Consider the following 255,523-nt stretch of genomic DNA (forward strand, 5'->3'; position numbering starts at 1 on the left):
TCTATAACACTGATAGAGAGATATGTGCGGCTGTTTGCTCCCCCCCCCCAGGTATTAATACATACGCTGGGTTCATTAATAAATAAAAAATATTTTTATTAAATACAAAAAGTAGGATTTAAGTGATTCCAAGTAATGACAGACAGAACAAAGTGAATCGACAAACAAAATAAAGTAAAACACGCAAGTCTATGCCTAATACAGTAGGAAACTAAATGCAGGTAAATCTCACCCTCAGAGGAGTTCCAATAAGCTTCTTTTACAGACTAGCCTTCTTCTAGTCTGGGTCCAGCAATCGCTCACACCCCTTTAGTTGCTGTCCTTTGTTCCAGTTTCTTTCAGGCATCTCTTTGGGGGTGGAAAGGCTCTCTCTTGAGCCAGCTGAAGACAAAATGGAGGGTCTTCCAGGGGCTTAAATAGACTTTCTCTTGTAGGTGGAAACCCCTTCTCCTCTCCTATGTAGCCTGCAGCTACAAGATGGCGTTTGGGAGTCACATGGGCAAGTCACATGTCCATGCATGACTCAGTTCTCTATAGGGCCACGCCACACTCCCAGGAAAGCCAGATGTGGACTGGTGTCTCTCAAAGTTCATTGTCTGCTTAAGTGTTTCTTGATTGGGCACTTACTGAGAATAGTCTCTTCTCAAGAAGCTGACCAAATGCTTCGCTGAGGCTACTTAAAATCAAACAAGTACACAGGCAATATTCATAACTTCGAATACAAAAATGATACATGCATACAAATAGGATGAATATAGCCAGTAGATCATAACCTTTGCAGAGGTATGTTACATGGCATATCTAGCATAAACCATATTCCAGTTATGTCACATTCATAAGCATATTTCTATAAAGCATTATGGGGTGAAACGTCACAGTGAGGAAGAGGGGAGAGAGAGCATAGGCGGCAGCCTTGCTGCTGAGCATGGCAGGGAGAGATGGAGGTGGAAATGAGAGCAGAAATCCAGGCCGGGCTGGGATTATCCATTGCCTCCAAGGGAAATACAAGGACAGTGAATCAGCTGTGCTACGGGATAATATGGCCATGTCTACGCTGGGATTGTGGTCACCAGGGGCGTTGCCCCAGTTGTGCAGACCTCCAATGCAGACACAAACATGTTGCAATTTGCACGGGGGCAGTTTCTCTTGGTTTCAAACAGGGAGGAAGCTGCACCCGCACAAATCCCGCTGCACTAGCATAAACTGTGTCTACGAACTGTGCAGCCGCACCCGTGCCGGCAATCGCAGCCGACATCTTACGCCTCAAGAAGGGGGAGGCGACGTGGTCCGAACAGCATTAGCGGCAGTGCTGAATAGGGCTGGCTTGAAGTTTCCTGTCTGCACTGTTTGACCAGCTGTACTTCTTCCTAATGTGTCTTCAGGTGGTTGTCATACACTGCACTGGTGCTGGCTCAGGCGAAGCAGGAATGCATACAGCTGCTATTTCTGAAGCACTTCATTCAAAACCGGAAACATTCACTTATGAGCTGTCAGTCATTCGAATACTCAGCAGCAGTGTCGCATGCTTTAGCCACAGATCTCTAAGTGCTTTACAACGGTGGAATGTGCCCCATTATACAGAATGGGAAACTGAGGCACGGAAGGGCTAATGCATGCAGGGCCGGCGCAACCCATTAGGTGACTTAGGCGGTCGCCTAGGGCACTGACATTTGGGGGGCGGCGACCGCGGCAGCTGGATGTTCTGCTGCCGTGGTCAGCGGTATTTTGGAGGCGGGACCTTCCGCCACCTCTGTCGGGGACGCCATTTTGGGGGCGGGACCTTCCGCCGCCTAGGGCGCCAAAAAGGCTGCCGGCGCTCCTGAACGCATGGGTGCACTTGCAAAATAGCCTTGTAAAAAGAAGTAGCAAGTTGATTTGTCTGTCTCTGAAGATTTCAGTTGTGCTCAGTTTATAGGCTAGCTCCTCAGTTGGCTACGTGATTTAATTATTAACCAATCGAGAGGCGTTTCCTACGTTATTAACCAATGATGTTATCAGCTTGCACTAACTTATTAACTTCTTTGCCGTGAGAATAATCTAAAACTAAATATTTCCACGTCACGCTGTTTAAATAGGAATAGTACCATAGTCAATGAAATGCTGCACTCACTGTACTGTGGCTTTTTTGGGTCATGGCGATTGTTAATTTGGTTCCTGAGCCACAGAGGTCTGAGTATCACTGAATGGAAAGGGAGACACCGGGAGCAGAACTGGCGAGTAATACTGTGTCCTGCTTCATCAGCTACTTTTTTAGAGAACAGCCACATTTTAAGTGATTTGCCTGATATAAACAGAGGGAGTTGATGGCAGGGGTGGGGCTTGAAACCACATCTCCTACCTTTCAGTTCACAACGCTGGCCTTACTCCTGATTTGGTTTGGCGTTTTAGCTTTTGACAATCACTTACTCTATGCTTTCTCTTCCTCCTCCCCTTAATTTATATTTCCGTTGTGTAATGTGAATGTCTCCCTGTGCTATAAGTCACTGCTCGTGCCGGCTCTGGTATTTCATAAAGGAAATAATTAAAATCCCATTGATCTCTGCAGTAGGCTGATTTTTCTGTAAGTTGTCTGCCCTTAGAACTAATACAGAGACACAATGACAATACTTAGAGATAATCTTATCTCACCTGCCTTAGCAATGATATGACAGAGCTGGGAAGGTTTCCATGTGTTTGAGTTTAATACTTGCCTCACTACCAGCTGCCTAGCAGGCAAATAAGGAAATCCTGGAACTGATAGGAACATACTTGCCAATACATCCTTTTCTAACTGGTCTATGGCTGGGTGCCCCACCCAACCCATTCGGAGAGAATCCATGCAATATGTAGATTTAAAACTCAGCCCCTTTCCTGAAGATGGGGTTTTATTAACAGACAAATTAATAAATCAGCTCAAGCCTCCTCCCAGGGCTTGGCTGCTCCTAAGGTTCCTCTCTCAGGACTGCTCAGCCCATACCCTAGGTCAGCATTTCTCAAATCATATCATATCATAGAATCATAGAATCATAGATCAGAAGGGACCAATATGATCATCTAGTCTGACCTCCTGCAAGATGCAGGCCACATTAGCCGATCTCCCCACTCCATTAGCAAGCGACCCCTGCCCCATGCTTCGGAGGAAGGCAAAAAACCTCCAGGGCCACAGCCAATCTACCCTGGAGGAAAATTCCTTCCCGACCCCAAATATGGCGGTCAGCTGAACCCCGAGCATGCGGGCAAGACTCTCCAGCCATACCCTCTAGAAAAAGGTTAAGAATAACATATCATTGACCCATTGTACTATTTACCAGTGTGGCACTTAATTAACCTATTGACTAAGCCCGGTATCCTATCATACCATCTCCTCCATAAACTTATCTAGCTTAGTCTTAAAGTCATGGAGGTCCTTCGCCCCCACTGTTTCCCTCGGTAGGCTGTTCCAGTATTGCACTCCCCTGATAGTTAGAAACCTTCGTCTAATTTCTAGCCTAAATTTCCTAACTGACAATTTATATCCGTTTGTCCTCGTGTCCACATTAGCACTGAGCTGAAATAATTCCTCTCCTTCCCTGGTATTTATCCCTCTGATATATTTAAAGAGTGTAATCATATCTCCTCTTATCCTTCTTTTGGTTAAGGAAAACAAACCGAGCTCCTCAAGTCTCCTTTCATATGACAGGCCTTCCATTCCTCGGACCATTCTAGTGGCCCTTCTTTGTACCTGTTCCAGTTTGAATTCATCCTTCTTAAACATGGGAGACCAAAACTGCACACAGTACTCCAAATGAGGTCTCACCAACGCCTTATATAACGGGACTAGCACCTCCTTATCCCTACTAGAAATACCTCGCCTAATGCATCCCAATACCGCATTTGCTTTCTTAACGGCCACATCACATTGCCTGCTCATGGTCATCCTACGATCAACCAGGACTCCTAGGTCCTTCTCCTCCTCCGTTACTTGCAACTGGTGCGTCCCTAGCTTATAACTAAAATTCTTGTTAGTCATCCCTAAATGCATAACCTTACACTTCTCACTATTGAATTTCATCCTGTTACTAATACTCCAGCTTACAAGGTCATCCAAATCTCCCTGGAGGATATCCCGATCCTTTTCCGAATTGGCAATACCTCCCAACTTGGTGCGGCCACCAGGGGCTTTTCTTGCAGCCACAGCCTCCTGGGCAGTGATTGGGGAGGGGGAAGCAGTGGCCCCTCCCCGGAGGCCCCCATCAGGAATTGGGCCCTACCCCCTTCTGGAGGCACAAACACTGGAGGAGCAGGCAGCCACTGAGTTCCTGGAGGCGGTGGGGTCAGACTTCAGCCCTAGGGTGGCGGGCAGCAGGCTCAGGCCATGGGGCTTTCGGCTACGGACACGCTCCCACTCCCAGGTGTGGGGTTCCGGCCCCCGGGCTCCCCCCCATCACCCCTGGCCCCCCACTGCCTCCCTGCCCACCTCCCCATCCAGGGCTTAATTTGTCCCTCATCTTCAGGGCCAGCTCTGGCTTTTTTTACTGCCCCAAGCAAAAAAACCCAAACAAACGAAAAAAGCAAACCTGCGGGGCGGCCGGAGAGGCAGAGCAAAATACCCGTGCAGGGTGGCTGGAGTGCAGGTGCAGGGGACTCCTGGTGCTGCAGACGTGCCCCGGGCAGTGGGGGGGTGGGAGAGGGAGCGGGGGGGAGAGAGAAGGGGTGCAGCCAGGGCTTCTGCTGCGCCGCCTGTGGGAGGGCTCCGCACTGCTCTGGTTGGCAGGGAGGGAAGGATGCAGGCTGCCCTGCTGGGCTTGCTGCAGCCCTGGCCCCAGCTGGGGCAGACGGAGCGCGCAGCCCACTCCCAGCAGGGCGCTCCCCTCCTGCGCGCCACTGCCCCTTACAGGGCGACCGGAGCGGCGAACCAAAAAGAAAAAAGAAAAAAAAGGATTTGAGGGGATGCCGCCCCTTAGAATCTGCCACCCCAAGCACGAGCTTGCTCGGCTGGTGCCTGGAGCCGGCCCTGCTCATCTTGCCAGGGCTGAGTAAATCTGCTGTGAAAAGTGATATTTGTATGTTTGTTAATATCACTTTTCACAGCAGACTTAGCAGCTAGCTACTAACATACAAGTATCACTTTTCACAGCGGCAGGCTTACTAGCTAGCACGTCTTAAAAAAACACTAAAAAAGCAAAAGAAACGACAACAAAAAAGACAAGAACGTGCTTTGCTTATTTGTGTTTCTATTCTGTTTAGGTCCAGTAAAGAATAAATTGTACATTATTTTTATTATTGGGTCTGCAAAAAGACCCTATATAAATAAATTACAATGACTTGGACGTGTGTATGTCCATATTTATTTGTTTTTCCTAAAGTTAATTAAGTATTTTAGGAAAAATTGTCAGAGCGGCCACCAGCAAGAGGTGGGGGCTGCACTTTGAGGCCACTAACAAATTTGTCGTGACCTGTCCTAGATCCTCTTGCTAGAGAACCACCAGAGGTGGCTCCAGGCACCAGCACGCCAAGCGTGTGCCTGGGGCGGCAAGCCATGGGGGGCGCTCTGCCGCTCGCCGCGAGGGTGGCAGGCAGGCTGCCCTCGGCGGCATGCCTGCGGAGGGTCCGCTGGTCCCGCGGCTTTGGCGGACCTCCCGCAGGCGTGCCGCCGAATCCGCGGGACCGGGGACCTCCCGCAGGCAAGCCGCCGAAGGCAGCCTGCCTGCCGTGCTTGGGGCGGCAAAATACCTAGAGCCGCCCCTGAGAACCACCATGTGGAGTAAGGAACCACCTTCCTCGGTTGCTTACTGGAACATTTAACATGTTCTCTATGGGATCAACACGTACTAAATGGCTGCGATGCCTCTGGCAAACAGTGGTGTGCTGGTGCATGAGCTTATCTTTCCAAACATTCGAGTCTGATTTTTAAGTGACAGGTTTTTTTTGTTTTTGTTTTTTTGGGGGGGGTCTTAGCCAGGGGCGGCTCTACAAAGTAGGCTGCCCCAAGCAGCGGCGCGCCGCGCGCCGCCCCCCCCCCCCCCGCGGGGGCCCTCCCCTTCCTCCGGCATCCTGGGAGGGGGGCGCGCGGCGGCTCGCTCCGCCGCCGCCGCGCGGCATGCCGCAGGGTCCGGGCTCCGCGCTCGGCGGCGGGCCCTGGCATGGCGGAGGCGAGCCAAGCCAAATGCCGCCCCTCCCAGGATGCCTGCCCCGCCCGCTGGCCTGCTTGGTAGGGTCTTAGCTCATTTTAAATCCATTTCTTACCTGTCCATTTGATCTATTTTTAATCCTCATAACCTTACTAGAGAATCCTTCCTTCCCCTCAGTCTGAACACTCCTGTATGTTGGAGAAGGGGACTATGTGAGGTTGAAGAATTTAACCCCAAATCTCAAACCCATAATTCATGACTGATCCCCACCCTTTAAATTCCAATAAAATAACATTTATGGGGGAGATTTTCCAAAGCATCTATGGGATTTAGGGGCATAAATGTCACTGACAGACAATGGGACTTATGCGCCTAAATCCCTTAGGTGCATGGGAAACTCTCCTTTTACAACAACTAATCCCCATAAACAAAGGGGATGATTCTCACTTACTTGTGCTTGGCTTAGGGGGTGAGGACTTTAAATGCTCTTTGCACTTTCTGCACTCGGGGGCTGTTCCGGACCCTGCCAAGCCCCTGGTGTAGGTCAGAGCAGTCTTAGGGCTGCTCTAACATAAACTTTGTTCCCATGGGTCCGTAGATGTCATTGGAGGAAGAAAACAGCCATGCCATTACCCTGATACACCCTTGTGATGGAAGCAGAGCCGGGTAGAATCCTTACACCAGCTGTATTTTTGGGTGGAAGGCGGGGGGGACCATGGGGGTGGATTTTCACCCCTTCAGGTCTTCCTTACAATGCTGTCAAAGGTGTCCTTGGCCTAACTGAGAGCCTTGTCTAAGACACAAGCTGAACTGTCAGACCAATAGTAATGGTCGGCCTTGTTCCCTCGCCCACTCTTGTCCTGAGTCACGCAGAGTTCTCACTGCATGATTCCTCCTGGGGGAGCAGGGTTTGCGGTCATGACGAAGGACAGGATCTCTCAGCCTCTGATGTGATCGCTGCCGGCTGGAGTAGCCTCACCCACACACCACCCAAAACGTGCTCTGGAACCATGCAAGATTGTGGCTCCAGTGATGCGGTTTGGGCCGTTCCCTTCTACATCAGCAATGCGATGGCTTCGGACAGGGCAGGGAAAAGCCAGTGATGCTGGAGCATGCCCAGCAGCAGGTTTATTCCATGATAAGCTGCAAGCCCCCGGGCGTGTGGAATTCCATGGTGGGGCTCCGTTCAAAAGAGATGCAATCGCTCACCCCTGTGCTCATATGAACCACGAGATGGCCCCTAATGCGACCACGTTTACCCGGAATCTGCTACCCAGGAGACCCTTTCTCAAGAGCCAATGGCAGAATCCACCACATGGGCTCACTGGCTTGTTAGTTCTAAGCCGGCTGGTTTACCCTGCTGCTCCCAGAGTTGCTTATGTGCGTAACCTGTTTTCTCTTCCCATAGTGGTATTTCCTGTCCTGCAGCGGCTGAGTCATGCTGCCAGGATCAGAGCATCTTTTCTCCTCGGCTTCATGCAGAATTAGATCTGGAAGTTTCAAAACAGCAGGGTCATTAGGGTAACATTGCTCAATTGTTCGCTCTCTTCGGGATTCAGCTCTGTTCCCTCCCTTGCGCTGCTTCACTTAGCAGCAGAAGAAAAAAACCCAAACTTTTGTAGTGATAATCAGGATGGTCCATTTCAAACAGCTGACAAGAAGTAATTGAGTTACAGTAGGGGGAATTCCTAATGGACCATCCTGATTATCACTACAAAAGTTTTTTTTTCTCTTGCTGATAATATCCCACCTTAATCGATTAGTCTCATTAGAGTTGATATGGCACCCCCCATTTTTTCATGTTCTCTGTGTATATACATATATCTTCCTACTGTATTCTCCACTGCATGCATCTGATGAAGTGGGTTTTAGCCCACGGAAGCTTATGCTCAAATAAACTTGTTAGTCTTTAAGGTGCTACAAGTGCTCCTTGTTCTTTTTGCTAAATAGTTTTAGTTCACTTAGTAATCTCTTCAGAATAACAAGGAAATGGCTCCCTCTGAGGGTGCATCTTCTCTAGCTCATATGGTGCTTTCTTACCATTGGCTAACACATGGTAACTAACGTGTGTTAAAATCCTAGTGAGGACAAGACAGTTTGTCATTTTTCACGTGTGTCAGCAGGTCGAGGTAAAGACTGTTGAGGAGTCTGGGCTTTAAGTTGACTTGTAAACACACACATGTGAAAACTACAAACTTCCTTGTCTTCACTAGGATTTTAACTCGTGTCAGTTACCATGTTAGCTAACATGAGGTAAGAACGCACCTTTATTCCTAGTGAAGACAAGGCCTGAGGGTGGTGCCCATAGCCCAGCTCTAAGCTAAATCTTTCTGCTTTGTTGCTTTTCCCAAACACAATAGGTTTAACATTATCTTGCACGTTAGCCCGTCTCCTCTGATCTCTGTGGCCTTGGTGGTTGTTTGGCTCCCTGCTATCACTGATTTTGGTTTTAAGACATTGTGAAAATGTGGTGGGGCTGGTTGTGGTGAGGACGGTGGGTTTGTTTTTTAATCCCGCAAAACAAAAACAATTTCAAGATTTTCCACGTTCCCCCTTCCCCCATTTTTAACCAGCTCTATCTGCTGCCTGATGGAATCACTTATGCTTGTGCAAAGCGAGTGTGCGAGAGTGGAGGGTTCTAAGTTGGTAGCATTTTACCCACGCTTTGCACGGCACTAGTGTGAGTAATGATAAAAGACAACGCCACACGAGGCACTGGAAGCTCAGGCCCTGGGTTGAATTCTGGGGCTGGGTCAATTTCATAACATCATAGAATGGTGGGACTGGAAGTGACCTCGAGAGGTCATCTAGTTCGGTCCCCTGCACACAAGGCAGGATTAAGTATTATCTAGACCATCCCTGACAGGTGTTTGTCCAACTTGCTCTTAAAAATCTCCAATGATGGAGATTCCACAACCTCCCTAGGCAATTTAGTCCAGTGCTTAACCACCCTGACAAGAAGTTTTTCCTAATGTCCAACCTAAACTGCCCTTGCTGCAATTTAAGCCCATTGCTTCTTGTCCTACCCTCAGAGGTTAAGGAGAACAATTTTTCTCCCTCCTCCTTGTAACAACCTTTTATGTACCTGAAAACTGTTATCACGTCCCCTCTCAGTCTTCTCTTCTCCAAACTAAATAAACCCAATTTTTTCAATCTTCCCTCCTAGCTCATGTTTTCCAGACCTTTAATCATTTTTGTTGCTCTTCTCTGGACTTTCTCCAGTTTGTGCACATCTTTCCTGAACTGTGGTGCCCAGAACTGGACACAACACTCCAGCTGAGGCCTAATCAGCGCAGAGTGGAGGAGAAGAATGACTTCTTGTGTCTTGCTCACAACACTCCCGCTAATACATCCCAGAAAGTTTGCTTTTGTTTGCGGCAGTGTTATCAGGGACGGCTCCAGGCAAGAGCAGAGCAAGCAGCTGCTTGGGGCTGCCAATACAAAGGGGCGGTGCTCCGTCCCGCTATTGGGGCTGCACATCCGGCGGGAATTCGGTGGTGGTTCCCTCAGTCCCTCTCTTCCTCTTTGAGCTGCCGAAGTGCCACAGAAGAATGGAGCGTGATTGACCTGCCGCCAAAGTGCTGCCGATCGTTTTTTTTTCTGCTTGGGGTGGCACAAAACCTGGAGCCGGCCCTGAGTGTTACACTGTTGACTCATATTTAGCTTGTGACCCCCTACATCCCTTTCTGCAGTGCTCCTTCCTAGGCAGTCATTTCCCACTGTGTGTGTGTGCAACTGATGGTTCTTCCCTAAGTGCAGTACTTTGCATTTGTCCTTAGTGAATCTCATCCTATTTACTTCAGATCATTTCTCCAGTTTGTCCAGATCATTTTGAATTTTAATCCTGTCCTCCAAAGCACTTGCATCCCCTCCCAGCTTGGTATCATCCGCAAACTTTACAAGTGTTACAAGCAGGGCCGGCTCCAGGCACCAGCTTAGCAAGCAGGTGCTTGGGGCGGCCACTCCAGAGAGGGGCGGCTCGTCCAGCTATTCGGCGGCAATTCGGCGGAGGGTCCCTCGCTCCTGCATGGAGCGAAGGACCTCCCGCTGAATTGCTGCAGGTCACGATTGTGGCTTTTTTTTTTTTTTTTTGGCTGCTTGGGGCGGCAAAACCCCTGGAGCCGGCCCTGGTTACAAGGTTATCTAAATCCTTGAGGAAGATATTGCTTCCTTCAAGGGTGGATATGTAGGTTCCCACCTGATGTGTGGGGCCTTGGGCTGCGCCCTTAAAAGCCATGGTTCTGTCTTAGCTAAGGTTCCCAGGGTGTGTTTTGTTAAAGGAGAGGTTTTCCACTGTCTGCTTGGCCACAATTTCCCAAGGCTGCCCAGAGGATTCAGGGGGCCTGGGGCAAAGCGGGGGAGCTGCGGCGCTTGTACTCACCCGGCGGCGGTCCGGGTCTTTGGCAGCACTGAAGGGCCCCCTGCCGCCGTAATACCGCTGAAGACCTGGACCGCCGGGCCAGGGCTCGCAGTGCCCCTGTAGGGCCCAGGGCAAATTGCCCCACTTGCCCCCCTCCCCCCGGGCAGCCCTGCAATTTCCCCCTGGGCAGTGCTGTTCAATGTGCCTCACAAGCTGACTGCTGCCCTTCACGCAAAAGGAGGCTGCTGCCTGCGTTTCAGTGGCACGGTGGTTAATAGGGACTGAAACCGTTCGGTTCCTTCCGCATGCTATAAAAATGGAAAATGTTATTTTATTATAAAAATGCCCATTTCCTTTCATTAATTAATTCTCATGTAGACTGTCACTTCCAGGGCGCCAGGCTCTCAAGAGCTCAATAAAGATGATAAATGGATCTGCCCACCCCTTCGGCCAAACTTTCCCCCTTCTTCCAGGCCTAAGCCCCAGTCACCTCTCTCCAAATCTGTTATCCCCTGTAGCAAAACTCCAGGGCTAGAATAGTGGGGAGGCGGGTGAGGTGGGGGGAGGGTTTGCTGGTCAGGACTGAGTGGCAACGGCAGAGCTGTAGGGGGCCCAGGACTCGAGTAACAGAAGACACCAGGACAGAGAAAAACTAGGACAGGATTGAGGAGCATTGGCAGAGCTGCATGTGGGGAGCGTGGGGCTGGGGTAGCAGGGGCTGCGGGTCGGGAGTGAGGAGCATTGGCAGAGCTGCGTGTGGGGAGCGTGGGGCTGGGGTAGCAGGGGCTGCGGGTTAGGATTGAGTAGGGTTGCCAACCCTACAGGATTGGCCGGGAGTCTCCAGGAATTAAAGATGAACCTCTAATTAAAGATTACATCATGTGATTAAGTCTCCAGGAATATGGCCAACCAAAACTGGCAACCCTAGGATGGAGGGGCAGCGGCAGCACTGGGTGGGAGACCTGGCTGTTGGGAGCTGCACAATCTTCTTGTCACCAGGACAGCCTGACATGGGGGGACAGGCCCTGAAGTGGGGGGGCGCGTGTGTGCATGGGGGTGTCTAACAGGCAGCCAGCTGGCTGCCATCCGCCCAGGCCAGTGTCCACCCGCCGCGGCTCTGTTCTGAGCCCGTCGGCCCTCAGCGGCTCGCCGCGCCTCCCAATTTAACACAAAGAGGGTCTAAACATCAGTCGCCCTGGGGTGCAGCGGGAGAGTTTGACCCACGGGTGCAGGCCCCCCACATTAGGCCCTGAGCTGGGCACGGCTAGCTAGGGTGACCAGCTAGAAAGTGTGAAAAATCGGGACGCGGGTGGGGTGGGGGAAAATCCCAAATATTGGGACTGTCCCTATAAAACCAGGACAACTGGTCACCCTCCGGCTAGCTGGGGGCTGGGTCAGCTGGGGAGCCCATGGAGCAGAGACACTGCACGGGCAGGGGGCCTGATCCTGCCGGTGTAAATCCGGAGTGACACCGGAGTCGCTCCGGCGCAAAGCGGGAACGAGCCGCTTCCCAGCTGGGGGCCTCTGACGCGGGCCGCCACCGCCTGCTGCTGCTCCTGAATATTCATCGCGCCGGCCGGGGCCGGGAGCCAAGCGGCCCCGCAGACGGGGGCGGGCCGCGGCGCGCTGCCATTGGCTGCCGGGGCGGCTCCTGGCTCGGGGAGCAGCCCGGGGTTCGGCCGGGAGCGGAGGCAGAGGTGGCGGGGGGGGGGGACCCGCAGCTCGGCCGGGTTCCGTGCACGGGCTCAAGCGGGGCTGGGAAAGCTGCGAGTGGATGAGACCCCTCCCCGCCCCCCCGGCCTTTGGGAGCTGGCAGGGGGAGGAGAGACAGAGGAGACACACGAGTGTGTGTGCGTGTGCAAGGAGCGCTCTGCCTTGTCAAGCGGAGCACGGGCTGCTGCTGCTGCGAGCCTGCTGCTGGCTAACATCACAACAAAGGCTGGCGTGTAACCGGGGTAAGTGGCCGCTCCGATTCCCTCCTGCTGCTTTCCTGGGTTAGATGTGGCAATGCCCATTGCATGTATGGCAACAAGCCCCCCCCCGCCCCCCAAGAAAACAGACAGCTCGACCGGCTGCTCCTCCAGCTAAGGAATGGCCCCCAGAGCCCAGCCCCTGGCTTGAAAATCCTGCTCAGCCGCAGGATTTGGGGGGGCGAGGCTGTGACCGCCCTTCTGCCCACGCTGGGAATCCAGACGCAAAGCCGGGGGAGATGTAACCTTTCCCCAGGTCAGCGCAAACGGCTGGCCCTGGCAGGGCTGCAGTGGATAGCTAGCCCCAGCCCTGCTGGGTGGAATCAGGCCTGTCCCAGGGCAGGGGAGGGGGGACGAAGGGGGATGGCTGCATGGATGGTTGCATCTTTTTCGGGTAAGGTCGCCTCTTTCCTGCTATTGTGGGCAAAACTCCCGGCCAAGCGGTGGTGGTAATGAGGGCCTGGCAGATCCTCCCCCGGGGGTGGTTAATTAAAATGTTGCAAACACTGAGGTTGGGCGAGGAAAGGGGAAGGCTCAGAAAAATAGCGATAATTTTTTATCACAATCTCTGAAAGTTTCCGTGTCCTTTGAATACTGATAGACAGTGCCAGGTCAGCTGCGTTTGCCCAGGCAGGATCTGCTCTACAGCCAGAACGTGTGGAAGCTTTTCCGTGCTAATCCATCCGCGGGCCTCAACCTTATCCCAGGGAGCTCACCTGTAGGGCTCAGAGGGGAGTTCAGTTTCCATGGCCCAGTGTGGCCTTGGCCTTGGCCTTTCTGCGGAGCCTGCCAAGGAGAGGCCACATACCACTAAGGGCTGGTCTATGCACAGGTTTTGTACTGGGTTAACTATGTCAGTGAGGGGAGTGATTGTTTTTAAATGCAATAGTTAAATCGGTACCGTCCCTAGCACAGGGTAGAGGTGCCTTATCGTGGTTGAATTTATGCTCCTAAATGTACAGGAATTAAGGTCTAAAAATGTTATTAAAGTTAATGTTTAAAATGAAATAGACACAAGATAAGAGGGAAGGTGCTGTACATCTGGGGTCAGGCTCGAGTTATGAGGGATTACAGGGATCGGTTACAAGGTTCACGAGATACAGACATATCACGTAACCGGTATTGACCCGGATTGGGGTATGGGAGTTTTTAAAGTGTCAGTGGATAAGTGGGCTCGGGAATGCCACCCATGGAATGTATTAAGATCAGTGTAGAGGTGCCTTATCGTGGTCGAATTTAGGATCAGTGTAGCACACTGGCTCTCAGACTTTGTACTGGTGACTCCTTTCACACAGCAAGCCTCTCAGTGCGACCCTCCCTTATACATTAAAACACTGTTAAATATATTTAACACCATTATAAATGCTGGAGGCAAAGCGGGGTCAGGGTGGAGGCTGACAGCTCGCGACCTCCCAGGTAATAACCTCGCGACCCCCTGAGGGGAGTGGCAGTGACCCCCAGGAGTAGTGAATAAGTCCATGGGTGGGGTGTGTCCCTCGGTTCGTCAGGGAAGGAAGTGGGTTATTTCCCTGGTCGGTGGTCTCGGTTACTCGAGCTGGACACAGTGTAAGGAAAGGAGACGGTCTGGCCCTGTGAAGTCAGGGGGGCGAGGTTCTGCTTTGCTTCAGCCTGGGGTGGCAGAATCTGGCCCTCGAGGACGAAGGAGAGGACTGCCGGAAGAACACACTGCTTGTGAACTGTGCCTTTCTCAAGGCCTCCTCACTTCGCCCTTTCCCGTCTCAGCGCTGCTGGTGCAAGAGCCTTCTTCCCTGTATCTCCTGCTGCCTGGAGCAGACTCCCTGTCTATCTCCCTGCCTTGCCAACTCCCCATTTCTTGTCACTCTCTTCTGGTCACATTTTTGCTCCCTTGCTCTGTAGCACGCTTGTCACATGTACAGTGTATCATAAAAGCATAAGACTGGGTCACACCAAAGGTCCATCTATCCCAGTGTCTTGTCTTCCGACAGTGGCCAATGCCAGGTGCCCCAGAAGGAATGATCAGAACTGGTAATCGTCAAGGGATCCATCCCCTGTCGCCCATTCCCAGCTTCTGACAAACAGAGGCTAGGGACGCCATTCCTGCCCATCCTGGCTAATAGCCATTGGTGGACCTATCCTCCACAAACTCTTACCAATCTCCTGTTAATGTTCCACCATTAGTTTAAGTGGACCTTTGTTCAATACCTTAATGTTCCTTTTCCTGACAACTTTATCTCAACATTCCTCATTCCTGCTTAAAAGGAACATAGAACATTTATTTAATTCATTTTACTTTTACAATATAATTCACTCTACTTTCACAACATCCAGTTATGTGTTAATAGCACCATGCCCCGAGATCTGCCTATGCTTCTCCATAACTGCTCACCTTTTGGTTAGAGTTTAGCATGATTTAATACAGCAGGAAGATGAGATTAAAAACACTCAAAGTTGTTGCTGGAACCAGCTGCAAACGTGGTTTAAGATACTGGTGCTTTTTCATAGATTATAAAGTCAGAATGGATCACTGGGATCACTGATCTGACCTCCTCCATAACAGGCCATAGATCTTCCCTGAAATAATCCCTGTTTGAACTAGAGCAGAGCTCTTCGAAAAACATCCAGTCTTGATTTAAAAGTTTCCAGTGATGGAGATTCCACCCCAAGCCTTGGTAAATTGTTCCAATGGCTGGTTGCCCTTGCTGTTAAAAAATTACACCTTATTTCTAGTCTGAATTTGTCTAGCTTCAACGTCCAGCCACGGGATCTGGTTGGTATTGAAACACCTCTGAGATCTCGCTCTGTATTGGATCCTTTTAATGTTACTTACAAAGTTAACCAAATTAATGCCACTGGAGGAAGGAGGGTGGGGGAAAGATGAAACTGGCTTCTAAAAATCTTGCAGTGCTAAAGGAGCCTTATCAAAGTGCATGGGTTAAACTCTGGACCTAGCTGCTGTGGCTGTAACTTACATCTGTTCACCAAAGGTGAAATTCAGCCCTGCGCAGACAGCCAGCGTGATGCCCAGCCATAAATAAAACCCTGTTTTGAGGGCTTAAACGGGAACAGCTGATTCATAGGCCTTGTGCCAACCCACTCTGCCAGGGCTGATTTCCCACTCCAAAGTCACCCAGCGCTGGATCCACAGCCCATTGAACGCGCAAAGAGTTTTGGAAAAAATGCTGCACTATTATTTTTAAAAATTACTCACCAGGCCTGCACTTGTGACGAGCAATGTGACAATAATAGATCAGTGGACTGAAGTGAGCACGTGCAAGCTAAAACAGTGCAAAACCTGGTGTCTTTCAGGGTACGGGCCAAGGTAAATATTTTCTCATGGGCATCTGAAAATAGGGTGAGCAGGGAATTGTAAGTGCAGGGAATTATTGGAGAGGGATTTGTGGTCGGTTATCGTAAATTAATGAATTTAGGCACACAGGTCAGAGCCTCAAAGGTACTTAGTTTCCTAACTTCCATTGATTTCAAATAGTTTCAATGGAAGTTAGGGGCCTACATACCTTTGAGAGTCTGGGCCCTAGCGCATATGGCTAGAGATGCCCTTTGTAGAATTTTTATGAATCAAAATAAATAAGCACCCTACAATAACAACCCGGTAGAGTGTCTATGTAAGAGAGGAAAACCCGTGTGGAGGGGATGAAACAGGTTTTACATTTCAAGCTTCCAAAGAATTATTGCAATGAAACCCCAGAAAACTGTTTTGAAATGGCCAGGAGTACTTTTGATGGTAGCACTTTAAGAGGGGGAGGGATAACTCAGTGGTTTGAGCATTGGCCTGCTAAACCCAGGGTTGTGAGTTCAATCATTCAGGGGGTCACTTAGGGATCTGGGGCAAAAATTGGCCCTGCTAGTGAAGGCAGGGGGCTGGACTCATGACCTTTCAAGGTCCCTTCCAGTTCTAGGAGATTGGTCTGCCTCCTATTTTTATTTATTTTATATTAAACAATCGCATGATATCAGAGCGTGAGGACAGTACAGGAATGGAGAGGAGTCAAGCCCTTATTTCTAATGAGGACCCTGCTTTTTAAATAGTCAGATTGCCAGGTACCAAGTGGGGGACAGACTGGCCAACATTAGCCTGTGTCTCTCCTGCTGAGGAAGTGCCTTACAAAGAAAAAAGCTGAACACAAGGGGAACAGCAAAGACAAGGAGGTGGGGACTCTGGAGCAGAGCCATCTGCTCAGGGGGAATCCCTGAGGACTGGATAATCAATCCAAGGCAAGTAGCCGGGCAGAGACAACTGTGATCAGCTCATCGGCTGAATGGCTGAATGAGTGTATCTCAGGACCTGATGATGGCAGAAGCCATCGGGGTTTAGGGCCCGATCCACAGCCGAGGGCGAGTCTTTTCATTAGTTTCTGGGAGCTTTGGATCACCTCGGGGCTGGGGGAAAAGGGGATGGGCACGTGCCCCGAGGGCAGGAGTTAAGAAGATGCATGTGAGTCCTGTGGCGTGTCTGACTCTGCATCCCACTGTGGTACCTGCACAAATGCTGAGTGAAAGAGCTTTGAACGGTGGAACTATGCTGGGTGCAGCACCCGCTGGTCCGTGACATGCACCCCAGGAGCTTCCAAAAGGGATTCTGGGAGAATCGTCAGCTCCTGCGTGCTCCAGCAACGACTCCCTCCCCTCCTATCCCCACTCCACTGTGCCTCCATCTTGCAGGGCAGATTTCCGCCCTGTCAATTTGAGCCTGTAAATGCAGGATCTGCAAGTCCTGTTTAGGTGCGAGCCCGGCTGATCTCTGATGGGTTTTGCCCCACCAAGGCAGGTTCACCCAGAAGAGCTTTTAATGCAGAAAGCCGGGGAAAGTAGCTTTCCTGGCGGTGGTATAGCTGCATCGACGCTCTCCAGCTGAGAGCGGGGTCCCAATGTTTACGTACAGTGCCTAGCACGTAGTGAGAGATGGTCCCTGCCTCGAATAACCTCCAGTCTACACAGACAAAAAGGGTGGGAAGGAGGAATATGATTAGTCTCCAGGCACAGAGGGATTAAGTGATTTACCCATGCCACAAAACCCTCCCATAGTCTTGTCCGATTGGCACAGCTCGGGGGAAGCCCAGGACTAGAACGACAGGGGGTGCTGTCGGTCAGGACTGAGGGTGCCTAGGCCCAGTTTTTATATTGCTGACCCCTGCAACACTGTGTCTGGCTCCCGCAATAGGTTTCAAAATCAAGACCGAAGGCTTCCTGTTTTCAGCGGGAGTTCAGGGTGGGGTTTGCATGCACGCTCAGCGTTGGCCTTGCGCTCTTTCCCGCTGGAATCAACAGTTGACAATGGTGGGCTCGGAGTTCGGCCAAGCCTGTGTTTGTATTCACGGGGGGCGGAATTCCCCTCTGTACAAGGCCTTCGTGCCATTCAGGTTCTGCCTCAGACTGTGGGGCTGTACCATGTAAGACAGGTTTCCAAGCTAGGGTTCGCAACGCCTAGTGATCGGTGAAGGCTTTGGCAGGGATGTGGATTGTGCCGTGTGTTTTTACCCCCAATGCATGTGACACACTCCTCCCCCCCAACTCAGGAAGAAGCCCTGGGGTTCAGAAAGTCTGAGATCCTCTGATAGGCAGCATGATCTAGATGGCATAATCGAGTTGTGCTTTGAGTGTCACTTAGAACACGATAGGAGCCTTTTCTTTCCTTTGTGAGCAAGAAGATGTTTAGGGCCTGGGAGAAATGTGCATTTCCAGTCTGAGGTTCAACTGCGAAAGGCTCACCACGGCTCCATGTCTGTTCTGTTTATCTGCGATCGATGGGCTGGGCTTCGATGCCAGGGGCTGGATTTTAAACCCTGGCCGCCGAGGCTGTGCATACAGCTGTTTGTAGTTGTACCAGTGCGTGCACACCCATGTGGCTCGCACGGTATTTGTGTGTGCACACATGAGGATGGTGCACTGACCTGAGTCACAGGCACAAAAGGGGCGTGCATCCAAGTTTGGCACGTGAACTCCAGCGTGTGTGTGTGTGTGTGTGTGTGTGAGATTGTATGAAATTTCTTCTTGCTAGGCTCTGTGCACCACTATGAACTCCCCAAGAACTTGGGACTATCACAAACCTCACCGCTTTCCGTTCCCCGTGCAAGGCAGACTTCTCCGACCTTTCCTTCTCTATTATAAACACACAGCAAGGGCTGTATGTAACAGATAACAGTCAGCCCGCCCCTACCGAAACCGGACACGCCACTCCACACCTTTCTGCCCCTGGGGAGAGGAGAAAACAAACAAGTGACAGATGGATAGTCCTGTTGCTCAGTGCAGCGTTGGAAGGCACTCAGATATTATGGGGATGAGTGTGGTGTAACAACAGATATAGAATAGAACAGAACTTGCTTCGAGCAGGGGCAGATTTCACCAGGGGATACGCAGACATGGAAGCTTGAGGGAAATGTGACCTCATGAGCAGTGAAACCAATGTGTAAATATTGGTGTCCATTAGCTGTCTCTACCTTTCTGTGGCCTTCTGTTTAGCTTCCTATCAAACTTTAAAGGTCACATGGTTTTTTACTTGGCTGGCAATTGAAACCCGAGAGTTTTTCTGCCCCCTTTTCACTGTGTTTTCCGAGCTGATGGTGGTTACCGGGGACTGCACTGTGGAATGGCTGGCTCGGTCAGGCTGGCCAATGTTTGCTTAACGTCACAACTATTTTCTTGGCTTCGGCTGCTGTGCAGCTTCAATCATGCGGGTAATGGATGGTGAAAAACAACAGGCTGTGCTGGGGATTTGAACCGCTGCTGCTTCTGGAAAAGGCCTGAGACAACAAACTAGTTTTGTGGCAAATGCAGGATGAATTTTCTCTGGGGTGGTTAGGAGCAGCTGTAGCCCCATCCCCCCTACAAAGGCTCAGTGGCCCATAAGCAGGCTGTGCAGATGTTACGGAGAGGGGGCTGCTTCTGATTCTCTTTCTTTCCTCCCCCCGCAGTTGCTTTCACTTGCTCTACGGCGTCTTTAAACCAAGAGTGGGTGGGTGTCTTTCTCAGAGGTCTGCTCTAGCTCAGCCAGAAGTTATGGGCTTCATGCAGGGATTAGTGGGTGAGGTTCTTTGGCCGGGGTTGTGCAGGAGCTCAGACTAGATGATGACAATGGTGCCTCCTGGCTTTAGAAAGCTATGACGCTCTGCTGCTTTACCATCTAAGGAATCCTCCCACCTCTGCCAGCCCACTTTTTCTGCCGTCATCCTGATCTGAGTGTGTACTGCCTCCTCGTGGCCGGCAGGAGGCGCTCTAACCGCGCTATTGTCACGGCGCCGTGTGGCAGGCAGCCAGGCAGGGGAGCAGCTTCAGAAACTTGCCAGCAGTAATAACTCAGCTTGATCCTGGGCGTTGTTAGTGAGCTCCACGGTGGGGACAGATCCTGGTCTCCCTCCTGGGTGAATTCACTCAGGGCTCCATTCTGCCCCATGCTGAGCAGTGCCTTACTATGCACCTCACTCCATTGGGACAGATTCTGCCTCCTTTCCCTGCTTGGCAAACAGCGCCAGTCATTTCCAGGGGCTGAGCAAGGGACACGGTGTGAGAAAAGGAGACGGTCTGGCCCTGTGAAGTCAGGGGGGCGAGGTTCTGCTTTGCTTCAGCCTGGGGTGGCAGAATCTGGCCCTCGAGGAAGAAGGAGAGGACTGCTAGAAGAACACACTCCTTATGAACTGTGCCTTTCTCGAGGCCTCCTCACTTCGCCCTTTCCCGTCTCAGCGCTGCTGGTGCAAGAGCCTTCTTCCCTGCATCTCCTGCTGCCTGGAGCAGACTCCCTGTCTATCTCCCTGCCTTGCCAACTCCCCATTTCTTTTCACTCTCTTCTGGTCACATTTTTGCTCCCTTGCTCTGTAGCACGCTTGTCACACGTACAGCATATCATAAGAGCATAAGAATGGCCAGACTGGGTCAGACCAAAGGTCCATCTATCCCAGTGTCTTGTCTTCCGACAGTGGCCAATGCCAGGTGCCCCAGAGGGAATGAACAGAACAGGTAATCATCAAGGGATCCATCCCCTGTCGCCCATTCCCAGGTTCTGGCAAACAGAGGCTAGGGACACCATCCCTGCCCATCCTGGCTAATAGACGTTGGTGGACCTAGCCTCCATGAACTTATCTAGTTCTTTTTTTGAACCCTGTTATAGACTTGGCCTTCACAACATCCTCTGGCAAGGAGTTCCACAGGTTGACTGAATGTTGTGTCCCCCTCTAGTGGCTGATTGAAATAGTGAATAACCGCCTACTACTGCTCCTAGCTTATGGAGTTAACTCCTTTAGCTCAAGTGCTCTGGTGCCGAAGATCCTAAGGGTTGAACTCTGCTGATGTCCTTGTGTTGAGGTAGCATCTAGGAGCTCTAATCATGAACCAGGACCCCATGGTGCTAGGTCCTATACAAACACAGAACGAAGAGATGGTTCCCTACCCAGGGAGCTGACAATCTATGTATCAAGGGATGACAGATGGATGCAGGCAGACGGGGGAGCCCAAGGAAACAGTGAGACAGTACGGTTAGCAGGACAGGCGGTGCTCGCAGCAGACCCGCAGCCGAATGAACCATTGCCAAGTGTTTTGTAAACATCGCGGCAAAGGAGAATTTTAAGGCAGGAGCTGCAGGACAGAGGTAGCTTTGCCGATGCTTACGGGAAATGCTTCCCAAGGGTGAGGGGCAGCCTGGGAGAAAGCACAACATTTAACAAGTTGTCGATGGAGGCTGGCATGGGCTGGTCGGAGGAGAGAATCAACCTCTTGATAACAAAAGATATGATAGGTAGAGAAGCAGTGGGGCTAGACAAGCAGTGATTGGCCTAATGACTGGATGCTATAATTAATCCATCCACCACACAATGCCACCCAATAAAACTCTACCTGGCCCTCTCTTTCATCAGTGGTAGAACCTCCGAGTTACGAATGGCGGTTGTTTGAAACTCTGAAATGTTCGTAACTCTGAACAAAAAGTTATGGCGAGTCTTTCAAAAGTTTACTAGGCAGAAGAAAAATGCAGCTTTTAACCATCTTAATTCGAATGAAAGCAGCACAGAAACAGTTTCCTTACCTTGCCAAATCTTTTTTTGAAACGTTCCCTTTATTTTTTTCGTAGTTTACGTTTAACACAGCACTATTTGCTGTTTTTTGTCTCTGCTGCTGCCTGATTGTGCACTTCCAGTTCCCCATGAGGTGTGTGGTTGACTGGCCAGTTTGTAACTCTGGTGTTCGTAACTCTGAGGTTCTACTGCACTGAGTCCTGTATTTGGGCTACTTGGGGTTTCAAATTACCCGGTAACTTGAGAATCTCACCTAAATCTCCTTTGCTGCAGACTAAGCCCATTACGTCTCGCGTATCTCTAGCACACCTGTAATAATGATGAATTTTCAAAGAACAATCGGTGGTTTTGGCTAAACAACTAACCATTCAGGTTCAGCTAAGCATCTCTAATCAGTCTATTTCGACTAGACATATGACTTCCTCTTTGGTTTCAAAAAATCAGGCTGAAAATCTCAAGAGAACAGACTCCTTTGTGAGATTTCAAGAGCCTTCCCGCTTCTGACCTTCAGGCCCAGATCGCTCAGGAATAGCAGTTTTCCCCCTGGTGCTTCACCGCCTCTGGTTTTAAATCCTGGTTGATGCAAGGAGGTGCAGAAGCACATGAAAATGGGGTGTGTGTATGTGTGTGTGTGTGACCTAACTCCACCTTAGTGAACCTCAAAGTATGTAAGTTTCAAGTGAAAGATCAGGACAGGTCCCATTTTACTGATGGAACTAGTGTGTTCATAGTTGTTGGCTGTCTTGGGATTGGCATCTCTATTTGCCGACTTGGTCTTTGGAACAAGGCAAAAAAACAGACTGTGCCGGTCTAGATTATGATGATTGTTAATTGCGTTGCCACAAGCATGGCCCACGACCCCCTCGTGCTAAGCCCTGTACAAATCCACCCAAAAAGACAGTTCCGGCCTCAGAGAACTTCCAAACGAAACATAAGACAAGCCGTGGATGTAGACAGACAGGGAAGCAATCCACTCCAGGTTTTACATTGCGCCTGCTGCACGCTGGGACAGGAGGTACTGGGTGTTCAGCGAGTGCAGTGCTAATAGCCATGCAGCGCATACATCATCGGCACAGCTCCTGGGCCCCAATCCAGCAAAGTGCTTAAGCGTGTCCTTACTTCAAGTGTGAGTCTGACCACTTGACATCAGTGTGATGGGACTGGTCACATGCCAGATCAGGGCCATAGTTTCTAGACCTCATTATCAGTGCCTTGTTCTAAGAAGTTCCCCAAAAACCAAAGACAGGAAACTTGTGTCCTGCTACATTGCCACATCTTGTCCAGTTGAGTGCAGTGGGTTCTGCCGTTCTGGCTGAAATGTGCCTTTTAGATACTAACCGTGTTGTTTGGACTGGGGTCTTTCTCAGTGCAGGGGAGTTTTGCATTTTAATGGCACTGCAGTGAAGCCAAGCACGGTCCGTATTCTGAATGAATGACTGGAACACCGTGGCTCACTGGCCTGTGATTGCTGCGGCAGAGATCCCAAGTGCAGTATCCTCGCACTTGCTGAGGCCGTGTCTGAAAGCTTGCACGTTTGAAAATACAGGCCGGGAATAACAGAATGAGAGTCGGGCTGGAAAACGGCAAGCTAGTCCTTCTGGGGAGCAGGAATCCCAACCGCAGATCTGGAAGGAAATCCTTGGAAAACAGTCAGGGTTGGAAATGACCTAGGAGTGACAGTAGAGGGCGCGTTAGGGGAGAACTTGCAATGCACGTTTGGGCGTGTACATACAGAGGTATACTGGGCCCTGGAAATGATTGTCTGTATCAGGAAACACTTAGGAATAAGGGACCTAATTCTCATTTACATAACGGCCCATTTACGCTTGTAATTTAGGCCCTTTCCATTGCCAGAGTGGTGTAAAGGGGTCTTGGTATAAATGAGAATCCGACCCGGAATCTACAGGATTGCGTCTCTTTCTGGGCACCTCAGTGCTAGAAAGGTATTGCTCAGATAGAGGGAATTTGGAGACGAGGCTAAGAGGGCCAGGGGTTTTGTTTTTTTAAATGTAATTTATGAGGAAAGAGTAAATGGCCTGCAAATGTGCAGCTTGGCTAAACAAGGGCTAGTGGGGAGGTTATCATCAGTGTCCATGGAGAGCTGAAAGGTGCAACAGCAGAGCAAATGTTTAGGTGGCTGAAGGGTATAACCAGGGCTTATGGGAGGAAACTGAGCAAAGATACATTGTGATGAACACGCAGAAAACGCCCCGTTGGCCCCAATCCCGTCAGCACGCACGGAGTCACAACTGCTTTCCTCTAGAAGTCGTAGATATACAAAGCAGTGAACGAGGCCTCCCTACACGGAACGACTTCCCCTGGAAAAGTGAAGAACGTGCATAAGCGTTTGCAGGATTGGGTCTGGGGAGCAGCGTCTCAAGGGGAAAGGCAGAAGCAGGTCATTTGGGACACTTTAAACAGGACTGGGTCAAATGCTGAAATAATCTGCATTGGCTGAGGGGAGGGATTGATGAAGAGTTTAGAAAGAAATAGCCTGGGGTGCCTTTTCCCTGTGAAAGTACCAGCCCTGTTTCTGCCTCTATTGGCTGTTTCATTTACAACCTGCCTCATCAGTATCTCCCCTCCCTCCCCGGGTTCGGCTAACAGAGAGCTTTGGGAGGTTTCTTTTAGACACAAGTGGTTCTGAGCTGACACCCAAGCTTTGGATCCAAATTTGCAGCTCAAACTTCTCTCCATGTTGGATGGAGTCTGGAACACCAAGTTCAAAATGCCCTGAGCTTTGGATTCCGCTGTAGAATTCAGCCTCCATCCACTCCTTGCTTCTGCACGTCTTCAGAGCTGACGTTTCAGTTCAGGGTCTTATTCCTAAATGTCCTGGATGACCTTTGCTTGGGCTTTCCTTATGCACAGACGAAGGCCTGGCGGTTCTACCTAGTCTCATTTCTCCTGCTCAAAGCAGCTCTTTGCAGAATGGGTGGCAGTGCTTAAATGAATCTCCGGGCCACCTCCCATGCATGTGTGAGTTCACCCTCTGTAGCACTGTGACCCTGGGTGCTGCTTCTGTGCTGCACTCCAGAAAATGTCCTCAGTCCAGGTGGCACTGTTATTTCCAGGTTCAGTTGAAATGACACCTGTACTTCCTCCAGGGTGTGACTGCTTTGCTCACTTCAATTTGCACGGTATGATGCATTTGCAGCAACTAGAGCCTGGTCTACACTACGCGTTTAAACCGGTTTTAGGAGCATAAAACCGATTTAACGCCACAACCGTCCACACTAGGAGGCACCTTATATCGATTTTAATGGCTCTTTAAACCGGTTTCTGTACTCCTCCCTAACGAGAGGAGTAACGCTAGTATCGATATTACCATATCGGATTAGGGTTAGTGTGGCCGCTGATCGACGGTATTGGCCTCTGGGCGGTATCCCACAGTACACCAGTGACCGCTCTGGACAGCATTCTGAACTCGGATGCAGTGGCCAGGTAGACAGGAAAAGCCCCGCGAACTTTTGAATATTTCCTGTTTACCCAGCGTGGAGCTCTGATCAGCACGGGTGGTGATGCAGTTAATCAGTGATCGCTGTAAGGGCAGGCAAATCTGTTCTATCAGCGCTCCGTTACAGAAGACAACATTCAAAATCATTTTTTAAATATCTCCAGACAGATGCCATAGCAGGGACTCAGCGCACTGCTGCGTGACAAGCGTAACGGAAAGCCAAAGAATCAAATGGACGCTCATGGACTGGAGGACTCAAGCTATCCCACAGTTCCTGCAGTCTCTGAAAAGCATTTGCATTCTTGGCTGAGCTCCAAATGCTTCTAGGGTCAAAAACAGTGTCCGCGGTGGGTCAGGGCATAGCTCGGCAATTTACGCACCCCCCCCCACCCCCAGAAGTGAAAGGGAAAACAATCCTCTCTTGACTCTTTTACATGTCACCCTATCTTTAATGAATGCTGCAGATAGACGCGATGGTGCAGCACTCAACACCAACATCCTTGCTCCCCCCACGCTATGGCTGACTGATGGTACAATACAACAGGTATCTGTCCTCGTCATCAGCCTATTGGCACATGGGGCAGTGCAAAAGGACTGGTAACCATGATGACCAGCATCTGTTAGGTCAATCAAGGGCGCCTGGTCCTAATTTTTCATGGTAGATGGTGCAATATGGCTGATAACCATCATCGTCATAGAAACAGGGGGCTGAGCTCCATCAGCCCCCACCCTTCATGTGTAAAGAAAAGATTCAAGTGCCCCTGAACTAGCAGAGGGATGCTGGGCTCCTCTCCTACACACTCCTTACTGTCCTGTCTGGACTATCATAGCAGCTGGAGGCTGCCTTCCACTCATATCTCACTAACAAGTCACTGTGTCTTATTCCTGCATTCTTTATTACTTCATCACACAAGTGGGGGGACAATGCTACGGTAGCCCAGGAAGGCTGAGGGAAGAACGGAATCAACAGGTGGGGTTGTTGCAGGAGCACCCCCTGTGAATAGAATACAGCTCATAATTTCTGCAGGATCTGACACAGAGCAGCTGTGCTCTTTGGTTCTATGATACAGTGGTTCTCTAGTACACTTGCCCATATTCTAGGCAGGACTGATTCTATTTTTAGATACCAAAAAGGAGGGATTGACTCAGGGAGTCATTCCCAATTTTGGCTTTTGCGCCCCTGGCTAAGAGCAGCCAGGGGCACTTATGACAGCAGCAAATGGAACAGTGCAAAAGGACTGGTAGCCACAATCATCTTATTACCAATTTATGGTATGGTAGATGGTACAATATGGCTGATAACCATCTCTGCTATCATGCAAAAGCAAAAGCATGCTGCTGTGTAGCGCTGCTGAATCGCCTCTGTGAGCGGCATCTAGTACACATACGGTGACAGTCACAAAAGGCTAAACAGGCTCCATGATTGCCATGCTATGGCATCTTCCAGGGCAATCCAGGTTAAAAAGGCATGAAATGTTTGTCTGCGGTTGCTTTCCCAGGGGATGGCGTGACTGACCACATTTACCCAGAACCACCCGCGACAATGATTTTTGCCGCATCAGGCACTGGGATCTCAACCCGGAAATTCAAAGGGGCGGGGGAGGCGGGGGAGGCTGCGGGAACTATGGGATAGCTACGGAGTAGCTACCCACAGTGCAATGCTCCAGAAATCGACGCTAGCCTCGGACCGTGGATGCACACCACCGATTTAATGTGTTTAGTGTGGCCGCGCACACTCGATTTTATAAAATCTGTTTTACAAAACCGGTTTATGCAAATTCGGAATAGTCCCGTAGTGTAGACGTACCCTAAGTATTTTCCCACTTGGCTTGTGTAATGGTAATTATATGTTTATCCTGTAATTTCATCAGGAGCCTCTGCATGCCAGGATGGCTGTCATTCAGGTCCTGTTTCTGTATGTCTAGCTCATGTTTATTACGTGACAGCTCTCCCAGCATCCTTATAAATTTCTCTGTGCAATTTCTCCCATCCATAGGCTAGAGCTAAGGGTTCCCTCCCGCCATCAGAGCCTTTTTTGCTCATTCTCAGTCTTTGATCTCCCAGAGGAAGTAGGAAGCAGGAAACAAAGCATCTTTTCTCCTGAAACGAAACTTTTCAGAGGCCAGAATTTTAACTAAAATCTTCAAAACCCACCCAAGCCTCCCCCTAGATCAGTAGGGTTCACACTTGTGTGTCTGGATGCTGGCCCTTGAATCAGGAAGCTCCAGCTGAGTTGAGCACAGCATGGGTTTATTGTTGTTGGTTTCTCTGGAAGGGAAAAGGTCCTTATCTCTTTCACCAGGGATGTTTACTCCAGCCCATGGATGCTGGAAAGCGGGGATGGCTCAGCAGTCCATATGGGCGTTGCTATCTAACCCCTGGCATTAGCCACATCCCCTTCCTAAGATCAGCACTTGTGTGTTGATATGGGGAGATGCTGGCTCTGGACAGGGAACTGAAAATATACAGAGCTCAGTAGCTGAAATCAGTTTTCTTAAACAGCACGTGCGCTAGGAGGCTGCACCTCATAGACTTTGAAGGCCGGAAGGGACCATCGTGATCATCTAGTCTGACCTTCTGCACATCCCAGGCCACAGTACTTCACCCACCCACTCCTGTAATAGACCCCTGACCTCTGCCTGAGTTACTGGAGTCCTCAAATCCTGGGTTAAAGACTTCAAGTTTCAGAGAACTCACCATTTAAACTAGTTTAAACCTGGAAGTGACCTGTGCCCCATGCTGCAGAGGAAGCGAACCTCCCCTCCCCCCTTCCCCCTCCAAGGTCTCTGCCAAGCTGACCTGGGGGGAAATTCCTTCCTGACCCCAAATGTGGTGTAAAGCAGTGTTGCCCCACTGAAGTCAATGGAGCTGTGCTGAGTGGCATCAGCGGAGGATCCGGTCTTTTGTGTTTCTAATGGAGCAAAGGCCGACGCGATTCAGTTTTGTTCCTTGTGGGTGTAGCACAATCGGAGCTGATGGGGCTAGGAATGCGTAACTGTGGTGTTAACTTTTTTAGGTTTTTGGCCATGTCCTGGATAAATGACAGTTTATTTCCTGGTGAAATTTAACGGCTGATTCTTCTGAATCAGAAATCTGCCTGCTTACCTGCCTCCCATTGCTATGGAATCTGAGCATCTCGCAGACATCTTGTATTTGTCCCTACATCCCATTGTGGGGTGGGGAAGTGCTAGTATCCCAATGTCTAATATGGGAAGCTGAGGCACACGGAAAGGCAGAGCCAGGTTTCCAAAAAGAGATCAGCATCCAACAGCTGCCATTTTCATTCTACATCCAGTGCAATGAGCTCTTTTGACAATCTGGCCTGTAAGTGACTTGCCCATGGTCACACAGGAAGGCTGTAGCAGAGCCAGCAATTGAACCTGGAGCTCTTGAGAGCCAGACTAGTGCCTTAACCCCAAGACCATCTTTCCTCTCTAAATGCCCCTGGATCCAAATGCTCTCAAGTCTTTGAGGGGATTCAGAGAATCTACATCCAGATTTTACACCTACCTGTGTGATAGGCCTGAACTGAAAATCATGGATCCAAGCATCCCTCCTGAATTTGTGGTAGGGGGAATAATCAAAATCCAGACTGGAATTTTGTGGTTCATTCCCATCTCTCTAGAATTGGGAGAAGTCCCCTCTTTGCTCCCCCTATGTTAGAACAATGACAGCATACAGGAGGTTGAATCTAGGGCTTGAAAGCTGAATTGCAAAAGATTTTTAAAAAATTAGGTTGTGCACCTGTATTTTGCATCTGTATAATAGAGAACAAAACAGGGGTTTCATTTCAGCCTTCAAAATCTCAGTGATTTCTAGCCTGGTCTCCTTTCGTTTTGCTGGAGGACTAGGGCCTTGGCTACACTTGCAAATTTGCAGCGCTGCAGCAGGGTGTGAAAACACACCCTCTCCAGCACTGCAAATTGCGGTGCTGCAAAGCGCCAGTGTGGTCAAAGCCCCAGCGCTGGGAGCGCGGCTCCCAGCGCTGTACGTTATTCCCCACAGGGAGGTGGAGTACGGACAGTGCTGGGAGAGCTCTCTTCAAAGATTTGTACTTTGAACTCTGCCACCTCACTTGACTGGGTGAGCCGTTGAATGATTAACAAAGACTCTTTTATCCCAAATGTGAATCAGTTGTTGTAGTTTAATAGGCGGTGGTAAAAATAACAATCAAAGAGTTTTAAGCTGCTTGATTAATCTCTTCCGCCCTCAATGTCCATAACGTGCTGTTGTCATTTCGCCTTGTCTAGACTAGGGACATTGGGACAACCCTCTTACGTAAACAAACGACGCCACTGTCACTTACGCTGGCAACTTAGTGCAGACCTTGTCTTTACACTAGTGCAATGCATTTACACTGGGGACTTGTGCTAACGGAGCTGCTCAAATGCAGCCTCCTCGCACGTACGCACACATGCTGCCCCAGAACCCAGCATAGCCCAACTTAAGGTCTTCACGAAACATCCAGGCCAGTCTTAGGGGTGAGCAATGAGGGTAGTTGCCCTGGGCAGCGACTTCCGGGAGCATCAGATCAACATCGGGGGGCGCTACATTGGTTTTGTTTTGGTTTTTTGCTTGGCCTTTTACGGGGCATCGGGACTGTTTTCTGCCCTGCGTGACAAAACACCCGGGACTGGTCCTGCTAATCATAGACTTTTCCCGGGCAGGTAATACATGAATTTCTCTTGTAAAACAATGAGAAGAAAGAAAAAACCGTAACACAATCAAATAAAGTTTTTTCCAGGTGTTCTTTATTCACTACAGAGAAACAGAAAAGTGCACAAACCCATTTTATTGTTTTTTCCCTCTTGAAAGTCTCCTTTAAATACTCTAGGGTGTCTCTCTTTAAAGACCATTCAAGTGCATGAGAAGGTGCTTTGAAAGACACAAGTGGCGCTGGTTGTAATTGGGAGGGATTAGACAGCAAGCACCAACAGGAAAGCCAGCCGGAGGGCAGATTTTAATGGGGGTTTTGTGGTAATAAATAAGATTTAAAATAAAACAAACAGTCGGACCGTGGGAACCTGGAGCTCTGCCTTCTTAAAACAGCGTTCTTGATTAATATTGCATAACTTTGGAGACAGTGTGGGACGCGGCGTAGTCCAGTCACCGGAGTGTGGCCTCCAGAGGCGGGAAACGTGTGAGTTCTAATCGCAGTCCTAATGCTGACCTGTTGTGTGTGGAAGGTAGGGTGACCAGATAGCAACTGTGAAAGAACGGGACGGGGTGGGGGGTAATAGGAGCCTATATAAGAAAAAGTCTCCAAAAACGGGACTGTCTCTTTAAAAATGGGACATCTGGTCACCCTAGTTGAAGGGGATGTCAAAACGTTCCAAAGTTTCCAATCTCATGCTCTAGGACTTCACCTGCAGGGGTCAGGAAGGCAATCCCCTCCCCCCACCTGTGTGTTCGGTTTTCGTTGTTGCTGTTGTCGCCTTCCTCTGAGGCATCAGAGATGGTCGTGGATGGGGTGGGCTGGTGCTCTGAAGTGGCATGGAGAATTCTCCCTCGGATGCTTGGCTGGCTGGTTCTGGCTCATATGCTCAGGGTCTAACTATTACCATATGTGGGGTCAGGCAGGACCTGGGGGTTTTCTTCCCTTCTTCTGCGGTGTGAGGCATAGGTTGCTTGCCAGGGTTATCTGGGTATATCTCACCTACTCTGTTCCCTGCCACTGCGGGGGCTTCAGACACTGGTGTTCTCTGTCTGTGGCACACAACACTTTAGTCTCCGAAGGGCTGAAATATGTGGGTCAAATTCTGATTGTGAGGCTTGGTGGGGGGTGGCCAGGTGGTGTTGGTGGCCTCTGAGGTGCAGGAGCTCTGACTAGATAGAGAATCTCATGGTTCCTCCTGGGTTTAAAGTCGATGACTCCATTTTGGGCATCTGAATTCTTGGGTGCCTGATGGAAGGTGCCGTTGGGTTTGGTTTTCAGAGATGCTGAGCAGCTGCAAATCCCCTGGGCTTCAGTGGGCGTAGCAGATACTCCGTATTCCTAAAAACGCAGCTCAGGATGGTCAACTAGACACCATGAGGATAAGCATGGCAGTAAAATCATGACAGCCATGCTGGCTGGCTTGTGTTATCGTGCCACAGGGCTCTGTAACTTGATTAAAATGGCCCAAGGAGCCCGACCCACCTCATCCTTATGCCTCTTCTTCCTCATCAGAAGATAATGAAATCCCATCCGTTTTCCACCTCCTCTCCAAGCAGATCCTGCTTCCTGGCCACTGAGTTCCCCAGGAGAAATATTGAACAGTGTTGCCTTTGGAGATCAGCAGTGCTGTCTGGGAGAGGTTGCTGGGTGATATCATAGAATGGTAGGACTGGAAGGGACCTCAAGAGGTCATCTAGTTCAGTCCCCTGTGCTCAAGGCAGGACTAAGTATTATCTAGACCATCCCCGACAGGTGTTTGTCCAACCTGCTCTTAAGAATCTCCAATGATGGAAATTCCACAACCTCCCTAGGCAATTTATTCCAGTGCTTAAGCACTCTGACAAGAAGTTTTTCCTAATGTCCAACCTAAACTGCCCTTGCTACAATTTAAGCCCATTGCTTCTTGTCCTATCCTCAGAGGTTAAGAAGAAGAATTTTTCTCCCTCCTCCTTGTAACAACCTTTTATGTACCTGAAAACTGTTCTCACGTCCCCTCTCAGTCTTCTCTTCTCTGATCTTCTATCTGCTTGTGGTGCAAGGAAACCATTTGTAGTTTGGGGAGGGATAGCTCAGTGGTTTGAGCATTGGCCTACTAAACCCAGGGTTGTGAGTTCAAAAAATCAGTACTTGTCCTATCCCCAGAGGTTAACAAGAACAATTTTTCTCCCTCCTCCTTGTAACAACCTTTTATGTACTTGAAACTGTTATCACGTCCCCTCTCAGGCTTCTCTTCTCTGATCTTCTATCTGCTTGTGGTGCAAGGAAACCATTTGTAGTTTGACTACTACTGTGTCACCCTGCAAAGTGTCATCTCCTGGTACCCTGCAGGCTGAATGCCTGGTGTGGAATCCATTGCTTGGGAAGGCCCAGCCCTCATGGGGATGTAGAGGGGACCAAGGCTCTGGAGCAAGTAGAGTTAACATCGGAGCCTCGCTAGAGAGACCCAGGCGGATGAAATTGGCCTGCATGATTAGCAGCGAGCAAGGAAAGTAACAGAGGATGGCAACAGAGCGCACTGGCTGCAGTTCTAACACCTGGAAGCTGTCAATCGAGCATCAGGCTAAAAATAAACGAATAAAGAAGATTTGCCAGCTTGCTCCTGGACAAGTCACTGGGGCTGGCAAGGTGCAGCAGATGTGTCAACTTTCCTCGTTTTTAATTTTTTCCCCTTTACTGGCTAGGGAGAACATGTCTTTTTAAAATGGCATTCGCTAGGCTGCACTAAAAAGTCCCCCATATTACAGCTCTGGATTGATTACGCTCAGCTGTACTGTGTTACTACGTGGTGGCCCTGCACAGTCTGAATAGTCAAGGAAGACAAGGATTATTGTGCCCATTTTATGGACAGGGCTTGGTCGCCCAAGCAGTCTGTGGAAGAGACCCAGTTTGGTGCCTTAGCTACAATCCCATCCTGCCTCACCACTTCTAACACTGTAGCCCACGGGTCTCAAACTCAGTTTACCTTAGAGCCAGTGCCAGTCCTCAAATCCTCCCAGCGGGCCAATAATGTCACTGAAGACGGCGTTCAGAAAAGAAAACCTTTACATTGTATTTTTTATTTCAAATTTCTTAGGAATAATAAAACTGTCCTACAACTTTATCCAGTTCTTGGCCCGCCAGAGAGTTTTTAGCGTTGGCCAGCCACCTGGCAATGCTTCAGTTCTGTCAGTTTGGTGATGTTTGGCCTCAGTGACCGAGCAGTTGAAACCTTCAGGATTGCAGCAAGGTGTGCATCAGAGAGAGTTGTGTTCGCTATTTCTGACTTGTTTTCATTGTGGAAGAAAGTGATGCTGCCTCCATGGCTGACTCTGCCCGGCAACTAGTGATAGTATCTCTGTCCCTCTCCCCCAGCCAATGGGAGCTGTGTGTGTGTGTGTGGGGGGGGCGCCTGTAGTTGAGATTGCCGGCGGCGTGTCTGCCTGCGTCTCTCCTCCACGGGCTGCAGTGGGGAGGTTCTCGGTCTGCAGATGGCCCACGGGCCGGGACTTTGAGACCCCTGCTGTAGCCTCTTCAGTCTGGGATAATCGCCCTGCATTGTCAGATGCCTCACAAACCCAAGGCTATTGGCAGGCCTGGGGAGTAGCCTGGTTGTAAGCTTATTCGAGACGCTCTCTCTGGTTAGGTGAGCTTTCCGACAAGGCGTCTTTCCCCTTTGACTCAGGTCCCATTTGTAACCTTTTCCGGCCACCGTGAGGGCTAGAAACTGTTTTAAAAGGAAAGTTGAGATGCTCACTTGATCACATGCCTCCAGGGGCTGGGACTTTAAGAGAAAGACCCCAAATGGTGTCAGGTTTCAGAGGGGCAGCCGTGTTAGTCTGTATGAGCAAAAACAACAAGGAGTCCAATGTCCAATGTAATCAAGGTAAACCCTGGTGCCAACTCTGTCCGCATATCTATTCAAGGAGCATCATCATAGGACCTAACCACATCAGCCACACCATTGGGCTCGTTCACCTGCACATCTACCAATGTGATCTATGCCATCATGTGCCAGCAGTGCCCCTCTGCCATGTTCATTGGCCAAACCGGACAGTCTTTATGCAATAAATAAATAAATAAAAACACACAGATCAGACATCAAGAATTATAACATTCAAAAACCAGTAGGAGAACACTTCAATCTCCCGGGACACTCAATAAGAGACTTAAAAGTGGCAATTCTTCTACAAAAAAAACTTCAAAAATAGACTCCAATGAGAAACTGCAGAACTGGAATTAATTTGCAAACTGGAAACCATCAAATTAGGCCTGAATAAAGACTGGGAGTGGATGGGTCACTACAAAAACTAATTTCCCCCTGCTGATACTCACACCTTCTGGTCAACTGTTTGAAATGGGCCACCTTGATTGCATTGGCCTCATTAGCACTACAAAAGTGATTTCCATGCATCTGATGAAGTGGGTTTTAGCCCACGAAAGCTTATGCCCAAATAAATGTGTTAGTCTCTAAGGTGCCACAAGGACTCCTCGTTGTTTTTCCGAAATGGTGTGCGACCAGAGCCCACTGGGTGTAAAACTATTATTATTTATTTGTCCTGCTGTAACACCTAAGTGCCCTAGTCATGGACCCAGGGCCGGCTCCAGGCACCAGCTTAGCAAGCAGGTGCTTGGGGCGGCCACTCCGGAGAGGGGTGGCAGGTCCAGCTATTCGATGGCAATTTGGCGGAGGGTCCCTCACTCCCGGTCAGAGCGAAGGACCTCCCGCTGAATTGCCACAGACCGCGATCGCGGCCTTTTTTTTTTTTTTTTTTGGTCTGCTTGGGGCGGCAAAACCCCTGGAGCCGGCCCTGCATGGACCAGCCCCCGTGGCGCTAGGTGCTATACAAACACAGAACAGTAAGACAGTCCCTGCCCCAGAGAGCTTGCAGTCTAAGTAAAAGACAAGAGAAAACAGGTCTCTACAGACAGACAGGGAACTACAAGAAAACAATGGGACAAAATCACAAGGGTAGCGTTTTACAGCTCCTTTGCACTGGTATGAGTGACTGCCCAAACTTAGACTGGAACCTCTTTGAGGCAGGGACTTTTTGTTCTGTATTTGTACAGTGCCTGGGCAAGGCAATCAATGGGGGAATCAGGCCTGTTTTTCATCTCACTATCCTGTTTCTCAGCATCTATTCTCCCTTATACGTTGTTGCGACATTTTCTAATAAAAGAATTCCACGAGGACTGTGTGTTGCCTCTAATATGAGACTGTTATTTGCCACCCTGTGTACCCCGTTATACAAAGGCGAGGGGACAGATCCCTTCCCCACGTCCCGCAGGAAAGCCACTTGGCATAAGGCGTGGTTTGCAGAGGCATAAGTGCAGAACAGCTCTGCACAGCTGCTACTGTTCTCGCTGTTTCGAGTCTGCATTAATGCACTTGCTGTACAGCAACCAGATATCTCCCCCTCGTAGCGATTAGGGAGCTCCACCCGTCATTTCAGAGAGGGAGAACTAGCTCACTAATTCCCCTCCGTAATGCGCTCGCTTGCAGGAACCAGATGGTAAAAGAACTGGCTGTAGGAGAAATCAGCCTCTTATGGAGCATATGTTGGGCGCCAAAGCAGTAACCGCCTTCCCCATCTCCGATAGCCTGCTGAAATCCGACGGGCTGATCCCGTCTTTTATTCTAGGCCTTGAGAATGTATTTATTTGTGTATTTGTTGCTCCAGTTACTTTGCTCTGCAATGAACAGAGCTGTTTGTTTTCGTTGGAAGGGGGAAGAGTCAAAATGCAGGGAATTAGAAAACCAGCGAGGAAATTTGCTGAGATAAACTTTGTCTCCCAAATGTTTCTTCCTGTGGCCTTTTCTGGGACCCTTTCGCCCCTCTCCTGCTGCCAGCCACGCAGATCATTTAGGTTGTGATCCGCCAGCAGAGGGATCATTGTACTAAGTCCTACTCAACCCTCCTTTGAGCTCGGAGCTGGGCACAGCAATGGGTTCCCCCCGGGAATGTGGACATGCTGCTCTGTCATTAGCTGGGGGGAAGATGATCCTTGGTGGGCTTGGGGTGCATTTTGATGGTTCGTTGCTGTAGTTGGCATTGGAAGAGGTGGAGGCCTCCTGGTGCTTGTGTCTTTCCATGTCATGTTAGGCGATCTTCTTCAGTCTCATTTGGAAAGACTTGCACATTGAACGTAGGAAATCAGGTACCTGAATCTGGGAGGATAGAGCAGTGTATGGCAATGGGCTTACTAGGGGTATCTTTACCATTGCCCCCTACTGGTTCAAATCAGATCTGCTCAACTGAGTGTCATAGCCTCTATACTGCTGCCAGCGAGGATTCTCCTTTAGCTCAGATGGGAGGAGCCTAGACTTTTGGAGCAGTTTGATCCAGGAAGGTCTGCACATTCATAGATTTACCATAGTCCAGTGAGCCTGCATTGACAAGCATAAAATTCAGCCATCCATTGGAAGCGAGGACCCTCTTCATTGATTCATTTAAAGGGGTGAGCCTCTACGAAAATCATGCAGGGGAACGGTGTGTTTATCATCCAGATGGCAAATGATCATGTAAAGCAGATACAAATATCCAAAAGAGGAGTGAAAACACACTCCTTGGCTGGGAAGTTACTTCAACTCTAGGGTTAGAGAGCGGAGTTTAGAGAGAGCAAATATCCCTGGCTTCTCCTTCCCAATAAATCACTGTTAATAGGTTTGTGCAGAAAACAGGCCCTTTGCAAACGCGCTACTGAGAAAGCATCTGTTTGCAGGATTAGTTTTCAAGAGCCTCACAAACTGGGTCGAAGTTATTGAGTTTCAGTCTTGCAGGAAAGAAACAAATGGATTTTTTTGCCCAGGTAATGGAGAATCCGGACTTATTTTTAATCTAGGGTATGTCAGATATGTTTATTTTAGTGCCTTTTGGTTATTTACAGTAATAATAAAACATGCATTTATTTATATAGCCCCAGGGTACTTTACAGGCTGGTGCAATAAAAAAATATCCATCATTGGGTCCTGTTACCAACACCCTGTTGCCTGCATCAGACGTGCAGAGGGGTGGCAAAAGTTGCTGAGAATGACAAGAAAAAGTGAAGCCAGCTATTTAGACCCCAAGAAAGCTTGCACGGAAATCTGGGGCAGCCGCTCTTTTATTCCAAGTGATTTGAGACGCTTCAGCAATCCCCCCTGTTCTGTCACGAGTTACTTCCACACACAAGCTACCCTCTGTCTTGGACATCAAAGCCAGTTTTTCATGGGCTCAGCTAGCTAACCTCTGGAGCACACTTCCTGTAGCGGCCTTGTGATTGATTGGTGCATTGAAAGGTCCCTTTCTTGAAGGCTGAGGGGACTGAATCTACAGCTGTCAGCTCCTCCGCACCCCTGGGTTCACTCCTTGTGTTATTTGTCTCCAGACGTTCCACTGGGTTTGCTAGACATGGTCTTCCACAGTCCGTCTTTTCACTGGCTGGTGTGTGTCTGGCTCTGTTTCTGGTCGGCATTCCCGCTCTCCTCCCCTGGCCAGTGACACAGTCGGACAGGCAGGCGTGGGGGTCCCCTGAGTTTTCCCTGGTTGGTTTAAACAGTGGAAGAGTCTGGACCTGCTCCAAAGCCTGTTGAAGTCAGTCAGAGTCTTCCCAGTGCCATCAAAGGCCTTTGGATCGGGCCCTGTCTAAGCTGAGCTGATTGTTTAGTTCTGGCGGCTCATGTGCCGCTCACCTCATGCCACAGAAAATGCAAGTTTGGTCTGGGAACGAGCAAACCAACCGAACTAGCGACCGCCGCGTTGCTGATTGGGCTCGTCCAGGCCAGTGTTTCTCAACCTTCTTGATACCAGGGACCAGCTTGCTGCCTTCCTAAACTGTGTGAGGGAGATCTCCGGGGCCGGCGCCGGTCCACAGACCGGTTGTTGAGAAACACTGGTCTAGTTGATCTGTCAGTGCGCGGCATGCCGGTGTGTCAGCCTACCCTGCAGTGACCTGCCGTGTGCTGACTGGCTGCGTGCGCTCTGCTTCCCCGTACTAAAGGTTCCCTGGAGTGCTGTGATCTGCCTGCTTTGATTAACACCCCAGCTTGCTGCATGCTGACCCTTCCTCTGGACAAGCCCAGCAGCATTGGAACCCGGCCCTGGCTGCCCAAGGTTTGCACCGCTTTAGTTATGCTGCATTAATTAAGGGCAAGTCTACACTTAAAAAACTGCATTGGTGCAGCTGCACTGGCGCACCACTGGAGCGCTTTAATGAAGGCACTTGAAGCTGACGGGAGACCTCCCCGAGAGACGGTAGCTAGATCAGCGGGAGAAGCTCTCCTGCCAACATAGCTGCTACACTGGGGTGTTAGGTCAGTATAACTATGTTGCTCAGAGGTGTGGATTTTTCACACCCCTGAGCCAGGTAGTTTTACCAGTGTAGGTCTGTAATGTAGACAAAACCTAAACTGGTCCCGTTAAGTTAGTGCAAATTCCTTTGTTGAAGCGCTTATTTCGGTTTAAGAGTGGCTTATTTCGAGCGTCTCCAGGAGCAACTTGCACCAGTTTAACTTCAACCATTTAAAAAAACAATTCAGTTAGGGCAGGTCTACACTATGGCAGGGATCCACGCTCTGAGATTGATCCATTGGCGGTCAATTTAGCGGGTCTAGTAAAGACCCGCCAAATCGACTGTAGATCACTCTCCAGTTGACCCCTGTACTCTACCCCCGACGAGAAGAGTAAGATAAGTCGATGGGAGAAAATCTCCCATTGACCCCCCGCGGTGTAGACCCCATGATAACTCAACCTAAGGATATGTTGACTCCGGCTACGTTATTCATGTAGCTGGAGTTGCGTAGCGTAGGTTGATTTACCGCGGTAGTGTAGACATGGCCTTAAACTGGTGCACAAAGCTGTGTGGGTGCTCTTATTTCAGCTTCAGGGCTTGTCTACACTTGAAAATTAATGTGGATTAAGGTAGGGTGTGAATTTAAAGCACAATAGCTGTTCCTGATTAACTCCATTGGCCTTGGCTACACTTGAGAGTTACAGCGCTGGTGGTGGCTTTATAGCGCTGTAACTCACTCCCAGTCCACACTGGCAAGGCACGTACAGCGCTGTATCTCTGTGGCTACAGCGCTGCTTGTACTCCACCTCCCCGAGAGGGATAAAGAGTATAGCACTGCTGCTGCAGCGCTGGGGTGCCAGTGTAAACAGGGATTAATCTTACTACGCTGTGACTGACCTCCGGAAGCTTCCCATAATCCTTTTAAGTGAAGGTTCCTCTCTTTGTTTTGTTGTGAACTCCGGGCTCCGGGAGCTGCTTATCAAAAAAACAAACACAGCTACTTTTGCTCCCTTTGGAACGCCCACAGCTAGTGTTTGCTTGAGGAGAGGGGAAGGGAGGGGACTTGAGGAGAGAAGCAAGAGTCCTGCACTTAGGACGGAAGAATCCCATGCACTGCTACAGACTAGGGACCGAATGGCTGGGCAGCAGTTCTGCAGAAAAGGACCTAGGGGTTACGGTGGACGAAAAGCTGAATATGAGTCAACAGTGTGCCCTTTTTGCCAAGAAGGCTAATGGCATTTTGGGTTGTATAAGTAGGGGCATTTCCAGCAGATCGAGGGATGTGATCATTCTCCTCTATTCAGCACTGGTGAGGCCTCATCTGGAGTACTGTGTCCAGTTTTGGGCCCCACACTACAAGAAGGATGTGGATAAATTGGAGGGAGTCCAGCGGAGGGCAACAAAAATGATTAGGGGGCTGGAGCACATGACTTATGAGGAGAGGCTGAGGGAACTGGGATTGTTTAGTCTGCAGAAGAGAAGAATGAGGGGGGATTTGATAGCTGCTTTCAACTACCTGAAAGGGGGTTCCAGAGAGGATGGATCTAGACTGTTCTCAGTGGTAGAAGATGACAGAACAAGGAGTAATGGTCTCAAGTTGCAGAGGGGGAGGTTTAGGTTGGACATTAGGAAAACCTTTTTCACCAGTAGGGTGGTGAAGAACTGGAATGGGTTACCTAGGGAGGTGGTGGAATCTCCTTCCTTAGAGGTTTTTAAGGTCAGGCTTGACAAAGCCCTGGCTGGGATGATTTAGTTGGGTTTGGTCCTGCTTTGAGCAGGGGGTTGGACTAGATACCTCCTGAGGTCCCTTCCAACCCTGATATTCTATGATTCTATGATTCTAAGCAGCGCGGCGGGCGGGAAGGAGTGGGGGGGGGGTCCGTTTCGGCGAGGCTGCTTATCTGGTCTGTGAGGGAAAAAAAACAGCTGCTGTTTGCTTTCAGTGAGTGAGAGGGTGGGGGAGGGGGTCGGAACTTGCAAGGCAGGGAGCTGACACAGTGTCGGCTCCAAAAATCCACTTTCTCTCTCTCTCATGCACTCTGTCACACTCCACCCCACCACACCCCTTTTGAAAAGCACGTTGCTGCCACTTGAACGCTGGGATAGCTGCCCATAATGCACCACTCCCAGTGCCGCTGCAGATGCTGCAAATGTGGCCACGACAGTGCGCTGGTAGCTGTCAGTGTGGCCAGACTGCAGCGCGTTCCCTACTCAGCTGTACGAAGACAGGTTTAACTCCCAGCGCTGTACAGCTGCAAGTGCAACCATACCCAATGTGTGGGCACTTGTATTCCACTAACAAGAGCATTGTTCCTGCCAGTTTCACCCATTCTGAAGTTAAAGTGAAACTGAACAGGCACAAGGAACTGTTGTTGTGGAGTAAGTGTCAACTCACTGGGCTAATCTGGAACGATTAGTCAGGAGCACCTCTATATGTAGATACGCCCTAAGAATTGTTTATTTTGGTTTTGCTCAAGTCAATTTCTGATTGACCTGAACTAATCTGAAGTAAACTTGAGTCACACTGAAATAAGAGTGTCCACACAGCCTTGTGTGCTGGTTTCACTAAACTGGTTTCAAATCATACCCTATGTTGCACCCATGCAACTCAGCATGGTCATGAACTCTGTGATCGAAATGCTGGCCCTAAACCTGGGCACCGCAGGTGTGGAGTGCTCCTGATGCTGGCAGTGAGCGGAGAATCCTGATTTGGGAGCAATATTTGTGTCTACTTTCCACATGCCCCTGTATGTGGGATGATGACACAAGATCCCAAGAAGGGGAGAATCAAGCCCTTGGGTTCCGTAGGGAAGTTGTGGGTCTAGTGGATTGAATTGGAGAATCCACAGACCTGGATTCTAATCCTAAATCACACCTGCTGTGTGACTATGGGCAAGTTTGGGCCTCTCTTTTCCCCTCCAAGTTTTTGTCTATTTTGACTGTAACCCGTCTGTCATTGTGTTTTGTACAGCACCTTGCGCACAGTGGGGCCCTGATCCTGATTAAGGTCTTTATGTGCTACTGTTATAAATCTTTCTTTATTCTTAATCGTCTGAATACCCCATCTCTGCATCTCCGCCGCCTTCCGCCTGCTTTCTGAGAGCTGCTGGACTTTTCCCAATCTCTTGCTGCCTCCTCCAGATGCGATGAAGGAGCCAGGCTGCTCTTGGTGCTTGGTCCATTGTTTGGTAACGTTAATTTCTTCACCAGCTGTTGTCTGGTGCAACCCTAGGAATTCCGTCCAGGTTTCGCCTTTCCTCCCCTTGGAAAACATATTTCTTTCTCACTGCCATCAGCCTCCCTACCTCCTCCTGGCAAACCCGGCAACTTCAGCTTTCTGCAGCGACAATTCCTTTTGCAATTGAACTGCTCTCGCTGACTCACTGGTGAGTCCTTCATCCGCCTCCAGCCACTCCTTGCTCCTTCAGAGTCTGCAAACTTCTTTCTTTCCACTCTGGGTGAAATTGCCTCCTGTGCAGTCCTGTTCTCAAAGGTGCTTAAACTTCCACCACCCAGGTGAAGCCCGTGGGAGCCGCAGATGCTCAGCGGGTGCATCAGGCTCAGGGTGTTTCAAACTCAACAGCCAAAAGTTGAGGCATCCAAAATCAGTGACCATTTTTCACCTCACCGCCCCGCTCTAAGGTAGGGAAATATTATTATCCCCAATGTGCTGATGGGGAAAGCCAGGCAGAGAGGTGGCGTGACTAGGCTAAGACTTCACCCACTCTGTGCTCGTTCCTCTAGTCAGCCCTGTAAATGCGTGTAATGGCCAGTAGCATAAACCTTCCCGATGCCCCCGATCTCTTTGCCTTTTGGACCCCTCGCTGTACGTTAAGATGTTTGAATTGATGTATCTGAGGTGATCAGCGACATTGGCTTCATCTTCCCGTGCCTGAATTTTGCAATCCCAAAAATGCGAATGACAATAATTGTTCGTTTGTGTTCTTAGTAGCACATTGTGCTGGCAACTATAGATGCACAAGTGAAGAGACAGTCCTTGCCCTGGAGAGTCATAATCCTTACCCACCTCTCAGGGGAGAGGGTGTGAGACTTAACTAATGTCTATAAAATGCAAGGAGATGCCACAGACGTGCTAAGTATTATTAATAGTAACGGTGCTGATGATGTACCAAGGATGTCCGGGAAATGGATTTGTCCAGCCACATGAAGCAAACCAGACTTGTCTAACCAGGTCAAGGAAATCGGCTTGAATGGTGTGTTACTATATACCACACGTGTCTGGTATTCCTGTCCTAGAATCATAGATCTATGAATAGGACACAGACCTCCTGATTCCCAGCCCAGTACCCTATCCACCCGACCAAATGCTCTCAAACTGGGCGGCAGATCCCTTTTGGGCGGGGTCGGACAGAATAACAGAATATATTCTGTTGCATCCGACGAAGTGGGGATTCACCCACGAAAGCTCATGCTCCAAAACGTCTGCTAGTCTATAAGGTGCCACAGGATTCTTTGCTGCTTTTACAGATCCAGACTAACACAGCTCCCCCTCTGATACTTGAGAATATATTCTAGTGGGGCGTGAGAAGCTTTAAGGAAAAAAAGGACTTAGTGTGCACATTTTACTCACAGCAGTGAATAACCAGCCAAACAGATTCCTCCGTATCTGGTCCTCAGAGGGCGCTGTGCATTTGGACGGATTTCTGTGACGCTTGCAGAGCATTCTGCAAAGTCGTTGCCGTCTGTACGTTAAGCCGCTCGCTACGACGCCGGGTGCACGTTTCTTTGTGAGCCCGGACCACAATCGCAGTTTTGCTTTTGCTCTTATTACAATGGCTTGTTTGATTAAAAAAACAAACCAACCCAACAACTGAAGTGAAAAACAAAGAAGCTGAAACTGATGCGAGTGAAGCAGCGCTGCTGCATAGATCGGTAAATGTACTTGGGTGGTGGTGGTGGTGGTGGGGGGGGGGGGGGATGTAAACTACCCCAGATACAAAGAAGGGGGCACGATCAGATACGTTTGAGAACCACTGCACTGGGCTGTACAGGCACTGATTGCTGCTGTGAAGTCCTGTCCTGGGCAGTTGGGTGGACAACGCTATCCAAGAGGAAATGAGCCAGTTGACTTGACACTTGCCTGGCTAACCCCGGACAGGGCTGCACTCCTTCCGTGTCTGTTATTCCAATAGCTGTGCGTAGACCGCCCGGTTGTAAAGGACACACCTGATGCAGCTGGCTGGTGCCCTTTCGACTCTGCCGGCCTCCGGATGCCAGCGGGTTAGACAGGTGTTCCCTCTTCCGGTGGAAGTGAGACTTGCGAATAGAGAATTCCTCCCCCAGCTTAGTTCAGAAGCGGATCAAAGCTGCTTGCATTGGCCTCTCTCCCTAGTCTGTTTGCCTGTTGCACAAAGCCTGGGGGAGTCTCACTCTTGATCTGGGATGGGCCCCATCTATATAAGTTTCCGTCTACACTGCAATTGCAAACCCTTGGCTGGCTCATGCCAGCAGACTCAGGCTCGGGGGGCTCCGGCTAAGGGACTGTTTAATTGCAGTGTAGTCGTTCGGGCTCGAGCTGGACCCTGCAAGGTGGGAGGCTGCAGAGCACATTGCAATTAAACAACCCCCCCAGCCCATGCCCCACAAACCCATCAGCTGGCAGGGGCCAGCGGCAGGTTTTTAATTGCAATGTAGACGTACCTTAAGAGGCCAAACCACCCCCCTGCATCCAGGCTCCCTCCAAATTTGGGGGAAGTTTGGATCCCACCCAAACTTAGTGGCTCTGCTTTCAAACCTATGGCTTGTTCGGTGCCAGGCTCGGCCCCTTGCCTGCCCTTTGGAACCGAGGTCCTGGGGATTGGCCAAAGTAAACCCACTGTGCAAACAGGCACGGCTGCTATTTGAACCAGTCGCTCTCAGCCCTGCTGCAGACCGCAGTTCGCTGCACCTGTGCAAACGGCGGCTGATAGCACTTTCCCCCTGTATGCCTTGGGGAATGAAACCCCCAGGGCAAAAGACACCCGAGACAGAAAGACGTCTCCGCGTTATGCTTGAGTTTGGGGGGGTCGTCTTGAGATGTCTGATAACAAAGGGATGTGTGCAGGTTAGGAGGCACGTTTCCCGGGGCAGCCGGGAACTGCTGAATGACAAGTCAAAGCACCAAACAAACAAACAAAAACGGCCGGTGAGTTATAGCATTTCTCCCTGACGGGGAAGGGAAATGTTCCCTGGTCGGGCGTTGGGCCAGTGCCTGCCTTTGCATTTAATCAGCTCCGCGGGAGGGCACAGGCTGCTTCTCCATCTGGGCTCTCTTTCCCCACTGGATACCAGCGAAGTTGTAGCCAGCAGGTTTTGCTACATCCTGGAGCGGTGCTGCTAGTGTCCTAACGCTTCCTGCTGCTTTGGGCTCCTGCTCGGCTTGCACCCAGGAAATGCTGCCTCGTCTGTAGCCGCAAAGCACCTGCGAGGCAGCGTTGTCTGGTGGGTAAAGGAGGGAATGGGGGGGGCCCTGGGTTCTGTTCCAGGTTCTGCCGCCGCCGCGTCAGGGCAGCCTGTGGGTCCTACCTTATACCTGGCCCTACCATTTACTAGTTGTGTGACCGGGAGCAAGTCACTCCTAGCTTGGGTTGTTCAGTACCTCTGAAAATTCGGTTGCTCATCTCCAGGGGCCTGTTTCCCCTTCTATCAAAGGGTGTAACCCCTACCCACAGGGCGTGCTGAGCCAGAATTAATTAGGAGCAGAGCTGTAAGGGCAGGGAATTCTAATGCTTTATTCCCCACTCCCAGGAATAGACAGACATGGGGGTTTCTCTTCCGACTAGATCTCCTCTCTTTGTGTCCCCAGGAAAGCAGCCGGGAAGGTGCCAGGCGAGACGTCAGGATTCCTAGAGAGATGGCTTCCTCCAACCCGCCCCCAAGCCCTGCAGTAGGTAATGTAAACCCAGCCCTTTTCCTTCCAGAACTTGTATTAATCATTAGAAAATGAAACAGATCTAGCCCAGTCCCCTCGCGCTGTGAGCTCGTGGGGGCAGGGCTGGCTTTGTGCTGTGTGTGAGTGCAGCGCCTGGCACAAGGGGGGCCCCGATTCCTGATCGGCACCTGTAGGGGCCTCTGCAGTCTCAGTCAGAAATAACAGCATGCGGAGCGGCTCGTGATGAGCAGCCTCGGTTTCCCTTCGGCATCAAGGCTTTTGTAATGCAGAGCAGCCCCCCGGGATGCGGGGCTTTCAGGGCCCTCCGAGAGCTACCAGGCAACCCATCGCCTGGCGCTGGAATGTCATTCGCTCCTAACAGAACTCGGAGGCCCAGGCAGGTCACAGCCCCATGCAATTGTAACCCCGGACCGACCCACATCCGAGGTCCGTGATCCTGTCCCTCCCACTGCACTCTTGAGAGCAACGCCGTATGGGGCATTCTTTCCAAAGGGCGGGCCAAGGCGATGTAGGGACGTGGTGCCCGGTTAATGTGTGTGGCAGGGGAGGGGAGGTAGGAAAGTCACAGGGTCTGAACCTGTAAACCACGGCCGGATTGGAACCTGCAGCCTGCTCACGCTCATTTTACACCCGCATTGCGCAGGGTAAATGGCGAGACACGGTGCCAGGCAGGCACTTGACGCTCGGGGAGACCTTGCTAGATATTAGAAGAGCCAGGAAGCCCTGTGAGATTGAATCTACAGGAGGCACTGCAGAGTCTCTGCGCCCTCCCCACAATTCCCCCCTCCATGTGCCCAGAAGGACAGACAAGTTCTCCCACGATTCACGGGGAAAGAATCATCGAGCAGCTCAGCCCGCTGCAGTGCTAAGAGCCAGGGGCCGTGACCCCACGAGTCCTAGTGCCTCCCGTGAGTGAGTGCAGTGCCAGTGTAGCTTTGCAGTGTTGTCGCTCAAACCCGGCCTGGGCCGGCCCGGGTGTCCATCCCCCGGGTTAACACTGCAGCGAAGACGTCTCCGCAGAGATCACCCTGCAAACTCCGGGCCTCTGAGCATTAGGGGGCCCCGTTTTCAGAAGAGCTCAGCTCTCACGTAGGAACCAGAATTAGTAGTTGATTTGCTCAGCACGCAGGGTTTGTTTTATAGATGGGAAACCGAGGCACAGAGAGGCTAAATGACTTGGTACGGTCGTATGGGGGGCTTGTGGGAGAGCGGAGACTTGAACCCAGGTCTTTCAAGTCTCAGGCTAGTGGCCTAACCACTGGATCATCTTCTAGTGGTTGGAGCTCACCCCGAATCCCAGTTTTCAAGCCTGCTCCTTATGGCCAGCTTGGGATCTGGCGCCACTCAGACCCAGTTCCCGTCTGCTGTGGTACAGTCCGGTCTATGCTGTACACACCCTCCCTACAAACCCGAGCTGGCTGGCCGGGAGGAACCAAGCCTGCAGTCAGTCCATGCAGCAGCCCGTCCTTCCCCCCGCAGAGCTCTGAGACGCAAGGAGATTGCAAAGGGGGACGTTGGAGAAGGAGGAAGCAATGGGATAAAGACGATTTCTATTCCAGCGGCGCTTAAAGGCCACAGCTGAGATCAGGGCCCCGTTTCGCTGGGCCCTGCCCGCACCCAGAGTGAGAGACAGGCCCTGCCTTGAACAGCTTATCGTGTACATGGACAAGGCAGAAAAGAATGCGAGTAAGGAAGGATTCTGCTGCTGTTATTATCTGTATGAGCATCGTGCCTAGGAGCCACAGTCTCAGACCAGGCCCCTGTTGCGCTACAAACGCAGAACAAAAAGACCGTCCCTGTCCCAAACAGCTGACAAGCAAAGTATCAGACAAGAGACAGCAGGTGGATACAGACAGATAAGCTCAAGGACAAAGTGAGATTTTAGCTCCGTTTGACACGTGGGAACCGAGGCCCAGTGTGAGTAAGTGACTTGCCCAAGGTCACATGGAGAGTCTGTGGCGGAGCTGTCAATTAAGCCCTGAGTCCCAAGCTGCAGCCTTAATCATTCAACCATCTTTCCTTGCACGGAAAACTGCACCACCTGATGAAGCCTTGAGCTGAGGGGAACTCACTGGCAGTTTGGGAACGAGCTGGGCCAGCTCTCCAGCTGCCCTGCTCTGAGCTGAAGCGCTGCCTCAGAATTTACCTGGTTTCTCAGAGGCACACTGTATAACGCTCTAGGCAGAGGGTGAATGGCTGAGTGGAGCTCAGTAGGGCTGTGTTCAAGTCCTGCTCTGCCACAGACTCCACGTGTGACCCCGGGCAAGTCACTTAACCCTGCTGGGCCTCAGTTCCCACCTGTACAATGGGGATCCTAATTCTTCCTTTCTCTCGGCCTCGTCTATTTACAGTGGAAGCTCTGTGGGGGCAGAGACTGTTTCTCCTGTGTGTGTGTACAGCAATGTGGGGCCCAGACCTCAGCTGAGGCCTCTAGTTGTTCCTATAATGCTAACAATGAACATTAATAATTTGTCTCGGCCACACAGAGCACAAGACCGGTAAACAGGCAGTATAAACGGAGAGGAGTGAAGGAGATTTAAAAACATCTCAGTGCCGATCACTACGGGGTTCTTTGGAGCACAGGACAGGAAGCCTGGAGAGCCTCCAAATAGAATTTTTGGTTCTAAACCCGTGCCCGTCACTCCCCCTCCTGTTTTTTCATTGGTTGTCCCCTAGAATCAGTTGATCCCTGTGTTTCTTCTGGTCCTGCCCCCTCCCCACGCATACGCCCTGGCCTGGTCTTTGCCAGTTCAGCAGTAATGCTGGCTTCCAGCTGGTGAGTGCGAGAGGTAGAGGACGGAAGCCGTGGGAGAGGGGCAGAGGAAAGATGAACGGAGAGAGAGGCGCGCAGAGAGGATGCGGTGACAGGAGGCCGAGGGAGCAGCTGGCCGGCTAATACCTCAGCAGGGGAAGTGCTGGAAAGCAGTTCCGAGACAGGCCCTCCCGAAAAAAAAAAACCTCTTAGCAGCAGAACGTGCCTCCCAGTCCCAGGGAACAAGCCGCTTCCGCCGCTCTTTCCTGGATTAGCATGGCCTCATTGTGGGACACGGGTTGTTCCCCTGCTCAGCCAGCCAAGGAGAAGCCTGGGCTATCTCTGAGCGGGCTTGCGGGTGGCTGTGTTTACTCCATAAAATTAATCCCTAACTGTCTTGGCTCCGGGCCACTCTGCGCTAAATTGGGAGCAGATTGAGATTAGATACCGCCGGTTGCTCGGGCATTTGGAGAAATGTTCTAAAATGCCCTCGGGGCTCCCGGCCACAGACAGGGGGTGCAAGGGAAATACGAGGCGGGGAGGCGCTGTTGCTGGGTTTTTAAAAACGGACTTTCCCCCCCTTGCCCCTCCTGCTCTGAGGACCCGAACTGATCCTGTGATGGGCGGTGCCGGGCTGGCTTCCCTGCTGAGAGTGGACGTGTCCCTTCAGCTGAATTTTCCTCCAATCCCATGTCACTCAGTTAATGCAGCTCAATCCTCACCCATTGCACCCCCTGCTATTCCAGTCCTGGGGCCCCCCCTGCAGCTCTGCCAGTGCACCTCAATCCTGCCCCCTCTGTACCCCCTGCTACTCTGATTCTAGCCACTCTGGTGTGCAGTGCACACTGCTGTTCCAGTCCTGGTCCCCTACCAGTGTACCTCAGCCCTGACAAGCGTGAGTGTTCACACACACACACTTACCCCTGCCAAGGCACATCTGTTGTAACCTTCAGCACTCCCGGCAGTTCCAGGCCTGGGTCACCAACCGCCTGACCAATGCAATTCCCTGCTGACCCCATGGCTGCCCCAGAGCTGGGACCTAACTGACAGCTCTGCCAATGCACTTCAGTCTTGTCCTGCAGACCCCTCCATCCTGGACCGTGCTCACCCAGCTGCCCTTGTTAGGCTGCACAATGAATTTAAGATTTGTCAAATGCCCGCTAGGAACTGGGTTAACTGGACCAATGCACTCATTTTACCTGTGACTTCCCCTGGATTTAAGCTCATCTCTAGTAAGAATAATAATAATTCATTCTCTTATCTAGTGCTTTCCATCAGCAGATATCAAAGCCCTTTATCCAGCAGGTCAGGATCATTATCCCCATTTTACATATAGAGAAACTGAGGCACAGAGCGGGGAAGTGATTTGCCCAGCAGACCCATGGCAGGAATAGAACCCAGGCCTCCTGAGTTCCAGTTCAGTGCCCTAACCGCTAGGGCAGAATGCCAGGGCATATGAGTCTAGCATTGTTCACCCCATGCCTCTACCAGGTTGAGCTGTGCTGGAGAAGCGGCGTCGCTGTGGTTTTGTTTCCATTGCACTAGGACACTCCAGGGGAAAGCATTTAGGGGCAGGGCATGGCACCCGTTGCACTCAGTTCAGGTGAGCCCACCTGAGCGGGACTTGTCCTCGCTGCTAGTGACTGGTGGCTGTACCGCTGCGGGGGTGTTGGGGGCAGTCGCTGATTGAGACCAGGATGATGCTTTGGGTGCTATAATGGAGGGAGGAAAGGGGGATCCCAGTTCTGCTGGAGATACCCAAAGAAGCTTTCCCTGGTCCACGGGAGGATCAAAATAACCGGTTGCTTGAGACCTTGACGAGTCAGAGAGATGATGCTCCTGGCTGGGTCATCTGCAGGGGTTGAATGCCTGAATGCATGAGCCTCTCTTGTTTGAGTTAGAGGGTGAGGTCCAGGGGAGATAGCGTGGTGTGGTGGACACGGCACTAGAGTGGGACTTGGAAGATCTGGGTTTTATTCCCAGCTCTCCTGCTGGGAGACCTTGGGCAAGTCACTTCCCCCTTTGTGCCTCGGTTTCCCTATCTATAAAATGGGGATAAAGATACTGACCTCCTTGGAAAGCACTTTGCGATCTCCTGATGGATAGGGCTCCGTGATGTTATTAGCATGGAGACAGTAGCAGATTTATGAACTTGTAATACCTGGTACGGCCAGTGGAGGGGGACAGAGCCACACCGTTAGCTTGGGTATGAAAGCAGTAGGAAATGGACTACAGAGACCACGCTGCACTGGGGTTCCCAGGGGAAAAGGGTCCTACCTTTCACCTGTGATCTGGCTGCTTAGTTATCATGTTTTCCTCCCTCCCCCCCCCCAATCCAGAGTCCATGGATCCACCTAATTGTTACATCTTCTGGCAGGAGACGGGCTAGTGCCGGGGGCCCTGGAGACCTCGCCCGGGGGGGAGGAGGAGCTAGGGGAAGCGTTTGATTTCGACGACAGTGAAGAGGAGGAAGAGGATTCCACAGTAGGGGTCAGCAGCGCTAGCTCCGAACCCAGCGTCGGAGTGGCCCTGCAGGCCCCGCCCAGGAGGCGTAGATCAGGAATCGCCGCTGAGCCCCATTCGTCCGCCCAGCAGGAAAAGGATGGAGCGCCCCCTGCAGGGCAGGCACAGCTGACCGACTCTGGATCGAGCACCAGCGCTGGTAAGTAGGGCTTTCAGCTCGTGCTAACGCAGGATGCTTCACTCCCAGCATCTCTCAGGGGTCTTGGCAGGACTCGGGGTTGCAATGGGACATGCTCAGCCTACTGGCACCATTACAGAGCTGCAGAAGGAATGGGTAAGAACCAGGTCCTGGGTCTCCGTTGCCCGGTCCCGCTGGCAGTCACGTACCCCAGTGCAAAGTGAGTTTCACAAGCTACACTCCTGATCCGACAGGGATTGACACCCGGGCCGCGATCCCTTTGCAGTGCAGAGAATCAGGGCTGCCCTGTTTTGTACTTCTACTGCTTGCAGTTTTAGGCTCCTACCCAGCTCTGCCGATGCCCCTCGATCGAAACCAGCCACTCCCCTCCCCCACTATTCCAGTCCTGGTCTCTCCCCACGTCCTTGCCAGTGTCCCTCAATCTTGACCCGAAGCCTCGCCCACCCGCCTCCTGCTTTTCAAGTCATGGAACTCTACCATTGCCCTCAAATTCTGTTTAGAGTATGAGGGGAAACATTTTTTTTTTCAGTCTCATTCCTGAGACATCCTACTGTAGGGCAAACACGCTGGCCAGAGACCAAGCCCTTGCTGAGAGCTGGCTCAGGGACGGTCAATTTCAGTGGAACAGAACGCTCATTCACACAAACTTGGGGTGAGATTTTAAAAGTCTCCCTGAAACATGTTTCAAACACTAGATTGAGCACGTCAAAGAATGCTTGAAAACGAAGCCAGCGTGAGTGAGATCTTCTTGGTGCTGCTAATAGTGGCCCAGCATGGCGGGTACGTTCTGCTTGTAAACCAGACACACTGATATAAACCCTCATGCTTCAGGGCATAAGCAAACCCCTACTTAATGGAGGTCAGGAAGGAACTTCTTCTAAAACCAGGTTGTCCCTTAATTGTCCACTACTGGGTTTCCTGCACCTTCCTCTGAAGTAGCTGATGATAGCTACTCTCAGAGACAGGCAACTGAGCAGGATGGACCCGTGCAGTAATCCAGCAGGACAATTCCTGTCGTCTTGTCAGCTCTGATTCTTGTTGTGCTTGGGTTAACGTGCTCTAAGATACCAACTTGGTTTCCTTCTGCTTTTTTTTTTGACAGATCCACTTGACACAAAGCTACAGACAGAGTAAGTGAGTCTAGATTTTATTTAAAAAATCACCCCAAACCCTTGGGAGCTTGTTGGATTATATCCAACGGGGGAATCCAAGGGGTGTGAGGTAGGGGATGAGAATGCAAATAGTTAATAGAACCCAAGATGGTTTGCTGGCAATGGAGAGACAAAAGCCTGTCTCGTTACCATAGGCGTGCGCAGCACATTTCATTAGGGGGTGCACTCAGGGAGCCCTGCCCTGGCCCCGCCCCCATCCTGCCCCCATCCACTCCCTCCTACTTCCTGCCCCCTGACTGCCCCCCTCAGAACCCCCAACCCTCCCACTCCTTGTCCTCTGACTACCCCCTCCTGGGACCCCTGCCCCTAAGTGCCCCCCAGGACCCCACCCCCTATCTAAGCCTCCCTGCTCCTTGTCCCCTGACTGCCCCCCTAGGACCCTACCCCCTACCTGTCCCCTGACAGCCCCGACTCTTAGCCACACCCCCAACCCCAGCCAGAGCCCCAGGACTCCCATGCCTATCCAACCGCTTGCTTGCTCAAAGGTGGGGGCCTGATCCCACAAACCTGTTCTCGCGTGCGTCACGTTAAGCGTGTGAGTAATCGCGTTGAAGTCAATGTGGCAACAGCCCCTGTTATTCCAGTCCGGGGACCTAACCGCTGCGGCCAGTGGGACGACTCACGTGCTTAAAGTTAAGCCCGTGTATAAGGGGTTGCAGGGCAGGGCCTCAGGCAGGAATTGTGCCTCTAGCTTTGCGCTGAAAGCTGGGGGTCAGGAGTCCTGGGGTCTATTCCTGGCTTTGCCACTGCCTCACCCACTGTGACTGGAACATCGCTGCCCCTCTCCGTGCCTCAGTTTCCCTGTCGTGCTGTCATCTCTCCCTCCCCAGCAGCTCTTCTCCCTGCTTCAGGATCTCACTGTGATGCGCAAAAGGATCCCAGGGCACGGGGCTATCAAGTGATTCTCTTGCTCCCCAGTGACTGGGTTTGCTTGTGTCTGTGGTTTGGTGAACACAATGGGAGCTTTCAGGGCAGCCTGAGCGTTCAGGGCGTAGGAGGCCTGGGAGGTTTGGGGGGATGCCAGGTGTGGCCAAAGCAGAGCCCGTGGATTTCTGCAGCGCAACTCGGCTGCCGTCGCCTTTCGCACACAGGTGCGGCTCAAAGGACAGGTCCCAGCCTGGCAGGCACGCCCGTGAGGGAGGGCGGTTTTACTACTCAAAATGGTTGGGGCCAGTAAGAGGGCATCGCCCCCTGCTGGCCAAAAGCTCGTTAAGACATCCCAACTTCCTGGACTTGGAAAATGTCTGCGGTTTTCTCCCTTCCTTTCCCCACTCCCTGCCTGTACTGTCTCGTGATGAATGGATCCAGCCCTCTCGCGTTCCCTGTAAGTCTTTGCGCCAGCTGCTGGGCGGTGGCTACCAGCGCATGGTGCAATTCTGGTGCGTGTGCGTGCAAAAGTGCTTTAAAGTTCACCCCTGTGCACAGAGTGACCAGACAGCAAGTGTGAAAAATCGGGATGGGGGTAGGGGGTAATAGGAGCCTATATAAGAAAAAGCCCCCAAAAATCGGAACTGTCCCTATGAAATTGGGACATCTGGTCACCCTACCTGTGCGCTGCCCTGATCCTGCGGCTCCGGGCTGGGCTTGAGCAACCAGTGGGCTGCTCCGACTTACGCCAGCTGAAAGGGGTTGAAACCACAGTGAAGCGGTGTCCAGGGTGTATGGCAGAGAGGGCAGGGGCCTGGGGCCTGCTTGGAATGGAAGAGCGAGTGGGTTCTGCCCCCAGGGAATGTCTGTAAGGAGTGGGGATCGGTCCTGCTATGTGACTCGGAGGGCTACCCAGGCAGATTGCCAGAAGCTGGAGTGATTCAGAACTGTACCGTGGTATTTACGGCCTTGCGTCTCCAGTGCTCACAGAACGGGCTGCTGGTGGGAGCCCCCCCGAGACGTGCCGTTCGCCGGCTCTGCCTCCGCCTTGCATTCCCAGGGAGAGCCCTGTGATCGTCTGCCCCGAACGCGGGGACGTGCCAGCTCCTTCGACCCTGCCCAGCGCTTTGGCCTGGGTTCTGGAACCTCAGTGGAGAGGCCACCTGACCCCCCCCTCCGCCAGAGTAGCAAGTGAAATTAACAGGAGGGTGGCTGAGGGCATGTCTGCCTTGGGGAACATCCTTCACCCGACCCGTTACCCCTCCACCCCCATCTCCCCACAGGAGAGGCCTCCCAACACTGCCGTAGTCCTTGAGCCAGCTCTCCTCGCAGTCTGGTCTATGGGGGTGATGGGGTGATGGGGGAGTGGGCACAACTCCCCTGGTCCCCTTTGTGCCTTCCTCACTTTGGGACGGGCACCCCGGTTTCTCAGGTTGAGGGGTTGTTCTTGGCCCTTGGGACCTCCTGCCTTAGCAGGACTGTTCATAGCCCCTAACGAGTGCGGAGAGCTGGCCTGTCCTACGCTCCTGGCTTTCCCTGTCCTCCCTCCCACCTCAGCATCAGTCGGGCGATTGAAAGCCGTTAACCCGGCAGGGCGCTCCAGAGCAGGCAGGCAGCACCCCGAGCTTTCGAGCTCGTGCACTAGCTGGAGGAGCCGGGCTTACTGTCCCAGAGGGGCCGGGGCAGTTTGCTTGGCTGGCACTTAGCCGTCAGATCACATGTCAGATGGTTGCTCGACTCCAGGCCTTGCGTCAGGGCCAAAGAATCCGCAGCAGTTGCTCAGCGAGCAGCTGTAAAGTGTGTTATTGACCTCACGGTGGAGGCTGGTGGAGTAATGGGCATGGGGAAAGGGGGGGCTCTGATTGCCCAGGGATTCACCGCTAGTCAGCTTCTTATCCTGCGCCCATCCTGGTGGTAGCAGAACAGGATTATTGCTATACATGTTGTTAGTATTATTACTTCATGAGCCAGGAGAGATGTAGGTCAGGGCCCTGTTGTGCTGGGTGCTGCACAGATGCATAGCAAGAGATAGTCACTGGCTCAAACAGACAAAGACAGGGAGGAAGAATTATTACAAATGGGGAATGGAGGCACAGAGAGATCGAGGGCTCGTCTGCACGAACAATTCATTTGTGGCACGATGGGATGTGCATCTACCTCCTGCTAATCCTCTTTGAACGGGGACAGGATCAAAGCACACTGCTGAAGAGTTAGTGCATGTCGGCAGGGTCCACTGGGACAGTTAGTCCATGGTAGGCTGGGGGAGGGTGGATTCACACCCCATCCTGCTGTGAATTAATTGTTCATGGAGACAAGCCCTAAGTGACTGGCCCAAGGCCACCCAGGGGGTCTGTGGCAGAGCTGGGAATTGACTTTCCTGAGTCCCAGCACAGCCCCTTCACCACAAGATCACCTGAACTGGCTCAGAAGCAGCTGTTTTATCCCCCTCTTCTCCTGTCGGTCTGGGCATTTAATCCTCACTCGGCAATAGTTCATCCCAATCCCCCAAATCCAACATCCTCCTCCCTCCTGTATTTATTTTGTGGGTGATTCCAAATCTGGATTGGGATCAGAATCAGGATTATTTATTATGTGCAGCCTCTGGGAGCCCCAGCCAGGGAGCAGTACCCCAGGTGCTGTACAAACACACAGCAAAAAGAGTTCCCAGGCAGCCTGCCCCTACCTCTGTATTGGGACAAAACACACATTGCCCCACCTGCAACCCCGGCCCACCTCCAGATCTGAGCAACCCCGAGCTTTGGGACTGCAGCGTTCCCAGTGTGGATCAGGTTCTGAATTTTGCATCTGTGGATCCCTCACTCAACAAGACCCGTAGATAGCTCGGTGACTTGACTCTCCAGGGTGGTGAGGGGAACCCACAAGTGGGTGGTGCAGGGGGGCACTTTGCACGGACACTACAGGGCGTCTTTCAGCTGAGGATCTCAAAGCACTTTTCAGACAGCGGGTCAGTATCAGTATCCCCCTTCTGCAGGAATCAAGCCTTAATCTGAACAAACACCATATGTTATCGGGAAGATACAAACGATCAGCTGTTTGGGGCAGGACCTGTCTCTTTGTTCTCTGTTTGTGCAGCACCTAGCACGGTGGGGTCCCGGGTGGTGACTCGGGCTCCTAGGTGTTATGGTAATACAAGAATTAATAATACTCCAGAGCACTGACATTTCCTCACCAAGAAGGTCTCCAGCACGGTTTTGACTTATCCCCCTAACCCAGCACCTGCGGGGTTAACATGGTACTCAGCCGGCCTTCTCCTCAGCTGCTAATAGCTGGCTTGTTTCACATGCCCACAGCTCCACCCCTTCCTCTCCCAAGGTGATAATTGGAGCTGGGAGGCACCCAAAGGAGCTGAATCTGTGTAAACTCTGTGGAGGGGTGGGCTTGTGCCACCGCTTGGAACAAAGGCTGCCTTTGTGGGGTTTGCATGGATCACTCCAGTAGCTTTGCCTACAGGTGCTTCCATAGGACGTTCCTGGCCAGGTAAGGGAGGCAGGTGGGTTGCTCTGGGTGTGTAGATGTTGCTTGAACCAAGTTCACGAGGCAGGTCACGGTTTGTCCTCTGAGAGCAGTGCAGGGTGGGGAGAGACCCAGGCCTGTGCTTGGTGCTATGACTCAGCTAGAACCTTATGGTAAATATTTCAGGGCTTTCTCCCCCCAGGCTTACAAGGTGCTTCCAATTTCTAATCCTCCCACCCTAGCACTTGCATCTCCCTCCCACGAGAGCTCCCCAGGCCTTTAGCTTCATCTCAAGTGACCCCTTGGCAAACATTTTAAAGGCTATGAAACATTCTCATTGCAGGCTCTCCAGGCCTCCTGTCCTGTGCTCCAAAGATCCCTGTAGCGATGGGCACTGAGATGTTTTTAAATCTTCCCTTCTCCTTTTACACTGCCCGGTCACCATTCTTGCACTCTGTATGGCTGGGACAAATTATTAATATTCATTGTTAGCAGCTAGAGGCCTCAGCAGAGGTCAGGGCCCCATGGTGCTATACACGCATTGCGTGAGATGATCTCTGCCCCAGAGAGCTTCCACTGTAAATAGACAAGGCTGAGGGAAAGGAAGGATGAGGCTGTCTACTGTATAGGTGGGAACTGAGGCCTGGCAAAGTTAAGTGACTTGGTCAGGGTCACACATAGAGTCTGTGGCAGAGCAGGAATTGAACACAGCTCTGCTGAGCCTCAGCCCAGTGTCTGATCCACTTGGCCATCTACTCTGTGTGTACAAACAGCCTAGTCAGTTTCCTTCTCTGGTCTGCATGTGTGTCTGTTGGTGCTGATAAGGCCCCATCAAATCGTCCTTGGTACTTTCACCCACACTAGGATTCCCACGATCCGAATAACTGCTCCATTCTCTGAGATACATATTAGTTGTTAACAAACATTAAAGCAATTCTCTCTCCCTCCCCCCCCCCCCATTTCATCTCCCATGTCTCTTAGCTCACCTGCCCGCAGGAAATAGTGTTTTGCAATGTTTGCATTGCAAACACAAGAATGTTTGCTGGTTAAACTTTTCTATTGAAACTGATAAATTCCTACAGGCTTTATGTTTAGATTTAGCAAGCTTCAAGCTGAATTGGGGCTAGAAATGGCCTTTAAGCTTGATTTAGAAATGCCCTGTGTGCGGGCTGGGCCCCACCTTTTCTTACAAGTGTTCCCCTCCCCTTTCTCTTTGGCCTGCACTCCTGGGGTGGGTGTGGCTGCCTGCTGCAAAATGAGTCTTGTGACCTTTATCTTCAATCCCCTCCTGCTCGGGGTGTCAAGGCTGTTTGAATCCCATTAGTGCTGTTGCTGCTGCATCAACCCAGCCCACTGGTCTGTTGTAATCCGGGTGTTTAGAGCCCTGCACCTCTGCGCAGGCTGCCCCAAGCCTACAGAGAAACTGACAGGAGAGACTCTACCGGGGATTCTAGTGATTTGGGGGTACAACTTTTTCCCTGCATGGGAGTGGTATGTTAGGCAGGTCTCCGCTGGGTGCTGCTGTTACATCCACCCCAGGAGTAGATTGTGCAACCCTGTATGAGGGTGTCTGGCTCTTTCTCTCTCCATCCTACCTCTCCTTCCTGGTGCTTACTCCTCTGGTGGCTGGGTCATGCTGTTATCTGATCTCTGGGCTGGCGTCATATTGAATCCCAGCTGCAAAATCTGCCATTTCAGGGAGGCATCCGCTGCTGGGAGAGTCTGCTGCAGATTTGAGCCTCCCCCATCGCAGGCTGTGCCCTCCCCCACCCAACTGAGGCTGGGTTCACCCATCCCTGCCGGAGCAGCAGGACCCGGGTTGGTAATGCAGGGTACGTCTACACTGCAATTGAACACCCAGGCCTGGCCTGGGTCAGCTGACTCAGGCTTGCTAGGCTCAGGCTGCAGGGTTGTAAAATTGTGGTGTAGAGGCTCAGGCTGGATTCTGGGCTCTGGGACCCTCCTCCAAGTGTCTCCACCACAATTTTACAGCCCCAGGAGCCTGCGTCAGCTGGTGGAGGCCAGCCATGGGTGTTTAATTGCAGTGTAGACGTACTCCAAGGCACAGGTAGTGCCTCTTGCATGTGACAACAAAGGTTTCAAGGCTGAACTGGGTTCAAAGGGGCACCAGAACCATCTGCAATTCTCATCCTCCATTCGGGCAGCGTGAAGACCCGCTCCGTCTTGGCCTATGTCATTCATATGCACAGTAGAATTGGGGAGAGATTTTTCCCTTGTTCCTTCTGTATTTTCTTGTGTAGGGTCTTCGTTTGCTGGCTGACTGTGGTCGAGAGCATGGGGCTATGAGTCAGGGAAGCCGATGTCCTATTCCTGGCCCACTGTGTGTCACTTCCCTGCTCCGTGCCTGACTTTCCCCATCTGTACAATGGGGGTCACTCTGACCTACTTCTTAAAAAGTGCTTTGGGATCCTCTGGCAAAAGGTTTTATCTGAGTGCAAACTGTTAATATTTTAATTTTAAACTCCATACGGAGATGGGAACAGTTAACTTCTCGGTATTCTAGAGGAGATTACAGGCTTATTTAGAAAGGTGGATACACATAATACTTTACTTTCGTTCTTTCTTGTTTAGAATAAATCCATTTAGACTGGAACACTCTGCTCTTTGCATGTGGAATATATATAACTGAGGCTCCCCTCTGCCTGTTTCATAAGCAAATGACTTGGGAAATGCTTTTGGTAGAGCTGGTTGGAAAATAAGATTATTTTTTCCCCCACACTGGAAAATTTGAGTTTTGGGCAAAAAACTAACTGAACTATTTTGGCTGAAATTCAAAACACTTTGGGAAATCCTGCCACGGTGCCTTATCAGAGTTGTAGTTTAGGTGCATCATGCTTCATTATCCTCCAGAGGCCTGCCTCTTTGTTTGGACTACATGCCCCATGATGCACCAGCTTCACTTTATGGTGACAGGATGCAGTGCCCCATGGCTGCGGTGCATGATGGGAGATGAAGTCCAGCTGGGAAGGCCGGCCATAGAGAATGAAGGCAGGAGGCATCTGAACTATAACTTCCATGAGACGTTTCAGGCTTGAAATATTTCATTTTTTTGGCCAAAAGTGTCTCGTTTTGGGCATTTGATTTTTCAATGAAAAATTAAAAATTTCTGTAGAAAGCAGATACTTTTCACAAAATATTCAGTTTACTCAAAAAACCAATTTTTTTCACCCATTAAAAGACTGTTTTGGTGAAGCTTTAGTCCTTTAAGACGCTGTTCTGTCGTGCATTGTGTTTGCCTAGAATTCAGAGCATATGTAATGACCCCCCTCCCACCTGTAGGTTTCTAACCTAGGAACTTCAGCACTCTAACACGGACCTCTGCTGGTGCAGCTGAAGGAATAGTTGATTAGTGTTAGCAGTTGTAGGCTATTATCCTGGAGTATACCAGCTACTAGAGGGAAGGGTACCACCAACACTGTGCTGAGGGGTGTGTGGAGCAGAAACCGCTTCCCTGGACGTGGCCTCCACCATTGCTAAGAGCCAGGTCTATATTTGCATTGTCATCGGCGTGTAAGTAACATGACACACAAGGCTGAAGTCAATTAAACACAGATCGCTCTAGGGCTTTGTTTGTGGTGTTTTAATAGCATCAGTTGTTCCGTCCTTCCTTCCTGCGCTGCTGGCAGCCGCCGTTCCAGCTTCCCCACCTCATTGGCAGGGTTGCCACCAGGGGTGGCTCTATGTATTTTGCCACCCCAAGCACAGCAGGCAGGTGGCTTTCGGCAGCATGCCTGCGGGAGGTCCACTGGTCCCGTGCCTTCGGTGTACCCGCCGCTGAATTACCGCCGAAGCCGTGGGACCGGCGGAGCTCCCGCGGGCATGCCGCCGAACAGCCTGACTGCCGCCCTCACGGCGACTGTCAGACCACCCCTCCATGGCTTGCCGCCCCAGGTACGCGCTTGGCATGCTGGTGCCTGGAGCTGCCCCTGGTTACCACCTCTGAGGTACAAAAAATTGGGATGATCCCATAAAACTGGCCAGCTGGCCGTGCGCGCTGAGTGTCCTGACAGATTTTCCAGGGCAGCTACCTCGAACAAGGGATCATCCTGGGAAAAGCTGGACAGGGGGCAGCTTTACCATGGCAGCGAGAAGCAGGAAGTGCTGAGAAAATGGACAGGGGACTCGTTGCTGGCAGCTGGGAAGAGGTAGCTCAGAACCGGAGGGAGCTCTCAGTATTGGAGGGGGAGCGGAAGGGCTGGGAGATGGCTTGAGGCAATAATCACTGAGCACTTCATGCCTGTCTATTTTCTTCCTTTGGTCCCAATTTACCACATCTCTGCACTTCACTTTGTCCTTTACCCCGGAGCAAAAGGCCCGTGGCTCAGAAACGGCAGCGTTTCACACCTGCTTTGCTCGGGTGGGAAAGGTGCAGGACAGTGGTGAAACAGGCCCTGTGTGTTTGCACGGCAGGGCAGTTCAGGCACAAGGAGTCAGGACGCCTGTCATCGTCTTCCCGCTAATGCTGCCTTTGGTTCCTGGCGTGATGTTGGGCCAGTCACTTAAGCCTGAATTTTCCAAAGTGCTGAGCTCTCAGCTCTGGTTGAAGGGGAGCACCCCTGAGAGGCAGGCCTGTAACCGTGCTGCCGCAGCTTCCCATCTGTACAATGGGGATAAGAATCCCGATGCCGCTCCGAGCCTGTGCTAAATTTCTGCAAAGCAGCTGAGCTCCTCTGATGGACGTGAGGTGAAACGTTTCCTAGTGGCATTGCGAAGGCATTTCTCCTCCTGCCATCTGGGCACCCCAGAAAATCTTGGGAGGAGATAGCTGGGATCCAGAGAAACATTCCCTAATTTGATGACTGTGCAACCTGCCTGGAGACACTGAAATCCCTGGCTGTCTGGTTTCGAGGCTGGCGCACCCTCGCACGTACGTTCTGGATGCAAGTCGCTAACATGCACTGATGTTCCGGTGTTACAGCAACCTCCGTGCGTGGGGATCCCTGCACGGCCTGGTCTCAGCGAATGACCTGAGTCACGTGTACACGGGTGTGTATCCATGCAAGGCAGGTGTTGGGCTGTTAGATGAAACCTGAAAGGTGGGCGCGTGGGTGGCGTTAGTTGGGCACGACGGCGCACACACCCCGGTTTGGTGTGGCTGGCGAGATGCAGGCAGGAGCAAGGGAAGCCTTGACTCTGGCTACTAGAATGATGCAGGGCTGGGACGTTCTGTCACTGGTTGCAAGAGCTGGGGAAGTCCCCAGCAGCCAGAGCATGGGGCCTGTGGCAGGGTGACGTGCCTGCCCATCTGGTCGTGCCGCTGGGAAGGTGGTCAGGGAAGCCCAGTGAACCTTTCTCTGCGGAACCTGAACTGGTTGCTGGTGTTAGAAGCCAGCTTGGTTCCAGTGTTTGCCTCCCCACGGGCCATCTGGGCAACACCCCTTCCCCTCCACCTCTAGGTCTCTCCGGGCTCACTCCCTCGCAGTTCTCCCTGCTATTAAACACCTGCATTTGGAGTGTTTTCACACCCTGGTGCCTGTGGGGATGGGGGGTGGGCCAGGGGGTTTTGGTGGTGGAGGCTAGAGGAGATGTGAGCAGTCTGAAGGAAGCTTATGCAGGCGCTTATAGGTGCAGCTCATGGGCTGTTTTCCTGGACTGTTTACCCCAGCATGTTAGTTCTGTCCCTGGTAGCGCTGGGTCTGAATTGCAAGAGTTCGCTTCAGATCTGAGCGCTGTCAGCGTGCCGGGGTGCTCAGAGCTGGGATTCTGTTTGAGGGATGCAAGGACAGTTATGACCTGCTGTGGATGTAGCTCTGCAGACCACAAGTTCCTTTATGAATAGCAAAAATATTTAAAAGGGGATTTCGAATGGAGAGTTAGAGACGTTAGCAGGCTGGTTCCACTTATGGTGGGCAGATAACCGGTTAACCCTGAGCCCCTAATGGCATTCAGGGGGAAATGGCTTCAATACGCTACATCATGATACTGGATTTGCTTTTTATTGTTGAGTCTTTTTCATTTGACCAAATGTCTCCTTTCTAAAAGCAAAACCGATATTATATAAGCTCAAAGGAGCAGCAGGTAGCTGCATTTAAAAGTTAAGTAGGTTAGCTGCTTCAGTTCGTGGTGGTTGGAGTGGGACGGCCAGGGCATTTCAGTACCTTGTGCTTCCCTAAAGTTTCCCCTGCAGATTCAGCTAGAGAAGTTATTCTTCACCCCTTGTTCTAAATTGTTGCATAGCGCGGCTGTGTGCTACAGCCCAGAGGTGGCTGCATTTCGGTAGTGAGTGAAGGGACCTCAGCAGGTAGGAACTGATAAGTCCGATCGAAGGGTGGAAGCCTGCTGTAATCCTGTAGGATTAAAGGTTTCGGAGGGGTAGCCGTGTTAGTCTGTATCAGCAAAAAGGAGGAGGAGTATTTGTGGCACCTTAGAGGCGAACAAGCTTATTTGAGCATAAGCTTTCGTGGGCCCACAAAAGTACTCCTCGTTCTTGTTGTAGGATTAAAGATATAGACTGTTAAACGTGCTTAAAAAATGATTGTTATGGTAGCATCTAGCTGCTCCTCTGAGCTCACTGCCCGGTTGTGCTGGGTGTGGCACAGATGCATAATGAGAGAGAGTTGCTGGACTGAAGAGCTTGCAGTTCAAATATCCAACACAGACACAACCTGGAGAGGGGAAACAGAGGCATGCAGGTGAAGGGACTCTCCCAAGGCCACGCGGCAGGTCAGTGGCAGAGCTGGGAGTAGAAGCTGTCTCCAGAGTCCCTGTCTATTCTAAAATCAATATTAACGCTATGTAGCCACCTGAGGCTGTTTCCTCCCATGTCAGGCTCCTGGTGTCTGTCGCTGTTTCTCACACAGCTCTTGATGGACATACAGGGCCTCTGATCCGGTTAATAGGTTCTTCTCTCTCGTCCTGCCAATACGGGCTTTCCTCAGCCCATCTAGAAGGCAGCCGTGAGCGGAAGAAGGTTAAGAGGCGGGGCGGCGGTGCTAGGTGTCAGCTTGACCTTGTTGCTCCTGGATCCAGCAGCAGTTGCAGGCAGCAGGGAGTGATGCAATGAGGGTGGAGGAGATGCTGCCTGCTGAAGGGAAGAGACGGCGATATTGCTCAGCTGGCTGCCTCGGGATCTCGCTCGCTCAGCACAGCGAGCGTGTGTCCCCGGCCCAGTGCACGCTGCAGTGCAGAGGAGGGTGGGCGTGGGGCCGAAGGGAAGGCTCTCTGGATCATGCCAGGGGAGGATTGAACCGGGAGCCGCGGTGATGGGTCTCCTGCCGGGTCCGGAGAGAGGGGTCTGATTTCTGGACTGGCGTGCGTGGTAGGCGGTGTCTATCCCTGCTTTTCCCAAGGAGAGCAGGACACTTCGCTTTGCTCTGAAGGTACGTGAGGAGGCAGGTGCCGCTTCCTGGGTTGCCTGCAGGGAGAACGGATGGAGGCAGCAGAGGTTGTTGGGAAGGTGCATACCCTGCCCGTCCCGTGCTGACCGTACAGGTAGCTGTAATGCCGCTGCTGGGTAGGGATGTGCTCCTTTGGTGTTCAGGGGACAGACATCCAACAGGGGACTCTTGGCCCCCTTGCGGGCCTGGCACCAAAACTGGGGAAAACGGAGCCCTCCCTGACAGGCCTGTTTTGCCAGCAGATTGGAAAGTGAGGACAAGTGAGACAAGGCCTGACTGGAGGGCTGAATGCAAGGCCCGTCCCACTCAGCAGGGAGACACCCTCCCAGATTTGGCTCAGGCCGTCGGTGGTGATGAAGTGCAAACTTTCTGTGTTATTTTTATGGGGTGGGGTGGAGAGCTGATGTGTGCCTCAGTTTCCCCTATATTTTGCATGGCTACCCGGTGGGTGGAGGGAAGGTCTAGGTTTGCTCTCTGGGCAGCTAGGAGACATAGGGAGGGTGTGTGTGTTGGGGGGGGGGGGGGGGAGGCTTCTCACCTGGAAACTAAGGTTAGACAGAGCCAGAGCCTGCACCTGGGGCTGGGCTTGTTACAGCTCAATCTGGCCTGCCCAGGACAGACTGAGCTTTAACCGTAGTTTCCCTGCGCTCCCCTTAGGGCTTTCGGCTTGTGCATGCCCGGGGGGCTCGTGAATGGATACCTGGTTTGGGAAAGGCTGCCTGGCACTGTAAATACTCAGAGCATTGCTCCCTGAAAGGCTCCTCCCGCAGGCGTCCGGCTGGGCTGGATTCGCTGCAGGGAGCCCTGTTGAGACAGTGGGATTATTGGTGCCACCGGACAATGTCGAGGCTGCCCCGTGCGGATCTATGTGGGTCCTGCCCCGCCCCAACTACAGGCCGGGGCATAGACCTGGCCTTGTGACTTCGACGCTCCCCCTGACCTTTCATTTACTTAATAAAGCCAGGCCCGAGCCGCCAGTCTGAGCTCTGAGCCTGAGCTCCGAGTCCTGTCTGCCCACCGCCCTCCTGGTTTAAAGCTGAGATGTTCGTGTGTTGGGCCAGCTTGTGTGGGGCTGGTCCATGCTGGCCCATCATCCGGGTGTGGATGCCTCCTGCTTGCGACGCTTCCCCTGAGCGCTGCGGCGAGCCACGTTCTGTGATGCGAAGGCACGTTAGGGGATGGATGTCGACTCTGCGTATTTCCCTAGTTCCACGATGGGGATTTGAACCTGGATCGCATAGGGCTGGGGAGAGGCCGGGTGCGTTCACTCGGTGCAGTATTTAGAGGCCCCAGATGCTGCTTTAATAGCCGTGCAGATAACACCGTGGGGAGAGGGCACAAGGAGCAAATGTGTTTGTGTCTGGAGACTTTATAACCCACCCCCTGCTCCCCAGGTCTGAGTTCATGGCCGGGTCTGCCCAGTTAGGTCTGCTGGGAGAGGCAGAAACCTTCAAGGATGCCCCCCAGGGAGGGGGATGCGGGGTCACCAGGACACTCCATCAGCTGCTGTCTGGGAAACAGCCCCTGTGGCTTTGATCTCGCTGGCTGCTCTGACATCCTGTTCCACCCCACCAGGCACACTCCAGCCCGCCCTCCCCTTTTCCCAAAGCTCGGACACAGACCTGCCTCCCCTCTAATACTGATGGAAGCCCCCCCACTTCTTGCACTGAGTTTGAAAAATTCGTAACCCCTTCCATGCTGGATGATGGGCCCGGTTTGTCTGGCAAATGAGTGGACGTCCCTGGGACAGCCTGCTGTCGCCTGCTCCAGGTGGCAGATGGGCTTAGGGGGTAGGATGATGTGCTGGCGCCAGTTCGGCTGCTTACGTGCCCCTCCAAGAGGATGGAACATTAGACTGAAAGTCTCGCAAGGGGGAGGTTCTTTTCTGTCTCTCTCGGCCCTTCTGCTGCCATCTGGCACCTGGGATCCCAGTGCCGCAGCCTGCACACTAAAAATAATGGAGGAGGGGCACAGCTAATGGAGCTCTTCCAACCTCAAGGGTTAGATTGAAGCTTTGGCTGAAGGTTCATGGCAATTCTTTATCCAAACCTGTTTGTCCAGCCCTGCTGGGTATCGGGAGAGTGCTGTTTGTAACGCTTGTGGGGCTCGGGCTGTACAGACGTAGTGGGAGCTGGTCCCTGCCACTAAGAACTTGCAGTCTAGTGGCAGAGAAAGTATTATCCCCACTTTACAGGTGGGAAACTGAGGCACGGAAAGAAAGTGATTTGCCCTCAGTCACGCGGGCAGTCCGTGTCAGCGCTGAGCAGTGAATCTTGCTTGTGTCTGGAGAGAGATCTTCAGAAGAGAGGAACTTGGATCGCAAGCTCTCTGGGGCGGGGACTGCTTCAGTTACCTGTGTGTGCAGCGCCAAGCGCGCTGGTGTTAAGGCGTTTAGGTGCTAGCACAGTACTGGTAAGAATCAGGGCTGAAGGTAGGTTCCAGCCCCAAGGAGTGAACAAGCTTGAAGGGGCGGGGGAGAGGAAGAGGACTGACTCATGATGGGGGGGGGGAGAGTAACCCAGGGGAGGAGGTGGTGAGCACAATGCAGAGAATGGGGAAGGGATGCCCTGTGGGGGAGGAGAGTAGAGGAAACAGCCAAGGTGGGGAAAGACACCGGGAAGAGAGAGAGGCATGTGGAGTGAAACAGTGGCGAGTGGGCACGCGAGAGGGACATGTTGGCGGGGTGGGGGTGGCATGCTGGGACCTGCAGCGTAACTGGACGGCGCCGGTGCTGGGAGTCAGCTCTGGTATCTGTAAGTGCATCCACTTACAACCAGCCCTGCTTAGGGGTTTGCACCTTCAGAGCTAAAAGCGGTGAGCGCCCATCGCTGCCGCTTACGGGGCAACTCTCGTGGCTGGAAGCAGTAGGAGACTCGCTAACCTTTTACACAGACCGGCCACTGGAGGGGGTCAAAGGCCCATCGTGTCGTAGTGTGGATTGCCCGTGCACGTCACCCTCTCTTGGTGCAGTTTAGCTATGGAGGATCCCAGTTGGCAGCCGAGCGATTCGGGTGTGGCCATTGCGTTTGCTCACAGCTGGCCCTTGCTGGTCAGGTGGGTGGATCTGCACTTGCCCAGCGACAGCTCATAGCTTCCCCCAAACATCCCCGTGCGCTGGCTGCCTATTCCGCCTGCCTGACCACTCGGTGTCCTCCCGCCCTAGGTTCCTGACGGTGGTCAGCAATGGGGACGTGGTGGGCAGCTCCCACACCGGGACTCGGACCTGCAGCTGGAGGAGGAAGAGCACGCGGCGAGGTAAGGGCTTTGAGCTGGGCGGGATGGATGGAAACAACTCTGGATTCCTTCAAAGAGTCTCGTGTGGTGTTTGGTCAGCTTCGGCGTGCCCTGGGAAGGCTGGGATTCCCGTCTCCCCACCACAGATGGAAAAACACGGCTTCCCCATCCCAAATCCCGGCTCTGTTGAAACACTGGGGATGTCTGGGACCAGACTTCAGTGTAGCAGTTACCGTACCATACGCAGGGTGTTGAGAACTTGATGGGTTGAAGTCAGAGAAGTGTCTGATCCAAAGAACCGATCCAAATTTGGGGTGGTTGGGGATCTGCACTTGGGCCTAGATCTGGATTTCACAGCTGGCTGCAATTTCTCATCTGGGCCATGCCCCCAGAGCTAAAGGCCCCCTGACTTTGCACTGAGATGTAGACTTTGTAGCCCTGGCCTGTCGCTCCTTAGAAAAGAGCCAGGATCGAGTCCTAAAACTCGGCTACAGGTTTTTGAGCTCTCCTTGCAGAGGCTTCAGAGAGAGGGGGCAGGATCTAGCATTTGCCATTGAGGCATGAAAGGCATCGAGAGCAGCCCATTGAAGGTTGGCGCTGAAATATCAGGTGTTCCAGACGAGACCCACTATTCCTTGTGTTCCGGTTGCACTCAAGAGGACCCTTGTGGTCGGCCCTGTGCAGATACCCAGTGAGAGACAGTCCCGGCCCAGAGTTGACCATCTAAATAGGCAAAGTGGGAAGAACAGTCCCAGAGGTGAAGTGACTTGGCTGCTGGGTCAGTGGTTGAGGCAGGCCCAGGGCCCAGGTGTGGTGACTCCCAATCTAGTGCCCTACCCACTGACCCACGCTGCCGCTTGGCAGCCAGGAGTCAAAGCCGGATGTCGCTGAAGCTCGTGGCGAGTTCTCTGCTGGATTCAGGTTCCTCTCCACAGCTTGCCCTGTGTTGCCTCTCGTTCCAGGTGGACGGTTTGAGTTCCCGGCCCTGGAGGAAGATGTGATCTATGATGACGTCCCATGTGAAAATCTGGACTCTGATCCGTACGGTATGGAACCACCCAGAATTTTGTTTTGCTCTGCGCAGAGGTGCCTTTCATGCCCTTCACTCCTTGCCTGTCTGTCAGCTCTGTCCTTCCTCTCATAGCCCCTCCCATCCAAGGATCTTGGAGCTCGTACGTGAGTGTTGGGGGATGGGTAGGTGCGAGGAGCTCCATTTTACCAATGGGGAAACTGAGGCCATGTGACTTGCTCCAAGGTGGCATGGTGATTCTGTGGCAGAGCTGGGAATAGAACCCAGGAGCCCTGACTCCCAGTCCCCGGCTCTAACAGGGCCATTTCCCTGCCTCCTTCAGGAGTACCCTGGCCTTTTAGAAGCCACTGTTGGTCTGTGGATTACTTGGTGCGTCTGAGTCCTTTCAGCCTGCTTGGAGCTAAATCAGAATCTCTCTGGAAGCAAAGGGCCAGGTCGTCAGTTGGGGTAATTAGTGTAACTTTACTAATGCCAATGAAGCAATGCTGAGTATCTGCCTTGCCGTCTCCTGTCCACCCCTCCAGAGCTGCCGACTGACTGTAGAGGAGGGAGCCCTTTGTGGCTGGCAGTGGGGGTGGGGTGCGTGTTCTGTGCCACTTTAAAGAGATTCCTGGGTAGAGGGAGGGATAAAGCAATTGGGCTTTTCATGCCTTTAAAACACAGCAGCTCTGGGTCTGTACCCACAGCCAGCCTGAGCCATAAAGAGCTGGCGGGGCCCAGGAAGGGAAAGGGGGACTCTGCATTTCATTGCACTGAATTAACAAACTCCCGCTGCTGCCTGGGATATGGGAGTGTGCAGTGGCTTCGAGACCAGAGGACACAAGGAAGAGGCTATTTGGAGATGCTGGTGTGAGTAGGTGAGGGCCTCTTAGGCCCTATCTATCTTACAGCTTATGTCAGCAGAACTTCTGTTGCTCAGGGATGAGAATAAACCACACCCCTGAGCGAAGTTACACCCACGTATGTGCGGGTGTGGACAGTGCTGTCGGTGGGAGAGCTTCTGTTGCCAACACAGCTACTGCCGCTCGCGGGGGCTGGAGTAGTTAAGCCGATGGCAGAGCGCTCTCCCGTCGGCTTAGAGCGGCTACATTAGAGAGTTTACAGTGATGCAGCTGCAAACTCTCCAGAGTAGCCAGGCCCTTCGGCTGATGGCACCTCCCTCTGTTTGCGGTGTTGTTGTAGGCGTGTTGGTGCCAGGTTATTACGGAGACAAGGCAGGTGAGGTCATCTCTTTTAGCTTCTGTTGGTGAGCAAGACCAGCTTTCTAGTTTACCCAGAGCTCGTCTTCAGGTCCGGGAAAGGCACTCCGAGCATCACAGGAAATACAAGGTGGGACGAACGTTTAGCATACGTAGTTAGCACATAAATCTAGGGACTTTTCAAGGTGAAGTGGCCGGTTAATATGCCTCCAATCATGGGAGGGAACAGATTGTTATAATAAGCTATAAATCCAGGTTCTCTGTTTGGTCCCTGATTTTTAGTGTCTAGCAAAGTTTATGAATTTAAACTCCAAGGCTTGTCTTTGGAAGGTGCTGTGCAGGTTTCCGTTGAGGACAAGGACTGAGAGGTCAGATACAGAGTGATCATTCTGTGAACAGTGTTTGTCCCTGGGTGATTTTTGTCTTATTTTCCTGTGCGAGTTTCTTCGAGAGCGTAGTGATGGTCTGGGTTTCACCCACATAGTTGTTGGTTGGAGCATTTAGTGCACTGGATGAGGTACACCACACGCTGTGATAGGCATGTGTGGGACCTGTGGATCTTGAAAAGTGTGCTGTGAGGGGTGTTGATCATCATAGCAGTGGAGATATGTCTGGAGGGTCTGGTGCTGCTTTGAGTTGGTGGGCCTGGGTCTGTGGGGAGCTTGCTTCTGAAGATAAGCTTGGAGAGGTTGGGGGGTGGTTTGAAGGCCAGAAGCGGGGGTTCAGGAAGATGGCTTTCAAGATATGGTCCCTGGAGGGGTATTTCCATATTGAAGCAAGTTCTCCCAAGGGAGGACTGTTCCATGATGTGGTTTACTTCTCTGGTGGTGTGTCCTTATTTGGTGAAGGTGATTTTTAAGTGTGTGAAGGTGTATATCCTGGACTTTCTCCTGGGAGCATATTCTGTGGTCTCTTGGAGCATATTTGGTGGCCTGGCTGTAGATATTGATTTCGTGGTGTGTCTAGGATGGTTACTGGATCTGTGGAGGTAGGTGTGGTGATCCGCGGGTTCCTTTGTATATAATTGTCTGTAGGGTTCCATTGTTGAAGCTGCTTATGGTGTCAAACATGTTGATGGTGGTGTGGGAGTGCTCTAGAGAGAGTGTAATGGTTGGATGGTGGTTGTTGAAGCTGTGGTGGAAATCTGTGGGAGTTTAGATCATCTGTCCAGAGGATGAAAATATTGATGATATGATCTTAGGTATATCACATCTCGGGCTCATGGGACTGACTTGGGGCCTAGAATATCCATCTGGAGCTGCTGGCAGCCTCTAGCTTGGATGCGTTGCAAGGGGGAGTCAGTCCCCCGCTGTCACTTTCAGTGCTGGGTAAGCTCTGGTTGAGGTCTGAAGCATGGCCTAGTGGCTAGAGCAGTGGGCCGGGACTTGGGAGATTTGGGGCAATTCCTGGCTCTGCCACAGTCTGTGTGCGACCATAGGCAAGTCACTTCCGGCTGAATGCTCCAAAGGAGTTAGACCTTGACCCCGAGCCTCACCAGGCATAATTTTAGATGCCTGGAAAAATCACGGTGATTCCCAAAGCCCGAGTTAGGTGCCTACACTTCTGTACGACGCAGGGGGAGAGCTGGGCACCTTTGACTGCAATTCATGCGCAGCAGGGAGAGGCCTAAGCTAGTCAGTGGGAGATGCCGACTGGAAGGGTGGGCGATCTAGGCTCCCAAGTCCGGGCTGCAGGGAGGTGCCTGGCAATTCTGAAGCCAGGAACTCTCTTCAGAGTTAGGCACCTTATGCCATTTTGGGGGTGGGGGTGTGCCACCCACCTTACAGCTTTAAGCCCAGTGATTAGTGCAGAGAGGATTGGAACAGGGCTCTCCCAGCTCTGACCACTGAGCTATGGGATATTCAGATGGGGGCTCCCCCCATCTCGCCTGTTGAAGCAGGCCCACCGTGGAGAGATAATGACGGAGTGGTTGGAGCAGGAGGACAGGACCCCGTTGTCTGCCATCTGGTTACCCGAACCACTGGATGACAGAGACATTCTCCCTCTCGCAATGACCCTAAGAAGCTCCTCTTCCTCCTGCCAGGTTTTGAATGGGCCCAATCTGGTCGGCGGGCTGAGAGGGTGCTTACTAGACTGAGCCTTGGATGCCTATCTTCCCTGGGGTGGGAATCGGCAGGCGCCCGCACACCCACAAGGAGGCCGCAGAGAGAGACACGGGCTGAGGGAACTTCTACCCTGACAGTTTAGGGGCTGAGTGAGTTTAGGTGCCTGAAATAGGGACTTGGGCGCCAAAGTTCGTTCGAGCATCCTGCCCCTTACCCTGCCTCAGTGTCCCGTCTGTGAAAAGGGGAAGGGGGCAATAATTCCTTTACCCCGCCCCCTTTTTGTCTCTATTATCTATTTGGACTGTAAGCTCGGGGGGCCGAGGACAGCCTGTACCTTACAGGTAAGTCTGTGTGGCAAGCAGCAGCCCCCAATAGGGAATCTCCAAGCCCGAGTCCCCAGGCTCAGGCTTGCGCTAATGGTGCTAGAAATGGCTGTGCAGGTAGTTCAGGCTGTGAACCCCACTCCCTTTCCCTAGGCTTCGGAGCCCAGGCCTCAGCCCCAGACTGAATGTCTACACGCTATTTTTAACACCAGAGCCCTGAGAGTCTGAGTCCATTGCCCGGGGCTCTGAGACGTGCCGCTGCCTGTCATGTAGGCGCAGTCTAGCTGGTACAGTACTACACGTGATGATGATGATGAACACTCCTTCATCTCCAGCCACACTTCCTTTGCCCCTTGATGGAAAGCTCAGGAGGTGGAAATGCAGGTTAATTGCGTGATTGGCCCATGACGGCTGCAGTGATGGGGTGTGGTTTTTCTTCTATTTTGCTCCTCCGTGGCCAGTTGTACTGGTTACCCAAAACCAAATCCTCTTCTAGGGAGTTGTTTATCTTTTTGTTTAATAATAGCCTGATGACTGGAATCCTGTGTTAGCTGTCAGTTTAAAATCCCTGTCCGCCTGCATTCCTTCCAGTACATCTCCTCCTCCTCCTCCTGCCAGCCTGGGTATGGAACGCGGGTCCCTCCCTAGCTTTAGGAGTGGATGTTCCCACGGTGGAAAAAATCCAGCTGTCCAAAGCTGAGCTTTACCACTGGACAGAAGAGCAGGAGCCCATCCAAATTTTAGCCTACGGATAGTGCTGGGCATTGCACGCATCTAGTCTGATGTTAGCCTTGGTCTCCATCTCCGGCCCAGAGGAGCAAGGCCAATGGGTTGCCAATTCGGTCATCTGCTTCTGCAAGTATACATGTAAACGTGTCCATCTAGAAACACACGATGTCGGCCATACTTACAGAGTAGGGGACTCTATCCTGGGATGCAGTGACTCTGGAAGAGATTGTGGTGGTGTGTGGTGGATAATCAGCTGAACATGAGCTCCCAGTGCGATGCTGTGGGCAAAAGGGCAAATACAATCCTGTGATGCGTGAAGAGGAATCTCGAGTAGGAGCAGAGAGGCTATTTTATCTCTGTATTTGGCACTGGTGCGACCGCTGCTGGAATCCTGCGTCCAGTTCTCATGTCCACAATTCAAGATGGATGTTGATAAATTGGAGAGGGGCCGGAGAAGAGCCATGAGAATGATTAAAGGATTAGAAAACCTGCCCGATAGTGAGAGACTCAAGGAGCCAGTCTGTTTAGTTCAACGAAGAGCAGGTTAAGGGGTGACTTGATCACAGTCTGTAAGCACCTACAGGGGGAACCAAATATTTAATAACAGGCTCTTCTGTCTAGCAGAGAAAGGTCCAACATGATCCAACGTCTGGAAGCTGAAGCTAGACACATTCAGACTGGGAATAAGGTGTAAATTTTTAATGGTGAGAGTAATTAACCATTGGAACAACGTGCCAGGGTCATAGTGGGTCTATCGCTAACAATTTTTAACTCCAGATTGGATGTTTTTCTACAAGATCTGTCCTAGGAATGGTGTTGGGGGAGGTCTCTGGCCTGTGTTATACAGACGGTCAGACTAGATGATGACAATGGTCTCGTCCGGCCTTGGAGTCTAGGAACGATGGAGGGATGAGGGCAGGGGACTGAACTCAATGACCTCTCGAGGTCCCTTACAGTCCTAGAATCTATGAATGAATCTATGACTGTGGGGATCTTTCTCGCTGTTCCAACAGGTGGGAAGGGCCCACCAGAGACCAGGAAATCCAAACAAGGGCTGAAATCCTGGCCCCACTGGAGTCAATGGGACGTGTTGCTGTTGAGTTCATTGGAGTCAGGAGGTCAGCCAAGCTCAGGGAGCTGAGAATGGTGTGGCTGGCCTCTCAGGCCTGGCCCTTCAGCCTGGTGATAAAATAAAAATGGCAAGAGCTCAATGAAAGCTGCACGTCTTTGTTGGGCCTCCACTGAGAAGAGCAGGACTGTGTTTAAATATGGCCGCCGTGTGCTGGTGGGAGCTTGGAGGAGGAACGGGCCCTGTGGTGCCATGGTAACTTGGGGCGAAGGTTCCAAAAGTTCCTGGTAGTTGAGGCTTGGTGGAATCTGCTAGGATGGAAGACCAAGGGGCCTGGCCATCTTCTGCCGTAGCAGGCTCAGAGATGGTGCAGGTGTACCGCTGACCTTCACCACAGACCTGCGTCTACGGTAAAGGAATAAGCAGATCTGGGTCCTCGAAAGCTGGCACATTTCTTCACTTGGCTACTCTGGCTCTTGTGCAACTAGAGGTGAGACTCCTGTGGTTCCACAATGCACAAGACACTGAACAGAGGCAGCATGGGCCACAAGAAAGCCGGGTGTTGGGGATATGGGCGAGTTGCTTGCCAAGGAGAGAATACACCTGGGAATGGATCTTTTAACTCTGAATAGGGCTCACCCTGCTAGTGCCTGACTCTGGGGTGGCTGACGCGGCAGCTGGCTAGGGCAGGGCCCGCCCTTTGGTTCTGTGTTTGTACAGCACTGAGCGGGATGAGGTTGTGATGGGGCTTCGGGGTAGCTACTGCAATGCACATAAGAAATAAATAGTACTGGCACCTCTGCGTTCTACAGTCCGTTTCAAGGGGCTGTGTGGCGCACGCCCTGCAGTGTCGCACGGGCTGGGTTTTTATTTGAGACGTGACAGAAATGTGCAAGATCCCGCCCCAAATCCTCTTCCGTGTTACCAAATCTCTTCTCTGGGCTGAAGAGCAGAAAATGGATCTGCTGAAATAGGAAATGGATTGTGGCTTGGGAAATGGAAATGGAGAAACACATGGTCCAGGCTAGAGGAGGAGGAGGAAAGTAGTAAATAGACGAGGTTTAAACACATATAGGAAGGGGGGAAGAAGGACACTGTGGTTAGGGGAGCTGTTTTGGCCAGCAGTGTTCCCCAGGGCTTGGGACTCTCCCAGCTGTGACGCTGATTCCTCTGTGACCTTGGGTAAATCACTTAATCTCTCAGGCCCTCCACTCCCTATCTATAAAATGGGGTTAATGTGCCTTCCTTGCCCTGCTCTAGTTAGATCCTCATCTCTTTGGGGAAGGGACCGTTTGTAGAGAACGGTGGGGTCCCCACCCCGATTTGGTCCTTCGGGCACTATAGTCACAGAAATGAGCAATGAGCCTCTCTCCCACCTTCCCTGATCTCTTGAGAAATGCCACCTCTCACTGTGCCTGGCTCGGGGGGATCTCCCTGCTTTGGGTCTGCAGAGTCTAGCTTAGGATGCATCAGCATTAGCTACCTGTCTGTCCAATTCCAGGAAGAGAATGAAGCCTTTCAACTGTGGCACAGGAGCGCCCTCTGCTGGGCAGCACCGCTCCACCTACCCACCCACCCACTGATACTGATCTGTGCTGTGTCTCCTAATTCCACAGTTATTGCCGGCTCGGTGGGGAATCGGCTGTCGATCGGTGCAGCCTCCGAGGCTGCTCCTCATGGGTGATCATGTTCCCCTGGAACTCTCAGGACTTCTCACCTTGCTTTCCATGAGTCCAAGCCCCTCTGCTCCACCCTCTTTTCTCAAGTTCCTTGTGGTGACTTGTGGCTGGTCTGTCTATGCAACTGAAAAGGGTGTCATCAGGAGGAGGGAGAAAACTTGTTCACCTTAGCCTCTAATGATAGAACAAGAAGCAATGGACTTAAACTGCAGCAAGGGAGATTTTGGACACACATTAAAAAAAGTTCCTAACTGTCAGTTGTTAAACACTGGAATAATTGCCTAGGAGGGGTGTGTGGAATCTCCATCTCTCTGATTTAAGAGTAGAGTAGAGATAAAATGTCTATCAGGGATGGTCAGACATATTTGGTCCTGCCATGAGGGGGGGGGGGACTCTTCGATCCTCTCGAGGTCCCCTTCCCAGTCCTAAGTCTAGATATACCCCAAATAAAGAAACAACAAAGTAAAAAAAAAAAAGCAACCACCATTGGCTTAACCATGTAAAAGAAGATGAAAGACTGAAAGACTTCATTTTAAAAGTGGAAGTGTGTGTCAAGGCAAAAAAAAAACAAAAAGAACACAACCAACTTAAGTGCAAGTAAAAGGTGAAAAGAGAAGAGAAAAGGCAGCTTGCCAAAACAAAAAAAAAAAAAAAAAAAAATTAAATAATTTTTTATTTTAAGTAAAGCAAAAGCCTGCTAAACAAACCAGTGGGATGATGGGAAAAAAAATACAAAAAAAAAAAAAGCGCTTAAGACGATAAAGTCATTATGGAATTTAAATTCTTTTCTTTGCTTCAGTCTTCACGGCTGAGGATGTCTGAGCTGGCTTTGAGGTGGCTACAAATTTGAGCTGATCACTGAACTGTCACAGATGAGATTGAGAGGGAGAGAATTAATTTTGGAATTAATTGATAAAACTCAACACAACAAGTCACCTGGACCAGAGAAGAGAGATCTGAGAACACAAAAGAGTTGGTGTGAATTAGCTAAGGTTGTTTGTAACCTGTCTACTAAAATCCTTTAAATTGATTTGGTTGGAAGTTAGGCAAAATAGCCAATATTTGAAAAGGGATCTGAAGGGATCCTGGCAATTACAGACCACATTAAGACTCGGTACAGACCGCAACAAAATTAAAAAATACAAAAGAAAAAATTGTCAGAAGAAAAACAAAAAACATTAAATTATTGAGCAGTAGTCAACAAAAAAATTAAAGAATAGAAATAAGTGTGTCTTCTGTTAGAGTTCTTTTCTTTGAAGAAGTCAACAAACATGTGGAGGGGATCCGTTGGTGGACATAGGATTTTTGGATTTCAAGCCTTTCAGCAAAGGCTCTAAGCGGCTCAGTAAATTAAGTTGTCATGGGATTAAGAAGGGGTTTCAGAACTGGTTAAAAGACAGAGAACAAAGGTAGGAATTATGTATAATTTTCTCAATGAAGAGGGTAACTAGGTGTGTTCCCCTAGGTCAGTCCTAGGTCCAATCACCAATTCAATTTTTTCAAAAATGATCTGGAGAAAGGGAGTAAAAAGTGTTGAAGCAAAGTTTGCAGCAGATGATATTAAACTGCTCAGAGAGAGAAGCAGATTGTGAGATTGTGAAGAAAAAGAAAAAGAAAAAACAAAACTAAGGGCAACAAAAACAAAAATTACATTTATCATTATTTTTTTAAATTTAAACAACATGAAAAAAAAAAAAAAAAACTATACAAATACAATGGGGTGGGGATAGCTTTTACAACAATGAGTCAAAAAAAAAGATCTCATTGTGATTGTGTTCTGATCTGCTCCACCTGTGTGCAGAGGTGTGCAAAAAAAAAAAAAAAAGGATGTTAGGGAATAATTAAAATTAAAGAGGGAGAAGAAGAATATATATTATTATATTATATTATAAATAATCATCCATACCACATCTCTCGAACACTGTGTGTATGTGGTCTCTCAAAATCAAAAAAATATTCTAAAAAAAGAAAAAAGAAAGAAAAAAGAAAAATGATTAGGAATGATTTTGGGTAGGGAGAGAGGAAGAAAGGAAGGGGGAAAACTTTTCCTAGGAAAAGGAGAAAGATGGGAGAGAGGGGAGGGATATGATGAGGTATATAAAATCATGAGTGATGTTGAGAAAGATAGTAAAAGTTAGTTATTTATTCCCAATACTACGAGAACTAGGGTCAATGAAATTAATAGGCAGGCAAAGCAGGTTCAAAAAAAAAAAAAGTTCTCTTCTCTTTCTTCACGCACAGTCAAGGAACTGAACTCCTTAGGAGAGGAGAGGCTGGAGGCTACTATAAAATTGTGGAAAAAAACTGGATGGATATTGGGATGGTGGTCTAAAGATAAATGGCTATGGAGATGGTAGAAGGGTGGTCTGTCCCTCTGGTTCTCTGGAGAGTGGAGGGATGAGGATGGAGAGAGATCATGATCATGATCATCATTGCCTCCTGTGGTGGGGCACCTGGCTGCACCTGGCCACTGTCACTGTCGGTGAGGAGATTGGGGGACTGGACTGACCCGATGCGGCTGTTCTTATGGCTGTCTTATGAATCTCCGTTCTCAGAGTGAGCGCTTGCTGCTAGCCCCTGCTGGCCAAGAGCTTAGTCTTGTCCTTTGGGCATGGTGCATAGCTGCTCTGAGGGTGAATGTTAGGAGACCTGGCCTGACCCACTAGCTGCCTTTCCTGAATACAGCATCTGGAAACAGAGGTCGGAGAGGGGGGAAAAGATCACTGAGTCGCCTTATCCTTCTCCAAACTGCTCCAGACCCCTTGCTGCTTGCAAGATGGTTCCTTTTTTCATCCACTGTCCTGCCTGGTTTGAAGAGATCTAAGTGAGGGGGGGTTCTACCAATTTCCTTAGGTGGCGCTCCTCCTCATTTTCACCCTCGTATGGCTTACTGACACGTGTAGCCATAGATTCAGAAGATTTGCCTAGTTCTGGAGCAATGCCTTCCGAGGCAAGTGAATGCAGCGAGATATCTGGGCCTGGGTCAACCCTGGAAATGGGTGGTGTGGGAGGCCGAGAGGCACGTTGTGGATAATGCTGAATTAATTGGGCACGTCGTGGGTTGAAGCAAATGCCTCCTCCCGAGAGTCAATGCTGTAGGCCCTTTGCCAATGATCTGTTCTTTCTCCTGCCCCGACAGGAGCAGACAGAAACCTGATTTACGAGGATGGGGCCCATCGGGAAGCTGAGGACCTAGGCTGGAGCTCCAGCGAGTTTGAGAGCTACAGCGAGGATTCTGGCGAAGAGGCCAAGCCTGAAGTGGAACCTGCCAAACTCAAGGCGTCCTTCCAGCCAAAGGTAATCGGCACACGATGTGCCCTGAGAACTGATACAACCGGTCCTGCCTCGATGGCTGGCGTGGGGTGGTGGCGCACCAGTTTGAAATAAAACCTCTGACCCACTTCTCTCGTCGATGATCCAGGGCTGTACTGGTTGGGGACGCTGGATGGTAAATGCTAAATGGTTTGTCAGGCTAACGCCCAGCTGTAAATGTTTATAGCCCATCCATGGTTAAGGGACTGCTATATCAATAGCTTGAGGGTAAGAAGCAGACTGGGAAGGGTGTAGCTGTTTCAATATTGACTCACCTGCGATATGGGGTGCACTCGGATGGCCTGGATATGAAACCTTTTAGCTTGAATAATCCCCACTGCCTGGGAGAGTGGAAAGGGACCTAGGTGGACCTCCAGAGACTGTTGCCTGGCACTGGACTGGGACTCAGGAGACGTGGGTTCTATTCTTAACTCTGCTAGTCCCTGTCCTCTCGTGCCTCAGTTTCCCCATCTGTAAAATGGGGCTAATGACAATGACTTCCTTTGCTTTGAGATCTAGGGAGGAAAAGCCCCATATAATAACCAGGTGTTCGAGGAGATGGTGGGTGGATTATTTATTTTTTTAAATTTATTTAACATTTTGCCCAGAGAAATTGAACTGGGATAATAAATTAGCTGCTGGTCTCAGATATTGCCTGGTGCTGGGGAGGCCATTTGTGGCCTCGTTTGAACCAGGATTCCACTCGTGGCTTAGAGGTGTCCCGAAGCTCTGCAGTTTCCTAGGAGCTGAGGCTTTGTTCCAGGCTATCAGGGTACGTTGAAATGTCCCCACCGCCATGCACGCTAGATCTTGTCCTCTTTGGGGTGGAACCCCTGCAGCTAGCTAATGGTTCATGATGCAAACCGTGTACAGCTGGCTGCAGGGCTGTTCTGGTGCAGTCAAATGCTCATCAGCAGGGGGGCAGCGAGAATCCCAGCTGGGACACTTTGGGGGCCACCCAGGCCAGTAAGGGGTTCATTCACCCCCTGCTGTGTAGCTTTGAGGATTTTTATGCTGGGCAGCTTTGGTTCAGAGCCCTGATGCCAGTAGCCGGCCCACAAGCACAAGGTCTCCCTCTGGCATCCACCAGCCTTTGAAGAGTGACACCAGCAGCCCTTCCCGTCCCGAGTCTTCCCAAATCTGTCCTCCCCGAGTTCGTAACCACCAGACGCTGACTTTCCCCTCTGGTGCGTCACCCTCAAAGGTGTGAAATCAGCCCCCCCGACATCAGCTGACTTTGGCCCCCGCATCCACCCGGTTTGTGCACCAGAGACCTGCGTGGGGTGCAAAGAAACAAAAGGTTTGTTAGAATCATAGAATCTCAGGGTTGGAAGAGACCTCAGGAGGTATCTAGGCAACCCCCTGCTCAAAGCAGGACCAATCCCCAACTAAATCATCCCAACCAGGGCTTTGTCAAGCCTGACCTTAAAAACCTCTAAGGAAGGAGATTCCACCACCTCCCTAGGGAACCCATTCCAGTGCTTCACCACCCCTACTAGTGAAATAGTGTTTTTCCTAATATCCAACCTCGACCTCCCCCACTGCAACTTGAGACCATTGCTCCTTGTTCTGCCATCTGCCACCACTGAGAACAGCCAAGCTCCATCCTCTTTAGAACCCCCCACCCCAGGTCATTGAAGGCTGCTATCAGATCCCCCCTCACTCTTCTCTTCTGCAGACTAAACAACCCAGTTCCCTCATAGGTCATGTGCCCCAGCCCCCTGATCTTTTCATTGCCTCCGCTGGGGTCTCTGCAATTTGTCCATATCCCTTTTGTAGTGACGCCATTGGCTAGAAAAGCCACCAGTTCAGAGATGACATAGTTACCGAGAAACCTGTCTACGTTAGGTAAAACCCCTTTTCTAGTACAAGCTGCCTATTGCCTTTGAACGGTTTCCCAGTGTACCCCCGAGCCGTGGCGAAGATCCAGTGTTTCACGGACAGCACCCGCCAAGTGACAGGTCCAGTTTCCTGTCGCGCCCTGGCGTGGGCGGCGCCCCTCCCAGCGGTGAGGCGTACCTGAAATTGTAATGCAGGTTATGAGCACAGTGTTTATAGAGACAGAGCCGTGTTCTGTCGTCTTCTCTCATGCGGACCAAGTTCAGAACATTATAAGCTTCCATAAAAGACCTTCCTCGATGCACATTGCATACTGTATTATTGTACTATAAATCAGTTAGTTCAACGGCTCATTTGGGGCGGGGGGTTAAAGCTCTCTTCTGCTGGGGGGGTGTGGGGACCCCTGGCCCCATTATCTTCTTTGGTGGGTCGTCTCCCCGTCATTCAGAAACTGGCTGACTCCTCCTCTCGGTCGGTCCGTGAAATCCAATCCTGGCTGGGCACCTCCTCGAAAGCGAAAGCAGCGCTATGGCTGGTGCTTGATTGGTAACGGAAGAGGTGCTGGAGCGCCAGCAATTGGGTGCCGGGGTTCAAGTTTTTGGTTGTTTCATCACTGAATGGCCGGGCCCGGAGGCGCCAGGGCTCAGCCCTGGCAAACCCCAGCACCAGCTAAGCCCTGCCTATAGGTGTGTTGTCCGTGTTTCCTCTGATGTCCTGTTCTGAGTCCGAACCGGGACTGTGGCGCAAGCAGAGAAGAGCCCCTGCCCCCCAGAGAATCCCTCCCGGGTTTTACACTGAGCCCAGTGTGCGCTGGAGCAGGACTTTGGGGTGCAGCCAGTGCCGGGCAGACGCGCACAACAAAGCGGTTACGTCTGTTCCTATTGCCTGTCGGTGCTTTGAGCTCCCGGTCAGCTGGGAGATGAGACGCTCCAGCACTCGGACTGTTCCTGTGACTGGGCACTGCCACTGGGGGTGGGACGCCCACCTGGGAGGGAAGAGGGGTTGACCAGGATGGTGGGCACCCAGCAATGCCTCCTGGTGACTGAAATCCCGCTTGGCGCCCTGCGTGCTGCATGAGCCTGTGCTGCCCTCTCCTTCCGCCTCCCCGGCTCCTGTGTGCGCTTGCCTCTGTCCCGCTTTGCTGTGCGGTCTGCGGGGAACAGGCACATTGGGTGGGGCGACTTGCTGGGCAGGGCTGCGGAGCAGCTTGTCTTAATGCAGCAGTGGGACAGTCCCTTGTCCCCTCTCCTCCCTCCCCCGCCCGTAGCGAGTTCTCCTTGGGCTCAGAGTCGGGGGATGGACTCCTGCATCGGGGGCCTCGACATGGGATTGGGACTGTGGAGAGCTCGGTAAATTACTGAACGTAGCGGTTGTTGCCTGGCTGGATCTCTTGTGGGTCCTGGGCCCCCCCTTTATCTGGAATGCCCTTCTTCCTGGTGCCTGGGGAGGAGCATCCCTCCTTTGCAGCCCCTCTCCGCCATCTCAGAGGAGCTCCAGTAGGTACTGGTGCACCATTGCAGACATGGCCTTGGGGTGGGGAGAGCCTTGGCCACCGTTCAGCACAAGACCTCCTGTTCTCCTGAGAGAGGGGCTTGAAGCAATTAAATTCCCCCTCCCTCCCCTCCAGGGAGCAGGACAAGAGTTATCCACAGCCCAGAGCGATCCACCCCCTGGTGGGGATCATGGCAGGTGCGCTCCTCCTTCGGATGGAGGGGACAGGAGCGCCACCTGCATTCAGACTGGCTAGTCCAGCCGGATCACTGCTCCTCTTGTTTCTCTTCCTGTGTTTGGCTGCTTACCTGAATCTCTCTTCTCTGCCTCTCTTCCCGCCGCCTGTTGCTTCTCCTCCTACCTGATTGCTTGGGGCGCAGCTTTCTCCAGACCTGAATAGGCTAAAGGAGAGATACGCCAGGACAAAGAGGGACATTCTGGCTTTAAGAGTTGGGGGGAGAGACATGCAGGAGCTGAAGCAGAAATACGATTGTAAGGTACTGTCCCTCCTTCAGACTTTTTTTACCCCCTTATCGATCTCTCCTGGGTTGCATGCTCTCTCTGCACCGCAGTCTCCCATCTGCTCTTTCTCTGCTTCGCATGATTGCTTCCTTTTTATACCAGGCCTGCCGAACTCAAGTCTGCAACCATGTTCTTAAAGGGGCAGAGGTATCTGGACCAGGGGCGAGAACTGGGGGTCGGTTCTGTTCCCGGTGACTCCCTGGGTACGTGCAAACCCCAGCTCGAGGAGACGTACCCGCGCTAGCTCCGCTCCAGCTAGAGGACTGAACGGAGAAGTGTAGCCGTGGCAATGCAAGTGGCAGGAGGGGCTGGTTGCCCGGAGTACGATCCGGTCTGAGACTCTAGGCATGTACTCAGGGCAGCTCGCGCCTCACCCTGGGGCAGCTACACTCCTGTCTCTGGCACCAGAGCTAGCCTAGATATGTCCCCTCGAGCTCCAAGTGTAGCTACACCCATAGCCTGTGGCCAAGCCGTGTCACCGTTGTGCCTTGGTTTCTGGGAAATCAAGAAACCTTTCTGGGAAAACAGGTAGAATCCTTCCCTGCCTCCCAGGGGTTCCATACAGCATGGTTGTGGCTCTGAAAAGTGACTCTAAAAATGGCATTTCCATGTTTTGTTTTCTTTCAAATGAGCTTGGCTTCCAAGTAATATGATGCGGGAGGAGGGTTTTATCTGCCAGCTCCCTTTTGGATCTGAGCACCTCTTTCCTTACGCATCGTGACCCGTAAAAGGTTCTGCGGATCAAATTTTGCCCTTGGTGACCCCTGTGCAGCCCCAGGTGTCACTGATGGGAAGTTAATTAACAAGGTGGCTTGCACCAGATGGCCTGGGATCCCGCACCCCCCTCTGCCAGCTGCGTTGGCTCCTGCACAACTATGGGGAGTAAAAAGCAGCAGAACTTTATTTAAGGGCTTGTCTTCACTGCAGAGTTAATGGGAGCCCTAACCTTGCCCCAGGACCTCCTTAACTCCAGTGCGCTGGTGCTGTTAGCTACTGATACGATCCCGCTGCGCAGATCAGTGTTTCACAGTGCGGCTCCTTGCTCAGGGGAGGAGGTAGATAGCTGGAGTTAACGCTGCCGCCGAGTGGCTAAAGTGGGCGGATGAGACTGATAGGTGCCGGGAGATCTGCTGAGTAAGGAGGTGCCAGTTTTGCACAGTCACTTTTCAGAGAACGGCACATGAGTGAGCTGGCCTTTGTAAGACGCTCGCAGACACTGGAGATAGGGTGACCAGATGTCCTGATTTTATAGGGACAGTCCCGATTTTGGGGTCTTTTTCTTATATAGGCTCCTATTACCCCCCCGCAGCCCCTGTCCCGATTTTTTTACACTCGCTGTCTGGTCACTCTCTCTGGAGAGCGGCTCCCATTTAAAAAGGCACCAGCCGTTCCCACGCAGTGATCTGAGAGCAGTAGTTCCTGTACCTTTAAGAAGTAAACCATGTATCTTGGATACCTCTGGCAAATGCTGGTGATTTTTGTATGGAAGCCGTTGTCTATAAGTGCAAAATATTGGTCACACTTCGTATTAAAGCTTCCTTTATAAGCAGTTAATTGATTGCTGTAGAGCCCAGTAGGTCGATAGGTTGCTAATAACCATCTATAACACCTTTTTTTAAAGCCCTTTTTTTATATAAAATATAAACACAAAAGGAAACCAAACATATGTAAATACAGGCCCAACATGGAAGTGGCATGTAAATAACAAAATTCAGCCTTCATTTTTTTTTTTTTAAACCTGGAAAAAATGGAAACAAAATCAAATGAGCCCGAGGAGGTCATGCAGGGTATCAGGTCAGTGACTAAATAGATAAACGTGAACATAAGCTATGTTAACTAATATATACTAAACTGCAAAAATATGTAACGGTTTCATGAATGACCAGGCATCCTCATTCCTCCTCTCCCAAACATTTCTATTAGACAGTGATTTTTTTTTTCCTATTCATGCGCTAGCAGAGAGCTCACTAAGCCAGTCTGTGTCCGAGGGAGGAATTGCAGATTTCCATTTTCTCAAAATGTTTGGCCACACAAATAGTTACTGCAATCCACTTCTTAATACCAGCGCCTCCAGCAGCCCTGAAATACACACGTTTTGAGAGGGACATTTAGCGTTTTTGAGAGCGCTCTGAATATGGTGTTTCTGAACACCTGTATTTTTTGGCTGGTATAGAGGATGTGTGAAAGGTTGGCATGCGGCTGTTTGCTCTAATGCCTGCTAGTGACATGCTTATAACCATGCCTAGCACACGCTGCTGATGTCTCGAACATGCTTAGAGCAGTCCAGTAACCCTTCATAAACCATTTGTAGGTGGAACCTCTGTACAAAAATGACTGTGTTATCTGATCCATTGCCCAAGACTGAAAATGGAAATCGTATTTGACTGGCCCCTCATTTGATTGTCCCGTCTTTGCTCTGGGGTTCATCTCTCAGTACTGCTGCTTATGACGCTTCCTAAAACATGAGAGCAATAAGAATCTGATCTCTTGCATTTAACCTGCACCTTTGTCCGCCTCGCCTGCCCTCTGCCCATTAATCCATCTCAGCCGGGGATTCCTCCGAAATTCTAAACCTTCAGTGGCCTGAAACAGCTGCCTGTTAAAAACCTGCCGTAAGTCGTCCTCCAAAAGGTGGAATTTGAACGCCGTCCTCCATCAAAATTATTCAGGGCTGCAGCACAAAATGGGCACTAGTTAAATTCTCCAACGTAGCGACTGGTTGAAGGCCCCATATTGTAATAGTAGCGTGCCACAGATCTGGGCCAGGAGGCGTGGGTTCAAATCCCACTGCTGGTACCATGCTGTAATACTGCAACACCAGAGATTGGTGGTAAGAGACCGAACTTCATCTCCTTGTTGCAATCACCGGACCTGGGTTGGGGTTACAAAGGTTCACCCGAAAGAGGTCAGGGGTAGACCTGTGTGGAGGCTGGCAAATCCATTTCACGAAGGATTTAGGGACTTTCACATTTGTCTTCATTCCAGTTACAAATAAAACCTGGAAATTTCTAAACACTCCATGAAAGAAAACTCCAATTTTTTTTGGTCAATTAATTTTGTTTTGATTAACTTTTTTAAATTTTATATTATAATACAACATTTTTTTAAAAAGTCAGTTTTTTCAAAATGAAAAATCAAACTATTTTTTCTAAAAATATCCAAAAGGAACCTTGTTTTTAATTGTTGGAACTTTTTGGAGGGTTTTATCCAAAATGAATCTTTGGTGGAATTGACACATTTCGGGAAAAGTTTTAACTTTGAGGAAACTGCGTTCTCTGATGGAAAATGGGTCTGTCAAGATTTTTCTGACCAGCTCTAGTCCGTACCCACCAGTGGTGATGGCTACAAGTATCTTCTGAACCATCGGGGCCAGATACAGGTGTCCTGCTCTCAGCAGAGTGTGTGCGGCTGCCCTCCGGGTGCTGCACTGATCTCTAACCCCTGCAGTTTGCAAACGGACACTTTGCACGTGCAGGTGTTGGATTTTCAGGTACAACTGCAAAGCTCCCGCGTGTACAAATAGCCATGGTTCACAAATACCAGGGAAGAGGGTGTGGGGGGAGATTGCCAGATGTGGTAAAATTGTTAATGGTGCTTCTAGCTTGAAACTAAGCTGGTCTTGAGCAGATGAGCACAGTCTTTCCCCTTCCCATTTGGCCACCCTGAGAATCCCTTCCTGCTTTAAATGTTCACGGAATATCTAATGCTCAAACCCTGTTCCGAATCTGATGGGTCACTACAGGGAAGATTCTCTGTCCCACGTGGATGGCGATGTGCCCCTTGCTGGTGGGGTTCCCAGCAGGCTGCCTTTCCTTCAGGCAGGGAATGGGGAGTAGGCATAGCAGGGGTGTGCTATGCTCCAGCTATCCTCAGCGGGAACGTGGTGCCCTGGAGACGGTGGCCAGGTCCCCTGTGAGGACGTGCACTGGGCTGCTGCGTTGCTTCACCATGAACCTGCTCTTCCCACCTTCCCTCTGTGTGGGACGCCAGCCCTTTTAATGTGTCGGATGGATCCAAGTGAGGGTCGCGTGCCAAAGGGCGGGGGAGCTCCCGAAGGGATTGGCGTTAAAGGGAAGCCATCACGTCAGTAGGATCGCTCGCGTGCAGCTGGCTGGCGATGCGTTCCTAGAGCCCCATGGCTGGAGCTGGGCCGAGGCTGGTCCCAGAGCGGAGGCGGTAAAGACCCTGGAGCGCTGCTGCTGTCTAGTCCAATGGGAAATGCCAGAAGAGGAGGTGGGCAGGCTGGCGTGTCGGACTGGCAGATTGGGACTGTGATCCCGTCTGCATCCGGCCAGGCGGGCAGGGACTAGAAGATGCCACCATCCGCTGATGGTTTGGTGGCGCATGTGGAGATGGTTCTTGGGGCTCAGTCCAGTTGCCTGGCTGGTAGGCTCAGCAGAGAGGCCGAGGACAGACAGGGCCCCGGAGACTGAGCTCTCTCTACCCCGGAGGTGATGCCGCCACAGAGCACATTGGCAGGATGTGTGGGGGAGCCTTGCATTGCTGCTGCCCTGTCCTGGGTGTAAATAGGACTTCAGGCCCTGGGGCTATCCAGCAGCATCCGCAAAGGGTTTGATCAGCCTAACCTCACTCCCACTGAAGCCAGCCGGAGTTCTGCCCTCCGCTTTGACAGGAGCAGAGTCGGCCAATGCCGCGCGTCTGACAATCCCCACCCCGTTACTAAATTCACAAGTTTAAACCAAAAAAGTGGCATTTCCTCTTTTTCGGAGATGGAAAAGAGCAGAACTTGCTGCAAGAAACTGCTCCTCAGGCTCCTATGATGGTATCGCCAACGGGAATCTCTCTAGGTAAATAGATCGCACTTTATACTAAGGTTTCATCTCTAAAGGGTTAATAGATGCTTCGGTAAATGCCTGTCAGTTGCTCCAGATTGCTAGAGAGACCTTGGGTTGAGAGATTGCTTATAAACCATCCAGAACGCTTTCTAGTGCTGTGCTGCAAGCCAGCTGTAGCACGTACTACTCATGCCTGGAACACGCTAATAACATCTCTGAATAATTTAACCCTTTACAAAGGGATCCTTAATATAAAGTGTGGCTGATTTGTAAAGCTGCTATTGAAAGAAATTATTCATTCTTTCAAAGCCATTTCTTTAGGGCCGAGAGGGTCCGTGCCCCTCCACCCCCCCGCCCCCCCCCCCATGAAGTGTGTGTCTGTGTGTGTGGTTGACATGGGGAGAAAGAGCTGCTCTTGTGTCTTGGAAGTAGAACCATTCCTCGCAAAGAGGCAGGGAGCGTGGGCTCTGGGATGGAGCAGCCGGGGCTGGAGGATTGACAGAGATGGTCACTTCTTTGTGTCTCTTCTCCTCAGATGACTCAGCTGATGAAAGCCGCCAGAAGCGGCACAAAGGACGGCTTGGAGAAGACGAAGATCGCGGTCATGCGCAAAGTGACCTTCTTGCACCGGAAAGAAGCCCCAGGTAACTGGCGCTGAGGCGGTCGGTGTCAGGTGCAAAATAACTGATTTTACAGAGAGAAAAATCACAAACTGAAAATACAAGGATTTCTGGTGTTTACTACGAATGATGAGGTGATCGCAATTTGATTTCCCCCCCCTCCCAACTTATGCTTTTTGCCTCCTTTTTGCACTCTCTCACTCTTGGGCTCTAGCGTGGAATTGCTCAGAGCACCTAAGTGACTTAGGCTCTTAAGTGTCTAACTTTTGAAGATGGGATTTAGGTTCTTGTGAAAACTTTGCCCCTTGCCTAGTGCAAGGCAGTTGTATGAGGGATTCCAACAGCGGGGGGGAGTTTACATGTCAAACCTTTATGTACCTTTTAAAAACTCATCCCAGAATCCATTTCCTATTTAGTTTTTCTAAAACCTATCAAAGCCTTCATGACTCTCAAGCTGGAAATGCAAGCAAAAGGCTGTACATTTAAAAGCACCCTTCATTCAGGGCCGGGTTTTCCAAAGAACCCTGCTCCCACTTAGGTGCTGAAAAGTCATGGGCAGGTTTTGAAACGAACTCCGGTTGAGGGCTATGCTCTTCTGAAAATCTGTGTCTTGATGGGAACTAGTCGTCATCTGGTGCCAGTTCGGAGTGGGGAGCATTTGAAAAATCTGTCCCCTAGGTCTTTTGAAAAGCTGTCCCCTAATGGCCTGAATGTCGAAAGTGTTTGTCTTCGGTAGGAGCGGTGGGCGCTCAGCACGTTTTGAGAAAACAAAGCCAGATGCTTCTGGCCTAAAACCTGTTTTGGTTAGTCATATTTTTTTTTTATAAAAATCACGTTCCTGTTTTATTTCCTGCATTGCTTCTGCTGCTGTTACTGAACCAGAACAATGTGCTGGGGCAGAACCTTTTGCTGGAGTAACTAGCGTAACTTCCTTGGCTGGGTTGGCATTGCTGCCTGCAAAGGATCTGGCCCCTTGTGACTAAATCTGGATCTTCCCGCGGTTGCCACCCGGGTCTGTTGTAATCCTGAGTGTTGCTGCTTCATTTCCATGGAAACAACTGTGCCAAACCAAATCCCTTTCGTTAGCCTTTTGGCAGCACGTGAAAGAGGAGAGAGGAAACCAGCTAGAGCCGGGGTAGGCAACCTATGGCACACGTGCCAAAGCCAGCACATGAGCCAGTTTTCAGTGGCACTCACACTGCCTGGGTCCTGGCCACCGGTCTGGGGGGCTCTGCATAGACTCAGACTTTAAGGTCAGAAGGGACCATTATGATCATCTAGTCTGACCTCCTGCACAACGCAGGCCACAGACTCTCACCCACTCACTCCTGTATCAAACCTGTCTCTGAGCCACTGAAGTCCTCAAATCATGGTTTAAAGACTTCAAGCTGCAGAGAATCCTCCAGCAAGTGACCCGTGCCCCATGGTGCAGAGGAAGGCGAAAACCACCCAGGGCCTCTGCCAATCTGCCCTGGAGGAAAATTCCTTCCCGACCCCAAATATGGCGATCAGCTAAACCCTGAGCATGTGGGCAAGACTCACCAGCCAGCACCCAGGAAAGAATTCTCTGCAGTAACTCAGATCCCACCACATCTAACGTCCCATCACAAGCCATTGGGCATATTTACTGCTAATAGTCAAAAGATCAATTAATTGCCAAAATTAGGCTATCCCATCATACCATCCTGTTTTAAAAACCTTATTTACTTTACATACAACAATAGTTTAGTTATATAGTATAGATTTATAGAAAGAGACCTAACACCATTAAAATGTGTGACTGGCACGCGAAACCTTAAGTTAAAGTGAGTAAATGAAGACTCGGCCCAGCACTTCTGCAAGGTTGCTAACTCCTGAGCTAGAGTTTCGGTGGTGGAACCTCCTTCTCTCCAGTAATGGGAGGGAAATGCTGAACTGGGGGGTGCTGACATTGTGGGGTGCCCCTTGGGGGCACGGGTACAGTAACTAGCACCGCCTTGTTAAGTCAGGGATATTTAGTAGGGCTGGTCAGAAAGTTTCCATCAAGGTGTTTTCCCATTGGAAAATAGGGTTTTTGACTAAACAGATTTTCATGGAAATTGTCTAGTTTTTGGCCGTTTGACGTAAACGTTCAGTTTCTGTTGACATGTTCCACGGGTTCGTGGTGGGAGAAGCCCCATTTTCTAATCCGCTCTCATCCTTGGTTCCAATCCATAGCAGAAAAGGAGTCTGAGCAGCCCGTAGGGTGACCCGATGGGTCGTGACCGCAGTGAATAGCTGCTTCCTGTCCAAGGGAAGAGACGTCCTAGGTGACGCATCTAGTTAGGGATAAACCTGGCTGTCGTCTGCCATCCTATGCCCTCCCCCCACCATAGGCGCCAACTTCTCCTGGCGCTGGTGGGTGCCTGCCCCGCCCCATTCCATCCCCGCCTCCTCCCCTGGGCGCGCCGTGTTCCCGCTCCTCCTCCCGGAGCTTGTTACGAGTGCTGGGAGGAGACGGGGGCATGGGGCGTGCTCGGGGTGGAGGTGGGGGGAGGGGAGCTTGCTCTGCACCCATCACTTTCTCCTCCAGCCCGGGCGCACCCACGGGGTCCGTGCCTAGGCCACCCCACACACCCACCCCCCCGTGCAGGTCTCCACAGGCTGATCCTGCCTCTGCAGCAAGGGGCTTGGGCTCTGGTTCGGAGACCAGCCGCCGCTCCCCGAGAGCAGCGTCCGAGCAGAGATGGGCTCCCTCCGGCTCGGTCTCCCCGCCCATCCCTCGCCGTGGTTGCCACTCTGGGGCTGGAGCCGAGCGACAGCGAGCTGAGCGGCCCTTCCAAAATTAGGGAAGGAAAAAGGTCACTCGGGAGTTGTGAGCCAAGCAGCTGCTGTGTTCCTGCAGCCCTCTGATCCCCCTCGTTACTAGGCACCTCCCCTCCCCGTCTCCACCCGCACCAGCCCAGAGTGTCCCCGGCAGTCGCCCTTCCTCCCGCGGCTATTTATAGCCGTAAAGCTAGAACGGGGGTGGGGGGAGAGGAAGTTGACAGGCAGTGCTTGCGGGAGAATGCAGCGGGCAGAATGTGGAGGAAACGGGGCTCCATTGAAAACGATTATATTGTCTCCTCCTCCTCCTCCTCTTCCTCTTCGGTCTCTGCCTCAGGTAAGGGGAGGTGTGTCCCTCTGGGCTTCCCCTTCTCAGGTAGGTTCGGTTCCTGCTGCCTCTGCTCCCCAGTCTTGCTCACTCCTTCCTGCTTCTCTCTGCACGGGGTCCGTTTTCCTCCCCTTGCCCCCTTTGCTTGGGTTTGATTTCTGAAGAAGCCATGAGGAACAATGGAAAAAAAACCCAGTGGTCCGTTGCTGGGATCATTCTGTTCAGCAGGGACCTGAGATGGGAGGTTGGTTGGAGCTTTGCAGAATTAAATGGGTTTAAACCCCCGAGTGAGTTTGATTTCCCTGCTACAGGCATTTGCTTGGCAGAATGGGTGCTTGGCTGGCCATGACATTCAGGGGCAGACGGGGCACTCGGCTCGCTGGTCCTGTGCCCTCCGGCGCGGATAGAGCCAGGGCTTGGCTATAACAAACCCAACGGGAATTCGTTCCAGGCGGAGACCTCAGTGGTTCTCCAGTCCCTACCTCTCAAATTCCTTGGGCTGGTTAATGCAGCCCAGTGGTATCTGGTGTCAGCGTTCAGGGTTTCCCGTAAGTCCCGGCTTGGACTATGCAGTTGTGCAACATGCTGCTGCCTAGAGAGGAACCCTCTGCTCCTTGAACCAACCGTGGCAATGAGCGGAGCCCCAGCCACCCGGGCAGACAGTTTATTCTTCAGTCCCAGGGCCATGCTTGAGCTACCAATTCTGCTGACCGGTGGGTCATAGAATCATAGAATCTCAGGGTTGGAAGGGTCCTCAGGAGGTCTCTAGTCCAACCCCCTGCTCACAGCAGGACCAATCCCCAGACAGATTTTTGCCCCAGATCCCTAAATGGCCCCCCTCAAGGATTGAACTCAGGGTTGGAGCAGTGGGGGGTGCCTCTCCGCCCAGGGTAATGCCTAAGACATAGGACGAGACCGGCATATTCAAGTTTCTAGGTTCGTTCTTGATGCCAATAGAGAGAAAAGGCCAGTGCATTAACCACCGGGTTACCAGCCCCAGCCCCCTCCATGGCAAGGGAGTGTGTTGGGGGGCGTGGGGTGAGTGCAGGCTGGACAAATACTCTGGATATTCTTAGTGCCAGCACTGTCTGCAGCCTGGGAGAGGCCATGGTGCCCACTGCAAAGTGCTTGTGATCTGAATGGTAAGCGCCTGGAGCCCTCCAGAATGCAGGGGCAGGATGCTCAGTGGACACGTGTGCTCCTCCCCTGGTGTAGGAAGCTTTAAGAGACACACTGGCCCATGCAAGGTACTAGCCATTGGCCCTTCTGCTGGGCGCGCCACTCAGGTGTTCATTGCTTGTGCGTTTTGTCTTCCAGGTGACTCTGAGGAGGAAGACATGGGGTTCTTGGAGGTCATGGTCTCGGACATGAAACACCCGCCTCCAGAGCTTGGCCCCATGCCGGATGGATTAAGCCCTCAACAGGTCTGTGGTAGGGTGAAGGTGCTGAGTACATGGGACTTGACCTCCCCTGGTTGACCACCCCCGGTAGGATGGTGGTGGTGTAGAGAGCTGTCTCCTCGATCCAGAGCTGGTGGAAGCCTCTTTGCAAAGTTGCTTTTATTTCAAAGGATCCGAATGGGGCCTGTTTTGTGCCGTTTTTCTTTTTTGAATCTTTGATGGAAGCCTTTATCAAAAAAGTCATTTAAATGGTTAAATATCGAGGGGGTGTGGAGTAATTATTGGCCAAAGAGCATCTTTTGCATGAAAACAAAAGATTTCGACTGTCCAGTTTTTATGGGAAAAATTAGATTGCCTAAAAAAGGTCACTTTCGAACAAAATGTTTGGAAAATTTCAGCGAGCTCTATTAGATGTCATGTTTGGAACCCAGAGATTGATCCCTACCAGGTTTCAGCAAAAGCTAAGGCTCATTGACATTAACAAATACCTGTCTATGTTCTATAGGATTTAAACAATCCCCAGAGGCTTGCCATGTGCGAGCTTCCCCTGCTGGTCATAAATCTGTGGTCACAAGTGGGGTTGAACCATCCAGTGGCTTAACTTGTGAAGCATCCCGTTGCTTGAGGCTTGTCTGAAATTACCTGATCTTCTGGCAAGAACCCCAGCCAGCATAGCTCCTTCCGTTGCTTCCCGTTAAAATAAAATAAATGGAGATATACCTATCTCATAGAACTGGAAGGGACCCTGAAAGGTCATTGAGACCAGCCCCTGCCTTCACTAGCAGAACCAAATACAGATTTTGCCCTAGATCCCTAAGTGGCCCCTCAAGGATTGAACTCTCAACCCTGGGCCAATGCTCAAATCACTGTTAACCATGCTCCCCCTGTTATCTGCTGTAGCTGTCTCCAAGGGTTGGCAGGATCTTCTGGGGAGGAGAGGAGGGCTGTTTACCTCCGCTTGGTCCTCTCCAGCACAGCAGAACCCAGTGGTGCCTGGTTACCTGTCTCCATGGTTTGTGGCACACTGGAGATGGTGGGAAGTCCGTCTTGGTGCATGTGAGGTTCTCATGGCCTGCAGGGGGCGCTCTGGAGGGTGCCTGGGGGTTGGAAGCACCAGAACATGGCTACGTTTTAGAGCATTAAGTGCAGTAAGCCCAAGGGGAGGGATGCTGGGCTTGGGAGCTGGAGGAACAAGTTTTCATCTAGTGGGAGGCCCAAGAGGATCAGCGGCTGTAGACACACAAATATGGGTGGAGCCTTTACCAGACTTCCTCAAACTTTCCAATATGCTGGTGTTCAGCTGGCCTCATTTCCCCCCCTGTGTGTTTTTTGTAGCTGTATGTTGAGTAACTAAATTGCCTCACCACCGTCCAATCTGATCAAAAAAGATAAGGCAGCAAAATAGCTCCACATAGCTCTGCTGGGTCCTAGCACCAGGCAGCATTGTGAGTGAGCAAAATAGCTCTGCTTCTGTGAGTGGAGCTACAGCCGGACACCTTGTCACTTTTTTTTTCCTTCCCCCGGTCCTTTCCCTCTTTCTCTTTCCTCCCACCGATGTCTGTGAGGATGTACATGTTCTGTGCTGTGGTGCTAGGGGTGTGTGTGTGTGTGTGTGTGTGTGTGTGTGCTGATGGAGGGGCTCTGCACCCGTTTCTGACCGTAACCCTGGTGTGGGTGTTGCAGGTGGTGCGGCGTCACATCCTGGGCTCCATCGTGCAGAGTGAGACGAGCTACGTGGATTCGTTAAAGCGGATTCTCCAGGTGACGCCAATCTTAAGCCCACCTGAGTCACCCACCCTAGCACAGACAGACTACAGACATCTGTGAATGGGAGGGCTGGGGAGGATGGGATAGATGGGAACATCCCCTCCCCCCCATCCCATTTAGAAACCTTAATAGGGAAAGTCGTGGGGGATGGAGGGGGAGGGAACCTCAGTGAGACTGATCTCTAGGCAGAGGTGAAAGTGAGCCGGTACGGCATATGGGCAAGAGCCGGTATGCCGTGCCAGACGCGACTGGCTTCCCCAGGCTGGCGATTTTAAAGGGCCCGGGGCTCCCTGCAACAACCGGAGCCCAGGGGCCTTTAAATCGCCTCCCGAGCCTGGCTCCTGGAGCCCTGGGGTAGCAGCGGCAGGGCTCTGGCAGTGATTTAAAGGGCCCGGAACGCCACTGCGGTGGCCAGAGTCCTGGGCCCTTTAAATTGCCCCTGAGTCCCGGGGCTTCCAGCCACTTCTGCAGCTGGTAGCTCCGGGAGTGCCACGCCCCTGCTCAGGACTCTGGCATACCGGTAAATCCTTTAACTTACTTTCACCCCTGTCTTTAGGTAAGATGATGGAGTAGCCATGACAGCTTCTGGACTTGGCTACCTGCCAGGGGGGAGGGGATCCTTGACTCTGCAGTGCTGTGGGACTTGCTGTAGTGTTAGGCTGTAGAATTGAAGCTTTTGTTAAAAAGAGAATTGTTTCCACCACTTCCGGTTGCAAAGAAAGCCCTGAGTGTAACAGAGGCCAGGACGTCTGCCTGAGTCTTCAGACAGCCTTAAACAGTAGTGCTGAGGAGTGTGAACTGCCCCCAGGCAGCTAGGTGGGTTGTTAACTCTGAAGCCTAACAATAACAATTTAAATGGGTACATTAAACCGTTTCACTGCTGATCATTTAGTAGAAGCATCCAGCAAATACGCTAATCATGCAGTCCTAAACTAGGCTCCAGATTCTCCCTTCCCGCCTCTCTGAGCTCCATGGCTCACGTAACTTCAACGCACAATCTCTGCAGCTCACTGAAAATTCAGGGGCACCATGAAATGAATCACACATCCATTTAGACAATGCAGGGAATGTGCCATGGATCGTTTGATTCACACCCCCAGCCCCCCGCACCCAGGGAACTCTGTGGTGCTTTCCGTTTAAAAAAAAAAAAAAAAAAACTGATCTGAAGTTGCCACAAAGCGGGGACCCTGGGCAGCCGTGGCGCATGGAGGGCTTTGGCCAAGAGGCACAAACTCATTAACGTTTGCAAAGCACAGCGAGGGCTGTGAACGGCGGGGGCCATGGGAACATGAAGGAGGAGCAGCAGTGGGGAACAATGTGGGAAAACTGCTGGAGTGAGCCAGGGGAGGGAGAGTGTTTTAAAAATCATCAAACCGGTTCACTATGGTAGGGACGATGGGCTCCAGCTGGGAGCAGGGTCCCCGGGTGTGAGGTGCCGGACGTACCTGGGGTAAGAGATGGCCCCTGCTCCGGAGAGCTTAGGGGCTAATTGATGGTTTGTCTAAGAGCATGAGAGAGGGAGCAGGAAAATCCCTGTTCCACAGCTGGGAGCTGAGACGTGACCATTAAGGCTGGGACGTTCACAGGGGGACACCCAACTCATTTTGGCTCCTTTGATGGGCCCGATCTGGGGCAGCGAGGGCAGGAGGAGGGTGGGAAAGCCCGTTTAACCCCTCTCCCCTGGCTTACAGGATTACAGACACCCCCTGATGGAGATGGAACCCAAGGCCCTCAGCGCCAGGAAGTGCCAGGTGGTTTTCTTCCGCCTCAAGGAGATCCTGCACTGCCACTCCATGTTCCAGATCGCCTTGTTCTCCCGCGTGGCCGAGTGGGACGCCACGGAGAAAATCGGGGACCTCTTTGTGGCCTCAGTAAGAGACGCCCTTCTGGAGCGAGGTTAAGAGGTGGTGGGGTTACCTCCCCCCACACATCCTCTTCCCACCCCCAGCATGCCAAAGCCGCCTCCAGGCAATGACGTAGGATATAAAATGCACAAGCGTCCTCTCTCAGTACCCTTCTGTCTGGACCTTCCCAGCATCCCTTATTCCATCCCAGGCCCCCACTGTTCTCTACGGAGCTTCCACACCCACTGCTGCCAGCTCTAGTTCACTGGGAACCTGGGTTATTGCAATAGGCACCGTGTAGATGAGACCATGGCAGCGCGAAGACCGTGGGAAGGTTTTAAGAGCAGCCGCTGTAAGCTGACCAATGAGGGGAAGCCTGGGAGAGCAGCATTTGATTTTTGCTGGTTCGCTTGATCAAATGTATAGAACTGCCTTGTGTGCCCCAGTTACTGCAGGATAGCGAGTTAGGAGGCTGCAGCCCCACTGCCAATACAGGGGTCCTTCTGTCTACCGCAGCACGGGGCGCTCGCCTTGTTTACGGGGGGCTGGAATGTGGGCGAAGGCGTCAGGGTCCCGTGGCTCTGACTCCTTGGAGTAGCTGCCGGAGATGAGTTAAGCTCAGTTTAGCTTGTCGTACGAATTCCGGCATCTCCGACGGGGTAATCCCGGGGATTACCTCGCTCAGAGCTCTGCAGACTTCAGTGTTGATGCTGCGTACAAGCCCAAATCTTGGCGGAGAACTTGAACCTGCAGTCTTCTGGCCTAGACGCGAGTGTTCTCAGCTGACCACAATTAATTTGTCCATTGCAAGGGAGTGGGAACGCCCCTGTACCACCATCCCATCTGCGGGGTGTGGCAGTCCCAGCGCCCCTCTTATTCTGTGTTTGATGGTGGTAACCTCCTTGCAGATTGAAATGAAAGCTCTGGGTTTCAGGATGGACTTTCTGAATGCAAATGCCTCGGGAGGGGGATGGGAAGGGGGAGGAGACAGGTTTGCAAGCTGTGAGCCTCTGGCAGTCTGCTGCGAGCTGGTGAAGTCATGTGCTGCTGGCTTCTCCTCAGCTCTAGGTGCTAGGTAAAGAAACGCTGGATCTGACTCTCTCCTCTCTCCTGTCTGTCTTGTTATTTGTTCATGCGCCAAGTTTTCCAAGTCGATGGTGCTGGATGTGTACAGCGATTACGTGAATAACTTCACCAACGCCATGTCTGTGATCAAGAAGGCCTGTCTCACCAAGCCTGTGTTCTTGGAGTTCCTCAAGGTCAGTGGAAGAGTCAGGAAAGGATGCACCTGTCACTGCCTGGCAGTTGGCTTGCATGGGGCTCTGCTTGCGACAGGGGTATCATAAAGGTTGATGTTTCCAGGAACAAGCAGAGGATGCAGATGGAGAGAAGATGCATTTCAAACTACTCGGTGAATCACTTAGCAAAGGTCACCGGTACCCAGGACTTTCTACCTGTCCAGTGGCTTCCCGGAGCAGTAAAGGATTTTCCCGCTCTGCGTCACATCTGCACTGTCTGATGCCTCTATACAAAGGGTTGGGTTTCCAGACCCATGTGGTGGTCTTCGCCTGCACAGTATCCGTTCTGCTGGTCCTGGTGGCTGCTCTTCTCTGAGGCTGTGGTTGCACTGAATGATGCTGGCTTGTAGCCTCTATCCGCTGGCCCCGTCCCTTACCCTTGCAGAATACCCACGTCCTCCTTTCTCGCTGGACTTGGATTCCCACCCCAGAACGAAGCTGGGGGCACCATCAGAGTGCCACCCGCCTGATCTCTGAGTTCAGGACGGATGCCAACATGGTGCAGAGTCACTGACCGTCCTTTCAAATCCTACCATATTGGTACCCTCCCCATCTCTTAACGCTGGCATCCTTCCCTTGCCAGGCATGTGCCACGAAGACCATTCTCTGCTAATGCTGCATTTGAGTGAAGTTAGGCAGAGAGTAGCTAGCCAGAGCAACAGCCTTGCTGCCAATGAAAACCGCTGCAGGAACCTAGGGTCCTGAGTGAAGCCGGGCTCAGAGCGGTGGCGGGAGAGGACGGGTTAGTTAGTTATTCCAGCTCTGTGGTATCTCTCGCTGATCTAACCTCAGACAAGAGGGTGCGGTGGGTGAGGGAGGGAGGAATGAAAATGGAATGAGCGAGGGCCAGAGTGGCGAAGAATCCCACCCAGATGCATGGCTTGGGGAGGTGCGTGGTGGTGGGGAGAGAACAAACGGGGAGGGGTTTCTGCTCTGAGCGATCCTGGTTGAAGGGCAGGTGGTAGAGGGTTGTTCTTGTCTCGACAGAAGCGGCAGATGACAAGCCCTGACCGGGTCACGCTCTACGGGCTGATGGTGAAGCCCATCCAAAGATTCCCTCAGTTCATTCTGCTGCTGCAGGTACCTTAAACTGGAGTCTGCGCTCTTACTGGGGGGTTGGGGGGCAAGGGACGATGGGATGGAGCCACCGGGCAGGGAAGTGGCCGGATCTCAGGGCTGGCAGGATGGGGACAGTCTGCCTGGTGTCTGAGTCAGCTGGGGTAATTCCACAGGAGTCAGCGAAGTGATGTGGGTTTACATCCGCTGAGTCCCCACCCCCTGCTCGCTCCTCTCTGCCCCCGAGGCCCCATCGCTCACCCTTACGTCCGTTAAAAAGTGATGGGGCCTGACCCCCCCTCCTTTTCCGGCGCCTCTGCCCAGGGTTTAGCCTAGGCTGGCCACTCCCATTGTCTGGATGTGTATGGAAGAGCTCTGGGACGGGTTCCCCCAGGGTGCCACCGAGCCCGCCTGACCCACCAGCCTGGGCTCCTTTCACACTATGAGGCGGTGATAAGCTGCCAAGCTCTCCAAGTTTGCCCTTTCACCAGCACACACACAGGTAGGGACACACCCAGCTGCAGCTTCACACACATGCTGAGATCAGCTCTGCATGGGAAGGCTCAGCTAAGGCACCCCCCAGTTGCTAAGGCACCCCTCCCCTCCCCCCTGGAGTGTAAACCCCAATTTATACTGTCTTGCGCTGCACAGGGAACTGTACAGCGGAAGCTCATGAATTTCGCCCCCTCCCTCAACATGGAGGAAGATATGTAACCGCTTTCTGCCCCAGGTATGATTTCCACCCTGGTTTTAGACCAAACAAAACCAAGTTTATTAACTACAAACCCGCAAACTGAGCTTAACACACTAGACAGGTAGGATATGAATTAGCAAATTCTCACCCTGAGCGATAAACAGGCTGGCAGATTCTTAAGGCACAAGCTGCCTTGGCTTTCCCGGGTTTTCGTACACAGGCTAAAAATCCCTCTGGCCTGGGACTATCACTTCCCCCAGTTCAGTCCTTGTTCCTCAGGTGTTTCAGGTGTGTTGCTGGAAAGCTCTTTTGCTGTGACCTGGGTCAAACAGTTCCCATTGTGTAGAGCTCTCTCTGTTGTACACAGTTCTGGGGTAATCCTGGTGCTCGTGTGCATTTCCTCCATAAGCCATTAACATTGTTTGGCCTTTTTACAGGCGGTCAAAAAAGCAAACAGGATGTTAGGAATCATAAAGGGGATAGAGAATAAGAAAGAGAATAGATTATTGCCCTTATATAAATCCGTGGGACGCCCACATCTCGAATACTGCGTACAGATGTGGTCTCCTCATCTCAAAAAAGATATACTGGCACTAGAAAAGGTTCAGAGAAGGGCAACTAAAATGATTAGGGGTTTGGAACGGGTCCCATATGAGGAGAGATTAAAGAGGCTAGGACTCTTCAGCTTGGAAAAGAGGAGACTAAGGGGGGATATGATAGAGGTATATAAAACCATGAGTGGTGTGGAGAAAGTGACTAAGGAAAAGTTATTTACTTAATCCCATAATACAAGAACTAGGGGTCACCAAATGAAATTAATAGGCAGCAGGTTTAAAACAAATAGAAGGAAGTTCTTCTTCACGCAGCGCACAGTCAACTTGTGGAACTCCTTGCCTGAGGAGGTTGTGAAGGCTAGGACTATAACAGTGTTTAAAAGAGAACTGGATAAATTCATGGAGGTTAAGTCCATAAATGGCTATTAGCCAGGATGGGTAAGAATGGTGTCCCTAGCCTCTGTTTGTCAGAGGGTGGAGATGGATGGAAGGAGAGAGATCACTTGATCATTGCCTGTTAGGTTCACTCCCTCTGGGACACCTGGCATTGGCCACTGTCAGTAGACAGGATACTGGGCTAGATGGACCTTTGGTCTGACCCACTACGGCCGTTCTTATGTACCTGAAAGGCTGCTTGTGAGTGTTTTTTCAACCTCCCACGTAGCCAAACTTTATAACTTCACATACGCCGGTAGCACATACAATCCAACGAGAGATTACTGTCTACCAGATCAAGACTCTTAGAATGATCCTTCACAATGCGCACTTTGTACAAACGTATCCTAATTACACGACAGTGGTGAAAATTGGGATGCCAGGGTGTCACAAGCTCCCACTCAGCAGAGGTTCTGTCATCGGCGCCCCTGAGCTCAGCACGGTGGGAGAACGAAACAAAATCAACGCCTCGTCCTCCCACTTCTTTGTGCCTGGGAAGCATGAAGCCGCCAGGCGAGGGACCTGGGCAGGGCAGCTGAGCATCCTGGAGCTGCACATTGTGCCTTGGGGGAAGAGTCCGCGGTGCGTTGATCACCCTGGCGGCCGCAGAAAGTGTCCCTACGTGTACGCATGTGCATGTTTGTCTTGGGCGGCTGCTGCTCCCCAAGTCTCTGTGCAGGCCAGGCCTGTCTAAAATCCCGTTGTTTTTCAGGAGTGCTGCTTGGGGGCGACAGCTACTCAGCACCTCTGAAAATCTGAGTGCCGTGCCGTCAGGGGCTCCCTCCGGCCCCCAGCTTGGGCTGCCAGGTGCATGCGTGGGGATGATCTCCCTCCCTGGTGACTTGATTTTTCCCCCTCCCTCTTTCACCCCAGGATATGCTGAAGAACACCCCGAAAGGCCACCCGGATAGGCTGTCGCTCCAGCTCGCCCTCACCGAGCTGGAGACGCTGGCGGAGAAACTCAATGAGCAGAAGCGAGTGGCCGACCAGATGGCCGAGATCCAGCAGCTGACCAGGAGCGTCAGTGACCGCAGCAGCCTTAACAAGGTGGGGGCTTGAGCTCCTGAGCGATGGGCAGGGCTCAGCGTCTCTGGTCGGGAAATTCCCCTTCCCGGCTCTGCCCACTAGATGACAGTGTGTGTATGTGAATAGCTTAGAAATCCCCACCCCAGCTGTAGCCTATTGCAGAGGATGGCTGGAAAGGGTGGTTCTCGCCTCTCCCCAAAGGTTTGTTCAGAATCCATTTCTGGCTTGGCACAAAACTCTCCCTAGTTTAGGAATCTACCCGCTTGGGCTCTAGCCAGGTGTGTGCAGCTACTTGCTAACAGCATCTTCGCTGGGGCCGGGCAGGGAGGCACTGGTGCGGGGAGGTCAAAACTAGATCATCACAATGGTCCCTGCGAATCTGCTTTGCCCATTCGGATGGGATAATGGAGCAGGAAAGCCTGGACTGAATATCTGAGGCCCCCGGAGCGGATTCTGCCTACGACCGTGGAGTGGGGAAGACAATCTACTAGGCTGGGTTGTGGCTGATATGTCCCGTGGTCAGAAGAATTCCCAGTTTCTTTATCTGGTGATCCGTGATGCTGTCCTCCGGCTTACAATGCTAGGACCAAAACGTCTTCCTTCCTGGATCCTCCTCCTCCCTTCACCCAACATCCCTTCCCCTGAAGTCGCTCGCTGTTTGTGTTTCACCCCCATACACCTGCCCTCTGCGATGGAACCGTTAGTGCCACACTAAGTCTCCATGCTGCAGGTGCGAGCCCAGGAGCTTCAGAAGCATCCTGGAGAGGGGCAGGATGCATCAGTGAGCGCTCTGCAGACTCCACCACTCCTTTGTCCTCTGTTCTAATGGCCCCGCTTGCTGGCTTTCACGCTACCCTTGGCAAGTTGGATGTGCCTTTGTCCTTTATCTGCTCAGCCCTGCTTCTCAGGGCTGGCAGGGTAGCCAGGATGGTGGTGCGGCCAGCCTGTGGCATCTACCCCTGAGTGTTTGCTCTTGAACAGATCTCTGGAGCCTGGATGGTGTTGTCTGAGCAGGACTCGTACTCAAATCCCTCGGATTTGGCCGCGTTCTCCTGCTCCGGAGCTGAACTCTGCAGTTCGGGTCCATCTCAGATTTTCTTGGCTGGCTGGCATCTGCCTGGCTGTCTGCAAGGGGGCTTCTGCCAGGAAGCCTGGGCACAGGAACCAGGCAGGCTGCCTGGGCACGCTCCCTGCCAAAGGAAGGGATGGAGGCTGTGTCTTATTCCAAGTGAAAGCTCTGATTTGAGAGCACCTCGAACGCATCAAGACCTGGGGATGGGCTGTCCCTGGCTTCTGCTAAACTCTCCCTTTTCGGGCGGCTGTTACCGGCTCACCCAGACGGTCCAGTCCAATTGCGGCTCCTTAGCCGGGTGTGTGAGCCCTTGGGCTGCTCCGGTACCCGGCTTTGCCATTTCAGGTGCTGCTGGGCATTGAATGGGAGGCAGGGGCAGTGCACTGGTGCCCGGCACAGAGGTTCATCTGAGCCACCTAAGTGCAGTGACAGCCCAGCCCGGCTGGGCGGCCGTTCAGAGCGCAAAGCGGGGGAGAATTTGAGCTTCGTATGGGTGGGAAGAGTGTGGAAAGGGAGCCCCCTGTCTCCCCCAGCTAAGCACCCCCTCCTCCTCAATAGATCGGACTCTGTGTTGGGGGCGGGGACAGGTGGAAGACCTCATAGAGGAGGCAGGTTGCCAGCACGTAGCTCACGTGCTGGGCCATGGGGCGTTCCCTGCGGTGCCCCCATCTCCTTGGCCGACCTGTGAGTTTCCCTCGCCTGGCAGGCTCCTGTCAGGTGGGGCTTACAGTAGATGGGTCAAAGCACCAGGGCAGTCCCTGAAAACAGGGATGTTACCCTGCTAACTACCTGGCTGGTAACGGGGCTCTTCTGCCTACTCTAGCAGGGCACAGGCCGGTCCGTGCTGAGGTGACTGCCGATGGCGGACGCAGCCCGCATGGATTGCTGGTGTCCTGTCTCTCAGATGGGTGTGTGCGTGTACACGACTCTTGGCCAGGCTAACTGGCATCCAGACGCTGCGTTATTTCTCAGAGAGTCTCTGGTTTACACAAAGTCAAAGAGCATTGGGTGGAAATCCCCCCCCCTCCTCCCGCCCTCGGCAGTTCCTCCTTGAGAGGCGAGAGACTGAAAGTCAGTCAGCGAGATTTCGAAATAGCCAGGGCAAGGCATTTGCAGAACAGCCTGTGCCCGGGCAGTGCTGGGGCTGAGCGGGGCACAATCTGCTCTGCAGAGGAAATGAAAGCAAAGGGACTCATCCCGCAAAGCGGGGGACTTTCAGGGTCTGAGACTCGCTGCTGCAGGTTTTAAAACGTAGCGTAGCCGCACCCGCAGTCATGGGCGCTGTCCACCTTTCCTCCCTGCAGCTGGGCGCAGAGACTTCGGGGCCGAGGAGCAAAGTTCTGAAGTGGCCCCTGAGCCTGGTTCTGCTGGGTTGTTGCTCGGTGTGCTATTGCTGTTGTGCTGTGGAGTCCTGTTGGATACATCTCTGTACAGGAGCAAATAGTTACCGTAACGAATCCGTTAGGGCTGCTGTCTCTACTTTGTGCACCGGGCCCGCTCAGAACTGCACGGCAGAACCCCGATCCTCCTGCTCTGAAAGCCCAGGCCCCTTGAGCTAAAGGAGAAACCCCAATAGCTGTTAGCAATATAGGGCCTATGACACAGAGCGTAGCAGTTCTGATCCCTCAGCAGGGGGCAGTGGTGCGTAGGCACGTGATTAGCTAGGTTGTTCCCCTCTCTTCTGCTTTCCTAATAAAGGACCTTTCCTCTGCAGCTGCTGAATTCGGGGCAGCACCAGCTGCTGCTTTGCGAGACCCTGACGGAGACGGTTTACGGGGACCGTGGCCAGCTGATCAAATCGAAGGAGCGCAAGGTGTTCCTGCTGAATGACATGCTGGTGTGTGCCAACATCAACTTCAAGTACGTTGGCAGCGTTCATTTCCTCCGGGAGCCCGTCGTAAATGTTGTCCCCGCAGCCCTGGAGGAATCCCCAGGGATACAGTATCGAGGCTCCACGCAAGGAAATCCAACAAAAAAAAAAAATGCAGGCTGACCTTTATAAAATGCCGCCTCTGTTTTGCCTCCAGGAAAACTGCTGGCAGCTCTGCTGGGATTTGACATTTTTCTTTGCAGTCGTTCTGGCAAGTTTGGGTCAAATGGATCCCTGGTGTGATCCCATTGGCTTCGACGGAGTTATACCAGTGATAAATTATGGGCCATTTGACTTTAAAATATGCCTTTTGATTGCACGTTTCCCAGCACTGGCAAGTTACCCAAGAGCTGCTGCAGGAAAGCTCCATTATGTGGCTATAAACATGTAGGTGTTAGAACCAGTGAAGATGGCTCAGTAAATTGCCAGTTGCTGCTGCAGTTAGCTGCAGCAAACTGGGATAACCTCCAGCCCTGCAGCGGCTGCCTGCAGTTTTGCCATGCAAGCGTGTCTAGCCTGGATCCCCGTGTAGCCTCTTCCTGCAGAGTGCTGCCCTGGGCCCTCGTCAGTCGTAATTTGCATCCTAATCTCATTTTACCCATCGTTGTTACAGCCTCCGAGTCGAGCTCCTCGGGTTAAGAGAATGCGATGACTGAAGCCCTATAGGGCATAATAATCGACCGGAGTAAAGATTTAAGGCTAAAACTTTTCAGTGTGAATGTTTGAAGTTAGGCACTTAAAGACAACATTGGTCTGCTCTGCTCAGCGCTGGTGAGGCCCCCACAAAGACGTTAATGTATTAGAGCAGGGGGGGCCACCCTGAGCCTGAGAAGGAGCCAGAATTTACCAATGTACATTGCCAAAGAGCCACAGTAATACGTCAGCAGCCGCCTCCTCCACGCCTCCCGCCCACCGATCAGCACCTTCCCCTCCCTCCTCGCACCTCCCGATCAGCTGTTTTGTGGGGTGCAGGAGGCTCTGGGGTGGGGGTGGGAAGGGGTGGAGCGGGGGCAGGGCCTGGGGCAGAGCCAGGGATTGAGCAGTGAGGACACCCCCCCCCCCCCCAGCACATTGGAAAGTTGGCGCCTGTAGCTCCAGCCCTGGAGTCGGTGCCTGTACAAGGAGCCGCATATTAACTTCTGAAGAGCCGCACGTGGCTCCGGATCCCCAGGCCGGCCAGCCCATATTAGAGAGAGACCAGAGGAGAGCAACGAAAAGGTTTAGCGAACATGACGTGGGAGGAAAGGTTAAAAGAACTGGACATGTTTAGCCCTGAGAGAGGAAGACTGAAGGGGAAACGTGATAACAACCCTTTACTGTTGTCAACAGAACAGTGATCAGTTGTTCTCATTGTCCACTGAGGGTAGCACAAGAAATCATCGGCTTATTTTATTATATTTATTTTGCAGCAAGGGAGATTCAGGTTCGATATTGGGAAAGTACTTTGCAACTCTCAGGAGAGTTAAGCACTGGAAGAGGTTCCCTAGGGAGGCTGGGGGATCCCCATCACTGGAGGTTTTTAAGAACAGGTTGGACAAAGGTCCAGGATGGTCTAGATTGACTTAGCCCTGCCTCAGTGCATGGGGAAGGACTCCCAGCCCTAATCTTCTATCACTCTATAAGTAGCCTGATTTCCAAAGGTGCTGAGTGCCCCTTTGCAGCTGCCTGAATGTCCATTTCCACACCTGAATCAGAACACTTTGCCCTGAGGGATTTGCCTAAGAATTCGGATGGTGTCAGAACCAGGATTTGAACTCGGGTCTTCCTGCTTTCCAGAACTACTAGATCTGGCCTCTCTCTTCAGAGCAGAGGGTAGAAAATAGTAGCTGCAACACCCAGGGAAGGGAGAGAAGCAGAAGACTTGCATGCAATTGTGGTAGTGACCTTTGTTAATCTTCTCTCTTTCCAGGCCCGTGAGTACAAGGTAGGCTTAGCACGTGGTCTGGTCTGTTTGCCTCATGTGTTGGGGGTGCAGATTGTGGTGGAAGGTGTTAACATGCTGGTGCAGGGTGTGGAATGCAAGTTTTGAAGCAAGGGAGAGGGAGCTGGGCTTGCAAACGTGTCTGCTTTTTTCTGGTCTAGAGGTGTTCTCCGAGCATGGCCTGAGTGTTCCCTCTTGGTGCTGCACGGTTCTGGCTTGGCTGGGGATGGGGAGGTTGGTGGAGTGGAAGGATGCTTTTTTTTTCAGGGAATAAGACTCTTCCCTCTCTGCAGGGGCCAGCTGGAAATCAGCAGCCTCGTCCCTTTGGGCCCCAAGTATGTTGTGAAATGGAACACTGCCCTCCCCCAGGTGCAGGTGGTGGAAGTTGGGCAGGAGAACAGCACGTACGACAAAGACAACGTGGTCATCCAGAACGCGGGAGCCAAAAAACACGTGTCGTCCAGCCAGTCATCCAGTGAGTATCCGCTCGGCGGTGGGGCTATAGCACACCAGCTTAGTGTGCTCGGTCTTCCTCTAGTCAGTGGCTGCTTCGCAGAGGATAAGAGTCTACTACTGTTGCCAGCCAATGGAGTTACTCCCACAGCTCCAGTGGCAGAGCCCTGTTTTTGGTGCTCAAGGTTCAAGTGGGTGAGGTGGGAGGAGAAGAGGGAAGGGGATAGGAGGGGGAGCAAGGGGATCTACAGAGACTCCGTGGTGCAGCCAGCTCCTGGCTGGGAAGGGGAGGTCCCAGCAGTTCCTATCTGATCCCTGGCCCAATCCTGGTCCCCACAGAGGCTGCTCCAGCCCCTCCGGGTCCCATCCTCATGTCAGCTCCCCAGGTGTGTGCCAGCGTTCATGGGGGCAGAGCCCCAGCAATATTTCCATTGTGGGATCATTAGTGCAGTTCCACCCCACCCCCAAGTTCACGCCAGTGGGTGATTGACTCAGCTTGCACAGCAAAGCCCTAATCTGGGAATTTTACTGGGATGGGCCATTGGGTTGGGCCATGGTGATGTGGTAGAGCCTGGTGCCGCCTTCAGATCGCTGACCCCCAAGGAGGGGTTCCCCAGCCCTTCCCTCCCCACCTCATTGATCCCCGCACGGCTGGTGGAAGCGCCCCATCAATGCTCAGCTGCACTCTTCAGTGACTGAACTCGGCAGCGTCCGCTCTAGCCAGCGCCTGCTGCGTGATGGAAAGGGACGAATCGGGTCTTTCCTGAACCCAGAGACCTGGTCCCTGCCTCGCTGTTTGTTAGACTCAGAGGTTGCCTGAGCCCGTGACTCCTCGGTCACATGAGGCGAGCACGGGAATGACTGCACGCCAGTTGCTGGCTGGGTCTCTGCAGCGACGTTTTGCTGATGACTAACAAACGGGGCCTGTGCCTCTTGTTTTGGTTTGCCGGCGAGAGGGGACTTCCTCTGTGGGCAGTGTTGAAACCGAAGATGTAGCAGGCAATAAACGCGGGTTGGGAGTTGCTTGTATGGGACCAGAAACCGGAGCCCTTTGCTGCTTGGGTTCCTGGACGTGTCTCATTGTATCCCTGCCCGTGGTTGTGCTTGACCCATCTCGGTTCTACCCTCTCCAGCCTCCTCGTGCCTGTTCTGTTACAGTCGGGACGATCAGGTGGAAATATTGTCTTTGAACTTGTTGTTTCGGGGCCAATTTTTTATACCCCAAGGAGCCGCCTTTGTGCCGCCTTATGACGGGGCGACGACCAGCAGGAGGCGCCGTGCCGGGGAGTCGTCCTGGGAATTAGCTCTTCACCAGCTCCAGAGCGCCCTCTGTTGGCTGGTGTCTCGCCTGCAGCTGGCTCCCCGTGTCCCTCCCGGACCCCGGTGCCTCTTTACATCGGGCTTCTGCCCTCAGCAGCAACTCACTGTCTCTGGGTCTCCCTTCCCAGGGGAACCTCCAACCCTCTATCCCCACCTTGCCTCGGTGGCTACTGCCAGTCCCCATCTAGCCCCTGCTCACTGGGGTGGACTGTAATCTATAAACCACTCAACATTGGCAAGGGGGGTTAGGACCTGTTGCCTTTGCCTGTCTCTGGGCTGCCCCCCTGCAGCCCCAGTTCCTTTTGGCCTTTTTAGCAAGGCCTGCAGCTTGGGGAGTTACCAGGCTGGAGCTCCCCAGCTCCCTCTGCCCTTCCCCGGCACTGCTCCACCCTGGGTACCCTTCTCAGCGCCCAGGCAGCCAGGTCCTTCTCCCTCTGAAGCTAGAGAGCGTGTGTCTCCGTCTCTGGCCCTCAGCCCTCTTAGAGGGCCAGCTGGGCCCTGATTGCACTGGCTACAGCTGCGGCTGCTTTCCCAGTTGCAGTGGGCACCCCTCAGGGCAGGAGCGGGGTGCCCACCCCTCTACATGCCTCACTCGCCATTAGCTGTTGGAACGACTGACCTTGAGACGTGGTGGATTCTCCATCCCGTGGAGTCATTAAATTGAGACTCAATGTCGTTCTGAGAGATGTTCCCTAGGTCAACCATAATCTGAGCCCGATGCGGGGATTACCGGGGGAGACTCCGGCCTACGCTGTGCAGGAGTCAGACGGTGACTTCTTAGCGAATGCGCAACGTGCCTCAGGTGGCACGTGATCAGGAGTCATCACCGAGTTTGGTCCGCTGGTTGGATCATTCGCTCCCCCGGCTTGGCCCGGGTACTGACTGGGAGCGTGGCATGAATGCCAATCCGTTCCCCACCCCGGAGTCAGGCTAGATTATCACAATGATGGTTCCTTCTGGCCTTAAAATCCACGGGGTGTCTGACAGGCGGCCCCACACTTAGGACTGTGCTGCCCTATGAGCTTGACTGCCGAGAAGACCCAGAGTGGTGATGGCAAAAGGACTGTGTGGAATTCCCGCTCCGAGGACAAGTGAATTTTGGCACTTGGGAAAGCCGGGGCTGGGTAGCACCGGCAGAGTCTGCGCAAGCTTTCCCCCTGCGGCTGTGCTAACGTACTCCAGTCCTGAATTCTAGCGCCGGCTGCTCTTCTGTTCCTGGGCAGTCTGCCGGTTGTACGCCGGGCGAATGCGAACTTGCTTCCCCCTGTGACCCAAGTTGGGATTTGAAGCCAAGTCTTCCAAAGTGGAAGGTCAGCTGAGAAACCCACTAAGCCCCTCTCTGCCCGCTAATGCATTGTTTTCCTCCCAAGATAAGGTGTACCTGGGCCCTCCACGGCTCTTCCAGGAGCTCCAAGATTTGCAGAAGGATCTGGCTGTGGTGGAGCAGATAACCCTGCTCATCAGCACCCTCCATGGCACCTACCAGGTAATGGCCAGGCAGTTCCCCTTCACAGTGTGTCAGCTCTCTCTCTCCAAGCTGATTCCTGCCAGCAGGTCTCCGGTCAGTTGGGAATGGGATTTATTAAAGAAATGGAGCTATTTCCCCTGTGGTCGGCAAGCCACAAGCTGGGTTGTGACTTGGCCATAACCAAGGCTGGGGGAAGCCATTGCAGTCTGGAAATCAGACCCCAAGTTAGTGGTGTAAACAATAAAGAACATAACCTTGGAGCAGGGCAGAAAATGGCACTGAATGAGATTTTTGTCACTATCTTACTTCTAAAGCAACTGTCCCTCCTCCCTAGCCACAGTCCTATGTACCCCTCCCCAGCACCTACACCCAACGTTGCTATGCTGGCTCTTTAGCTGGCGAGGCAGGCAGGTCCTTGCTCTGTGGATGGCCTACAGTGGATGGCCATTGGCTTCCCTAGGAACCTCCAGACATACCAACTTCCTGGTGGACTTGGTTCTCCACCCTTGGCGGCGTGGGTGCCTATGCTAGTCCAGGGCCCCGCTCTTTGCTCTTGCTGGGTGGGTCTTTGGGTGCAATTTGATGGTAACTCCCGGACTCCTGCCTGGCTGTCTCTGCCACGCTCTGATACCTGCATCTCAGGGGCTTCCTTTTCTCTCTTGCTTCCAGAATCTGAACATGACTGTGGCCCAGGATTGGTGCCTGGCCCTGCAGAGGATGATGAGAGTGAAGGAGGAGGAGATCCACTCGGCCAACAAGTGTCGCCTCCGTCTCCTGCTTCCAGGGAAGACGGACAAGTAAGTCTGCTCTGAGATCCCATGGGCAGGGCATTTCCTGCTGCATCCCTCTGAGCATGGAGACAGAAGCGGAGGGCAAAGTCCTATTGGCCCATTCTAGCCAATCTCCTGGTAGACCCGTGCAGAATTGTATGCTACAGCGTGTTCCAATGCTTGGATCAGTCCAGGTGTACGTGTCTTGGGTAACGGAAGCCTATGCCAGAGTGTAATAAGGTCTCACTTATACCTGGTTCCCTGTACATGTCTGTGGGCCTGGGCAGCTTGAGTCTTCTCTTGTCCTAGCCTGGCTGGGATGTACCAGAACAAACAGCTGGTTCAATGCCAGTACTTTGGAGGAAGGAACCCCCCTCCCGGCCCCCAGTTAATTTGGGTGAGGTGGAAGGAGGAACATCCTCAACGGAGCACCCCACACTGGGATTATGCCCTGATTTTGAGGAGACACTAAGATTCATGGTGGATCCTGAGTTGGTGGAAATCAGCATACTATGGTGCTGCATTGCTTTACACCAGGTGAGGATCTGGCCCAATACGCTTCTGATGAATCTTGGCTCCTTTTTTCCTCCCTCCCTTCATGGATCCTCTTGTGTCTAGTCCGGAGGGAAGGGTGACTGGCTGAGACCATTGCAGCAATTATTGGTCCCCTCCTCCGTTCTCGCTGAGATGCAGTTCCTCAGTCTAGCAGCTCGGGCTCTCGAGGCCCTGTGCTCTGCAGGGCCTGGGGGTTGTGACCAAAGAACTAGCAGCTGCCTCAGCTGGTCAGTGCTGGCAACCCCCCGGCTGTGACTCTTGGGTGAGCCGCAGGCCACGTCTGGTGACCTACCACGTAAGTGACTCCAGTAGCTGCAAAGAGGACTCCTGTGAACGTAGTAACTGAACCCACAACAGGATGATCTCCCTGTCTCCATAATGTCGTATGTAAACTCCCGGCCTGCCCGCCGCATGGTCAGTGCATTTCCAGCCCTACCCTTTTCTCTGTGGCCCCTGTGTGCCCTATTAAACAGCTACTGCCCATCTCTGCAGGGGTGGTTGCACTTCTGTGGTGGGGGAAGTGCCCTTTGGCACAGAAGGTAGCTAAGCAAGGGCTGGGGTGGTACTAGGAACCTAGGTCCATCAATGACTTTCAGTCAGACTCAGAATGGAGCTAAGTTCTGGCCTCCGTCATCCTCCTGCTGCAGGTCCGGCCGTCCCATCAGCTTCATGGTGGTCTTCATCACCCCAAACCCGCTCAGCAAGATCTCCTGGGTGAACCGCCTGCACTTGGCAAAGATAGGACTGCGTGAGTAACCCTGTTTGCATGGGCAGGGCAGCCCTCTGAATGCAAATGAAGGGGCGGGGCAGGGAGGGCCTGGCGATGTCTGTGTTCCCTTTGATAGGTCCGGAAAAATAAGCATCAAAGCTCCTTGCCCAGCACGTGGCATTGTGGGAACGTGCCAAGCACAGGTTAGAACTTGGGAGCGTTGGAGCCCAGCAGAGCTGCAAAGAGCTTGACTAGGAAAAGCCTTTAGCGCCTCCGTGTCACCCAAGAGTCTCCAGAGCAGAATGTTGGATGCCCCTTATCCAAGTCAAATTGGGATTTAGCGATGGGCCAAATCAGTCCTGTCTGTTGCTCCATTAAGGGATCCAGCTCGCCGCTGCCGTGTGCACTCGCCCCACGTGCAATGCTCCCATGCTGATTTGCTCGTGGTTCACGCTCGCTGTGCACTGGTGCAAATGAGTGTGCAAACTGCAGGGCAATGGAGAACCATGGTCAAGGTGGGCTTGGGTCATGAAGTCTGGCTTGGTTTGTTCACATCAGATGTAGGGCTCGAAAGGGGTCTCTTATTGGGGTGACTTCCCGTTGCCTTTGATGCCTTGGAAGCTTGTTCCTCCATCGTTCTTAGTGCTTCATCGGGGATTAATTAAAAGGCATCACTGATTTTCTTGCCTGCAGATCTTTGGTTCTGCTGCATAGCAGGCAGGCTAATACCAGGGCTATTTCATCAGGGATGTTTGTTTTAATGGAAGCTGTGCGGTCTTTCATCATGGGGCTCCCCCTAGTTGAATAGTGATTAAGACCCAAGTGTTAGCAACTGTTGCAGTCTGTCTGCTGCAGGAAGGCACTAGGCTGGCTGAGAGGTGGCAGTGATGGTGGAGAACTTCTTGGGAGATTGCTGATTTCCTCACCCTCCCCACTAGCAGTGTCAGCAATGAGAGATGGATGCGATGGGCAATTTTCTCTGACTCGTGCCTCTGTGCTTTTAAGAATCTGCTTTATAAGCTTTTTTTCCCCCTGTTTTCCTGGGAATTGTGTTGTGCGAGTGCCTACCAGAAACCAGAAAGCAGGTTTGGGTAGCCAGAAAACACCATAAAATTACAAATCTAGAATGCGCAAAAGATCCATAGAGGAACTGCTTAAGTCAGGGTGCCAGTTCCGATTTCAGTGCAGAGGAGGCAGCTTGCAGAGGCGGCCCTGAGGATGCTTAGGCTCCTGGAAGCTAAGGATAAAATGTGTTTAAAAAAAAAAAAAAAAGTCAGTCTATTTTGGGAGCATTTGTGGTTTCATGTAGGTTTCCTACAAGGAAATTACCAATGCAGCACAAACAGGCAATTACCTGTAACAAGTTCCCAATGTTAATTTTCATTTGGACAAACTGTTTAACGTTCTAGCTGTTTTTGGCAACCTTTCTGGTGAAACTTACCAATGTAGAGAAAATGCACCGTCCTGGATAGTAGCCTGAAATACCCTCATAGTCAGAGTTTTCTATACGCCAGCCTCTCATGAGACAGGCCGGTAGTTTCAGCAATTCGTTGAGGCCTTGATTCAGGAAAGCGTCTAAGCATGGTTGACTTTCAGCATGTGTTTGAGATCTGCTGGCAGTGCTAAGGTTAAAATATGTGCTTAAGTACCTGTCCCAAATAGGGATGCAGGGCGTTCCCAATTGGAAGAGGGTCAAAGCAGGGGCCAGTGACTTTTCCTCTGCTCCCCAGGGCTTAGGAAAGACTCGAAAACCAACATTTTAAACTACATTCATACTGGGCCAATAGTATCCCGGCCTAGATGGGTTTTTTGTTGTGTTTTCAAACTGAGGCTTGGGTGAAAATTGTGTAACTGCCATTTAGAATTATGGCTTGTGAGTGGTGGTAGTGGAAACAGAGTTTGGGATCGAGGTGGCTCCACACCAATTCGCTCTATGCACCTGGGGAACCATCCCTCTGTGCGCACAGTTCCCAGCACTATACCTCCCGGCCGGCCGGCACGTACAGGAGCACCATCCCTCTGCATGCACGTGCCCCTTCCAAGTTCCCCGAGCACCATCTCTTCTTCTCCTCCTCCAGTAACCCCTGGGGTACCATCCGTCTGCACACCGACAGCCCCCTGGCACCATCCTGAGCATGCAAACTTCCCCAACCCTCAGGGCATCATCCCTCTCCGCACGCACCCTGGGGCACCACCGCTCTGTCCATCCCCCCTGGATTTGGTGGGCTCAGGGCAGCAGTTCAGTGCTTGCATGTTAGTGCGGCCAGCCCCGGCAGACAGGTTATGCCCAGTCCCTGTCCCCCGGCACGTTGCAAGACACCTGGCTCTGCTTGGCAGGAGGGGTGGTTCTTGGGACGCCCCTTGCTCTGTTTTCCTGCCTGGTGTGAGGTGCAGAGAGGGGAAAGGGGCACGACTGCCCACCCCTATTTAAATGGCGCCCCTGGCTCAAGTGTAGCTAAACCAGAGTTCAAGTAACCAAACCCGCAGATGTCCCCTGAAAGCAGCACGTTCCGGGAGATGGAACACACTCAGCGGTGTCATATGGCAGGCCTCAGTCTGGCCTCCTCCCTGGGCTCTAAAACCAGAATTGGGGGGTGGAATTCTCGACTGCTTCGAGCTACTGTGGGTGTGTGTGTGTGTGTGTGATGTCCATCCGGTCTCTGATCGGAGGTCTTAGGAAGGGGACAATTGTGGATCGCGCCTCAGGGAGGTTGGCATATCTCCTCTATGGGGCAACACTCCCTGTGCTGTTTGGAGGGGAGTGGGGAGACTCTCTAGGCCTCTGCCGTGGCTGGCGTCCACACGAAAGCGAGCCTGGCCGTGTTTGAGAGAACCAGGAGGGAGGAACCCAGCCCCTGTCGCTCCAAGCAGCTAATGGTCAACCCTGAGCGTTCACTCTCTGCATGGAAGAAAACCAGCCGGGGGCTCAGATGAAATTACGGCTCTTAGGAGACCCTTGCAGTAGGCGTCATGGCTGGGTGCTTTGAGTGCCTTCACCTGTCTTTCCCTGACACCTGCTCTGTCCCCCTTGCTCCTTTCTATAGCAAGGACCACGTTTTACTCCTCTCTTTTGGGGGCGATCGCGGCCGGCCAGCCAGCCCTGCCTGTTGTTTTTCCATCCCTCTCAAAGGCTGAGCTATAGCTTTGGACATCACCTTGTGTTTACACAAATGAGATGATCACAGAGATCTGTGAAGCAGGTGGAACTGGGTACTGTTGAAGACAGGAGATTGCTCTAGAAGATGGACCCCAGCCTGGTGCAATGTGGCAGATCCTGTGTTCCTAAGTAGAAGGAACAGAACTGACTGCAGGTTTCATCTTGGGTGGCTTCAGGCCACGCTTTGGGCTGTAGAGCCATGAGCCAGTGGCGTGGCTGCATCTGTTCCTTCCCAGGCTGCACCTGGCTCTCCCATTGACCTTCAGGGCAAGACACGTTTGTGTGCAGCATTTGATTAAGGCGCTTTGTTTTGCATTTAATTTTCTTGTAATTAAAGCGTCTGGCAGCCGCAACCATCAGCGCCCTGGAAATGAGTGAAATAAATAACTCCAGCTACGACTGCCTGGGGGCTTTCTTGAGTTGTGTTGGCTCTGAATGCTGAGGAAATGGGCCAGCACTTAGAGGCTGCCTGGTTCTTATTGCCATGCTGCAGGATTCTGCTGTTTGTCACTTCTCCAAGCTTCCTTGTTTGGCCACCGCGGCCTGGAACGGATCTGTGTGCATGCAGCCTTAAAGCCTCCCGAGCCCACGGCTAACAGGTACAGCTGGACTCTTGGACAGAGACTTCCTAGTGTGGCCACCTTCCGGCCAACCTTGAGAATCCTGAGTATAGAACGGTTGCCCAACCGCCCTTCTCCTGCCTGAGTTGTATTTCTGCCCACCTGGCACTGTGTGGTGCCATCCTTGGAAAGGCCCTGGTGGGGTCTGTTCTGCAGATGATTCCGTGCAAGGAAGAGGAGGATGAGGTAAAAACAGCGACAGGCTTTCCAAAGAGCTTAGGGTTGATTTCCAAGTGCTTGGCATCTGCTATCGAGACCAGATTTTTCATGGAGTGCTGCACTTAGCAGCTGCCGTCGCGAATGGTGCTGAGTGCCGATGAAAATCTGGACTCTTGGTGCTTTTATAGAAGCTGAGTTCTTCTGAAAGTTCATGATCTTAGGGGACCAAGGATGGAAGCTTGTGGGTTGGAACCTGGCCCTTTTTCAGAGGGCAGCAAAGGTGCCTGAGCTACTGTAGGTATGACGTACCCATGTGGATGGTGACCCCATATATAGACGCCTCAAGGCGGATAACTTAACCACCAAAAAGGCCACACGGTTTTAACCAGAGGGAGATGACGTGCTCTGCCTAAGGAGACGTCTGGTCTGAAAAACTGGGGGATGATGGGATCAGGGAATGTTGGTTCAGTGTCTGAGTGATCAGGGCTAGAACTTCCTGGACGGTTTCATTAAAAAGTACCATGTGTGAAACCGTGGTGCAGATGCAGAAACTGATGATCTTCCACATAGTCTTAGCAAAAATCTGTGCCGTGCCCCATTGGACTCAGCCTATAACTTATGTCACTGGCAGCAGAAAGAGCCCATTGCGATGGCCAAGATTTTTAACATTGACTAGTGGTTTGGGGTACCTAGTCTGAGACGCCTTAGAGGGCCTTGATCCGCACAAGGTGGGTGCAAATTAAGGGGTCTTAATTTAAGAGCCCCAGAACCGAGGCTCCCAAATTCACCAGTCGCTTTTGGAAAGCCGCGCCTGAACTCTAAGGTGGTGTGTGCCACGAAGGGCAGCTTCGAATCTTCCCTTGTTTTGTAAATGGAGCACATCCCCTTGAAGTTTATTACGGGTGTCTGTGTAACCCTGGAATGTCATTGGTAGCATTGCTTCTCAGAGCACGGTCACCCTTTGATCTCCCCATTAAACGGGGGAAAGAAAGCAGGCAGATGATTCTGGGCGGCCGCAGCTCCCCTGCGCTCTCAGGTCCCCCGGCGGCAGAGAGTTCTCTGGTGACACTTGCGTCCTTCTTATCTGTGTTTCTGTTTAACTCCACCAGCCACTGCAGCGCAAAAAAAAAAAAAAAAAGTTTAATGGAAGAAAAATTCATTTGAAATCTTCTTTGAATGCCTGGATTCCCCCAGGCTGGAAGGAGTTTTGATTCTCTTGTTTTTAACAGTTTGTTTTTTATCTGGGATGCCTGCGGGGAAATCCTGTAACCACCAGTTAGGAATAAAAACGCATTAAAGCCTCATGTGAAGAAATGTTTTGTTATTTCATTTCCTTTTTGTTTTTTGCTGCTGCTGCTGCTCGGGCCTGGCTCTCTCTGCTCCATGCTGCAGTCAGGACTCGGTGCGTGAGCGAAGGTGAAGAAGCAGAAAGAATTGCTCTTAGTCCTTGGAAATGCCAGCCCCTGGTTCCGCCCCTGTTGGGTTCCTTGGGAGCAGACGAGCTGTATGCATTTTAAACACTGTTGAGCTTCATCCTAAAGCCCAAAGCCAATGTTTATCAACCTTTTTGATACCAGGGACTGGCTTGCCGCCTTCCTAAAGTGTTGGGGAGATCTCGGGGACCAGAGCCGGTCCACAGACCAGTTGTTGAGGAACACTGATCTAAGCAGTCTAGGCAGCTGAGAGATGCTAGATTCTAGCTCATCACAGCTGATCTGGGGTATGTCTGCATCTACACAGCAAAAGCCTTGAATCCAGCTAGCGTGGGTAACCCTAGCAGTGACGATAGCACAGCCAGCCAGATGAGGGTGCACCCAGGGTGCGCTCCAGGCTCGCACTATCCATCCTGTTCTGTGTTCGCTGCTAGTCACATTCAAATTAGCACAGGTAGACCTACCTCCTGCACAGCTTCTGCTGTGTAGATCTCCCTGTAGAGAGAACCTTTCCCCTGTGGTGTCTGTCTCCAGGGGTTTGTGCTGACACCCATCTCCGTCCTATAGGATGACCAATGAAGCATTCAATAGCATAGTCCTTAGTCAGCGCAGTGGAGTAATAGGTGTCCTGTTTCCAATGCGAGTTGGATAACCGAGCGTAACGGAATGGAATTGAGAAAAGGGAAACTCCGGCTGGAATCGCAGGCCTTCCAGCTGCCTTTCTTCCCCCTATTTCTTGCGTCGGTTAGAACTGACGGGGCAGGAGGAAGAGGAAGGCCCAGCAGGTTTATCACCCTGGTGGGGCTTCCCAGGCGTGAAATCAGACTGCAAAGACCTGCGGGGGGGGGACCTCTCTCAGCCCAGTGTGGGGATGGTCCCTACGGTATGCTGGGGCGTGGTGGCCAGTCCGTATCCCATTGGATACCTCCCTGGACTCTGAACAGCTTCTCTGTGCCTGGCTGAGTTCTGCGAGGGCTGCATCTCGGCTGCTTTTCTGGTTACACCCAGGCACTAGCCAGGGGCTAGTGTGGCTACTCAGGGATTCAAGGAGTGCCTGCATGTTAACCCTTTCGTGACCAGAGCAGGGAAGTTCTTAGCGTAAAAGAACGTCGTCGTCCGCGGCGGGGAGGTATACAGCTCTCAGCTAGGGTTTAAGTGGCCCGGTTAAAGCCTTGTTAACGACCTTTCTCCCATCAGTTACTCTCTCCTGCTTTATTGATCTGAGCTGGAAAGTAAGCGACACGAAATAAAGCCTCACTGACAGGTGCTCCTAAACCAGGAGCTTTGGCTGCCGGGAAGGATCCGGGTCAGAGCCATAACAAGGAATTTTTGCGCCCGAGGCAAGGGCCGGCTCCAGGGTCTTCAGTGGCAATTCGGCAGCGGGTCCCCGAGTCCCTCTCGGAGGGAAGGACCTGCCGCCGAATCGAGGCCGAAGAACGAATGAAGCGGTGGCAGCAATTCGGCGACGGGTCCTTCCCTCCGAAAGGCACTCGGGGACCCGCCGCAGAAGCAGCGGCGGTGATAGAGCGGCTGCTGAAGCGCCGCTGATAGCCCCTCCGCTTTGCGTGCCCGAGGCAAGTGCCTCACTCGCCTCGCCCTTGTTACGGCCCTGATCCAGGTCCAGGTGAGGCTTCTGCGTACACGTTCAATGTAGCCTGATAGCGAGGGCCAGAAGCTGTCTCCAGGAAGGGGGGGGTCTGAGCAGAGAGCGACTGTGAACCAAGCGCTGGGGAAGGAGTGCAGAAGGCTTTGTCTGCAGGCCAGTAAGGGTCTGTTTCATGTTTGGCTCAGGCCCTCTCTCATGGGTGCAAGTTGGGAGTATCTCCGCTGGCCGGAACAGAGTTGGGGTCAGCCATGCACAAGAGAGAGCCCTGCGGAGATCACCGCGGGCACAAGACGTTCCTTGGCTTTGCGTGGGTTCCGCCTGGTCCTGTGTTAAAGGAGGCGGGGCCTGATTCACTGGGCGGTAGCGCCAAGAGGTGGAGGGGTGGAGTTATGCTAAATAACTTAACAAGGCTTAGAGCTGGGGTGGGCAAGAAGGTCGAACTCCAACCCGGGGAAAACGAAGCTCAACCCAGGGGAAGCTGCCCTGGCCGCGTGATGGAGTCAGCGGTAGAACAGATACCCAGTGGAAACGCGAGGGGCGAATCCGCATTACTTGGCATGGTTAAAAACTAGGCTGGGCAAACCCTAAGCAGGGTGCAATAGGGCCTTGCCTCTCAGGCTGGGACCCGCTTTGTCCCTTCTCTGGATGCCGTGGGTATGTCCGCACTGCGGTGAGACGCCCGCGGCGACTCCTTCTCGTGGGGCTCGGGCTGAGGGGCTGTTGAACTGCAGTGTAGATGCTCTGGCTTGGGCTGGAGCCCAAGCTCTGGGGCCCTCCCATTTTGCAGGGCCCTAAGGCCCAGGCCTGATGTCTGCGCTGCAATTAAACAGCCCCTTCGCCGGGAGCCGAGCTCGCTTCAATCTAGCGAGAGTGGCTAAAAATAGCAGTGTCGACGTGGTGGCCTGGACCCCCGCGCTGGCTGGCAATGAGTGTGCGCCCAGGGTTGTGGGTGGGCTGGTGCAGCCCACGCCGAATTAGTGTCACCCTGTCTGCATGGCTATTTAGCCAGGCTAGCTAGATTAACGCTCGCTCGGGTATGGCTGCCTGAGCTGCAGTTACACCTCTGGCTGCAGTGTGACCTCCCCCAACCCTCCATCCCCTGGGCATTAAAGGAGAGATGAAGGTGCCTGGTCTTCTGGCCGCAGGTGGAAAGGGAAAGATCTGTTCTGGGAGCGATAGGGTGGCTGGAAGGATCTGTTCTTCAGAGAACATCCTAGGAGTCATTGAGATGAAATGAGCCCGTGAGCTCGTTGGGTCAGCTGAGAAGCTCTTGTTGACTTTGCTCTTTGTGTTGGAAGAGGAACGTTTCTGTAAGAAGTTTTGTCTAGTTGTAGAAGTTCCTCTGTCTTGTCCATCAGAGACTAGTTTCCTGCCGCAATTAGAGCAGCTTCCCCTTTAAGGTGCATAGGGGTCCGGGGTGTGTGGGTGCAGCTACTACCCGTGGGTGGCTGGGCAAACCAGCGTTCCAGGCCAGGGCGTCTGGGCAAGGCACATACATGGGAATGGCTGTCTAGAAAACGACTAAAAAAGATACATGAAGTGCACGGTCGCCATGGAAGGAGCTGCTGGACTCAAGGGTGAGACTCTCCCTGGATCCCTGCGTTCCCCACCTCGTTCTGAGCCATGTATGATGATCTTGCAAATATGATCTGTCCCCACCCTGGCTCACTGTTAAAACAGTAGTGGGGAGGGGACAGAAGAGGCTGCTTGGAGAAAAGTAGAGGAGAAATGTGTGATGTCAGCTCATGGCTTCTAGTGTGTCCTCGCCGATAAATGATCCTAGGCCAGCACCCTTGAAAGTTGGACTACTGATGGTAATATCACAGCTGCTGATCGCTGCTCCTCTCTGTAAATGGGCTGCACTATTGGTTAATCACTGGACTGGGACTTAGGAGATCTGGGTTCTCGTCCCAGATCTACTACTTGGACATGTCACTCAGACAGCTGAGCCTTAGTTCCACGTCCGTGAAATTGGGCTGATGCTAGCACAGGGGCCCTGTAAGGATAAACACGTTGCTTTGTGAGGCGTTCTTGTGTGGTAGTGCTGGAGGCCATGTACCTACTTCAGCGGGATCTGCACTCACCCACCTGGAGGGTAGGGAGCACCTTAAAACCCAGCTCCCGGTGGAGTTTGTAGTTCTTTGCCGAATGGGGACTTTTTTTTTTCCTTGAAGGAGCAGGGCTTGAAACCTCTCTTTTCCTGGTGCAATGGGCACAGACCCCCTCTAGAGCTTACAGACAGCTGGGGCTCTGATCCCCTTGGCTCTGCGTGTTTGGAGGCATTCGGGGAGTGCTGGGTGGGAGGGAACGGTCTATATGAAGACTTGCAAAGCTGTTAACTTCCCCTGCCTGCTCCGCTTGCCACAGGGGAGGAGAACCAGCCTGGATGGCTGTGTCCTGACGAAGACAAGAAAAGCAAAGCTCCCTTCTGGTGTCCCATCCTGGCGTGCCGCATACCTGCCTTCTCCTCCAATGCCCTCGACCTGCAGGTAAGAACCAGCATCATCCTTTCTCTTCTCCTCTCTCCCAGACTGGATGCTGAGGAGAGCAGTGTGGGCTGGGCTGTTAGACTGCCCCATGTTAATGCATTGCCCCCGCTCTGTCTTTCCGGTGTCTCTCTTGTCCCCTTGTAAGGGACACAGGGACGGGTGCCCCGGTCAGGGCTGCTAAGTACGAGACTGGGGGTTTTCATGTCGCTCTGGGAGATGCTAACAGGAGAAGGTGAAGGAGGGTTCTTGGTCTCGGAGGATTGAACGCCCCTGCTGTGGGACTGGTCCCCGGTGGTAGAATCGGGGCGAGTCCTTGTGTGGCTTTTGTGGCTAGACACTAGCAAAAGGGGGGATGGCGGCTCAGGGAAGTGGGGGGAGTCCCTGGAACTGGACCGCGGGCCTGTGGAAATTCTAGGTGCTACGTCAGTGCTGGCTCACCTGTCACAGGTATTGTGGTCAGCTTGCTCAGAAGTGCCTAGGAACGCCAGTCATGGGCCAGGGCCCGCCCCGTGCTAGGGCTGTACGAACACAGAACCAAAAGCCAGTCACTGCCCCGGTGAGCTGGCAGTCTAAGTAAACGCCACAACCTTGGCATGGTGTGATACAAGCCTGGCGCCCTCCCAGATTGGGAACGTGTGGATAGCGACAGTCCCACTGTGAGTTAAAACTCGGTGGTACGGCGCCGGACTGGCCGTCAGAGATCCTGGCTTTGTCACTAACTCACTGAATGACTTTGGGCAAGAGACTTAATCTCTCTGTGCTCCGTCCCTAGCGTGGGGACACCAGCACTTCATTTCTGCTCCGTCTGTCTGGTCTTTTTCCACTGTGATCTCCTCGGGACAGGGACAGACTGTCCGTAGACACCACCTGGCGCAATGGGCCCCTCATCTCATTTGGCGCCTCTCGGCACAACCAAGATAACAGGCGGCCAAGTTTGCCTATCCATGCGGATACCGTAGCGGGCTGCTACTAACGACCCACGTTAAGTGGGTGGATGCAGCGTTTTGGGAAACAAGCCAGTGAAAACCACTTGAAAGCTCCCGGTAGTTGTTGCGCACAGAAACCAATGCAGTGCAGGGATTAAGGACCGGCTGAACCACCACCGCAGCTCTTGCCTGGTGACCTGCTTTTTTCCAGGGCTGTCCTGGCAGCTCAAGGTGTAATTGGCCGGCCGGCCTTTCCTTGCAGCATGCTGCTTTCCCGCCGACAAAACCTGCTTGGTCTTGGCTGCCTTGACGCACTCTTTACAACACCCCATCGCTGCTTCTCTCCTGATGGCTGTGTGGGGTGGGAAGGCTTGAGGGTTCGCTGCAAAACCTTGCTGATCTGCTCAAGCAGCCACTCAAAACACCCATGTGGTGGTCCTGATCCGCCTGCCTTGCTCCTGGAGTTGAACTGCTGCAGGGCTGCTGGGAGGTGCTTGGGGGGTGGGGGAGGCGCTGATCTGCAGGGCTGCCAGTGGGTGCTCCAGCCCTGGAGCACCTGCGGAGTCGGTCCCTTGGAGCCTCAGATCTAGGGCGTGAATCAGGCAAGGTCCTGGGGAGACGGGGCGGGGTGGATTCTCCTTTACACCATCCAAGAGGGAACAAAACGTATGGTGCCCCAAGCCCTCTGCGGGTTCAGTGCAGCGACACAGGGACGTGCTATGGGGAGGGCATGGGAGGCTGGTGGCTTAGGGGAATGGCAGCCAATTCACCCTCCCAGCAGCTGCCTGATGTAGGTGAGTCACATGCTCATGGGGAAACTGAGGCACGGCATCTCCGTGGCAACGCCAAGACTAGAACCCAGGAGTTCTGCCTGGACACGGCTGTCTCTTGGTGCGTCATGGCTAACAGGCGCTAGCTAAGCGTGTCTATTCAGGCATCCGCCTGTCTCCTCTTGCTTCTGTTTCAAGAGGTGCGGCCTGTACCGGCCCCCCAGCCTCTCTTCTCCCACCCCAGCTTCCCTGTTGCCATTCAGGACGGAAGTAACCCAATCAGCGCCCCGTCGGCGGGGTGAATTAGGGCTCCCCAGCGTTGGGAGTTTTCATCCAATTACCGACAGTAACAGATGTGATGTTGTCGAGCCGCCGGCTCCCTTCCCCCTCCCGCAGCCGGCTCCGGCGGGAGCCTTCGTCAGTGGAGGAGCACATTCCTTCTGGAGCCCTCGCTGCCGTGCCGGCTAATTAGACCAAATGGCGGGCTGTCTCTCTCCGGGGGGAGCAGGGCTGTGTGTGTTGCCAGCGCGGTGCTTTCTTATCAGCCCTGCCATAGATTCTGCTCTGTGCAGTTGTGGTTTTATTTTATTTTTTTTAAATGCTAACAAGGGCACCAGCTGGAAGAGGACAACGCTCCTTCTTCTGTCTTTAATCTACAAAGTTCTTTTGCCGTGGTAACATCCTTCCCTCCTGTCCCCGTGGAGTCTGTGTCGCTTTCGTGGTGTCCTCTGACTTCAAACACTTGCCCGAATCTCACTGGGGTCCCGGGAGCTGGGGACCTTCCAGTCTCTTTCCACGGAGCCTTAAACATTCCAGATCCCTCACCAAATTCAGACTAAGCCCCCCGGTTCTCCCCCTCCCCCTTGCTCTACCAGCTGCGAATCATCACTCGGATCTGCTCCAGCTCCTTCGCGAAGTGGCTCGTAGTCGGTGCCAATGGGGAGGTGGCCTTCTGGGAAAAATTATCCAGGCTGGGCTTCGCCTGGCACTGTGTGGGCTGGTGCTGAGACAAATCCCCGGCTCCGTGGATGTGCCTGGGACGTGGAGGTGGGGAGGATGTCTGCGGGGAGGGGCTCTCTGTACCCACTCGCTCCCCTGTGGGGCTACAGGAGGAGATGGAGTGAATCCCAGCTGGCAGTGCCCAAATCCTTGCTGGGCTTCTCCGCAGTGGAAGGTGCCAACGGGACATGTTGTCATTTGAGGATGGGGGGGGATATTGAAGCAAAGGGCGAAGTGTGTGACCCAGTGTTGCTTGCGCTGCAGCAAACTTCTTGCAAGGGTTCCCGTGCTGGACCAGTGCCGATCCCAGCGAATCTGTGCCTGGGCTCTGCGTGCCTGGGTACATATCAAATCCCTGCGCCGAGGGATTCGTTAGGGCGGCGATCATCGGCAAAGGCCTTGACTTCTCCACCCTTCCCCACCTGTTTTATTCCCTCTCATCCCCCACTCTCCTGGCCTCTCCGCACAAGCTCCTGGCATCCTCGTCCGCCACCTGATCCAGGCGGCTCCGTACGCCCCCTTCCCCGCTCCGTCTACGAGAGCGACTTCTCCAGCCCGTTCCTAGCAGATGGGCTGCGTCCTGGTGCCTTTGAATGAATAAATAATGTCAGTCAATTAAAACAAGGCTAGAAAAGCCCCCATGAGAGGCTAACTGGATGCTCATTAAAGGGCTAAATGCCATCGGCAAAGGCTGTGGTCATGGGCGATGGGGTGTCCGGAGGGAGGTGCCCTCGTCCATGTGCCCTGGAAGAGCAGCAGAGTTGCCAACCTCCAGGATTGAAGGATGATCATGTGATGAAGCCTCCAGGAATACGTCCAACCAAAACTGGCAACCCTAAAGAGCAGTTACTGGCCTGGAGCTCTGAGCAAGAGCTTGCTGGTTGTGCCAAGTGGCCGGCTTTGCCGAGAGCATCCATCAGTCTCCGACGCGCTGGCCGGAGCAATCTGTGGTGGGCCTCCCGCCCCCTTTACCTGTCCAGCTGTGGGTTGTCTGTGTCTAATTCTTAGCTTCGTAGGCCCTTTGTGGAAGCCCTGGCCTAGTGACGGGAGCCGCGTTGTGGGGGCTGGCCAAATTCGTCTGTGTGCCCACTGGAAACAGCAAGCGGGAGGACGGGGAGGTGCAGTTCAGTGTCTAGGGATGGGCCCTTCTATGGGGCAAATCTTGCCTCCATGCCCCACGGTTCCGCTCTGGGAACCCGTCCCATGTGCTTCACCGGGGAAGGGGGGGATTTCATCCCTGCCGATTACGCCCTCCCTGGAGAGGATTTGCTGTGTTCTGGGCTCATAGGAGCCGTGCTGGGCTCCCGTGGAGAGGCACCCAGTCAGCAAGTCCCTCAATCGCATCCCTTGCCAGCTGCCCCTGCCAATGCTTTGGGCTGGGCTGCGCCTTGCAGGCCCTGCGGTGCTGCCATATCCTGCCCTTGCTGGGCTATATATTGTGTGTGGGGGGGGCACCCTACGCACCAGTCCCTGTCTGCACATGCCTCCAGGCACTGGGGGAATTGATCCCTGCAGGTGATGGATGCTTTGACTTCGCCCAAACTGCAGCACGTTTAGGGTCAGGCATGTCTGAATGCTCCCCTGAGTGTCTCCTCGGCTGCGTTTTGCTGCCAAAACCAAGAGTTTGCTGCACTCAGAGCTGTAGTGTCAGCACAGCTATGGGAGAGCGAGCTGGCGCTTTTGTCCTGACTTGCAGATCATCAGTTCTGGGCCTCTCTCTCTGTGAGGTTAAGAGGGAAAAAAGATGCATCCCTGCCTGCCTGTCGATCCCAGGCTGCCTGGCGGGCAGAGAAAGCAGGAAATGTCCCAGGTTTGTCTTAGTCAGTGGAGCCAGTTTGCTCTGATGGTGGCGGAGGGAATCAAGATGTAAAAGAGAATTTGGGCCTATAGCTCCCTACTCGCTCCGAGAACGACGGTGGGTTTTGCAAAGGCAAAATAGTCTAGTGGTCAGAGCAGGGAACAGGGAGCCAAACAAAACGTGTCTGGTTTGTGCTGCAAGAGTTCATCCGAAACTCTACCTCTGAGGCTGAGATACCTGCGTTTCTCCCCCCCACACACACCCCACCCATGCCCAGGGTATCGATCTGTGGTTTGGAAGAGCTCCAGAGATGAGCTGTAACTGTAGGAGGCTCGCTCGGTTCCATCCTGGAACCTTCAGACAGGACGCCTGGCTCCATTCCTGGCTTGGTCACAAGCTCGCGGCGTGACCTTGAGCAGATCGCTTTGGGCGAGACTTGAGAAAAAGCCCACGTGATTGATCCTGACCTGTGATCCCGAGTCGCTTAGGTACTGCTGGAAAAACCTACCCTGGGCCTGTCTGTGATTCTGTTGCCCCATCTGTTAATAAGGCTACTTACCTGCACTCCTTTCCAAAAGGTGGTGATCTGAATGCGCGGTGGCATCCGAGTCCAAACGGAAGCGGGGTGCCTAAGATCCGAGGCAGGTTTTGAGATCTTGTCTGAGGGCTGTGTGCCGGACAGTGGCTGTTCTCCCTTCCACCTCGCCACTACAGCTTCCGTTCAATTGAGATCTCTGTAAATATCCCATGCATCCGTCGAGAAGCTGGCTATGGAAAACCGGACTTCAAAACAGTGTCTCTAAACATGGCTTTTCCAAATCCCCCATGGCCAGAGCAGGAGGAGAAGAATCAGGCGTTTGATGTCTCCACGGGCCAGTGAAATGTCCAGCTTGTGTGCAAACCACAGATGGCTCTGCCAGGTGGCTGGGGGACTGGGGTTGCTGGCAGATCGCGGGGCAGAGGGCCATCTTCTCTACCTTGATGGCTCGTAATTGTGCAGCCGCGCCGCTGTGGTTTGGGGAGCATGTGATCGGATTCCACGTCTCGGCACACTGAGGTGCAGACGCGCGGTGGAGGGGGTCAGGGCGGGGAGAGCATTTTGGCTCTTGTGTTTACCTTCATGCTCATATGATGCTTCCCAGCAAAGCACTGTCCAGGCCTCGATTGATGGTGTTGTGTCCCCGTCTCTTCCAGCTCGGAGCCGTGGTGCACAATCCTGTCCAGTCCTCGCTGCTGGGCTTCTCTGCCGTGAGCACCTCCCTCCCGCAGGGGTATCTGTGGGTGAGTACGGGCTGAGCTGGCCTGCGTGGGGAACGGCTCCTGATAGTCGAAGGCTAGAGCCTCCCACTAATCCCAGTCGGGGCTCGCCCTCGAGGGTCTGACATAGCTCAGGCTTGAGGTGCTGGGATACCCCGGTGATGGGCAGGAGCGTGAAGAGGAGAGATGCTTTGTAAGGGATTCAGCCAAGTTCATTTTCCTGGTCAATCCAGGCCAGCACGCTACTGGCACTGTTGGCGAGTGTCAGATGGGAAGGGGATGGGCAGCAAGGGGGTGGGCAGTGAAATGCCACAGCCCCAGTTATGCCTGGGCCTGGGGTTTCAGTTCCTTGCATGGAAATCAGCTGTTCGAGCAGGGCCCTGCGTAAACTACCCAAAGTAATTGCAGTAATTAACCCCCTGGGTGCTGCCTAGTGTGTCTGCGGCATGGGGTACAGGCCCCCCTGCTCCACCCACCGATGCTCCTTTAAGGAGATCCTGTGCACCTCCTAGAGCTTGCAGGCCAGGAGGGGTCGCTCTGATCAGCCTGACCCCCCCTGGCCAGAGAGCCTGACCCAGAGTCCTGCACGGGAGGAACTGCCATGGGCATGGTCCAAGCAGCTTGTCATCCCAGTCTCCACCCTATGGCAAAGCCGGGGGAGAAAATGGAGCACCTTGTTTGCAGAAGGTGTGGGGGGTGGGAGAATATTCCAGCCTGCAGGGGCAGAGGTTCAAAGGCCCTCTGGGTGGCTTCCTGCATCCCCACAGGTTGGAGGAGGCCAGGAAGGAGCAGGGGGCCAGGTGGAGATCTTCTCGCTCAACCGCTCAGTGCCCCGCACGGTGAAGTCCTTCCCGGTGGCCTCCCAGGTGCTCTGCATGGAATACATTCCCGAGAAGAGCAAGGAGGAGCAAGAGCCGGGGAAAGCGGAGGATTTGAGATCGGCAGCTGACCAGCCCTCCGCCCCGCATCCCACCATCTGTCTGGGGCTGCAGGATGGCAGGTGAGGTTTGGGCCGGGGGCTCGGCCTTGCACCCTCCTCCGTGGAGGCAGGTGTCCACCAGCGCAGCCATGGCGACCGCCCTGTAGCCATGCTGCGTATCGAGCGCCACCAGCCTGCTAACGCTAGCACTATGCTCTAGCAGTGCCGTCGGCTGTCCAGCCGGCTGGCCCTTCCGTTGTTCTCCGTCTGTGGCTTTCCTCCTCCTTCTCTGCACCCCAGTAGAATTCTGAGAGCAGCCGGCGTCTCCCCCCGGAAATCTCAAGTCTTACGTCCCCCTCAGCCGCCTCCACTCCTGGAGCAATGGGCAGGGCTGGGTGTTGAGCTTCTTCACCCTTCCTGTAAGGGGTCACTGATTTTTAAGGCTGCTCCTCTGCAAATTCTTCCTGCCTCCTCCAGCCTGGACAGTGGAAGGCAGAGGCCAGGCCCCGGAAAGGATCTGCAAATCAGATCAGGTAGATCCCCACCTCCCCATCTATCCCCATAGCCCTTCCTGCACCTCGTGGTCTTGTCTCCACTTGATGCCAGAGGGATTCAGACTCCTCTGCCTATGCGGGTAAAAATAGTCTCCTTTAGGAACTGGCTGAGTTCTGAGTGTTTGCAGCAGCAGGACGTCTTCCACCAGCCAGGAGTCTGCAAGGACCGAGCTCTGGGCATCCATGATTTTCCCCGGCTTAGCTTTGTCTCGCTGTGAAAATCCTGGCGTTGCGTGTGTTGATTTGCCCACTGCTGTCACTTAGCTCCATTACTACGGGCAGCTGCCAACCGGTGACCCTAACCTGGTCGTTCCCCTTGTCCCTAAGGTGGAGCCCTGAGTTTGGCATTGCAGACGCCAGCCATGCACGTCATCAGTCCAAGAGCTCCACGTTCAGACAGAGCCGCAGGAGCCATAGCTTCCTGCCTGGCTGGGATATCTCCCTCCCGGGCTCCATCCCGGAGCGAATGCACGTTCTGGCTTAAATCGTATGCATGGCAGAGCTGGGCCATACCTTCCTCGGTCCGGGAGCAAATGGGGGGGAACAGAAACATGAGAGATCAGCCTGGGGTGGCATGTTCAGAACCTGCTTCGTGCAGGTGGATCGGATGGATCTGCTCCCGCTCTGCGCGGGGGACTCCCGGCCCAGTCGGTGGCTGGCAGGGCTGGACTTCGTACAGGGGCTCACCCGTGTTACTCTGGGCTTTCCCACTCCTTCCCCCTCTCTTCAGCATCCTGGTGTACGGCAGCGTCGACACGGGGACTCAGTGCTTGCTGACCTGCCAAAGCCCTGGGCGGCAGCCTGTCCTCTGCCTGAAGCATAGCCCCGAGTACCTGTTTGCCGGACTGCACAACGGCACCTTAGCTGCTTACGCCAGAAACAACGGTGAGTGTGGGAGTGGCGCACGGGGCGGCGGGTGCTTTGGTTTTGACGTGCCTTCCCCAGGGATCTGGAATGAGGCTGGGGAGACAGGAATGGTCTCCCAGCTGCGGGGCCAGTCTCTTTGTCTCGCCTTTGCCCTGGCTGCAGCGGGGCTGCTAGTTAACCCTTTGCTGCTGTTACATTGGAGCATCGCCCGCGAATCCATGCCTGGAGCACGGGTGTAACGTGCCCAGTGTAGCTGGGAGGGGTGGAATTGGATCTTCCTACCAGCTGCCGTGCTCAGACTCTGGCCAGTGGCCTGCAGAGTGACACGGCGTGTTCAGAAGGGAAGGATGAGTCAGGGGCATAAGTTAGCCCCTGGGGTGGAGGAGCCCTGCATTCAATTCCTTGCTGTGCCACTGACTTCCTCTGTGTTCTTGGCCAAGTCCATCATTTTCCCCCATCTCTAAAACAGGAATAACAGCGTTGCCTTGCCTCCCAGGGGGGTTGTAAGGATAAATATGTCTCAGATTGTGAGGCACTCGGCTCCTGCAGTGCTGAAGGCCGTAGACGTACCAAAGGGAGAGGTGGTGTGATATTAAAGGGTCCCCTGTACAACAATAGTTAGCGGGATATCCAGGGCGCTGATTAGATTTACCGGCCTGCAGTTTTCCGTCAGTTATTGGCTATTCAGACACAGTAATTGTGGCCTGCGTGCATGGTCCAGTTGGGACTGGATTGTCTTAAATCTCCCAGGGGGTCGTCACAAGCAGGACAATACTTAACTGACCCAATGGAGGGACAGGCTTCTCCAAACCGTCCCTGGACCCCATAGGAAAAATTAGTCCAAGTTTATTGCCAAGTGGTTTTTAAAACTTTCTTTCCTGCTATTGCAAATATATAAATACATAGAGAGAGACGCTAATGGGCTGTTCAGAATGCAATTGCTGGAATTCAGGATTCGTAACAGCTGCAGAAATAAACTCCTATTTGAGAATTAGAGACTAATTTCCTATTGACGGGCTGTCACTTCTCTCTGGCAGAGAAGACGCTGGTTGTCTCCAAATGGCTTTTCAACTTCCTTGCTCTAACTTCTAGTTGGACAACGGACGTTTGTTTGGAGCCATTCAATCCAACGAGCCTTTCTTGGCCTGCCAAGCTAGGCAAGTGTTTGCCAAAGTGACACATCTGTCAGGATCGCTTATTTCTCCCTTTTCCAGGAATGTCCATTTACCCGAATAAATCGAGTCCAGCCAGGGACTGAGACTGATGTATGTGGATGCTGAGGGCCAGGGCAAAGCCATAAACGCCATTCAGGTTCTCAAAATAGACCTAAAGTGGTTCATACGTGCTGACCATTATCTTGGTCTTCATCAGGGCTTGAACCTGGGACCTTCAGAGCCCAAAGCCTGCGCCCCTGCACCTTGAGCTAAAGGACTAAGCCCTCGTGCTGGTATCAGCAACAGACTCATAGCCTCGGTGGATCAGGCATAGGGGAGGATGCCTGAATGGTTGTGCAGAGTTTTGGGCTAGGGATGATTTTCCCCCTCTGGGTTGGCCATTGGATGCCAGGTGTTGTACGTAATGGCGTGGGGTGCTGAATGCTCGCTCCTGCGGTCCAGAGTTCTCTGCTTTGCTCCCTCTCCTGGTGCTGCATTAAGCAGCTGGCATGGCTGTGTCATCGCGGCCCGTTCAGGGTTCTACACGGGGGCGTGCGCAGAACGCTGATGCCACTTGGCGGCGTGTTGGGTTTTTTAAATGAGTTTTTGATAAGGCATTTATAGGTTTTAATTTAAGGGGGAGAGGCGAAAGGAAGCCATCTCCCAGGCAGGCGGGAGTGTGTGGGAATGTAAATACATGCACATATCTGCAGGGTTCATGGAGCTCTCACTCCGTTGGATAAATACGGTAGGGAACCTGGCTCTCTGCACTGCACGGAACGCGAATAGCTCTCAGCTCCAGCTCTGCGTATTGCTCCTCTCCTGCTCTGAGACATCTCCACCTCCTCCCGTGCTGCTGGGCTTTGCTTCTTTTGGGGATCCGGCTCCCTGGGACTCGCCCGGCTTTAATGACCTGCCACACTGTGCCCCCTTCACTTCTGTTTCTAGTGCAAGGGGTTACCCTTAATAGCCAAAGGTGGGTGGAGAGGGGCTGGGAGGGTGGCGCGGGTGGAAGGACAGGAGTGACTTTCTTGGCTGGTTTCTGCCCAGGCGTGGGGTGAAAGGGGCAGCAGACTGGTATGGCACCCACAGGGAGCGCGTGGCATTGGTTTGCAGGGGTTCCAGTGAAGATCTCTGGAGTTCTGGTGCACGGCTGTTCAGCCTGGCTTCGGAAGGCGGCTCGGGCCTGTCTACTCGTGTTTTGGGATCAGTTCAGCTGCACCTGTTGGCTCTGGGGTTCTGGGGAGGGGGCCTGGATTCCTTTCTCTCCGAGGTGCAGGGTCTTTAGAGGCTGCAGGCTGGCTGTTTTCTGGAATGCACCTGGAGTTCTCAGGGCTGGTGGTTTTGCAAAATCCTCTTTGACTTTATAAAGGGAGCAGATTCCTTCCGGAAGCCTTTCAGGGATAGCAAACAAAAGCCCCCGCAGTGTCATTCATTACCAATTCATCTCTCTGACTCTCTTTAATGTTCTGCTGAAGCCATGGGAAATCTTGGCAGGACAAATCTGTGTCCGTGAAAAGCGCAGCGACGGCAGGCCGAGGTCAGTCAGCCCTACCCAGGGTCTGTCACCTGGTCTCCCGTGTCCGGGAAGGATCTGCAAGGTGGAAACTCGAGGTCTCCGTCTCATTGTCCCGGCCCAACCATATAAACTGCACCGATGTGGGTGGTTCCCATCCTGTTAAGCCAGCGGTGGGGCCCGGTCCTGTGAGCCCCTCGACTAGTCCAGCAGCCAGAGATGAAGGTGCTTGATGCGTCAACGGGTGGTGTTCAGCCCCCTGGCTGGCAGCTGGATTCGGACATTGCCTTCAGCCATTGTACAGCCAACAGCTGGTGTGGAGCTGCTCCGCATCACTTCACGTGGGCCCCGCTTCCAGAGGTGAACCCGGCCTTGTCTCATTGCTGGAAGGGGCTTGACTAGATGAGGATCATGGGCTCCAGTCTCCAGGAGCCCCCCGTGGCGTCTGCCTAGGCCATGGCCCCTAGGCGGGGGGCTCTGGTCACTGGAGTGCAGAGATCCTGGATGTCCTGGTGCCATGGCTGTGGTGCACGGGCGGCAGTCACAAACACACCTTGGTTCACCCCACATGGAAGGGGATTTCTCCTTGGCACAAGGGGAAGAATCCCGTGTCTGCGGGAATCCCGAGGGTCCTGATTGCAAGGCGTGGTATGGATGGGAAGTGGGTGGTTGTGATATCCGGGGAGATGCGCCATCTTCACCATGAGGGTGCACTCTCCACCCTGCTCCGTCGCCGGGTGCCCCCTTTCACCCAGCGCTCTGCCTGCTTTCTCAGCCAAAGAAAGGCCATAAGAAGAGAGAGAGCGAGGGATTTGCAATGCACCTGCTGCAGCTCTTCCAGTTAATCTGAGCCTCAGTTATTCATGCGCTGCTTTTCTCTGGGATGCCGTTAAAGTCGGGCCGCTCTGTTGCTCCTGCCTCTCAGCAGAGGTGAGCCGGGTGTCAGGTGGATGAGCCCAGGGAGACTTCATTCCTGCTGGGATTTCCATGGCTAAAGTCAGCTCCTGACTTCTGGAATTATTGACCCTCCCACTCCCAGTGTAGGGACCAGGCCCACTTGGAGGAGAACAGTTTGCTGCTGCTGCTAGGGGATGGAGCTACTCCTGTAGGTCAGGTGTAGAAGTCTGTGGCTTGGAGCTGAATGCCGGATGTTCTCCCACCACCGCCAGCACATAGCGCGGGTCACTACATACGCCTGGGGATGGCTGGGCCCCCAGGCGGGTGCCTCCAAAGGTGATGGCCCCTGAGGAACTCTGACCTTGCCGTGGATGCGGTTACAAGGCTTTCCGTGAGGCAGTGACGGTTGTGTGTGTCGCCTTATGCCAGCGTTCGGGCTGCATCTGGAGCCTCTGAAGATTAGAGAGTTGTTGGGGGGGCAGCTGCTTTTTGTCCTAGTGTGACTCTCGCTGGCAGCGCTGGAGGGAAGGGGCTGGATCTCGATTGCTGTAGGACTGGCAGGGGGCTGAGAAGCCCGGAGGCGTTATGGGAGGCATGGGGGAGGATGCTCTGTGGAGCTCCCCTCTCCTGCTCCTGGGGGACCCATATTCGCCGGGTTAGGAAATACCCCTGTGTGACCACTAGAGGGCAGGAAAGAGCCTGAATGAACCTGCAAGTCTGTGCAGAGACCTTGGTAATGTGCCTGGGTCCCTCTGCCCCTCCACGAACCGCGGTATCCCCTGAAAGGGACCAGGCTCGCACGGGAGCAGCGCCCCAGTCCGTGGGCAGAGCCGTGCTCGGGCTCTGGCTTGGGTGGGCGTTTGAGAGGAAGGCAGGGACCGTGTAGAACAGCAGAGGGTCGGACGCCCCCAGCTCCCGGGACAGATTAAAGCAGCGGGGCCGGGAGAAAGGAGCGTGTGCGGGAACGTGGCTGCACTGACCGTGGAGTTACAGAGAGGGAGGCTAGTTCCTGAGCTGCAGTATGATCCCAGATGGTGGGACGCTGCTGATCCCTGTCCTCTGGCTTTAACATGGAGCTCGGCAGTCCAGCCTTCCCAAGGCTTCGGGACCCGGCCACTGGCCAAAGGCGGGCGTGCAATCCAGGACGCCGACAGAGTCCTCGATCCCTCGTCTGCTACGTGCCTGGGCTCAGAAGAGCAACCCCTGGGCGTCCCCAAAGGGCTCTGGTTATCGCTCGGCCTCGGGAATTTGGAAGTCTCGTGCGGTGGCGCTGGGAGTGGGCTCCCAATGGTGGAGTGCAGCATGGTGGGAATGTCCCTTTTCCAGCTGAGCTAAAGGGGCTTTGCCTTTGTCAGTGCAGCTGGTGGCACGTGTCAGGGGCACGGGGTCCTAGTGAGACCAGTAAGGCTGCCTGGGAAGCCAGAGAAATCGGGGATGAGGGAGGTAAGAGCTAGTCTGGGTTGAGTGTCCGCAGAATGGCTCTCCCCTCGGCCCGGGCACCCCAATGCTCTCGTTGATAGCGGCCGGTGAGCGTTAGGGGATCCCTTCCTCTCTCCGCCGGTGCGTTCCCCCTCAGCAGCTCCTCTGTGGGCCGTATGGGAACCGTGTGTGTCATGTTTGTGACAATACGTCACCGCGCTGTTACTCGACACATGCCGCGGTCATCTTCTGTGCCGCTGCTTCAGGAAGCTGCTAAGTTTCTTTCTGTTCCATTTTTCCCCATTCCTTCTCCTTGACCAGCCGGGCAGAAATTAGCAAAGCATCGGTTTACCCTCCCTTCCTCTTGCTTGTGGGACGCCAGCATCTCAAGCTTTTCCGCCCTAAAAAATTATTTATAGTTTCTTTCAGGGGTCTCTGGGCCAGATCCCCAGTTGGCACAAATTGGTGTAGCGCCCCTGAAGTCAGTAGAGCCATGCCAATCTGTTCCAGCTCGGTGGCTGACCAGGCTGCTTTCAGTCCTTATCTTCCGTTCTTCTGCAGAGATTTTTGGTGTGAAGCACCTGATGCGGGCTGGGTAAATAAGTCAAGAAGAAATATTTCCATAAATTCTTTTGCAGATTCTTAGGCTGAAAGTCACTGGTCTGTTGTTCCTTCAAATGAAATCGCACATTTTCTGGAACAGCCGATGTTAAGTGAATATTGCAGAAGGGCTCGGAGCGCTCCAAAAAACCATCTGAGATTTGAAAAACAGGCCTTGCGGGGAGAGACTTAAATAGATTAAGATCATTATCTTATCAAAGAGAGGGCTAAGGGTTGACTTGATTACAAACTACAGGTACCAGGGAAAAGAGATCTGCCATTAGGAAGCCCTTTCATGTAGCAGATGAAGGCATGACAAGATCCAATAGTTTGCAGTTTAAAAAAAAAATCATTTGGGGAATAAGATGCTAATTTTTAAGTGAGGGCAATTAGCCACTGAAACAGCTTAGCAAGTGGTGGTGGTGAATTCATCACTTTAAAGCTTTAAATCCAAATTGGATCTTTCGAAAAGATGCTCCGTAGTTCAGCTGCAAATTAATCGGCTCTGTAGTGTCACTTCAATAGCAGGGAAAAATTTCCTTCGCGGCAGGAACGACGGGGTGAAATTCTATGACCTGTGCTATCTTGAGAAAAGAAGACTGGGGGCGGGGGGACCTGATGGTCTTCAGGGCTGTTCTAAAGAGGACGGTGATTTATTGTTCTCCATATCCGCTGACGGTGGGACACATAGTAATGGGCTTAATCTGCAGTGAGGGATTTAGGTTAGATGTCAGGAAAAGCTTTCGAACGACAAGGATGGTTAAGCTCGGGAATAGGTTTCCAAGGGAAGTTGTTAAGAACGGGTTGGACAAACGCCTGTCGGGGCTGGTCTAGGTTTGTTTGGTTCTTGGTCTTTCCTCAGCAATGGGGGGCTGGGCTCTGGAGGTACCTTCCAATCCTACGTTTCTATGGGCTTCAGTGCAGGCCTGGGCTCTGAATGCCGGATTCCTTCCGGGCATTAAAAGCCTTTGCAGACGCGACTGCATGAGGAACCTGGCTAGAAGCGAAGCGTATCTGATCAGGGAATGAACCATACGACCTGACCTGGGTCTAATGAAAACGGTGAGAGTTTTAAGGTGTCGAATGTGAGACAATGCTCCTGACTGAGCGGTGGGCGGAGGATTATTGTCAATGACAAGTTGGGGAGCAGCTAATTGTGTGCGTGAACAGGGGAGAGATTTAGTGAATAAAAATGACCTGGTGGAAATGTCCCAAAGGCGTTGAGGAACCTGAGCTGGAAACATCCTGCCTGGACTCGCGGCCGCAGTGCCGTGGAGGTGCTGGTTCGTGGTTTCATACTTCGGGTTGAGTTCAGCTTGGGGCTTAAAGCAGGGATTCAGCCTCTGTTTCATCTGAAGAACAACGGCGTGTCCTCCCCAGACTTGCAGCGCTTCCCCTTTGAGTCCAGAGAAGCAACGGGCACTGAGCGGGGAATGGTTCTTCCAGACTGGATGTGGAGCTGAGCTGCCCAAACCTCCTCCAAGTCTAGGGCTGTGAGGGCCCATCAGCCCTTTGGGCAGGGCGGCTTCAGTTCAGATCTCTCAGAAGCCCGGCGCTCAAGTGACTTGCCCATGCTTCCTCAAATAGACTCACTGATCCTGGTCCTGTCTCTGATGGGGACCAACGGCAGAAGGAAGGAAGGTGTGAGACACCTTGAAGTCGGGAGTCTAGGAATAAGCTACCCATGGGGGGGGGGCTGGGTAAAGTTCCTTCTTGAACCAGTTAGAGTGGGTGGGGATGGTTCTGTGGCCTGCAATGTACAGCTCAGATTAAGTGACCCGACCTTAGAGGCCGATGTGTGCCCTGCCGCAGGAGGGGTTTCTGTCCCAGCTCGGCACCACAGTGAGAACCCCCCGAAGGCAGCAGGCCCCGATTCCCCGTGCTGCACCACCCGCCATTGGCGGCGTCCCGGCTCTTTTCTTCTCAGGTCTCCAGTTTAATCCGTAACCTCGTCGCTTTAATTAGAGCTTTCTGAGCGTCCCCGTTCCCCAGAAGAGATGCCGCTGCCTCCGACTCTTTCAGCCGTTTGTAGAGTCGTGCGCGCTGCGGGGCGGGAGTCGGGCAGCAAAGGGATCCTTTCATGGTTCACGTCAGGCAGGTGCCAAGAGGGGTCAACCTGCAGCAGGGGCCGCCGCTCAGAAAATACTAGGGGTGGGAAAGGTCATTCCTGCCGCGCCTTTTGTGGGGAAATTGGCGCCGCGGGATGCCCTGATGAAAGAGCCGAGGCAGTTCAGTTCCTCTTAATGACAGGCCGGGCCTAGCACGGGGAAGTGCTGAAGGGCCCGGGAGGAAAGCCGCCGCGCAGCCGTGTGCCAAGGCCCGTTTCTTAAATTGCACTTCAAAGCTCCGGTGCAAAGAGCTGCATGGTGCTGCCGCCGCTGCAGACATGCTTCTAACTGGGCAGATGTGCGCTGCTGTGCATGTGAACTGTGATCCCCTCGCACCCCTGTGCCCAGCTCCCTCCTGTCCCATTGGAGAACCCCCCACCTTGCTCCTTGGATCCGTTTAGCAAACGGAGCTAAGTGGCAGTTGGAAGGGCTGCAAGGCTGGAATAATCACCGCAAAGGCAGGGAAATGTGATGGGTCTTGTGCGAGGAACAGCCTGTTCGATGCACCAGGGTGCTCTGCGCAGGAGGCCGCGAGCCAGCCAAGTTCTGCCACCTGACTCAGCCTTCCCCCCGATCTGGTCTCCATGCCCGTGGGATGGCAGAGGAAAGAGAGTTAATCCCCTTGAGGCTGCCGCCCAAGTTCAGGGAGAGTGGCAAGGGAGCCGCCGCTGGCTGGAAAAGACGGCGTTTGCACCGTGCTCCCCAGTATTTTTGTGTTTCTCCGTGAGCAATCCCACGCCATCCCCCCTCGCCCGCACCTGCCAGCCTGGTTATAAATAGACCGTGCATGCTGTCAGGGCTGCAGGGAAGAGAACTGCGCTTGTTTTCCTGCTGCCGCATTCAGAATGTGGAGGCATCAGGTGAGACTTGATTCGTAGGGGAAAGAGACGTTGCTGCCCTGCTGAGCCAGCCACCCGAATTCCTGTTGCAGGCCAGCTCTCTCCTCTTCCCCTCAGCTGGGGGAAATGCCTCCGCCTGGGGGTGGATGTGCTGGGGGGGGGGTGAGGAGGCAGGAGCTTCCAAACTCAGGTCCATGGAGGCCTGGCCTGGGTTCTGTGGGTGATTGGGGGGGATCCTGCCACTTTTCAGTGGCTGGCGCTCCTGGAAGTAGCTGTGTGCCGCGCGTTTCCCCCTGCAGTTACTTACCATTGAACAACGGCTGCAGGTGTCCCAGGGAGTGGTGAGCTGGTGAACGGATGGAGGGATGGTGCAGGAGTGAGGCTCCAGCTGTCTATTGAAATGTGGGTCTGCCATGGTCGTAGTATGAGACACCCCGGGCTGGGTTTCAGCTGGGGATCAGTCTGATCAGAGACTCCTGAGGGTAAAGCCTTAGGTGCTGGGGGCTGAGATCTGGCTCCAGGGGGCCTTTCCTCCTCTGGTCTATGATGACAGGTCTCTGATATTTGCTCTCCTTTTATTTTCTGCAGGGGGGCTGTGGGACCTCGAGGCGCAGCCCACCTGTCTGGAGGTGGGGACCGGACCGGTGCGAACCCTGCTGACGCTGGATGACACCGTGTGGGCCAGCTGTGCCAACCAGGTCACCGTGCTGGATGCTGCCACCCTGCAGGCTCAGGTACTGCCGTGGTTCAGTGCCCCTTGCCATGGGCAAGCCTGGGTGCCAGGATTCCAACCTCCTTCGGGGTGGGGGTTCCTTCCCTTCCACCCTCCCCACACGTACTCTCTCAGCTCCTCGATCTCCGTGCCGGGTGACGGACCAGCTGGCCCAGACGAGGCCTGGCCTAGGCTCCTGTTAGTGTGACACTGACCTGGTGTCGACTCCTCTCCCCACTCCTGCGTCTGCGTGGGGCGTCCCAGCGAGTTTCTGGCCTGTGCTCTCTGCGTGGCTGCGCACAGATTGCTCCGGCTGTGAGATGCGGAAGGTGGCTGGGACGGGGTGAGCTTTGCTTGCACCCTGTGAGCAGCCGGGGTGGGGGGGTAAGGGTCTGGTGTGATGGCTGAACATGCTGGGGGGAGCCTCTTGCTCCTTGGGGATGCTGTGGCTTTAGCCCACCTGCCCACGCAGCCCTAGGGCCGTCTCATCCTTAGCGCTGGCAAGTGTTAACTCCGGCCACTCCGCACCGAGCCCGGCCTACCCTGCACGCTCTTCCAGGAGCCCTTTGTCTCAGGCTTGTTCCTTACTTGCTTTGGCGCCCTGCGGAGTGAAGGCCGGAACGATTGCAAGGGAAGAGGCCGGTGCCTGGGGCAGCCTGGCTGTGTGCCCCTTGGCCGGGGCTCTGAGCGGCACTCGGACAGCGGGCACAGAACCCGTGGGAGCGTGCGGCCGGGTGGAGCTTCGTGCTCTCGGTGCTCCTGCTCGCGTGTGAGGCACCAGAGCTACGCAGGGAAGGAGCCTGAGGACAGAGCAGCTCAAGGAGTGTGGTGGGTGAGGACCGGCTGCGGGAGGGTGGATTGGCAGAGAGCGGGGAGGTTGGCAGCATGACATGCTGCCTGGCTAAAGGATCTGGAATGTATTTGGGGGGTGGGAGGGGGTTGCTGTTTGTTTGGGTATGCCCCAGTGCACACAGCATCTTCTGCACCCAGTGGGACTGGCTGACTTCATCCCAGATGCTCCTTCAGCCAGGATGGGCAGAGCTCTGCAGAGTCCACTCCCTCAGGAGCCAGCTGGCCGGACCCCAGGCTTCAGCCAGAGGCCACTGCTCGAGTGCCTCCGGGTGTGTCTGCAGACCAGAGCTCCAGCTAGCGAACTTCAAATACCAGTCGCTCTGAAGCGGCGGCAGGCTGGGCTCGCTGCTTGGGTACCTACTCTGGGACCTAGGCGGCTGGTACAGCCTGTGCTGCCGTGGTTTTACTGCTCTTGTTGTTGGCGCGAGTTCAGTTAAGGCTAGCTCGGATCCGTCTACACGTGCTGCAGGCACACCTCCAACTGGAGTGTAGACAGACCCCTGGGGCTGGCCATCAACCCAGCTGCCTCGCTCAGGGGTGTGAAAAAGCCACGCCCCTGAGTGACATAAGTAAGCTGACATGCATCCCTGCATAGACAGTGCTGCGCAGATGGACGAATTCTTCCGTCAACCTGGTTACCGCCTCTCGGGGTGGTGGATTAACTACAGCAATGGGAGAAGCCCTCCCACCGGCGTTGGGCAGTGTCCACACTGATGCCCCTGTACTGCTGTAGCATTTCAAGTGTAGACGGGCCCTCAGTGCGTCTGCAGTGACTGGCTGGGCTCCTGGAGATGGGGGCAGCCCTTCCCCTATGCCTGAAGGGCGAGCCAGCCCCCTGAAAGATGGCAGAGAACCCTTTCTGTGGCTGGCTCAGCTGGCCTCACCTGTGAAAGACCAAGGCAGGATTTGCGGGCAGTGCCCTGCCTGGCCACTGCGTGCCACTGTCGCGGTGCACAAGCTGCTGCGGCTGGAGGCGTTCTCTGGGCACATCCATCCCAGGCCCGCTCCCCCACTGTCTAATAGCAGGCCTCTAACGACGGTGCATTTCTCGGTTGAGCGCTCCCCGCGCTCCGGCCGGCCGTGGCCTTCCTCGGTGCGCTCCCATGCTATTATGGAGATGGAGATGGGCTGCTCCCAGGCTGCGTGTGCCCCAGCCTCTCTGCCGCCTCACACCTAATGGGCTGCGATTTGATTGGAAATGTCCCTCGCCGTGCGGGGGGAGCATGCTCGCTTCGCATGGCATCAGAGCGCCGGGGCGCACTGTTCGTTAACCAGCCTCCCCTGCCCGCCAGCTCCCCGGCGGGGACAAGTTAACCATCTGCTGGTTGAATGGGACACATCGGCCGGCCCCGACTTGTCTGGGCGAATGGGCCGGGCACCCTCGTGTTCTAGTGATTCCACAGGTCGAAGTGGCAAGAGATGGTCAGAAGCTCGGCTTGGCAAACCCAAAGGCCGGGGCGGCGTCTAAGCCATTGGCAGTGAGTGTGAACTGTCTTGAACAATGCCAGACAAAAGGGGGGTCCTCTGCCTGGCTGGTCTCTGGGCATTTCCATCCTACAGATACCTGCAGTAACCCGGCCCACAGAGAGGATAAGGGATCTACTACTACGAGTGGTTGAAGGCGATCTCTCCTTCCGCTCCAGCAGAAGCCCGTTCGGCTGGAGTGTGGGTTTAACAAAGGCCAGGTGCTTGGAAAGCCCTAGCGGTGGGGATTATAAAGGCCCACGTGAAGGTGACAGGCTCAAAGGACTCGGTGCTGAGCTCAGTGCCGAGTTCAGGAGGCAGTGGGGCTCGCTGGAAGGGCTGGCATGGGGTGGGATTCAGAGGTCCCCCGAGTTGGGGAGTTGGCGTATCGGAGAAGCAGAGGCTTTAAAATAGACTTTTATAGTGTGCTGCTCTTTCTGGCTCTGAAACGGTTCAATACAGATGCGGCAGCCCTGTAAGACTCCCCAGTGCCGTACAATGCCCAGTAAGCACCAGGGCATGTGCCCTGCCTGCCCCTCAGAGCTCATGGCACCCCGTGCCCCAGCTGGTACTGCCTGGCCAACTTTGGGGGACCCCGTAGCCATGCTGCAGACTCAAGTCTCGGATGTAGCTGGCAGCAGGCCAAGTGCCCCCTGGCGAGGGGTCATTGGGCTCCGCTCTGAGCCAAGCCGGGACACAGGCCCGGAGATTGGATGGGCCCCAAGCGTGGGGGACAAATTGGCATTTCAGGCCACTTCAGAGGCTTCCTGCTGGGCCTGGATTTGGCAGGCTGCCGTTTGAGTCCCTCGCCTGGCCTGTGCATGCTCTTGGTGGGAGCTGCCGGCGACGCTCCACCAGCGAGGGGCTGTTCAGGGTGAGGTGGAGCCCGCACTTGGGGACCCGCGTTCGTTCCCAGAGCGGGGCGGCCTTGGTGATGGGTCAGGCCCTCTGCGGTGGGAGCCAGGCTGCCCTCGGCTGGATTCCTCCTGCCCGATGAGCTGTGTGGCTGCAGCTCGTTAGTCAATGGGGCGAAAGTACAAGTTTCCAGCTGACGATGGGCTGGGCGGCATCGTTATGGTGCTTTTTATTTTTCCCCCGCCTCTGCGTTGGAGGGCAAACTCCCCACAGCGCGTGCGTCTCTGCAGCTGCTGTAAGACCTTTCCTCCAGTAGAGAGCCTTGCACTGGCCGCTTTAACTCAGGCGCCGGACCTGCCGCGCCTGGGCTCTGAGCCGCTGACCGCCGGATCGCACCCCCTCCCCCCGGATACCTCCTGTCAAATGACTGCGCGGCAGCGTGTCCGTTGGGCAGAATCGGTCGCATCCGCTCAGGCTGGTGACCTGGGTAAGGCTCTCGTGAACCCCTAAGGAGCCAGCCTGGCTCTGGGAGAGGGGCCTGCAGCCTCTTCCTTCCTTCCTTCCCCTTAAGCCCTTTAAGCCCTCAGGTACGCCTGTGCAAACCCAGCCCTGGCATGGGGGCTGCCCAGCTACCACCCAGGGAATAATTTTGGCCTCCTGGCCCCGGTTACCAGGGAGGATGGGAGCGCTGGAGAGAAGCCAGCTTGACTCCCCAGTCCCCGGTGAGGTTTGTAGGGGCCGCGCGTAGAACCCTGCCCTCTATCCCCACTCCTGTCTCTGTTTAAACTTCTAAACTGGAGGGTGGGGCCTTGGAGATGAGATGGGAGCCCGAAGTGTCCCATTTCTGAGGAAAAATGCACTGTAACCCCCGCAATGCTGGGGGGCGTATCGCAACTGTACAGCGGGGGGCACTAGAGACCTTCCAGCAGCGCGGCTGTACGAGGCGGCTGCCCTGACGCGAGTTCCCTAGTGTAGCCGCTCTACCGATGGCAGAGAGCTCACCCGTTTACTTAACCAGCCCCTGCAGGAACGGTGGGAGTGCCTCCCACCAGCGTAGCGCCGTCTAAACCAGCGCTTAGGTCGGTGTCACTGACGTCACTCCGGGGGTGGCTTAGTCACCCCCCCGAGCGACACATGTTCTGCCCACATAAGTGGTCGTGTAGTCGTAGCCAAAGGCAGAGAGGCCAAGTGATTCGTCTGAGGTGGTGCAGCTACAGGCGGGACTGTTCTGAAATTCAGCTCCGGTCTTATCCGCCAGATCCTGCTTCCTCCGTTTTCCATGGTGCCAGCCCTGGCTGGAAGAAAAGAATCGAGTCCCAGATCCCCAGCTGGTGTTGATCAATGTCACTCGACTGGCGTTAGTGGCCCACCCCCCCAGCTGAGGATCCGGTCCCTAGGGTGGCCACGGTCTGAGCTGCCAGCCTCGCCTCGGCGACTGTATAACACCCTGGCCGGGCAAGCCGCAGCCCCTGGCTTTTTCGCTCTTGTGATTTAAGACCAGCAATGTGCTAGCGCCTTTGAAAAGGGATCAATACCGCCTTTAGCCTGCGTTTTACACTGGGCTAGAGATCCCCACACGGGGAGGGGCCGGTGAGCTGCAGTTGGGTGGGGGCGGGGGAGCAGTCTCTAAGACACGCACGTCGACAGCCCAGCTGAAATGGAAACGTTGAGGGGAGGTGTGCGCGGGACGGGGGGAGCCGGCCTTCTGCACCCGCCGTCCCATTTCCATTCCATACGGGACCGAGGTGAACTCAATCCATATTTAATAGCGAGCCGCTCCTGCTGGCCACTGAACAGGAAATGGGCTTCGTTCCGCTGGCTCCAGCTAATGACAGTCCCCGCAAACATCACACACGCTCTGTCTCGCCAGCCGTTACCCCTCCCCGGGGTGGGGGTGGGAAGCTCTTCTCAAGGAAGACGGAGGGTGACCCGGGGGCGCTTATTACCTGTAATTGCGGCGCTTCACAGTGTGCGGCAGCCGGAGTTGAAGGCCGAGGACAATCGTCAGCGTTGTTCTCCGGAGATGCTCTTTGCTGTCAGACGTGTGTTTGTGTGTCGCCAAGAACTTCTCTTCCCCACGTCGCCCCCCGATCACGTGTGATTCTGCCTCTTTCCCTTCATGTGCCGGACCAGCCCCCAGTCCTGGCGGATTCAGGGTTGCACCGTTCCCTCTTCCAGCCACGGCTTCTCCTTTCTAACTCCCCTGGACCGACGCTGGAAGGAGTTGGCGTTGACGCCAAAAGGGGGACTGCGTCCCTACACGTAGGCACTTTTCTGCACTCCGCTCCGGCAACGCATGGCAGTTCTGGCCGGCAGCACCCACTGCCAGGCCACGCACACAGCCCTGCCCGTACGCCTCCATCCAGCCCAGCAGTGCCCCCTGCTCCACAGCTCCGCCTGGGCACCTCAGCAGGGTGCAGGAGGCTTCTGAGTGGGTCTGGATCCCCAAATGATCTCTGGCAGGTCTCCCCCTAGCCCCCGCTGGGGCTCTTCATCAGAGCGGAAATCTCCAAACACCCTTTCTGCACGGAGAAGGGAAACGGGCTGGAGCTACCAAGCCTTGTCAAGGCCGGGGATATGAGGCAGTGTGAGGAGGAGGCTTAATGCAGCGAGCGGGAGAAGGCCAGCAAACGGCTTGAGGAGGGTGACGGGGCCCTAACCCTGAGGGAGGAAGACGATTTCTAGCGGTGGTGTTCTGTATAGCCCTGACGTGTGGGAGGAGAGCGTTGGGGGGCCGGCGAGGAGGTCACTATGAGTTACCATTTGTGCTGGGCTATGCAGTAGGGGCTTGGATGCCGTGGCGACGGGCAGTATAAAACCCTGAGAGAGGATCAGGGCTCCGTTACGCACATAAGTGACAGCAGGGTCCCTGCCCGGAAGATCCCATCAGATACGAAGAGAAGATGCGACAAAAGATGGACAAACCACACGAGGAAGGATGAGGGTAGTGGTGAGTTCTCAGCGACTTAAGCTAACAATGCGTGATGGTCCCAAATACGTGACAACTAGCGAGGGAGGGTGGCGTAAGCGGCTGCTGTTCCAGGGAGGTCACTGAAGTTGTATCAGATGACACCAGCTGAGGTTCTGCAATGGTGTGTCTGCATAACAGAGAGATGCACACGTGCACCCACCCAGTGTAGCCTTCGTTATCTGGCTTTCTTGTAGGCATGGCAGCAGGTGGGGAGTCATGGTCTTACAGGCAGATCCAGGGGGCACGTTCCATGCGTGCAAGCCGGCCTGGAAGGAAACGTGCAGCTTGTTGTGGACAAAGCAGACAGACCTGGTGATTGGGGCTGGTGTAGTTAGCAGAGAGCAAGCTGAGGGATGACCTTGCACAAAGGGCTCCTCTAAAGCAGCCGGCCATAACAAGAACCTGGCTGTGGTATCGTAGGGGAAGAGGAGAGGGGGATTTTAAGACCACACCGAGTTTAAGTCCGGCAATGCAGTGATAGGGCTGAAGTTAACCTGCCTTTCGCTGTCCTACGTGAATGACCTTCCTACAGCTCTGGCAATTATTGTGTAGCGGTACCTAGTACTGTTGGCTAGCTGGCCTTTCACCCCAGAGCTAGCAATGCCTCTCGCTACCCAGTCTGAGATGGGAGCCAAGGCAAAAGCTCTCCTTGTCGCTCAGCCTAAGGAGGGAGTGTTGAATAGTCTCTTCTCCCGCCCTTAAATTTTGCATTTAGTGCCCAAACTTAGTTTGCATGTATTAGCGGCTGTAAATCTGCCATAACAATGGGGCCGGGGATGAATAATGCATTGCGAGGCTGTATTAGTTTTCTCTCTCCTATCTTATTTATGACATGAGCCGGTTGGGACCTTTTGCGAAAAGGGGGTGGGGGGAGTCTCCGTGTGGGGCATGCTGGGTAATGCTATGCAAATCGTTTTAGGAAGGTTGCAAAGCTACCAAAAGGGCAGAACTCCAACATTCGGGCCTCTGGGGTGCAGGATCTCGAGGTGTCACTTTCCTCCACTAAGTCCTTCTCTCCACTCTCGGTTCGTTCTTAATGAAAATAACAAACTCAGGGGGACAGTTGGAAACTGAAATTGGACAAATGGCTTGCTAGGTGTTCTGTGGCTAACTAGTTGGGTCCTGAAATTGTAGACGGGGAAGCATCATCAAATGGGTATGTTTCTCGTGGGACCTTGCAGGGATCAGTTCTTGGCCCTACGCTATTGAACATTTTTATCAATGACCTGGAAGAAAACACAAAATCATCGCTGATAAAGTTTGCAGCCGACACACACGTTGGAGTGATAATGAAGGAGGCAGGTCGCTGATCTGGATTGTTTGATAAGCTGGGCACCAGGAAGCGATACGTGTTAGGTATGGCTAAATGTCAAGGTATACATCTGGGAACAAAGAACGTCGGCCATATGTACAGGATGGGGGATTTTCTCCTGGGAAGCAGCAACTCTGAAAAGGATTTGGGTTGCAGACTGGTCTGTATCACCTCTCCGGTCTTAGACAAGCACTGTCAGCTACAGGCGCCTGGGTGGAAGGATGAGGTCTCACCCTAGCTCTGCCATGGACTTGTTGGGTGGCCTTAGGTCATCGGTGACATGGCTGACTTTGAGGTGCCAAGTGTCTGCAGCTCCCACTGAAGTTGGGGACCCAGCACCCCTTGAACTCAGGCCACTTACTCTTAATTTCCCCATCTCTAAACGTGGATGACACCTGCCCACCTTCCTCCCTGGGCGGCGTTGCGTTAATTAACGCTCCTACTGCAGTTTGGGGATGTACAGCATTGTGTTAGCGCTGCGTATTGACAGCTTCCTCCTCCCCGTAGCAGCTGAACAGTCACTTACCCACATTATTACTTCTCTTATGACGACCGTGAGCCACCAGAAGTATAATGGCATCTCTGCAAACCCCCCTCTGGTTATGGTATAAATAGAATTTGACGGAGCGCTGTGTAATCGGCTCTTGTATTTTCATGAATGGGACAAAGTGCTGGATGATAAACCACAGGGCAAGTAAATCCCACGCTGGTTGAGAGCAAGATGGAGGTAACCTAACAAGTCTCTTTCCAGCTCCCAACTTATGCTTCAGCAATAATCTTGCCCAATCCCTGCCTGGTTTGCTCGGTCACCTTGGGTAGGCAGCTCTCCCTCGGGAATGCAGACATCACTCATTTGTTACTTTGTGTTGCAGCCCGCCTGGCTCCAGCTGAGATCGGGCCCCTGTCACGCTAGGTGTTGTACAAACGCATTAATAAGAGACAGGCCCTGCCCCGAAGATCTTGCCGTCTAAATACACAAGGCATGGGGGAGAGGAAGCATTGTCCCCCTCCTTTTACAGCTGGAGGAATTGCAGCAAAGAGAGTGACTTGCCCAAAGTTACCCATGAAGGCAGGGGTAGAGCAGGGAATTGAGCCTGCGTCTTCTGAATCCCGGGTTAACGCATGAATCATGCAACCCTACTTCCTCCTTTAGCCATAACCCACCCATCACCATGGTATCTAGGCTCCTGATGTCCAAGAGATGCTGAGGACCCATTGCTTCTGTTGGTTTTAGTTGAAGCTGCAGGTGCTCAGTCCCTCCGAAAAGCAGACCTCTCTTCACTAGCAATAAGCACTCATCAGCGTGACTTGAAAAGCTGGCCCAGGCACCGGAACAACAGACTGGGACAGCTTCGGTTTTTCCCTCGGTCATTTGGGGGAAAGGGAGGCCAATCTCGTGACGACGGTACATGCCTCAGGTTCTATTTCTGCTTCCGCCGCCGAGTTCCTTGAGTCAGTCACTCAACTGCTCTGCGGTGCCTCAGTTTCCCTATGGGGGGTGATAATGGGATCATGAACATTTACAAAGCCCATTGAGATCCTTGGCTGGATGGAAAGAGAAATGAGCCTAGTACTGTTGGGATTTTTTTATTTTTTTGCTTCTGGAACCTTGATTAGGTCCAGCTGAATCCTGCCTCAGGCAATCGTGCACTCTGTCCTTTAGGAAGGGTGTGTGTGTGTGTCTTTGAAAAAATGGTCAGAAAGGAAGAAGAAAAAAGTGCCCTCTCTTAGTGAGTTCAGGAGAGTGGGGTTGGTGCCAGTCTGGGTTTCTGGGTAGGGCAGCTGCAGGGTGGTAAGGAAGAACAAACGACTTCCTGGCAATTGCCGTTCGCCTCGTGCCAGCCTGCGTCATTAGCCGGCGTCCTCAAACTACCACCTGAGTGCAGTGGATTTTGCCTGCCAGAGAATGGTTCTTTTGGCCATCCCAGAGTTCATCCTGTGGACGGTACAGCTGGGGAGGCCTTGAGGCAGGATAGGCTTGGGGCTAAGGCCCTGGGGAGCTTAGCTGTAATTCCCCTTTCTGTGTGACTTCGGGCGTGTTACTTAATCTCTCCGTGGCTCAGCTGCTCCTCTGTGATAACCCATCCTTCATCGGCCTGGTCTATCCTGGTTGCAGGCTCTGCTGGGCACAGACTGTCCCTTACTGTGTATCTGTACAGCAACAGCCTAATCAGGCGCTGATCTCTGCTGGAGCCTCTAGGTGCTGCTGGAACCCAGTTCATTAATCACACCCAAGGGGTTAATTTTCCTGCATAAATATATATACAGTAGCCACCTAAACCAACTTCTCCTTGGGAGACCATGGTGCACCTTGGAGTGGTCATTCCAAGCTTAGCTTCCCTATGGCTGGAGTTGGAATGATCTACCTGCTCCTTGTTTTTTTGAATGTTTCTAGTGAAAATCCCAATGCGGGTGTCTTATGGAAAGAAGCATATGAGGAAACAATCCCACTTCAACCTTCTTGGACCTCTCCTCCACTAGGGAGAGGCTGGAGGGCATATTTAAATCAAGCGTTAATAAGAACACATGTTCCAGGCGATGGAGGCATTAGAAAATGTGGCAGGTTCTCTCGCAGGGGAGATGAGATGCTACATTGATTCCCATAATTGGACAGAAGAAACAACAAATTGAATGGAACGAATGAGGGGAAAATCCATAGTAGTTCGTTATTCTAATAAGAGCTGGTTTCTTTTCATGCAAAATGTCAAATTTAAAAGCCTAAATTTAAAAAAAAAAAAGTTAAGGCAAAGATTGAGAGTTGACGTCCATAAAGTCACGTTGGGGAAACTCTCTGATCTGATCCAGCCACCGGCCTTAATGATTCTACCCTCAGTTACCCCATGGTCTGTGGGCTGTAAACGCTCGTTGGGTATGGAGAGTGCCTCATCTGGAAGTTCTAGCAGGTAATACGGTCTGTATTATAACACGACCTAGAGGTCCCGGCTGGCATCTGAACCTTGTTCATAGTCATAGAGTCCAAGGCCAGTAGCGACCACTAGATCGAGTCTGACCTCCTGTATATCACAGGCCATCACCACCACCCAGACCTCTCACAAAACCCAACACCAGAAATCAGACCAAAGTAAACAAGACTCACACAGCACGCTCGATGCCACCGCAGAGTCCTGGCCCAGTTTCCCAGTGTCCTAGCTCTAGCCACGGCCATCCCTCATGCTGCAGAGGAAGGAGATTTTTAAAAAAAAAACCTTCCCAGAATACATTGGGGGAGGGGGGGAATCTCTTCCTGACACCTGCCAGTGGCCAGGTGAAACCCTAAAATCCAGGTGCTACATGTACACATTACAAGAGATAGTCCCTGAAGGAGGCAAGAAAGTATTCTCTCCGTTGTACAGGTAGGGAAGTGAGACCCTGCAAAACTAAGGGTAACATTTTGAAAAGCCCCAACTGACTTTCCATTGTCAAAAGTGTCTTAGGCTCCTAAGTCACTGAAGGTGACATTTTCAGAAGTGCCTACGTGACATACCCAATGTTGCTCAGTAAGGACATGTTAGAGCCGGGTGGGATATGGTTTTTCCACCTGCAAATATTATTGAGTCTAAAATCTTTTCCTTTCTCAATTTGGGTCGAAAAGCCCAAATCTCAGATATTTGCAAACCAAACCCCCAAGCTTTGTGGTCAATTGAAATATTTTGTTTTGATTTCAACCTTTTTTTTCCCCTCTTTTTAGACTTTTTCCCCCAATCTTGTTAGCTTAAATTTCCAAATGAAAAGTCATTAACCGGAAAACCACACTTTTTTTTTTTTTTTTTCCATTTTGAAAATGTCCAAAGGTGCCGTTTTGAGGGGGAAAAAATTCTCACTTTTTTTTTGTCAGGAAATTCCTTGAACCCGACCCTGTTCGTGAACATCTTGTTTCAGCAAATCAGTATTTGTTGGGGGGGGGGAATCCATTGAAAAATTCCCAGCCCGCTCTAAACGTGACAGAGCTGGGAACTGGAATCCGGTTCCGAGTCCTGTTCCTTAACCTCACTTTCTTCTCAAAATACCAAGCTCAATCCAGGCTCCCATTAAACTCAACAGGAAAAACTTCCATTGACTGGTTGGATTGGGCCCCAGGTTCCCAAGAAGGCGTCTTCGTATCAATGGCCAGTTGGAAGTTTCCTAGCACGACTGATGTCTCCTCAATACTAATGACTTTTCCTGCCTTGCCTGCTGCGGTGTGGATTTATAGGGCCTCTATTTTATATAGACATTTCTAGGTCCATAAATACTGTGCTGCTGTAGGTAAGCTTGTGGCAGCATTTCCAATATAATATTCAGGATTTTATAACTCCCATCATAAAATTTTGCTCCGAGCTGGGACGCGGTGCATAGGCTCTTGGCCAGGGAAGGGGTTTTATTGTTAAACTGGGGGAGGAGGGGTAATAAATCAGCTGTTCGGCTGCTTTTAATCACACTACTAACGCATGCTTGTGGAGGTAAGGATGAGCACAGGAAAGGTCGTCCAGGGATTAGCACACTAACCTGGGACTTGGAAGACCCTGGTGTTCCATCCCTGCTCTGCCACACACTTCTGTGCAGACCTTGTGCAAGTCACTTAACCTCTCTGCACCTTAGTTTCCCCCATCTGCAAAATGGGCACAAGAGCTCTGCCCTTCTCACAGGGGCATTGTGACCCTAAATCCATTAACGACAACAAGGAATTAGAGCAACTCCTCTGAAATCCAGGGTGTGGGGGGGGGGCTAGTTACGTTGGTGTAAATCAGTCAGGAGAAAAGAGCCTGACTTTGCGGTCGAGATTTCCATTTGGCCTGAATCAAAACACCGGATCCGGACATCTTTAAACTGAGAGCTGGATGCCAGACTCTGCAGCTTGGGCTCATCCCATGTTCCTACATACCATCCCGTCACCAGTGAAGCAGAGGGTACTTAAAAAGATGGCGATTTTCACCCACTTGGCTTCCAAATCCCCTAGATGGCTTTGAAAAAATCTCTAAAACCTGCAGATTTTATGCATTTGCTGGATGCCCATAGGGTCAGACCGGATGGGGCATTAAAAGGGTAATTTAAAGCAGTACCAAACTCCAGACTGGACTTCCTGTGGCTTGCGGCTCTTTCTTTCCTTTTTTTGTGCCCCAGATATGAACAAATAGCTGCCGCCTCCTTTATTTTTAGCTCTCCAGGAAACAATAATTAGTCTCTTCTACAGGATGTCTTTGAGTGCCTCAGATTTGATGCAACAGCACTGTAGTGCATTGTTTTGGCCGTTCATTGTCCTCAGGGGCCTAATAGCGCCGTGGAAGTGATTAAACTGCTGGGGACTCTGCATAACCCGAGGGAGCTGATCCTTTGGGAGATCATTGGCAGGAACAAGAGTGGATGATGAGATCTGGACATAGGGTAGTTACCCAGCCCTGACTTTTCTGTTAAATTCCTGTTGCCTAGTGCCCCAGTCCAGGAATGGGACCTCATTGTTCTAGTTCTTTCTCTCTCTCACACAAACAGCGACACAGACACACACACACAATGAATCGAATCCCTCATAAACATCCTGGTGGAACCTTGAGGAGGAGGAGAGGTTATTTTACTGCTGCATTTGGCACCGGTGCGACCCCGGCTGGTATCCTATGTCCAGTTCTGAGGCCCACAATTCAGGAAGGATGTTGATACATTGGAGGGGGTTCAGCGACAAGGCACGAGAATGATGGAAACCATGTCTTAGAGTGAGAGACTCAAGGAGCTCAATTTATTTAGCTTAACAAAGAGAAGGTTAAGGGGTGAGTTGATGAGTGTAGAAGTAACTACAGGGGGGAACAAATAGCTGATAATGGGCTCTGCCATGTAGCAGCCTGGGAGTAAGGTGGACGTTTTTAGCTCCGTGGATTGAGCGTTGGCCTGCTAAACCCAGGGTTGTGAGTTCAATCCTTGAGGGGGCCACTTAGGGATCTGGGGCAAAAATCTGTCTGGGGATTGGTCCTGCTTTGAGCAGGGGGTTGGACTAGAGACCTCCTGAGGTCCTTTCCAACCGTGATATTCTATGAACAGTGGGGGTAATTAACCGTTGGGACAACTTGGAGTTTTGTGGTGCTCTCTCCATCGCTAGCAACTTTTAAAATCAGGATTGGAGGGTTTTCTAAGAGAGTCCCAACAGCTGCACACAGAGGGAGCACCGGGTTGGGCCTTTGTGTAGGACGCCTCTGCCAGGCCTTTCAACGAGATTTACAAAAGCAGGTAAGTATTAGCCCCATTTCCACAGGTGGGGAAACTGAGGCACAGAATGGCAAAATGCCTTGCCCAAGGTCCCATGGGGAGTCAGTAGCAGAGCAGGCAGGAGGACCCATGCATGAGGGCTGACTCCCAGCACTATGCTTAGACCGCCTTCCCTGACTCAGTTTCCCCCAGGGTATACAGAGGATGTGACTTAACTGGGAAATACAGTCGCATCCTCCAGCGCGTGTCTGCAGGGCTGAGCTTGGTAAGCGCCTTCCCTTCGTTACAATGGGTCTGCGTGTTTGCCAGCTCCTATCTGTTTGGGGAATAGTGACTTTCCAGCGTGGCAGCTAATTTAGTAGATGGAGCATTGGAGGCGGGGGGGAATTCCCGAGAGCATGAGCGGAGGTGGGGGCACGGAAGGGTATCTGTAAATCAATGAGAAGATGGAAAATAAGCTCTCATTTAAATGAATAGCAAGTTGGTATTTGCCAGACCTGAATTCAACTCCCTGTGAACTTGAGGAGCTGAATAGATCCCTGATGGAGATGGAGGGTGGCTGGGGGTGAGAGAGAGATTCCCCTTCTTCACCAGTGGATGCGAGCAGCGGTTTGGAGGGTGCCTTTGTGTTGGCTGGTGACAAGTTCCGGGCTGTGGCGAGGGTGTGGGTGAGGGATTTGCTTGTTACGTCTCTTGTATTTGCTTGCTGTAAATGCCTTCCCAGTGTTCCTGCTGTGGGGGTCTAGGCTGTGCGACCCTGAGTGCACTGCAAAGCCCCTTGCTCAGGCAATAGGAGTGAGTAAGTGCTACTCAGCGTAATTCAGGGATGTGGAACCCTTTTGTACACAGTGCAGTGTGTGCTGATTGGTTGCTCCTCCCCAGAGCTGGCTGCATTTCAGTGTGGGAAGCACTTTGGTACTGTGCAGGAGTCAATTAGATTTATTCCTGATTTGACCCCTCAATCAATCGACTTCTTGTCGTGGCATTGGCAGCCTGAGCCAGGCAGCAATTCAGTCTCTGTGCATGTGCCTCAAGTGTGTCCTTGATTAACATCTCTGAGCAGCTCCCGTCCCCCGTGTCTCCAAAGATCAATACGTCACTAGTTACTGGTTTCAAGTAACTTCTCCTTTTTCCAAGCTAGCTTTGTTTGTGTCCCTTTGAGGTGAAGCTGTAATGCAGCGAAAGGTCAGTGCTGAGAACAGATCTCTTCCCACTCAGAAGACCAGCCCAAGGGCTGGAGATGGTGATAACAGGAGTGGTTGAGCCTGACGTCTAGACTGGGGGTGGAGGGCAGGGGAACCTGCTTCCTCATACCAGGAGTTTGGGGGCTCGTGGAAGTGTCTGGGTCTGACACTGGGTATGTCTTTTTACAAGATCCTCCTATTCAGCTGAGCCAGCATAGATTGGGGGAGAGGGGCAGCACCCTTTACTCCAGTCCCAAGACCCCCCAGCTCTGCGAGAGGACTCCCGATCTGCTGCAGCCTCCATCGTGTTCTGGTCCTGTGATCTTTGAGCAACCGCTAATGGTGAGGAACTTTTGATGAGTGGTGGGTGGGTTTTGATGAGAATGAAACCCAGGCTGGCTGCTAGCTGCATTGGGACAGCTTTGTTGCTCCCGGGACAATCCATATTCTCTAGATTTTAAGAACAACCACTCACCTCGAAAAGACGGTGGTCAAGTGCCTTCTGAGACCTGACAAGAGGATGGTAACACCTGGTTACCCGGCGTTACTGTCTCGATGGAGTTTGTCAGCGTGGTTCTCATTAAGCTGCTTCATTTGGGGTGGGGAACAAGCTCATGGCTTGGTGGCAAGGGGTCATACCTACTTTCAGACCAGCCTTCTCTCGCTCTCGACCAGCCTGATGGTGGGAGGTGTTGAGTGCTGGGAGGGAACCAGCGTGTCTCAGTGATGCTGAAGCTACGTTAAGAGGCACCTGTCTAGCTCTTCTCAGAGGCTCTGACACAGGACTTCAAAGGGCATGGCGGAGGGGGAAGGTCCCCGGATTCCATCTGGGATGCAGGTGGCCCCATTGGTGGAGAATAGATATCTGCTACTTGAGGGCGGTGGAAGGTGGAACCTAAACGCTCTCGCCTGACTTGGTGGGTGGGAGGTGGATTCCAGCTCCTCTGATGTGTGGGAAAGGGACAGCATCTCATTTAGAGCATTGGCCGTCTTGCTGTTGGCTTCATGGGGAGCAGGACAAGCCGCTAATGGCTCTGGGTTATAGGCTGCGTTATCTCGGTCAGGCGTGGCAGTCAGGAGATCCCAATGGCTCATGCATCCTTTGTCTTTATCAAACGGTGCACTTTGGACTTACCAGTGGCGCATATCTGCTTTCTGAGCGGGGCCATCTGAAGTCATCACTGTCTTGCAGAACTCCCGAGCTAGTCCCCTCTAATCTTTCACCCTACTCTTTGCCATCTCCAGGGTAAAGAGGTGACATTTTCCACATGGAATCCACGTTCTCCTAGAAACCTTCTGGCGTGGGTGGAGCCCACATCTTAGACCGTGAGCTGTGTGTGTGTTGGGGGTGTGTGGGATGGGACCATCTTTCTTCTCATATCTGTGCAGTGTCTAGCGCAACTGGGCCCTGATTGGAGCTTCTAACTGCAACACAAATAATTGTGATGCTTCTCTTCTAAGCCTGACTTGCACAGTTGCGCTCTTCCCTACATCCCCAGCCATTATCCCAATTTTGGGGGGTAACAAAGGTCCTTTGTACATTAAAGATCCCTGTGTTCTCCACACTTGAGCAAAACAGCTTCTCTGAGACGTTTGAGATGGAGGGGACGAGCCAGCTGCGTTCTGACACTGGAAAGCTGGTGGCTTTTGAAAATTGTTCTAACTTCCTTTGACCTCCCATAACTCAAAGAGACAGCGTGTAAACTTCAGGTTTATTTCATGCCCTGATTTTCACTGCCTGGGGCCGTGGTTTTTTTTAGGTGAGTTGAAACGCTGATGTTTTCAGTTATTGGAGGTGAGCTCTGCGTGTTGGAATGTGCCATGGGAAGTGTTTCTGCAAAAATAGCAGCTTTATCCCAACTGAGTGGCAGGTTTGGGGGAAAAGTTTTAGAAGCACCTAATTCTCCCTTTCAGAAGTGGCTGGGGTACTTCGGCGTGGAAGCGTCAATGAGTGGTAAGCTCCTAAGCATCTAAGGGTTTGTCTGCACGGCCAGCCATGGTATAAACCTACAGCCTACCAGCTTGCCGCGCGTTAACGGCACTGAAAGTTCTGCAGTGCCTGTTGCCATATTCCCGCTCGGAATGGTCGCTCAGATACATGCTTTTGAGATTGTTTTGCCCTTTCTGATTCGTAGCTTATTTTTGTTCAATCCTTGTGAGCATCTACTTTGACTTCCTGGAAGAACTCACTCCAGGCCGTCTTTTTAAACAACTCAAATTCCTTTCCAAAGCCAGGAAGAGTATGGAAGAGTCCTCGCTCTAATCTCTAGACCTCACTCTGCCCAGTGCCAAGGACAGAACCCAGGAGTCCTGACTCCAGTGTCTGTACTGCGGTAGAAGACGTGAGGCACAGCTGAGGCCGGCCTCAGTCACCTGTCTTGGGCCATGGAGCTAGAAAATTGCAGTGGAGACATTCAGGCTCGCGGGGGCTCAGAACCCAGGATCCAGCACAGACATCTACACTGCTATTTTTAGCCCCAAGCTGGAGTCAGCTGATCCGGGCTCTGAGACTTGGTGCCGGGCGGGGGGAGAGAGGAGTATCACAGCCTAGACAAACCCACAGTTCCCTGCAGAGCAGAATCTTGCAAGCTGTGCTGTAAATCTAACCTCGGAGTTGAGCTCTTTGTCGTGAAGACCCTGTGTAAATCAATTGCCACCAGGCCTGGAAATGAGTCCGTGTTTGTTCTAGACAAAATCATTCCCACCCCTTCCCTGCGTTGCACTCCTGCCAGGTTAGACTAAAGGAGGCTGAGTGCTTGTATGCAGAGTACAGGAAGGATATGGGCACGGGTGAGCTACACTAGGTGGGAATAGAGGGGATGCAGTTTTTATGAGTCCGTAAAATCCACCAGGGGCATAAAATCCACTGTTGCTGTGGATTTTATGCTGAAGGCACTCAGAGGCTGGGGTAATGGACAGCAGTATAAAACCCTTAGACAGCAAGACACCAGCACAGCACTGAAATCGGAACGGCAAATCTCTTCGGGGCTGATCAGAGAAATTGTCAGAAGGTTGGTTGAATGGGCAGTGGCTTCCCTGCGAAGGGGTGTTGGTGGTGAGCCGCTTGTGTCGGTGAAGTGTGGTCCCTACCGATAGTCCCCTGGAAAGGACGCGGGGTTTGTCTATGCTTGGAGCTGGCGGGAGCTTACCCATGCTGGCTCTGAGCAGCAAGCTTGCACGCTAACAATAGAACGTAGCTGCGGGACTGGCCAGCTGCCCCGGCTAGCGTCTCGTGGGTGTGTACTCAGTCTCTCCTGTTGCTCGCACTGCTGCAGCTAGATGCTGTTTTTAGCACGCTAGCTCAGTGAGAGCTGGGCATCGCACTCCCGGCACCAAGTGTAGATATACTAAATGGGGCAGACCTGAAGCGCTGGAAGAAGGTGCTGCAGGCATCATTGCTGACTTCGGAGAGGCAAAATCCTGCTGGCTGACTCTCTTGGGTTTGGGGCACTGGATCCTAAAACCCCAGTGGTCCAGTGTGGAGATTCTAAATCAGAGAGCTTAGAAAAGAGAGGCAGCGACCTCGTCACCTGCTGGACAGCCGCTGTTGTGATGGGCGCATTTCAAAAAAGAGCGTAGCTCGTTCCAAGCAAGCAAAATGGGGTAACCTGTGAACTTCCTAGCAAGCTGACAGCCTGCACCGTCGGGATGCCAGGCTTGAGAGCGCTTGAATCTGTCCTTTCTCTAGCTCCGGGTCCCACTGGAACCTATTAAACGCTCTCCCTGAGTTTGTTTCCGTTAGCCTGTCCTCGTCGCCGCAGCTCTCTCTCCTTCCTAATTCCACCGGGTGCTGCTTTAGAACCCACTCGGGACACTGCTCGGCCCTGTTTCTCGTTCACTGGAATATTTATCTTCTTGGAGGTGAATCCGATTCGCCTCGTCTTCTCCAAGCCCCTGTCCTCCGGGAGGCAGCATCCTCTGGGCGTTCCCTTCTCTACTGTAATAGAAGAGTGAGCGGGTTCGGGGGGACCCAGGCCATGGGAGGGGGTGAGGGCGAGTAACTTAAACCATGATGGTCAGTAAGTTATCTTCTTATCGAACATCAATTGTGAAGGCCTGCAGCTGGGGGGCAGAGTTGTTTTTAAAGCATTGTAAGGTTCAGTAGCTCTGCTGATGCCTTTTAAAAGAGCCCAGATGGGTCCCAGCTAGACTTGTTTCTCTGGAATTGTAACACGAATCCATTTCCTGCACTGAATCTTTATTTTAATTGAAATCTGACAGCCAGGGTCTGGGCTGCGATTGTTGCTGCTGTTGCCTCTCAAGCTGGGCTGGGTCGAAGCCATTCAGGCCTCCGGTGTGGGGAGGAGGGGGGAATATGAGCCGATCTTTGCTCATAGTTTCCATCTAGGACAGGGGGGTGATGCTGAGAAAGCAGCTTCCTTGGCTGCTTGAAATGCCCCAGCGTGGAATTAACTTGGGTACCTAGGGGTGGTTAAATGGAACCTCAGGTGAGTCAGATGGTAGGTGCTAAAGCAGCATCACCATCTCGCTACTGGTGTTTCCCTCCCGGCACCATCTCTCTCCCTTCGTGGTAACTGGGGAGGTCGCAGCCAGCGTCAGTGCCACTTGACAGAACAGCTGCCCGTGCGGAGGATGATTGCAGCGGGAAGTGGGCTGTAAGATGAGGGTCTCACTAGGTGACCCCATGGCCCATTTCTGCAGCTGCAGAGCTGGTCACTAGAGGAAGCCCAAGCTAACAAGCTATTCCCTGTGCTTGGAGAAAGTCTGCGCAAAGGCAGGGAAGAAGAATGAATAACTTGCCTGCACTGGGCGTGTTTGCACCGGCGTAGCTACACCAGTGCAAACCTCTAGCCCTAGTGCAGTCACTCTGCACTGGTGTAAAAATGCTCAACCCAATTTTTCGGATCTAGGCCCCATCTCCTGACTGTCCCACTCTCGTGTCCATTCAGTGGCTCTCCACACAACCTCAGGCCTGGCATACGCTAGGAAATTAGGTTGATGTAACTACATCACTGGCTATTAGCCAGGATGGGCAGGGATGGTGTCCCTCACCTCTGTTTGCCAGAAGCTGGGATTGGGTGACGGGATGGATCACTTGATTATTCCTGGTCTGTTCATTCCCTCTGGGGCACCTGGCATTGGCCACGGTCAGAGGACAGGAAACTGGGCTTGATGGACCTTTGGTCTGACCCAATATGGCCGTTCTTATGTCGCGCAGGGGTGTGAAAAATCCACCCCCCAGGCATATGGCTTATCCAGTTCCCCTGAGCAAGCACTGGAGCCCTCAGGGCAGGGCCGAGCGCCAGCCTTTCCTGCCAGCGGACGGAGAGTGCTCAGCTCAATAGCCGGCTCCCAGGGCGGGGAGAGACCTCAGCCTTGGGAACGGACAGGGAAGTCTCTAGCCCGTTGTTCTTGGGGACGCTGGTCCCAGCAGGATGCCGGCGGCTCAGGGTGGGAGGAGGTCCTAGCGAGTAATGGGGCCTCTCGCGTGGCGTGGATTCAGGGCAGGGGGTGGGAGAGCTCTGAACCGCTCCTATTGCAACATCCAAAGTGAACCAGGTTAACCAGGCAGGTAGTGCCTCCACCTCCAAAGCCTCTGCAACAAGTTCAGGGTTTGCGAATGGGAGACTCTGGTTTGCGCCGGTTACACAGGTAGGGGCCATTTGCAAAATTGAGGCCGAGGTTTTCTTTTCAGTTCCCTTCCCCCAAGTGCAGGAGTGTTGGATCCAGGAGTTGGGCGCAGGAGCTGTCTCTAGGATGGGCAGCAGGCCAGGCGGGGCTGCTTGGTCGTGGTTGTGTATGTGGCCGGCAGCTGTGTGGAATGGGGGGCGCTGGCGGAAGGGGCACCGTTTCGCTTGCACTCACGGGGCGGTTCTGCTAGGGTCGCGTCGCAGGAAGATGGGAGCAGAGGCTGTGAATTCCTGCGCCCTCCGGGCACTGCAGGGAACAGCGCTGCCTGCATGCACTGTGATTGGGGGCCGGTTAAAATCAAATCCTGGCTAATTAGAAACCAGCCCAGACCGTTCCCCTGCTCTGAAGTGCTTCTGCTGCACCCCGGGGCCTCTCTCTTAGGTCTGCTGTCCGCTGGTCACACTGACTGGTCTCCGCTCTCATGCCTGTAGCAACTAGCCATTCCTTCCCCTGCCCCATGGGGGACCGGGTGGGATTGAGCCTATCTGTCATTTGGGGATCCACTATTGTTGTGTCCCCCTTGCTTTGCAGGCATATGGGACATGCCCCACCGCCAATGAATAATAATCCCGAGCTCTTACTTAGCACTTCCCTTCAGCAGATCTCAAAGCACCTTCCATCTTTAGAGCCAGCCGGGCCAGACTCCGCATGGAGAGGGCCTGCGCAGAGCAGCCCCCGTGACACTTTTGGGGTGCTCCCCAAGAGGCAGGAGCTGGGACAGCCCAACTTCCATGACTGCTCCGAACCCCTGCTGCCCTAGGGGACCATTGAGGTAGACGCCACATCCAGCTTTGGTGCCGGAGCTCCATTATGGACCCTTCAGCGCCTGCCCCCTGATAACGTGCTCTGCGGCGACGCCCCCTCTCAACCCTCCTCTTTTCGTCCTCTCCGTGCAGCAAACCTTTGAGGCCCACCCGGAAGAGGAAGCCAGTGTGACGCACATGATCAAGGCGGGCAGCGGCGTCTGGATGGCCTTCTCCTCGGGGTCCTCCATTCGCCTCTTTCACACCGAGACCCTGGAGCATCTGCAGGAGATTAACATAGCAACGCGGACCACCTTCGTCCTGCCAGGTAGGAGAGGGGGGAGGACTGGGCTGTTTGTTAGGGGGCAGCCCACGGAGGATCAGCCCCAGGGCTGGTGGGTATGTGGGGAAGGCTGCTCCCTACATGCTTGGGGTGGTAGAGAGGCCGTGAGGAGCGGGGGAGCATCTCCATGGAAAGAGCTTGACCCTAGGGAAACAGGGAGGCTGGATGTCGTCTTGGTGACGTGTTGTGACAGTAAGAATTGCTGGCAGGGCCCAGGCGGCCAGGAGCCAGCTGTTCTCAGGAGGTGTGGGTTTGGTGACCACCTCCAGCCTCTTCATCCCAGCATGCAGGCTATGGGTCTGCATGGAAGGGGCCCTTGTGTCTGGGGTGAGGGAGGTGCTTTAGCACCCGTGGTGGCCGGGGTCAGGCCTGGCTTCATTGTAGCTGCGGAGTGGGCGTGACTGCGGAGAGATACCGCGGGGAGGAGGCGAGTTTGGCTTTGCAGACCTCAGCAATCTTTGAGGAAAGACCCATTCTTCCTCCCCACGAACCAGCAAAGAAAATCAGCCTGAGACCATTAGTGCCAAGACCGTGTTCTCCTCTGCCCTGATCAGGGGAGTAGAGATTCTGCGGTGTTGATGCCGCTCCCAAGACATCCATTGTCTCTCTCTCTGGAGAGAGCACTTCCTGCCTACCAGCAGCAGGAGGCGCTGTTCTGAGCAGGCTGGCTGGATTTTTCTCTCGGCTTCAGATTCTCCTTCCCCTCCCTTGCTTATTGCCAGGAACCCAGGGCCCAACAGGAACTTCACGGTTGTTGCTGTGCTGTGCCTGATCCTCCCATTAGCCGTGTAGGGGCTTATGACCCACAGTTGAGCAGTTTTGATACTAACCACTAGGGAGCAGTAGTGCGCACACACCAGTTTGTTGCCTTGTAGACCCTTTCTGCTCTACGCCTCCTCTCCACTTCCCTTTGTCCACATGGTCGGTTCCCATTCCAAACTCCCCTCCATCCTGTCTGGGGCGGGGGCCCACAGGAATCAAAATTTGGCTGCTTTTGGAGGGGCATTTCCTGTGCCCCCTGCACGGTTGGAGAAGCTGGTTCACCCCGGGGCTGGTGGAGCTGTCGTCTCTCGCCAGAGGAGCTCGCTGTCCGTGCCCTGGCCCCGGAGGAGTTCTGTGCTCCCACTGATGCCTCTGCTTCCCCCCACCCCTTACGCATGCCCCTGACCCTTCCCCTGTGTGGATTAACTGGTCAGGTGGGCTAGCTGCTGTGCTTGAACGAACACTGCTTTGTACAGATGGCCAGACGCTGACTGAGTCAAACCCCTCCAGCGGGGCCGGCAGTGGGGCACGGGGCCAGGTTATCTTACCAGTGTAGCTGCAGGCTGGAGAGGAGTTTGCCTTCTCCGCCTCCGCGCATCCCACCCATGCTGGGTGGGGTGTGTTGGGAATGAGGCAGTTTTTGCATGAGGATCAGCAGATCGGTGGCTTCTCCTGGCAGGGGGGGGGGAAGATCCGCAGAGAAACGACCTCTTCCGACCCTGCTCCCATAACCTTTGCGAGCATCCCGTTCGTGCAGGACGCGCACGGCAGCTGGCCCAAACCCACCCTCCGTGGGGAGAATGGGGGAACATTCACCCCTTGAAATAAACAACCCCCTGCATCCAGGGGGAAAAGCCGTTCGGCAGCATCTCTGTCCCGAGCCCTGCCTGAGCCCCGAAGCAGTGCTGGGAAGGGGCCGTGTTTATCATTTAAAGAAGCGTGTGGGCCGGACACGCTGCAGAACTTCAGCTAATGGCTCGGCGAATGGAGCCAGATGGGCTGTGACTGCTGCTGTGGGAAACGGCCTTTGTCTGATGCCTGCATATGCTGCTGCTAAGAGGAAGCATCTTTCTTGCCGGGATTCTTAGCTGGTGACTCGAAAAGCTGTTCCCCGCTTTACCAGCGGCCTGACAGATGAGGCCCCTGTCTGGACTGACACCTCCGGCGGTTGTCCTCCTCTGCCTCCTCCCCAGCCAGCGCTGGATGCCTGCAGAGTATTTATAGCCTGCTTTGCTGGAGGGCGGAGTGGGAAGGGTGAACAGAGAGGGGAGGGGGAAATTGGGGTGTAGGAGATGGGGGGAGAAATCCCCCCCCTTCTGAGCATGGATCCTTGTTGCCCATGCTCACCCTTGCAAAGCATTGCGGGGAGGGGAGGAGGAGACTGCGGTAAAACGACAGGCCTGGCCCTTTAAATTTCCTCTTGCCCGTCTCTCATCTTACCTTTCAAACAGCAACTCAGGGAGCTGCCTGCAGGGTGGATGCTCTAGGATGACTCTTAAAGGGCCAGGACTGCACCCCAGCAAGGGACTGTCTGAAAAGGGGCCTGGTCCCCCCCAGATTAAAATGACCGGAGCGATCCTTCGAGTGGTGCAGCTGCCCGGACCTCGTCTGCCTTCCCTCAGGGAGGGGGTTGTTCTGTCTCTGGTCCCTGTCTCCCCACCAGGGTGTCTGTGCGGGAGCAACCTTTCACTGTACCCTCTCCCTAGAGCCGGGGTCAGCAGCTAACCAGAGAGGGGGACTTGGGACCATTTCCCCCCCAAGCCCACGGCAGCGTTGGGATTCTTGGCAAGTCCTCTAGCCGGTAGAAGGCAAGATGGTCCCAAATGCCTGTCCTGACTGATACAGAGGGGTAGCTGTGTGGTGGAAGCACAGAACTGGGAGCCTGGAAACGGGCACTGACCCTAGCTCTGACATTTCTCCCTCTGTGGCTTGGAGTGGGTCACTCAAACGCCCGGCCTTGGGTTCTCCTGTTCTAAAATGGGAACGGTACTTATTTGCCGCCCCCTCAGAGCTGGTGTGAGGCTACGGATTTGCAGGAGGCTGTTGGAGAGCTGCGGTGCCAGTGCCCGCCGGTCGGGGTGTGTGTGTGTGTGTGTGTCACTGTTCAGCTGCCCTTGGTTTTCCCTGGTCCAGCGGCCCCAACCTTGCGTTCCAGGAAAAGCTCCATTGCAAAGCATCACCCGTCTGCTGCACTCAAACCCTGCATTCCTTGCAGCGTTAGTGACTCTGCGGAGCAGATGCTGCACAGCAGTGCAGCTTCAGTCCGATTCAGGTTCCATGTCCCAGCTCGGCCATTTATTTACGGTGCGACCTTGAGTGTTTAGGGAACGTTTCCCGTGCCTCAGTTTCCCCAGTTTAAAAATAGGACTCGTGGTCCTTCTCCACCTTTGTCAAGTGCTTTGAGGTCTGTGGAGGAGGGAGGTGTTATGACAAGCATAGCTTCGTTTGTTTCGGCTTTGTTAAACGCTCTGTTGTTGTCAGCATCAATGTGGCCTAATTACTTCACTCGTTCGCATTTAAAATTGATGAAGACGCTGGTGATGCCAAACGCCTGCCCTGCGGAAGGCTGTTCAGTGCAGAGGGAAATGATTTTCAGACTGTGTCTGGGTCCCGGTGGAACCGCCCTCACTTCTTGGCAGCCTCTGCAGAGAAGTCAAGTTGTGCACAGTCGTCCACTGAGCTCCCTCCTCATCCCAAGAGAGGGCTGGTCCCCCCCCCGCCCCATGTCAGGAGTGAGGCACATTGAGAGGGCAGCCGGGGGGAAAGTTTATCTGGTCCCTCCTCTGTGGTTACATTCAGAACTCGAGTCTTTTTGGTTGTCAGACTGGCATCTTTTGTGAGCGCACAATTCTCATGCACTGTTTAAAAAGCCACAGACAAAGTCATAGTACTTGGCTGCCTGGGAAAATTGCACCAGTGTCATAACATCGATACAGTTGCACTGGTGGAAACCTATAGTGCAGACACCCTATGCTGATGCAAACTAGAATTTGCACCAGGGCCTGTCATATTTTTGCACTACTGCAATGGACACCCATTAGACGTTTGCACAAGTTAACATCACTGCAAGTTTCCCTAATCTAGACAAGGCATTAGATCAGGGGTCGGCAACCTTTCAGAAGTGGGGTGCCGAGTCTTCATTTATTCACTCTAATTTAAGGTTTCATGTACCAGTCATACATTTTAACGTTTTTAGAAGGTCTCTTTCTAGAAGTCTATAATATACAACTAAACTGTTGTTGTATGTAAAGTAAATAAGGTTTTTAAAACGTTTAAGAAGCTTCATTTAAAATTAAATTAAAATGCAGAGCCCCCCAGACCGGTGGCCAGGACCCAGGCAGTGTGAGTGCCACTGAAAACCAGCTCGTGTGCCGCCTTCGGCACCTGTGCCTTAGATTGCCTACCCCTGCATTAGATCTTAAAATCCTTTACTGATCCCTCCCAGAGAAAGCGCTCCCCAGAGATCACCTCTTCTGCGTTCTCATCCGTTTGCCATTGTCTTATTACCAGGGTCGTCTGCATAGAACAGGATCTCTCGCTTCTCACCAGCTCATCTGCCAATTCTTCCTGTTTTCTCCCACCCCTCTCCGAATTGCAAACGTACGTTTGTGCTGTTGGTTGTTTTCAAGGCAACCGATTGCGATTTCGCAAAAACTAACCACAGCTAATGGGCCGATGAGAAGTCAGGAGCTGGTGAACTCGGTGGAAACAAAGATCCTGTCATCATGCGACTGCTTTTCAGTGCTAATGGGTTTCTTTTAGTAGGCTGCAAGGATGAGAAATGCAGTCTGGGGGATTGACTCCCAAACAGAGGCTATTTTGAGCTCTCAACCCCCGAGAGTGAAGTTCTGTATTTATCCACAGAATAGCGATAGGTCATGCCCTCCCCTTCCCCCCGCAGGCTGCCCTGCTAACCGTTCTGACCTGAAAGGACTTGAGCTCCTGGAAGGATGAGAGGTTTGTGCCCCATTCATCCCTTGGCCTCTGCTGAGACTAACGAGAGGCAGTTTCTGATTTAATAGTTCTCGTGGATTGAGCCTCCAGTGCTCAGATACTGCGGCTATAGAAAATCCGAAAATAGAATCAAAGCTGGCTTTTAAGGCCTTTCCTACATGGGGGGGTTTGCCCAGTTTCCAGCCCCCGGCACCATGGCACTAATGCAGATGCTTAGTGCAGAGAGGGTAAAACTGCTTGAAGCTGCTGTCTTGCACTGCTCCAGCTCTGGGAACTTCTGAACTGGAGTCGTGGGCTGTGGTTGCCCCTCGAGCGGACGCACCCACTAGTTCGAATCGAGCTGGCTGGGATACCAGAGCAGCAGTGCTGCAGCCAAAGGAGTGATTACGCAGGGCTCCAGCTGGGCTCATCCAGCCTCAGCACACCTCCAGGGCCAGAGCTAGCTAGATTAAAGCTAGCTTGGGTGTGCCTACTGGAGCTGCAGTCACGGCCTGGGATTGTCCTGCAGACACACCCTTGGTCGATTGTCTAGAAGTGCCCTGACACAGCTTTGCCCCTGGCTGAAATCAGGGCAGTCCCACCAGCGGGGACCAGGCCTGAGGCTCGCCTTTAGAAACGGGCTGGAGCCCCAGATTTCGGGCGCCGACCCAAACATCAAAGGGTGTGTTGAGATTCTGCTCCGTCCCCATCGCTCATTTCACCCAAAGCGCCAACGACCCTTTAAGAGCAGGGAAGTCAGCTGGGAAGAATTCTGAAATGTATCGCTCCCCCACTCTCCGCTTTGAAGGGCCGTCGCCCCACCCCTCACTGCAGCGATGAACAGGAGTAATTGTTTAATTAGTAATAAAGGCAGTAGTTGTGTAAGTGGGTGGGTTTTTTGTTTTTGGGGTTTTTTTTTTTAGGGCATGATTAAAAAAAATTGATCACTTCCTTTTCTTCCTGGGAGAGTGAGTGTTTTGGCATTAATGCGTTTTTGAACTTAAGCTCCCTCATCCTTTTTTAACCAGACAGGTCATTAATAAAGTCTTCGTGGAGAGCCCCAGCTTTCTCGCGTTGTAGCTCAGCAGATATATTGCTTCGGTGAATCCAACGCCGCAGTGTTACGTCGCGGTGATAAAATATTTATTTGCCATTAGAAATCTTACCCTTTTTTTTTTTTGATGTCTTGCTTTTCCTTTCTTGGAGGTGGGGCGGAGGCCCAGCTGCAAAAGAGCCCTGAGGAGTTAAGGATCTTATTGGCGTAACGGTGGTGCCAAGAGGTCTCACCGGAGGTCGGGGCTCCGTTGTCCTAGGTACAGCCTAGACGCTGAGGCCTTGTCTGCACGAGCAAGTGGAACCTTTATAAACTATACCAGTATAGTTCAAGCAGTTCCATCCCCAGTGTGGACACAATTATACTGATATTGCTAATTCCCAAACAGGAAGGGGGGAATAAGATGTAACCGTTTACTACTAATCCCTGGCTCTCATATAGCAGTGCTCATCAGCAGACCTCAAAGCCCCAGGTCAGTACCATTATCTCCATTTTACAGATGGGGAAACTGAGGCTGGGGGGTGAGAGTGATTTGCTCAGGCCAGTGGCAGAGGCAGGACTAGATCTGAGGCCTAGTCCAGTGCTGTAGCCACTGGGCCACACCGTCACCGCTATGGCACTGTAACTATGTCCACGCTCGAGTTGGTCCTGGTACATAACTGTTTCTTCTGGTAGAACTATTTCAGTGACAAAGAAAAATCATACCCCTGACCAGAATAGTGGCCTTGCTTGGCTGCCTTTGCCCCAGAGAGCTTACAGTCTAAATACCCCAGATGAACAAAGGGGGCCAGGGGACACTGGGGGTCAGGGGAGGGTGCTCAGAACACAGCTCTCAAGCCTCTTCCTGCTGGCACTCCTTGTTTCGTGTTTGGGTTTTTTTTACTGTTCGTTGAGGTGATGCGTTTTAATTGCGAACTAGCTCCTAGACGGGGTGGGGAGGGGGCCGGTCGTGGATTGGGCATGGTGGGAGCTTAGCAGGAGACAGGGAGCAGGGCAAGGTAGACAACCGCCGGCGCGAATGTGTCCTGAGAACGGTTCCCGCGAGGCAGGGGGCTGAGCCGTCAGCCCTGAGGCGGGGTCGGGGAGGGCAGGATGCGCAGCTGGAGGAGGCGGCTGCTGGGGGGGGGGGGGGTGTTTGAGCAGCTGCCCTTCTCCTGCGGTGCCTGGGAATGGGGGGTGGCCACCTGTCCTGCTCTGGCGCCCTCCCGCTCTGCGGTTCGGTGGAGCTGCCTGCTCCTCCCTAACCCCCTTGCTACTGCACCCTGCTGGTGCTCCTGTGCCCAGTGCATACTGGGGGGGTCCTCCCTGGTGTAGCCGTGCCAGGGGGACCCCCAGTGTGGGAGGTGTCAGTGGGGTCTGGCCGCATGAGGGGTTAGCCCTTATTTAGCTACAGACAGTGCTAATCCCCCTGGACACTGCTCCAACCCTGCCCCGCCTTGTACCTGGGAGGGCTTCTCTTCCTGCCCCCTTCTGCTTGTGCCCTTTGTAAAGGGTGTGTGTGGGGGGGGGGGTGAGGTGCCTGCTCCTCTCTGCTGCCCCCTCTGTTCACGGGGGCGGGGGTCGCCCTCTCTCTGGCACCCAGGGGAGAGGGTCCCGGAGAGGACACTGTCCCCTGGCCAGCTCAAGTGGCAGAGCCGAGGGTGGAACCCGGGTACACGTTGCTCCCTGGTTGCAGGAAGCTGATTTTCAACCGGAGATGACGTAGGTGGGGATGGCCTGGCTCAGAGCCCCTCTGCCACCCCGTGTCTGCCCCACGCTGGTCACGGCCGGTGCTCGTCTGTTGCTCCAGGCCGTGCCCTGTCCTGTATTGTTTGCACGTGCTGGTTACTGGCCATGGTTAATTCATTTCTCCCAAAGCCTCTTCCCCATTCCAGCCATGCAGGGCCCCTGGTGTGGAGCCGCTGGGGTGGGGGGGTCACGATCCTTTGTCTGCTCCATGCTTCCTTCCTGGGAAAACACACAAACTACTGACAAAGCATCGGCTCCAGCTTGGGTCTGAAGAGGCAGGCTCCACCCAGGGCTCGGGACTCCTTTGTGGCCGCGCTTATCCTCTGCCAGTCAGCCAGTGCCCTCGGCTCTAGCAGTCAGCTCCCAGCTCCAGGCTAATCTCGCACAAGGGTGCTGGAGGCTGGATCCCCGCTCAGGCGGCCCAGTGACAGCAGCGCATCCTGCGAGTGGCGCACGGGCCAGGCTGTGTGGGGAGCAGCAGTAGCAGTGGCATGGGCGGGGGGGAGGAGAAAGACATTGGGTAGCACCCATAACCCTTCTCCCTCCCTCCGTCCCGCATTCTTATCTCTGGTGGGAGCCGTCCCCACTGGGGACAGGGCAGGGTGTCAGCTGGCAGCCTTGCAGCCGCACTAATTGTGGGGGGTGGGGGGCATTGAGATACAAAGCAGCTGTTTTGCTCAGCTGGGATAACAGCACCCCTCTGCTTCATGGCCATTCCACCTCCCCTCCCATGCATGTGGACAAGGAGGATCCAGTGGACATAATGAACGTGGACTTTCAGAAAGCCTCTGACAAGGTCCCTTGCCAAAGGCTCTTAAGCAAACCCAAGCAGTGTCTTAACCAGTCATGGATCGGTGAAAGGTTAAGACAGGAAACGAAGGGTAGGAATAAATGATCAGTTCTCAGGCTGGGGAGAGGAGATCCCCAGGGATCTGTACTGGGACCGGTGCTGTTCAGCATATTCACAAATGATCTGGAAAAAGCGGGAAGCAGTGAGGTGACTAAGTAAGTTTGCAGATGATACAAAATTACTCAAGATAGTTAAGACCAAAACTGACTGCGAGGAATCACAAAGGGATCTCACAAAACTGGGTGACTGGGCACCAAAATGGCAGATGAAATTCAGTGTTGAATTACCATTCAAGAAAAAGATGGTGGAGTCATTGTGGATAGTTCTCTGAAAACATCCACTCAATGTGCAGCAGCAGGCAAAAAAGCGAACAATGTAAAGAACCGTGAGAAAAGGGATAGATAATAAGACAGAAAATATCATAATGCCTCCATATACGGTAAATCCATGCTACACCCATCCGTTGAATACTGCGGGCAGTTCTGGTCGCCCCATCTCAAAAAAGATATATTAGAACTGGAAAAGGTACAGAGGAGGACAACAGAAATGATTAAGGGTCTGGAACAGCTTCCAGCTGAGACGAGATTAAAAAGACGGGGACTCTTCAGCTTGGAAAAGAGCCGGGGATATGATAGAGGACAGTAAAGTCGTGAATGGGGTGGAGGAAGTGAATAAGGAAGGATGATTTACCCCTTCTCATAACACGAGAACTAGGGGGCACTCCATGAAATTGCGAGGCAGCAGGTTTAAAACAAACGAAAGGAAGTTCTTCTTCACGCAATGCACAGTCAGCCTGTGGAACTCCTTGCCAGGGGATGTGGTGAAGGCCAGAACTAGAGCTGGGTTCAGAAAAGAACTAGATAAGTACAGGGAGGATAGGGCCACCAGTGGTGATTAGCCAAGATGGGCAGGGCTGCAACCCCACGATCTGGGCATTCCTACGCCTCTGTTTGCCAGAAGCTGGGAGTGGATGGATCACACAATTGCCCTGTTCTGTTCATTCCCTCTGAAGCACCTGGCATTGGCCACTGTCAGAAGACAAGATATTGAGCTAAATGGACCGTTGGTCTGACCCAGTATGGCCGTTCTTATGCCCCACCCCCCACGCTACCACTCAGCTGCCTGCTACCCGCTCCTGCAAGACCCAAGACGCAGCCTGCAACCTCCTCCCCCAGCCCTGGAGTGGAGCGGGGGTAGTGAGACAGGCAGCAGAGTGAGGATTCCTGTGAGGCACCCCATCCTGGGCTGAGATAAAGGGGGGCATGTCGTATTTCCCCAGGGGACTCTCCGTCACAAGCACAGGGACCCTGGTTGGCTTGTGCATCCCAGCACTGCAGTAAACATCCCGCTCGTCATTCGTCCTGCCCTGTGGGGTGGCTTGCCAGAGCCCTGCCCCCCACATGTGTGATATGAGCCAGCCCTGCACCCCCACCCTGCCCCTCCGTGCAGTGATGGCATAGGGTGGGGTGGAGAAATCTTCCTCCGTTTTTGGGTTCCCCTATGGAGCCTCGTCCTGCCACCTGCTCCTCTTTCTGCTAGGGCCTCCTCTCGCCCGGCTCCAGCCCCCGGTTCTTCCTCAGCTGTGTCAGCACTGGAGAGAGGAGACAGGCATCCGCACTGAGCCGCCCGCTCCCCCGTCCTTGTTCTCCCGAACGTTGCCGCCAAAGTGAAAAGACAGCGCAGCACTGCTCATGCGGGAAGAGCTAATCTGGACTGACATCAAAAACATGTTAATTCATGGCAGCGAATTATCCGTCTCATTGTCCGTGCCTAGAAACAACAGGGTATTCTGTTCTTGCAAAGGAGAGGCACTCATGCATTCAGAATGTAAAACATGGCTCTGGACTCGCGCCTTCCAAGCTGTGCCAGGAGGTTGCTAGCGCTGGCACCGGGGCCCTCGCCACGTCCTGCGTTCTGTTGCCTCCTAGCCCCAGCTGTTCGGCAGAGCCGTGGCTGGGCCAGGGCGCTGGGTGGGCGCAGGCAGTGCTCTGCTTCCCCCACCGTCCTCCAACATTCACTCCCTCTTCTACCCCCACAGGCCAGAAGAATGTCCGTGTCACCAGCCTGCTGATCTGCCAGGGGCTCCTGTGGGTTGGTACGGACCAGGGCATCATCGTGTTACTGCCTGTGCCTAGGCTGGAAGGCATCCCCAAAATCACCGGTGAGTCTGCTCCTCTGGTCCGTCTTGCCCCTGGGAGTTGGGCAGAGCAGGGGGTTCTCAGCTGGGCCAAGAGGGAGCTCGTCAGCTCTGCGTTGGTGCTGGTGGACTCCCGCCGCGCTAGGGTTAAGCAGCACCCGGGGGACGGGTGGCGAATCGCTGGGGGACTGCAGAGACGTTGCGTTTGGCTCCTTCGCAGGGCCAGCAAAACGCTAACTGGGATTTGCAAATGAAGCAAAGGGACCATGGCCCTTGAAGTCCCATGGCATCGCCGTGGCGTTTGGGCACGTCTCTCCCTTGGATTCCTTCGCAGATCCCAGCCAAGACCAAACGCAGCCCTGGAAATCCAGCCTGTCGCGCTGCGGGCTCTGGGCTGGCATGTCTGGTTTGTCAGCTTGCTTCGCTAGCCCCGGAGCGTGTTTCTGCCACCACTGCCAGCGCACGCCGGGATCTCGCAGCTCAGTGGGCTTTAGCGTGGCCGGCTCGGTGCTGGGGTGGGACGCCTCCCAGAAAAGCCCCGGCCCTGCCATAGGTGGTGCCGGTGCCTCGAGCTGCGCTCTGCGCCAGCGGGAAATCGCTGCCCTTATGCGCTGCTAGAGGGCGCTGTTCTGCTGGAAGCGTTGCCACTGGCATGGGTCTCGGGACTGGAAGCCCTAAGCGCTGGTTCTTCTGGAATGTCTCCTATTTATCCATGTGTTTGCATAACTCCCCCCCGCCCCTCCCCGGCACATGGGTGCGTCAGTGCATTTCTGTGCCCTCTTATGGCCACCGGGCGCCCCGTGTCCTGGGGCGTTGCTTTGTGTTCATGGGCACGCTCCCTCCCCGGGCTGAGCCCCGGACAAGCTGAATGGGACCGTGGAGATCTGTTGCCCTGTTGCCCACCATGGGGTGCTCATGGAGGAGACCTTAATGTGCATCGTACCTCCCAGCCCCTTCCAGCATGGGCCACGTGGGGCAAAAGGCCAAAATGAACCCCCCCGGGTCCTATCTCAGGCAGCAGCCCCATGCTTCCTGGCTCAGCCATTGGAAGCTAGGGTCATGCTTCGCTGCACTTGGGGAAGGAGAGGGCATGGTAACTCCAGGGATGAATTCGAAGGTCAGGACTGGGCTTCCCTGGTGGAGCTGTGGGTACCAGGGCTGGAAACACTCTGTATTTCCCCTCTATCTCTCCCCGTCCACCCCCGCTCTAGCAGGTGCTGCTAGATGTCAGCAAACAGCTTGGGCACCATCTGATCCCCGAGAGAGGACGCGGTACCGTCGCTGGGTCAGAACTGTCTCCGTCACGACCACAGCGGGTGGGCTGTGCTTCCCGTTCAGGGCCGGCCGCTGGGATTTCCCAGAATCCCCCCCATTAATAGGAAGCTTGAGTCGCAGCGTGGGGGGTCAGGGGGCACAGCATGTAGTCAGGGAACAGGGAGCTCCAGGGGCCACAAGTGGGAGGGGACTTGGGACCATAGCTGGAATGGGGAGCCATTGGCTCAGATGGGAAAGGCTGGGTGTGGCATAGTGGAAATTAGGAGGATCTGGGCCGTTGGGCCTGCTATGCAGCTCATGCACGGCATGGAGGGCTGAGCACGCTGGCCCCTGCTCTCCTGGCTGGCGCAGGGTTAATGGCGAGGAGCGGCGAGCTCAGGGCCCGTCTGTGCATCTCAGAATAACGTGCTCTAGTTATCGAGGCAGCCGGGAGCCGCCGGGACTCGGCAGACGAGCCTTGCAATATTTATGAGGCGTGAACTTGATTTGTTTTCTGAAGCGTTTACTGTTAATAAAACCTCGCTCTCCTCCCCGCTCCTCTCCCAGGCAAAGGCATGGTCTCTCTGAACGGCCACTGTGGCCCCGTGGAATTCCTGGCCGTGGCCGTCAGCACCCTGGCCCCGGATGTGCTGAAGAACGACAAGGAGGAGGAAGGCAGCCAGGAGGAGAAGCCGGACGGCCCGTCTCCAGAGCCATCTGCCCTCGACAAGCCCCCGGCCAGGGAGATGAGGAAGAAGGGGATCCTCTTGCAGTACCGTCTCCACTCCACCTCCCACCTGCCCGGGCAGCTGCTCTCGGTGAAAGATGCCCCTCCGGCGCCAGGCGGGACCGCCTTGGAGCACAGCGAGGAGGACGGCTCCATCTACGAAATGGCCGACGACCCGGACGTCTGGGTGCGGAGCAGGCCGTGCGCCCGGGACGCTCACCGCAAGGAGATCTCCTCAGTGGCCATCATCTCCGGCGGGCGCGGCTATCGGAATTTCAACCCCAGCAGCAAGCTGCCAGCCTGCAGCGAGACGGACAGCACTCTTCTCATATGGCAGGTCCCTTTGATGCTATAGCGTCGACGGCAGCCGCTACCCACAGCGCACCACTTAGGGTGGCTAACTCTGGCTCCGGACTCATGCCAAGCCCCATGTGGAGCGGCCTGCACCAGGGAATGCTGGGATTGTATCTGCTACTGTCCCAGGCCGACCTAGGGAACGACTTGCCCGCTGCTCGGGAGGGGGGCAGCCTCTTCCACTTACCAAACAAATGAACACCCCTCCTCACTCCCCCTTTTTTAAAGACTTTTTTCAAATGTACTATTATTTTTCTTGAGAAACCAGCTCGTTTTCTGGGGGGTTCTTTTACCGTTCCGGGGTGCGTCGGGAGCCAGCACCCTCCCTGCGGGCTGAGGAGGCTTGCTGAGCTCTTGGGCGCATCCCTTCCAAAGGGGGCGTGAGTGTCTGTGTGTGAATATATGAATATATATATATATATAAATCTAATTCTGTACATTATTACATGTATAAATAAAACCGTCTGTATATATTGTGGCATCCGGAGGCGCAGGAATAAAAAGGAGGTGCACATTGGAGCCCGACGGGTACTGTGTTCTCTCGAGCTTTGTCGGCCGGTCGCATGTGGTTCAGCTGGGGCGCCCGGCGGACAATGTGGTGCATGTACCTCTGGGCCTTGGTTTTGAGCTGGGCAGGAAACGGCTTTCCCAGCCACGAGGGTTTACGCCGTTTCAAAGGATACCTGCTTTGGCATAGGGACGAACCCCGCAAGCTTTCGATGTTTCCCATGACAAACCAGACAGCTCCCCCTCCTGAAATAGGGGGGGTCGGGCCCCCCCCGGGATGTGGGAAACCTAATTCTAGGTCACATGAATCCTAGAAGCCTGGGGCTGGAAGTGTCCTTGAGAAGTCACCAAGTCCAGGCCCCGCGCTGAGGTACGACCAAGAAAACCTAGACGGTCCCTGACAGGTGTTTGTCCAACTTGTTCTTGAAAACCTCCAGTGATGGGGATCTCACAGCCTTCCATGGTCACCTCCTCTAGAGCTTAACTACGCTTGTACCCCTAATATCTAACCTATATCTCCCTTGCTGCGGATTAAGCTCATTACTATTTGTCCTACCTTCAGTGGACACGGAGAACAAGTGATCACAGCCCTTCATGTCTTTGAAGACTGTTATTAGGTCGCTGCTCAGTCGTCTTTTCTCAACACTGAACATGCCCAAACTTTTTAACCTTTCCCCGTAGGTCAGGTTTTCTAAATGTGATTCTCCCCTCTTCTCCTACCTCCCAAGTGAGTGCCATAACCGTGAGGCTGCGTGGGCACGGGGGGTGTTTGGAGCCGGAATCCCATTCTGGACCAGAGGGAGCTTCCTGACTAAAGTTCTCTTGAAACCATCTCTGCCACAGGAAACGTTCTGGGTTTGAGAAACCGGCATTCCATGATGAAGAAATGTTTCACTGAAAAATTCCTGACCAGCTCTAGTCTGGCTGCATAAGGCTTCTGTCTGGCAGGTGCTGAAATTTGTTGAGAGATCCGTCTGTCCTTGTGGTCAGTGTGACAGCAAAGGCCTGGGCTTAAGCAAGCTTGGAGACTAGGGCTCTCTTCACGGCAGAGTTCATTCAAGCTGACTACACTCGAGGTACTCCTCTCCAGCTGGTCCGGTGTGATCGCCTTGTCCCTTCAGCCCTGAGCAGAGGGGACTGGGTCCACCTTGGCAATGGGGAGCACGCTGGGGGAGCTTGCTTTGTCATTGACTCTGTTGGCACAGAATTCCAGGCTCCAGGCCTGCCAAGTCAACCCCTATCCCATCAGTGCAAATCCTTGAGCCCTAGCTAGGTGCGGCCGTCTCCCTCACAGAGCCCTGCTATGGCTGACGGAGGGTTTCCTTTAGCTCGGACAGCAAGGACCTGCAGTTTCAGAGGCGAAGGCTGTAGCCTGTGTGCCCGGTGTCGTGTGTGGATGACCTGGTCATCTGCAAAACTGGAAGCGGGGAATGGGGGCTGATGATACTAGAGGTTCTCTCTGGGATAAATCCAACCACCTACGTCCTTGTGGTGACTGGAGATCCCCAGCAGGGGCTTTGTGTGAAGAAAGCGGTTGTTACGCTTTGTCTTGCCAAATTCCTCCATGTTGGTTGCCACCATCCCGCCTGTGTGTTTTCCAGCTGGATGGGGATCCTCCTCTGAGAGCTCTGTGGCGCTGAGCTGCTGTTTTCAGGCCCGTCGCTGTCGGCCCCCCTGTCGCGACTAGTGTGGATGATGGGACGGGCGCCGCGCTGGCTCTGGTGTCTGGGCAGTGAGGTGTGCTGGGAAGGGACGCAGTTCCCTGAGCTGCTGGGAGTTCTGCGTGGCTTGGGTCAGAGCAGTTGCCCCAGGCTTGATCTCTAGCCAGGCCCAAAGATCTGGAAGGCACATGGGGAGGCGGGGGGAGAAGTCCCCCCCCCACACACACAAATGAACTCTTGATGAGAACCAGCGCCCAGGTTGGGAGTAATCTACCTCTTTGTCACTAACGATGGTGCTAGAATTGGCGCCCTCAGCAGAGATTCTGCACAGTTGGAGGTGCCCGCCGTCAGTAGTTCTCATTGCAAACCCTGGAATGCTGTTTTTGGTGCGGCGTGTGGGCACGAAAGCCTTCAGCGTAGCACTGGTGGCTGGCGACTCAGGTCTTTGGAAAGGAAGCCAAGGATCGGGACAAACTAACAAACCTCTTCACTGAATGGGTTTCGCTTCTAAGAGACTTAGCGAGGGCTCATTACTTAACGAGCCATGGAGCTTGGGGAGTCTAAACAGCCTCCGCCTGCCCCCTTTGTTGGACGCACACCGCAGGGCAGCCACGTGTTTTCCACACCTCCATCGATAAACCTCGCAGGTCCTTCAGCCTCTGCCTCCCGACAAGCTGGCTGCCTTCTTGCAAGAGGTGAGACCACCGACCACTGCGGCAGCTGTCTCCTCGCCCAGCAAAGCTGCAATGGAATAGGAGATTCCACTCTTCCCAGCTAGCGGGGCTGGGGGGTCAGCGGCGCTTCTCCCCATACGCAGGGAGAATCCAGCTATCCCCAACCAGTGACTGCAGACACTCGACCCTTCTGTCTTCACCCCACCCAAGAAGGCTCCAGGGGCAGCTACTATCAGTGACGTGTCTGGCAGCAGAGATCCCGGGAGGAAAGGGGGACCAGACAATGTGGAAACATGGGTAGTTTTTGGGGTGCGTGTATGGAGGAGCTGTTCTAGGGGAGATCACCGCTTAGCATTTTAAAGGCTCTGGGCCTACTCATTAGTGGGGGTACATCAGCATAGCTCTGTTGATTTCAGCGGGGTGACCCGGATTTATATTAGCTGGGGTTCTGTCCTTTTGTTCTTCAGGGGAACAGCGCCGAACAATCCTGCAGGAAGCTACAGTCCTGTTCCTTTCAAAGTGTTGCTCTCACCCCCGTAGCTGAAGCTCAGGGTGACATCTCAGTTCTTCTCTGCAATACCAATATCCTCTGGGTGCAGCAGCCAATGGGCGAACCTTCCGAAACTGGAATGAATCCCGGCTCGGATGGAGTCCTGGCGGCCCGACTGTAGCTCAGTCCCATTTGAATGCCTCTGGCAGCCCCCTGTAGTCTGAGGTCCAGAAATACAGCGCAGCCTTCAAACGGGAAGGGAGGGGAACATGGGGTCCCCTTCAAAGACACTGTGCCAGTCCCTTGGGTTGTCATTCGCACTGTGGCAGCACCTAGAGGTCCAGTTGAGACCAGGTTCTATTGTGACGATTGTGCCACCTATGCAGACAGGACAGGCAGAGGGTGGGGGAAGAGGCGCAAAGCTAATTAGGCTCATTGGATTCAGTGGGAGTTAGGAGCCAAAGTATCTTTGAAGACCTCGGCCTAAGTGACTTAGATCTCTGAACCCAGAGCTCTCGAGCCGAACCCAGATACCATCCTTCCTCCCCGTCTTGTTTGCATAGCACAGCTGGCGTGGGAGGCCTGAGAATGAATGGAGAGGTTACAAGACATACCTGGTGGCTTCCTGCACCTCCCCTACGCTCCCTGACTGTCTCCCCCATGACAGGAGCAAGCCCCTGAGGGCGGTTGGACACAGGAGCTGGTGGGAACGGCTAGGTTTCCCAGTCCCACGGGATCCTTCTGTTGAACTGATGTTTTAGGTTCACTTTAATCTGCCCGAGGGTGGGCAGGGGAAGGGATGAGTGAAGGAATATTGACATGGAGGAGTGGGGTTGGGAGAGCGATATCTGATTGAAGCTGCCTTGGTGCCAACCTTCCGTCTGCAGGAAGAAGCCTTCTCAAGAAATGCAAATGCCACGTGCTCCTCTGGCACGCACCATCCTGCTTGTTCTCTGAATAATTCCTGAGGCTCAAATGTCAGGCGTCCAGCCTACCCACTCTGCTCTGCAGGAGCATCAGCCCTGAAAGCTGTCCAGAGACCGCCATCGGGCCAGACATGGCTGCTGCCCAGTGGGGCCATTTCCTCCGGTACAGCGAGGGTCTTCCCTGAGCACCGTGGTGGCCGGGCACTTACAGGGGAAGTGCTGCATTCTTCAGACACATGTTCCAGGGGGAGGTTTTCAAAAGTGCCCACGAGCGTGTCTAGGCTGGAGCTGGAAGTGTTGTCTGTAGGGGCCTGTACACTCGTTCTGAGCTGCATGCTAACAATAGCGGTGGTGGCAGGAGTGACTAGCTGCCCTGCGTACATGCCCAGAGCTCAGATGGGATCCCCCTTGAGGCAGCTTGGCTCCCCGCACCGTGGCTTTGACGCTGCTATTTTTAGCATGCTATCTCGAGCGTGTCGGCGTGAACCGGAAATTGTACCTCCCGCTCCATGGTCGTCGTCCTCTGAGAGACCGCTGGAGACTGACCTCCGGCAGGACTTGCATCTATGTGACGTAGGAGTACCGCCGAAAAATCCGACCGTCCAATCTGCTACAGGCTGAGCTTCTAGAGCATGGGACACGTTGGTTTAAATTCTCAGGGTTCGCGCAACACATTCTGTTTGGGCTGCTGATCTGAGCAAGGTCATGCACCCCCTTGAATGTGTAGGTGGAATGATACCAGCGAGTCAAGGTGAAACTCGGCCCAAACCACCAGTTTAAATGTGGTTTCTGCTCGCAACTGTGCTTTGACCCAGGTTGGCTTGGAAGGTGCAGGAGTGGGGATGGGGGTGGTGGGGAGGGGTTGTAACCCAGTGGCTGTCGGGTCATTACCAAAGACTTCCAGAGCTCTAAAATATTCTTTCCTCTCCCTCAACAAATTCTGTGTTTCCTGGTCCTCCATCCTGAGTTGTCGTGATCTTTCTTCGGACTGGGCAGAGGACTGGATGGGACCCCCAAGGAGCTGCTGCTTGTTGTTGTTGGAAGAACTCAGGATCATGCCCCCATGCTCAGGGATTGAATGGTGCTGCCTTTATAGCTAGAAGACCAGCTGGTGAGAGAATCAAACTCCGGTTCCCAGCTTGGCCGGCCATGGTTCAGTGCTGATTTAAAATGTCTCTGCACTAAACCTTGAGGCGGTTTAATATGATCAACATTTGCTGCCATACTCTATTGCAAAATCTGCCAAATCCTTCCTCCATGTAGTGGATAGGATTGTAGTGATGCATTGGAGCTGAAATTGGTCTTTCAGTCTTTGCCCACTATGCTGCTGGTCAGGAGGAGAGGAGGAAGAGACCCAAAGAGTCAATTAGCCGATCTGGCCGGAGGGAGACGGTTCTGTTACCCAGTTGCAGCATTAGATCAAAACCAAAATCTTTTGAATGCCTTTGTGAAAACAGAACTTTGTGTGCACGCACATACGTGCTGGTGGTTCGGGCCACCAGCTTGGGACGTGGGAGACCTGGTGTCAGGTCCCTGCTCTGCCTGGGATGAAACACTGCTCTGGTGGCCTGTAGACTGGGGGTCTCCTCTTCCCCAAGCTGGAACGCAAAGCTGAACTTTTGAAATTTCCTGCAAGAAATAAAATTCTGAAAATCGTTGATTTGGTACCATCCAAACATGCCAGTTGGCCTGTGCTTGGTGGTTAACCAGCTGGGACTGTGTGGAACCCTGCTCCTGGGAAGAGGCAGCAGAAAGCAGAGAATCTTTAAGCAGGATAATTCATCCAGCTGCAGTGTGTCTCCACCATTAACGACAGCTTGCTCCATCCAGCTGTCTGCTCTAGAGGAATCCTGGACAGGGGAAGATGGAAATTTTGTCCGAGGACTAAATCAATTTAAAATAGGATCCTCTGATGGCTTCAATTTGATTTTCATTTTCAGCATTGCAATTATCAGATTTATATTCCCAGCTATTCATCCTTGAAATGGGACAGCTTGGCCGGCACTGTCAGAAAAGAGATTATCCGGCTTACACCAATTTCCTAGTATTTTTCTAATTAGACATCAAATCTGCATGTATTTATTATTATTTTTTTTGCACAGCCTTTTCTTAATAAGTTTTCCTGCATCTCAGCTGTTGTCACATACAGAAGCGTGGTTAGTTCATGGATTCTGGGGAGGTTTGGGCCAGTCTTGGGGCCAGATCCTCCATTGGTATAAATAAGCACAGCTCCCTTGAAGGAACATGGGGATGGATCCTTACCTTACGGCATCAGTGTGAGTATTTATTTATTTTTTTAAATCTCCTACATCTCTCTTCAACATGGGCCGGGTATTTAAGCACCTAACCCCTGTAGCAATCAAAGGGAGTTAGGTGTCTAAATACTTTTGAGGCTGTGGGGCCAAACTTCTGAAACGTGACTGGTGATTTCTGATGGCTCAATCTGTGAGTGGTCCAAGTGGTGGTATCTTAGAGAAGTCTAGTGTTCAGAGAGGGCTTGCTCATCGTGCTCTGAAAATCAAGCTCTTTCAACCTGTCTCAAACCAGACACCCCAAATCCCCAGTCATGTGTGACAGTCATAGCATGGCCCAGCTCTTGGCCAGTTGTGTGTTCCTCACCTGAAGGCAGCACCTGGTTCTCCTGCAATACCAACCTCGTCCCCACCAACAGTTGCTGCCACAAAGGAAAGCTTGTGATGTTTGGTGTGCAACGAGCAGTGGATTCTGATCAGCCTGCCAGAAACCAAAGGGCTGCGTCATTCATAGAACCATCCAGGCGATTTAAAACACAATGAAACGAGCTGAGTGAATTGCAGAAAAATCTGTGCTGGCCATGCAGAATGCAAGGGCCTGTTTCTTGCTGGATTCGGTGATGTGTTGCTGGGGCCTTTAAAAGGACCCCTTGAAAGTCGCAGTTCTGCCTGGAAATGGTGTATCTGCTGTAGCTACATGTAACGCCAAAGGTGACTAGAACTCTGAGCAGAGCACGGGGGGAGGAATTTGCGGCTTATCCTAGGGTGGCCAACTTTCCATTTTGTGAAAACTGGACACTGAGCACCAGAACCTCCCCTGCCCTGCCTCTTCCCTCAAGACCCTACCTCTCTTCCCTCGAGGCCCCGTCCCCCCTTCCTCCCCCCACCCATCGGTCGAAAACCAGACACTTGCCATCCCATCCATGCCTTTGCAATGGGTCTGCAGGCGAACCATCTTCTACAAAATGCTGCCGCAACTCCCACAAACTTCAGCCTGAAGGTGCGATTGCTGTCGTAGCCTTGACTTGCTGCTGCCCTAGCAAATCTGCTGAGGAGCAGCCTTTTGACAACTCCCCAGAGATGACACTAAGCAAGAAACCCTGCATAGACTCATAGAATATCAGGGTTGGAAGGGACCTCAGGAGGTATCTAGTCCAACCCCCTGCTCAAAGCAGGACCAATCCCCAACTATTTTTTTTGCCCCCATCCCTAAATTGCCCCCTCGAGGACTGAACTCACAACCCTGGGTTTAGTGGGCTAATGCTCTAACCACTGGGCTATCCCTTCCATCATGAGAAACAGCCTTCAGTGCAGGTCCCTGTCTGTGCATGTATGTGACACCCCCTCCCCCATTCCTAGGGTATCCGAGGGCCTCACAGTCAGGAATGGAATGATCTTCACAACCCCCTTGTGAAGTGGGGAATTGTACAGTGGGGGAGCTGAGGTGTGGCAAAATTAGAATTTCAAGGACTCGGCACCCACCTTTGGGGCCAGATTTTCCCAAGAGCACTGGCTCCATTTAGGCATCTCCTACTGGGAAGCTTATGCCCAGATTTTCAAGAGTCCCGCACCCAACGTGCTGTGCTGTCTTGAAAAACGTGGTCACCTATTTTGGTGCAGAAATGGGACCTGAGCTCTTGAAAATCTGGCCCTAAGTGACTTGGCCACGATCCCACAGGCAGAGCCAAGAACTTGACCCCGGCCACCTGAGTCCCAGTCTGATGCCTTAACCACAAGCCCATCCTTTTGGCCCCAATTTTGTGATTCTAAACTAGGAAACGTTCCCAGAGCCTGTTATATAGACCTGACCTGCATCTATATAGCAATGTTTTTCATTATTATATCTGACACAGCCATCGGCTGCCTTTGCCCTTGAGAACGTTCTTGATCGATGACTAGAAATTGCCCATCGAGTTGAGTTCAGCAGGTGTGGAACCGAGGGATCATCCCCCCGAGGCAGGAGTAAAGACACCAGACGTGGTCTCTAGCCCTTTAGAACCTTTAGCCTCCCTGGGCTGGGACTCTGTCGTTAAGACACAGCAAAGTGGAGGATGCAAGGTTTAATTTTGTCTAATAAGGGGGCATGAAAGACCCAATCCAAAGCCCGTTCAAGGTTACCATCTTATTCAAAGCTCACTCCAGTCCATGGGTCTTTCCAGTGGCTTTGTGGACATTGGGGCAGCCCTGAAACAAAGAGATTTTAAGTGAACGCGAGAGCCAGAGGGATGCACCTGGCCCCTTGTCCGCACCCTTTACGGTCAGACCAAGCAGTTCACGGCCTGATCAGGATTCTCTCTCTGAGCCAGGCTCCGGCAGCAGCTGCTCAGCGTTACATTGTTAGCTGGGCTCCGGAGGGCTTGATTATCTTTTATCAAATTAATGTACTTTAGCCGGCGCGGCTGTGTAATGAAGACATTTCGCAGTGCCTCATTTTCTGCCGGCTGTCTAATAAGGAAGGTATTGCACTTCTGAGAGGCGCCGGGTCTTGCAGATTGAAACCGTCAAAGGGAACAAAACTAATTCCTGTTTCCTTTAATGAGATCGGCTGTACGGAACGTGCAGGTAGGTCGGTCCCGTGAGCTGGTCCGTTTGCATGAATCCCTCTCGCCTTGCAAAGGGGCTGCCGAAATGCAAGGTCTTTCTATGATCTCTGGGAAGCCAGCGCCTCAACCGGTGTAGCTCCCGTGACTACAGTGGTGCTATGCTCGTTGGCAGTGGCTGGGGATCTGCCCCATTGACTTCAAGGGCACTGACACGGATTTACGCCACCTGAGGGTCTGTCACAGGAGATTCTTCTTACCTGGCTTTTGGTTATGAGAATTATTTGCTGACTCGCGATGTCTGAGGCTGTACAATAGCAGAACCTCTGTACCAATGGGATAATGATGCGACCCAGGGCCCAGGCTAGTAATTATAGTAACTAGCTCCTATCTAGCACGGCTCGTCCAGAGCGCTCAAAGTGCTTGTGGTGTCCCGGCTCTTGAACCCAGGTGTGGAAGTGCCCAGACAGCTGCTGCCTCCTGGCCTCCACCCAATGCCCACTGACACCTGCTGGGCGGAGAAGCTACCGGGACGACAGCCCCAGCCAAAGCGTAGGGTTGCCAATTTTGGATGGATGTATTCCTGGAGATTTCATCACATGACACAATCTTTAATTAAAGATGAATCTTTGATTCCTGGAGACACCAGGGCAATCCTGGAGGGTTGGCAACCCTACCAAAGCACCACCCACGGGCGCTCTGATTGGAGAATTGCCCAGCTCCACTGATTGGTCCAACTACGCTATTTAAGCCAGAAGGAGGCACGGGAAGTTTGTCCGAGCAACAGAGGGTTTTCCTGTTGTGGCCGCATGGGACCCTGCTTGTACCTGCTTCCTGCACTCAGCCCTATTCCTGATTCCAGCTCCACTCCTGGGGCCTGCCTTTGCTCCTGTTCCCACTGTGTTCCTGCTCCGTTCTTGGTCCTTGCCTCTCCTCCTGCCCTTGCACCTCATCTCTAATCCTCCGCCACCAGCCCTGGCTCGGGGCCTCTGACTTCTCACCCTGACTCTGGTGCTGACCCTTGGCTTCATTCCCCAGCCTGGACGCCTGCGCCGCCCACGAGCCCTGACTACTAGGCCACACCACCTACATCCTGGTCCCTAACGGTGCTTTACAAAGAAGGTAAATATCATTATACCTGATGGGGGAAAATAGAGGTGAAGTGATGATTTATCATGTATGGGTGACCCAGGACGTGAGACTGTCCCTGCCTCCAAAGCGTTTATAATGCAAATGGATAAATCAGAATCCAATTGCCCAAGGTCCCACCTGTTCAGGGCAGAGCCAGGAATAGGAGCCAGGTCTTCTGAATCATAGTCCAGTGCCTGGACCACACTGCCGTTTATCCCCATCTGCCTAAGGCTAAGCCAGCAGTGGCCTCTCTAACTTGCTGAACTGCGTAGGGCGAGTTAGGAGTTCACGAATGATGAACAAACTGAACTTGAATTTGCAAATGGCTTTTGAGCAGGACCCTTAAAAAAGAAGTGGAGAAGGACCACAGGGTCGGGGTCAAAGGGTTTCGAGCTGGCTACGCTCTAGGAAGCAGAGGAATGGTAAGCTGTTGTATCTCCTGGAGGAATGGGACAATGGTTGGTGGCGTGGCCACTGATTTATTTCAAAGCAGATAACAAAGTCATGACTCTTTAAGGCTCCAGACCTGTTGCTTTATCTCAAGTACTTAAGTAACCCCCATTACTATTATATTTGAGTACTTCAAAAAAATCTTCGTACTGTATTTATCCTCAAACACCCTGGGCGTGCTCTGATCCCCGTTTGACAGCTGAGGGACCAAGAACCCGTGAGTCCAAGGTAACACGGGCAGAACAGGGAACCTAACCTGTGTCTCTGGCAGGACCCTAACCTCTGGGTCATTCTTCCTCTCCGAGTCCTTGCTCCCAGCTGCAGCAGCTATTGAACTATGCCCCTCCTATGCCAAGAGCCCGCACAATTGCATTAATGAAGGTATTCATGGCCCTATTAATCAGCGTAGCATCTGAATGTCTCAACTTCCAGTAGCTTCTGAGAGTGGTGGAGCAGCTTCCATCTGGCGGAAGTGGCCGAGATGCACCGATGGGTCACTAGAACTGGTTGAAAAAGGCCGAAGGACTTTCACAAAGAATGTTGTTGTGTTAAAATGTTTCATCTAAATAGCAAAATTTAGAATTGTATTTTAGCCACCAGTTGATAAAAAACAGCCACGTTTTCATTAAAAATCCAAAAAGTTTGCAAAAAATTGTGGCCAAAATCTTGACTTTTTAAAAATCGGTTCTACTGATGTCATTTCATTGCGATATTAGGCCGATCCCGCAGTCGGATCCGAGCAGAAAGACCCTTGCATCTGATGGTCGGTTTGGAGCCATAATGATTTGCAAGAGGGCAACTTTGCTGCTGAAAGAAAACTGCTTCCAGTAGTCGTAATAATCCCTCGATCTTATACAGAGCTTTCGATCAGTCGATCGCCAAGTGCTTTACACAGCAGGTCAGCATCATTATCCCCATTTTATAGATGGGAAAACTGAGGCTCAAGGAGGTGAAGTGACTTGCTCAACATCCTCCAGCAGGCCAGGGGCAAAGCTAGGACCAGAACCCACATCTGTTGAGTCCCAGTCCAGCTGTATGCACACTGTCTCCCTACCACTAATAGATACCCCATATTGATTTAAATACACTGGGGTGACAGTGATGTACAGAGAAAATAGCGAGACTCTGAGATGCTAGCCGGCGGGATTTCTTGGCAAGTTCCAAAAAGCTTCTCTGAGCGCTGGGGAGGATGTAATGCTACTTGTACTCTTTTAAAAAAAAAATGTAATCTGGTGTATTGTAATGGCTGGAAATATTTCCTTGTAAACACCTCTTATGGCGTGTTTCTGACAATAAATCTGACTTCCTAACATCTAAACTGTGCAGACTGCTATAGGAGGCAGTGGATTTGACATCTGTGTATTGGAAGGGCTGGCCTGAACAGCTATGAATTAAGATCCTAGTTCTCCCTGTTTTTTCAATATTTCCGTTATTGATTGGTTTCTCCAGACTCATTATCACTCTGAGATGCTAATATGACCAGCACCAGGCGAGCTTGTCACAGGCGGCGTTTGAAAACTCCTGCCTAATGACGTTAAACAGAAAGCTGCCTTTAATGACGGAGAGCCTTAGGTTGGACTAAATAGGCCAGCTGGCTTCTTTATAGCTGCTTATCGGACATAATTGTTTGTAGTGTTGTTGTGGTCATGTCGGTCCCAGGCTATTTTAGAGACAAGGTGGATGAGATAATGTATTTTATTGGCCCAACTTCTGGTGATGAAAGAGACGAGCTTTGGTGCTACACAGACTTGAAGAGCTCCGGGGAAGCTCGAAAGGTTGTCTTTTTAACTAACAGAAGTTGGTCCGATAAAAGAGATTCCCTCCCGCACCTTGTCACTCCGGTGAAATGATCACTTGCTGGACTATGGGTTGTGAATGAGCCTCTTTTAGAAGGAGATATTTAGGAATAAAAGGTTTGCATACTCCAGGAACTAGGGACTATTGGAACGCCGGTGGTAGCACAGGCTTGGCCCAGTAATAGGGGAGTGGAAATGGACATGGTGAGTGATGGGATTATCCTGTTTTCTCGTTTGTTCGGTCCCTGTTAACAGCAAACTTTTTCTGGTGCAAAAGTGAGGATCTCCGGACCGGTTAATAGGTTGGTTAACTCATTAATGGGATGCAGTGGTGCCCAGTGGAAAGGGTACCAGGATGCCTGGGTTCTGCTCCAGACTGGCACTGATTTATTGTACCGTCTTGGGGCAGCTGTTTCCCCTCTCTGTCCCTCAGTTTCCCCATCAGGCGTGATGACACTGATTTGCCTTTGAGAGATCTATTGATGAAAAGCACCGTGTCAGTTCTAATGATTAAACCTACACATCTCCTGAGAATGAAACCAGACGGGTGATACTGAGTCCCTCAGGCCCAGATCCTCCAATGGATTCAGGCAGCCAACTCCCATTGAAATCAAAGGTATTTAGGTGCCCAAATACCTTTGCAGATCGGGGCCTCGGGTTTTACAGAAGAGCTTCCAGTTACACGAATTAATGGTAGCGCTACCTCAATAGGTTAGTTTCAGAGAGCGGATGCTGGACTAGCAGCCCTGTGGGTAAAGCCCTGTACTGGGACATGAGACTTGGGGTTCTGTTCTCAGCTCTGCTGCTAGGTGACCTTGGGCAAATCACTCCCCCCTCTGTGCCTCAGTTTCCCCATCTGTAAAACAGGGTTGATGCTACTACCCTCCTTTGTAAAGCACTTTGAGATCTATTGATGGAAAGGGCTAGATCAGAGCTAAAGATGATTATTAGACAGACCCAGTTTGCTGGTTCCTACGTTCCCAAGTGCTTTGTGGTAAAAGGTTTCCTGGCTCAGCCAGGGAATCTGACCCTATTTTCACTTTCAAGTGTGGCTGGATATTTATGGCCTTAGCCCTAAGAAGTCTTCTGCTGTCGCTGGCAGAGAGGGGCAGGGAGCAGGAGTTAATTGTGAGCTGGAGGATGGAAGGTCCATCGGGAATCCAGCACCTGGCTGCTGATATGAGTAGAAGCATTTGTGGAAGGGTGAGGGGTGATAATTTAAATACTGGCTTTAAATGAGATTTAATAGCGATACTTGTAGCTGTGCAGAGATAATGGTTATAAAATCTCCTATAGGTCAGGCCACCTGCAGCCCCCCCCCCGATCAGCGCCTCCCCCTCTCTCCCTGCACCTCCCGATCGGCTGGTTTGTGCTGTGCAGGAGGCTCAGGGGTGGGGGAGGAGCGAGGGCAGGGCAGGCTCAGGGGAGGGGGCGGGAAGGGGTGGAGTGGGAGCAGGGCAGGCTCAGGGGAGGGGGCAGGAAGGGGTGGAGTGGGGGCAGGGCCTGTGGCAGAGCCAGGGGTGAGCAGTGAGCCCTCCCCCCTGGCACATTGGAAAGTTGGCGCCTGTTGCTCCAGCCCCGGAGTCGGTGCCTCTACAAGGAGCCGCCTGTGGCTCCGGAGCCCTGGGTTGGCCACCCTGGTTTATACCCAGATAGCCGGGCAAACCGCAACGCTGGGGTAGGAGCTTCAGAACAAAGCAGATCTGGGGTGTAACCTGGTTGGGTTGGAAGGGAAGGAGGGTGACGGGCTCCCTGTAAGCAAGTGTCTCCTCTGGGCCTTGGACTCCCAGGCATCGTGGTCTCTAAGCTGCCTTACACGAGGAGGAAACAATCGAGAAGCGAGGGAGCGTTTCCATGCAGTCAAACCGCCTGCCACACGCGCTAGGTGCTGCAGCAACCCCGAAGGCTGATCTGTCCCACTTAACTCCTGACAGAGGCAGCGCACGGTGACGGCCGCTGCCCGGCTCACATTCAGCTCCGTCAGCTGTTCCTTTGGATTCCCTGTCTGGGCTGAGCGGCTTTGCCCGCAGAAGGAAGCTCAGATTATCTCCCCTCTCTTTTCCCTATCCAGGTCAACTCTCCCCCTCCCCTCCTGGCCACCCTTTTCTCATGACACTTTCCTGGGCTTCTCAGAGCGCTTCCTCCTTTGAGGCGGTTCCTGCTGAGGCGAGCCCGCAGGCTCAGGAGGGCCAAGAAGGCCTGGTGTAATCCCATGTCTTCAAAGCCCGCTCTGCGCCGGCAGGCTGCCAGGTTTGCCCCTTGCTTGCTGTCTGCCTGGTGCCTCTCGTCAGAGGAACGCGTGTGTGGAAGGAATGAGGGAACCGCCCGGCTTCTGGTAGCAAATGGCAGAACAAACAGCAATAAGTGTGTGCCGTGGCATCGGGCAGCTGGCTCTCCTCCAGCGAACGGGTTCTGGGCCTCAGGGTCCATGTCGGTGGAGCCATTCTCGTTTGTTCCTCGGGGCATCTGCGGCATCGGACAGAACCTGAAAGCAACCTTGTAACTTCTTGGAGAAGCAGGTCTTAGACTCAAAGGATGAAGGGACGGCTACCCTGGCTAACCCTGTGCATAGCACTGGATGCTTTTTACGTTAGTCCTCCAGGTCTTCTCTCTAACATACTCCTCAGCACCCTTAGCAATGGTGCTGCATCTACCTCTCACCTCTAGACGGGTGATGGGGGCGTGAGACCCACATATAAATTGCAATCCAAAGCACCACGTCTTGCAGGCAGATTCGGGCTGGTGCTTTTCAGTTTATCTCCTCCCAGTGTACAGATGGGGGTTGGGTTCTGCTCTTAGTTATGCCAGCACTGATCTTCAGGCATGCTAGTGATCAACTCTCCTGATTACATCGCAAGTCTCGCGCTGCTTGGTGTGGGGGTGTTACAGCTCCAGCTCCTGGAATCATGTGAATTTGCAAGAACCTCAGCTTTCATTTTTTTAAAAAAGGGAAGTTCCTAGCCATCAGGATAGTAGAAAAAAACCTTGAAAGCATGTCTTGAGCTTCAGAAACTAAAAGGTAAATAAAATAACCCAATGTTGATTGTTCCAATGAAATCTCAATTTTTTTTGTAAAGCCAATCTCTTGATTTTGGTGGCTTGACAATACTGGGAGATATTCCCTGATTGCACCTGGCTCGTCAGAGAAAGATGCCCTCCTGGCCTCATCTCTGGTGCAACATTTTCCAGTTTGAGTGCCAAGCTGGGGCATTTTATTGGGCCACCTCAGCAAATGTATATAATTCCACCCCTCACCCCCTTCCTCTTATGTCGCTGCTTCTCAGCTATCTGCATCTGAATGGTGTTTTCCTGGGTCGGTGCATCAGACATGAAAATGTATCCTGCGTAAGGCAGTGCTCATGCTCATTGTCTAGAGTTTGGCTAAATGACCAAAGCAATGGAAGGTGAAAAGACCAAAAGTGGGTATGTGAAGCTGAGAAGAACTGATTTGTGCAGGGGCAGAACGTGCTATAGCTTTTCACTGCTGACCGCTTGGGTTCAAAGCTTAAGAACATAAGAACGGCCGTACTGGGTCAGACCACAGGTCCATCTAGCCCAGTCCTGTCTTCCGACAGTGGCCAGTGCCAGGTGCCCCAGAGGGAATGAACAGAGCAGGGAATCATCAAGTGAGTGGTGGGAGGGATAGCTCAGTGGTTTGCGCATTGGCCTGCTAAACCCAGGATTGTGAGTTCAATCCTTCAGGGGGCCATTTAGGGATTGGCCCAAAAATCTGTCTGGGGACTGGCCCTGCTTTGAGCAGGGGGTTGAACTAGATGACCTCCTGAGGTCCTTTCCAACTCTGAGATTCTATGATCCATCCCCTGTTGCCCAGCTTCTGGCGCACAGAGGCTAGAGACACCATTCCTGGCTAACAGCCATTGATGGATCTATCATCCATGAATTTATCTAGTTCTTTTTTGTACCCTGTTATAATCTTGGCTTTCGCAACGTCCTCTGGCAAAGAGTTCCACAGGTTGCCTGTGTGTTGCTCAGTGCCAGAGTGAACTGTGTATAGTGGTCTTGCTTTGTTCCTAAATACGCATTGGTTCATAACCTGGCACAATTTGCTTCTCTGAGGTCAGGGCTAAAGCAGCATAACAAGGGTCCGGTGCATCGGCAGAGTGGAAGCTTGCAGCGGGCTTGTTCGCAGCGAGTGCTATCAACTTTTATGAGCCCTGACATTCATTCAGAAACGGTGAGGTGAGGCGGCGCAGGAGGGTGGGGGGGACCTGGAAAAAGCACACACACAAAAAAAATGAATTTGGGCTTTTATGAGAAACAGATGCACCATAGGTCGAAAATGGGGAAAGATAAATTCCAAGTGATGGCAGGGCCAGGGAAAGAACAGAGCATGCAGCAGAGCTACAGGGCTCTGATGTAAAAAAAACTGCTCTAACCATCTGCAATGCACGATTTTAGAGAAAAAGGCAGAGCAGAAACAGTGGCCTGTGGAGAAGGATTGAATGTTCACCAGGAGATGAAGATCACCAAGGAAGCATAAAAATACTGTATCAACATGATATTGGATGCCTCCGTTTATCTAGGTATTTTTCTGTTTCCATTCCTGGCAGTAGATGAGAATTTGCAGTGTTTTCTCGTAACCCCCAGCCGTTTTAAAAAAAAGGAAAACAGCAGACGTTGGGCCATGGGTGGCAAGTATCGCAGGCCAGAGGAGGCTGAGCCTCCCCTGCCCATGCTCCGACCAGGTCCCCTCCTGCTTCCTGCACTTCCCCCATGGCCCGGGCTGGGGGTAGGGTGGCCGTGCTGTGGCTCAGGGTGGCTGGAACTGTTGCTCGGGCAGCCTGCAGCTGGGGCTACACTGCCTGAGGCGCTGGGGCCATGCCGCTCAGTGCTCTGGACCTGGGGGTCCTCCGGCGGCCCAGGGCTGGGGGGGGCAGCTGTCAGCCATGATGGGGGGCTCAGGGCTCTGGCAGGGGAGGGGGAAGAGGGGTGGCACCGGGGGATAGCTTCCCCGAGCGGGCAGTTCACATGCCACCCAGGAGTTGCACAGCGCAATGTCCCCTTGCAATGTCCTTCAGTGTTTTTAAGGTTTGCAAACGGTGGCTGATTGAGAGCAAAATCCCGTTCTTAGATAAAAGGGTCGTAGCCTGATTGGTGCCCACATCGCTGATCTCAGTAGAACTCCCCTTTCGGGGACCACCTCTAGGGCTGACGGTGCCATAGGGCAGGTCCCGTCCGTCTGAACTGCTTTTGATGGAAAATTGGATTTTCAACTAAAAGGAATTTTTTTTTCACCAAGTCTCTGCTTTCTGTGGAAAACCTCGTGTTGCCAAACAGCTGAAAATGGAAATATTTCCGTTTGGATATGCTGCTCCAGTGCCTCATTGGGAGTTGTAGTTTGGTTACCTTGAGTCCCCAGTGGGTCAGTCTCCCTGTCCAGATTACATCTCCCACAGCTATGGTCTTCCATGATGCAACTGTTTCCCCTCTGCACAAGCTGCATCAAGGGAAATATAGTTTGATCATGGAGCATGGTCTATAGAGGTGAATGGGAACATGAGGCACCCAAACTACAACTCCCAGGAGGCAGCATTTCCAAATTGAAATACTTCTGTATTCTGAATTTTGCAGCAAAATTGAGATTTTTCCATGGGAAAACTTAGACAAAAATGATTTTTTTTCCCCCTCTTCATCTAATTTTGTTGGTGGAGGAAAAAAATATATTTCCCAACCAGCTCCAGTGTATAGCTCAGCTTTCTCTCTCTCTGTTGAGACGGCTGACATGCATGCCAGCCATGCCGGTTGTGCGTTTTTGTGGTGAGTCCATTGGGAGACCCCCCCCACCCACAAGTCACTACAAACAAACCAGCTCTGGATGGACACTAGGGAGCCAGCAACCTGTCCGTTACCCATTCCCTGAGCCACCCAGCTTCCCCTTTGGTCATCTTAAGCATTAGGGTTGGAAGGATGTTGTGGGTTATTTAGTCTATCTGCCCTGCATGGTATTAGGTAGTTTTTCATTGCTCCACCTGTATTTCCTTCCTTTAAAAGGTGGAAAGAAGAGAGATTGTCCACCGACGGATTGCTCTTACGTCACAGGTGCCCAGCTTCCACTATTAATCTTCAGAAGAACAGGTTCATGACATGGTTGGAAGGGGGTAGGAAACGTCCTTCCTGGTTTGCCTTGAGTCAACATTACTCAGAAGTGAACAGAGATGAGCCAAGACACTCATCAGATGCAACTGAACTCCTTGAAGCTTTCAGGTAAATTATTTTCTCGGTCAAATAGCTCTTAAGAACTCAGGCGCAGCCCGGATAGTTCAACTCTATGGAGACCAGGCTGGGAGACTAAATAAACCCAAGAAAAAATGAATATTGACCCCCCACAGGACACACAAAGATCATCACATCTAGGCTGGGCAGGATTAGATTTTTATCAGTAAATGTCGGTAAACATTGATTTCACCATACGCATGCAAAGAACAAAAAAATATTCCCACTGGTAGTCGTAGAAATATACAGATAGGCAAGTTATGAAAAGTGCAGCCTGAGAACGTATTGGACTTAGATTTATGCATATTTACTTTGTCTATTTTGATGTGACGTCAAGAATTGGAGCTTTAACTCTTTAAATCTCAAGGTTTAGCGTCGTTCAATAATTACTGTCTGACCCCCTATAATTTCCCGCAACTGTCAAAAGTTTAATTGATACAAATAAAAGGCTGAAACCCCATAATTTTACACAACTGAAAATTTAAATTAAAAATAGACAAAAGACTTAAAAAAGAACATTATCTGTTGAAATTACCAAAAAATTATTTATATGTATTATATATTGTGATCGACCCAGGCCAGTTGGGAACAGCAGAGTAGTAGAAGGCAGATATACTGGCTGCTGGATTAGCAGTTTTCTGTTCCCTGAGTGACCAGAGCAGGGGCTGCTCCAGACTAATGAGAACACCTGACTCCAATTAACCTGCTAAGAGTCAGGTGAGGCTGTTAAGCACCTGACTCTAATTAAGGCCCCTATGATGCTATAAAAGGGCTCACTCTAGTCAGGCCAAAGGGAGCCAGGGGAGAGGAAGTGTGGAGCAAGAGGCATGCAAGAAGCGGAGAGTGAGTAGGCATCCTGCTGGAGGACTGAGGAGTACAAGCGTTATCAGACACCAGGAGGAAGATCCTGTGGTGAGGATAAAGAAGGTGTTGGGAGGAGGCCATGGGGAAGTAGCCCAGGGAGTTGTAGCTGTCGTGCAGCTGTACCAGGAGGCACTCTAGACAGCTGCAATCCACAGGGCCCTGGGCTGGAACCCAGAGTAGAGGGTGGGCCCAGGTTCCTCCCAACTCCTGATTAGACACAGGAGGAATTGACTTGGGCTGTGGCTTCTACCAGAGGGGAAGGTCTCTGGGCTGTTTCCCGACCCACAGGGTGAATCTGTGAGGCGAGCAAATCTGCCAATAAGCGCAGGACCCACCAAGGTAGAGGAGGAACGTTGTCACTATATATAGTGAATTCTGCCAACCCTAATCCTATGTTTTATTTGGCTAACAAGGCAACACTGGGATGGCACTTGTAGTCACAGAATTATTATCCTTTGTATTATGCAACCACGATTGGGGCCCCCTTGTACTATGCACTGCTCATAATGAGGATCAAGGTCGATCGAAGCAGACAAGATGTGCAGCGGGTGGGAGGGTAAATAGAGGGGAAGTAACTTGCGCTGCTGGGCTGCGACCACGGTTTAGAAGGTGAATTGGAGCTCATGTCTCTGACATTCCAGTCCGGTGTCCTACCCACTAGATCACGCTGCCTTCAAAAGAAAGGCCCTGACACATAATCTGCAAGCTGTATATATAAATGGGGGGTTATATATGCCTCCCCCATTGAAATGCTTGTTTTGAGGACAATTATAACCCTGTAATGTTGTTTTATCCTAAATTATTGATCTGTCCTCTCAGCATTAACTCTAGCTCAGTGTAACTTTTGCCTCGGGACAGCATCACCCACCACTATACTATTGCAGCGGGTGGTTAATTTTGCCAGGGAAAATGACAAAAGGTGGTGAAGCTGCACTGTATCTAACAAACCGAGGTGGTGTGGGCACAGCACGTGTCACAGGTCAGGATACCTCCACTTGTATTTCCCCTCTGTGGTCCCTTGAGGGCACACACTCTAGGCTCAGCTGTCACCTCTCTTGGGTAGCTCCCTTAAAACTACATTATGGACCCCAGTTTTAGAGAAATCTTTGCCCTGCTGGGGCATTTTCCTGATCAGAGGGGGGAGAAAGGACCGCAATGGTGAAAATCAACAGTGTGGACTACAGCGAGTTGTGTCCCCTGGCACCACCTCGTCCATTCTCCCAGGGCTTGGGAACATACTGGACATGATATGTTCATATGAACAGCGGGATGTTTGGGGGCAGGCAGAGAAGTTCATGTGGGTGATGATAACCCATTGAAAGGAAGGTAGGAAGAAGGATGCCGTTGTGAGTAAAGCAGCGGACGGGAGCTCAGCAGAACTGGGTTCCGTTCCTGCATTTGACACAAGCTGCCTGTCTGACCTTGGGCCAAGGTCAAGAGAGTCTTTTTTACCAGTATAACCAGTCGTAAGGAGGTGGCGTAACTACTGGCCAAAGACCTTTTTATGCTGATATGTGTTGTCTCCCCGCTAGGGTGTTCTGCCAGAATAGCTATATCTGTACAGGCAAAGCCTTTCTAGCGTAGCTCTGTCACACTATTCTTGAGCTGTAAAATGGATCCCCACTACTGTCCTATCTTGTAAGTGTGTCACAAGGGTAGGTTCGTTAATATTTGTGATACTCTGGTGATAAGGGTCATATAAGTACCTAGAGAGGCAGACTGTTGAACAAGCTTGCTAGCAGCCAAAATCCCGAATTTGGCTTATAAATCACAAATTTAAAAATTAAATAAAATTGAGGTTATTTACCTTCTGGTTTCCAGGTATTTGGGGCATGCTCAGTATATGTGTTCAAGCTTTTCTCCACTACTGTGAGGCCCTGAACCTTCCTTCTTTACATGACAACTGAGATTCTTGATTTCAGGGCCGGAACTTAAAACAAAACAAAAAATACACCTCCACCCCCACTTAAGTCAACAGTGGTTACGTCACTTTTAAGCCTAAAATGGAGATTTTTGCTAAAGCAGGACAAACAGCAACAGGAATAGAAATGATTGCAGGGTGTGTGTGCGTGTGCACAATTAATTGTTTTAAACATGCAAGTTTATGACCCTACCATGAACATCTGGTGTAGCAGAGAACTAGAAAAGCAAAATTGATTATAAACAGCAGGTGAAACAGGACTGTCTGGTTTCTGTGACTCAAGCTGGGTGAAGTGCAGAACAGAAACAACCAGCTTAAGTGGTAAAAAGTAAATTAGATTTTAAAAATCCTTTCAGTGGTCCATGGAGACAGAACTGTAGAGTAAATCCAGAGACCTCGGTTCTATTCTTGGCTTGTCCATGGATTTCCTGTGACCTCAGGGAAATCACTTCACGGCTTTGTGCTTCAGTTTCCCCATCTGTAAAATGGGGGCCTTCCTTTTGGAAAGTGCATTTAGATCTACGCAGGAGAAGGGCTTTATTTCCCCTGTATCCTTTCAAAAAAAGCCAGTGGCTGGCTCATTAGGGTGGGTCTCAATTTATACAGCTTCCACCCTCTTTGAATTCTCCTTGAAAATATGATTCTAGATGGGTGGGTTTAAAAAAAAAAAAACCCAACCCTGAAGAATGTTGATATTTTTGTTGAAATGTTTCACCGACTGAAAAAAATTGGCTGAAATTTCAAAATGTCAGCTTTTTTGAAATTTAAGTAAAAACTTTTCAAAATTCCCCCACAATTGTTGTTACTGTTCTTTGGACCAGCTTGAGGTCTTGGTGTCCCCATTCAAAATCTGAAAGCGGAGCTGTTACTAGCTTGCAATTGGATCATGTAGGTCACATGGTACGGTTTGTTTGGTTGTTTTCCTAGGAGGAGTATAACTGTTCTGTGAGCAGAGTTACGTGTGACACCAGGGATTTAACTGGGGACGTCCCAAGCTAAAAGCACGCTCTATCAGAGCATGAGCCAAAGAGCTAGGGTTTATAACCAGGAGCTGTAGCAGACGCACATCCTCTGGGAGAGATGGACAGAGCGTGTGTCTCTCTCCTTCTCTCTCATATAAATGCTCACAGAGAGCACGTTTTAAAGTTCTTTTCTGTTCTTGTGCACGCTTAAAATTTGATTGCCACAAGCATTCATGCTAGAGCAACTCGATCGCTCTATTGTTTGTGGAAAGTGAACAGGAAAGGGATGACGACTCAGCGAATGGGAGTTCACTTAACAATCCAGATGAACGTGCGTGCACTTCTGCACCGTTTATCTAGCTCTGGAGTTATTTGCTAGGGGGTAGGAGTGTCTCCTTGGACTATATGGCACCGTTAGTTGGTGAGACAGTGGCAAACCACACGATGCTCTTTTGTCTGGCTCTTCGCTGCGACAATACAAAGCCGCTTGAGAGTTCAGGGCAATTGCAGATAAGAGACAGTGCAAGAAATTCAAAAGCAGGTGGAGATGACGACATGGGAGAGAAAAACAGAAAGTCTGCCTCTGCCCGGCGTGATTTGTCAACAACAGAAAGAAGCCAAGATAGATGTGCACAGCAGACCTCACCTCACTGGAGGAAGAGGAGCGGGCCTGCTCTGCATATCAATGTAGCATTTATAATTTCATTTTGCAGCCCATATTCCTTTCCATGTCCCACAATGGCGGATTGGCACATGCCCCACTTGTGCGATACAGTGTAAAGACTGTAGCCTGTAAGTGGATCTGTCCCTCTTCACAGCAGATTTCATTTAGGGGGAGACCAAACGGACTGTGCTGCGGCTCTGATCAACAGTCCCTCTGTTCCTTTGTGGGAGAGCAGGTAGGCCCCAGTGCAGAGAAGTTGCCCAGCGCAACCATTTGGATGTTTGTAATGCTCCCAGGTGTGTGACATTTTTAATTAAAAATAAAACTCAGTTGTTGAAAAGGAATTGAAGCCTCCCCTTCGAGGACGAAGACCAGTGCTCAGGGCCGGCTCTAGGCACCAGCAAAGGAAGCAGGCGCTTGGAGCGGCCAATGGAAATGGGCGGCACGTCTGGGTCTTCGGCAGCAATTCGGCGGCAGGTCCCTCAGTCGCTCTTTGAGCTGCTGCTGAAGAGGAAGAGAGGGAGCGAAGGACCCGCCGCCAAATTGCCGCAGAAGAATGAAGCGTCGCAATTGAGCTGCCGCCGAAGTGCCGCAGATCGGCTTCATTTTTTTTTTTTTTCCCCCCTTCGGTGCTTGGGGCGGCAAAAAAGTTGGAGCCGGCCCTGCCAGTGCTCCTCTTCTCATCCCTCCTGTCATCTGCAGCGGTGTGTCCCCTTCAAAAACAAGACAAGATCGGACTTGCCTACCCAAGTGCTGTGCCTGGTTCAGCATCATGCAGTGGTCCCGTAGCCACACAGGCCGTGTGGCTGTCCATTAATCCCATGCCAAGGGCCGAACGCTAGAGCTGTGAGAGCTGAAGAAAACTTTTCGGTGGCCAGCATCGAATTAGGGCTTGTATGTCTCCCTTTAGGAAAATGAGAGCAGCCAGAAGGTAGTATGCTCATACGCAGCAGAGATCATCTGTCTGGGTTCTTACGTTGCACCCATCACCGTGGTATCTGAGTACCACCATCCAGTAGAGAGAGGCGAATGCCCACGCAAACAGCCACACGAACGGACGCATGTAGCAGTGTTTCTGTGCCAGCTGGCATCTTTAAGACACGATCTATCCATTAGACATCAGGAAAAATCTTAACATTAGGGAGGCAGATTATCACACCCAGGTCTTCTGCAGAGTTCTTATGCCTTTCTCCCAAGCATCTGGTGCTGGCCACTGTCCGAGACAGGATACTGCATTGGATGGACCCTGGGGCTGACCCTGCCTGGTGATTCCTATGTATCTAAGCCTTAGTCCCCAGCTGAATCCATAGGGTAGAATGTTTTTTACGTGGATTTAAAGATAAAGATCTGGATGGCAAATGAATTGGGGCACCTATTGCTAGGGACCTTTATTCAGAGTGCCCCAGCAGGGGAAGGATCTGGTTGCTATTTCATAGAATCATAGAATCTCAGGGTTGGAAGGGACCTCAGGAGGTATCTAGTCCAACCCCCTGCTCAAAGCAGGACCAAACCCAACTAAATCATCCCAACCAGGGCTTTGTCAAGCCTGACCTTAAAAACCTCTAAGGAAGGTTTCCACCACCTCCCTAGGTAACCCATTCCAGTTCTTCACCACCCTACTAGTGAAAGTTTTTTTCCTAATGTCCAACCTAAACCTCCCCCTCTGCAACTTGAGACCATTGCTCCTTGTTCTGTCATCTGCCACCACTGAGAACAGTCTAGATCCATCCTCTTTGGAACCCCCTTTCAGGTAGTTGAAAGTAGCTATCAAATCCCCCCTCATTCTTCTCTTCTGCAGACTAAACAATCCCAGTTCCCTCAGCCTCTCCTCATAAGTCATGTGCTCCAGCCCCCTAATCATTTTTGTTGCCCTCCGCTGGACTCTCTCCAATTTATCCACATCCTTCTTGTAGTGTGGGGCCCAAAACTGGACACAGTACTCCAAATGAGGCCTCACCAGTGCTGAATAGAGGGGAATGATCACATCCCTCGATCTGCTGGAAATGCCCCTACTTATACAACCCAAAATGCCATTAGCCTTCTTGGCAACAAGGGCACACTGTTGACTCATATTCAGCTTTTCGTCCACCGTAACCCCTAGGTCCTTTTCTGCAGAACTGCTGCCCAGCCATTCGGTCCCTAGTCTGTAGCAGTGCATGGGATTCTTCCGTCCTAAGTGCAGGACTCTGCACTTGTCCTTGTTGAACCTCATCATATTTCTTTTGGCCCAATCCTCTAATTTGTCTAGGTCCCTCTGTATCCTATCCCTACCCTCCAGCGTATCAACCACTCCTCCCAGTTTAGTGTCATCTGCAAACTTGCTAAAGGTGCAGTCCACACCATCCTCCAGATCGTTAATGAAGATATTGAACAAAACCGGCCCCAGCACCGACCCTTGGGGCACTCCACTTGATACCGGCTGCCAACTAGACATGGAACCATTGATCACTACCCGTTGAGCCCGACCATCTAGCCAGTTTTCTATCCACCTTACCGTCCATTCATCCAGCCCAGACTTCTTTAACTTGCTGGCAAGAATACTGTGGGAGACTGTATCAAAAGCTTTGCTAAAGTCAAGAAATAGCACATCCACTGCTTTCCCCTCATCCACAGAACCGGTTATCTCATCATAGAAGGCAATTAGGTTAGTCAGGCATGACTTGCCCTTGGTGAATCCATGCTGACTGTTCCTGATCACTTTCCCCTCCTTTAAGTGGTTCAGAATTGATTCCTTGAGGACCTGTTCCATGATTTTTCCAGGGACTGAGGTGAGACTGACTGGCCTGTAGTTCCCTGGATTTTCTTTCTTCCCTTTTTTAAAGATGGGCACTACATTAGCTTTTTTCCAGTCATCCGGGACCTCCCCCGATCGCCATGATTTTTCAAAGATAATAGCCAATGGCTCTGCAATCTCATCGGCCAACTCCTTTAGCACCCTTGGATGCAGCGCATCCGGCCCCATGGACTTGTGCTCGTCCAGCTTTTCTAAATAGTCCCGAACTACTTCTTTCTCCACAGAGAGCTGGTCACCTCCTCCCCATACCGTGCTGCAGAGTGCAGCTGTCTGGGAGCTGACCTTGTCTGTGAAGACAGAGGCAAAAAAAGCATTGAGTACACTAGCTTTCTCCACATCCTCTGTCACTAGGTTCCCTCCCTCATTCAGCAAGGGGCCCACACTTTCCTTGACTTTCTTCTTGTTGCTAACATACCTGAAGAAACCCTTCTTGTTACTCCTAACATCTCCGGCTAGCTGCAACTCCAAGTGTGATTTGGCCTTCCTAATTTCACACCTGCATGCCTGAGCAATACTTTTATACTCCTCCCTGGTTATTTGTCCAATCTTCCACTTCTTGTAAGCTGTTTTTTTGTGTTTAAGACGAGCAAGGATTTCACTGTTAAGCCAAGCTGGTCACCTGCCATATTTACTTTTCTTCCTACACATCGGGATGGTTTGTTCCTGCAACCTCAATAAGGATTCTTTAAAAAACAGCCAGCTTTCCTCGACTCCTTTCCCTGTCATGTTATTCTCCTAGGAGACCTTGCCCATCAGTTCCCTGAGGGAGTCGAAGTCTGCTTTTCTGAAGTCCAGGGTCTCTGTTCTACTGCTCTCCTTTCTTCCTTGTGTCAGGATCCTGAACTCGACCATCTCATGGTCACTGCCTCCCAGGTTCCCATCCACTATTGCTTCCTCTACTATTTCTTCCCTGTTTGTGAGCAGCAGGTCAAGAAGAGCTTTTCCCCTAGTTGGTTCCTCCAGCACTTGCACCAGGAAATTGTCCCCTACACTTTCCAGAAACTTCCTGGATTGTCTGTGCACTGCTGTATTGCTCTCCCAGCAGATATCGGGGTGATTAAAGTCACCCATGAGAACCAGGGCCTGTGATCTAGCAACTTCTGTTAGTTGCTGGAAGAAAGCCTCGTCCACCTCATCCCCATTTGCCAACTTCCCCCACTATTAGACCTGCCCTGGTGGTTCTCCTGTATCTTTATCCCACCTTTTAAAGGACCGGCATCCCGCGTTCGCTCCCTAGAGAGAGCAGACGCCTGCTCTCGAGGCCTGTGGTTATCTTCACGCAGGCCTTTAAATTTTACCACCTTGTTTATGCACCACGAGCTTACCAGTGTTTAAAGATTGCAAGCTCCATTTAGCATTTATGACAGCAAACTACTCCAAAGCGTATAGGGAAAGGGGGGTGGGGGGAGAAGACAAGCAAGCAGCGATAACATGCCTACGCTGCAACAAACATTCCAGCTTCTTAAACGCTCTGAACCAGTGCAAAAATACTAGTTACAAATTCCCCTTTGCCCATCGTCTGCAAATCCACTAGCTGGCTGCAATTGGCTATAATTGTCTGTCTCCGGTCCCTAATCCCCCAGAACACGGTTTGTCCAGTAGGCAGGAATCTAAAGAGCAGAATAAAGTTCTCAGGTTTCATCTCACAGGTGTTTTTCTGAGCCCTGAGCCGTGCTGTTCTCAGTGATACGGCTCATGAACCGTGGCAGGGAGAGAGGGTTGGATTTATAGCACTCCACTGAGGATAATGAGAGGAGATATTTACAGGAGCGGTGTGACAAACACGGAGTGAGGGAATGGAGATGAACAATATTGGCCTCTCTGACACGGGGGATTTGGCGAGCTGGTGACTTCCCACTGCCTTCTGATCCTCGAGTGCGCCTGCAGCTCTTGGTTTAGAGCAATATTGGTTGTTACTCATAATACTTTGCATTTATATGGCATCATTCATAAGGATCTCGTAATGTTAGATGAGGGATGGTCTTGTGGTTAGACCCAGGTGTAGGACTCAGGGGATCTGGCTGAATTCCCAGCTCTGTTACTGACTGTAGATGTGCGGACTCACCCCTGCGGCGCCTCCTGCTGGTGACTTCTGGGAATTAGCTCGGTTCCAGCTCCGGAGCGCCCTCTGCAGGCTGGTGATCCGCCTGTCCTCTGGCCCCCGTGTCCCTCCCTGGACCTGGTGCCCTTTTACATGGGATGCTGCCCCCTGGCAGTAACCCTTCTCTCAGGGTCTCCCCTCCCCGGGGAACCCCCACCCTCTATCCCCACCTTGCCTCAGTGTATGGCTACTGCCAGTCATTGTCTAGCCCCGAGCCCTGGGGCAGACTGCAGTATCAGCCTACTCATCTCTGGCAAGATTGGGTTTGGACCTGCTGCCTTGGCCTACCCCTGGGCTGCCCTCTGCAACCCCCAGTACCTGTTGGCCCAATGCTAGGCCGCAGCCTGGGGCTTTCCAGGCAGGAGCTCCCCAGCTCCTCTGCCTTTCCCCAGCCCTGCTTCACTCAGGTTCCCTGTCTCTAGCTCCCTGCAGCCAGGCCCTTCTCCCTCTTCAGGCAGAGGAAGACTGACTGACTGGGCTTCTGTCTCACTGCCTCTTATAGGGGCCAGCTGGGCCTGATTGGGGCATGGCCACAGCTGAGCCTGCTTTCCCCCAATCAGCCCAGGCTTCTTGCCCCAGCCACAGCCCCGCTCCAGGGTTGTTTTAAGCCTTTCAGGGCAGGAGCCGGGTAAGCACCCGGCTACACTGACTCACAGTGTGACATGGGCAAGTCGCTTTAATCTCTCTCTGCCTCAGTTCCTCATCTGTAAAATGGGGATAACCCATCCTGTCTCGCTTTTCAGGGCAGGGACTGTCTCTGTGTTTTGGCAGTGCCTAGCACAATGGGCCCTCTAGGCTGCTATATACAAATAAAAGTAATTTTACACTGTGGTACAAAGTGAAATGACTCTCCAAAATTCACACAGCAAATCAGTGGCAATGCACTGGAGCCCAAGCCTGCCGACTCCCCTGCTCTGACCACTGGACCATGCTACCTAGGGCCGAGTGGAAAAAGATTTTATTGACCTCTGAGAATATTTGACAGTTTGAATTTTTTTTTCCCATCCTGAATCAGGACGAAAAGTCAAAATGTCAAAAATGTTCACAAACCAACAATAAAAAAACCCCAGTTGGTTCAGGTCATCGTGTTTCAAAAATTTCCCAATGTTTTGTTCCACTTTTGCCTTTCTAAAAAAGAAACCATTCTTAAATGTAAGCTAAGTTAGTTTTTTAAATGAAAAATTGTTCTGAAACAAAACCCAAGAACTGTTCATTTCGAAAGAGCGAAAGTGAACTTTGGTCCTCACTTTTTGAAGTTTAAAAAAAAAAAAAGTTAAATTCCTGACCAGCGGGGATGCTACCCCACACTCAGAATGTGCATTGCAAATATATCGATGATCCCAAAGCAGAATATCAAGTTACAATTGATGCCCGTTATTTCCCTTGTACAGGTAATAGCATTCAAACCTAGGAACTTCAGTGCCAACTTCTTTCATTTAAGTTAAAGGAGCACCTCTGTTAACTGATAGCTGTAGTAGGCTATTATCCTCTTATTTAGACTAACCACTAGAAAGAGAATGACCCACGTTTTGTTTGTTACATTACATTGGCCCATCCATGCAATATTTGGGCTGTAAAAAGGACAGCATTGACCGGTTTGCAAATGAAAGAGCTGTTCCCATTGGAATGGAACAAAGCAGCATGTAGAAATGTTTCCTTTGGCCTGAGGCTCTGCAAAACCTTGTTCCTACAGAATCTAAACGTTCAGGCGATGTCCTTTAAGTGATACTTTCAGGGCAGGTTCTTCCCCCTTTGTCGGGGAGGAGAGAACGTTCTTGCACAGCTCAGGGGAGAGATGTTAGAAGTGTGCTGGGCATGGTTGATGGCTCACCGCTGAGTTGGAGGTGGGCTGTGAATTTTGGCATCATGCAAGAGATTGATAGAGGGTCACCAGAGTCATTTAACAGCAGCACCCGACAGTGCCACAGGCTGTGCGTAGGGGGCTGCTGCCAGCACGTACACACGTACGTGTGTGTGTGTGTGCGCGCACACACCAACACTGTCTGATCTCAGGGTGAAGGATGGAGGGGGGCAGCTGATTGAGAGGAGAGACCGTTTTGACTCTGAAACAAACCAAGATCTTTTGCTCTCAAAGGAAAGACATTTTTGTCAGGGAGAGAGGATGAAGGGTCAACTTAAGTGCTTCCTTTTCCCTTGTTTGCTGGGCTGAGTCCTTCTCAGGCATGTAGAGAGCCTGTTGCTCAGGAGGCCCGGCTGTGGTGTCTCGACTGAGGCTGCCTCTACCCTGCAGCTGGGAGGTGTAAATCCTAGTGTGGGGAGACGTGCCCACAAATAGCGGTGTGGCCCCAGCGGCGCGGGCACGCACTGGTTCAAGCAGAGTTAGCGTGTGTACGCCTGCCCCAGCTGGGAATTACCCCTCCCAGCCCCAGGGTGTAGAGAACCCCTGCTTACTCTGATGCTGCTGGTGGAGTGGGATGGGGCATAGGGTGGAGGTGGGTCAGTGAGGTGAAATCCACCTCCTCCCCCCGCTCCAGCCAATGCAAACTCGGTTCCTTGACGCTGAAGAGCACCTTGTGCCATGCACTGAGCCGTGGGCTTCAAGTTCAAGGACATGGAAGATGCATAATTCATGATTTCCTTTTGCCTCCGCTGTCTGTCGTCTCCCTAAACCCGGCCGAGCTACGGAAGGGACGTCTGGCTATGCTGCAAAAACCTCCCCTCATTTTAGCCCCCAGCTCCCCATCTTGGTTTTGTTTTTTGGTGTTTTTTTTTACATCCTATTAGACTATTTAGGTTTTTTTTGAAGACCAGTAAAAGAAGAGCCAGGAGTCTGGGAGGGGCAGGCAACAGGGAGCGGCACATGAGCATTAGACACAACCATATGTTCCACTTTCCGCGCTAAATGCTTTTCCTTGTTTCTGTGTGAAAGGAAAAGCTAAGCACTCTCGTAGCCTGTGCAGGGGACTAGCTGCTGATTGATATCCTGGCTGGAAGCCAGGTCGTGCTAAAGCTGGCGTCCTTCTGCTTTACTGATTTCTGGGGAACCCACTGGAGGCAGCTAAGAAAACTTCATGTAGTGAGAGGTGGCTGAACGACCCCACCCAGCGCTGGCTGCTTGGTGGGATGCAATGATCATTGCAATCCATTGGCTGCCTGGGGGCCCATGTGACAAGAGTCAGGGGGTCTGGCCAGCGCCTGACGGCTAGGAGACGGCATCACCGTGATCGCAGCCAACGTTGGCCCAGACTCGGGCCCCTTGGTTGGCAGCCTCAGCAGAGAGCCCACAGGCTGGGTGAGCAATGGGCACTGATCAGTGTTTCCTTTACAGCTGGGTAACGTTTATCGTCCAAAACATCCCCCCCCCCCGCCCTGAAAAACGTAGATTCGGTTTGAACAAAACGTTTCATGAATTTGTGTTGAATTTGCTGAGTTGGTTCCACTGGCTAAAACAACAACAAATCAGACAAAAATTGAAATGTTTCATTTTGACATATTTGAAACAACCAGCCTCTGGTTTCCTCGGGCTGGGACCTGCTCACGTGGCAGTGAAGATGCAGGTAAAATCACCCGGTGCTGATAATCCTCCGACATCATCCCACAATTACCCCTGAAAGAACAGACCCGTTCTCCCAACACAGCTGACTGGGAACGAATCCTAGCGTGTGTCCACACACGGCAGCGTGTGCCTGCAGACGCACACGGGCAAGCGCAGGCCCACACAGTGAGCCGGGTAGGGATGTTCACACCTAGGCTAGTCTCACCCACCCAGGTTAACTGAGCAGTGAAGACAGGCCCCGGCGGCTGCCTTGAAGAGCACCGGTGAAGAATGTGTGTCTCCCACTTTGCGTGGGCCATTGCTGTGTGGGACCGCTCTCCTTGGCCGATGGTGATGTCACTCCAGAACGTGTCGCGTGGAGGGGAGGTGCCTCACTGGTCTCATTCTGGGCACAGGCCTTGAGCAGCTGTGGTTGCGTTGGGTGTTTGTGGGGGCGCGTCGTCAGACAGGCCGCTCGGCCTACCTGCTAATGCCACCCGGAGGCTGAGAGATGCCCAGGACGCGTGTTCTATAACGAGTGTTGAGCTCTATCACTCTAGCCGCATCTGTCCCTGAAGTCCGTAACCGAGGCAGAAGGTGAAGTCCCACTGGGCTCCCTGGTGACGTAGCGCATGGCTGACGTGCTGCTCTGCAACGTGAGGGACCTGGTTTCAATCCCCAGCTCCCAACCTCTTGCCCCGCTCTGCTGCCGGCGGCCTGGAGAGGCCGGGGAGAAGGAAGCGGGGAGCTCAGCGGCTGGAGAGTGCTGCAGGTTCCTAGCCGACGCCGGGGCTGATTCAGACGTGAGGGCAATGGACTCGGACGCAGGTTCAGTCCTCAGCTGGTAGGATACAAGGATGGGTGTGGGGGAGACTAGAAGTGTGTGTGTGGGGGGGGGAGGGTTCCAGCCCAGGTGGGATTAAAGCAAGAGGGAAAACAAGGGGCTTCCCTATGGCTCCATACCATGGGAGAACCTGGGCACCAGCTGGGGCTACACCCCCATTTTCAGACACGATCATTGTGGTCCAAGCTTTAAACAGCGGCATCCATTGGTCAAAATGAATCCAGCAAAGGGGTGTGACACTCGCCCCATTCCCCTGCCCGTACGCACGCACACATCAACCCCGCGGTATCTGCAGTAGCTGTTGCTCAGACCTCAGTGCCAGCTAGACTTTCCAGCTGTCTAATAGACAGAGCTGAAAGACCAATCACTTTACCTACAGCCATTGTCCTCAAGGCCCTTAGTGATTTAAAAGCTCATCCTGGTTTGGATTGGACGGTGTCCAACGCAGCGCTGTGTTCCCAGGCGAGGGGATTAAAGATGCTGAGGTACCTCTCCCTGTTACTCCTTCTGGCGTAAGGTCAAGGGATGAATTATGCATGGCCGCGCTTCAGCCTTCAGCCTTTTTTTTCCCCCGAAGGCCACGGTGGGATTTTTTTTTTTCCTCAGCGTGTGAATTGACAAGGGAATGCTGCTAAGGATCCGCACCGAAGTCCCGACTGGATGACGGGATTCCTGTTGGGGAACAGAGAGGAGAGGTCAAATGCAGGCGAACTTGGAGGGTCCCTGAAAGCCTGTGGAACCTGCTTGTGCTTAAAGGGGAAGAAATTGAGAATTTCATCCCGGTTCTGATTCATTTCTTCTTCTGCCACAGGCCCCAAAGCCAACTTGAAGAGCTGTTCCCTGAAGCTACATGGACGGAGCAAAGCTGCAAGACCCAGTGTCATGCAGAGGTTACTTGCCAGATGGATCCCAGCTCCTGTTTCTATTGCTTGGAAACATCGGGTTTGAATTCAGATTCCATACAGTAGGCTTGTTCCCTCCTTGGCATTTTGAGACGCTTGGAATTAGCCTGGGAATGATTTGCTGCTCCTGCCACCGCAAGTCCCCTGGAAGACATTTTGAAAACACGCAAATCGCTTTCCATGCAAGAATGGCTTCCCCCTGCCATGGAAATACGGCCACTCACTGGGAGGCACCCAGCATCTATTCAGCAGCACGCATTGGTGGCGCCCAGCAGTTTGGGACAGGAAGTGCAGAGCTGGGAGTGTAGGGAAGCAGCAGACGGTTGCCCAAAGTAGATTTTGTTCTTTCCAAGGGCAGCAGGGCTGCTGTGAGCTGCTTTTTGCCAGGAGTACCTAGGATCTTAATTACCACATGCCCACCCTAGAAGTCTCAGATGGCAAAGGCCTGTGAGATTCGTGCTTCTCAACCTGTCACCTACCGTGACCCTCTTCACTCCCATTGAGCTGGGATCTAGCCAAGCTCCTTCACCCCATTTAAGCACCATGGGATAGGTGGGACGGTACCCGAGAACCCATGCGTTAGAGCATCCGCTCCCCTCTCCCTGCCCCTGCGCGACTGTTCCCTACATGGCGCTCGAAGTGTTTTATCCCCGACTGTCCCGAGCGGCGGGGCTGTCAGCGCTCCCTCTGGGAGCCCGGTCTAGCGCAAACCAGCTCAGATCTGGCGTCTCCTCCATTCGAGCCACAGCCATGGCTTGTTTCCTGCAGACCCAGCGAGAGGCCCACGAGGAGTTCGTGTGGGGATAACAGGGTGTGCGAGGGGAAGATGAACCCTTAAATGGATTAACACCCCAGGCAGCTGATATCAGTGCAAGGAGACCGGCCTTGTTAAATAGAGCTATATTCCTTGCTTTCCTCCTGCCACCATTAACACACGGGCCGCACAGTCACAAGAACAGTGTACTACCTAGCTCTCTGGCCTACTTCAGTTCTCCTCCTTTCCATCCTGGGAACCCCTTTTCCACACTGGAACCTTTCTCCCATCCAGCCGGAACCCTCCCTCCCATGTAGCAACTTCCCGTAGCAACCCCCTGACATCTGTGTCGTGATCTTCCCGGGATCCTCCCGGTGGAGAAGCTCAGTGGATGCTGCTTCTCCACCAAGCGATGCCTCCCTCCCCCACACCTTGTTCCTTTTTTTTTGTGTCTCTGCTGAACCCATCACGTGAAATCACTGTGCGGCTGAGGCAGCTGTAATGGAGTATTTAATTCCATCATCATTCGTTTGTGTCAGACACCGCAGCACCTGTCTTCAGGGTTTTTTTTTTTTTTTGTAATGGTATTTTTAGGTTGCTACATTCTCCTGTTCTGCCTCTGAAACAAATGCCTCTCATCTGCGACTGGGTTTGTGTGTACGATAGCCGCGGGGAGGCTTGTCAAGATCTTTCTTGATCATGCCTGGATGCTGATGTGGTTCCGCGTGAACTCCGTGTCCTATTTAAGGTATACATTGGATGCATGCCTAGCGAATGCAGTGCAGCTCTGGATTTTCCACCTGGGCAGTGGAGACGGGGCTGCCAGAGCTGACCCTTGTCTCACACCTCCTATGCAGCATAGACAATTCCTCACACCCTCTTCCAGCAGTCCCGTAATGTCCCCTGCACGTACCCCTCCAAAAATATCCAAAGAAAAGGCTACTCCCCCAGCCAAAGAATCCATCCCAGGTATTACACAGAGCCCAGCACATCCTGGGGGCGGGACTTTGGGAGTGATGAAGACATGACCCCTAATGCTCCTGGGTTAGGGACAGTGACTCAGTATTGAGAAGCTGTCCTGCCACCTGGGATGGATGGGAACATGGGGAGCGGCGCGAGCTATTTGAGCAGGGGAGGGTACCCTGCAAGGCAGCAAGATGGCTGGTGCAAGGCCGGGTGCCGCCACACCTGTGGCATACACCGCTTGCTCCTCTTGCAGGGTTTCTTTTGTTAACCCACCCTCCCCCAGCTCACTGCATTTTGACTTAAGGCTAGTCAGTTCAGGGAAAGCCCAAGAGGTAGAATCCCAGTTTTAGAAACCATGGCTGCGGGATGGGCTCTGAGAAGGCATTGTGGGTGAAATGATCTCATTGGCAAAGCTACCTCCAGCTGCTAGATGGGGAAGGATGTTTCTCCAAACATCTGGCAGGTGGGGCTATTTTCACGCCCAGAGCTGAGCTGAACGTCTGTGCCGTCTCATCCAGATTTTCCCACATCTGAACTGCTTATGGTGTATTGAGCACTGTACTGGAATGGCAAGCTATCACTTTGAATGGAGGGGGAGGTGCTCCTGGTCCTGCCTGCAGGCAGGGGGCTCTGTAGCAAAGCATGCAATCTGAGTCAGTATGGAAAGAGCCAGCTTAAAGCAAGGCCGATTGAGGCGTGCCTTGTTGTGTTAGGGAGCAGCCTGCTTTGTCTCTCTCTGGTTTTGGTTCTTCTGTGCTATCGTTCAACATACGCTGCAGCCTTCTAGCCAGAATCTTTTTGTTTTTATCTGTTGTCTCTGGGCGTGCGCTGTGAATGCTTTTCTGTCAAATCTCAATGAAATACGGAAACCTCAAGATTGGCTTGAAGATATTTCGCACAGCCCCAGAGCTGAACTAGGTCCGGGGCCACAACTCCCACCCAGCCAATTGACCTGCTTACACCAATGGCCACATTTGGCCCCTTGTCTAGATGCGGCCTGATTGCTCATTACGCTTTCCACGTTAACGAGGCTTTGATTTTGTATGCAGTGCAGAAAAGGTGACTCACCCGCTCTCAGGCAGTCAGACCTTGTAATCTCAGGTACTTAATACACAGCTTGTTGGAGTGCTACCTAGCGCTGCGCCTCCTCATTAGCTTACATTTAGAAGGTCATTTGGTATTAGCAATTAATGACCTGTTTCAGAAAACTAATCCCGTTTTCTACTGAGCCTCCATGCCTTTCAGGCCTTTCAAGAAAAGCTGCTGCATCTGACGTGCAGCATGTTGGAACATCTTCCCACTGAGATGAAGCTCGGCACGGTGCCTTCCCGCTCAGCGGGTGGACGAGTAAGATTGCCCCCTCTGTATCTTACCTGCCTGTGTGTCACAAGGATCATGGATTCCTGATGGAGTCTGGGATGCAGAAATTGTTGCTAGGTAGAGGACTGCGCTTCCTGGTTACTTCCTTAAATTGCCACCGGCTTCAGTTGCTTTTCATTTTCAGGCTCTGCGTCCTTACAAGAAGCAGCAGTTTTGTGACAAGCTAAATCTGTGCCTGGATGCGGCAGTGACTTGTAATAAAAGTGAGAGAGAAGATAGAGGAGCAAGAATCTTGGGCAGCATAGTAGAAGCGCAGGGCTTGCTAATTCCTTCATATTCAGTGGATTTTAGTGCCAGTCTCATTGGCAGCCCCGGAGACACCCAGTCACACTCCAGAATGAACACTGTGAACATAGTGGCATTATGAGCCTCCCCAGCCAGCCCTGGCCACTGGGGGAGATAAGTGTGAAGAGACACATCTGCAGATATCTGAGGTGTGTAAACGTGATCGAGGCGACTGGGGGAAACATGCCCAGGCATAGCTAGGTGCAACAGGGTGAAATTGAGGGGAAATGTAAGCTGAGCGGCTGGAAGGAACGCTGAGGTGTAATGGGCCTGGAGGAGAATTGCCCATGGAAAGTGTTGGAAGACCCATTGTCTAGAGATTGCAGCAACTCAGGGCATGCCAGCTGGGGTATTGAAAACTAGACGCTGTACTAGAGATGGGGCAGTAGGTAACAATCCTGTCCTGGCAGGGAACTGGGCTGGATGGGACCTGATGGATTCCCACCTCTCAACCCTTGGAGTTTATGTCCCTTAGCTCCTTGGAGGGGTTCGAGAACTTTAGTCTCCATGGCCCATGCAGCCCTTGGCCTCGCTGCTGAGACTACCAGCTGTGTGTGTGTGTGTGTGTGTGTGTGTGAGGTGCAGCTAGTGCCAGGGACAACCGTGTGTTTTGCAATGTGGACACTTGTTCACTGGACACTAGAAGGAGACCCACCGAATAACTTCACCCGGGCCACTGAAGAGCTATTGTCTGTGCCAACCTGGGGAGGGCCAAAGGAGACGAGCTTCCTGCTCCATCTCTTGAGCTCTCTGATCCCCTATCCAAGAGGCCAGGTGGGGATGGAGAGATGTTTATAGCTCCAAGCACTGGCAAAAAGTCTCCCCATCCTGGCTCCCCATGTCTCCCCGTTTCCAGCAGGGAGCCTGGGCATGCAGCAGCCACTGCCCTCCCGTAATGCAATGCCCCAGCTCTGTTCCATCTCCTTCGCCTCCCCAGCCTTATGGCTCCGGAAGTGTGTTGCTCCCAGCCAGCCTAGGATGAACGTGCGCTTGTGGCACGCTCCGCGCTGCCGCCAGCTCGGCTGCGATGATTCAAACTCAGTGGCCCAAATTCTTTCTAAATCAATCAGCGTCCCCCAGCACTTTGCCATAGCACCAGCAAACAAGCATCCACACAATGAATAAGGTGAGACCGGAGGAGGTGCGGAGGAATAGAAAGGTGGAGACTAGCTGTGATGCGCGCACATGCAGTGTCCTTCACAGCTGCCAGGGGACGAGCACAAGAGCCCTAAGTAAGAGGTAGGGTGGCCAGTGATTTGCAAACTAGCCTTGGACTTGGGTGATCTGGGTTCAGGTAGCTCTGCACAGGGTCCCTGTGCAACCTCGGGCAAGTTACTTAGCCGCCCCATGCCTCGGTTTCCCCATCTGTAAAATGGGGATAAAAGCACTGCCCGGCCTCACAGGGAGGATCAATACATAAGACTGTGAGTGGCTCAGATTCTAAGGTAATGGGGCTGTTTCATTAGCAGGGCACAGCTGGGTTTCCACTAGGAAACACTGGATGGATGGCTTGCTCTGATATTTGTCTGTTCTCTGGTGGACGTGCCCTGTCAACGTGGGGAGGTAGGGCTGGGTTGGGAGTCCTGCCCCACCTCCCCTTTCAGCCTGTGCTCCCAGTTTGGCTGGCCAGTTCCCCACCTCTGAACCAGCGAGGAGACAGAGCACATTTGGCGTGGACGTTCCGGGTGGGGATGGAGCTCAGACCGGCCATAAGCAAGGAGGTGGATGGCTCCGAGGAGGTGGGAAGGGAATCATAGAATATCAGGGTTGGAAGGGACCTCAGGAGGTATCTAGTCCAACTCTGCTCAAAGCAGGACCAAACCCAACTAAATCATCCCAGCCAGGGCTTTGTCAAGCCTGACCTTAAAAACCTCTAAGGAAGGAGATTCCACCACCCCCCTAGGGAACCCATTCCAGTGCTTCACCACCCTCCTAGTGAAATAGTGTTTCCTAATATCCTACCTAAACCTCCCTCACTGCAACTTGAGATCATTACTCCTTGTTCTGTCATCTGGTACCATTGAGAACAGCTGAGCTCCATCCTCTTTGGAACCCCCTTTCAGGTAGTTGAAAGCAGCTATCAAATCCCCCCTCATTCTTCTCTTCTGCAGACTAAACAATCCCAGTTCCCTCAGCCACTCCTCATAAGTCACGTGCTCCAGCCCCCTAATCATTTTTGTTGCCCTCCCCTGGACTCTCTCCAATTTGTCCACATCCCTTCTGTAGTGGGGGGGGGGGCCATTGCTGGACGCAATACTCCAGATGTGGCCTCACCAGTGCCGAATAGAGGGGAATAATCTCGATCTGCTGGCAATGCTCCTACTAATGCAGCCCAATATGCCATTAGCCTTCTTGGCAACAAGCTCACACTGCTGACTCATATCCAGCTTCTCATCCATTGTAATCCCCAGGTCCTTTTCTGCAGAAGTGCTGCTTAGCCAGTCGGTCCCCAGCCTGTAGCAGTGCATGGGATTCTCCCATTCTAAGGGTAGGACTCTCTGCACTTGTCCTTGTTGAACCTCATCAGATTTCTTTTGGCCCAATCCTCCAATTTGTCTAGGTCACTCTGGACCCTATCCCTACCCTCCAGCATACCTACCTCTCCCCCCCCCCCCCAGCTTAGTGTCATCCGTGAACTTGCTAATGCCCTCTGCGAATGTGCAGGAGACTCTCTGCATGCTGGAGGGGATGGTGATCCTGCTGGAGGCAAAGGGGGATGCTTAGGAGCTTGGAAGAAGGAGAATGCCAGATCATGGGCACTTCTGTGGAGCGACTCTTTAAGCAGAGAGAGGTCTGGTAACCCTTGAGGTTTGAGTGGGTTGGGAATCTGAATTTCACAGCTGATCTTCAGCTCCATATTGGGCCAAGCTGGAGCCCCAGATCCCGCCAGCCCTAAACCTTTCGGATGTTAGAAAGCCGGATTCAGCTCTGAATTTTGAGGCTATCTGGGGGGTCGTGATGCTGGCAGACCTGATGCCAGCTCATGCCAAGGCCCCAGGCCTCACTGAACACTGATAAATGCATGGCTGGAAACCAGTCTGGTTCTTGGTGTGTTAGTGTCGTTAAAATAGAGATGAGAGTTATAAGAGTGTGTTCGATGCTTAGACTTTATGGAATGCTTGCAGGATGCTGCCTGCATTAATCCTCCTTATAATAGCTGTATCCCAAGTTAGAAGGGGATGTTTAAATGTTTGCTAAACTGTAAATCCCCCCTTCCAGTCAGGGGCGAAGCATAACCGAGTCTGACATGCTAGTTTACCCCAGGAGGTGTTATCGCCTCTCCCAACAAAAGAAGGTCTGTAGACATCTCAGAAGCCATTGTGGACAAAAGGCTTTGTTGCTGGCTTCCACCACGTCACTGAAGAGGGTACTGCAGGGGGAAGGGCATAAAAAATGCCTGTTAAGGAGAAATTATTATCCCTTTGCGGCTTGAACCATAAGGGGTGAAGATTTTAGCGGTTCCCCAGCTGTTTAGCTTGGGTTAGCCACACAAAACTTGCACATTCTAGCAGCTGCTCTCATCTTTTGGAACCTAAGACGGTATCTCATTTGTGACGTGTTTCAACCTTGCAAATAACTCACCTCTTGTCTTAGTTAATAAACCTTTACTTGGTCTGTTACAGGATTGGCCACAAGCATGGCCTTTGGTGAGAGTCTTGGGTGCACTTCACCTGGGGTGAGTGAGTGGTGCCTTGGGACTGGGAGTAACCTGAATAGTATTGTGATTTTTGGTGTAAGAGACCATCTGTCTCAAAGGCAGGCTTGCCTGGGTGGCAGGACAGACCAAAGTACCCAGGGGTACTGTCTCTGGTTCCCTATTAAGGCTGTGATCGTGCCTGAGGAGTTCACACATGTTACTTGATTGGTGAATCTACGTCTAGAGAACACAACCAGTTTGAAGTTCGTGCCCTGTTTCGTGACAGTCTGTCCTGAGGTTGGCACCCAAGGAGGGGATCTCTGATTCCCAGGGGAAAGCACTAGGGAGCTGAGTCTGGATTCAGCTTGGGAAGCCGGACTTGAGCTGAAAACCTTGGAGTGAGAAAATCAAGACACTGTACTATATTTTAGTGCTCTGTTCTCCTTCCTCTTAATTTGGCTCCTGCTTGCTTTGGGGTCCATCTACAGCAGCAAAACCGCTGTTTGCTGACAATGGGAGGTCTCTGTCTTCATTGTGATATGCTTGCAACGTGTGACTCCACGCTCTAGTGGCTGGCCCACAGAGAGGATAACAGCCTACTAGTATTACTAGATCATGGAGCTACTGCTTTAGCTCAGGTGGTGGAGGGCTGTGCTTTGATGCTGAATGTTCTGGGCTCAAACCTTCTGGTGGTAGGTACCAGGACTTGGTGCACGAGCAATGGGTCATTTTCCTAGTTCATATGGGATTTTTCTTCTCTCTCTGTGTGTCTGACTTCCAAGCAACATGAGAAGTTGAACAGTCCCCAAATGCCCTACCACGAGGCTGGAATTGGCTTGCTCTGGGATCAGGCTCATCTGGATACGCTCCTCCCGTGTTGCAGAACAAGGGAGGGAAATTAGGACTCTGATACCTTTTCGCTATACGGCCCACGTGCCCCTGCCAGCACTGCATGCCCCCTTCTCCCGCCCTGCACCCCTTGCAGAATCTTTCCTGATTGAAATTCCAGCATATGCAGAGCACAGCTGGCCAGCCCTGCCTGCTCCGCTCCAGCTCTCGCTCTCCGCATCTGGCACGTGTCTCTCTGATCTGGAAGATTTACATGGCAGAGCTGCCTGGTAGCCTGAGCCTCGGAGCCGGATAGGCTAATGCCGGAGACACAACATGCTGTGCCCTCCAGCCGCTCACAAAGTGAAGGCTAGCATGGTCCCTGACTTTGGCAGCTTCCGTGTGCCTGGCTGTTGCAGCGGGGGAGGGAGATGTTTCATTCACAAGTTTGTGACGCTGAATGCAGCTTACATTGAACAAGTGAAACTTTTATTCAACCCTGTGCATGGCTCTACCCAGGGGGCTGACTCCCCACCTTCCCTGTTCCGCTCTCTCTCCAGGGAACATTGGTCCTAATATCGAACCTAAACCTCCCTTGCTGCAGGTTAAGCCCATCACTGCTTGTGTCCTACCTTCGGTGGGCATGGAGAACAATAGATCACCATCTTCTTTACATATTTAAAGATGTAGCCGACGCCTCCTCTCCCCCCAGTCTTCTTTTCTCAAGACTAAACATGCTCAGTTTTTTTTTTTTTAAAACCTTTCTTCGTAGCTCAAGTATCAGAGGAGTAGCCGTGTTAGTCTGGATCTTTCGTAGCTCAAGTTTTCTAAATCTTTGGGGTCATCTTTGTTGATTGCAACATGCAGCAACTTGCAATATGTTGCACTAGGGAGCTGGATGAATGCACATAAAAATAGCAGAAGAAGAGAGATTGGTGACTCTCCTGACTTTTTTTTGCATGGCTCAGGGCCTGACTCAGCCTGATATTTAATCATGGGCCTGGGACGAAGTATCATAGTGAATCGGGGACCAAATTCGGTGGTTCTTTCTGACGTTCCATTTCGCGCTCTGACTGTAAAGAGGCTCTTGCTTTTCCCTGAGGCCTCCCAGAACAGGTCAGACTGGCGCCAGCTGTCATAGTCAGCCCTGGGGTGTTTTCACACCTCTTTGAGAAGCCCGTTAGAGGCATGACATGGGCCGTGGCCAGCTTCCTACGGTGCTCTGCTTTACCACGGTCCAGAGGGGAACGGGAATGGAACTGTGTTGACAAGGGCCTTGGAAGGCTGGGTCTGAGTGGCAGTGGCTGCAGAGTGGAGATTTTGGAGCACTTTCAATGGGCGTTTGTTAATGACACTGCTGCTTAATAGATTGCTGCATTGCTAGCATCTCTCCCGCGCCCTATAATTACTTGCTCTTTAGAGCATTTCAACCCTAACAATAGAAACCCCTGCAAATAATATTCCAATTAGGCACCTGGGCCGCCTCCTCCCATTGCAGAATGATCACTCGGCAGCCGCTAAAGAGGCGTTTAACTTCAGCACCATGTTAAATTCCTGGTCAATTGGCGGAGTCCCAGGGCCATTAGCTCATGTATACATTTGCAGCACAGTCCTCTGCATGCTTCTGTGCTGCCCCGGAAACACCCTGACCCCGACAAGGCTTCAGACCAGGGTTACAGGCAGAACCCCTCCTTTAGAATCATAGAATAGAATATCAAGGTTGGAAGGGACCTCAGGAGGTATCTAGTCCAACCCCCTGCTCAAAGCAGGACCAACCCCCAGGCAGATTTTTGCCCCAGATCCCTAAATGGCCCCCTCAAGGCTTGAACTCACAATCCTGGGTTTAGTAGGCCAATGCTCAAACCGCTGAGCTATCCCCCACTCTGATCCCAAGCTTCCCAGAGACACTCATACATGGAGAGAGGGATAGCTCAGTGGCTTGAGCATTGGCCTGCTAAACCCAGGGTTGTGAGTTCAATCCTTGAGGGGGCCATTTAGGGATCTGGGGCAAAAATCTGCCTGGGGATTGGCCCTGCTTTGAGCAGGGGGTTGGACTAGATACCTCCTGAGGTCCCTTCCAACCCTGAGATTCTGTGATTCTATGTGGCTTCAGAGTGGGGAAGGGGGGAATGATGCCCCTTTAAGATGCTCAAATAATTGTAACAGAGTCCATTCTAGCACTATCGGGGAGAATCTGCCCCCTCCCGTGAACAAACACGACCCTTTGGGACGCTCACGTCCCGTGTTAATGACGGGCCCCGCTTGTAACCGCTGTTACTCACTTGCAGCTGCAGAATGAATCACGCCCCACCACACAAAAGCTCCCATTGTGCTGAAAAGTCATAGCCCCCCCCCTCTCCCCGGGCACCATGGTTTGCAGTGCATTGTCGTGTGATGCACGCCCTGTTCTCACGCGGAGAATAAGAAAGGGTTTGGGAGGAGAGGGGAGGTTACCTGTGCCAGCGCTGGCTCTGCTGAGCAGTGATTGCATCCGCAGATGTTGCCAATGCATCCGGCCCATTCACGAGCTTGTAAGAGAAATACCTGGGTACACACGTGTCCCACTGCTGTGCTCTAGGGGGTAAGGCCACGGGCCTGGGACTCGGAAGCCCTGGGCTGTATTCCCAGCTCTGACAGCCCACTGGGTGACCTTGGGCCTCGTCTGTATAGATTGTAAGCCCTTTGGGGCAGAGACTGCCTTCTACGCTGTGTATGTGCAGTTTCTAGCACAGTAATACTGTAGTTCTCATACAGCACTTTCCATCCGTAGATCTCAAAGCGCTTTACAAAGGAGGTCAGGATCGCTATTACACATTTTACAGATGGGGAAACCGAGGCACACAAAAGCCGGGTGGCTTCCCTGAGGTGGTCCAGCTGGTCAATAGCAGAGCCAAGCCTATAACTCGAGGCTTCTGAATTCCACACGTGTGGTCTCGATGCTAAGCCAGACTGAAATAGAGCCCTGGGCTTAGCCATGGGAATTTTAACCACCCGGCTCAGCTCACGGTTAGATGCACCAGTGCTTATCTATGCTCGTGTTCCTGGATTTGCGGGGCAGCAGGGAGAGATTTAAAGACAAAGACCATCATCGCCCAGGCTTAGGTGTTCAGGGGGACTTAAAACTTCTTCTACCTGAAGGGGGTTGATCTGGAAGGGGGGTGTCCATCATGGCAGCTCAGTTTCCAGGCTTTGCCCAAACTCCGTTGTCCCTGTGCCGCACCCCAGATGCCGGTGCGCTCTGTCTGAAATGCTCCACGGGGCGGTGGTGGTAGGACACTTGGTGCTAGCTGGGCGTTCTCTTTACGGCGTCCTTTCTCTCCTCGGTCCCAGCCTCCCCTGTCAGCTGTGATCTCCATTCCTGGGGCGGGGCTGTGGGCACGTATCCCGGGGAGGAAACCCGCTGGGCTCAGACACGGCACTCCCTGGGCTGCCATGCCAGTGATGGCCCTGCAGCTGTAATTACCAGTAGCGGCTGCTCAGAGATTCCCTCACTGGCACCAGTTGTGGAAATCCCTGTGCCGGAGAACCTGGCCTCGGTAATTGAAGGAAACTATTTTTGACCAGCTCCAGAGGGAGGCCTCTCATTCTTTATCCATCCCAGGAACACCAAGGACCCCCATTGCCCCCAGGTGTGTGGTGCATTCGTTTCATCCCCATAGCTTTTGTAGAGGTGGGAGGAAGAGAGTACAAACTTGATGCCCTTCTGCCACTGACCTTGGGTGAGTGCTCGCTCTGTGCCTCAGTTTCCCTATCAGTAAAACAGGAATCCCATGGGGGATGGGCTTGGACAAGGAAGGCAGCATTAGCCGTCCCTTCTCTGCCCCACTTCTGCCACCTGTCCTGGCAAAGGGCATGAGCGTGCTATGTACCCTTGTGCTACCATGGCTTTGTAATAGCCCTGATCAGGACAGCCATGGCCCAAGGTGGGGTGCGGGGAGTCATGCTGCAAGGTCATAAGCTGGGCTGAATGAGGGGAATAACGTCATTGGCCTGTTTTGGTCACCGCTCCCCTGAACACACTCCTCTGCTGCCACGTGAAGAAGCGATATGCACCCTGCGGGCTGGACTATGGTCTAGTGGTTAGAACATGGAACTACCAGTACGGGCTCTGCCCCTGTGTCGCTCTGCCCTTGGCCAACTCACTTGAGCTCTTGGTGCCTTGCTTTCCCCATCTGTACAATGGGCTTATAACAATAATGGCTCCTGCACGGAGCTGTGGATGGCTGTGAGGCTTAATTAATAGATGGCACATGGCTGGCGATCCCACAGGAGAAACATTATTATTCATTTCCCCTATTTATTTTCTTAACTCTTTCAGCTGATACGGAGATGGTAGCAGGAGAGTGGGGATCAATTCATACCCGGGGGAACTTCCCAACGACGGCCTTGCAATTACGCCACCGATGAACTCTGGGCTCTCATTCCTGCACCGGCGACTCAGTGGGCTGGGCTCCACGGGTCTCTGCTCTGTCACGACAGGGCTGAGTCCTCCCCGTGGCCTGGGGTGGGGCGGGGCTGGTCAGCCCTGGCGTGTTTTCCTGACGCGCAGCAGGCGCGCTCGTCGAAAGCGCTCTTTATCCCGGTGCCTGCACATCAGGTCAGCAAACACGCCGACAGCCTTCGTGTCGAGACGCTGAGCTCCTCTGCAGCCCCTCGTGCCGTTTTCTGGGTGCTTTTATTTTTGTTTTTTTAATAGAAAACCCTTTGAAATGAGTATAGATTTTCCTGGATATTCATTTTGTCTGGATGCTGGGGCGTGTTGTAAATGTTCAGACAGAGCCACGCAATCAAACCAGAGCCAGATTGGAGGATGTATTCGCTTCAAAGCCTAGCGAGAGAATGGGGTTATTCAGCATAAATCCAGGCCCGGTGCAACCATTTAGGTGACCTAGGCGATCACCTAGGGCACTAGGATTTGGGGGGTGGCATTTTCTTTGGCAGCGACCGCGGTGGCCGGATCTTTGGCCGCCCTGGTTGCCGCCGGCATTTAGATGGAGGGAGCTGGGGCAGGGGAGCGCGGGGAGGGCTGCCTGCAGCAAGTGGGGAGGGTGGCACGCAGGGGAATTCCCCGCCCCAGCTCACCCCTGCCCCACCTCCTTCCCGAGCACCCCGTGGCTGCTTCACTTCTCCCGCCTCCCAGGCTTGCGGCGCCAATCAGCTTAGGCGCCGCAAGCCTGGGAGGCGGGAGAAGTGAAGCGGCCACGGCGTGCTCAGGGTGCTCGTGCTTGTGCGCGGAGCAGTGGTGAGCTGGGGCGGGGGCCTCAGGGCAGAGGGTGGGGGTGGGGAGCTGCTGCAAGGGGGGCGCCTCAGGGCAGAGGGAGGGAGCTGCTGCAGGGGGGTGGGCGCCTCAGGGCAGAGGGAGGGAGCTGCCGCGGGGGGGGGAGGGGGCGCCTCAGGGCACAGGAGCATGCGGGGGGAGGGCACAAGGTGGAAGTTTCGCCTAGGGCGCGAAACATCCTTGCACCGGCCCTGCATAAATCAATTATGTATTTTAAGAAAGAGTTCTCCTAATTAACGAATCTGTCGAAATGAAGAAAATTCTAGCAAATGGCAAAGCTACCCCTCTTCTTCCCCCCCCCCTCCTCCCCCCCCCCCCCGGAAAAAAATGTTTGTCATCTACATATTTGCTCTCAGGGGATTGATAATACTGTGGGGTATTGAAATCACAGTCAGAGAGGAGACTTTCCTGCAATCACCTTTCAAATGCCCTGTGATGATGAGGACAATGCAGAGTTCTTTATTGGTGGTCTTCATCCAGAGAACTCAGCGTGCTTAACCACAGTAAGGAAGACGGGCAAACCAATGGTGTAACAAATGCCAACATTTTCAAACCTGGCCTCGGATCCCGGCCGCTTCCATGTTTTGGGCGCCTCGCTTGAAATACACAGAACCTTCCAGTGCCTCGTGAAATGATTGGGAGTCTTTGCAGGGACTTCGGATCAGGTTCCATGTCCTGATGCATCGCAGCGCTTAAGCACGAACTTTATCTTAATACTCCCGATGGGATTCACTCCAGCTAACGGGCAGGGGAGGCAAGAGGCTGTGGAATCTAGACTGATCTGATACAGGCCAGTTGTACGTTTCAGCAACGCACCAAGATGCAGTGGTGATGAGCATGGTGTAAATAAAATAAAGAGTAACTGAAATTATGGTCTTGATGCAGAAATCGTTGGGTGAGGGTTATGCAGGAGGTCAGATTAGATGATCACAATGGTCCCTTCTGGCCTTAACATTGGCTGTCATTTATTTTCATGGATTCATCAAACATTTTCAGCCGTCTTGTCCATTTTTGGATGCATCTGTTTTCAAGGGTCCTTCTTGATATGTTGTGGGCCTGATTTTCGTGGGTGCTGAGCACCGCCAGCTCACAGTTCACAGAGCAAGGGGCTATCATGAGATAACCAAGATCTCCTGACTCTATTTTAGCTGTAGTACAGACATAAGAGCTGCCATTCTGGGTCTGGCCATGGTCCATCTTGCCCAGTATCATGTCTTTGACAGTGGCCCGTACCAGAGCTACAGGGGCAGCATACAGAACGGAGAAATTATGAAGTGATCCATCCCTGTCTTCTATTCCCTGCTTCTGGCAGTCAGAGGGTTGCACCCTTGAGCATCTTGATGGACTTCTCTATAAACTTCTCCAGTTCTTTTTTGAACCCAGTTATTCTTTTGGCCATCACAACATCCAGTGGCAATGAGTTCCACAGGTTAGCTGTGCATTATGTGAAGAAGTGCTTCTGCTTGTTTGAATGAACCCTGCTGCCTGTTAGTTTCAGGGGGTGACCCTTGATTTTCGTACTGTGTGAAAGGGTAATTAACATTTTTCTCCACACCATTCATGATTTTATAGACCTCGATCACTTGGATGGTAACAACTTATTCAGATGAGGCTTTGTTCCATGCACCCTGTGACTGCCCTCCTGCATAGCACAGGCTGTTGAATTGTTGGGGCTGTGTTTCGAGACCGTTCCTTGGCCTTCTCCTTCCACTAGCATCTTGGGAGAAGTTTTATGCCGCTTTCTGCGTGACCCCTTGCCTGTTAGTTTGGCAAAGGTTCTGTTCTTTCTTCTTGTCTCTTCTTCACCGAGAGCTGCAGGCGAAGTATTTTGTTTTCTCGTTGACTATATCTATTTTTTCTTTTTAATCAAATTGTTTTGACTTCTTCCAGCTTCCACGTGCCCCCTCCTCCCAGGCACAGCACAGTGAGAGAAATCAAACGGCGTCAGCAAACTGCCTCCTGAAAGCGTCTTTCATCTCCGGGCACTGAGCGCTCTCTCTCTCATTTGCATAAACTCCTGACCAGCATGAAGAGAGATTTCTCCTCCTCGACGCGCTCTCCATGGCCGACGGAGAGCTTTGGAGATGAAAGGTCCCCCCATGGAAGGGCACAAAGGCGACTCCCCCATGGGGGGTGCAGCTCGGTGGAGAAAAAACATCTTCAAAAGGCCCGTTAGTGGTGAGGGGCCCCCAGGAGAAGTGAGGCTGTGAGGAAGGCGCATTGAGGGGCTCAGTGGATGCTCTGAAGATGTGCTTACCAGGCGACTGGGGCAGGGGAGAAAGCGGGAGTGTAGAAAGATGCCAAGGCAGAAGGTCTCCAAAGAAAGCAGCTTAAAAACTTGGATGTGCAAGATGGCCTGGCATAGCAGGGTCTGACATGGGGAGCACCCTCTGCAAGGCAGATGCTGGAAAGACCTTGCCACAAGGCGGGCAGCGAACTGAGCGTTGATAATTGCTGTGGTGCAGGTCAGCCTCTGAGCTAAGCCTGAACCAAACTCCCAGCTCTGAACCGCCCAGATCTTCGGAGTGTTCCCAATCCAAGTTGCGATCCAGGCCTGACTTCTGCAAATGCTTGTGTCTTGCTAATGGGAGCAAGCCAAAACTATCTTGGGGTGCTATTGCCATTGGCATTGAACCAGCCTCGTCTCCCGGCTGGACTCATGTGTGTGGGGTTCTGCTCTTGAAGGCACCCGTGGATTCATTTCTCACCCCCATGAAGAGGAATTCCAGGAGCTAAATTCCACCTGCCATTGGCATAACTGGTCCCATTTACGTGTAACCCACTCAGTCCCCCTCTGGTGGTGGCAGGGCCATAGGTGGAGCTATGGCCTTGGCTAAGACCTGCATTGTTAAACTCAGGCAGGGTAGAGACATCCACCGCTGGAGCATGCCTCGCTGAGCGGGGCTGGCTTCCATGTCCTAGAGCTGAACCATGGCCCACAGCATCCATCGGGACCCCGGGGCCAAGCTGCGCCGGAGGCCCGCGGTCGTTGGGTGCCTGCTCTGTCTGCAAACAGTGAGGCTCCAGCCCTGGCATGGGGCTTTACTACTCACGGCTGGGGCGCCTCCTTGTGGCTTAGCTGGGGATTAGCTCTCAGCCAGTCTGACACCCCCCGTCCCCCTTTGGTTACTCACCCTGTAGAGAGTCTGTCTGTCTGACTGTCTGTGTGTGTGTGTGTATCTCTCTCTTTCCCTGGCCTCAGTTTCTCTGTCTTTATAACTACGCCCTCTGTCCAGATCTGTAAAATCCTCCCCCTTGCGGGGTAACGGCCCCACTGGAGAACCACTGCCACTCTGTGCCGTTTTCTCAGTGGCCAGTGGGTAGGGTTGCCAATTTTCTAATGCCACAAAACCAAACACCCTAGCCCCGCCCCTTCCTGAGGCCCCGCCCCCGCTTGCTTCATCCCCCCCCCCCCCAGCCCTCCGTCGCTCGCTCTCCCCCACCCTTGCTCACTTTCACCGGGCTGGGGCAGGGGGTGGGGGTGAGGGCTCCAGCTGGAGGGGTGGGTTCTGGGGTGGAGCTAGGGATGAGGGGTTTGGGATGCAGGGGAGGATGGGCTCTGGGCTGGGGGTGCGGGCTCGAGGTGGGGCCAGAAAGGAGGGGCTCGGAGTGGGATGTGGTTGGGGTGCGTGGGAGGTGTGGGGGTGAGGACTCCAGCTTGGGGTGCAGGCTCTGGGGGGGAGCCAGGGATGAGAGGTGTAGGGTGAAGGTGGTGGCTCCGGGCTGGGGTAGGGGTGAGGGCTCTGGGAAGGAGTTTGGGTGACTCTGCGCTGGGGCAGGGGGTTCGGGTGCAAGCTCTGGGGTGGGGCTTCAGATGAGGAGTTTGGGGTGCAGGAGGGGGCTGGAGCAGGGGGTCGGGGTGCAGGGTGGGGTGTGGACTACAGGAGAGAGTTTGAGTGTGGGAGGGGATTCTGGGTTGGGACAGGGGTTGGGGGGTGTGTGGGGTGCGGGGTGAGGGCTCTGGAGGGAGTTTGGGTGTGGGAGGGGAGCTCCCAGGGCCGTTTACCTAGGCTGAGGATCTGGGTCCAAACTTCAGCCCTCGTTGGAGGGTGACCTTAGCCGCCCCCCGCTCTAGAATCACCAGCCCTCCTAGTCTGGGGTCGTATTATTCCCACAGCGTGTGCCAGCCAGACCCCAAACCTCACTGCGGTCTTGGGTTAATCTCAGCTAACGATTCATCCAAACGCACAGTGATAAAAGTCAACACCGAGGAGCCCTTTGAAAATGAATCTCCGATGACGGAATTGGCCGGGAAAGGATAAAACTCCCCATGGCAGCGCGTGGCAAAATCGCAATAGGAAATTAAACTGATCAAATGGATGAGTGCTCTGGAGAGGAGCTGGGTTTTTCCTTTGTGAACGTCAAACCTAACTACACCCGAGGAAAGCCAAAGACCCATTCAAAGAAGCAATACAGGAGGAGAATCAAATTCTCCAGCAATGAGGTTATGGGCCTTCTTAAGCAGTTTGCTTATTAAGTTTCGAGCTGCAAGCGAAGATGCAGCCTGGGTGGTGAGGGGGATTCCTACAGGGATATTAGTCTATCAAACCTAACAAATGAATAGCCGAGCGGCAGCAGATCCCCCATTTCAGAGGCGAGGCTGCGCTCAGCTGGAGCCGGTGTTCCGGTGGGATGAAAGGGAGATTAGTTTAAAAATGAATATTTGACAAACCAGCCCCTATTTATAAACGTTTTCCCTTCTCCAGCTCCTCTGTCTAAAGTGGTAAAGTCCCTGGAGCTTAGGCCAGGCATGTTCTCTCCCCCAATGAATGCGAAGTCCCCCAGCAGTAAAAGGACAGCATAGAGAAGTGGAAAGCTGTGTGATCTCATAAGACAGGGCACTTCCTGGGGGTAAGAAGATGTGGGCTCTAGGCTCAGCTTTGCCTCTGACCTGCTCTGTGACCACCAGCAAGTCACGCCCCCTCTCCGCGCCTCAGTTTCCCCTTGCGTTCTTTGTCAGATGGCATGGTTACACCATACATCATCATCCTAACAGAGCTAGCGTCTGCCATTGAAGGATCTCCAAGCACTTGTCTGTAATGACAGAAGGGCTGTATTAATATCCCAGTTTTACAGGCAGGGAAACTGAGGCACCGAGTGATTAAAGTCATCCTGCTCGAACCAGAGTCTTGAAAGTTAGCCGTCTAAATCCATATTTGAGCGTGAAAAGAATCCCTCTGCAAATCAGGCCTTTTAACTGACTCACACAGGGAGATTCTGGCAGGAGCCAGGGTTTGAGCCCCAGCGTTCCCAGATCCCGTTCCTGGGCTTTAACCACACCTCCTGCGATGACTCTGCTGGAGGGGGGAGGAGGGGATGGGACAAGACTAGGGCCCAGAACCTCAAAGGTATTTAGGTACCTAAAATCAACGGGCAGTAGGTGCCTAGATACCTTTGAGGATGGGGGCTTCGCTCCCTCCCCCCACAAAAAGAGCAGAATGGGCGTTTCTCTCTTTGGGGACCTTATTTTGGATTAAGGAAAAGAACGTGGACTGGAGCCAGCTCCCCTCGTACTTACGCCGATGTCAACGGGCAGCAAGTCCCTTGAAAGCCAATGGGGCAGAAAGAGGGGAACCATCCCCAAATCCCGCCCAAGCAAGAGAGCCCTGGGCCACCCTCAGTAATCGTCTGCAACAGAAATGCAGTGCCCACAGCAGCTGCCTCCGGTGCCTCTCTGGCTCATACACGAGGCGTAGATGGGATTAATGCCCACGAACGCACTGGGTGCCACTTCTCTCTCGCTTCTTGGGCACCCGAGGAAGTGGCTAATGTTCTTCACTGCCCCAGCTCCCCTCTCCCGGGCCGGCAAGGACTGCTCGCACTGGCGGATACTGCACAATCCCGTCCTCTAGCTGGGGAGTTTGGACAGCCTCATGCATTTCACTGAGGCAGCCCTGCCCTGCATGGGGCTTCGATGGATGTGAGCTAAGAAGGGGGGATTTTCCCCTCCCTACTGCTATCTTCTCCTGATGGCAACATGATTCCTCCCCGGCCCCATTGAATCAAAGCAGCTTCTGGATGCCTGGCTTCCCAGGGCCCTTAGAGATGAATGACCCAAACTTGCCTGCTAATGAGTAACTGAGCCCGGCTCCTTGAGACCAACCCTCCTTCCCTAGGCACCTTTGCAAATCCACAGGGACTGGAGCAGGAATTGGCCTCATGGCTTCCCTGGTTACAGGCCAGTGAGGAGAAGCCTTATGGTTTTTCGGGGAGGGAACAGGTTTAATTCAGCTAGTAATTAGTTTTCTGTATAACATCACTTCTCAAAGGTGCTGACACCTGCCCTGCAGCTGGCTTGTGTTTATTCCCTCAGCCACGGAGCTGGGCTTGTTTTCGCTCTGCGGCCCTTGTAAAAAGTCCTGACGAGTTAAACGCAGCACTGCAACCTGCCCGGAGCTGTGCCAGCGCAGTGCTTGGGTGCGTGTGCACGTGTGTGTGTGGGCACAGGCGTGTACGTGTTGTGTGCCCATGGGCAAGAGCTGGGCGAATGTGTAAGCAGACGTGTGTGCGTGCGTGTTTGTCCGTGCATGTAATACATGTGTGCCCATATGCCTGGTCTGTGCACATGCTTCGGTGTGTGGGGACATGGTCCATGCATTTAATACATGCTTGTACGCGTTTCTGTGTGCCTGTGTAATGCATGTGCACCTGTGTGTAATACAGCTGGCACATACATCAGTGCACATGTGAACGCTTGAATGTGTATGTGTGTAATGCACGTGGGTGCACACGCCTATACATGTGTCAGCGCATCAGTGTGCAGTATAAGGTGCTAGTTCAGAGGAGGCCCCCGGCCCCTCCCTGCTGTCCCCCTCCCCTGCAGCCTCAGCTTGCCGTGCCGCCAGCGCTCTGGGTGGCAGGGCTGTGAGCTCCTGCTGGGCAGTGCAGTGGCGTGGCTGGCTCCAGCCAGGTGGCATGGCTACTAGTCCCGCTGCTCTGAGCGGCATGGTAAGGGGGCGGGGAGCAGGGGGGTTGGATAAGGGGCAGAGGATACTGGGGGGTAGTCAGGGGACAGGGAGGCAGAGGTGTGGATAGGGGGTCGGGGCAGACAGGGAGCAGGGGGGTTGGATAGGCGGGGGAGTCCCGAGGGACAGGGAGCAGGGGGTTGGGTGAGGCAGAGATGTGGATAGGGGGTCGGGGTAGTCAGGGGACAGAGGCAGAGGTGTGGCTAGGAGGTCGGGGCAGTCGGGACAGGGAGCAGGGGCGATTGGATGGGGGGTGGATCCCGGAGGGCGGTTGGGGTGGTAGGTCCCACGAAGGGGTGATCAGGGTTGGATGGGTCGGGGGTTGTGAGGCGGGCAGTCGGGGGCAGGGGCCAGGCTGTTTGGGGCGGCACGGCCTTCCCTACCCGGCCCGCCACACAGTTTCGGAACCCTGATGTGGCCCTCAGGCCAAAAAGTTTGCCCACCCCTGTGCTTGTGTGTGTGTGTGTGGGGGGGGAGGCTTCCTTTCCCCATTGTGGGGCCTCCCAGAGCCTCTTGCTCTGAGCGCCATGCCTGCCCGCTGCCCTCGCCAGGCAGCTCCTGCTGTGCTGTGCCAATTCCGGAGCGCCCCCTCCCCAGCCGGGCACCCTGCTTCGCTCTCATGTTGTCGGCTTCTCCCTCCCTGAATACCACATCAGGCGTCCCCGGGGCAGAGGCCTGTGTACTTCGCCGGGCCGCTGGTGCAGCAGCGAGGCGCTGATTGAGCGCAGGGGCGGGCCCAGGCTGGATTTCCAAGCCTGAGGGGGCATCTGCTCAGGGAACGTCACGCTTAGTTACGCGCACCGTGGTTCTCCATCAGTCTGGCCGCAGCTTTTAATGCGCTGGGAGATTGATGCGCTCGGCTGGAGTGACGGGATCGATTCCCGGCCCTTAAAGGTGCAGAGCCCCCTTAAGTTAGCTTCCGTTTGCACCGTTCGACACGTGCCCTGTTCAGCTCAGGGCGCGCCTGAGAAAGCCGAGGCAGGTGCTGTACAGATCAGGGCTCCTGGCCTGTCTCAATCTACATCCTTTGCAAGGCCTAAGTCCCACAGGGAGCCTGACAACCGGAGCCTGTGGAAAGTGTCTTCTAGCCCTTGTGGCTGGGAAACGTGCCCAGGTGAACTGAGCTCATGTTCCTGCAGCGATGGCCCCAGTACGGGGAAGCTGCTTCCGTCCCTCTGATGATTCCCTGTCTGTGCCCATTGGGGTCCCTCCCCCCAATACACAGCCTGGCTGGCGCAGGTGTGTGGCCCCCCGTTACAGCCTGGCCACGCTTCCCTTCAGCCTAATTTGATTGCAATTACGGCTGCATTTAATATGGCTCGATCTGCAAATTAATAACCTTATCTCGCCTCGCTGGGTGCCCGCGTGCCTCGCCGAACCTGCTCCCTGGAGCGGGAGACTTACTTTATCAGAAAGCGGCAGGTCTCTGGTAGGGGCTTTCATCTGCAGGGGAGAGGAAACAGTTATCTCTGGCTTGCCCTTCCCTCCCCCAGCTGCAGAGCCTCCCAAGACTTGGCATGGAAGAGCCTCCCCCCTTGGCAATGTGAGTGTGATTGGGGAGCATCTGGCATTTCTGATGTCTTCCCCACCCTGCCCCGCCCCAAAAAAGCAACAGGGCCTTTCTTTGCACAGTCACCCTGTGATGGGGGGTACTTCCCGCATGGGCCCTGCAAGAGCAGAATTAGGCCAACTGGGCCCAATTGGCTGCAAACAGGGGAAGCCAATTAGAAGGAAGCTCACATGTGAGGGCAGCAGGGAGGAAGCCTGCAGTCCCTCTCCCTGATGTAAGGGAGAAGACACCTGGTAGGAAGGAGTCCAGGGGCAAGAGCAGTAAGGTGGTGGAGATGCAGACCTGAACTATTCACTACAGGGCTCTGGCCTGGAACCTTGTGTAGAGGGTGGGTCTGGGTTCCCCTACCAGCTGATGCAGAGTGGTGTTACGGGCAATGAACAGGAACGCTGCCTGAGGCACCGCTGGACAGACAGGGTGAGGGCAGCGGGCGTCAGGACAGCCTGATGCCACTTGGACACAATAGACTTTGAAAGACTACCCTGGAAGGGGGAACCGCTGCGTAACCTGGCTGGAGGGCTGAGTCATGAAGAGGAAGCTGCAGCTCTGGGCGCGAGAGAGGGCCGCAGAGTGAGAAGGAGACAGAGTGCAACCGCAGGAAGGGGCATCGGCCTGGCAGAGCTAATCCCCAGCACCGCCAGAAGGAGGTGCCATCCTGTGGTGAGTAGAGCCCCTCCCCTCCTGTCGCACACCCATGGGCAGACTATAATGCTTGGCGTGGTTCAATGATAGAGCCACCATTACAGTCAAGGGTGAACAACAGCGCAGGGAGGGCAGAGTGTAGACACACAGGCAAGTAGATGTTTTCAACTGAGATCCAAAAAGTGGCAGTGACTCGATAATCTGGGGTGGCACATGGAGCTGTTCCAGCAGGAGCTGCGGAGGAGAAGGCTCTTGTGCCAGCAGTAGGGTGATCATCCAGAGCGGGCCAGGGAGGAAGCAGGTGCTTGGTGAGTGGAAGGAACCAAGAGACCAGGTCTTAAAATTCAGTTGGAGCTAGGCCATGCCAGAGAGCAGAAGCTTGGAGAAGCCAATTGAGAAGCTGCAATGGTCCATCCCAGGGGAGATGAAGGCCTGGAAGAGGACTTTTCAGAGGTGCAGTTGTGGCACTGGGTCCCACCAGTGGTGGTTGCCAAGTTTGCAGATATTGTCAGAAGAGGAGTCCTGAGTCCCAGCGGGTCCCAAGGCCATAGACAAACGGGAGATGTTAGCTGCAGCGTTAATGCGTCCAATTCCAGCTATCCCTGTGTAGTTCCATTGGCTTCAATGGGCTTGTCCCAGAGAGGCTGAGCGGGGAATTTGGACAGCTGCAGCTGAGGAGGGTCCAGCACAAGCACTTCTGTCTTTGAACTACTGAGCAGCTCTGGGTTTCTACCCAGGTTTTTGGCACATGCAAAAGGCATCATTTTTCTGCCAGGCAAAGTGGAAAATGAGATGAAATTTCACATGCACGCACTGCACCTGCCTGTCCAAAGCGCGCTCTGTGTGTTTTGTGTGTGTGTGTTTGTGTGTTTTTTGTGTGCGCGCGCCCACATGGAGAGAGTGCACGTAGGGGAGGAGGACAGGAACACCCTTGGTGATTTCTGGTTTCACAGCACCCCAGTTCGGTCACTGAGGCTATGTTCCAAGTTAATAGGACTCTGATGAATATACTTAGGACCAGCACCTAAAAGCTCTCATTGGGATGCTTCTTTTGGTGCCTAACTGGGAGCTGAGCTCTTTTGACACTCATCCTTGGGATCTGATTTTCCCCGGCTTTGCAAGTGAAAAGAGCTGATTCTCATTCTCGCACCAAGGCCCCTTTCCCGGGGCAGAGGGCTGTAACTGATCATCAGGCCCTGTGGAGTCACTTACACCTCACTGAGTTTAAGGCCAGAAGGGACACACTGGGGATCATCTCGTCTGACCTCCTGCGGCGTGTTACATTTCAGCCACGCACCCTACGTTGAGCCCAATGATGTCAATTAAACCAAAGCCCGTTAGTCCTACGGGGTCACCCTGTTGCGTGCCTCAGGAAGAGACTAGAAAAGACCGAGGGGTCACCGGTGCCCTTGTGCCGGCAGGGAATGGCTGAGAGGTGAGACCTGCCCAGCTGGTCCTCTCTGGCGTTGGACACCCAGTTTGCACAGCAGCGAATGGCGACTCGGGGCAGGGTCACTTCAATACGCTCCCACAGCTTGTTGCCGCCATAAATCCAGCTTAACCAGGTGGTCACCGGAGCTGCAGGAAGCCTAAGGGGCAAAGCGGGGGAGGATCAGGCCAAATTGAAGAACTAGAAGTTTTGCTGCCTCCATCCGTCACGTTGCTCTGTCCACCTGGAGGAAGAACTGAAAATTCCCAAAGGGCTGAGAGAGGAGCCAGGGGCGTTGGCAGAGCGGTGGGCCCCACCGAACACCATGACAGGGAGCTGGTCACATCCTGTGCAGGGTCCAGGACTGGGTGGAGGGGAGAGGAGCACGCCTGGAATGGCCAGAGCGGGTCAGGTCAGGTGCGGGGTCTCCTCACTCGAATGGCAGGCGTGTTCCAGGCCAGGACTCGGCTGAGCGGTGGAGCTGCACCAGGCCTGGGTCTTTCAGTCTCTCACTTCCCTGAATCCCAGCTATGGGACGTGTTCCGACCCGGAGGCTCTAAAGCGTAAGAGACTCCCAATCAGCTCCACTTCGCTGATTTCAGCAGAGCTGCGCCGGTCGACACCAGTAGGGGATCTGGCTCATTGACTTCACTGGTGCCAGGCTGAGGGGGGCATCTGACCCCTCTTCTTTTGTTCTAATCTGGACGGGGTGGAAATAATTTAAGGGACTTACCAGTATACAGGGCAGCTGGGGTCCTGAGCAAGGGGGGAGGGAAGGAGCAGAGCTGGGGCCAGACTCCCTCAGCCAGGCTTTCAGCGTGGCCCGGTGGTGATTTAAAGGGCCTGGGACTCTGGTTGGGGTAGCGGTGGCCGGGAGCCCCAGGCCCTTTAAATCACCGCAGAGCCCCATGGTAACGGTAGCGGCGGCTGGGACATGTAACACCCCCACTCAGTGCGTCGCACACGTGCTGTCGGAGCGTCTCGAAAGGATCCCAAGAGGACTCAGGCCTGCTCTTGGGGCTGGCCGGGATAGGCAAATCCAGGCCGCAGGATGGCATTGGTTATAGATTCAGCTGGTGTCTTTCCTCGGTGGTGCTCTCTGTGTCCCCCCTCCTCCCCCTCCTCTTAAGTAATTCCGAGGCTGTGATTGATGCGCTCCCTCTGGAGTGTCAGCTCCCTCTGATTAGGCCTTAATTAAAATGATAAATTAATCTTTAAGGGGGTTTCGCTTTAGTTTTGCAATTAGGCTTTCTTTACCTGTCCCATTTGGCACCATTTACATCTCGAGCACATTACCCGAGCGGTGCCGTGAGACTGGCCCGGTGCCCACCCCTCCGAGCCAGGACCCGGAGCCGTCTCAACCTCCCTGAGCGCCAGGTGTGAGAAACCCCTTTCCTTGGATTACCACCCTCTGCTCCAGATGTGCAAAGCTGCCATTCCCCTCGGAAGGGGACGCGTGGGATTCTTGCTGAAAGGATAACGGCAGCAGTTGACATGCAGCGTGCATTCCCCTTGCCTTGGTGGAAATAACTGTGAGGGGCTGGGATGGGGAGGAGGCGGCCCCAGCAGTCTGTTTGGGTGGCTCTGGTGGGGCTCCGATGGGTCTCTTTCTCCAGCTGTGTTCTCCTTTCTTGGCAATTGGATTAGGATGGATGCTTTGGGGATGACCTCTTCTCTCTGTCCCCCTTTTTAGGCCCTGTCTCCTTTGGGGACTCACCCTGACTCCAGCCATTGGTATCCTGCCACCAGTGGTGCTGCCGTGGTGCAGACCCTAAAGGCAGAGAGGTTTAGTTCTGGTTTAGCAGGGCCTAACAATCCCAGTGCAAACTGTCGCTTCCCTTGTCTACGCTGTGCCAGGATTTGCACTGATGCAGCTACACTGGTCGCCAACCCTCAGTTGCTGGAACTGGAGTTACTCTCTAATCTTCATAGAGAGCTGGATTGTCCCCTGTGACTGAGCCCCCCTGGGTGCATGCGAGGGGCTGTCAGGGAGCCAGTTATAGTTCCCTTAGTCTGTGCTGGTCCTGAGGGGAGTTAGAGCAGCCTAGGGGCTGCTCTAAGTCATGCCATTGGTGTAAATCCCCAAGGGACCTGGCACTAATAGAGGATTGGAGCACACCCACATGGTGGTGGGAATAGGAGTGGCTCAAGAGCCCCTGCAGTGGGGCATTCCCTTCTACAAGGGGATTTATTCACAGGCCAGAATCTGGTCACTTGTAGCCGCCTTGTTTCCCTCTGACTTGTTGTTGTCAGGCCCTTCAGGATGAAAACCTTTGGCAACCCAGGGGAGGGGGCTGCACTTTGAATCTCTGAATCCAGACCAGCCCCTGATGCCTTTGGCTCTGACTCAGATCCACAGTAGGAAGGGACATTGTTCTCCGGCTCTGGTTCAGAGGTGGTTGGGATCTCCCTAGGAGAGGTGTGTAGCCTTTCATTTTACTTAAAGTAAATGTAATGATGATGTACTACATCCCTGAGGGTTCGGCTCAATGGCTGCTGTCTCGAGTTCAACAGTTCTCTCTGCCCCGTGTTTTAGCTCTAGAGCTCTTTGGGACACATGATGGCCAAGGGAAGTAGAACATAGTCATAAGAGCAAAGTCTACTGTCTCTTATCAATTGTATTAAAGTTACCAGCAAAGTTATGAATGTCACAGCATATACAAATCCTAGATATATCCATGCACCAGATCTAGCTACAGACAAACTCACATCCTCTAGACCGTGTTAGGGTCAGCTGGGTCTCTCCTGGATTGATCATCAGTAGAGGGATGGTTCCTGCTGGAGTTTTCCTGTAGGAAGCACAATTTCCCCAAACGGGGCACGCACTTTTTATAATGTGATTCTGCCTATGCCGACATTCTGCGTGTGTACACAAAAGTGTCAACCCTCTTTTTCCGTATTGGTCTGGTGTCCCCAAGAAAGGTGAGGTACCCCGTTTCCTACAGGTTTTGTATAGTTCCTTTTATTCGCATTAGCTTTGATTCCCAACCTATATCCTGTGGCTAAGGCACATGTTGGAGCATTTTTGTGATTTTAAAATTAATCTTCTAGCTAATTTTTTGCAAAATTGCCCCTTGGTGCATCTTTTCCTGTAATCTTATGGCATCGGATAATTCTTCGGTCACTTACTTATGTCAGCATTACTTAACTCTAAGGCCTAAAATCTTACAGGCCTGAGCGTATAGGTTTTGCATTTCAGCCCTCCTCACTTAGATACCTAATTATTCCTTCTAACTGCTGATCAATCTTCTACTTCTGTAATCGTCCAACGGGCCTCTGTTTCCCATACAATGATTACATCTGACATAACATGTTGGTTAATCCTGACCCCACACACAATAAATGAAAGATAAAATAAAATCATTGGCTGCAGGTGTTCTCCAGAGACTTTGACCTACTGCGAGCTCTCGCACGGTCTCCCCAGATCAGCTGGCAGGCTGTTAGTGCCATCAGATCTAGAACAAGATCCTGAGGTAGCCTGAATTCCAAACTCCGACCCTCTCTCTGGATCCGGCTCCAGAACGGCCTGCTGGGCCCACCAATCCTTCGTTCACAGCCACTCCCTGGGCGCGAGGCGCTTCAGTCGTAGTCCAGGCAGCAAACGCCAGATGAAAGCTGGAGCCTGCTGCTTTGTTTTCCTGCAGTGGAGCAGAGGCAGGAAGCGGAAGGCATGAGGGGCTCATGGCAGCTGGCTGTTATTGAGGGTCTGGGGTTGTGCCTGTCGAAGACAGCAGGAATCAGCTAGGAAGATGAGAGCCAGAGGAGCTGCAGAATGGAGCAGTCCACAGGACAGATGCTTCCGCCTCTCAGCTGAGCAGGGGTAGGAGGAGTTTTCATGCATCACCGTGCACCCTTTGAAGGGGCTTGGGACATACCTTCCCCTCAGCCCGAGCAGAGTGGTTTAACTTTATGGCTCTTCTGTGTGATTAACCACACATTCCGCTCCCCCGCCACCCAGTCTATTGCACTCTCTGGGTAGTTGTCTTCTCCGTGACCGGGTATTTCTGGGGCTGCTGGCACCATCTGGGATTAACGCAGAGCTGGCAAAATCCCTGCATCCTACCCTATCTGCCCAGGCAGAAGGAGACAGCTCTGCCCCCGCAGCCTTGACTTAAAAGGATCTTTAGTAATCAAAGAGCTAAAGCTGGACAGGTATGAGACAGGAGTTACCATGCAGATCAGCTGGAATTCTCCACTTCTCGAGGGTAGAAGGGACAATGCTCCTTGGGTCTGATCCCACTGGAATCAGTGAGAGTCTTTCCAGTGGCTTCACTGAGCCTGGGATCGGTCCCTTAAATCCTGGCAAACGGGGCATCCCTCTGGCAGAGGCTTTCGCTGAGCAGTGGTTCGAGCCTGGGGTAGAAGTAAATGGATTGATGCTGTCTGTGAAAGGGTGAGCTGGGTGGATCAGCCCGAGGTTCTCTGGCTTCTTATGGCCTAGGGGGAGCTTTGTAAGCAGTGAAAGGACTTTCGCACGCTTCCCTGGGAAGCACTAGAGGGATTCAAATGAATTTGTGGACTGCCCCTTAGTTTGCCCCATACAGTACCCCGGCTGGGTGGTATGAGAGTGGGGTCAGTTCACTGGCAGATAGTCAAACAAACAAAAACTTGTTTTGGGTCAACCCCAAACTGCCATTTTGGGGGATTTTTGGCAAAATGAAAATTGATTGATTGATTGATTTTTGCTTCGGGTCCAGTGAAAAATATTTTGGCTAAATGTGTCTCCCCCTCTAGTGGCTACGCAGCGATACTTAAGGCAACTGAAATGCAGTGACCGCGGCTTATCGCGTTAACCAGCCTTGTCTCTGTTTTTTCTGCCTCTCCCCACTGCTAATTTGTTGCCCCGTCTCGGGCTCAGACTGGAAGCTCCTCGGGGTGGGGACCATAGTTTGGGTCTGTGTTTGTAAGCACCATGGGGGACCTGGCCCATGACCGGGCCCCTCACCTGCTCCCACAGCACGCATAATATTAAGGCTCAATAATTAACCATTGGCCATTAGTAATTAATAATCAAATCATGAATAGTTCATAATTAATGATTCTTTACCACCCTGTGCCTAGTGTGGTCGTTTACGCCAGTGCAAAGTGAGAGTAAATGGCTGCCCTCGGTGTAAACGAGTGGTGAATTCAGATTTGTCAATGCTTTCCGCTTCACTTGCCCATGTCCAAATGGCTCCACCAAGGCGAGGCAGGGAACAGTTGGGTCTGCAGAGCGAGTGGATCTTGTCCACCTGTAACGAGGGCGTTTGAATGCAGAGCTGCCTTTTGGCTTTTCCCTCTGAAGTCCCGCGTGGGTTCAGCTGCAATCACAAGCCAGTCCAGGCTCTGCCTTTGCTTGTGCGAAGTGCCTCAGCCTGGGGAGGAAAGGAGGGCACAGGGGTTAAAGCACACAGTGCTGGCAGACAGCAGCCCTGCGCCGTATTCCTGCTCCTGCCACAGCCTCAGCGTCAATCCAAAATCTTCCTTGGTCTTATGTGCACACAGATCCACAAATCTCTCTCCATTCTCCATTCTCACTCATCTCATAAATAACAGCATGCCAGGAAGTGCTTGGAATTAAGAAACACAGCAGAAAGAGGTGGATCACAGCAGAGTCCTTTGACTATAGAAGACAGAAAGAAGAAGAACAGAAGCAGTGAAGAGGAATATTAGGAAGGATAAGAGAGATTATGGATGGACTGGCTGCAGGAATAGAACAACAGATGAACAGATGGGCGGAGCACTTTTGAGGAACTCCTGAAGAGACCAGCACCACCATCACCAGACATCCGACCAGCCAGCCGACCTCCTCCCAATCAATTGATAAACCAACCAGAGAGAGCCGAGAAAAGAAACAAGCTGTGCCAACTATAGAGGAATCACTCAACTCCAGCAGAGGAAGAAATTAGAAGGAGAAGGTTACATGAATGATGATGAATGCCACAGCCTCAGTGGTCACAGTTTTTGCTAATTTTATGAGCCTTGTTTTGAGATGCCGAGGGCCTGAATTTCAGAGGTGCTGAGCAGTTGGCCTCCAAGGGCAGCTACAGGTAGGGTGACCAGATGTCCCGATTTTATAGGGACAGTCCCGATTTTGGGGTCTTTTTCTTATATAGGCTCCTGTTACCCCCCCACCTCCGTCCTGATTTTTCACACTTGCTGCCTGGTCACCCTAGCTGCAGGTGAAAAGAAGAAGAAGTTCTGCTACTGAGTTCAAAGGGTCCATAGAACCTGCTAGGAGGAAGAGGGTTTGAAGGCAGTGCCCCGGAGGGGGATTTCTGCCTGGGGTACACGGCACTTTGCGTTAGCACAGGCGCTCCTGGGGAGTACGTGCAGAGCCGACACAAGCAGGCGCGCACACAAGCGATATAATCACTTTGTTGGTTTTATGCCGGCGTAGTTTGCATTGGCCCAAGTTTGCAGTGTAGACATGGCCTAAGGCGTAGTGAGCAGATGATGCACAGGAAGCTTGCACTGCTTCTGTGCATGCTTTACCGGCTCTGGTAGGAGACATGCTTCCCTTCCCCACCACTGTCATTCCAGCCCCTCAGCCAGCTCTGCATTCCTTCGTTTAAAATAACAATGTGTTAAAGCATTGTTCTCTCCCATGCCTTGAGAGGAGCCACAGACTGGAAGGCGAGAGCCTCCCAAAAGTCTGTAATTTGGAGAGATGTATTGCAGCGGTTTCCAGATCAGGAGGCATAAATTCACCACTCCGAAGATGGAATTTTTCCCTTTTGGGATCAGAGGCAGCAAGCGATTCCACAGCTACTTTTTTTCTTTGTCAGGGATAATAAATATATATATATACCATGAGTACGGCAAAGCCTCCAGCTAACAAACAGGATGGCAAATTGTCATCCTCAGCTTCCAAAGTAAGAGAGAGAGGAACTCAGAGATGGCAATTTAACAAAAAAACTTTAATTTTATTTTTATTTATGTTTTTTCCTGAATGTGAATCTCTAACCTCTCTCGGGTAGACAGGTTGCATTTCTTTCTTCCTCCCTCTACTTCAGGGAAGAAAACGATATCAGGAAAATCAATGCATTGTAGACACACACACATAGCAACTCTTAGGGATGTTCCTAGGCAGTCATTTACAAAGTGACTAGTTGGAATTCAGGGAGGGGCAGGGGCCTGAGCTGGTCCCTGGCAAACAGGGCCGGTGCAACCATTTAGGCGACCTAGGCGGCCTAGGGCGCTGGGATTTGGGGGGTGCCATTTTCTTCGGCAGCGAGTGCGGCGGCCGGATCTTCAGCTGCCCTGGTCACCGCCGGCATTTAGGCAGAGGCAGCTGGGGCAGGGGAGCGCAGGGAGGGCCGCCTGCAGCAAGTAGGGGGGGCAGCACGCAGGGGAACTCCCTGCCCCAGCACACCCCTGCCCCACATCCTCCCCGAGCACGCCGTGGCTGCTTCACTTCTCCCACCTCCCAGGCTTGTGGCACTAATCAGCTTAGGTGCTGCAAGCCTGGGAGGCAGGAGAAGTGAAGCAGCAACGGGGTGCTTGTGCACGGAGCAGGGGTGAGCCGGGGCAGGGGGGTGCCTCAGGGTGGGTGGGGGGAGCTGCCGCAGGGGCATCTCAGGGTGGGGGGGGGGGCGTGAAACATACTTGCACCGGCCCTGCTGGCAAACAAGGGGTTAACCTCAGCTCGGCCTCTGCTTCCTCTCTGGTGTCATGGCTCTGCCTGGGAGCCAGAGTGGGGAGAATCCCTGGGGGAAGGCAAGACGGCTGGGTCACAGGGATGGGTTGAACTCCACAAAGGAGGTTTCCGGTACTCTTTGATTGTGGTAACTTGCCCTGTTTTCTGATCATAAACTTGATCCCTTGAGGATGATTGATTGATTGCACCTGCATTTCTGGGTTGGTGGTGCTAACACCCTCCCCCCAGCTCACTGGTGCATGGGAAATCTAAGAACCTTTTTGTTAATTCCAGCCTTTCCTTGTCCTCCACCCTCCACCTCTGCCCCGGCCCCACAAACCCGCAACAAGTGGAGGACTTTCCTGTGACAGCCGTGAGCCATGGTGCTCTGAGCACCTGATCTGGGGCTAAGCCAGACCCCCAGGAGAACGTCACATACCAGAAGCATTTGGCGGGCTGCAAGTTGTACATTGACCTGGTAGGAGCTCTGATGGGCGGTGCTGAATTTGCACAGCGCATGCAGTCAGCACAGCCTGCGGGGATGGGCCCAGTTCACCACTGCCCTGCACCTTGTGCAGCCATTTACACCAGTGCAAAGTAGGTGTCAGATGCATTTTGAGTCGGTAGCACTTTATATGCACTTTGCGCTCCCTCGGCCGGATGCCAGTGGTCCCACAAAGTGCAAGGCAATAGGGAACGAGGCCTGGTCTGCACACACGCTTCGGTCGACCTAGCTACCGCCGCTTGAGGGGTGGATTCACTACAGCGAAGAAAAAAACCCTTTCACTTCGCGGCAGCAAGTGCCTACGCTATAGAGGCGCAGCTGCAGCTGTGCCAGTGTAACACTTCCGGTGTAGACATGGCCTCAGGGCAGGGGTTCTCCTCCAGGACAATGCAGATCACATTCAAATCCCCATTCCCTGGGGAGGGGAGCCCGCTGTGGCGCAATCTTCCAGAGGCGGATCCGGTTGGATTTCCAGGATTAATTAGCCAGGCAGTTGCTCCCTTTTATAGCCTTTGCTGACCTCTGCCTGGGTGACCAGACAGGGCAATGTGGCTGTCGCACCGAATCTGTCGTGGGTGATGAGCTCAAATGCCATCCGTGTCATCCAGGCGCAGCTCACAGGCACAGCGGGCTGAATGCTCCCGTTTGGAGCTTTTGGGTTATCATATGCCGCTGGGGTGTTGTTTATTGAAAAGCCCAGGGTTAGCAGACCCAGCCCGGTGGGCTCAGAGAGCTGGCAGCACCTGGGAGGAGTGTACGGTGCTGGGATACTCGGCTTTGCACAGCTTGGAGTGCAAAGAGGCTGTGACAGTATGGGGAGGGGTATTGCCTCAAACCCCTGGGCTGCAGGTGAGGTTATACATACAGGGAAGCCCCTGTTTGCATTTTTCCTGCTGCCTTTTCTGCCTGCAGCTGCCCCATAGCTACCTGGCTTCTAGAGCCCAGCGAGCAAAGACCGCCCTGCACGCGTTTTAGGGTTTGGTGGGGGCTTGGGCAGTGTGTGCATGCCCTGTAATCACAGCCCCCGGGGGGCTCACACCTGCAGAGAACTGCCAGGGTGCATGACCCTTCCAGCCAGGCACCCTGACCCACCCCCTGCCTCCTCGTGACCACCCTAGAATGCACCCGGCATGGCCTCTGGGCGGCGGGTACTCCTCAAGGTGCTTAGCTTTTACCTCCCGCTCCCTTTGTACCCGTCTAGATGGTGCAAAAGGGCCAAAGGAGAACGCGGGAGCTGGCCTGAGCTGCATTTAATTCACACTGACTGCCCCCGCCCCTGAATGGCTGCTGGGCACTCGTGAACCAAGGTGCCTGGCACACCCCTCTCCCACAGCTGTTTCACATGATCCTTTGACCTCAGCAGAGTTCCGCCAGGGAGGAGTTTGGCCTATGGAACGTCTCAGTGGGAAGCGATGAACTCCCCAGCCTGTTTCTCAGCTCGTGGCTGGGGAAAAGGTTTCCTGTCACGTGGGAAATGCAGAAAGAAGTAAATCTGTGGGGACAGGGAGAGTGTTTTTATTCTGGGTTCGGACAGGGCCTAGCACAGAGGGAGCCTGGCCCTAGACTGTGGCTCCTTGGTGCAACGCCATGTAAATAATCATAATAATGAATAAAGAAAACAAAGCCACACATTGTGGTGTACCAGAGGCACAGCCGGAAAATGGGCCCAGTTCTGCTCCCAGTTGAAGTCCACGGGGCTGCCAGAATATAGCACTCGGCCCATTGATTCTGATCCACACCCAGACCTCTGCCCCCTGCTTTTCCTTTCCCCCGGCCCGCAGAGGACGGCTTGTGCACGCGACATTAATGGTCCCCAATCAATGCTGGGAACAAGGGGCCAGAGCCCCAGCTAGCGGAAGGCAAGGTCGTGCCGTTAACGTCAGTAGGGCTGTGCTGATTTCCCCCAGCTGCGGATCGGGCAGTGCTTTACAATGTCTTTGTCAGTCACCTGCTCCTTGCAGACCTTGACGTCCGCCCCCCTTGGGCTGTGATTTTGTGACAGAAGCAGAGGGGCTGATGGTCAGGGCTGGGAAAAGAGCTTTGGGCAAGTCACGTCATCATCTCATTGTGCGTCTGTCTCCCCTCCCGCCCCGCCCCCAGGACTGTAAGAACTTGGGGGCAGGGACCCTCTGTAACTTGTGGGGAGGGATACTCAGAGGTTTGCACATTGGCCTGCCAAACCCAGCGTTGTGAGTTCAATCCTTGGAGGGGCCATTTAGGGATCTGGGTTGTGAGTTCAATCCTTGACTAGGCCATTTAGGGATCGGGGGACTGTCAGGGACGGTACTTGGTCGCTGTGAAGGCAGGGGACTGGACCTGATGACCTTTCAGGGTCCCTCCCAGCTCTATGAGGTAGGTATAGCTCCATATTAACTATGGGTCCATTGGTAGGTGTGATTGTGGCACTTGGAGCTGGATTAGATCCACACCAGCTCAGGTAACTAGCGCTGTGGGCCTGGGAACATACTCAAGCAGCTGTTGCCTGTGCTAGGTCAAAGCTAGCGACATGTGCTGCCATCACACCTCTGACTGCCGTGTGGACACATCCTATGTGTTTGCACAGCACCTGGCACAACGGGGCCCTGATCTCACCTGGGACCGCTCCCACTCACTCTCATGCCTGTCTAGTCCATGCAGAAAACTACTGCCTTCCTCCACTGCAGGGTCATTTTGAGAGCTTTCAATTCTGCTTCCGTCGTGCGTTTCCTTGTTAGCCATGCCTGCCTCTTGCCCCGAGGGTTCCAGTCCAACGCCTGGCTTGCTACTCAGCTCTGTCCTCCATGGATGTGCCGGTCCTCTCCATTTCCACGCCGTAATTTCTGTCCTGCTTTAGGGGCTAGTGTAACGATAATTAATCATAATTAGCAGAAGACCCAGGCTGCTGCTAGAAGAGCGGGGCATGGCTCTGTAGGTTGCACTCTATATTTGTGAGCCAGCACTGATCTGCCGTCACTCCGTGCTGATGTTCTGCTGGAGTTGTCGTCTGTTTTCCTTATTCGAACAGAGTTCCTTGTTCTGTGCTGGAGGATAGCGACTTCACATTGTCGCTTGGCTAAAGGCGAGTGAGCCTCACAAAGGAATTGCTTCGCCTGCCAATGAAATGCAGCCACCTCAGAGATGAAAGCGGTTTATCTGCCCGCAGCAGTTACTCCACACCTTTGTCCAGGACAGGAGATAAGAGGATACAATGGGCCAGATGCTCCACTGGCATAAATTACACCAGTAATGTTAACAGAGTTCCACCAGCGGAGGATCTGGCCCATTACACCCAGCTGACACTGCCTGAGGAGTGAATGGAAGGAGGCAGAATAGAATTATTCAGCTCAGAAATTATCTAGCACAAGAACTGGTGGAGATTTGTTACGAGCAATGGACAGCCTGAGGTCTATGAACCACTTATGTCCTACTTAAATCGAAGAGGAATTCCATGGTGTACAGGCGTTCTGTGTGCATGGGGATGAATACCTCCCTCAATCCCTTTCATTGAAGAGCTTCTGTCCAGCACCATCCCCAGCTGCCCCCTCCCGCGACTTAAAAAAAACCAGTGCCCATTTTCATACCTTAAATCCCTCCAACCCCTGGCTGTGTGAGTGACGGAGCCCATGTGCTTGGGGAGGTCCAGTTCTCGTCTCGCAAACAACTGTGAGTGTGCAGGCCAGCTGGGCAGCCACGTCCCGAGCAGTCTGTGCACACACCTGCCCGATTTACCCGCCCGGCCATGGTAATGGGGTTTGTTTTGCTGACACAAACAGACCGAGGGCCCTGATCTCAGACTATTAGCAGGGCTTTCTGCTTGCCCGGCACTGTTCCCCTGCCCCAGCTGCGGGGAAATCGCCGACTCTCAGCCCACGCTGTGAAATCCAATTGCCAAAAGCGCTGGCGCGTGTTGTTTTTGTGCGGCTTGGTTTGGGTCAAACAGAGGCTCGTAATCCACTGCTGCTCCTGCCGCTCTCTCCCCGCTGCGAGAAGCAAACCCAGCGGCGGCTCTGCGATAAGCCGCCGGCAACAGTTGTTTACCACCGACGCAAGCCCTTTAAAACCTGTCATTTCACAGCACAATGGCCAGTTTGCTGGAGCGTTAACCCGCAAACGAGCCCATCTTTCACCATAAAGGCGGATTACGCGAATCCTCGCTCGACAAGGGGGGACGGCCTGTTCTTAATCACTCCCAGCCTGCTCCCGGCGCAGCGTTTATTATCCGGCTACAGTTACCAGGGGGGTGCCAAGCCGAGCGTGGATACCCACGCAGCGAGAGAGAGCCGCCATCCCCCGCCACCGGCCTAGCTGGCGTCCTGCCGCCCCTCGGAGGCAAGCATCAGGGGAACGAAAGCAGATTAGACAAGGAGCCGCCCGCTTACTGTAAACCTCAGACAAATACATAAAGCCCTACGCCGAGAACAAATTAAATTCCTCATCTGTGGCTAAGTTGCCTCTCTGTACCGGTGCCTGTGATGGCGCACGGCTTCTCCGCTCACCAGCGGCGGGACGGGGAAGCATAGAACCCAGTTGTCAGGCTCGTTGGTAATGCAAATAAAAGTGAAAAGCCGGTTTGCTGAAATGAACTTGGCACAGAAGGGATCCTTACATACGCACCCGGCTGTGCCAGCAGATAGCGGTTACCTGCCTTCACCAAGGAGCATCCTCTCTATTCGGCCCTGTAGGAAAGAAAGCATAGGAGTCCCCAGGTCAGCTTTATGCCACATGAGGCAACATTGGGGGGATCTCTCCCGGGCAGGCAGTGTGATCTTAGTGGCTGGTGTGCTGGATGGGGACTCAGAAAGACCTGAGTTCATTCCCAGTTCTGCCACTGACCTCCTGTGTGACCTTGGGTAAGTCACTTTGCCTCTTTCACTCCCTCCCTTTCACTCCCTGCCTTGTCTATTTAGATGATAAGCTCTTTGAGGCAGGGACTGTCATTCCCGATGTGTTTGTACAGCGCCTAGCGCAAGGGGAGCTGATCTCGTATGGGGCCCTGGGTGCTACCGTAATACACGTAACAGTAATAATGTGGGACAGGGAAGCTGGTCCAGGGCTGCTTTGTGCCACCTGGAGTGGTGTAAACTGGCCAGACCGGGGCTGAGGATAGGACCCTCAGGGTGTCAGGTAGGCCAGTTTGTGCTCCCTTCAATGCACCTTCGCCCATTTAACGCCCAGCCTGGCATCACTGCAGTCAATAGGGCCAAATCCTGGGCTGATTTTACACCCTCTGCAGTCCCAGGTGAGGCGTCAGAACAGAATTTAGAGCCTGTGCGATCTGCCGCTCACTGACTGAAATGGGAACAGGCGCAGGCCCGGGCCTGATGCGGTGGGATAACAGCAGGCTGGCTGCATGGGAGTGGGTGGGGTTCAGAGTTGAATTTGGTCTGGTTAAAAAATCATGAGCCAAATTCATCCCTGGCGTAACAGCAGAGCACCCAGTAGGGCTGGCCTGGACCTGAGGGGTTTGTTTGAGTCTGGTCATTTTGGGTTTTAATGCAAAAATGCACCTGCACACGCACACAAGCGCACGGGCACACCCGCGCATATACTCAAATGCACGCACGAGGGTGCACAAAAGTCTGCACAAATACAGACAGCACACGCACTTGGAAATCTGCACACATGCATGGATTTGTACAGCATACACACACATTCCTACACAATGCACACACCAACATTTATAGGCATACGCACACATACACAGCCAGACACAAACATAGGCATATGATTAAGGCTGCGATTCTGTCACGGAAGTCACGGATTCCATGACTATTCGTGACTTCTGCAGCGGCCGGTGCTGGCTCAGGGGGCGGCCCTTGGGTCATCAACAGCAGTTTGGGTGTATGGGAGGCTAGGGGCAGGGGGTTGTAGGGTGCGGGGGAGGTGCTTACCTTGGGGTGAGGGACTCCCCGGCTCCCACTGGCATGGCCCTGCTGCTCGTAGGTGGAAAAGTCAGGGGGTTCTGCGTGCTGCCCCCATCTGCAGGCCCCGCCCCCGCAGCTTCCATTGGCTGCAGTTCCTGGCCAACGGGAGCTGCGCAGCCGGTGCTTGTGGCAGGAGCAGTGCGCGGAGCCTCCTGGCCCCTCCACCACCTAGGAGCTGCAGGGACACACGGAGCCGGGTAGGGACCCTGCCAGCCACGCCAACCCTCCCCCCCACAGCACCAGCAGAGGTACTTGGCTGGGTGCCGCTGCCCGACAGTCCTCCCCGCCCCCAGCACCAGCGCGGGTCCTGGGCCCCCTCCCCCAGAACCCACAGCGACCCCAGACCACCCCGCCAGAGCACCCGAGGCCTCCCCACCCAAGTTTTAGTTAGGGATATATATAGTTAGGGATGTATCGACTGCTCACAGGCTGTGAATTTTGTTTTACTGCCTGTGACCAGTCCATGACTTTTACTAAAAATACCCGTGACTAAAATGTAGCCTTACATATGATACACACACATGCAGAAAGATGTCTTCATACATAATGCACACAAATATACCCACATAACCACACACACACACACAACACCAAAGGAGACAAACTAAGCCATGAGCCCTTGTTTGTTTCCCCTTGTCCCTAGGAGCTGCCAAGATGGCGAACCGGTTTCCACACCAACCCACAAATTAATTTAGAGATGGATTAATCTAATTTGGCTCTTTAAAAAAAATAATTAAATGCAACAACAAGCCGAAAAAGACTCAGAGACAAAATCTGCCTGAGCCACTGATGGAGAAAATAGCAGAAAGCCACACACCCGCGACGGTCGGGCGGTACATTCCCAGCATGCATCACACGGAGTGATGCCCCCTCCCTGGGGCTAGGAAGGAGATTAAAAACAGGGTGTGACAGGTTCACAATCTCCTGCAATATCCTGGACAAACCTTCCTGAGTTAGGTATAAGTGTTTTGGGAGTTCCTTGTATTAAAAATGCAAATGTGTGTGTGCTATTGAGGGATTTCATGTAATCCCAGGGGAGAGGGGGACCACAGCCCTCCAGGAGCTCAGAATAGTTGGGACGGGTTATGCAAATGTACTCAGGTTGTAACACCTCCTGAGAGCTACCAGCTCCTGGAGAGACGCTTGCTTATACCGGTTCAGACTGGATTCTCCAGGGCCCAATGGGACAAAGAGAGGGATTTGGGTTAAACAGCCTGAATTCAAACTGACTCAGGCCCCGCTTTCTGATCCAGCAAATGGACCAGACCTCTGCTCCAAGATGGGCCCCGTCCTTAGGGAAGGAGTGGAAGGTCTTGGGCCCACTGAAGCCCCACAAGAACTTGGGTGCTTGTTCTGAGCTGAAGCTGCGATGAATTTATGACCCCTGGGAGAAACCCTCGCTGGGATCTGAAGGATTAAACACCAACCAGGGCCCTTGTTGGACTTGGGGTGTGTGAGAGCTCTGGTCAGCCTGTTGCACATGTGCAGGTTCTTGTATTGTTTTAATAGGTTTTCTCTGTAGTGCTTTTACCTTAAGAATAAAGGTGCTTGCTTAGGAAGAGCTGGGTGGTAACTTAAACCTGGGAGCAACTAGCCCAGAGGTCGGCAACCTTTCAGAAGTGGGGTGCCGAGTCTTCATTTATTCACTCTCATTTAAGGTTTCGTGTGCCGGTCATACATTTTAACGTTTTTAGAAGGTCTCTTTCTATAAGTCTATAATATAGAACTAAACTATTGTTGTATGTAAAGTAAATAAGGTTTTTAAAATGTTTAAGAAGCTTCATATAAAATTAAATTAAAATGCAGAGCCCCCTCCCCGACCGGCCAGACCCGGGCAGTGTGAGTGCCCCTGAAAATCAGCTCGCGTGCCGCCTTCGGCACCTGTGCCATAGGTTGCCTACCCCGAACTAGCCGGTGTAACACCATGGAGGAGGCTGCTTAGGCCCTGTATCTTTTGCTTGGGAATCACCTAGTGAAGGCAGGGACGGTGCAGCCTGGAGATACCCTGGTCCGGAGGGAGAGAGCGACACGCGTCTCCACACCCTGGAGAGGTGACGGCTGAGGAGCCTGGATCCAAGAATGGGCGCTCTTGCTGGACACAGAGAGGGGATACGGGGCAGTCGCCGTGAACTGTGCCCCAGGGCTCGGTTCACCCACAAGCAGCAGCAAAGTGCCTCGCCAATGGGGAAGGCCACATCTGCTGGTTTTCCCAGTGTAGATCCAGAAGATGGCGGTGCCCTTCCGTTCTATGGACCAGTTCGATTCTCAGTAGCCGTGCTGCCTGACGGGGAGCAATGGCCCCACCAAGCGTATTATTCCCCCATCGCCTCCTGTACATGTGAGTAGGTCTGGGGTTACCTGTGCCACTTACAGGCCTCAGCACCAGAGACTCTTTAATGTATGTATTCTCCTAACGCCCCTGTGTGATAGGGAAGTGCGATAGCCCCTCTGTATAGATCACAGACTGAGACGGAGAAAGGCTAAGGCAGGGCGGAGCAGGGTATTGTACCCAGGTCTCTGCATTGGAGGCTGGTACCCGAACCCCCGGGCTGTCCTTCCTCTTCCGTCCCCCTTCAGCCTTCTCATGCGTGCAGCAGCGGCTGCTCCGCACAGCTCTCATGGAGGCATTCTGCTTCCTAAGGTTGGCTGCAGGACAAACACCTCCAGCTCCGTCTGGTCCAGCGCCCCTCAATCCCCCTTCTCCAGCTCACTCCATGTGTCAGTAACTTCTGCAGCACCAAGGGTAGAGTGGGAGCAGTTTGCGCCGGTGTAACTGACTGTGCAAGGTGGTGAAGAGCCAGGCCCAGGTATTTAGAAATGCAGAAGTCAAACAGTTCTGTATAAAACTCTCCACGCCGTGCACGACGGATTGCAGACTTTCCCCCGAAGTTTGCTTCCTCCAAAAAGAACTAAATAGCAAAGTACAGTGAGCCAGGTTTGGAAATGTTGTGACTCCAGAGTCACTCCACTGCACGTGAGGGCAGAACGTGGTCAAGTACAAAACCATTGTCTAAAGCTCCTGTAAGCCGGCGTAGCTTCGCTGAAGTCAATTTACGAATGCTGATATACACCAGCTGAGCATCTGCCTCACTGCATATGTAATAAAACAGGTTAAGGGCACACTACTTATCAGCTGCTTCAATACCATGCTCTGTATTCAAAAAGCACTCATGAAAAATTGATTAAACGGGTTGAAAAAATGGTGACATCTATAATTTATAATGTTTCCCTGTTGTGAGAAGGATGCTAAAGGGACCAATTTGGATCTCACCTCAGGTTAAATCTGGAAGAGCTCTGTTGGCACCATTGTCTTACTCCAACAACACACTGGGGTAGCTGAAGTCAGAATCTAGCCAAGTAATTACTGTTTGGCCCTAAGAACCACAAAGCCTCACGGGATGCTGGGAGCTGTAGTTTCTCTACTATGGCTTCCTCATAGTCTTCTTCCCATCTTTCACTCTACGTGTGAGACCTCCCTCAGCGTGCCCTGAGGAGTTGCAGTTCTCGGCCCTCATTGGGGCAGCAATTGCATTGGATACAATTTGACTGGTGCGACGCTATTTCAGTTTAGCCTAAGATGTTGCACATTGGACATTTCATCTGCTCTCTGGACTCATCGTCCTCTGCTGATGCCATTGGACAAGTAAAAACCGGTTTCTGGAGGTCAGTAGGTGGCAATAGGTCTGGGGCTACCTTCTTCAGAACATGTAGAGCTGGGATGGCCAAGCTGCGGCTCTTCAGCAGTTAATATGCGGCTCCTTGTACAGGCACCGACTCCGGGAATGGAGCTACCGGCGCCAACTTTCCAATGCACCGGGGGGTGCTCAGTGCTCAACCCCAGGCTCTGCCTCAGGCCCTGCTCCCACTCCACCCCTTCCTGCCCCCTCCCCTGAGCCTGCAGTGCCCTCGCTCCTCCCCCCAGAGCCTCCTGCACACCATGAAACAGCTGATCGGGAGGTGCAGGGAGGGAGGGGGGAGGCGCTGATTGGCAGGGGCTGCTGGTGGGCAGAGGGCACTGGGAGCGGCGAGGGGGAGCGGATGAGGGGCTGCTGACGTATTACTGTGGCTCTTTGGCAATGTACATTGGTAAATTCTGGCTCCTTCTCGGCTCAGGTTGGCCACCCTTGATGTAGAGCTAGTTGGGGAAAAAAATTGCATAAAATGTCAAAATCTCTCACAATCCCCTCCCCCACCACCTGGGTGGTGGTGTTCTTCTTGTTGTTTTGTTTGCCAGAAGCTGGGAATGGGCGACAGGGGGATGGCTCACTGGATGATCCCCTGTTCTGTTCATTCCCTCTGGGGCACCTGGCCTTGGCCACTGTCAGAAGACAGGATACTGCGCTAGATGGATCTCTGGTCTGACCAAGTATGGCTGCTCTTATGTTTTGTTTTTGGTGGGGAGGGGGGATAGCAGGAGAGGTTGTTTACCATCTTTTGAAATTTCATGGAGATTTGAAACTTTCTCCCACCTCTATAAATGGTCAATAAACAGGGGAAATATCACAAAAAGTGTAATTGAAACATGAAACAATTTATCCCAGAGATGATGTGCCACCATTTCATTTGCTCTTTGAATAGGTTGAAGAAGATGCAATATTAATTTCACAGATTTTCCTGCTTAACAGGTGGGCAGCTGTAGAATGTATATAAATGTGTTGAGTTTTGCAATATATGGACCTGATCCTCCGCTTGGTGCAAATCATCATCACTCTGTTGAAGGCAATGGAGCTGTGCTAATTTTACACCAGTTGAGGATCTGGTTTATTGACCAGAAATGGGCCCACACCAAAACCTTGGAGAGCTGGTCCCCTTTTTCATTGTAATGGTCCTTGAGCCCAACCTAGCTACCCTCTAACTTTGGGCTCCGGGCTGTCTGCTGTGGTATGGTGGTTGCCATTGAATTCAGGGCTGCTTTTAAATTCAGTATTTAGTGGGAAGCTCCAAGGAGGTGTGAACGGAGGAAGGTTGGCCTTGTGGTGAATGCACTGCGCTGAGATTTGGAAGATCCACATTCACTTCCTGCGTCTTCTGTAGGCTTCCTCGGTGATCGTGGGTATGTTACTCAGTCTCCCAGTGCTTCAGCAACATCATTTATAGCATGTGGATCAAGGTACTTCTCCATTTCACAGGGCTAGTGTGAACAAGGCTCTTAGGTCCGGATCCTCAAAGGCATTTAGGCACCTAACGCCCATTGATTTCAATAGGCCTTCAGTGCCTAAATAAGAATCTTGGCCTTAGATACTGTAGTTATGGAGGCCATATAAATACCTAGTTAGGATGAGGAAAAGGAGGATTGTGGGAGGGGAAGGAGTGGCAGAAAAATAGGGACTGTTTGTGCCTCTAGGGTGGTTTCGGCCTCATTTTAAAATGAATAGAAAAGCGGAGCTGTTACTGTAATTATTCTCTCAATGCCATTTGCTTCATTCAGAATGGGTCCCTGATTCAAAGATCCCATGTTAAGTTAGGTCATTAGCCAGGAAACATGATCAGTAGCCATGGTAACTGAAGGCGGCCTCGTTAATTGCCAGTGGGCAGCCGAAATCAGGATGATGGAGTCTCGTTGTGGAGGGTCTTTCTGCCAGAGCTGCGGAAATCTATTGAAGGTACTCATACAGCCCCCATTAATGTAGGAGATGAGCATCTCACAATCTTTAATCACAGTGCTCCCGTGAAGGAGGAAGGAACACTTATTTCTATTTTACAGGTGGTGAACTCAGGCCCAGCCAGATTGAGTGACTTGCCAAAGGTCACACAGATCTGTGGTAGCTGCGGGACTTGAACCTGGGTTTTCTATGTCCTAGACTAGGGCCTTAATCATTGAGAAATCCTTCATTTCAAGCAAAGTCATTGACTTCAAGTCCAGTTCTATGAATGGGGTTAGGTGCGCCAAAGGAGGAGGTGAAATTCCATCCAGATCCGGCCATTGTCTGCATTCCCATTTGGCCAGGGTCTCTGAGCTTTGGCCTCACAGCTCCTATCCTATCCTGCAAGGTGGGTACACAAGTGGTTGAAAGACCATATTCAAGAAGCAGTTATCAATGGTTTGCTCTCAGACTGGAAGGGCGTAACTAGTGGGGTCAGTCCTGGGTTCAGGCCTGTTCAATATTTCCTTAATGACTTGGATAATGGAGTACGCTTATAAAATTTGCAGAAGGCATCAAGCTGGGCGGGGCTCCTAGCACGTTGGAGGGCTAGATTAGAATTCAGCTCACCTCAACAATTTGGAGAATTGGTCTGAAATCAACAAGATGAAATTCAACAAAGACAAATGCAAACTACGTCACGGAGTCAGGAAAAAAATCAGACGCACAACTACACAATGGGGACTAGCTGCCTAGGCAGTAATACTGCTCCAAAGGGGTTATAGCGGATCACAGCGTGAATATGAGTCAATAATGTGATGCAGTTGCAAAAAAGGCTAATATTCTGGGGTGTATTAACTGGGGTGTTGTATGTAAGACACAGGAGCTAATTGTCCCAGTGTACTCAGCACTAGTAAGACCCCAGCTGGAGTTCTGTGTCCAATTCTGGGCACCGTACTTTCGAGAAGATCTGGGCAAATTGGAAAGAGTCCAGAGGAGAGCACCAAAAATCACAAGAGGGTTAGAAAACCTGACCCATGAAAAAGGTTAAAAAAACTGGGCATGTTTAGTCAGGGAAACCAAGACAGAGCGGGGACCTGATCAATGAAGAGGACAGTGATCAATTGTTGTTCTTGTCCACTGAAGGTAGGGCTAGAAGTAATGGGCTTAATCTGCGGCCACGGAGATTAGGTTAGATCAGGGCTTGGCAACCTTTCAGAAGTGCTGTGCCGAGTCTTCATTTATTCACTCTAATTTAAGGTTTCACGTGCCAGTAATACATTTTAACGTTTTTAGAAGGTCTCTTCATATAAGTCTATAATATATAACTAAACTATTGTTGTATGTAAAGTAAATAAGGTTTTTAAAATGTTTAAGAAGCTTCATTTCAAATTAAATTAAAATGCAGAGCCCCCCCAGACCGGCCAGGACCTGGGCAGTGTGAGTGCCACTGAAAATCAGCTCGCGTGCTGCCTTCGGCACACGTGCCATAGGTTGCCTACCCCTGGGTTAGATACTAGGAAAACCTTTCAAGCTCTAAGGGTAGCTAAACTCTGGAACTCCATCACTGGAGGTTTTTAAGACCATGTTGGACAAACACCTGTCAGGGATGGTCTGGGTTTTCTTGGTCCTGCCTCAGCTCAGGGGGCTTGGACGTGATGGCCTCTCAAGGTCCTTTCCAGCCCTGCGTTTCTATGAGTCTGTAGGAGAAGGGACTGTGAATCTGACAGCTGCTGGGGTGAGATCGATGGAGAACCGTTGCTCTGTGCCTAGCACACCACAGTCAAGAAATGGCCAGATAGGAACATGGGTTGAAATTTCCCAAGTGGCCTAGAAGACAGGAATGCCTGATTCTCATTCCAATGAGCATGTGACGCGATGCTTTGGTGCAGTGGGGGCGATCAGCACCTCGCAGCCCAGGCAGGTGTTCTCTTCCTGGGGGCAGGCCCGTGAGCCAGTGGGGAGGAGGATGGTGGCCAATGGCAGGACCAGGATGAAGGGAGGGCAAATGCGCCTACGCTGGTGTGCAGGCAATGGCCACCTACTGCCTGAACAGATGCGAATAAAGGAGGAGAGACTGTGGATGAGAGACAAAGGCAGGAGAGGAAAAGAGAGAGGGAAGGGAGAAAGGAAGAATAGAGAAAGAGAGAGGAAAAAAGGAACGGTACCTAAAGCAGTATAATGAGCTATCCATCTCTGCATCTGCCCCCCGTGCCCTTCCCCAGCACCAATCTTATGGGCTGAGAAACCAAGCCGTTCTTTCTCTCTCTGCTCGAGCAGGGCACAAACCATCCATCCAGGTGAGCCCAGCAGGAGAGGCCTCCGCCATGGCACCAGATTGCTTCCAGAATATGAATACGCTCCTGGAGCTGGCAGGCTGGAATAAAGACCCCAGATCTGCCAAAACGAGGCTACCCGCTCCGGCGCGGTGCTTTGAGAGAGGCTGGAAACGTAACCCTTATGTGCAAAACCCAAGGGCCCAACCCAGTGCATGGCCTGGCCCCTAAAATCCCATGGGATATTCATGGAAGTAGGCCCCACTTTACTGAAAATGTAGCAGCTACGTGATGTCATGGCAATAAGGGATCTGTGCCAAGAGTCAGCCGTGCTGCTGTCACCATTTGTGCACAGCAATAACTGAACATCCCACTGTGCACAGAGGGGAGCTGGGGAGATAGGGAGGGAAGATCCCTAGAGAAGAGAGCTGCCACCACGGAAGGGGACCTCCTCACCAAGCTTGGCTGGTGACTCTGGAAACTCTTAGGAACTTCCCCACACGCCAGGAACTGGAATTGAGGCTTGGTTGTACTGCTGGGGATTTAGGCCAAGATTGCCAAAGCTTCCCTAGAGGAGTTAGACCCTGCAATCTAAATGCCCGAGGCAGCGTAAAGTCCTCCTTGTGGAGGCTATGGGACCACTCCCCTACTTGGACAAGTGTCTAACTAGCTTGCTGTATAAGTGCCTCATTTCTCCAGGCCTAGCTGGTGGGGTTTGGAGAGGGGTCAGGCAGGCAGTGCCTGATCCCCTTCTTGGAAGGCAGAATAATGCCCCCATATAGCCTATATCTTTGGCCAGTCAACAGACCTCAAGATCAGAGATGGGCAACATTTTTCAGCCCAAGTTTTCATTTTGGTGAAAAATGCAGCTTTGGTGACAAGAAAACGTGCCGCGAATGTGTGTCCATTTCCCTCAGCTGTTCCCATCAAAACAAAACCCCAACCACCCAGAAATTCCCCAAAGGTCAAAACACTTTGATTCGTGGGTTTGAAAAAAATCTGTGATTTGCTCAGCTCTGCTCAAGATTACCTCTAGCGTGGAGCGGCAGCGAGAGCTCTTCTAAGACCATTGCTAATGGCAGAGCACCCCGGCATTGTCTGGGGAGAGATACACCTGAGAGGAACCTAAGATACCACAACATGCCATTTCAATAGGGCCTATGAGATATCCCCATGGCAATTTGCAGGAAACGTGCACCCTGTGTTAACCCAACCAAGCACTGCAGTGCCATTAAACAGAGAGCAGAGCTGTCTCCGAGGCTCGCCGTAGGGATTACGGAATGAACACCTGAGCAGCAGCTCTTCAGCCAGCTGCACATAATAATTTGAACGGTTGCTGTTGCTGGGGGGAGGGAATGCAAAAGAAGCGACTTTATGGAGCCGCCTCCCAAATCCACAAATCTTCAAGGTGGCCTTAGCAATAAATGCCACGTTCCCAGCTCTCCCACAGCCATCACCTCTGCCGGAACATTTCTGCCCTGAGCTGCCGTATGCAGCTCCACAGTAAGTCAAACGGCAATGATTAGGCAAATAAAATTTCCATCTGTTGAGGAATTGACGAGAGTTATTACTAGTAATAAAACTGGTGCGAGGCGAATGATGTATCTGAGGGGGTAAGTGCCTCCAATTATGAGCAAAAGTGACTTTTAAATAAGGTTACAGACTTCCTTATGAGCTCGGGCGAATCCACGTCCCTCCACCTGCGCACCAGGCCTTAGCTTGTGCCAGCGTGGGGAGCATTCGCGGAAGGAAGCACTTGCGTTTCATCACTTCCTCTAGTGGCTTTGAGTGCTTGGCAAAGTGCTGCTCCTTTCTGCAGTGGTTGGGGCATTGGGCAGTCTAGCTATTACTTAGGCCTGGCCTGAGTGCTGGGGGCTGGAGCAGATGACCTGTTGAGCGCTCTTCCAGTCCTACGGCAAGTCTAGACTACAAAATTAAGTTGACCTCAGTTAGGTTGATGGACAGCCACCGCAGTAATGACTGTGTTTTTTTCATGTCCACATTAGGCCCTTCTGTTGGTGGAGGTGGAGTTGTTCGGTCGGTGGAGTGGGCGACTTACGTCGGTGGGAGCAACGTTGTAGTGTGGGCACTTATAACGTTAGGGTGACGTAAGCTGCCTTACGTTGACCTAACTCTGAAATGTGGACCAGGCCTTACGCTGCTATGATCCTATGACAGGGACTCCGGCGAACTTGAGTTCTAAGCCAGGCACTGCCACCCCCTGCTCTGTGTAACCAGCCAATCACTTCACTTCTGTTTCCTCTGTCTCTGTGTCTAAACAGATTGCAAACTCTTCAGGGTAGGGACTGTCTTTTGCTATGTGCAGCCCCGAGCACAATGGAGCCCCGTTCTCAGCTGGAGCCTCAGATGCTGCTGTATCACAAATAATGATCTTTATTAGGGTTTTGAGCTGCATGTTTAAGTTGTGCCAGCAATCACTAGATCGTTTGGATAGCTGCCCTTCTTAGCAGTTGCATACATGCAAATACATGAATAAAAATATAGAAAGATAAACATTTTGCACTGTCGTGTGTGAGAGGATTGAAATCTCTCCCCGTGTTCCTCAGAGGTCAGAGGCGGCGGGGGCTCGGGCTCAGAATGAAAGGGATACGCGTGGGGACACGGCTCTCGTGATCCCAAGCTAAAAGCGACTGCCGTGAACTAGGTCGCAGTGTTGATGTTTAACTGATTCGCGCTAGGCTTCACGATTAAAGCATTCTTGAGTCGAGCTGGGGCCATTCACACTGCTCAGTGCTAGTTTTCTAGCCTGTCTGGCTGCAGACTCACTGGGCATCACAGTCATGCAGTTTTCTTTGCAGCATCACTGGAGGTGAAGTTCAGGGCTTAGATTCATCCTCACCCTGCACCTTCTGTGTTTACACCAGTGAATTTACTCTAACCATTCACACTGGGGCAAAGGGGGTGCAGAGCACTACCACATCAGAAGAGCAGCCTTTTACACCCACTTTGCACCAGCATAAATGACTAGATAAGGTGCAGCATGGTTGAGGTTCAAGGCTTTTAATTTTGGCCTTTGGCCACTTAAAAATTAGGTTAACACAGCTACAGTATGTTGGGGTGTGAAAAAAAGCACACCCCGAGCTATGCTGACCTAATTCCTGGTGGCTGCACAGCTGTGTCGAAGGAAGATTGCGTCCACTGATGGAGCTACGATTGTTTGAGAACGCGGAGTTCCGAGGTTCTGCCAGCATACTATGCTGCCATAGCTATGCTGGTATAGTTGCTATCATGTAGACGTCAGCCTCCACCCCAAACCCTGCTTTGCCTCCAGCATTTATAATGGCATTAAATATATAAAATAGTGTTTTTAATTTATAAAGGGGGGGTCTCAATCAGAGGCTTGCTATGCGAAAGGGGTCACCAGTACAAAAGTTTGAGAACCACTGGTCTAACAGAGCCTTTTGCTGTTGCCTAGGCCAACGTCCTTTGTTCCTGTGAGGCTGCGCTGGGTTTGTCCCATCCATGGCCTGATGAGGTGTGAACTGCCTCTGCTCTTGGAGAGTTTTTGCCTGGGCTTGTTTTAAGCCATGAGGACATATTTTCAGCTTCATAACTATATACATGAAATGATAACCTATAACCTTACTATAATATTACTGTAACAATTACTATAATATCACTATAACAACCATACTCAGTGCATCATGAGTCTTCAGAAGACACCCGACATGACAAACTTTGCAGTGGATACCACTCAGTCATTTTATGAAGATGAACACGGGGGTGTAGGGTACAGAGTGTCACAGTGCGGTAGGAACACCACGCTCCACCACTAGAGGGCAGAAGCAATTGTCGCTCACCAGTAGCCCCGCTAGTTGAGTTTTGAACTATAGCTGCAGTTATAGATAAAATGATCTGTTCATTCCCCTTACGCCTCCCTTGAGCCAGCAGAGGGTTATTTCATTCAGATATTAGGAATGGCAATATACAAAAACCTGTAGGAGAACACTTCAACCTCCCTGGCCACACAATAGCAGATCTTAAGGTGGCCATCCTGCAGCAAAAAAAACTTCAGGACCAGACTTCAAAGAGAAACTGCTGAGCTTCAGTTCATCTGCAAATTTGACACCATCAGCTCAGGATTAAACAAAGCCCGTGAATGGCTTTCCAACTACAGAACCAGTTTCTCCTCCCTTGGTTTTCACACCTCAACTGCTAGAACAGGGCCTCATCCTCCCTGATTGAACTAACCTCGTTATCTCTAGCTTGCTTCTTGCTTGCATATATATACCTGCCCCTGGAAATTTCCACTACTTGCATCCGACGAAGTGGGTATTCACCCACGAAAGCTCATGCTCCAAAACATCTGTTAGTCTATAAGGTGCCACAGGATTCTTTGCTGCTATTTCATACACTGTCTTCTTCAGTGCCTTGTCCATCTTGAGTAATGGAGTTCCCACCACCTTCTTTGAGAGACTATCCTCCATCGAATTTCGTTACTAGTAATTCCCATGAGTAGCGATGACTCCCGTGATTTCCTCTCTGCTACCAGCTGGCAGAGAGAAGGTCCTGGAGCAGAGCCACCTTGCTATGCTCAAGTCAGCGAAGATGGAAGTGAGGCTGCTGGATTTTTAATAACTGGCAACGTCAGTATCCTCACGCTAAGTTGAGGGTATCTGCGAGTCCATTGTCAAAGCAGCTCATTATCTCAGGGGCCTGCTGGACTTTGTGCTGCTCCTTCATACCCAGCAAGGGCAGGGACAGCTCAGTGGAGGGCAGGGATAGCTCAGTGGTTTGAGGCCTGGCCTCCTAAACCCAGGGCCGTGAGTTCAATCCTTGAGGGGGCCACTTAGAGATCTAGGGCAAAAATTGGTCCTGCTAGTGAAGTCAGGGGGCTGGACTCAATGACTTTTCAAGGTCCCTTCCACTTCTAGGAGATTGGTACATCTCCAATTATTATTAGAGTCTTTGGTTGGCCCAGAGATTGGGCCCTTTGCTATTAGATGAGGATTTCATCATGTGGACCTTTGTTTCTGCTATAGTAGGCTACAGCAGCACCCTCTAGCCGGGGCTAACTGCACAGGGTTTCTGCTAGTGTGCAGTGCAGCTGAGCCACTCCAGTTCTGAGTAACAGTGGTGGTGGGAAATTTTCAGTCCAGGGTAGCACCTTACAGTTAAATAGGATGTGATTTTTCTAGCCTGAATGTGTATCTAGAGGTGTATTGACTTTCTGGTTCATTGAATTAAGTGCTTGTTTCTTTTTTCTAATCTATACAAATATTCCCCATCCCCCCCTCCATCTTTTCTTGCTTTTATGTCTGGGGCCCTGGCATCCACTTTGTCTTCCTAAAGCCCATGTTCTTCCCTTCCTGAGTTCTAACATTGGTCTCACCTCCAATCT

General features: G+C 52.6%; 1 protein-coding gene across 7 annotated transcripts; it reads left to right on the top strand.

Moving 5' to 3' along the window:
• Positions 1 to 12,123: 12,123 nt before the first annotated feature.
• Positions 12,124 to 171,839, top strand: ARHGEF10L (Rho guanine nucleotide exchange factor 10 like). Of its 7 annotated transcripts, XM_039509008.1 has the most exons (29): positions 12,125 to 12,404; positions 44,585 to 44,669; positions 49,801 to 50,085; positions 51,188 to 51,215; positions 66,120 to 66,211; positions 67,153 to 67,236; positions 77,425 to 77,582; positions 81,308 to 81,424; positions 86,781 to 86,889; positions 91,295 to 91,401; positions 93,061 to 93,138; positions 94,836 to 95,015; positions 96,131 to 96,247; positions 97,274 to 97,366; positions 99,899 to 100,072; positions 102,838 to 102,983; positions 104,903 to 104,917; positions 105,208 to 105,389; positions 108,058 to 108,173; positions 108,825 to 108,952; positions 110,128 to 110,228; positions 119,532 to 119,653; positions 125,341 to 125,427; positions 126,171 to 126,403; positions 127,607 to 127,761; positions 136,865 to 137,010; positions 158,346 to 158,520; positions 168,901 to 169,023; positions 170,821 to 171,839. In XM_039509008.1, the coding sequence occupies exons 2-29, from the start codon at positions 44,633 to 44,635 to the stop codon at positions 171,333 to 171,335; spliced, it is 3,903 nt and encodes a 1,300-aa protein (XP_039364942.1). In that variant the 5' UTR covers positions 12,125 to 12,404; positions 44,585 to 44,632; the 3' UTR covers positions 171,336 to 171,839. The 7 variants fall into 7 exon arrangements, with proteins under 7 accessions (XP_039364943.1, XP_039364942.1, XP_039364945.1 ...); XM_039509009.1 differs by lacking the exon at positions 104,903 to 104,917 and having other exon boundaries at positions 12,124 to 12,404; XM_039509010.1 differs by lacking the exon at positions 81,308 to 81,424 and having other exon boundaries at positions 12,127 to 12,404.
• The last annotated feature ends 83,684 nt before the right edge of the window (positions 171,840 to 255,523 follow it).

Source organism: Mauremys reevesii, linkage group 21 (genome assembly GCF_016161935.1).
Source record: "Mauremys reevesii isolate NIE-2019 linkage group 21, ASM1616193v1, whole genome shotgun sequence".
Classification (NCBI taxonomy): domain Eukaryota; kingdom Metazoa; phylum Chordata; order Testudines; family Geoemydidae; genus Mauremys; species Mauremys reevesii.

Bases quoted from the DNA above. Each gene is read 5' to 3' on its own strand.
- ARHGEF10L (XM_039509008.1), top strand. From the start codon at position 44,633: ATGGCTTCCTCCAACCCGCCCCCAAGCCCTGCAGTAG. The intron at 44,670-49,800 runs GTAATGTAAACC...ATCTTCTGGCAG, and splicing joins GCCCCCAAGCCCTGCAGTAG to GAGACGGGCTAGTGCCGGGG. The intron at 158,521-168,900 runs GTAGGAGAGGGG...CTACCCCCACAG, and splicing joins GACCACCTTCGTCCTGCCAG to GCCAGAAGAATGTCCGTGTC.